The 288,358-nt window shown below is 44.3% G+C and overlaps 5 protein-coding genes across 9 annotated transcripts; 3 read left to right on the plus strand and 2 right to left on the minus strand.

The window, feature by feature from the left end:
• Positions 1 to 12,079: 12,079 nt before the first annotated feature.
• MACO1 (macoilin 1) lies at positions 12,080 to 80,714 on the minus strand. The gene is made up of 11 exons (XM_052658652.1): positions 80,622 to 80,714; positions 66,059 to 66,200; positions 64,361 to 64,487; positions 60,514 to 60,637; positions 58,591 to 58,769; positions 56,888 to 57,389; positions 30,166 to 30,324; positions 28,486 to 28,668; positions 26,204 to 26,324; positions 18,476 to 18,650; positions 12,080 to 13,473 (listed from the first exon to the last, which is right to left on the minus strand). Exons 1-11 carry the CDS (start codon positions 80,699 to 80,701, stop codon positions 13,271 to 13,273), a joined length of 1,995 nt encoding a protein of 664 aa, XP_052514612.1. The 5' UTR covers positions 80,702 to 80,714; the 3' UTR covers positions 12,080 to 13,270.
• Positions 80,715 to 90,842: 10,128 nt separating this feature from the next.
• On the plus strand, positions 90,843 to 130,476 carry LOC128043355 (RH-like protein IC). Its single transcript, XM_052635693.1, has 10 exons — positions 90,843 to 90,990; positions 102,124 to 102,310; positions 107,144 to 107,294; positions 110,618 to 110,765; positions 111,705 to 111,871; positions 112,610 to 112,747; positions 115,563 to 115,696; positions 122,022 to 122,101; positions 126,763 to 126,836; positions 130,450 to 130,476. Exons 1-10 carry the CDS (start codon positions 90,843 to 90,845, stop codon positions 130,474 to 130,476), a joined length of 1,254 nt encoding a protein of 417 aa, XP_052491653.1.
• Positions 130,477 to 132,227: 1,751 nt separating this feature from the next.
• TMEM50A (transmembrane protein 50A) lies at positions 132,228 to 147,615 on the minus strand. Its single transcript, XM_052664368.1, has 7 exons — positions 147,480 to 147,615; positions 145,301 to 145,405; positions 143,519 to 143,631; positions 142,355 to 142,422; positions 140,109 to 140,201; positions 137,541 to 137,601; positions 132,228 to 132,740 (listed from the first exon to the last, which is right to left on the minus strand). The coding sequence occupies exons 2-7, from the start codon at positions 145,391 to 145,393 to the stop codon at positions 132,695 to 132,697; spliced, it is 474 nt and encodes a 157-aa protein (XP_052520328.1). The 5' UTR covers positions 145,394 to 145,405; positions 147,480 to 147,615; the 3' UTR covers positions 132,228 to 132,694.
• Positions 147,616 to 167,137: 19,522 nt separating this feature from the next.
• Positions 167,138 to 170,979, plus strand: RSRP1 (arginine and serine rich protein 1). 5 transcript variants are annotated; one of them, XR_008198943.1, is made up of 5 exons: positions 167,138 to 167,274; positions 167,502 to 168,040; positions 168,652 to 168,803; positions 169,199 to 169,273; positions 169,470 to 169,977. XR_008198943.1 is itself a non-coding variant. In XM_052635597.1 (5 exons), exons 2-5 carry the CDS (start codon positions 167,554 to 167,556, stop codon positions 170,720 to 170,722), a joined length of 843 nt encoding a protein of 280 aa, XP_052491557.1. In that variant the 5' UTR covers positions 167,138 to 167,286; positions 167,502 to 167,553; the 3' UTR covers positions 170,723 to 170,979. The 5 variants fall into 5 exon arrangements, 4 of the variants coding, with proteins under 4 accessions (XP_052491557.1, XP_052491556.1, XP_052491558.1 ...); XM_052635597.1 differs by lacking the exons at positions 169,199 to 169,273; positions 169,470 to 169,977 and adding exons at positions 170,017 to 170,100; positions 170,603 to 170,979 and having other exon boundaries at positions 167,138 to 167,286; XM_052635596.1 differs by lacking the exons at positions 169,199 to 169,273; positions 169,470 to 169,977 and adding exons at positions 170,017 to 170,100; positions 170,603 to 170,979.
• Positions 170,980 to 198,982: 28,003 nt separating this feature from the next.
• Positions 198,983 to 204,329, plus strand: SYF2 (SYF2 pre-mRNA splicing factor). Its single transcript, XM_052664027.1, has 7 exons — positions 198,983 to 199,090; positions 199,310 to 199,420; positions 200,814 to 200,939; positions 201,350 to 201,467; positions 201,785 to 201,875; positions 203,148 to 203,246; positions 204,016 to 204,329. Exons 1-7 carry the CDS (start codon positions 199,013 to 199,015, stop codon positions 204,179 to 204,181), a joined length of 789 nt encoding a protein of 262 aa, XP_052519987.1. The 5' UTR covers positions 198,983 to 199,012; the 3' UTR covers positions 204,182 to 204,329.
• Positions 204,330 to 288,358: the final 84,029 nt, after the last annotated feature.

Genomic DNA, 288,358 nt, shown 5'->3' on the forward strand with positions numbered 1-288,358 from the left:
TCTCCGCCACTGGACCACCGAGGAAGTCCCATCTGTTTGCTCCTGGAAGAGATACTGCTGAGTGAAGGGTGACTGGAGGCCCAGGGCGGGCAAGGCACCCGCCGGGAGCCGCAGGCAAGACGATGCTAGAGCTGGGACTGAGCCCAGGGCCTCCGGCTCTGGGCAGGCCCGCTGCGGGACCCGGGTGTCGTTGCCGCTCGGGCCTCTCCTCTGCTCTGCCCAGCCCCTGGCTCACCCTCTCTTGGTGAGGGAGAGCTCCCAGGCTCCCCAGGCCACTGGGGTGTGCCACTGACGCCCCAATCTTTTCTTTTCCACTGAGAGATGATTTGCCCAGAACATGTTGAACACGTTAAAAATTTGGTCACATTGTAACCATTTGGGTTACCATGGTGACCTCATTTTGAATTCACTTCCCAAGGGGGAGTTGGTAATAATTAATACAGCTCTTAACGCTGGCTGCCCGCCCACAGTGAGCATGGGGAGGATCACAGAGTCCCCTGGGACCAACTTCCCCAGGGGAAGCAGGGCTTCCTCCCTCCTCTGAGCAGGGTCCTGGGGTTCCCTGAGGAGGTAGGGGAAGGGAGAGGATGCCTCCACCCTACCCCCACTTTTGCACCCCCAACAGCCATGTTGTTGGGGCTGAACTAGATTGGGGAGCTCCCTTTTACGGATGGGGAATATGAGGTTCAAATGAGTAAGTGACTTATACAGGGCCACACAACAAGATCCAGGCAGCATCACCATTGGGCCAGAAGGCGGGTTTCCTGGGCTTCAGGACAGGGCTTTGGGGATTGCCAATGTTGGGGGAAGTCCAGGTCTGAAACTCTCCCCTTCTTAAGTGCCTGCAAGAGCTAAGGAGGAGGAGGCAGTTGGCTTGTCTGCTGGGAAACTGGAGTAGGCATGGCTCGGGCAAAAAGCTGGAACTTGGGAACATCAACTATAGAAGCTGGGTTTTAGTAAAGGGGTGGGGAGAAGGGGAGCTGGGGGAATGGCTTTGATTATCTCTGGTCATATCCCCAAACTGAGCTTGCTGTCTTGTTCATCTCAAGCAAAACAAAACAAACCCGTGACTTTAGTGTGCTGCCATCAGGCGGCGGTGTGATGGGGCTGTTCCTATCAGACAGGAAACCACTAAAAAAAATTCACTCATTTTTCAAAGCAGACAGAAGTCTAAAGAATTAGATTTATACATTTTTCCACATAATTTTTAAAAACTGAGATAGTGTTTTAGAAGAAAGATGCCTGTGATATAAGTTGGCAAGTCCTTCCCTGACTCTTAATTGTATCTATCTTCCAGCTCTAAACTTTGGGTTCTTCGGTAGTCTGATGCTGGGAAAGATTGAAGGCGGGGGGAGAAGGGGACGACAGAGGTTGAGATGGTTGGATGGCATCACCGACTCAATGGACATGAGTTTGAGTAAATTCTGGGAGTTGGTGATGGACAGGGAGGCCTGGCGTGCTGCAGTCCATGGGGTCGCAAAGAGTCGGACACGACTGAGCAACTGAACTGAGCTGAACTGAACTGGTAGTCTAACTTCATTTTCTGTCTGGTTCATGACTGGAGCCTATCCTAAATGTTTTCAAGCCAACTCAGCATCCTGGAAAGAGCAGGGGATGCGGATTCAGTGCCATCTCTCACCTCAGTTAGTCCAGTTTTGGAGGTAGCTTCTCATTACCCCAGGTCACCCCACATCTGTACAGTAGACTTTCCAAATGCCCTGACATTTCCCCCACTGGGTTTTAACTCTGACTGCCTGCCACACCAGAAGGTTAATTCCTCCAGACACAGACTTTGGCCCATTCGTCTCTGTAACTGCCCCAGATCTTAACAACAATGCCTGGAACATGGATGATGATCAGTAGTTTGTTGAATGAACAGATGAGTTCCCATTTCACAGATGAGAAAACTGAAGATCCTAGAGGGAAATGATAATGCTAATCTTAACAATAACTGACATTTGTAATGTGCCTACTAGCGCTTCCCAGGTGGTGCTAGTGATAAACAATCTGCCTGCCAATAAAGAGATGTAAGAAATGCAGGCTCAATCCCTGGGATGGGAAGATCCCCTGGTAGGAAATGGCAACCTACTCCAGTATTCTTGCCTGGAAAATCCCATGGACAGAGGAGTCTGGTAAGCTACAGTCCACGGGGCCACAAAGAGTCAGACAGGACTGAGCACACCCACATGTGTCTACTGTGTGCCATGTATATTAAATTCATTTAGTTCCCACAATCATTCCAGGAAGCAGATACTCTTATTACACTCATTATACAGATTAGAGAGCGGAGCCTGGAGACCTTTGGGATGGGAGAACAACTGAAGGAGAGATTTTTTAAAAAGTCCAGTTCAGCAGTTCCTTTGGGAAGAGGGAGCTGAGGGCAGGCATCATCCATCCATCCATTCATTTATTCAGGAAAAGTTTATTATTGCCAGTTGCCTGGTATCTAGGGGATCCCTAGGGCATGGTGGGCCCTGTGGTCTGTGGGAGAGTGCTGCCTGGTCTCCCTTTTTCACCCAAATCAGTCTGTGAATGAGGTTTTTCACCCAGCGCCTCATGGACAGCCCACGACAGGCCACCTTGAAGGCCACATTCTCACACTGCCTGGCAGCTTGGGTGGGAGAGGAGGGAAGCCCTCTTGCGGAAGGCAAGTGAGGTCTCCTTGCATCTCATTGGTCCTCATGGGGTTGAGGTTTCATTCCTGAGCCAATCAGAGTGTCTGACTCCACCCCCAAAAGAGAGTGTCATAAATTCCAGCCAAGTCCAAGTTAGGAAGATGAGAGAACTGGATCCGCTAAAGAAAAAAGCAGGGTTGGGGTGGAAAAAGGGGCGGTGCCCTAACGTGGCCACACTTCCTGTTGCCGCCTGAAACTGAGAGGGCACAGACAGACCCGACCGCACCGGAGGAGCTGCTGGCCGCCCCCCCACCCCCCCCCAAATCAAGGAGGCCAGCCTCCTCGCCACCCTTGGTCCGGCTGACTGCGAGCTTGGACAGGGCCTGTCTGCTCACCCACACAGAGCCCTGGGCCTGACCCGGGCAGGGCCCATGAAAGCGCTTGCCCTCTAGACCTTCTTTGACTCTGTGTGATGTCCCGACTGGGCTGAATTCCTGTCTCTCTCTCTCTCTGCAAACCCCAGCCACAAAGCTCCTCCCTCAAAGCCTCACACACTGTTGGTGGAAATGTAAGTTGGTCCAGCCACTATGGAGAACGTCATGGAGGTTCCTCAAAAAACTAAAAATAGAGTTGTCTATGATCCAGCAGTCCCACTCTTGGGCGTATATCCCAAGAACGCTGTCACTTGAAATGATTCACGCACCCCTAGATTCATAGCAGCGCTATTGACAACAGGCAAGGAATGGAAGCCACCTGAATGTCCACGGATAGATGAATGGATAAAGAGGATGCGAGCATACATACAATGGAATACTACTCAGCCATAAAAAGAATGAAATCACGCCATCTGCAGCAACATGGGTGGGCCTGGAGGTTATCACGATAGGAGAAGCAAGGAAGAGAAAGACAAATACCGTATAACGCACACGTGGAATCTAAAATAGGACACAAATGAACTTATCTACAAAACAGAAAAAGGGGCACAGGCATAGAGAGCAGACTTGCAGTTGCCGAGGGGGAGGGGGAGGGGAGGGATGGATCCGGAGTTTGGGATTAGCAGAGGCAATCTTCTTATCCATTATATATAGAACGGATAAACAAGGTCCTCCTGTACAGCACAGGGAACTATGTTCAGTATCCTGTGATAAGCCATCGTGGGGAAAAGAGCCCTCCCTCTAACTGCTAGAGGAATCCCAGGCTGCAGGAGACGTGTGTCTCAGAGAGGCTGGTCTTGGGCAGGCCAAAAAATTCGTTCGGTTTTCAGTAACACTAGAAGGCACTTTTTTTTTTTCCATTTCACCAAGAACTTTATTGAACACCTTATTCATTGACCAGATGAAACTTTTGGACAACCCAATAGACTTGAGGCGGCCAGAGGCTTCATTCCCCGCCCATGTGACTGACTCTCTGAGCCTGAGTTTTCTCACCTCTGAGTACACCAACCAACCCCTTGGGGTTGTTGGAACTCAGGAGGGTAGGTGGCCCCAGGGCCCATAGCAGGGAAGCACTCAGAGAATATTTCTCCTGTTTCCTGGGGCGGGGGTGGAGGGGGGTAAGAGAACGCAGAATATGGATGGCTCACAGTCGGTCCCAGTGCTCATTCTCTCATCCAGCAGACACTTACGGAGCATCTTCTACTACGTGCCAGGCATGCTACTGAGTGCCAGGGATACAGCAGTGAGCCAAACAGACAAAATTCCCTGGCTTCACGGAACCGACATTTTCCATCGGGGAGACAGACAAACCACAAGGTAAAGAAAACCTTTTAAATGTGAAAGATAGTAATTAATACTGAGAAGAAGAAAGCAGAGGCGAGGCATAGAGACTATTTGGTTTTAGTTGGTCAGAACGAATCAGACATTTGAAAAAGAAGGAACAGAACTGTCACAGCCAAGAGAAGCCTAAGAGATACGATGACTAAATGTAATGCAATGTCCTGATGGGTCCTCAAACAGAAAAGGGACGTTAGGTAAAAACTGAGGAAATCTGAATGAAGTGCTGCTAAGTCGCTTCAGTGGTGTCCAACTCTGTGTGACCCCACAGATGGCAGCCCACCAGGCTTCTCCGTCCCTGGGATTCTCCAGGCAAGAACAATCGAGTGGGTTGCCATTTCCTTCTCCAATGCATGAAAGTGAAAAATGAAAGTGAAGTTGCCCAGTCATGTCAGACTCTTAGCGACCCCATGGACTGCAGCCTACCAGGCTCCTTCATCCATGGGATTCTCCAGGCAAGAGTACTGGAGTGGGTTGCCATTGCCTTCTGAATGAAGTGTAGAGTCTAGTAATTAACAGTGTATCAATATTGGTTCATTAATTATAACAAAGGTACCAAGTTAAGGTAAGATGCTAATAATACGGGGAAGTTGGGTGATGAGTACAGGAATTTCTGTACTATCTTATCATTTTTTTCCTAAAATTGATTTACACTTAAAACTGTTCTAAAATAAAATGCTTATCAACAGTAAGGGAGACAGCAAGTGCAAAGGCCCTGAGGCAGGAGCATGCCTGGCAGGATTAGCAATTCCTGGCGATGCTTGATGGAGATTGGGAGGAGAGGCGATCAGAGAGATAGGTAGAAGATGAATTGTGTACAGGCTGGCAGGACGTTATAAGGACTCTTTTCTTTGCTCCAAGGATTATGTAGATTCACTGGCAGTCTGACATCACCTGATTTGTGGTCTAACAGCAGCTCTCTGGTTGCTTTGTTGGAACCAGACCATGTGGGGCAAGGGCTGAAGCAAGAAGGCCAGTGAGGAAGGCCAGTGAGGAGGCTCCTGCAGATGTCCGGGTGACAGAGGATGGTCGGTCAGACCAGAATGGTAGCAGCGGAGGAGGGCAGAACGGGTCAAGTTCTGGAAATATGTTGTATTTCCAGGGGTAGAGCTGACTAGATCTGCGGACGGATGAGACGTGCAGTGTGAGAGAAGGGGAGGATCCAGGGGCCACCCGAGCTGCTGGAAGGATGGAGGAAGACAGGTTTGGGAGGAAATTAGGTACTCAGTTTAAAAAGACTGAGTCAGAGGGCCCATGAGACACCCCAGAGGAGTTGTCAAGTGGCATCTGGAAATACAAGTCTGCAGTTGCAGAGCGAGGACCTAAACTGAAGACTATGAACGTGGGAGTCAGCAGCAAAGAAAGAAAATTGCAAATTCTCAAAGCTGGGGAGGCAAGATCCTCTTGGGGGAGGGAGGGTGAATGCTGAGGTGGGGAGACACACACACACACACACACACGATTTATGAGCACAGCCATTTAAATGAGCTTATGTAAAGCGATTATCCTTCAGTAAAAAAATAAATTAAAAAGAAAAAAAAAGAGCTTAGAGGGACTTCTCTAGTCCAGTGGCTAAGATTCTGTGCTCCTAATGCAGGGGCACAGGTGGACCCCTGGTCAGGGGACTAGATCCCACATGCTGTGACTCAGACCCGACACAGCCAAGTAAATTTTTTAAAAATACTTATAATAATAAATCAAATAAATGAGTTTAGAGGCTTCCATGCTTTAGCTCATATCATCCTGGCAACAAACTCTCCAGTCCACTTCTTATATGTTCCTCCTAAAACAGCCGAGAGGATTAGTGACCTGATGGGTGAGGTGAAGTGCAAATAAGCCCAGTGCCTGGCCGGTGCTGACTCACTGAATTCTCACAGCACCAGTGTGACCTGGGGACCATTTTCATCATCCCCATCTGACAGATGAGGAAAGTGAGGCACAGAGTTTAGGGGACTTGTTGCAAGCTGTGTCTGACAGTGAAAACCATCCTGGGAGGTGGGGGTCCGATTCCTCTCTGCCTTCCCAAGGGGTTCAGTTGATTCCGAGTCAGGCAGACAGACAGGGCCCCCCCCCCCCGACAAAGGCCCGGGGTATCTGCTACAGTTCACGGGGGTCGCAGAGAGACGGAGCGCAGCGTAACTGCTGTACCACCTGCCACGAGCGCCGCCTGGTGGGCGAATTCCTCTGGTTCTCAGGACACTTTTGGCTTCTGGTGCAGCTGCTGGAATGACAACACTCTCAGGACAATGAGCACGTCAAGCTGTCAGTTCCCCCGGGGGCCCAGCTTTATAGATGCCTGGGAAGCTGTGACATGTGCTCTCAAAGCTACTTTTGATGTCTCAGAAAGGCTGCACAGGTGACTTGAAAGGTAGAATTCTCTGGCTTTTCAGCTCCACCGGCCCTGCGGTGGATCAGTTCTCTGAGCAGTTACCTCCTGGACTGATACGATACTGGCGCCGTGCCATGCCGGGCCAAGTCACTTCAGTTGTGTTCAACTCTGTGCGACCCCATGGACTGTAGCCCCCGCCAGGCTCCTGTGTCCATGGGATTCTCCAGGCAAGAATACTGGAGTGGGTTGCCATGCCCTCCTCCAGGGCATCTTCCCGACCCAGGGATTGAACCCAAGTCTTCTTCGTCTCCTGCACTGGCAGGCAGACTCTTTACCACTGAGCCACCTGGGAAGCCCCGGACAGCTGTTTGGCCAGGTAAAAGTCCCTTCGGTCCTGGCCCAACCCCAGACCCACAAATGCCCATGAAACCTGTCTGAGGCCCCAGGCCCCAGCCATTACCCTCTAGTTCTCAGCCCTGGTTGTACATTAGAAACCCCTGTGGAGTTAAAACAAAACAAAGCCCAGGTTCCTCCCAGCCTGGTGAGGTCCGGCTTTTTGGGGGCAGGCCCTGGGGATGAGCATTTTAAAGAGCTCCCCCCGTGGTTCTAACGAGTGAGGGACGGACTCCTGAGGCCTGCTTCCCACCACCCTCACCCTCTGCCGCAAGACTCTGCAGTGCCTGGAGAGGAACGCCAGCCCCCCGGGATGCCAGATCTGTAGATTTTCGAAAAAAACAGACAAAAATCTGGATAGTGTGAAATCTCTCAATTCTCAAATGTTGAGTTGTTGTTTTGGCTTTTAATTCCATTGAAAGTGTGTTTTAAAAAACGTCTTATTATAAAAGTAATATTAGTTTATTGTGGAAAATTGGGAATATATGTAGTGAGATACAAAGAAGGACAGGCCTCCCAGGCAGGACCATGGTAAAGAAACCCCCCTCTGCCAGTGCAGGAGACATGAGATGTGGGCTCGATCCCAGGGTTGGGAAGATTCCCCTGGAGAAGGGAATGGCTACCCACTCCAGTATTCTTGCCTGGGAAATCCCATGGACAGAGGAGCCTGGCAGGCTATGGTCCATGGGTCGCCAAGAGTCGGACAAGACTGAAGCAACTTAACACACACACGTAAAGACGAAAATGAAAGTCACTTCTAATCTTAAGTGCCTCTTAGGTTCTGAATAGGCAGCGATTCAGACCATTCTGAAAGAGTGTGCTGGAGGAGTGGGGGCCCCCAGAAGTCTTCCTACGGAGACGGAGTTCCATGTCTTGAAAGCCTGGCCATGCAACGCCTTAAAAAGCTGGTCCCTCAGGCCATTGATGCTTGTCAGAGACAGACTTGGAGAACCTCTCCTGCTCTTTAGATCAATATTCCTTCTTCTTTATACATAATAACAAAAATTACATTTAGAAAGAAAGAAATCTTTAGGGCCGAACTTCTGCTATCCAGTGGAGCTGGCTCTGGAGGGGAAGCTCTCTCGCTAGGCTCGCATGTGCCCCCTGGTGGCAGCTGGAGGGATGGCGTCACAGGGCTGGGCTCCAGGGCCCGTCCTGGCTGCTCTCCAGTCAGTGGTTCTCAAAGTGGGGTCTTGGGACCCAGAGTCACGTGGTAACCTGTTAGAAACAAAAATTTTCAGGCCCTAAACCTCAGTTCTTCTGCATAGAAACTCTTGAGGGTGGGGCCCAGCAATCTGTGTTTTAACAAGCCATTTAGGCACTTCTGATGAAACTTCCAAGTTTGAGAACTACGGTTCTAGATAAATTCAGGCCTGGTACCAGATACTGTGTCAAAATGACCCAGGCTCTGAGGGCAAAAGGCAATGACCGTGCCGAAGGAGCTGCTGCTTGGTTAACACACCTCCTCAGCCCCATCTCCCTCTCGGCCCTCAGGTGTCTGGAGGCTGCAGAGCTGGGGAACGGGCGGAATGGACCACTGCCCAGAGTAAACCCATCCTGGCTTCTTGGACACAGCTCAAAAGACCACGCCATGTTGTGTGATGCTAAACCTGGGATTCTTAGGACAAAGATAAGAGGTATAAGGGCAGGATGATTCCAGAACTCTCTAGCAAGCCCTTCCTGAGGGCAAGACTAAAACTTCAGCAGAGGAATGAAAAGAAACACTGAGGTAGGAATAAAGCAGAGACGAGGGAAGCCCAAGGAAGGAGGAGACCAAAGAAAGTGCGGTCCCCTTGGGCAGATGGATCCGTCTTTAACCAGGTACCTTCCAGGAAGAAATGCTTCATAATTCGATTACTGTCAAAATGAAAAAGCCCCACACTGACTCAAGATGTAGCTGAACTGGCACCTGGGGAAATTTGATCTGGGTAAAAAACACCTAGGTCCCCAGCAGGTTCCCTGCAACCAGGCTTCCCTGACAGAGAAGTGGCTTTGCAGGGCATCGAGCAGTTAAGGAAATCTTGGCACCTGGAAAATTCAAGGAGTTTGTAGAGAAAATCTGACAAGAAAAACAAGGTTTGCGCAAAAACCAGAGACAGGGAGATGGAAGAAGTCACAGTAAATATGCTACTTCAAATTTCCCCTCTCCTAGAAACAGTTGTACTGTCATTCTAACAGTAAATACTATTACAGAGATGTTCTGATTTAGTTAAGACACCATATTTCAGGTTACATGTCTCATCCAATAGTTAGCTTTATTCATTTAATAAGGATTCATTGAGCACCCGCTACGTGGCACTCATTGTTCTAGGTGCTGGGGTTACAGGGTTAACAGATGAAAATCCCTGCCCTCACAGAGTCTGCATTCTAATGAAGAGCGGGGAAAGGTAATACACGAAATAAGCGAAAGGTGTAACACTCTGGGTTCTTCCTCTCCAGCTTGCCCCTCATCGATTAAGTTCTCATTCTGAATTTTCAGGGATGGACTAGAAAAGTGACAGTGTTGAGGCTTCGGGTTGGGAAAACCGGCTCAGGCAGGGCTTCTTAACAATTCACAAGCAATGGAATCACCTGGAGACGTTCGAGTGCGGGTTTAACTGGAGGCCTGGAGCAGAGCTCCCTCCCAGGTGCTGACGCTGCAAGCCCTGGGTGCAGACCATGTGCTAAGGAGCTCCCTTGGAAGTCAGGCTGTAGGGACAGAGTCCCCAGTGTGCCCAGTCAGCCCAGGATGCCGATTCCCAGCCAGGCTGGCCTCACGGCCACTCCCTGCGGCAGCTCCAGCTCTGGGCCTCGTCGGAGGCCCTGGCTAGTTCACGGAGCTCTCTTCTTCCTGATTCCCAGTGTCTTCTTCTGGGCAGCTGGGCAGTCAGGAACAACGCTGCTGCTGTTTAGTCGACCTTCTTAAAGGTGAAGGAACAGCACCCACCGAGAGGCTGTGCTGGTGGCAAAGCTGAGAGCAGACTGCCCTCCCCACCTGGAGGGCTCTGCCCAGCCCAGAGCAGACGAGGGCTTCAGAGAGGGAGACGCTGCAGTCCTGTGAAGCCAGCTCAGCGCCAACCACCACTGAGTCACAGAAAACCAGGTGTTTATGGGGCTCAAGGGCCTTTAACCTAAACAGGTTTAGCTGCTGCAGGCCACAGTTGCCTAGTTTCCGCCTTCATTGAATTGGCTCTGGGGTGGGTTTCCAGTTTCCTGTTTTGTCTTCCTCTGGGATGATGTGAGTTTCGCAGGAAGCAATCTGAGAGCAGCTGTTAGAAATGTTCAGCATTCCAGGTGGCTGGCCACAGCCTTGTGGAAACAAACATGTGAGCCTGGGCAACTGGGATGGCAGGAGAAAGGACTATCCCCTTCCTTTTAGGCTGGGAGCCATGAGGAACTGTTCATTCTCATTTTGTAGGGGGTCTCAGAAAGATGATCAGAGAGGGAATGGGCACACAACAGCTATTTCCTGATGTCACATTGGGAGACGTCAATAAAGACAGGTTATTCAGCCAATCAAAAGGCATGCAGGCCGCTTTTTCTGTAAATCATCATCCAGAATGGCAAACATTATTTTGTGGCCTGTAACAAATGATACTGTACTAACATGGAACCATTTCATGATGGCCCTAGAATAACAAAGACGACAACTGGAGATATCCTTGGTGGAAAAGAACACGACAGTGAGAGGCTGTGGGCCGACACATTCCTTCAGGGAGGGTGAAGGCAAAAGCCAAGTGGAGGGGTCTCCCCTGGGGAACCTGGCTCGCGGAGTTAAGTGTGGTATGTTTGCAGCAGCCTAAGTGGCCGAGACTCAGGAAGGCTGTCCAGCCATAGGGCCAGGGCCGAGGTGCCAAGAGCAGAATTTTCCAAAACTGGAGCCAAGGTCAATTGCAACAATGGCCAAGAGAGGAAAGGAGCGGCCCAGAGGGGCAGGCAGCTGGCTACTCAGAGGATGAAAACAGGCGAAGCCCCTGGAAACGAGGCAGGACTACAGACATGGTTACCCTGGAGATCAGCTCAGGGCGCGCAGCAGAAAGGAAGCCCGACAGGGTACTGGCCACACAGCGGCCGACAAGACCCTGGAACACGGAAAGGCAACGTGCTCTTAAAAGTTTCTCACCAACTACCTACCTTCCGAGTCCACCCCAACTTGCTTTTTGTACCAGAAAACAAGTCAACTTTGTTTCTAATGCCACAGAGAAAGGAAAAGGCGGGGAGGGAGAAGGAGGGAAGGAAGAGGGAGGGTGAGGGGGTAAGAATGGATGCATCCTAAGACTAGAAGGGAAACCGCCTGAGAGCTGGGGTGGATTCGTCCCATTTCCTGCACCTGAGCCCCGCTACACTTGCCACGGTCAGGGCGCAGAACCGAGGACAGGAGAGTGAAAATCCAAGGCCCATTCAGAACAATCTACCTTGTGTGTCCTCCTGAAAAGTTAAAAAGGCAGAAAACTAGTTTTTATCTGTAAGAAAATGTTTATTCTTTTGAACCCCACAGGAAAAAAAATAAGAATGCAGCCAAGACCAAGTATTTAACCAAAGTAGTGTCCCAAAAGGCAGCAAAATGGGGGAAACCTCAACACAAAGTCAGCAACAATTTTCCATGTTTTCGCACAAAGATGAAAAAAATCCATGACAATTCCAAGTAACACTTTCATGGTGACAATTACACAAGATGATTCAAAAATGCAAAATGGCAGCAACATGCACACCTGGCTAAAGCTAGAAGTTTTTAATCCCAAAATAAGATCTGTGATTAAAAGGATGATTCTTTTTAATACTTCTGTTTTGCTGACTTGCTTGTCCTACTTAACTTGCTTTAAGTGAGACGTACATGCCAATTAACAGGAAATTGTAGAACTATGTCCTTCCAGAATCCACGGCAAGGAAGCCAAGCCAATCTGTTTGGTTTCTGAATTTTCCTAGTTTCCAAATACAGTTTTGCTTTGCCCCTCCCTCTCCCAGACCCTCCCTCCACCCCCACCCTGATTCTTAAAACACTTCCAAAGGTTGCCAGTGCAAACACTTTTCTACCAATGTATAATACACATTTGAAATTGAAATCTTTGTGCAGAATTTTGAGTTTTAAACTCTTTAAAAAAAAAATAAAACCCTCCTTGGCACAAGAGCTGAGGAATTGTCAAGTTTCTTTTAAATCGTCAAACACAAGATGACAAAGACTGGAAAGCACAGTTAAAGGAAATTAAAACAAAAACCAAACCTAGAACTGCAGCTTTTATTAGCCGACATTGCAGTCTCTCGAACACAACCACCACCCAGCTCCCCCTCCCAGGGTGCCTGCCTGGAGACCAGTTCAGAACACTGTGGTGCTTTCTATGAAAGGAAACACAAGGTGTGGCTTGGCGGTAACAAACAGCCCAGCTACCCACCAGTTTCACAGCAGGATCCGTAGTGAGCTTGAGAGAGAGAGAGAAGACAGACGATGGTAAAGGGGGAAATCGTTTAAAATCAAGTTTCCTCTTGAATGTCTTTTCCCAAGGCACTGTGAACAAGACTGCTGCTAGCTAGTTTCCAGGAGCGGACACACCGATGGGAATATACACATTTGAGACACGGACCCTGTGACGGTCTCACAGCTGGTCTCATCACCTGAGTCTCTCCCCTCGGCTGAAACGATACTCCTTGAATTTGTGTGGTCCTTGGAGGGGTCATCAATTTTTGTTTTCTGTAATATCTTCAATGCAGCTATGGGATCAAAACTGTGTTTAGGTTACTGAACCTTTTCACACTAAAAACTAAAATTTTTCATTATCATCCCATGTGAACCCAATGTGCAGGTTTTGCTTGCTAATTTAAGAACAAAACAAAAATCAAAGGGCTGAGAAGCAAAAACTGCTTTTTTTTTCTTTTTCTTCAAGAGGAAACTGTAAGAATACATAAAAGGCAAAATTGGCTACTTGAAATCCAAGAATGGTTTTAATGTATTGGCCGAGAAAAATAAACTGCAAAGTTCTGTGAGGTCTTCTAAAAATTTACAAGAAAAACTGATGGGCAGTTCTAATCAGACTTGGATGTTATCTTTCCCCCCCTTTTTAAAAACGACAACATATACAGTCCCACAAAATACAATATCAACTTTTTTTTTAATCTTGACTGCCAGAGACGCTCCTTTGTGATGCCTTCTGATAACCAAATGGCTGAACAAAACACACTGTTGGCCTTCATTTCTTCAGGGGCTGGTAAACAGAGGCATTGGGGTCGAGTCCAGAGGGGCTAGTCTCCACGAATTTGGAAGAGTAGTGGGGGGAGACAGGGCTCAGGGGGCTGGCGGCAGCGCTGTATGCTATGCTGGGCATGACGGCCATGACTTCAGCTATCTTCTGTTTTAGGTCCTTGATTTCCTGGTCTTTCTGAAGAATTTGTCCTGGAAGATCAAAGACCCACCATTAGTGAGAAGGAAGGGCTCACCCAACACAGTGGCCTTTTGGGCCCATCAATCCCAAGTGGGTTCAACTCCAGCTTTGATGGTTTGCAAGGGGAGACAGTTTTCCTGTAATGGGCCAGTAAATATTTTAAAAACTGTGAGCCACATACTGTTCTTGTATTTTTTTTCAAGACCATAGTAAAATGTAAAAACTATTTGCAGCCCACCAGTGGTACAAGAAAAGCTGGCAGGCCAGACGTGGCCCATGGGCCGTGGTGTGCGAGTAGAAAGTCACTGTGTCTAGGCAGCTGTGATGAAGCACAGAGCTCGGGCACCAGGAGCCACGTGCTGAGCTCGGCAGCAGCAGCGTGGCCTAAGAGGGGGCTGCTCTTGACTTACGGCTCTGCCTCGCGAGCTGAAACACTGCTCTGGGAGGACGGAGCATCTCTGAGTCAGGGTAAGCAAGGCAACCAGCTCCCGCCTGCCACACGGCCGCTTCCCTTCTGTGCTCTGTGTTGTTAACTCCGGAGGTTTCTGTTTCTACTGTATCACAAAGCTGTCCCTGCTCCTTCCATCTAAATCAGACCCTAGCCCCAGCCCCCAACTCCTCGATTCTCAACACACCATAACTTCCCTTTCTGTCACCTTCTTCCTTGTAATAATGCTAATAATCACTATAGCTAACACATATGTGCCAGACACTGTTCTAAGTGCTTGCACAGACAAATTCATTTACTTATCAAAACAACCCTCTAAGGTGGGAATTATCATCATCATCCATTTTATAGATGAGGAAACTGGAGCACGGAGAGGTGGAGTGACAGATGTGGGATTGAACACGACGCAGTCTGGCTCCAGAGTCTGCATTCTGTCTCCTATGAGTGTTGAAATGGGCGATGGCTAGTGCCCCATCAGAGAAGGCAATGGCACCCCACTCCAGTACTCATGCCTGGAAAATCCCACGGACGGAGGAGCCTGGTGGGCTGCAGTCCATGGGGTCACTAAGAGTCGGACACGACTAAGTGCCTTCACTTTCACTTTTCACTTTCATGCACTGGAGAAGGAAATGGCAACCCACTCCAGTGTTCTTGCCTGGAGAATCCCAGGGACGGGGGAGCCTGGTGGGCTGCCGTCTATGGGGTCGCACAGAGTCGGACACGACTGAAGCGACTTAGCAGCAGCAGCAGTAGTGCCCCATATCTCTCCCCTGGCCCACGAGCTCTGTGAGGGCCAAGACTATTCCCCCTTTTTCGTCTTTGCCAAAACCTTAGTGCCTGGCTCAGTGCAGAGCTGAGACCCTGCAAGGTATACATCCTACCAAAGTCATTCAGTTATCAATGGCTGAGCAGGATTTAAACCCAGGACCAACCACTTGGTTCCAAAGCCCACACAATCTCCATCATGCTTTTGGTCCACTAGGGGAAGAACACTTAGGAGGAGCCCTTTGGAAATTTAAATGCTGAAAAAAGTAAGAGGCTGCATTTGAGTTGCACTCATTTTGAGTCCTACAGAAGATGGTAATGTATTCGAAATGTAAGAGAGTGTGGTGGCAGATTTTAAAAAATGATACAGTAGAGATGAAAGCCATTTTGGAACCAGGATGAATCAAATGATAGAGAAAGCAGGAGAAAGGCAACCAGGGGTTTGATTTAAATTACAAAGTTGGGTTCCTATTAGAATATTCCAAGCATGACAGAAGAGAGTAGTAGTGGGGAAGGCAGAGGCAAAGAGCCGCAGACAGGAACTGCTCCCTCCGGCTTCCTTCACGTCCCCTCAGCTTCAAGTGAGCATCAAATACCCTCCTTCTCTTTGAACAAAGAAAACCTCAGATGAATAAAATACCTAATGGCATCTGATATATGAGCCACTGAATCTTCTTTTCCATGCAGATTTAAGCTTGTTTTCTTTAATCAGTAACGTACAAACATTCCCAGAGCTTTGGCAAAGACAGCTCTCTGCTTCTCTGTGGCTTTACAGGAATTTCCGGGCCAACAAGGAAGTATAATCCGTGTTGAGAAGCCAAGCTCCCCTTGGCTACTCTGAGACCAGGTGCTGCTTCCCTCCAGGAGGTAACCTCTTTCGAGTCTGTAAATCCAAGCAAACGGGAGGAGGCAGAGAGAGGGTGGCCACTTCTCAGGGAGCTGAGCCAGGCAGGCAGAAAAATACAGTGTGTGCTCAGAAGTCTGGCTCTAAAGCAGGATTCCCAGGAAGCTTCTTTTCAAATGTCTTTCCTTGAATCCGCAGATTCGTAAGTCTGATTCTCAACCCTATTCTCTTCCTGCTCTGTCGCTGCCATCCCAAGCCTCTCCTATGGCTTCACTGACCCCGCCACCCCAAGGGGCCCCAAATTCCCACTGACTGATGAAGACCTTCAGCTCAGTGTCTGGGAGGCAACTTCAGATCAAAGCATCCCAAAGCAAATTCACTTCTTCTTCTCATTCCTTAAATCTGTTCCGCTCTTCTTCCAAAGTTTTAGCAGCCCTGTTGGAACATGTCACCCTCTTCCCTCCTGAAAATCCAGGAGTTACATCCTCTAGTATTGTTTCATTCACGGTCCCCCTAATCCACTCTCTTCTTCCACATCCCTCAGCTAGAGGTCACTGGACTGCTCCCTTGGACGTTCTCAGCACTTTCTTTCCTTCACTTACACTGTTCCCTCAGATAACAACGGTCTTCCCTGCCATTCTCTTCTTTCAGAATTCACCCTTTAAGGTCATGTACCTACTGCTATATTCAAAATGGATAACCAACAAGGAGGCCCTATTGTATAGCACGTGGAGCTCTACTCAATTTTATGTGTCAGCCTGGATGGGAGGAGGGTTTGGGGGAGAATGGATGTATGTATATGTATGGCTGAGTCCCTTCACTGTTCACCTGAAACTTCCACAACATTCAGTTCAGTTCAGTTGCTCAGTTGTGTCCGACTCTCTGCGACCCCATGAACCTCAGCATGCCAGGCCTCCCTGTCCATTGCCAACTCCTGGAGTCCACCCAAACCCATGTCCATTGTGTCGATGAAGCTATCCAACCATCTCATCCTCTGTTGTCCCCTTCTCCTCCTGCCCCCAATCTTTCCCAGCATCAGGGTCTCTTCAAATGCGTCAGGTCTTCGCATCAGGTGGCCAAAGTATTGGAGTTTCAGCTTTAGCATCAGTCCCTCCAATGAACACCTAGGGCTGATCTCCTTTAGGATGGACTGGTTGGATCTCCTTGCAGTCCAAGGGACTCTCAAGAGTCTTCTCCAACATCACAGTTCAAAAGCATCAATTCTTCGGTGGTCAGCTTTCTTTATAGTCCAACTCTCACATCCATACATGACTACTGGTATTAATTTGCTATATCCCAATACAAGACAAAAAATTTGAAGTATGAAAAAAAAAAAGAATTCACCCTTCAAAGTCCATTCAACGGCTCCTCCTTTAGGAAGTTGCCTTGACCCCTCCTCTGGCCTTTCAAGCCGCCTGCCTCTACCGTGTGGTGGCAGGCCTTATGTGTGGCTTTCCCTGGTATGGTACTTCTCATAGCATCCACGCTATCCTTGCCCTAGTACTAAGACATTATCTGCCTTCTTCATGTGCATTTCCTCATGAAACTAAGTGAAATCTTCCAGAAACAACATGGAAAATGAAAGTACAACATACTGAATGTAGAAACACACTTGAAATACACCTCCCTGGGACACTCAGTTTTAACACTTTATTGACTGGAGACAGTAACACCACAGGCATTAGTTCCTGCAAAAATCCCCTGGTCAATAATGTGTCAAGAGTGTAAAGAGGTCCCTAAGACCAAAAAGTCTGAGTGCCACTACCTGAGTGGAACCTCAACTAGAGTATGTCTTGTTTATCTTGTCTCCTTTTCACCTTCTAGTAAAATGGTTCACGTAGAGCAAGTGTGAATGATCTGCAAGTACCTGTTGAGATATTCTTTTCCTTCTACTAAGTCAACTGCTTGAAAAAATTTTTCTTCAGTCATCTATTTGTGGCTTATCAACTTCTGGAACAAAATCTAAATTTCTTTTCATTAGGTCATGTCAGGTCTCTATTCCGAAGCCTTCCAAAGCTTCCCATGGCATTTGGAATAAAGTCCTTTCCATAGGCGGCAACGCTTGGCAGAATGTGGCTCCTGCTACTTTTGATCCTAAAAACTCTCCCCGCCACTCAGGCTGCAGCCCCACTGGCCATGACGCAAGTTCCCTGCAGACACTTACCTGCTCCCTCTCTCTCCTCCCAGTCTCTGCTCACACGCTACCTACTCAAAGGCTCTTCCACGTCCCCCATGTCAAACCGGCAGCGCCCCCTCCGCCCCAGCACAGGCTCCCTTGCCACTGCTTTCTTTCCTTCACTGCACCCCTCCATGTTATACGTCTGCCCGTTACCATCGGTCCCCTCGGGGATGCTCACAGTGTTTGGTACACAGCGAGTTTCAGTGACATCTGCTGAGGAACAGCCTGCCCCCAGACCCTCCTCCTTCCACGCCCTTATCTGCAACCTTTGCTCCGGTCAAACAGAGCCAGCAGCGCCTCACTCAAGCGGCTTCTTCCCTTTAGACGGCTCTCTTCCCTTTCCACTCACTACACCGTTTCTTCACTGGGCTAACCCCTTCTCATCACTCAAGACCCAGGGGAGACAATCAGCTCCCCTGAGAAATGGCCCTCTCTAACTCTCTAGACCGGCTGAGTATCTGCCGATGTTCCCAGAGAGCCCATGCGTCCTGTTCCATTGGCACCTTCTGGTGACTCTGCAGTTCTCTACATACTTCTACAACACTCTGAGCTCCTTGAGCACAGAAACTCATACTTTTCCCTGTGTGCCCTGCTGGACATGTTCTCATCTCAAAATACGTTTGCAAAATGAACTAATGTGATGCTTCCCAGATGCTCATGATGGGCACTTATCAAACCACTGGAACTGCAAGCGCAAATGCCCTTGGTTAGAGCTCTAAGGAAGCTCTGCTCTGTGTGTCCCCAGGCCTCCCTGACCTGGGCCTGCTGCTCGCCTACCTTGGGCAATCTCGAGCTGTCGCTTTGCGTCCCCCAGTGCGGAAAACAGGTCCAGCTTGATTCTTGTCTCTGCACTCAGGCTGTTCTCCAGGTGCTGTGTTTTATCTTGCATGGCCGAGAGGGCTGACATTAACACCTCAGTATCCTTCTCATTTTCCTTATACTTCCGAAGCTCCTATCAATATCATCAAAGCAGCAATGTTACAAGACAGTTTTGGCATCAATGTCTACAAATTAGCCTGAAATCACAAATAAAATCCCACCACTACTGACCTGGCCCCTAGAACACAACATGCTCCTTCATAGGTTTAGACCTTACCCCTTAGAGGGAGTGCAAAATGTATTTATACAGTGATGTGCACATATAGAAACAGTGACTGTGTTGGGGTATTTCGAGGTAACAGTGGACTCTGTCTCCACATAAAACACTTTCTTAAAATCCTAACTCAGAACCACAAAGACCCTGCTGCCAGTTGCAAATGGTGCTATAATGCTCTAGTTAAATTAGCCAAAACTATACTCTCAACTTAAAACTAAAAACTGTAAAAACCTTAAATTATTTTGATTGGGTATATTCCAAAATAAACCCACTTAAAACATCAGATGAACACACCCACAAACATATACACTGATATTTTAATATTTTCATTTTAAGAGAAACTGAAACTTATTATAGTGAATTAAAAAATACTTAACAGTTCAAAGAAGAAAATAAAAGTCACCCAAAATCCCAATGCTGCAAAAAATTTGACATATCTTCTTCTAGTCTTTTTTAAGCCTCTGTATCTTTTAGCATAATTGAAATCACACTAAATGTACAATTTTATAAAAACATATGATCTACAGTTCTTTAAAAATACAATTTTTATTGACTAGATAATATTCCTAAATGTATCGGTTCAGTTCAGCCACTCAGTCGTGTCTGACTCTTTGCAACCCTGTGGACTGCAGCACACCAGGCCTCCCTGTCCATCACCAACTCCCGGAGCTTGCTCAAACTCATGTCCATTGAGTCAGTGATACCATCCAACCATCTCGTCTCTGTCATTCCCTTCTCCTGCCTTCAATGTTTCCTAGCATCATGGTCTTTTCCAGTGAGTTAGTTCTTCGTATCAGGTGGCCAAAGTATTGGAGCTTCAGCTTCAGCATCAGTCCTTCCAATGAATATTCAGGACTGATTCCCTTTAGGATGGATTGGTTGGATCTCCTTGCAGTTCAAGGGACTCTCAAGAGCCTTCTCCAACACCACAGTTCAAAAGCATCAATTCTTTGGCTCTCAGCTTTCTTTATGGTCCAACTCTCACATCCACACATGATTACTGGAAAAACCATAGCTCTGACTAGACGGACCTTTGTTGGCAAAGTAATGTCTCTGCTTCTTAATATGCTATCTAGGTTGGTCATAGCTTTTCTTCCAAGGAGCAAGGATCTTTTAATTTCACGGCTGTAGCCACCACCTGCAGTGATTTTGGAGCCCAAGAAAATAAAGTCTGTCACGGTTTCCATTGTTTTCCCATCTATTTGCCATGAACTGTTGGGACCAGATGCCATGATCTTCGTTTTTCGAATGTTGAGTTTTAAGGCAGCTTTTTCATTCTCCTCTTTCAAGCAAAAGGCTCTTCAGTTCCTCTATGCTTTCTGCCATAAGGGTTGTGTCATCTGCATATCAGAGGTTATTGATATTTCTCCCAGCAATCTTGATTCCAGCTTATGCTTTACCCAGCCCGGCATTTTGCAAAATGTGACAATATAGAGCCCGGACGTACTCCTTTCCCAATTTGGAACCAGTCCGTTGTTCAATGTCTGCTTCTAACTGCTGCTTCTTGACCTGCATACAGATTTCTCAGGAGACAGGTAAGGTGATTTGGTATTCCCATCTCTTTAAGAATTTCCCACAGTTTGCTGTGATCCACAAACAACTGAGACTTGCCTGGGGGTGTCCAGGAGTCTCTGGCAGAGGTGGGGGTCGACAGTGGCCTGCTGCAGGGTCGGGGCACTGAATACAACAGTGCCTGCACAAGTCCTTTCGAAGGAAGCCGCCATTACCCCTACCATAGTTTGGCCTCAGGCCAAACAACAGGGAGGGAACACAGACCCTTCCATCAACAGAAAAACTGGATTAAAGATTTACTGAGAATGGTAACAGGCAAATTTGGCCTTGGAATGCGGAATGAAGCAGGGCAAAGGCTAATAGAGTTTTGCCAAGAAAATGCACTGGTCATAGCAAACACCCTCCTCCAACAACACAAGAGAAGAGTCTACACATGGACATCACCAGATGGTCAACACTGAAATCAGATTGATTATATTCTATGCAGCCAAAGATGGAGAAGCTCTATACAGTCAACAAAAACAAGACCAGGAGGTGACTGTGGCTCAGATCATGAACTCCTTATTGCCAAATTCAGACTTAAATTGAAGAAAGTAGGGAAAACCGCTAGATCATTCAGGTATGACCTAAATCAAATCCCTTATGATTATACAGTGGAAGTGAGAAATAGATTTAAGGGCCTAGATCTGATAGAGTGCCTGATGAACTATGGAATGAGGTTCGTGACACTGTACAGGAGACAGGGATCAAGACCATCCCCATGGAAAATAAATGCAAAAAAGCAAAATGGCTGTCTGGGGAGGCCTTACAAATAGCTGTGAAAAGAAGAGAGGTGAAAAGCAAAAGAGAAAAGGAAAGATACAAGCATCTGAATGCAGAGTTCCAAAGAATAGCAAGGAGAGATAAGAAAGCCTTCCTCAGCGATCAATGCAAAGAAATAGAGGAAAACAACAGAATGAGAAAGACTAGAGATCTCTTCAAGAAAATTAGAGATACCAAGGGAACATTTCATGCAAAGATGTGCTCGATAAAGGACAGAAATGGTATGGACCTAACAGAAGCAGAAGATATTAAGAAGAGGTGGCAAGAATATACGGAAGAAGTGTACAAAAAAGATCTTCACGACCAAGATAATCATGATGATGTGATCACTAATCTAGAGCCAGACATCTTGGAAAGTGAAGTCAGGTGGGCCTTGGAAAGCATCACTACGAACAAAGCTAGTGGAGGTGATGGAATTCCAGTTGAGCTGTTTCAAATCCTGAAAGATGGTGCTGTGAAAGTGCTGCACTCAATATGCCAGCAAATTTGGAAAACTCAGCAGTGGCCACAGGACTGGAAAAGGTCCGTTTTCATTCCAATCCCAAAGAAAGGCAATGCCAAAGAATGTTCAAACTACCGCACAACTGCACTCATCTCACATGCTAGTAAAGTAATGCTCAAAATTCTCCAAGCCAGGCTTCAGCAATACGTGAACCGTGAAATGCCTGATGTTCAAGCTGGTTTCAGAAAAGGCAGAGGAACCAGAGATCAAATTGCCAACATCCGCTGGATCATGGAAAAAGCAAGAGAGTTCCAGAAAAACATCTATTTCTGCTTTCTTGACTATGCCAAAGCCTTTGACTGTGTGGATCACAATAAACTGTGGAAAATTCTGAAAGAGATGGGAATACCAGACCACCCGACCTGCCTCTTGAGTAATCTGTATGCAGGTCAGGAAGCAACGGTTAGAACTCGACATGGAACAACAGACTGGTTCCAAATAGGAAAAGGAGTGCATCAAGGCTGCATATTGTCACCCTGCTTATTTAACTTATATGCAGAGTACATCATGAGAAACGCTGGACTGGAAGAAACACAAGCTGGAATCAAGATTGCCGGGAGAAATATCAATAACCTCAGATATGCAGATGACACCACCCTTATGGCAGAAAGTGAAGAGGAGCTAAAAAGCCTCTTGATAAAAGTGAAAGAGGAGAGCAAAAAAGTTGGCTTAAAGCTCAACATTCAGAAAACGAAGATCATGGCATCCGGTCCCATCACTCCCATGGGAAATAGATGGGAAAACAGTGGAAACAGTGTCAGACTTTAGTTTTTTGGGCTCCAAAATCACTGCAGATGGTGACTGCAGCCATGAAATTAAAAGACGCTTACTCCTTGGAAGAAAAGTTATGACCAACCTAGATAGCATATTCAAAAGCAGAGACATTACTTTGCCGACTTGGGTCCGTCTAGTCAAGGCTATGGTTTTTCCTGTGGTCATGTATGGATGTGAGAGTTGGACTGTGAAGAAGGCTGAGCGCTGAAGAATTGATGCTTTTGAACTGTGGTGTTGGAGAAGACTCTTGAGAGTCCCTTGGACTGCAAGGAGATCCAACCAGTCCATCCTGAAGGAGATCAACTCTGGGATGTCTTTGGAAGGAATGATGCTAAAGCTGAAACTCCAGTACTTTGGCCACCTCATGCAAAGAGTTGACTCAATGGAAAAGACTCTGATGCTGGGAGGGATTGGGGGCAGGAGGAGAAGGGGACGACCGAGGATGAGATGGCTGGATGGCATCACGGACTCGATGGACATGAGTCTGAGTGAACTCTGGGAGATGGTGGTGAACAGGGAGGCCTGGCGTGCTGTGAATCATGGGGTCGCAAAGAGTCGGACACGACTGAGCAACTGAACTGAACGGAGCATGGTCCCACCCTTCAGAACAAGACCCAGCTTCGCCACCCCCTCCCCCCTCCGCCCCACCCCAACCAGTCAGTCTCTCCCATCAGGAAGCTTCCATAAGCTTCTTATCCTTATCCATCAAAGGGCAGACAGAATGGAAACTACAATCACAGAAAACTAACCAAACTGACCACATGGACCAGAGCCTTGTCTAACTCAATGAAACTATGAGCCATGTCATGTAGGGCCACTCAAGATGAACGGGTCATGGTGGAGTTCTGACCAAACGTGGTCCACTGGAGAAGGGGATGGCAAACCACTTCAATATTCTTGCCTTGAGAACCCCATGAACAGTATGAGAAGGCAAAAAGATACGACACTGAAAGATGAACTCCCCAGGTGCCCAATATGCTACTGGAGAAGAGCAGAGAAATAATTCCAGAAAGAATGAAGAGACAGAGCCAAAGCAAAAACAATGTCCAGTTGTGGATGTGACTGGTGATATAAAGTCAGATGCTGTAAAGAACAATATTGCATGGGAACCTGGAATGTTAGGTCTATGAATCAAGGTAAGTTGGAAGTAGTGAAAGAGGAGGCAAGAATGAACATTGACATTTTTAGGAATCAGTGAACTACAATGGACAGGAATGGGTGAATTTAATTCAGATGACCATTATATCTACTACTGTGGGCAAGAACTCTTTAGAAGAAATGGAGGAGCCCTCATAGTCAACAAAAGAGTCTGAAATGCAGTATTTAGGTACAGTCTCAAAAATGACAAAATGATCTCTGTTCATTTCCAAGGCAAACCATTCAATATCACAGTAATCCAAGTCTATGCCCCAACCACTAATGCTGAAGAAGCTGAAGTTGAATGGTTCTATGAAGACCTAAAAGACCTTCTAGAACTAACACCAAAAAATGATGTCCTTTTCATCACAGGCGACTGGAATGCAAAAGTAGGAAGTCGCGAAATACCTGGAGTAACAGGGAAGTTTGGCCTTGGAGTACAAAATGAAGCAGGGCAAAGACTAACAGAGTTTTTCCAAGAGAATGCACTGGTCATAGCAAACATCCTCTTTCAACAACACAAGAGACGACTCTGCACATGGACATCACCAGATGGCCAAAACCCAAATCACACTGATTATATTCTTTGCAGGCAAAGATGGAGATGCTCTATACAGTCAGCAGAAACAAGACCAGGAGCTGACTGTGGCTCAGATCATGAACTCCTTATTGCAAAATTCAGACTGAACGATTATACAGTGGAAGTGACAAATAGATTCAAGGTATTACATTTGATAGACGGAATGCCTTAAGAATTATGGATGGAGCTTCGTGACATTGTATAGGAGGCAGTGATCAAGACCATCCCCAAGAAAAAGAAATGCAAAAAGGCCAAATGGTTGTCTGAGGAGGCCTTACAAATGGCTGAGAAACGAAGCAAAGCAAAAGGCAAAGGAGAAAAGGAAAGGTATACCCATCTGAATGCAGAGTTTCAAAGAACAGCAAGGAGAGATAAGAAAGACTTCCTCAGTGACCAATGCAAAGAAATAGAGGAAAACAATAGAATGGGAAAGACTAGAGATCTCTTCAAGAAAATTAGAGACAACAAGGGAACATTTCATGCAAAGATGGGAACAATAAAGGACAGAAACGGTATGGACCTAAATGTATATGTACCATAATTTATTAAATCTCCACTATTACGATTATTTTCAATTTTTTTTGCATTTATTAATATATACCACTGTGATGTACATCTTTGTGTATGAATCATCGGTGAGATTTAAAAATATTTACCTTAGGCTGGAATCTGAAGAAAATATTTTTAGAAAATACGTGGTCTTTCCAGAACATTATCCTTCCACCAGCCTATTTCATTGCACCCTTACCCAGGCTGTTATCACTGTTTAAAAATTGTTTGCTAATTTCACAGACTATAAATGATACCCAATTTTAATCTGTCTTTGGTGATAGATAAGGACATATTCTTACATTGTTATCAGTCATTTGTATTTTTTCCGTGAATTATTTATTCATATCCTTTGCCTATCTTCTGTATATTTGAGCTTTTCTTAGCAATATTTATGAGCTATTTACATATTGAGAATATTAATCCCTTATTTATAACATTTGCTGCAATATCTGTATCTGCCCCAGGTGATTTAAAAAATTTTTTTTCCCACTTTGTGATTTATTTATTTACTTATTTTTAACAATTTTTTTTACTATTCATTTATTTGGCTGTGCTGGGTCTTCACTGCTGTGCATGGGCTTCTGTTATTGCAGTGTCTTCTCTTATCTTGGAGTTCAGGCTCTAGGGCATATGGAATCAGTAGCTGTGGTGCAAGGGATTAGTTGTCCCAAGACATGTGGGGTCTTCCCGGACCAGGGATCGAACCTGTGTTCCCTGCATTGGCAGGCAGATTCTTAACCTCTGGACCACCAGGGAAGTCCCCACTTTGTGATTTAAAGCAAAACGCATTTCTTTGCCTGTGGAATTTTGACTTTCTTTGGCATTTCTTTTTCTGTGCTATCAGGTGAGTGTCTAATTTTCTTCTTTCCCATTGTCTAGTTCTTCCACAGCCCTCACTGATTCACCCTCGCTGTTTCATCCATTTCTGCACACTTTAGGCTTTGTCTCTGCGTCATCTATTCTATCTGCCACTGATTTTTTATGAGTCCCCTATAACTCAAATTACTGTAACTTTACAACTTAAGACATTAGTTTTAAATGTCCCTTTAAAGACCAACATCAAATACTTTGTCAAGGTATACACAATCCCCAAACTGGCACTGTCCAAAGAACCGGCAGTTTTCCTCCACTCCATGCCTCGACTGGCCATCTGTGAGGCTCAGAGCCATCCAGAATGGTCAATTCCCTGGCAACTGATACAGAGTTAGGGCTAAGAAGAGGTGTATCCGTTCCATAGCACACTAATTTGGCCTGTAACCTGAAAAAGTGAAATGAATCTCTGGTAAACCAAATTCTGGTATAAAACATGTCAGGGATCAATATTTCTGGCTTGTCCTAGAATCCAGTTAAATTAAATATAGCTTGAATGAGCTGGACAAGATGAGAGCTTCTTCTGGTCATGTGGAGATTTTCAAATGCGATGGGGTTTGGCTTGTATTAGCAGGGACCATCTCCTCATGGCAGCACAGAGCACAAATCTAACACAGAAGAGGAATTCAAGTGCAATGAAGTTGGCTGTTCCTCCCTTACCTGAACTTTCAGCTCTAATTCTCTGATCTGGTCTTCTTTAACCTTCATGTCCATTGTGAGCTTCTTGCCCTCTGCTTCTAATTCTCTGATCCGATTTCGTAAGGTTTCGGTGCATTCTCCCCTTTTAAAAAAGAAGAGAAAGGAAAAAGAATTCAAACAAGTATAGGTTTAATCATACTTCAAGACCGATATTTTTCTTGTACTCACAGAATCAGATTTCAGCTTTTGGCTCAGTCTGCTCATTCTCTCTATACTTTTATAAATTCAAAAATGACCTAAAATGATTACTAACTGGGAGTCTTAGATGAGCCAGATGCTAAGCTAGTACTTTTACCCATACTGCCTTCTTCTCCATTTTCCAGAGAAGAAAACTGAAGCTATTTAGATATAATACTGAAAAAGTGAACATAGTCCCAAGGTTGCCAACTTGTTGGCCACAGAACGGGGTGAGAGCTGAGGTTTCTCCACTTTGCCAATCCACCAAGCTTCCCATCAGGCAACATGACCTGGAAAAACGCACACAAGCTGAGCAAGACAGAACCAGATGTCTTCTGTCTCCAGCAGAGGGCAGTGAGCTAGAAACATTTTCACTTTTGAGGAGCTATATACACTGCAAACATCACCTTTCTTTAGGCATGATATTTTGACAAGCCTGAAGTAAATAGAAAGAGAAGGAAGCAGCATTAGAGTTGCTTCTCAGGGCTACAATAAGAAAAAACTTAAAAAGATGATGATAATAGCAAGTTCAAAGCTGATGAACCGTTTAGGCCTGGTGGAGTAGGTATCCTTTCCCCACAAAGTAGGTATCCTTTGCCCACAAAAAGGAAGGTCCAGAGAGACTCTTTAAGGTTTGAGATTTATTTAAGAATAAAAACAGCCTCTACATGAATGAGGGCCTTCCCTACTGGCTCAACTGGTAAAGAATCCGCCTGCAATGTGGGAGACCTGGGTTTGATCCCTGGGTTGGGAAGATCCCCTGGAGAAGGGCAAGGCTACCCATTCCAGTATTCTGGCCTGGAGAATTCCATGGACTGTATAGTCCATGGGGTTGCAAAGAGTCAGACACAACTGAGCTACTTTCACTTTACTACATGAATGATGGCAAACAAGAACCATCCAAGGGTAACAGGGCAAAGGCAATAAGCTTAACTGAAAGCAGAAGAGATTAAGGACGGAGACTGAAACCAACATACTGATTCTCAGGCGTAAGAGACACTAAAGGATTTTTTTAAAAAACAGTAACTGTTAGATGAATTAAGGAGAGCACAAGCCACACCAGACAACTGTTCAGGAAAATCTCCTGCAATGCAAGTGCTTCAGGAATGCTTACAAATCTTTAAATGATGGACAAACAAAACTCGTCACATTCTAGGCAAGTTAGTAACGGGTCTTATGAATTTGTAAAGATGCTGATGGGCCAAGTCAGCTCAGCCAGCTGCAGTCCAGAGGCTGCCAGGGTAAGGCAGGATCACACAGGAGAAAGACTTCTCCATCCCACTGATACTTCCTAAAAGATGAAATTATGGTTTACCAAGTATTCTACAAATGCCAGAACTGAAAAGAAGGCTATTAACGTGCCAAATACGAAAGAGCAAAAAGTAGAACTATATCACATAGACACAAATTTGGGGATAGAAATTTAAATGAAATAAATAATAATTTACCCTTATGCTGCATCTGTAAACCCATAACTGACCCTCACTATGCAGAAGAACTTCACCAGTCGAAAAAATGAAGAAAAAGTGAAAAAGTGAAGTAGAAGCTAAAGAGAGACAGAGAGGGAGAAAAAGAGGCTCTTAACTCTTTCCCTATCTTTTTTAAGGTCATTTGACAGTTTGCTGATGTCCAACAAAGACATGAACAGTCAGGACACAGTGCCTGGGGAAATGAGATTTTATCTTTCTTGCATTTTAAGATAAAAACTCCAGAAACACACAATTTAGTAATGACAGTTCTGCAGGGAACAAAAGTCCAGACAGGCTCTCTCAAAGTATGCAGTAACTATTAGTCTTACAGAAAGTGACTGGAACCCCTTTTTGAGCAGCATTTTGCCTTCCAGGTGTGGAGGGAACAGAAATTCCCTCATCCTGCTTTATAGAGGAGGTCACGAGGGAAGAAGCGGTCATGAGCGCCTGAGCTTGCATAGACGGAGTTGAAACCAGTTAACATAACAGTACTTAACAGCAATCCATCCGTGCATGACTGTGTATTTCCAGACCTGCCCAAGGCATCAAATTCCCATTCTCAGTCCAAGGAAAGCCCGACAGGCGGCATGGACCTACCTCGATGCAGCAGCAAATGCGACAGCCCGGGCAGCAGTAGCTTCTTCTAACTTCTTCCTTTTTTTCTCCTCCATTAACTGCTTTTCTACAAAACTTCGGGCTTCCTGCTCAGCTTTTAGCTTTTTCTCCAACTGGCTGATATTCTGCTTATCTTTCTGCTTCATTTGCACAGCATTATGTAATCTATATGGAAATGATTGTCATACAGTTTTACAATTAGAAGTGTTCACCATAAACCCTGGAAAGACATGGCTTCTCTTTATCATTTTAAGGCCAAACAGGAGATTTGAATAGCAGATCACAGATGTCAACTCCCAGAGGGCCCAGGGAAAATACACTGTCATTATTTAACAATTCCTAAAAACAAATAAACAAGCTACTTTACAAAATACAGAATTGGACCTAGCCTCTGCTTTACTGGGCTTTTCTGGTGGCTCAGACGGTAAAGAATTCACCTGCAATGCAGGAGACCTAGGTTGGGAAGATACCCTGGAGGAGGGAACGGGTACCCACTTCAGTTTTCTGGCCTGGAGAATTCCATGGATATAGTCCATGGAGTCACAAGAGATGGACATGACTGAGCGACTTTCACTTCACTTCTGCAAGTGATCTACAGAAGGCAATCTAAAAAACAGGATAAAACAAGTTTCTAAGAGAGGAGAAGATAACTGGAGAGCTAATTCTACTGCCTCGTAGAACTTCAGTCTGAGATCAAGGAAGAGCAGAAGGAACCGGCCCCACTGGAAAGGAGGGGAAGGGTGGGAGGGGCAGGTCTTTCTTTGCGTGAATACAATATGCCACAGCCCACTGCAGCCTTTCCTTCCCAGCTGGGAGGTGTGTTCTCCCAGTATCCCAAAATAGAACTTGTAGTTAGAATCACAGGATGCTTAATTTCAGAGAGAAATTTCAGCCACATTCTCTGCCTTGCTACTCCTCCTCCTAGCTTTCTATATTAATATAGTGAGTTTTTCTCACTATATCAACAATGTTAGAGCCATCACACACATACATGGGTCAGAAACAATGGAAAGGCTATTTGTCCATAATGCTCTAGCTTTTGAGTTACATTCCCTGAAAACGAGGAAGGAGTCCTCTTTCAAGGGAAAGCCCAGACAGCTTAGCACCTACAGTAGCAATCACTACCCCAGACACCCAATGCTTAGAGATTTAAAAAAAAAAAAAAAGATAGACGCACAGTGAGTCAAGAAGTAATTCCAGAATGAATTAATGGAAAGCATAAAAGAAAAGCAGGATTTTGGTCTGCCTCTTCAAATAAAATCAAAGTTCAATGCCACTTTTAGTTCCAGAAATCAAAGTACAGAGTCTAATCCTCTGGAAACTTTCACTCAAAGGAGTAAGAGCTTGAAATTGCGACAGAAATACTTCTGGTCAATTTTACTCAAATTGTCACAAAAGCTCAATGACTATTTTAAACTAAGAGCAGAAGTTATTAGATGAGAGAAGACAAATAGTATTATTAAACTGTTTTGTTAACATTAAATGTTTTTATAGATTTTGTAACACATTGAATATCTCATGCTCAATACTTTTAACATTTTATTTTTAAAAACCCCTCTGCTAGATTCTTTTGTCATCATGAACCTTGTACTCCAATCCCCGAAAACAAAAGCGATACGAGGCTGCTTGGCTCTCTGCCGAAGGCCCACAAGGTGCACGTACTTGTTCTGCAGCAGCTCATTCTCCTGCCGGAGCTGGCCCATTTCTGAGCGGATCCCTCGCTCGGTGCTTGAGAGAGAGCTGATCTGACTGCGGAGCTCCTGTTCCACTTGCCTGCTGGCCTGCAGGTCGGCCTTTAACTTTTTAATGTCTTGTTCCAGCCTAGGAGAAGGAAAAGAGCAGCATCTTCGTCACTGAGGGGGCACCCCTGGGGCTCTGCGGGAGACCCTGGCTGAAGTCCTTGAGGGCTGGCTGGATGGTGGAGCATCCCGCCACCACTGCAACTCCCATCCGCAATCAGCCTTTGAATGCTTCTGCCTGGGTCCCCATGCCTTCCCACCAGAGGGTAACTTTTGCTTCTCCTCAAACATTTGTGAACTCCGACAGGTGAAGATGGTGACTTGTATCTGAGCTGCTAACAAAGGAAGAGGGGAAAGCAGAGGGAGGGTGGCTGAAGGGGAAGGTCCCCTCCCCACTGGTGAACTCCGCATGCTCCTCAGACAGGAGATATGCTCACAGCAACCAGCTCAGGACCCACCTGCTTTGAGACATCCTGACAGGTCAGAATCTACTCTCTGAGATTCCCTCCCACCCTGGGCCAAGAAGACAAGTGTCTGAGACAAGCCCCTGAAACTGCTATCATCCTTGCTAAATGACACTCACACTTGTGGGGACTGTGACAGAAGAGCTCATTAGACTCAACAACAATGAAAAGAGGAACAAATTACATGAGCTATGAATCATAAGAAAACTCCATCTGTGAAATGAAGCTTATCTCTTCAATTCTTCACTCCTGTTTCATCTATTTTCTTTAAAACAGTCATAGTTTCATTTTAAGCGACATGCACTGCGGAACTATTATGTGCACATGCAGGGCTGAAAGGGTCAACAAGAAGTATGATGTCAGGCCCCTTTCTTCAGGAGAGGACTTTCTGACTTCACTAGAGGCCAATAACCAGACATCTGAAATGATTAAACCATAACACAGGGAGGCCACAGTTAAGACGCATGCTAAAAGGAATGACTAGTATCTCATGAGAACTTATGTGTCAGACGCTGTCCTGTAGATTTTAATGGCACAGATTCATTTAACCTGTCCAACTATGAGGTAAGCTGAATAACCTTGGCAATTATTAGTCCATTTTTAAAGATGAAGAAACCTGGATTCAGAAAAGTCTTCAGCCTAAGGGCACACAGGCAACCTAGCTCCACAGTCCATTCTCTTCTCCCGCTGGCCAAACTGTGGCTCTATCAGCCATAGCACGGTGTGGGGAGTACCACATGAGTTCCGAGCAGAGAAGATGGGAAGTGAGCTGGGCCTCGAAGGTTGGGCAGGATTTGGAGAAGCAGAAGGGGAGGACGAGGCATTCTAAATAAGGGGAAACATGCTCAAAAGCACCACTAGCCGCAGATATCTGGGGCCAGAGCAATCAGTCTGGCCTCTGAGGAAGGGATCTACTCTGGGAATAGAGGGAGAAAGGATAGAAGGGGTTTGGAGATTGGACTGTGGAGACGGGCACTGAAGGTCAGGCCAAGGATGACTGCCAGGGGAGACTCAGAAGACACCTGTTCCTACAAACTTACAGGTAGGCAGATGTCAGTTTACTCTGACAAAACTCCTGTGCATTTCGCTGATCCAACATAGCAAAAGAACCAAGATTTTTGGAGGGTAATGGTGATTGCTCCTTAGAAATTGCCAGCTGTGGAGCTCCACAGCCTAGGGCCTTACAGATGTTTCATGAAACATTAAATCCCCAGGGCCCATCAATCACTGTGATCAACACTTACTAAATACATGTATCTGTTGCCGGGTATTCTTTACAAAACCAAAAGGGCAGCTTTATTTACTTGTCTCCCTTCAGCCACCTGAAGCCAAACCTCAAAATCAAAAAGTCATGCAACATCTATTGTTATCTCCAGGCACAGGAGCCGGGAGAGCACAAAATAGAGAGCTTGTGTTCCAGAGGCACTGCCGGGTCTCCTGACACAGCTCGGTCCCCAGGGAAGGGTCATGAATGGACATCACGCCACACTTTCCCTATTGCCAGGGTTATTCCAGTTGAATGTACTCCCGAAACGGCTCTAAACAATCACCAACTGGCATTTATACCATCCCCACACCATCCCTCGTTCACCCAAAATAACCCAAGGGATATTTTCCAAAATAGGTCAATGCCATCAGGTTACCCCCACTAAGAAGTCTGGGTGAAAAACGTGTTAGGTAATTTATCTTTTTGAGAAGTCAGTTTCACTGCCTGAGGAGTACATTGCTTTAAGAAGAGACTAGGGACTTAGCATGGTTTAGAAATGGGATAGAGGATCAGGATTCTAGACTCAGCTATGGTGCCAACTCTGGGACCCTGAGCAAGACATGTCACCTTTCAGGACTCAGTTTCTCCATTTGAGGCAAAATGATCTCTAAAGTTCCTCTCAACTTGGTCTAGGATTTCTAGGCCTGACATACTTAGCACTGGCTGCTGATCTGCTCCTTCTGATTAGCAACCTAAGCTGCATCATATGTAGGGCCCAGGAATCAAGTTCCACACAACCTGTTACTGGGGCAAAGCATGTGCCACAGTTGGGAACGAGAGAAAGATTAAATACACAAACGCTGTGTGTGTGTGTGCATGCGCTCTCAGTTCTGTCTTACTCTTCGCGACCCCACAGACTGTAGACCACCAGGCTCATCTATTCATGGAGTTTTCCAGACAAGAACACTGGAGTGGGTTGCCATTTCCTCCTGCACAGGATCTTCCCGACCCAGGGATCAAACCCATGTCTCTTGTGTCTCCTGCACTGGCAGGAATATTCCTTGCCACTGCGCCACCTGGGAAGCCCCTAACGTAAACGTCAGATGTCGATAATTTTGAAGTTATTACCTTTTTGCAGTTTTTATCTACAAAAACCAAACTTTCCCACCATGAACTAAGAATAACAATATTTTTAATGAAACTTTCAGAGTTCCTTGAAAAATGTAAAAAAAACAAGGGAGGTAGTGAAGTTATGAAAGCAAAACAAGCAGAAATATCAAGAGTGTAACTTCTGGAGATCACAGAATGCTAAACAATATCTTCTGCGTGGAGAGCTATGAAAATTTTGTCAAAGACATATAGCAGTACAACACAAGAGATAAAGTGATATGGTTACAAGGGTATGTTTACTTTGTGAAAAGTCATAAGCTGTACAATTAAGATTTGTGCATTTTTCTGGATGTGTTATACTTCAATAAAAGACTTATTTTCAAAAATTAAATAACTTAAGTTCACAAGGTATAGAATTAAAATGCTTCAGGATTTTCATAACTGCTGACATTAGTTCTGTAAAACTATGAATGACTGTTTTCCAAATCTGTTATTTAACACCAGCATCCCCCAGTTTAAGAAACACTGGTCTACAGGAAACTATAACAACATGTAAGATAACTTAATGTGCTAAATGGTAAATTCTCAGTAATTTTTTAAATTTATGAGGGGAAATTTTTCATTGTCTCTCTGCAGAAAGCATTAATTTAATGTTGAATATTCACTATATTCATTATATTTTAAATCTTTACTGAGGTAGGTGGTAAAATGATTTATAATCCCTTACTGGATTTACGTTTTTATTGGAAAAGTGATACCCAGTCAAAATAAAAAACTGCATACAACAGAAAAGAATAAAAATGTAAATAACTCATAATTCTTTCATCCAGACAGAACCACTATTTGCATCTGGTTTACTTCATTTTTGTTTGTCTCTCTTTTCTTTCTCTTTCTTAACACACATAGATATTAATATTGCTGAGAGTACCACATGTATAGTTTATTTATCTTAAGCACCTTTCTACACTACTAGAAACTTTTCACAAACAACTGCTGCAGAATATTACATTGCACAGATGTACTGTACAATCCTACTTTAAAAATAGCCCTCAATCCCTGCATAGACTCAATAAAAAACGTAAACATGAGTTTTTAAAGAATTATGTGCATTAGTAAATTGAACTGAATTGAGCCAGTCAAATGCCAGGGGCATTTATTAGAAAGATAACTACCTGTTGTAATGGTATATTTAACCCTTTTGTGTTGAAGATCAGTACTTACTAGGTAAAATGCAGATATATAATTTACTGGTGAGAAGCACCAAGAAGTACTAATTAAATGGTGTTAAGAGGTTAATGCAAAAATCTTCGAATGTATTCATGGGACTGTATTAAAATGTCAATAGCTGCAACCTAAATTTGAAGTGGTCAAGAAGAAAATGAGACAGAAGTTAATAGTTTATAAACCTTAAAACTAATTTCAGTAAATAGGAGTCAAAAGAAAGGAGGATGCATGCTCTGCAGCCGCTGAGCCACAACTGTGGAGGCCCACACTCTAGAGCCTGAGCTCAGCAGAAGCAGCCTCCCCCCACCACCACCGTGAGGGCGCCCAACGAGAGAGCACCCCCCACTTGCCACAGCTAGAGAAAGCCCGCGCGCAGCAGTGAAGACCCAACGCAGCCACAGATAGAGAAATGTTTAAAAAAAAAAACGAGGAAAAAACACTCATCTCCAAGCTTAAACCCATTTATCAGAGCTAATTCCTATTCTCCTCCCTACACAGCACAAGATTAAGGGATAAAAGAGAACTTTCCTCCAGCAGAGCTACAAACTGATCCAAAAGAGAGAAATAAAGGATCACACAGATCTTAACCACACTTTGGAAAGGCTTAGGCAGCGTATAAATGCACTCCCTCCTTGCCCAACTCCTGTGGCACTAGTCACCCTTACAAAGGCTGTCCAAGAGTGCCGCCACTTGGGATAGAGACAGGGTAGATGGCAAAGCTGGAGTCTATGTGCTCAATAAATACACCCACTTGTGCCCCGTCGGACAAGCCAGGGGTCTAACCAACTCAAAACATTACTTATTAGGTCCAGGCACCTTCCGAGCCAGTTTATTCATAAATTTAAACTCAACTTCTAAACCTGTGAAGCTACCTCTGAACTTCAGCACACCACCTAACTCACAGCCCTTGACTTAAGGGCAAAACTGACACTCCAAACCTCAACTCTAGCTCCTCTTCTCCCTTAGCCCACTCAACTGAGGTAAATTATAATGTAAATGGTTAACAATTATGTAATTTTAAGGGGAGATTTTACAGTTTAATAAGGGGTAATTTCCTAGCCTACCAAAAAGTATGAAGCTCAAACCTCAGTCTTTCAAGGCAAGCTAGGTAGAAAAAATATCTGTGAGTATCTTGAAGCACGCTTGCTGGTAAAAGTACAGTATTCAGGTGTCAGCTTTCAGATGAAAGAAGTATTGTTTTTAAGTATATGAAAAGGTAGGGAGATATCTGACTTCCCTGGTGGCTCAGATGGTAAAGCGTCTGCCTACAACGTGGGAGACCTGGGTTCAACCCCTGGGTCAGGAAGATCTCCTGGAGAAGGCAATGGCCTTTTTCCAGTACTCTTGACTGGAAAATCCCATGGACGGGGGAGCCTGGTAGGCTGCAGTCCATGGGGTCATGGAGAGTCGGACACGACTGAGATATTTATGTCTAAATGTTTGTAGTCCTCATCTTTTGTGAATCACTTGAATTACAGCCACGGTACTGACTTCACTTAAAGTATAAAAGTCTCCAATGTGTACAGCCAGTACCTTCACATTTTAATAAAGCCTGAGGTGTTATGAGGCCTGATTGAGAATACACAAGAACTTTAACACTCTGGGGCAGTAAATTTCTCCAGGAAGTGTGCCTATGTACTAACTCACTTCACTTGTGTCCAACTCTTCGCAACCCTGTAAACTGTAGCCCACCAGGCTCCTTTGTCCATGGGATTCTCCAGGCAAGAATACTGGAGTGGGTTGTCATGCCCTCCTCTAGGGGATCTTCCTGACTCAGGGATCGAACCTGAGTCTCATGTCTCCTGCATTAGCAGGCAGGTTCTTTACTACTAGCACCACCTGGGAAGCAAGTCCTGCACAAAAGAGGGAGACCTTTTATTAGCCAGGACTTCACCTGGGGAGGACTAGGTTCCCCACATACTCTGAGTCACACTCCACATCCATTCCAGAAAACAACCTAAGTGTACATGTATGCCAGAACGAGGCATGGCCCCATGAGGCCATCAGGAAGACAAGGAGCCTTGGCTCTGATGGTTATCTCTGAATTCTAAGAAGCCTGACAGAGATGCTGTAGGCCCTGCAAGAAAACACAGAATTTACAATGCTGCTCATTCTGTAAGAAAAGGGGCTTCAAAGCTCATCTCCAAATTATGCAGCCAAGTGACAGAAAGAAGAGTTTTTCACACACACCCATCATACCAGCCAAAACGATTCACTCATTTCCAGACATCTCTTGTCTTTAATTATACCATTCCTCCTGGAGGAAAGGCCTCTAATTTTCAAACCTCACTCATTCAAGGCCCAGTTAAAAAATAAAAACAAAAATGGCAATAGAAACATATACATCAACAATTACTTTAAATGTAAATGGATTAAATGCTCCAACCAGAAGACACAGACTGGCTGAATGGATTAAAAAACAAGGACCATATATATGCTGTCTACAAGAAACCCACTGCAGACCTCAAGACACATACAGACTGAAAGTGAGACGATGGAAAAATATATTCCATGCAAATGGGAAGCAAAAGAAAGCTGGAGCAACAATCCTCATATCAGACAAAACAGACCTTAAAATAAAGAATACTACAAGAGACAAGGAAGGACACTACATGATGATCAAGGGATCAATCCAAGAGGAAGACATAACAATTGTAAATATCTATGCACCCAACACGGGAACACCTCAATACATAAGACAAGCACTAACAGACATAGAAGGAGAAATTGACAGTAACACAGTAAGAGTAGGAGGTTTTAACATCCCACTCACACCAATGGACAGATCATCAAAATAGAAAATTAATAAGGAAACACAAGTCTTCAGTGATACATTAGATGAGATGGATCTCATTGGTATCTTCAGGACATTCCATCCAATGCAGAGGAATACACCTTCTTCTCAAGTGCTTATTCTCTAGTATAGACCACATCTTGGGTCACAAATCAAATCTCACTGAGTATAAGAAAACCAAAATTGTATCAAGCGTCTTCTCCACACACAACGCTATGAGATTAGATATCAATTACAGGAAAAAAACTGTAAGAAACACAAACACATGGAGATTAAACAACACATTTCTATACATGTAACAGGTTACTTACTACGCAAGTAAGTAATAACCAGTAATATTTATTATTAACATTAATAACTGTTGATATTTACACTACTGGTTATATTATTAACAATATATAAATATTAATTAATATGACTAATTATAATAGTAACAACATCAATATTATAATTGATTGGTATAATTAATATTACTACCAGTAATAACTAGTAGTAAATAACTAACTAAAGGTTACTGAAAAACATCAAAAGGGAAATCAAGAAATTTCTAGAAACAAATGACAATGAAAACATGACAACTCAAAACCTATGGGATGCACCAAAAGCAGTCCTAAGAAAGAAGTTTATAGCAATACAATCCTACCTTAAGAAACAAGAAAAATATCAAATGGACAACCTAACTTTACACCTAAAACAACTGGAAAAAGAAGAACAAAAACCCCCCAAAATTAGCAGAAGAAAAGAATCATAAAGTTCTGAGCAGAAATAAATGAAAAAAACAACAGTAAAGATTAATGAAACTAAAAGCTGGTTTTTTGAGGATAAACAAAATCAACAAACCTTTAGCCAGACTCATCAAGAAAAGAAGAGAGAAGAATCAAATCAACAAAATGAGAAATGAAAAAGGTGAGATAACAATAGACAGTGCAGAAACACAAAGGATTATAACAGACTATTATTAACAAATACACAGCAAAAAAACAGGGAACCTGGAAGAAATGGACATATTGTTAGAAAAATTCAATCTTCCATGACTGAACCAGGAAGAAATAGAAATTATGAACAACCCAATTACAAGCACTGAAATTGAAGCTGTGATCAAAAATTTCCCAAAAAACAAAAGCCCAGGACCAGACGGCTTCACAGGAGAATTCTATCAAACATTTAGAGAAGAGCTAATGCCTAGCCTTCTAAAACTCTTTCAGACCAATATTACTGATGAACATAGATGCAAAAATCCTCAAAAAAATTTTAGCAAACAGAATTCGTCAACACATCAAAAAGCTCATACACCACGATCAAGTTGGGTTTATTCCAGGGATGCAAGGATTCTTCAATACATGCAAATCAATCAATGTGATACACCATATTAACAAACTGAAAAATAAAAACCATATGATAATCTCAATAGATGAAGAAAAAGTCTGTGACAAAATTCAGCACCCAGTTATGATTAAAACTCTTCAAAACATGGGCACAGAAGGAACCTACCTCAACATAGTAAAGGCCGTATATGATAAGCCTACAGCAAACATTATTCTCAATGGCTAAAAACTGAAAGCATTCCCCCTAAGGTCAGGAACAAGACAAGGGTGTCCACTTTCACCACTATTATTCAACACAGTTCTGGAAGTCCTAGCTACAGCAATCAGAGAACAAAAAGAAATAAAAGGAATCCAGATTGGAAGAGAAGAAGTAAAGCTCTCATTGTTTGCAGATGACACGATACTGTAAATATAAAACCTTAAAGACAGTATCAGAAAATTACTAGAGCTAAGCAGTGAATTTAGCGAAGCTGCATGATACAAAATCAATAAACAGAAATCATTTGCATTTCTATATACTAACAATAAAAAATCAGAAAGAGAAATTAAGGAATCAATCCCATTCACCACTGCAACAAAAAGAATTAAATATCTAGGAATAAACTTACCCAAAGAGACAAATGACACCACCCTTATGGCAGAAAGTGAAGAACTAAACAACCTCTTGATGAAAGTGAATGGTGCTGCTATTGCTAAGTCGTTTCAGTCGTGGCTGACTCTGTGCGACCCCACAGACAGCAACCCACCAGGCTCCCCCGTCCCTGGGATTCTCCAGGCAAGAACACTGGAGTGGGCTGCCATTTCCTTCTCCAATGCATGAAAGTGAAAAGGGAAAGTGAAATCGCTCAGCTGTGTCTGACTCTTAGTGACCCCATGGACTGCAGCCTACCAGGCTCCTTCATCCATGGGATTCTCCAGGCAAGTGTACTGGAGTGGGGTGCCATTGCCTTCTCCAAGAAAGTGAATGAGGAGAGTGAAAAAGTTGGCTTAAAGCTCAGCATTCAGAAAACTAAGATCATGGCATCCAGTCCCATCACTTCATGGCAAATAGATGGGGAAACAGTGTAAACAGTGTCAGACTTTATTTTTGGGGGCTCCAAAAATCACTGCAGATGGTGACTGCAGCCATGAAATTAAAAGATGCTTACTCCTTGGAAGGAAAGTTACGACCAACCTAGACAGCATATTAAAAAGTAGAGACATTACTATGTCAACAAAGGTCCGTCTAGTCAAGGCTATGGTTTATCCAGTAGTCATGTATGGATGTGAGAGTTGGACTATAAAGAAAGCTGAGCACCAAAGAATAGATGTTTTTGAACTGTGGTGTTGGAGAAGACTCTTGAGAGTCCCTTGGACTGCAAGGAGATCCAAGTCCATCCTAAAGGAGATCAGTCCTGAGTGTTCATTGGAAGGACTGATGTTGAAGCTGAAACTCCAATACTTTGGCCACCTGATGTGAAGAGCTGACTCATTTGAAAAGACCCTGATGCTGGGAAAGATTGAAGGCGGGAAGAGAAGGGGACAGCAGAGGATGAGGTGGTTGGATGGTATCACCAACTTAACGCACATGAGTTTGGGTAAACTCCAGGAGTTGGTGATGGACAGGGAGGCCTGGAGTGCTGCGGTCCATGGGGTTGCAAAGAGTCAGACATGACTGAGAAACTGAACTGAACTGAACTGAAGGAGACAAAAGAACTGTACACAGAAAATTATAAGACACTAATGAAAGAAATCAAAGATGACATAAACAGATGGAGAGAGATTCCATGTTCCTGAGTAGGAAGAATCAATATTGTGAAAATACAAAATGCAATCTATAGCTTCAATGTGATCCGTAGAAATTACCAATGGCATTTTTCACAGAACTAGAACAAAAAATTTCACAGTTCATATGGAAACACAAAAGACCCCAAATAGCCAAAGCAGTCTTGAGAAAGTATGGAGCTGGAGGAATCAACCTTCCTGACTTCAGCTTACACTACAAAGCTACAGTCATCAAGACAGTATGCTACTTGCATGAAACAGAAACACAGATCAATGAACAAGATAGAAAGTCCAGAAATAAACCCATGAGCCTATAGGTACCTTATTTTTGACAAAGGAGGCAAGAATATACAATGGGTCAAAGACAGCCTCTTCAATAAATGGTGCTGGGAAAACTGGATAGCTAAATGTAAAAGAATGAAATTAGAACACTTCCTAACACCATACACAAAGATAAACTAAAAATGGATTAAGGACCTAAATATAAGACCATAAACTATAAAACCCTTAGCAGAAAACAGGCGGAACACTCGATGACATAAATCAAAACAAGATCCTCTATGACCCACCTCCAGGACTAATGGAAATAAAAACAAAAGCAAGGTGAAAAGACAGCCCTCAGAATGGGAGAAAATAATAGCAAATAAAACAACCGACAAAGGATTAATTTTCAAAATACACAAGCAGTTCATACAACTGAATACCAGAAAAACAAACACCCCAATCAAAAAGTGGGAAAAAGACCTAAACAGACATTTCTCCAAAGAAGACCTACAGACGGCTAACAAACACATGAAAAGATGCTCAATGTTACTCATTATTAGAGAAATGCAAATCAAAACTACAATGATATATCACCTCATGCTGGTCAGAATGGCCATCATCAAAAAGTCTACAAACAATAAATGCTGGAGAAGGGTATGGAGAAAAGGGAATGCTTTTGCACTGTTTGTGGGAATGTAAATTGATACAGCCACTATGGAATACAGTATGGAGATTCCTTAAAAAACCAGGAATAAAACCACCATATGACCCAACAATCCTACTCCTAGGCATATACCCTGAGGAAACCAAAATTGAAAGAAACACATGTATTCCATTGTTCATTGCAGCACTACTTACAATAGCTAGAATGTGGAAGCAACTTAGATGTCCATCGACAGATCAACGGATAAAGAAGTTGTGGTACATATACACAATGGAATATTACTCAGCCATAAAAAGGAACACATTTGAGTCAGTTGTAATGAGGTGGATGAACCTAGAACCTCTTATACAGAGTGAAGTGAGTCAAAAAGAGAAAGATAAATATCATATTCTAACACATATACACGGAAGCTAGAATGGTTCTGAAGAATTTATTTACAGGGCAGCAATGGAGAAACAGAGAATAGACTTATGGACCTGGGGAGAGGGGAAGTGAGGGTGAGATGTATGGAAAGAGTAACATGGAAATTTACATTACCATATGTAAAATAGACAGCCAACAGGAACTCACTGTATGGCTCAGGAAACTCAAACAGGGGCTCTCTGTCAACCTACAGGGGTGGGATGGGGAGAGAGACGGGGGAGGTTCAAAAGGGAGGGGATATATGTATACCTATGGCTGACTCATGTTGAGGTTTGACAGAAAACAGAATTCTGAAAAGCAGTTATCCTTCAATAAAAAATTAAATAAATTTTTAAAAATTAAAAAAAAAAACCCCACAAAACTCTCCAGGATGAGGTGCTGACTTCTAAGGGCCCAATGTTCTCTATCCTTCTGAAGTCTGAAAACCCTTACTGGTGCTGTTTCTCACTTGGCACTAAACCACTGCCCTGTGCTCTGTTTAAACTTGTTTTGGTTTTAATCTTTTCCTGTGCATGTTATCTTATTTCTAAAAAGCGTTTAAGTTCTCTGAAGCCAGGGACTGGCAGCACTCTACAATTAGAAGCTGGAAGTGTATTCTCAAGTTTCTTTCAGTCTTTCCAAGACCACGCCTCTAACCCTCACTCTGTGTGCGTCTCCCCAGTGCTTAGAGCAGAACAGGGTCAGTGTGGTGATACACGAGGCTCTGGAAGCAACCTATCTGGAGCAGGCTGCCAGATGTGTAGTTTAAACAGTGGCCGATGGAGACAGGGGTAAAGGGGCATTTGCTTGTGGGGAAGGCAGGTGCACACGAAAGGAACGAGTGAAGAGCAGCTGCTCCGTCTCGGGAAGGATCTAATTCCATCAGGAGACCCCCAGCGTGCATTAACCGTACAAGACAAGACTTGTTCAGGGGCCACACAGCTGTCTCTGCAGGAAACTAAGCTCATAAGTCAAAGCTCTGTCCCCAGAAGAAATACTGTGTGCCCTCTCCACCATCTCCTTCCTTTCCCCCCTTTCCAGGTCATTCACCCTGACAGGACAGGCCGCACGGGTCATTCACATAAAGACACGAATGTCTCTCAACTTAAATGAGGCCTACACTGAGCAAGTGAAGCTGTTCCAGTATACGCAGTTAACCACAACTTTGGAAATAAGGAAATGAGGCTGCCTCAGGTTTCACTGTGATTACTACAATTGCTTACCAGGCACAAGTATCAAAAATAAGTAACAGCCTGATGACCTGACTGCTAGGTGAAACCGTATTATAGAGTACCTTAGGTCTGCTCCCTAAGCTGTCCTCTTCATTAAAGAACAAAAACAGACAAGAAAGGAAATCTAGAGGATTTCACTGGCCACTCAGGGAAATGGGAAAGTGAATTCTTGAAGCCCCTCCAGCATAAAGCTAGGGGTGCCATGAACTAGCAGCTTTAATAAGGTCCTGAAAGGATGTGGTCAGATGTGACAATTTGTATCAAAAGTCTTCAAAATGTTTGTATCTGCTGATACAGCATCCCATTCCCAAACTGGAGATACACACACAGATTTGTGTAAGAGTGTGTTTGTTGCAATAGTATTTATATTAAGAAAAAATCAGTATTCAACAGAAAATTGACTAAATAAATTGGCTAAATATTCAACAGAAAATTGACTAAATAAATTGGACATTCATGTGTCTGACTGACACACAACAGGAAGAATAGCCAATGACATGGGAGAATACTCATGACAGAATCAGTGGGAAAACGTAATTATAAAACAGTATACATAGTATATGAGCTCCGTTTTGTGGAAAGAATAAGTATGTATGCAAAAGAAAAAGTCTGAGAGGACGTATACGTAAGATAGTGGTCATCTCTACTGTCAAAGTTGGAAGTAATCAACACTTGTAACTTATTTTTAATATTTTAATTATTATTTTCTGATTGAGAGAAAAGTTTTGGGTTTTTTTTAAAAAGAGGAGGCTGTTTATTTGCTCTGCACGGTTTTTCAACATTCACTGTTACTCTCAGATTTGCCCACATCACAGGCCAGTTTCAGAATAATCTGAAAGCCTTAGGGAAAACCCAACTGTTTTACTTCTTAAACTTTTTAGGTCATTCCAAAAAAGGGGAACTTGACTTTCTGAAGTAGAAAACGCCTCAGTTCCTAAATCTACATCAGCTATTACTTCCCATCCATCAGTCCCTATCAAAGCAACAGTTTGTCTAAGTCCAGATTCAAATCTAGCTGGTCTGTGAAATCTGTGAATAACCAGTCTCATGTCCCCTGTTTTGGTGTCTGCTCCAAGAATATGGCAGAAAAACACCCTGATGTGGAAGAAGTCACCATCCTTAGGCATAGGAGGCCTCTATACTGTAACATTTGAGGAACACCTCTGATAGCTTAGTTGGTAAAGAATCCTCCTGCAATGCAGGAGACCCCGGTTCGATTCCTGGGTCAGGAAGATCCCCTGGGGAAGGGACAGGCTACCCATTCCAGTATTCTGGCCTAGAAAATTCCATGGACTCCATGGGGTCGCAAAGAGTCAGACATGACTGAGCGACTTGCACAGAGACTCAAACTACCCTTTTAATCACAAGACTGCTCCCTTTCCTGCTAAGCGGCCTGAAAGCCCCCTGGTCAGGTGTCGAGGACTGCAACGCAACAGGGAGCAGTTATTGGACTCGGGAGGGGTGCTGTCGACAGGTGTGTGTTTTCCAGGAGCACAAGGAACTCAAGGATAGGAGAAGGTAAAAAACCCATTAATACATGGCAGTTAGCTCGTGGGACTGCCAGACAGCCCCTAATTCAAAGTCCTTTCTACAGAAGTCCAGTCTTGATTGATGTGATCAGTGGGGGATGGAACAAAATACAAGAATCACAGGAAGGGTCAGGTGCACAGGTTATAAACCAGTGAACCAATCTGGCCCATAAACATGTTTTGTTTGACCTTCTACATGAAGTAAAAAAAATATTTAACTGACATTTCACATAAAGATATCTACTTTTGGCATCTCTTCTAAATATCAGAATATTTAGCAACATTGGGCCTACAATCCCCCAGAGCAACAACTGGCTGCCCTGTCTGGAAGGGCATGTGCTTTCAAACTCCTGGGTGCCAGATACAGTACTGATTATGAATGATTCCAACCCTGGCCCCCAGCTCATGCCTATGCCCTGCCTCGTTCCTAAATGTGTCTCAGTCTGCTCTACCCTCTCTAGAGTCAGGGGAGAGGAAGGACAAGGGCCTTCTCAGTTCGCTGCACTATCTGCTTCAACACTCTACCAAGAAAGGAGAAAGGCACCTGAGAGCAAGGAGCTGTCATTCTTCTCACAAAAAAGAAACTAAGACTTGTTTTAATTCTGAGAGTCCCAGCTGGCTAGCAAAAAGGTTTCAGAGATCCCCGAGAGATTTGCACAGACTGAAGTATACGCACACTGGCTGTCAAAGTATTCAAATAGCTAGTTTCTAAATGAGAGCGTGAGTAACATATAAAGACCACAGTTCCTTTCCGTTGGAGTTCCTCGCCTTCAGGGAATCCACCCCTAATCCTTAGCTGGTAATCTCAATTCATTATGTGCCAATGGGGCATACTGACTCAGAATTTAACACAAAATTTTATAGCAGTTCCTTCTGAATTCTAGGGAGCAAACTTTCTAATTGTCTAATCAGAAATTCCTATTGTTGGAATAAAATCTCACTACTCAACATAAAAGTGTTTCTAATGTGGACTCACCCCATCAAATAATTTATGTGTTATTTCATAATTTTATCTATGCAACACAGATAATTATTTCCTTTGATCACCTGGATATGGAGACACTAAGTAAACCACTGGCTTAAATTCATTAATGCCTAGCTTCTGAAGTGCTGAGTGGTTTTCAAGCTGTAAAATAGGCCTGCTTAAGTTTAAAATTATCGTGCTTCTATGACTACATTTATATCCCAGAATATTATAGCTTTAAATCACTGCAATGATTTAAACAAATTCAAACTATATTATGAACTAACATAATAAACAAAGCTAACCAAGTAAAACCTACAGGTGCCTTAAATACTATGAGCAAGGCAGAAAATGAAAACAATCACGTCTCACAACACGTTGGCTCAGAAACAATGCTAGACTAATATAAATCAGAAATGTGTTTCCACAGAGACACTTAACTTACTAAATATTAATAGAAATACACTCTACTACTTATTTTTTCCACTTAATCATTTCCAAATAAAATTTAGTAATAGCTCTCTTCAAGAAAATTAGAGATACCAAGGGAACATTTCATGCAAAGATGGGCTTGATAAAGGACAGAAATGCTATGGACCTAACAGAAGCAGAAGATATTAAGAAGAGGTGCCAAGAATACACAGAAGAACAGTACAAAAAAGATCTTCACGACCAAGATAATCATGATGGTGTGATCACTCACCTAGAGCCAGACATCCTGGAATGTGAAGTCAAGTGGGCCTTAGAAAGCATCACTACGATCAAAGCTAGTGGAGGTGATGGAATTCCAGTTGAGCTATTTCAAATCCTGAAAGATGATGCTGTGAAAGTGCTGCACTCAATATGACAGCAAATTTGGAAAACTCAGCAGTGGCCACAGGACTGGAAAAGGTCAGTTTTCATTCCAATCCCAAAGAAAGGCAACGCCAAAGAATGCTCAAACTACTGCACAATTGCACTCATCTCACACGCGTGTAAAGTAATGCTCACAATTCTCCAAGCCAGGCTTTAGCAATATGTGAACTGTGAACTTCCAGATGTTCAATCTGGTTTTAGAAAAGGCAGAGGAACCAGAGATCAAACTGCTAACATCCGCTGGATCATGGAAAAAGCAAGAGAGTTCCAGAAAAACATCTATTTCTGCTTTCTTGACTATGCCAAAGCCTTTGACTGTGTGGATCACAATAAACTGTGGAAAATTCTGAAAGAGATGGGAATACCAGACCACCTAACCTGCCTCTTGAGTAATCTGTATGCAGGTCAGGAAGCAACAGTTAGAACTGGACATGGAACAATAGACTGGTTCCAAATAGGAAAAGGAGTACATCAAGGCTGTATATTGTCCCCGTTTATTTAACTTACATGCAGAGTACATCGTGAGAAACGCTGGGCTGGAAGAAACACAAGCTGGAATCAAGATTGCTGGGAGAAATATCAATAACCTCAGATATGCAGATGACACCACCCTTATGGCAGAAAGTGAAGAGGAACTAAAAAAGCCTCTTGATGAAAGTGAAAGAGGAGAGTGAAAAGGTTGGCTTAAAGCTCAACATTCAGAAAATGAAGATCATGGCATCTGCCCATCACTTCATGGCAAATAGATGGGGAAACAGTGGAAACAGCGGCAGACTTTATTTTGGGGGGCTCCAAAATCACTGCAGATGGTGATTGCAGCCATGAAATTAAAAGACGCATACTCCTTGGAAGGAAAGTTATGACCAACCTAGATAGCATATTCAAAAGCAGAGACATTACTTTGCCAACAAAGATCTGTCTAGTCAAGGCTATGGTTTTCCCAGTAGTCATGTATGGATGTGAGAGTTGGACTGTGAAGAAAGCTGAGTGCTGAAGAATTGATGCTTTTGAACTGTGGTGTTGGAGAAGACTCTTCAGAGGACCCTGGACTGCAAGGAGGTCCAAACCAGTCCATCCTAAAGGAGATCAGCCCTGGGTGTTCTTTGGAAGGAATGATGCTAAAGCTGAAACTCCAATACTTTGGCTACCTCATGCTAAGAGTTGACTCATTGGAAGAGACTTTGATGCTGGGAGGGATTGGGGGCAGGAGGAGAAGGGGACGACAGCGGATGAGATGGCTGGATGCCATCACCGACTCGATGGACATGAGTTTGGGTGGACTCCGGGAGTTGGTGATGGACAGGGAGGCCTGCTGTGCTGCAGTTCATGGGGTCACAAAGAGTCGGACACGACTGAGCGACAGAATTGAACTGAACTAAAGTAATAGCTACATACAAGATATTTAATCTAATCTAACTAGAACCTCTAAGTGTCTAGTTAAAATCTTTCTGAAATGTCACGTATTTTACTAATTTTACCTCTAGGCTGGAAATGATACTGTTACGAATAAATGACCAGATGCACCTGTAGAAATGGAAAGCCCTACTTTGGCAGCCATCACTCATGGGGACAGTGTCAGGCACGCCACTGGGCAGCACAGGCTGTCAGCACAGGCAACAGGCAGCACACGGACGGAGAGTAGCGAGGGTAAAGGCCAAAGCCCCAGTCACTGTCTCCCAAGATCAGATCTTCTTTCACAAACTATTCCTGACACAGGGCAAAATATATTCAAATGAAATGTATTCAGAAGAAAACAAGCCAATGTACCACTTTCTCTCTGGCACCTGAGACGATATACAGGGCAGTCAACACATTTTCTAACCAAGGGGATTTCCTTGGAGGGAAGGTTCTGGAACAGAAATGTGGGATCTGAGTTCTCTCTCTCTAGCTACCACAAAGACAAAGAGAACGGCTAGGACTAAGCGGGAAGAGAGAAGGCAAGAGCCAGCAGTAAAGTGGAATAAGACAAGGCAAACAGCCTTTCTCTACGTTCTTGGCTGACATGTGGTTTGTGCCTAGATTCCCTGGCCCTGCAGCATAATCAACCCACTGCCAGAAAAAATGGCTTTTTGACAACTGTCCCTTGGGAGTTTTCTTCCCTTGCCCATGTAACTTCCAGAAATTCCTGAATCTCTTGCACAGCAAGGAAGGGGGCTTAAGAGTGGAAACTCTTTTTATTTTTTAGAAATAAAGTCAGTAACAACTTACTCAAGAACAACAAACAGCTTGACACTAGACAGCAGGTCTCTGGCTTGGTCTAACGTAACACTGAGGTATCCCACCTTCAGAGCCTTTGAGTTACACGGCACTGGCACTGCACTGCAGTCACTGAGGCCCGCGTTTCTTCTCTTGGCTGCCTACCTATTATTTTTCCTGGACAAAGGGTAACATTTGTTCAGCAAGTATTTACTGAGCATCTACCGTGTGCCAATCACCATATATCATGGCAAAGGAAAAAAGGGGAAGACAAGAGCAAAGGTGGTCCCTGGCCTCACTGAGCTTCAGTTCAGTTCAGTCGCTCAGTCGTGTCCGACTCTTTGCAACTCCATGAAGCGCAGCACGCCACGCCTCCCTGTCCATCAGCAACTCCCGGAGTTTACCCAAATTCATGTCCGTTGAGTCAGTGATGCCATCCAACCATCCATCTCATCCTCTGTCGTCCCCTTCTCCTCCAGCCCTCAATCTTTCCCAGCATCAGGGTCTTTTCAAATGAGTCAACTCTTCGCATCAGGTGGCCAAAGTATTGGAGTCTCAGCTTCAACATCAGTCCTTCCAATGAACACCCAGGACTGATCTCCTTTAGGATGGACTGGTTGGATCTCCTTACAGTCCAAGGGACACTCAAGAGTCTTCTCGAACATCACAGTTCAAAAGTATCAATTCCTCAGCTCTCAGCTTGCTTTATAGTCCAACTCTCACATCCACGCATGACTACTGGAAAAACCACAACCTTGACTAGATGGACCTTTGTTGGCAAAGTAATGTCTCTGCTTTTTAATATGCTCTCTAGGTTGGTCCTAACTTTCCTTCCGAGGAGTAAGCGTCTTTTAATCTCATTGAGCTTACATTCTATTATGTGCATAATAGGCCTGTGTAAAAATTCAAGGTATGTAGAAACAGACAATGCAGAAAGTAAACATCTACTATACTCAACTATAATTGACCATTTGGTATAAACTATTTCAAATAATCTTCTGCGTATGTAAAGAACAATACTTACCCATATTTTGTAATGGGGTCATACTATCTGATCAGTTTTTCTACTTCCTCCCCTTTAACAATCCATCTTGAGGTCTTTCCATTACATTCTTTTTAAGATACGTTTCCACCTTTCAGGGCTTCCCTTGTAGCTCAGCTGGTAAAGAATCTGCCTGCAATGCAGGAGACCTGGTTCGATCTCTGGGTTGGGAAGATCCCCTCGAGAAGGGAAAGGCTACCCACTCCGGTATTCTGGCCTGATGAATTCCAAGGACTGTATAGTCCATGGGGTCACAAAAAGTCGGAAACGACTGAGCGACTTTCACTTTTCCACCTTTCAAGAGAATCCTTTGTAACATTCCCCACTTTAACTATTGTGATCCCCCATGTAGGACTCTTTAGGGACTTGAGAGAAGGCTGGAAAAGTCCACATAAGGCCGCCTTCCCCCGGGTACTTACCCCAGTGAATGCACAAAGGCTCTACCTCTGGAACTGACTGCACTGTCTTGTTTTCTCCCCAGAGTTGGGTCTCAGCTTTGGATTCTATCCTTGCTTTGTGCCTACAATCTCTAAGATGACAAAACAGAGGCTTCTTGGACTCTCTCTTTATTATGCTTTTTCTTCACAGCTATTCACACCAAAATCATACTGAATCCACTGATAATTAAAAATCAGTATCTAAAAATATGGCCCTTTCCTTTCAGTGGATATCTAACTTTAAATTGTCTGTAGATGTCCTGAAATGGGGCTTCCCAGGTGGCCTGGGGGTAAAGAACCGCCTGTCAATGCAGGAGACTCAGGAGATATGGATTCCATCCAGGGTCAGAAGATCCCCCGGAGAAGGAAATGGCAACCTGCTCCAGTATTCTTGCTTGGCGGGCTGCATTCCATGGACTTGAAAAGTTGGACACAACTGAGTGCGTGCGCACATCTTAAAATGTGGGGAAATGAAAAATTGGAAGTAGTGTAAATTGTCTGTTGTTTGTCCCCAAACAGCAAGACCACACTAAGGAGTCTTCTATAAGGCAGAGGTTACACAACAATTTAAACCACTGGTATCTGGAGACAAGATTAAGTTCAGACTGAGAACTGCTTAGTCAAACCACCGGGGCCATCTGTGCCACCAGCCGAGTCCCATCAAGGAAGAAAGTTGGCTGCTCTTAGCTTTTGCTATCTTTGTCCCTCATAAGAAAAACATAAAATCACAAAACATAAACATAAGATTTATAATGGCTAGAAAGTGGAATGAAGGCCAGTGACATTCTGCTCGCCCACCAGCTTAAATTAGAAAGAGATGAGTCACCAATACTCATATCACAGCCTACTAAAACACAATACTAATCAATATAGTCACTGATGGACCAGGACATTATAAAGCCTATTTATCAACTATGTTATCATCAATCTATATGCTCCCAAAATATTTCCCTAAGACCCAGAAGTGGTAATATAAGTTAGTTCCTGGTATGAATGTACATTAAACACTCCTCTGTGTAAGTGAATGGGTTAGAATTTCTTAGAGAGCTCCTCTACCCCTTCAAACCCCTACCCTCCCCACCCCCGCCACCCCACCGCCACACCTTTGCTGAGGCAGGGCTACCAAACTTGCTTAGTGATTACTGGAAAAGTCCTAATAAACGTTCTCTACCTTTCCCCCAAGGCTCTTAAGTCTCCAACTGTGCGGAACTGTATGAACAAACTAAGTTATAACATTTTGGTATGCCTGAAATAGCCAAATGAATTTAGAGAAGGCAAAAAAGAGAGTGACTATTCAATAAATTACAGCATTCCCCAGATTTCCATTTTCCCCTGAAGAAAAGCTACCCCCACTTCTGCCCTCAGAACCTACCATGATGGCCATGCCCATGCCTCAGACTTCTCAAGCAGTCACGGTGGCCTTTCCCCAGGGTTGAGGTTTACATCCCCTATCTTAAGTTCCCCAATTCGAGGCTCTCGGGTCTGCTCTGTCAACGTAGGCCTAGCCCAGGTTTATTCCTAAAGAGCAAATTCCCTGCTAGGGGGCTCCAGGGTGTCTGAACTAGACTAACTCCCACGGAGTCCTAATGAGGGCTGCATTCTTAGAGATCCTATAAATTTTCAGGGGTACCAGCGGATGGCCACCATCTGTTCAGAAATAAATATACCCCTGTGTCTTTGGCAAGAGCATGAATTTTTAAAATTCTTAAAACAGCATCTCTCTGGAAAAAAGGAAAATTAAACAAATTCTAAAATTCTAAGCATTTCTTCTATACATTTTAGCCAAAAGAGCACAAAATTTAGCTCTGGTGCCAACCCTTGTGCCAACTTTAGATGTATATATATTTGAAACAAACAAAAACACAAGAATTTGTAAAAAAATTTAAAAACCAGAACAATAAAGCAGGTTGATGTAACTTTTTTTTAAGCAGCACATTACTAACAGCAAAGGCAGAAGTCATGAAACTTTGGTTCTGGTCCTTGTAACTGTCCCTCCAGCTGGTTACTGCTAAGTCACTTCAGTCATGTCCGACTCCGTGCAACCCCATAGATGGCAGCCCACCTGGCTCCTCTGTCCCTGGGATTCTCCAGGCAAGAACACTGGAGTGGGCTGCCATGTCCTTCTCCAATGCATGAAAGTGACAAGTGAAAGTGAAGTCGCTCAATCGTGTCCTACTCTTAGCGACCCCATGGACTGCAGCCTTCCAGGCTCCTCCATCCATGGGATTTTCCAGGCAAGAGTACTAGAGTGGGGTGCCACTGCCTTCTCCAAGCTGGTTACTAGGACTAGTCATTTAATTTTCCAAGACTTGTTTACTTCACTGATGAAACGACAGGGCTGGGGAGGCTAGTATAAATATCTCTGCAACATTCTAAATTCTACTCAGTTTCATTAAATGCATCCCTTCTAGGCCAAGTGTGGATACTTTTCCTTTGTGACTCTTCACACCAAACATTATTCAACTATGTTAAAGAGTTGATATCTTACTAAGAGTAAGTATGAGAAACAAGAAAGATTAATCTTGTCTTGAACACGAAAACAAAGAAAGAGAAAGGGGGATGGAAATAAAACAAAGAGACTTCTACTTCAACATTTCTACAGAATATGGATCACTTTACATTTTGGACCCAGTTTTAAATCCTCTCCCTTAACCAGGAAACTGAAACAAGTAACAAATCCCAAACAAGAAACCCCACAGTCTTGGGCTGTGTTTGAGAGGAAGCATTGTGCCAAGTACAAACAAAAGTGCTGGCTCTTCTGTTTGCAGGCCCTGAAACTACAGGAAAGCAGCTCAGGTGTTACACCCAGACCTACTAGACCTCAGATCACGGAATGATCACACAGACTGCCACGGAATATGCCACATCAAGTGAAAACCAGGGTTAGGCTAGGTTGGGAAAATGATTTCAATATAATTTAGGTGAAAAATCAGGACTAAAAAAACTACACAAACGCTATGGCCACATCTATATAAATTCAGCTGATGAAAATACAACAAATATTTAAGTGATTTGTGTCATATATTTCCTTTTTTCCACCTAAATTTTCTGTAATTTTCTGCACGCTTAAAATATTTAAAAACTGACCACTGGAGGAAAAAATTGAGCAAACCTCAGTCTAATTTACATGATTCCTTTTTAATCTGCCAGCACGCAGTTAAAATAACTGATCTTTCTCATTGCTTTTTTGTTTATATATAGAATTTTTTCCATGTCAAAATTAAAAATATTTTTGGCTACCAACATTATAAGCCTGTTTCTAAATAACTTGGGTAAAGAATTCAGAAATCAAGCTGGCAGAAATTGGGTCATTTTGTAAGATACTTATTTCTCAAATCAAAACATGCTTTAGCAAGTTCCCAAACTTTTCCTGGAAAGTGGCCTACAAGCAATGCTTACTGCCAAGTTCCTCACCTTCCCCAACCTGAGCAATCTACCAGCATGCTTTTTAGTTGCTGGCTAGGAAGATCTTTGGCTTTGTAGGCAAGAGAGTTTCTGTCACAACTACTCAACTCTGCCACCATAAACCAGCCACAGACACTACACAAATGGATGAGTGTGGCTACGTTTCAATAAAACTTACTTTACAAAAACAGGCAGTGGGCCAGCTTTGGCCTGTGTGCAGTCATTTGTCAGTCTGTGGTATACAGCACACTAGAGAACATCCTTGGAGTTTGGAGAGACAATGAAAAGACCCGAAGGACTGCTTGCTCCTTCACAGGGAATGACCATCAGATCTTACTTTGACAGCCATACCAATCTTTAAGACTGCTCTTTCAAAGTGGTATATTAATGAATTCCCCCTGCAAAGACAATGAATTGGTTCCTCAAATATAGCAGTTTTCAACCATGATATTGAGACACACACAGCTATGTGGAATGTGTTGCATTTACTAATACAACAACACTGGTTTTCAAGTGATTTTTTAAAAATTTACAAAAGGGACAATCAGTCTTATCCATCTTATCCCTCTAGCCAGCCTGGACCTGTACACAGCCCTGGATGTACCTGGAAGAGTGAAGAACTCATGTACAAACTGTTGAAGAGACTTCAAGCCCAGCCTTTTCCATCTGAAGATAACAAATCCACTCTCTGGCTAACAGCTCAAACATGTCAGGTTTAGATCTGTTAAGAGTCTTAATATTCATCAAAACATATATGAAGTCAAGCAAGATATATTTTCCTTTCATAAACTTTCACTGTTATCACAGAAAAACTTGAAAATGCATGAAAGATGAAATAAAAACTAAAAGACCCAATACTATCAAGGAGAAACTACTATTATCGTTTTGGCTCCTTTCTCGTCAAACCCTTTCTCTGTGTGTATCAGAAAAACAATGCTTTCAGTAAGATTCCTCTCTACTTTCTTCATGAAGTATTATAAGCACTATCCTGTATTTCTGTCTCAAAATATGATTTTTAACATCTGTATTAAAAATCCATCAAATAGATGGACTATAAGTATTTAAGTTTCTCACCTATTGTTGGATATTTACATCATCTATTTGTTATAATATTAAATGAAAAGTTGAAAATAATCCCATGGAAGCTTATGAAACTATTTAATATTTTATATTTATGTATTTGACAGCAGGTATACTTGGAGGAATTGGGGGCAGGAGGAGAAGGGGACAACAGAGGATGAGATGGTTGGATGGCATCACGGACTCGATGGACATGAGTTTGAGTGAACTCCGGGAGTTGGTGATGGACAGGGAGGCCTGGTGTGCTGTGATTCATGGGGTCGCAGAGTCGGACACAACTCAGCGACTGAACTGAACTGATTCCCTAAAACAGAGTAATACTCTGGAGCCCTTCAGATCAAGGCACATCAGAATACACATCAGTGACCACAGGAAGAGGTATATACCCCAGGAGCGGCTCAGGAGCACTGGACCCACGACTAGAAAGCGAGCCATCTGAGTTCTTGAAATTCTTTGTTAAAGGCAGATGAGGTAGTAGAGATAACCAACATGACAAGTGGGGCCCAAGTGAGATGGTATCACAGAACTGAGCCTTGATTGCTCTCTGTAACATCCAACAGAGGATAATTGTTTTGACTTGACTGCTATTATTAAAATTGTGCAGGAGAGAGGTGTTAAAAAGCTGGTGGCAGATGTTTCATTTATAGCATATAGTAAATTTGTGAGATATTCACTTTGACATAGAAGGTCAACTAATTGGTCTTTTTCCCCTGAGCAAATGAAAGACAGCTATCTGCTGAGTATTTTCTCCGCAGGGCACGATGGGGCAGAATGTCAAAAAAAAACACATGTGAATGTCAGCCTGGTAACAGCAGCAGCATGGTATGTTTCCAATAGTGGCCAAGGGTTATGAAACCTCTAGAGCCTTAAGAAGTAGAATCCACCTGTATTTCCCTTTATCTAGCTGCCAATCAGAAAACTAAAACAAATTATTAATCTAATTCATATAATTTACAATACTAGAAACTTTCCCTCATAAATGATCTGCTCTGAAACAAGCCAAACAGGAACATGAGATAACTTAGAGGAGAGAGGGAGTCACAGCAGCCCTCTTGAGCTATGTACTTTTTGAAAGGTCCATGAAATAATGCCATTTAGAATAATATGGATGGATATAGAGATTATTACACTAAGTGAAGTTAGAGAAAGACAAATACCTTATGATTTCATTTATATGTGGAATCTAAAATATGGCAAAATGAATTTATTTGCAAAACAGAAAAAGACACATAGACACAGAAAACAAACTTACAGTAATCAAAGAGGAAAGGGGGTACGGGGATAAATTAGGAGCTTGGGACTGGCAGACACCAACTACTACACATAAAATAGATAAACAACAAAGTTTTACTGTATAGCACAGAGGACTATATTCAATATCCTATAATAAACCATAATGGAAAAGAATATGAAAAAAAATGTAGAGATATATGTATAACTAAATCACTTAGCTGTATACCAGAACCTACCACAATACTGTAAATCAATTACACTCCAATTTTAAAAAATACTAAAGAGAGGAAAAAAAATATAAAAGCTCCACTTCAGATCTCGGTTTCCAAATTGAAAGATATGAAGTACAAGACTCTTGAGAGTCCCTTGGACTGCAAGGGGATCAAACCAGTCAATACTAAAGAAATCAGTCCTGAATATTCATTGGAAGGACTGAGGCTGAAGCTTCAATACTCTGGCCACCTGATGCAAAGAACTGACTCCTTAGAAAAGACCCTGATGCTGGGAAAGATTGAGGGCAGGAGGAGAAGGAGATGACAGAGGGTGAGGTGGTTGGATGGCATCACCAACTCGATGGACATGAGTTTGAACAAGCTCCAGGAGTTGGCGATGGACAGGGAAGCCTGGCTTGTTGCAGTCCATGGGGTCGCAAAGAGTCGGACACAACTAAGCAACTGAACTGACTGATGAAGTAAAAGGAATGTATGTGTATTTTATAAAATATATAAAACACAGCAAAATTAAGTCTGAGCCAATCAAGGTAATACAACAATGTTCATCTTTAACTTAAACACGGGAAAAGGAACATTTCTAATTAAAATCTGTATCTAACACTGAACAGTTGACCCTTGAACAATATGCAGATTAAGCCCAGTATAATTTATAGTTGGCCCTCCATATCCATGGCTCCTCCACATCCACAAACTCAGCCAACTAGGGGCTATGTAGTACTGCCGTATTTACTATTGAAAAACACGGGTAAGTGTTCCCACGCAGTTCAAACCCGTGTTATTCAAGGATTAACTGCATTTACCTATGGAATTTTTAGAAAGAAGATTATTTTTTGTACCTGTCTGACAAAGATTTACATGAACAGGCCACAAACTCTTCTTTTCGTGTCTATGCCACACGATCTTTGGATATGCAAATTGAAAAAAAGACTAAAGATACGCCTCTCAAAACCACAAGAAAAATCAAGTCGTGTGTAAATTTGTCAAATGTGGGAAGTAACCACTATCACCTCACACTGAGCACACTGGGAAGAGCTTTAGTCAATGCTTCCGGATGGTGCGGGCGACCAACAGACCCGTGGGAAAGAAGCACTGTGTCCAGCACCACAGAGTTAACTGTCACAGAATCTGATCACAAACAACCCCTGCAGCCTACTCAGAAATACGCTTCTCAAGACCCAAGCCAAGCTCATGGGAAGTGTTAAGGACACAGCACACACTTACCTTACCAGTGCGTCCGGTTTGCTTAGCTGGTTATTAGGAATACAGTTTTCCATTAAGTCCTTGTGTGCACTTGGGCTCTTGCTAGTGCATTTCTGCTTCTTCTCGTTTTTACTAGATGAGGAAGGGATGCTCCCATTTGTGGCGCTGTGACTTCGAGGTGAGGAGTTCACAACGCCACTGGCATTTTTGTAGTTTTTTGAGGAAGCAGTGCAGGAGTCCTCTTTCAAGAGATTTTCTGTACTTCCCACAAGATCATTGTTTAATCTTTTACTATTGATATGGTTTTCCATATACTCAATTTCTTGTATTTTAGAGTCTACAGGTTGTAGAATATTGTTGTTATTTATTCCAAGGTTGTGTTTTTTGGCATCTTTGTCTTTTTCTTTCCCTTTTTCTCGGTATTCTATCTCTGGCAAAGTTGTAGAGAGTTTTTTGTTGGCTGGGATACCTCCGTTGTGGTGTATGAGGATTGAGGAATCCATATCAGGTAATCCTTTGGCTGCTACAATACCAAAAACAAACCAACAAGCAAAAAAAAACCCACACTGGACTATTTAGTTGTAAAAAACAAAATGGACTGATTCAACAAACAGTGTCATCTACACTTAGAAGCGTATTACATTAAGCTGCCAACTCAATCAGAAGCAAGAACCACACCTCATTATGCTAACTTCAAGAAGCAAAGCTAAATAAATTTGAGAAGCTGCACATTTAGAATATCACCATCATTTTGAAACACCACGTCATTAAAGTTCTGACCTTGAAAAGAATATGAGGATTTTACAATTAAGTCATACCTCATTTATCAGTCAAATCAAACTTGTCTATCACTGGGGTGACAGGACATAGGCAGATCATAATCTTAAAGGCCACATTTACGAAGATGCTTGGATTAAACAAATTTAGTAACTTTACTGAAAAGATAGATTAAATGAAACAAACAGGTGTGATGTTAGCATACAGGGCACCTATCCTTTGTCTTGCCTCTATTGTTAAAGTAATAAGAAGTCTGTTATCATTTACTAGGCCGCTTTACAATGAATTTTCTGTATAGGTCTACATATTCAAACTCGACAAAGTGTACTTGAAGAGATAATTTTGCACCACACCAGAGAACAAGATTTTGTCATGTATCAACTAAAAACAAAAACCAAAGAAAACTAGTATTGCTGTCTGTTCACTCATTGAATTGGTTACATATTCATGAAAGAGGCTGTATTAGAAAAGGTCATTCTAAGATCCATGTTGCATTATACAAATCATTTAAAATAAGACCTAGCCATGTTTACTCTATTCAGAAGAATTCTGATTTGTAAAACAATTGTGTTTACATCTCTATCTGGCTTACACTTGGCTTGCTACAATTGCAAATGCACATAGTTGCATATACTATTGTCACTGAGAATAAATATTTTAAAACCTTCATAACAAAATATTAAAATAGAAAATAAACTGTAAAAGGAAATGAAATAAGTTTTAAAAATAAATATATTTAAAAGCACATGGTCTTAAGACACTAGGCAGAAAACATCATACATATTCTGTATTTCATGACCAAGTAAAGCAACAGTCCTAAAGAGGAACACCAGAAAACACAAAAAGCCATGGTAATTTCCCAAAGCCCTAGCAACTTTTCTGAAAAAATACTACTGACAAACTAATAACTAACCTATTGAGCCAACAGCTTTAGAGTAAAGACCTACCTTCCTCGGCCTCTTTTTCTTGCTTCTGTAGCATCTGTTGCTCTGGAGGGAGGGCTTGTTGAAGAAGCTGCATGTAAAATTCGTTCTCTTTTTGCACTTCTTTTTGCTTCCTCAACCGCATTTTGTAGCTTACATAACTTTTGAAGCCAAAGCCCAAAGTCACCACTGGGTATCCAATACTAGAAAGAAGACAATTCTGCTAGTAAATGTAAGTTAAGAAAACAAGCAACACATGCATCAGGCGCAGGAGGACCCTATGACCGACTCGTCATTACAGATGATGGCAACAGCTGAGCATCCAGTAAACACAACTCAGTATGTCTGTTGCGGAAATCAGGCAGCTAGCATGCAGAACAGACCCCCGTGGAACAGCAGGACCGGTGGACCATAAGAAGCTGCCCACTAGGCCCTGGCAATCTGCAAATACACTCAAGAGGTTACCACAGAGATTGCTGGATACAGTGGGTAAAGTCTTTGATTAACATGGAACCTGCCTCATGCATAGTGAAGACTTAGGGATCTGTATGTTTTTAAGAACTAAAAAGGTATAGAGATTTTATGAGTGATCATAAGTAAACATTGCAAACATTAAAATCAAACACATCATTTGGTTTTCAATACTAGAAGGCAGGGTCAAATTCAGGTGACTCATCTTCTTGCTGCCTGAGAAATGCCTGTCACCAGCTATTCCTGGAAAATTAGTTCATAAACACTCTATCAAACATAAATTAAGAATCATTTAACCAAGTATCTGATATTATCAGAGCAAACGTTTGGTTTGCACCAACAAATTAAACCAGCTGTACTTACAACTCTAATCCCTGGGACAAAAAGTTGAAATATTTTCATTCAAGCCATCAGTCTAATATTGTTTCAAAGCCTCTGAAAACACTGTCAAAACTTTTCTCAAGCTTCATTAATGCTGTTATTTAGTTGCTAAGTCATGTCCGACTCTTTTGAGACCCCACAAACTATATAGCCTGCCAGGCTCCTCTGTCCATGGGTTTTCCAAGCAAGAATACTGGAGTGGGTTGCCATTTTCTTCTCCAGAGGATCTTCCTAACCCAGAGATCGAACCTGCATCTCCTGCGTCTCCTGCATTGCAAGAGGATTCTTCACAGCCACCAGAGAAGTCTCATTAACACTAAAACTTATAATTTATCAATTATAATTAATCTAAATGTGATCACACCACAAATTTATAGTGTCAAGTTTATTGACCAAGTCTATTTAATTCACTTGTTTGTGAAAATTTTAAACATATTGGTAACTATTTTTTGGTTGTTGATTCCTATTTGTTTTGGTTTCTGCCATAAATATTAGCAAAAATTGGTGTATTTAAAAGAAACATACATTAAGTGGTGATTTCTACAATAGGTATAAACAAAAATCAAGCTTATTTTAAAAGATGTTTCATGGTTTAAGGTTAAAAATAATAGTCCTTAAAAATTATTAATAATATTATCTTGCTTTTGTAAACATGCAAAGGAAATTTTAAAATCATTTAATCTCCATGAAATAGTCATATATTTCATCAAGGCTTTTTGGAATCATTATCTGATTACAATAAAAACAGATAACAAGTATCAGACACCTATGTACATGGACCTAATTAAACACTTTACATACATCACCTCATTTCATCTTTCCCATGACACCCCATGAGACAGCTTCCCAATATAAACGTAAGAGAACTAAGGCTTAGAGAGAGTGACATGTCCAAAGCACAAAGCTGTTAGGGGGCACAGCTGGGATTCAAACACTCATCTCCCTGACTAGAGGGCTCATGTTCTTTACCACACCATGTTATGCTGTCTTCTGAATTCATATAACATCTCTAAGAAAAAATTTACAATTAAATTTACCATTCTACATTGAAAACACTTAACTGGATTACAGATTAAGAATATACATAATACTCACCAGTGAGCAGCAAATGGGCGACAAAGGTCTACATGAAAATTTTTGAGATCTTTAAATCTAATTGCTGCTTCAATATAAACAAAGAGTATCCAGAGGGATACTGTGGGCAAACACACTCCCCTTTCTGTGGGAAAGCAGCAGAGAGACAAGCATCAATGACACACTAACTAATATAACAGATGGGTTGTTTGGGAGACTGGTTCAACTACAGTAACTTTCATTTAAGATTTTGAACTAATTAAAAAGCAATTTGATCCAAGTTGAAAGCTTTCATATGACAAAACATGCTATGGAATCACAGACAAAAATAAAAACTAGTATTCTGGCAGAAAATATTTACAACATATGTAAAACAAAGAAATCATAGCCCTAGCATACAAAGACCTCCTACAAATCAATAAAAAAGGCAACTGAAGAAAAAAATTTGGAAGTTATAACAGAAAAAATAGTGTGTGTGTGTGCGCGCGCGCTCAGTGACTCAGTTATAGACAGTTAAAAAACATGTGAAAAGATGTCAACTTCTCTACTGATTAGGGAGATAAAAATTTTTAAATGAGACTTAATTATTTTAACCTATCGGATAAAGCCAAAATTTTAAAGATGGGTAATAGTACAGGGAAGATGTGTGAATGGCTTCCCTCTCATTCTTAGCAAGAATATAAATTGGGGTAACTTTCTTATAAGGCAATTTGGCAGTATAATGAAAAATACTTATACCTTTGACCCAGAAATTCCAATTCCAGGAATGTACCCTATAGACATATAAAAGAGCCCTGGGATCAATGTATAAGAATGTTCAATGTATTATTTGCAATAGCAAAAACTAGAATTTAGAATTAACTTAAGTGCCTATCAATAGGAACTGCTGAATTATAATAAATCTATATAATGAAATATGATGCAACTTTTCAAAAGGATGAAGATCTGTATTATCATAGAATGATATGTAAAAAAAAAACAATTTTTGAAGAATGAATTACAGCACTAAGAAATGTTTCTGACATTCAAGTACTATTCAAAAAAGTTTTTTTTCTTAACTACAAGCTCATATTCCTTTTGTAATTAAAAGCAATTTTCAACAGAGGAAAAATCAATTTGCAATAGGATAAACAAGACTCAAATAATCAGATAATTTTCACTGGGTTTTAGAATCAAAATCTGTAGGCTAGGTCCATCCATGTCAGGACACGACTAATAATGGGATATTTTATGAAGATGGAACACAAAGATATGAGACCTATAACTCTGGAAAGATCCCCTTTGAGAGTGTATAAAGCAAGCCAGTTACAGAAGAGAAAAATGAAGGGAAAACTCAGTGACCTGAAGAACTAGATGGCTTTTTTCTAAGACTCTTTGGAATGGATGAAACAAAAGAAAAATTACAGAAAAATTAGTCCCAAAGATTAGTCCCACTTAGTCCAACTTCCTCATTTTATGGAAGAGTAAAGTGAGGCCCAGAGTTTATAGAAACTGTGTCCAAATTCACAGAAACAATACTGAATCTGCTTCTAAGGAGAATTCAAGTCCCCACAGACCTAGTCCATAAGATAAGAAGACAGGCAAAGTCCTGTGAAGAGAGCTAGTGGTTTCAACCATTCTTATAGATTTAATAAACCCAAAGAGGGTATTTTTGCAAGGTAGGAAAACAAAAGTCAATCCTTAGGATTATCCATTTTCAAATTCATTTTAAAATACATTTTCAAAAACTTACATTCTGTAAATATCTAATTTCTACATTAATTTCTAAAGTTAGCATAAACAAAATAAGCATATTACAGGAAAAACAGAAAAATTTGGACAAATTACTCATATTTCTACATCTAAATAAATAAAACCACACTGAAAATATTTTTGAACTAGTTTAATAGTTATGTTGTACATACAGTTTTATATCCTGTTTTCTCCCTCTTAACAACAAGGAAAAAATTAGTGACATAATATTTTCATGCTCTGTGGCAATATATATAGTTTCATCAACCATTCCTAACATTCTTTTTTAAAATGTTAAATTTTAACAACGAAAGAGAAATTAATCCCAATGTATAAAAACTGCACTCATATTTACCGGGCCTAATAAGAACACAGGGTTTGTTCTGTTTGCTCGCTAACCACTCCAAATTAAAACGCACTTCATAACTTAGGTATTCCAACATGCAGTTCTGAGCCTAGAGCTAAAGAGAGACCAATATCATTTATTATATTAGCTTCATTGCTGCCTTGTGGGTCACCCACTGAATTCCAATAAGTTCTAATAATAGCTACATGAGTAGCTTTTTCTCAACTAATAAGACACTACTAGAGCAACTTAGAAAATCATTATAGTTCATCAGAGTCACAGATTATTTGAGCTGGAAGGTTCCCTTAATTATTATCTAGATCACTCCACCCTCATATGACAGAAAAGAAGCTGAGACCTAGAGAGAATAAGTGTAAATGGCAACTCACTCAAAACTGAGGCCCAGGACAACAAAATACAAGTAAAACTTGGTATATAGAAAAATCACTTTAACTAGAGGAAAGCAGACTAAGGAAGAAGCACGCTAGCTTATAAATTCAGTCAGATATGAGAGAGTGCTAAAGATGGAGAAAACCATGCTCACAGCAGATACTTTAAAAATACAGCTGAGTCGTGCCTCCTAACATGGGACAACATCATCCTTCTAGCATTTAGAGAAGAGGATGAATGCTGCTCCAGACAGCTTTTATTAGTTGGTGCTCTTTCAGTGGTCAAAATGCTACAGGTTACAGCTGGGCCTAGGAATCAAGTTTCATGCCGCTTTTGCAGACAAGTGCGACACCCCACATGTCTGTGAGCCAGTCCTCACATCCCCATGTGTCCTATGCACAGGCTTCGTAGTGGACTGGAGTTATTAAAACAGCTTATCTCATCTTAGTCTGTAATAGCATAAGAATAGCTCTAAGAAGGGAGGTGACTATGTAGTTCCACTCAAGCCAGAACACACCTGAAATGTACACTGTGGTTTAGAGAGCCACTAAGAATTAGGGAGACCAAAATGGTGAAAGTGCTTAAAATAACATACAAGGAAAAGCTGATGAGATCAGAGATGCTTTGTCTACAGAAAAGAACATGAGAGGATATGACAGTGTGTTTTAGTCTAAAGAAATGTTAACATGGATGGAACAGTACACCTATTCAGTGTGGCTCTAACACAGGGGTCCAATGTTTGGATTAGAGGGATGGTCTGTAAGCCTGCTGAAACTGAAAAAATATATATTCTCTATATTCCCATATATTTTTCTGGAGAAAGCACTTTATCAACTCAAAGTGATCAGTGCACCCCAAGACAGTCAAGATATCCTGGGTCAAAAGAGTAAGAAGGAAAATTCTGGCTCAGTACGAGAAAGAATTTTCTATTCCAACTGCCCCAAAACAACACTAGTAAGTTCCTTGTCACTGTAGATTTTCAATCAGAGATTAAAACACCATGTGCCAGCAATGCTGTGGGAATTCTTATACTAAGTAAGGGTTCAACTAAATGACTTCTGACATTCCTTTCAATGCTGAAGCTGCAGGAACATTTTTCTTATTTGGCACATGGCTGTCTTCAAGTCTACCTAAATAATAATTGCTTCAATTTTTAAAAAAATATGGATACTTCATAATGAGTTGGTAACTGAAATGCCTACAATCAAAATATCAAATCATAAAGGCTTAAACTTTTAATAAAAAAGAAATACACTTTAAAGGTATACTATAATCTATTATGAAAAGGGATCTTTAAAATGTTCACATTAAACTCAATTCTAAATAATTTATTCAAGGAAATCACAGTTTAGAAGTTTGAATCTAAGATTTCAATCCATCTAAGAAACCATTAAGACTTACCTGTGTGCCATACGTATTGAACCCACACATATGTACTAGCAGCAAAAAAAAGCCATTGAATGGGTATAAATAGCAGACATATTATATTTGACGTGAATGCTACACAAACAAAAAATACTGAGAAGGCCTAAAGGGAAAGAAAAAACAAAAAGCACATATTAGAACTTGTTCATTTCAAGCAGAGATTATTAAAAGCACGTTGAACAAAATCTCTGAAGCTGCTATGCAATAACTATAGAGCAAGTTACAATAGGAAATTTTAAATATTTAAAATCACCCATATAAAAAGATGTGGTTAATTCAGCATTGAAGAGTAATCCTATTTATGGCCTCAAATCATGAAGAATTGGACCAGAATAAATTGAGGTTGATTCACAGTGAATTTATTTGGACTCCACCGGTGGGTTACCCAAAAGAAATAGAATTTAACACAGAAAATTCTCCTCTCTCATCACAAAACATTACTAAATAGCCTCATTCTTAAAGGATAGGCTGTTGGAGCACAGATGAGACACAACTATGGTTAAGAATGGCACAGATGTCCAACAATGCAGCTTCCTCTGGACACATCATTATCTACTGCTAACAGGACACGAGCCCGAAACCATCTTTTCAAGGCATGGATTTGCTCTGACCAGAGTATCAGGCCTGGGTAGAAGAGTTCCAGGTTTAAGATGTGACTGTGGAACACAACAGAACTACAGGTCAATCAAGAGAGCAAGTCCAGGCCTGTGCCCTTGCTCTAATCCAGCAGTTCTCAAAACACGGTCTGGGGATCTCTGGGGATTTCTGAGATCCTTTCAGAAGTCTTCCAAGTAAAATAATTTCATAATAATACTAAGGCATTATCTCTTTCACACTCATTTACTCAGGAGTACGGTGGTGTCTTCTAGAATACATGACATTGATATTCACTGATTAAAATCATTGATTACATGATATTGGTAATAACTGAGTTTAGAAATAGATATGAAAATCAGCTGTCTTCTATTAAGCCAAACATTAGAGAGGTTTTCAAAAATGTAGTCAATCTTTTAATTTCTTTTTTGTTTTAGAAAATACAGCTAGGTTTTCATTTTAAAATTTAATGTGTATTAACATGTAATGGGTTTATTATAGTTATTGTAAGTGATTTAAGTATTAAATTTTCATTTTAAATTTTATTTTAAATAAAAATTTAAATTTTTATTTAAATTAAATAAGCATCAAAATTTTTCCTAGACTTAATTTCTAATATAGTAAATATGGATAAATGTAACCCACACAAATAAAAGCCTTCTGGAGTCCTCCATAGCTGTTAAGAGTGTAAAGTGTCTTGAGCACAAAAAGTTTGAGAACCACTGTTCTAACTCTAACCCACTCCCTAAGCCAGAGGCTTCAGAGGTACTTCAGAAGAGGGCTGGGTAGGTAATTACTGCTTCCCCTGCTACTCTGCCTCTCCCTCCTGAAAGCCTCCCTCCCTCCCCTTCTTTTCACTGGAATGGGCAAGGAGGAGGGAGTGTAATGATCTGATCAGCGGATTTAGACAAAGTGGCCTGAAAGGGCAGTTTCAGCCCACAGACCCTATTAGCTCAATACAGTCACCTAAGTATTGCTAATAAAATCTACTTTGAACAGTTACACTAGCAGTTATTCAAGACTTTCTTAGAAGGGTAATTAAATCCTTTATACTTAAAAAACATGTATTAATAAACATACCAGTCCCTGGTATCTGAAGGAATCATAGACGCTTCTGATGAAAAGCCAAAATGGCCATAGGTACTCAAATCTGAATTCCAGGACAAAATCTGCCAGGAGGACAAGAGCCCACACCACCAGGAACTTCAGGTATAAGAATGTACTGCAAAACATAAAAATAAAGAATTCAAGGTCATTGGTGAAGAACTAGAAAATGAAAATGCACTACTTTATTTAAAAGAGAAAAAATATCTTCCTATACTATGAAAACAATGCAGATAAAAGACAAAAAGAGATGCTGCCCTGGCCCATGTAAATTTTAAAAGCTCTCGTGTTCATTCTGAGACCCACAACTATCAAAATAAGATGATGACCCAAAATGCTTAATTCCATTTAAGATGGAAAAAGCTCATTTAAATTTCACCACTATTTTAAAATGTGCTAAGTGTCTGACTTCAAAATACTGCAAGACTCTCAAAATTACAGCTTTCAAGCTGTTCGTCATTAGAAGAAATGTCATGGTTGAGCAGCTTCAAATTTGCTGTTTCCCCACCCCTCTACATCTGTTTGAAGTCTTTGAAATTCTTGATGCGCATCCCTACATGCTTGAAGAATTTTGTATTTGTCCCCCTCTTTCTCCTCTTGCCTCTCTCTATAGTATTCATCTGCATTAACCAAACAAAAACCAAATAACTTCCCCAAATAGACAGACAATAACTTAGGGAGCAGATGCCAATCACTTCTAAAGGCTATGAGGGTATCAAAATGCACATTAAAGGAAAAACCATGAAGGACCCCAGCGCTGCCCTCGGTGAGATACTGATGTGTCCTCCCACCTCCCTTTGGACTTTTGTGAAGTAGGAACACACTCTGATAAGCCAGTCAGAACACCTATCTAACCACTGTAGAATCTCAAAGCAAAGTAAGGGCTTGGATTAAAAAAAACAAAAACACTTTTCATACAATCTAAAATCCCATTCTTTGAATTCATTAGTTGTATTAAAGATAATGAAGCTTTCAAACTATGCCTATTAATAAGTCTCTAAGGTCTTTAAGGTCTTTAGTCTGGTCAGTTCTAGAGCAGGTTAAATATAGGTATTTAAAAAAAAAGATTTTCCACGATATTCAGGTCGGAAATGCCTAAATTCGCTTTGACTTGGGTTATAGCTTTGCAGGGTGTTCTGCAACAGAAACATTCCAATACTGCTGTGATTAAATCAGCTGTTTGAATATACACCACGAAATAATTTTAAAATATATTAAAATAAGTTACATAAAGACTTATACTCTTGGGGGTAAAATAAATAAAGCAGGATCCAGCATAGAGGATTCTTTCGATGCCCTATAAAGCCACACAGGTAAAGAATGTCAGAAACAGACACAAATGACCCTTAATGTTATATAGTGGGGTTCCCTGGTGGCTAGACAGTAAAGAGTCTGCCTGCAATCTGGGAGATGTGGGTTTGATTCCCAGGTTATAGTATCATGGGGATACATAATTTGCAACTAGAGTCAATTTCTAATACTGATTCTTGGTAGAACTTCTTTAGGCATGACAGTAAGTTCTGATGAAGAGGTTTGCTGTAGAATCAAGGAACCCAAGGCAAACTAGAACACAGGTTTGAATCTTAAGTCTGACTTTTACTTTCATTTCACTGGAGTCACATTAGCCAGATGAGAACAGAGCTCTCATTCTCATTCATTAAACCCACTGCTGATCCAGTGAAGAGCAAGGCATAGCTTGTTAGAAGGAATAACTGAGTCATGCAGGCATTCAGGAGCACAGATGTAGTCTGAAACTAGATTTCCAAGTTTGGCTTTAAAACTAAGTGGCTTTTTCCTTGTAGCTGAATAAGACATGGCGGGCACTTCCTTAGGCTAGTTGTCGCTACTCCCCAGGTGGAGAAGGTAAGAGTTCTACCAACTACTCTCTGCCCCAAATGCTCCCAAGCATGGCAGGAGCCTAGTCTAGCTGGCAACATTCCATTTCACTGTTTAGACAGCTTTATGGAGAAGTAAATGGCTACCACTCCAGTATTCTTGCCTGGAAAATTCCATGGACAGAAGAACCTGGCAGACCATATAGTCCACAGGGTTACAAAGAGTCAGACATGACTTAGCAACTAAACAACAACAAATCTTAAGAATGGCAACCAACTTTTTAATAACTCAATCATTTAAAGCTATAAGGCATTATGAAAATGATTATCTTTGTTACAGTGACTACTCATTTTCAATCTGTAACTCAAAGGGGTTCCTTTTGATCTATTTCATTTCTTTTCAAACAACTGCTTTCGTAACTCTGATGTTCCCTGACAGATCTTATGGAGCCTCATTTAGAAGTATACATATTGAAGGAAACTTGATCCTTCACAAACATGTGCTATACCGTCAGCTTTCCTCAGGCTCCCCCTTCTAGGTGGGCCTACCTCTAAAATCAAGAGGCAATCTTAACAGTTGATTTTACTCTAGGAGTAGTTTCAAACTTTATAGATTCACTTCAATCTAATAGAGTTTTAGAATGTTTAAGACAGTTGCCTGATTCAGTATTCACTGAGCCTTCTATATCAGTAAATTATGCCTATTAACCTTCTATAGGTACAGGCACAAAAGTTAAAAGAAATTTAAAACGACTGCTCATCAGTGTAGAAAATCTGACTAATTCCTGTCTTTCCATATTTTGAACATCATAAGATCTTGACAAATCCAAAGAAATGACCTTCTAGGGGGGAGAAAATTTTAGAGTTTTAAACCATTATTATAACATTCCAAAATATTTCTATTAAATCATGAAAAAATATGCTATACTTAATCATATTTTTTCATGATTTAATAGTTCATAATATGACTTATGGCTAACTTGTTGTTACTTTAATTCTCCAATCCAAACAAATTTACTAATTACTGTAAACTATCTTGAACAAAAATGTAAAGCATAATTGCAACAAAAAGATATCTTCCATAATAATATCCTGAAATAAGGGCAGACCAATAATATCTTTTGATAGTCTGATAACTTCTACTCTAGGTGCCAGTGAAATACAGAAGAAATATCAAATATTAGGTTTACTGTTGGTGACCTTTTCACAGTGGATATTAACCATAAGATTAATTTTTCTCCCCATTCTATTCCTACCCTTGCCACTTACAACCATTTTTAAAAATTGAATCTATTTAGAAATACGTCCATCTACGGATTAATCACCTATGATTAATGAGAGGTAATAATGGACATTCTTTTTTTTTTCCCAACTAAAAGTGCACTTTCTCTCTAGAATCTCTTGCAGCTTGTCACTTAGATCATTTTCTGGAGTCACACAATTAATTACCATAGGGTGGCCATAAATCCTCAGTACCTGACCTTTTCCCTAGGCAGACTAATGGCCATTTAGTTCACTTGGTCCTCACCACAGAAATGAGTCTGTGAAATATTTCTCTGGCTGTGTTAAAAGTGAAAAGTGAAGTGAAAGTTACTCAGTCATGTCCAACTCTTTGTGACCCTATGGACTGTGGCCCACCAGGCTCTTCTGTTCATGGAATTCTCTAGGCCAGAATACAGGGGTGGGTAGCCATTCCCTTCCCCAGTAGATCTTCCCAATCCAGGGATCAAACCCAGGTCTCCTGCATTGCAGGCGGAGTCTTTACCATCTGAGCCCCCAGGGAAGCCCCTCTGGTCGTGCTAGTCATCATCTACCGCAATGCCAAGCTTTCCTGTCCTCTCTGTAATGGCAACTGTGAATCCCTCTTGCCTTTCACTATGCAGCATGATCGGAGAAGGCGACGGCACCCCACTCCAGTACTCCCGCCTGGAAAACCCCATGGATGGAGGTGCCTGGTAGGCTGCAGTCCATGGGGTCGCACAGAGTCGGACACGACGGAAGCGCCTTAGCAGCAGCAGCAGCAGCATGCAGCATGAGACTTCCTGAACCAAATGGCTTTGTCTTCTACTGTTATCAAATACTTCTTCCTATTGGACATTATCTCTAGAATATTCGCCCAGCCTCTTGTTCAGCTGGTATCCTGCTAAAAGTCTTATTATATGTAATTGTAGTCTTGCTACTCAAAGTGTGGTCCATGGACCAGCAGCATCAGCATCAAGTATGAGCTTTTCAGAAAAGCAGTACTTCTGGGCCCACCCCTTATTCAGTCTAAGCTTATGTTTTAACCAGATGCCTAGACTCTTTAAACTCTAGTGTGCATACATTAAAGTTTGAGAAGAATACTATTTTCTGTATAAATGTCTCATAGCCAAAGAACTTCCACTGAATTCCACAATGTCTCAGAAAGAAGACAACAATCTACTCAGATGATCAGTACTTATCTCCAAACTGTTAGCTGTCCATCCCTCAACAAGGAACATGCAAACTGTTCAGGGTCAATTTTTCTACATTTCTTTCTCAGTCACAGATAAGATCCTTAAAAAAAATAAAACTTAAACTAAATGAAACACTTCCACTACTACTCATCCTTCAGCATGCAGCATGAACATTTGTTCAAAAAAGGCCTCCTTGACCCAACAGTAAGACTGGTACCCCATTATATGCTCAGAGTGTCCTGTACCATAAGAATCATACTATAGTTAAATAACATTTTGTATGACCCTTTAAATGCAAAGTCCATGAGAACAATGGAGGCCCATTTTGTTCCCTGCTTTATTCTCAATGCCCAGCACAGAACCTTGCACACCAGAGAAACTTAACAAATATTTGTTGAATGAATGACCTGCCATGCATAAGAGTGTTTAGGGCCAACAGTAGGGCTTTTATCAAAGCACACACTTACAATAAAGCAAGAGTGAGAGATGATGCACAGATGACCAGGAAGGGGGTCTGAACAAAGCAACAACAGTGCAGATGACAAATAAAGTCTCTTCCTGAAGGATTACCACGCACCTGCTCTGAAGCTGTTCTCACCAGTTTCTCCGCAAGGAAAAGAGGCATCTTATCAGCTTTGCTCTGGATGCCAGATCATCACTCCTCCATTTAGCCTACCTGACACTGGCTCTGACTACTATGAGGGCCCTCAAAGTTATCTTCTGTTAAGCCTAATATTAAATAAATCTGTAAAAATGTAAAAGCATACCACTCTTCTCATGGATTTATTATTGCTATTTTTATATGAACTAGTATTTCAAAATCCTTGTCTTAATTTCTAATCCAGCAAAAATTTTAGATATAACCAATATAAACAAAAGCTCTTTGGACTCTCAATCACTTTTAAGAGTGTAAAGAAGTCCTGAGAGAAAATACTTGAGGAATGGTGGTCTACAGAAAGTCGTGCATGAACCTCAAGACTAGAATCACTGCTAGGTTCTGCAACCAATCCTTGTATTAAGTCCAGAGAAGGAGAGCAGCCTGAGAAGACCTAAGCTGTTCTGTACTTTTCTTTTCTATTCTGGGCCTCCTGCAAGCTGCAACGAAAACCATGCTGAAGTCACACACACACACACACACACACACACACACACACACACACACACACACACAGGAATGACAAATCTTAACAGGATGAAATACATCCAATTTAAAAAGAAAAAACTCTAGAATGTAAATCACTGAAAAAAGCTTTCAAGAATTGTTTGTATAGCATTTTCCTAAAGTACTTTATGACTCAAGATATCAAAGAGAGGTTTGCTGTAGTTCAGTCAGTAAGTTGTGTCCGACTCCTTGCCACCCCCTGGTAACACACCAAGCTCCACCATACTCCACTCTCTCTCAGAGTTTGTTCAAAATCATGTCCATTGAGTTGGCGATGCTATCCAACTATCTCATCCTCTGCCATTCCCTTCTTTAATGACAGGTACTCTAACCTAATGCAACTGGAAAGTTTGAAGTTTTAGAATTTCTGCTTCAGAAACACTTTCAATAGTGTGGACGGTAGGGGTTTGGGATGAAAATGGGTGAAGACATTCGGAGAAAGAAGACAAGCCAGGGGCCCTAAAACCTGTGCTAACACTGTATAAACATTAGAGGTTTATTTCATAAGTGAATCAAGTATTATGCTTCATATCTTCAACAGTAAAGATCATCTACCTAATCACACTTCACATTTACATTGCCCTTGTGCTCAGTTGAAAAAGAATCTGCCTGCACTGCAGGAGACCCTGGTTTCATTCCTGGGTCAGAAAGATTCGCTGGAGAAGGGAAAGGCTACCCACTCCAGTATTCTTGGGCTTCTCTGGTGGCTCAGCTGGTAAAAAATCCGCCTGCAGTGCGGGAGACCTGGGTTTGATCCCTGGGTTGGGAAGATCCCCTGGAGAAGGGAAACGCTACCCACTCCAGTATTCTGGCCTGGAGAATTCTATGGACTGTATAGTCCATGAGGTCGCAGAGTCGGACGCGACTGAGCAACTTTCACTTTCACTGTGTAACTGTTCCAAAAGCTTTCATATTAAAATTATCTCATTTTTATCCCTACAACTATCACATAAGCAGGGCTGTTATTGCCATTCAATAGAAAAGAAACCTTAGGAACACAGAACAGGCTGCAGGGCACTGTTGAAAGAGCACAGGAATGGAAGCAAGGAGACCAGAGGAAACAGAGTGGATTCTCCATGCATTGTTGTGTTGCTACTCAAAGACAGATAAATTTCTATGTATAAAAAAATACATAGAAATTTTCCTGTGGAGGAAAACCAAGAAACTTGTATATGAGACAGAACTCTATTTCTATTAAGAAATACTTGTTTATCTATATGGATCGAAGAAGAAACCATACTTATAAATTATATCACAGTGCTCATTCCAGAACAGGAGAACTAAGGTTTTTTACATTAGACTTACACATTGTCATACTGCTTTAGTTTCTCTAACAAGCATGTGTTACTTAACTGTTCATTTTGAAAGTTTTAGATTTACAGAAAAGTTGCCTAAATACTACAAAGAATTCCCTTACATCTTTCCACTCAGATTTCACAAATGATAAAACATTTTATCAAGTTTCTGTCATCACTCTCTCCCTATATATGTGTACATTTTCCCCTGAACCATCTGAAATAATTTGTAGACATAATGTCCCCTTACTCATTTTTTTAAAAACAAGAATATTTTTGTATAAGTCACAGCACAATTATCAAAATCAGGAAATCAACACTGATTTAGTACTATTACCTGACCTATAGACATTATTCTAATTTCAGTAATTATCTCACTAATGTCCTTTATAGCAATAGACAGACCCATTGATCAAGTCCAGGATCCAGGTCAGGATTCAGTCCAGGGTCACATTTTGCATTGTTGTCACACCCATACTGGATTATTTAATAGAAAGAGATTTTCATTTTGAGAAGGAAAACAGATTAATGTCCTTGCACAGGACACTCCTGGTAGCTGCTGCTCCACCTGAAACATGACGATAATGACACTTGTTCCGCATGTAGCAGCGTTTGAGAGGACCAAACTCTGCTGTAAGTTACTGCATGCAAACACCATCCAGAAAGGGAGAAGGAGCACAGCAAGCGAGAGAGGACAGACTTCAGGGTTAGACAGACAGAGGCCTCTATCAGGTGGTGAAACCTCCTACAATCTCAGTTTTCTCATCTGTGAAACTAGCATCTTTCCTGGAACTAAATAACAGAATGAAAATAAAATTATAGTAACAACAGTATAAAAGAAATCAACTTTTCAGGCAACCATGCCTGTGTCAGACACTATGTTAAGTATTTCACATGACTTAGGTCAATTATCCTTATAACAATCCTAAAGATAATATTTACTATCCTCATTTTACAGATGAGAAAACTGAGGGTTAAAGCAGGCAAATGACTTGTTCAAAATCACATAACTAGTGTCAGGGACATTACCTGAACCCAAGTTTGTATGATGTTAAAGCCCATATGCGTAACTATCACACTCGACTTCCCCATCTTGTTACAGGCATAATAAATATTATTGCCCTTCTTTATATCCCTTTGTGTGTATATATTCAAGTTACATAATTCTTTAATTTTCCAGGAGAGCCAAGCTTTAAAAAAATAAGCAAAAACACTTTACAAAATAAACCCTCAGTACCTTAATTCATAAACTATGAATCAATAAACTTAATTTGTAAACACTATGAAGCTTTAAAAGCAGAAAAAGATGCTAAAGTCAAATGCTCTTTACAGAAATAGCCATGGCACAAAAGATGGGACAATTCAAGACTGCTCTCCAATAATAGTCATACTCACAGAATGGTCACTGTAATAGAGAAAGTCGTAGTTTAAAAATAAAAAGACGACTCATTTTTTTAAAAAGCCAGAAACACAATGAACCATGAGGTATAGTTTGTCAAGCCTAGAAAAAGACAAGAAAATAAAACTTATTACATCTGTGAAAGAAGACTCCAACCTTAGTACTTCTATCATCTGAGACAGGGGTTTCTGTTTGACAAAGAATACGGTCCCCATTCTCTCCAGAGCTCAAGTGACTTCACTACAAGATAGGCAGAGCACTGACTTTTTTAGTACAGAGCAGCTTATTTGGGTTTTAGAAGTGTTCTGAAGATGAGCAAAGTAATAATATAATTTTAAACAACAGTGTGATTACTTTTAGCCAACTCCCCTGCTCTGGGTAGGAAGCAGATCCCCAACAGCCTTAATGAATCAGTGATTCCTATGGATACACCTAAAGTGGACTGGGCGCACCATTTCAAGCCACTAAATGCAAAACCTCCAAAACAGAAATGGCAACAGAGGAGATGGGTGAGGGATAAACGACTTCTGATGTTATAACCCTTTGAGTCAATGTCAGCACATGGCTCTTAAGGGTAGCAGAGGTAAAAATACAAGGGAAGGCAAGCCAGTGCTATGAAGGGGCTTCAAAGTCTGGGCATGACAGGCACCTTAAGAAGGCTGATGAGCTGAGGCCAGTTTGATGTCAGTTAAACTAAATGTCAAAGTAAAGACAGAAAGCCTCAAAGAATATACTCTAATAGTTGATTACATTTTTAAAAAAAGTTTCCATTACCAGAATGCATTGCCTGAAGGTGAGAGACCTTGAGGAAATAGTTACTCCTCAGGTATTTTAAGAAATCCATGATGGGGAAAAAAAGGGCAGCAAAGGGTATGTGTTTCTCCTGTCGGTACGTACCATTCTACTTATGCAGCTTGTTGAGAAGAAATTTATTTTTCTTCTGGACCTATTTCTTGAAAATGATCCAAGTAAAATAATTACACCCAAATCTGGGAAGCCTAGAGAATAAAGTAATAGCTATATTTGAAGGGCACACTAAATGTCATTAAGAAAAGTAACCCATATTATAGTATTTCACTTTGAGGTTTCAACTAAGTTTATAAAATTTCTATCTGATCCTCCAGACTCCACAAGATGTATGTTCTACCTTGTTATAGCCCCATAAGTATATCATCTGGATGGTAGCCTAGAAAATGACAGAACAAAACACACATATAGCCACATAAAACCACAAAGGGTTAGTATCTAGGAAACCTGGGAGAAATGGCCAAAGAAAAAGACTCTGGAAATAAAAGTGTTTACAGAACATGGATTGGGTCCACAGTATATAGGTATGTAACAAGAAAGTGAAAATAATAAGCTATTAAGATTACTATTAAAATCAATCTCCAAATCTAGTGAGGTTCAAGAAAAGCCACGAGGAACCAACATGAAGAAAAAGTAAAGTATCATTAATAAAACAGGATGCTTTTAAGCAAATAATCTGAAATACTGAAATAGATCATGTTCACTCCCTTCCCCACCTCAACTGATAGCAGCAACTTAAAGTAATTTTCAAAACATCTAATGAAACTAAACTGTCAAGAACACTCAGACAAGAAGAATCATAAATGAAAGCTGGAGGAAAGTACTTTATTTTTTTTAAGGTAGTACACTACTAGCAAAAATAAAGTACAGAATTCCAGTGTGGAAGATTTGTTTAAATGTATTCCACAGAAACTAAAAATGTAAGAGTTAAGCTAAACACCTCTCTAGAAAGGTTAGTGAAAACACTTCAGTTTCTAAATTTTCCATTGTATTTACCCCTTTCCCCAATATCCCTCTAAAACAATACTGCATTTATCACTTTTCTGTCAAGTCCAGCACCACTGAAGATAAGGTCTACGAGATGATCAAAATGCTTTTAGACTGTGAGGTTGCAACACTGGTATCTGGGGTTTCAGTTGCAGAACACATGTACAATTAAGGCAGCCAAGGGTCAGGCCCGCCTCGAGTGGCTTTAATAAGCATGGCCCAAAGAAGTCTAAAACCAGGCTTAGGAAAAGATAGTAGGAAAAGCAGTGAGTGAAATCTCTGGAGATGAGATTATTCAGACAAGGGTCTGAAAAAGGAAATTAGGAAGCTGAGAAGTATATAAACTTTGACCATTTACAGAAAGTCAAAGGCCAGAAAATTCTCCTCTGAAATAAAGATGGGAAAAGTTATGGTACATACCAGGGAAGTCCCCAGTCCTAAAATGTAAAAGTCAGGTACAGTATTACGCTGCTTAACCTGCAGGCAACATATTACAAGCAGAACTCAGCACACCACGACAGGAAGTATCCATAAATCCACAAGTGAAGGGGTGCTTCCTTCAACTACCAGTTTCAGATATAAAATAACTTCCAGAAACTTAAAACACACGCATGCCTTACTTAAAATTCTTATTATACGTACTTGGGTAAGCAACGATATTAACTGCAGAGACTTTAAACATAAATGTTTCTGCCTCCATCTCCTACTCACCAAAGCTTGTCTTCTCATCTTCCTATTACAAAGTCAATAATTCTCAGAGTGGGTGGGGAACCCGGCAAGATGAAAGATGTGGAACCACACAGAATTCCCTTAAGGCTTTTAAAAACTCCAACCCCATCTCACCTGAACAGCCACTGCGTGGAGCAGTTAGATATTACTTTGGGGAGTGTCTGGTGCGTGTGTGAAGGCAGACACAGGGAGCGTCACTGCCCCCAAAAGCCAAGGGCTTCTGAAATGTTACAGTTAAGTAGACTTACTCATTTTACTTTCTCTTATTAAAAACTTTTTTCATAATTTCCAAAGTACTTTCACATCAATTTAAGTTGAATATATATATTTCCTCACTTAGTGGTGACTGCCTACTTCACCATAAAGTAGCACAGGGCAAAGTAAGTCTGTTAATGCATCAGGTAAACCAGCAAGTGAAAATTTAATTCAACTAAAATATTTTTACTTGGACAGAACTTAAAGTTCTCTGGAACCTCAAAATCACTACGCAGATTTAAGAGGGAATTATTATGATCTCCTAGACTGTAAACTCCTTGAAGACAAGGAATCATATCTTATCCTGTATCCTCCGTAATTACCTAAACAATGCAGGTTCTTAAATGAGTAGAATAGATTGGCTTATATGCATCTATTTACTAATTCACTTGTTCAACATTAAGCACTGAATTCCTATTCTGTGTCAGGTTCTGTGTGGGCTCAGATTTTTTCAAAATGACATTGAAGTTTTAGCCCATAATAATGTAAAAGAAAATGATCACCATTCCTATTTCCTTTCTCTTATTTCTGATTATTAACTTGACTGGAATAACATATTTCTAATACATTTCAGTTTTCAAATGATGGCTATATACATAAATGCAGGTAACATTAACATAATGTTAAAAATTCATTTTCCATCTACCTTGCCCCTGAAACAGAATTCTACCACAGCCATACTGATAATAATGATATCATTGGACAATCACGTCCGTCACAGTTGCTGGATTGCAGCCCACGATTAAAAGCATCTCAGCAACAGGGATTTTTTTTTTTTTTTTTCCTCAGCAAGACCAAGCAGCAACTGATCCCTTGTTTTGACTACTCAACTTTTGTTGATAGTTGTAACAAATTTTATGGTCTTTCCTGACTCCTTTAAAAAATAAACCAAATATGGTAAACTGTGATAACAACAACATGCTAAATAATTTTGTATTAAGATGCTAGAATTTGTACAAAATTTCACAAACTGGAGATTATCTCCTTTTAGTCCTCAAAACTCACTTGACAGGTGAAAGAACTAGGGCTCAAAGCTGTGGCTGCCTTGTCTGTCCCACACGGCGGAGCTGGGACACTTGAGTCTGAACCTAGGTCTCCTGACACTCTCAGTCCAGTGCTCTCTTCGCCACAGCTCCCTCCTTGTTAGCCCAAGCTCAGAGCTGTGCAGACTGAGAACACACAAATACTAAGTCCATGAAAGGTTATGCTGTGAAACAGCAGACAGTGGTTATCAGAACTGTCAACAGAGCCTCAGGAAAAAACAAAGCTCTCTATTTAATGAGACCAAATTGGCCAGACGTTGAGAAACAAAATGGGCAATAGATGGTGTTACAAACAATTTAGTGTAGACTTAAATGTGATGATGAACAGAAATTTGATACTCACAAATCCTCAAACACCACAATTCAGAACTAGCTCACTCATTCTGTCTGCTTCAGAAATAACTGGAAATTTTCTAAATCTCTTTTTGAAAACAAAACTGCAAAAAACCTTAACACTATGATCTTGTTCTTCAGATCATAATATTCCATAATATAACAATATTCCATAATATAATAATATAAACTAAGAAATATAAATAATATAAACTAAGAAACAGATGAGTAAATTGAACCGCTCACTTGATATATGGTGCTCCAAGAGAAAAGACAGAAATATATGTAGGTCTTTTATTAACATTTAACTTAAAGAGTTATCAAAGAGAAGCTTAAACAGATTTGAGAGCTGAAATACTATTGGTTTCACAATCTTACAGATGAAACTGAATAGCTGTATAGAGTATTTACTATTAACCTTTAGGGTTAGAAAATTCGAATTTCAGAAGTTCATTAGTAAAATAATGGAACTTCATTAAACAATAAATTCGTCTCTTCACACTGATGCACACTAAGTGGCAACTATGGGGCACGTACTAAACTGCGCGTGTGTGTTCAAATGCAAGAGAAGCTGAAATACAACAGAAAACATGGAAAGTATGGGATTCTCAATCTTCTGACTATAAACAGGTACATCATCATACGTTACAGTAAATAGCGGCCATTCAAATAGCACCATTGTCCTTGGTTTACCAACTCTGTTTAATATGCTTTCTCTATTGTGTCCCCATTAATATTAAATTGTTCAAATCATTTTCAATAGGCAGGGGGAAAACCCTTCCCTTATTCAAAAATTATAGTGTGTGTAACTTGAAGAGAACTTTCCCCCATCCATTAAATTTGTAGGAAAAACGTTTTCTGCTTTTACAGCTTTTGCTTAATTGGTCAGGTTTGATTGATTCAGCATGGATTTTTGGCCTGCTTGACTTACTGCTATACTCTTACTAGCTAGAATAGGGCCTGGTACATAGCGCAGGTATTTGTTGAATGAATGAACTCTTCCTATGATCTGTGGCTCCTTACATAAGAATATATCCGAGACCTTCTTACTTTAACTGACTTCTTAACTGCTTTTAAGCTTGAAATAAAGAAAACACCCAATGTTTACATCAGTCAGCTGCTTGTGAATTCTAAATGTGTCAACAGTAGCATAAGCAAGGTGTCCAGTTATGCTCAGGCAACTTGGGTGTCATCAGTTACCTCACATATTTCTCAAAGTTCCACAGCTAAAAAAGCTAAATTGTAAAACACCACCAGGACTCAGTTAAGCTTATATGCACATCCTGAGAACTCTCCTTTGTAAACTAACCACTTCTCCTCTAAAATCATTTCTTTATCAAGGCAAGTACCATTTAGAATTAACACAGTGAGAACCAGAAAATAACAGTTGAACACAAACGCTGCTGAGGGAAGCTGGGATGGTCACTTAGTTGCCCGGTGAACCTGTTGTCCTATCCCTCGGTATTGAATTCAATTTCTATTTAAAGGGACACGGCTTTGCTTTGGGGAGGATTAAAAACAAAACAAACAAACAAACAAAAAACCACGTGAGTTTGGAGAAAAAATCCCTTTTAACGGGTTCGAAGAAAACTATCTGCTTAGAATTGTCAAAATAATGCGGCTGAGAAAAGGGTCATCTCGCCTGAGTCTGGAGCGGGGCCACAACGCATGATTTGCGGGGTGGGTATGAGCTTCAGCCGTCGGTGTCAAGTTTGAGATCCCGTAAGAGAAGTAAAAGGCGACAGGGGCAACGTGACCACCTGCCCGGTCAACCGAGGGACCGCGGGGGGGCCCCTGTCTGCTCCCAACTTTGTCAGCCTTCCCCGTCACCGGGGCATATGGTCCACGCGCCTCGCAGCCCGGGCCGGCGACTCCCGGGCCAGAGGGGACTGAGGGGCGGGGGGACAGAGGCGGCCCGTGGGCCCCGGGAGCGGCCCCGAGGGCCCGGCGGGCACGGGCGGGGAAGGGGTCGCCGCCCCTCCCCCCGGCGGGGCCCGGACGCTCCCAACGGCGGCGCGGCGGCTCCCTCAGCCCGCGCCCGCCGCGCCCTCGAAGCCGGGCCGGCGGCCCTCGCCACGCCCCGCGCTCCCCGGGGCGGACCCCCGGGGCCCTCTCCCTCCTGGGCAGCGCTCCTCCGAGGAGCCCCCGGCGCGGGCGTGCGGCCTAGTCGGGGTTACATAACGGGGCCCGGCCCCTCCGGAGCCGGCCGGGGGGCCCGCGGGGCCCGCGCCGGCGGAGGCGGGGGGCTCCGCCACTCACCTGCCGTAGATGCCCTCGGTGATCCGGTTCCGCTTTAGGGGGCGGCGGAGCTTACTGCAGTCGGCGTTCCGCCGCTTCATCCTCCCGCTGGGGGGCCGGGTGCCCGCGCCGCCGCCGCCGCCGCCGTCTCTCACCTCAGCCGCCGCCGCCGCCGCCGCCGCCGCCGGCCCGCCCCGCGTCGGGCCTGGACTCTACCCCTGGGGCCGGTCACACAGACATGGAGCCAGCACCCGGGGGGGGAGGGGGTGGGACGGGGAGGAGGGAGGGGGGCGCTCAGAGCTTCCTCCGCCTTCGGAAACAAAGAAATGACAATTCCGGGGCCCGCCCGCCCCAGCACCAGCCAGCCGCCTGCCCCGCCTCCACCGCTCCGACGGACGGCCTCTCGGACCAATCGCAGGCGCCGCTACGCTGCTGCCGGCCAATCCCGGGGCCCGCTGAGGCAAAACGGACTCTAGAACCTACCTCTTTGAAGGACAGAAGAGTGCACCAATCGTGAAGGTGTCTGGGCCTGCGTCCGAGCCTATCAGAAACGATTTAAATAGAGGCTTATAAATAGGCCCTATAAATATAACATCCTATATTCTGCCTTGTAACGAAGGTGCATTTCTTTATTGTTGGGTTGCATTTCACTGTATGAGAATTCACATTAGCGCATGCAGTGCTTTTTTTCATTGTTAAGCTATCCCTAGCGCCCTATGAAATCGCGAGGCCTGGGTTTGCGGCATGTGCGTTTCTGCGCTGAACTGAAACTCCAGTCCGCCGCATCCTTATGTAAGGGGCTGGCCGCATCCTTCTCGTCCGGGAGAAGCCGGGGGCCCTTCCTGAGGATCCTGGAGTGCTCGGCCAAGCCGGCCGCGTCTGCGAGCGACGGGGATACGAATGACAAAGCAAACCGCACACACACACACACACACACACACACACACAGACACACACAGGCACACGCACACGCACACACCCTGCCAGCTTCCCGCGACGTGGTGGTGACAGCGCGGCGGCCAATCGGAGGAGCGCGGGGCGGGGCCCCCGTGATCCCGCCTCCTGGAGGCGCGTCATAGGGGGTGGGGCCGTGGTGCGCGCGCCGTCGCGCGAGGTTGCTGAAGTGGGTGTGTGTGGGGCGGTGCGGCCCGGGCTCCACGTCCGCAGGGCTCACTTGGGCTACGGCGGCGGAGGCGGTAGTTTCTTTGGTCACCGTGCGTGCTGGACCTGGCGAGCGTCGACGTCGGAAGAGTCTGTGCCCCCGGGCAGGGTTCTGGTGCCGCGGGGAAGCCGGGTCATGCGACCCTTCTCACCTAACATTCCTAGAGCGCCCAATTCTGTGCGAAGCACCGCGCTGGGTGCTCTGCATCTGTTTGTTCTTTTGCTCCTCATTGCTCCCCTGCAGCCTAGGTATGGCAAAATAGTTTGGAAAGACAAAGTTGTTTGGTTTTTTTTTTTTTTAAGAGAAAAGAAAAGAATAGATGTCAAAAAGCGGAATGCATGTCAGTAAAGAAAAACTGGGGAAACGTAGAGAAGTTGCTGAGGGCCAGGGGTGGGAAAGTCACCCATGGATCTCATCACCTTAACAGAACTACTGTTAGCATTCTGTATTTTTCCCTTTCTTTCCAGTTTCCTCCCCTTGGATGATATATTACTACTATTACTGTTGTTTTTACTATTATTAAGACTTTCAGTTTTGTAGTTCTGTTCTTTGACATAAGCATTTTTACATGTTATAATGAATTCATCCTTCCTAAATATTTCTGATGGTTGCAAAATCTTCTATCACGTGACTATACCAACTTAACCATTCACCAGCCGACGGACGGTTAGATGGTCTTACAACACATCTAAAAAACTTACAGGAAACCAGATGCCATCTTGTTTTGTCCTGGGATGCATGGACATATCCCAGCCCTGTGATCATTCCCTTAAATAAAAACCCACCCCAAGAAGGAACTTGTAATTTATCTGAAATGCATCATCCTCAACTGCTGCTGCTACTTTATACTGTCACAAATCTTCACGAAGATTACCCAGTGCCTGGAAGAGAAGACCCATTCTGTTTATTATGGCATCCAAAGCTGGTCACAAGGGGGACCCACCCCTCTTCCAGGCCTCCCCAGGCCAGCAAGCCTTAATCTATTCACTGTCCTCAAATCCACTAAGACAACTATGTCTTCCCTCTTACGTGCCTTTGCTTCTATAGAGAACATCTCCACCAGTACTGTTCCTAATTTGTGGTTTCTTGGATGAGGCTTGTCTATTCACCTGGATGAAAAGCTTCTTGGGGACTGGATTCATACCCTGTAGAGATGCATTTAGAAAAATTGCAAGAGTATCTGCTTTTTCAGATCAGGATTGAAATTCCAGCTTGGCCACTTACTAGTTTTGGCAAGTTACTGAATGTCTCAGAGCCTCTGTTTTCACTCAGGTTTGTTTGAAGCCTGTTAGCAGATGATGAACTCTCAGGGCCAGACATGCAGTAGGTTACTGCAAGTCATTTCTGTTAACAGTATATCTGTTTTTCATCCTTCACCTCTACTCCAGTCTGTTGATAAAGTGTCACTGGGCAGCCAAGGATAACAAACTCTGTGAGCTCAAAGTTTCACCAAGGCTACCTATCATTGTGAAAGCATCTGAACCTAATGCTTTGCTTGAAGCAATAGAAAAAGACTTCTGTTGCCAAGTTGCCAAGGTTGGTTGCCAAGGCAGGTTGATTCATGGAAAAGGATACAGGTTGGTTCATGGAGAAGGATACCTAAATCAATATTACTGGAGGCTTGAAGGTATAGGTACATGGTGAGATCATGGCTTCAGACTCCATGGGGTCTGCCAACTGGAATAGCCCTCTTCTCCATGACTGCAAGTTTCCAGATTACCTGGGCCAGCAACTAAGACAGTCAACTCTGCAAGGTTAGAGGCCATATCTTTGGTCTTTCCTACTCCCCATTAGGTCCCTGTTGTCTAGGACAGTGCCAAGGCACACTGTGGAATGGATGGGTCAGTAGTCCAAAAAAAGATGAGAGAGGCACTGGGGTCACTTACCAGCTTTCTGAAGCTCTCTGGCTAGCCTCCCATCAACCAGGTTCCTGACAAGGGCATTCCATGCTGTGGAGAAGTACAGAGTGGCTGAGAGTTATTGTTAGTTGTTGGGCTTCATAGCAGCAGAGGAAGGGCAGAGAGAATCCCAGGGTGATGACCCAAGAAGAAGCAATCTGGAGGTCTGGGTTCCAGTCCCACTTGAGATATCAACTTGCTGGTGTCCTGAGTTGAGTGACCTGTCCACTCTGTGCCAAGATTACCTCCTAGAATCACTTCAAGCCCTATGTTTAGAAGCAGAACATATTAGCTCCATTTTGCGGATGAGAAAACTGAAGCTCAGAGAAAACAAGGTCATGCAATTGCTATGGTAAAGGAATTTGGCTTGAGTCACAAGCTAAGCTGTATGGAGCCTTGATGCTCTAGGCAACTCCTCTGGTGCCTGTAAATAACTCTTGACGTTAAAGGTGGTTGATCTAATGATCGGCTGGAGTGGAATGATGGGAAAGGCCTTCTTGTCAAGAGTCCAAGGGCATACCACTGTAAGTCTTCCCTTCTCCATTCCCTTCCTCTCACTCCTCCTGCCCCAGCTGGACTCTGTATTTTCCTGGCCCACCTTACTCCAAACCCCTTTGGCTTTGCCTAAGTTCCAGCCTTTCAAACTGAAAAGACCTTTTAGGATCTTCAGCACACAAAACTGGCCTGAGATGAGGCAGGCCTCCTGCCTAATACAGAGCTCCCCAGCTCCCCACACTTCCTCCACCAATCAGGAAGCAGGGGAGATCAGCAGTGGCCATTTAACAGATGAGTAAGACAGGAAAGAGAAATCATTTGCTCTCATTCCAAACACCAAGTGCCAGACAGGAATTCAGGGCTATTCCTCCTTTTCTCTTGGGACTTCCAGATGGCCAAGGGGTTGGAATTGGCGCATAAGTTTCAACTGAGCTCAGAATACCCTAGAGGAGATCATCACATGCTGTTTCACATCCAAGGAAATTGCATGCCCACCTTTTCAGCAGCTTTTATCCCCTCAAGCCTACCAGGCAAGGCTGGCCCACCTGCCTTGAGCTTTGTTCCTGTCTCATGGGAGTCACAGGAAAATCCAGACTTGGGATGGCCACCTCTTATACATGTGTCTGCATCCCCCAGAGAACCCTATTAATGAAGTATATTTATAGTAGTGTTTAGAACAGAAACAGTTTTATAAATAACCCAGATATCCCACAGAGGGGCCTGGTCAAACAAATGATCACATAGCCTTACCATGGAAGTCAGTGTGCCCCGGAGAATGATGACATGCAACACTTATTTTGTGTGGATACTCCTCTAAGTATCCTATGCGTTTTGATCTAACCCTCACAGCAACCCTATAAGGAAGAGATTACTGTGCATGCCTGCTAAGGCACTTCAGTCATGTCTGACTCTCTGCGACGCTATGCACTGTAGCCTGCCAGGCTCCTCATTCCATGGGATTTTCCAAGCAAGAATACTGGAGTGGGTTGCCATGCCTGCCTTCAGGGGATCTTCTCAGCCCGGGAACTGAACCCATGTCTCCTGCATTGGCAGGCGAGTTGTTTACCACTAGCACCACCTGGGGAGCCCAAGAGATTACTAGTGGTGCCATATTACAGATGAGAAAACTGTGGCACAGAGAAGCTAAGTCATTTGCCTAAGGTCACACAGTAAGTGATAGAGCAGGATTCAAATCCAGGTAGTCTAATGTCTGAGCCTGGACCTTTATCTGCCATAATAGTGTTGTAGAAAGATTTTTCCTGGTTTGGAAACTACTTGTGATATACTGTTCATGAAAAAAAGCAAGTTACTAAACACGCGCTGTATAATCTCATTTTTTGTAGGGGAAAAAACAAGGCATAAATTCATATGAATAGAAAAAAATCTGAAAGATTATGTACAAAAAGAGTAGAGCTGGTTTGGAGAGATGATGAAATCATGGGTGCTCTGTGTAAGTTTTACACACCTCTGCATTTTTGAGGTTTTCTAAGGTAAACATGTCAAGCTTATGCAATAATAATGATTTCTAACATTTATGGTAAGTTCTCTACATATGTGACACTTTATGTTTACTACCTCATTTAATCTTTACAACCAGCCTATGAGATGGATACTGATTTTCTCCACTTTAGAGATAAGGAAACAGACTCAGAGATATTGACCATCTTACCCAAGGTCATGCAGCTAATAATTTGCAGAGCTAGGATTTGAACCCAGGTCGTCTGACTCCAACGCTCATGTTTGTTAAATAGATAAATAATTGACTTAGCCACACTCTGACTAAGCATGCCCAGGTCAGAATCACACCTTTGGTGTGGACAGGATTCCAGAGAGAAGATGAGGGGCACCTACTTACCTCCTTGGTCCCTGCCCGTGACTGAGGTTTCCAATATTTAACTCAGATGCGGAGGACATGGTAAATGTTCTCATAGAGTTTCTACAGAAAATGGACGATCACACGTGGGAGCTACAGTTCAGCTCAGCCGCTCAGTCGTGTCCAACTCTTTGCGACCCCATGAACTGCAGCACACCAGGCCTCCCTGTCCATCACTAGCTCCCAGAGCCTACTCAAACTCATGTCCATTGAGTCAGTGATGCCATCCAACCATCTCATCCTCTGTCATCCCCTTCTCCTCCTGCCATCAATCTTTCCCAGCATCAGGGTCTTTTCTGATGAGTCAGCTCTTCGCATCAGGTGGCCAAAGTATTGGAGTTTCAGCTTTAGCATCAGTCCGTCCAATGAACACCCAGGACTGATCTCCTTTAGGATGGACTGGTTGGATCTCCTTGCCGTCCAAGGGACTCTCAAGAGTCTTCTCCAACACCACAGTTCAAAAATATCATTTCTTCAGTGTTCAGCTTTCTTTATAATCCAACTCTCACATTCATACAAGACTCCTGGAAATACCATAGCTTTGACTAGATGGACCTTTGTTAGCAAAGTAATGTCTCTGCTTTTTAATATGCGAGGTTGGTCATAGTTTTTCTTCCAAGGACCAAGCGTAGTCTCTCTGATTTGATTCATCATACCCATAGGAAGTCTGGTCACTCAGACCAGGAGGCCACAGTCATGGCACCACTTGCCCATCTTCATTTCCAAAACACAGGTTGCCAAGCATGCTTATGTAGTCTCACATTTATAATAACTCTGTGAGGAAAGCAAAGCAGCTCATCTTATTTGACTCATAAGGAAATTGAGACTGCAAGTGGTTTAGTTAATGGAAGACAGAATTGCAAAGCAGTTAAGAGCACAAGCCGTGGCATTGGATGGATGTGGGTTGGATTCCGACTCTGCTGTTTACTAGCTATGTGACTTTGGGTGCTTGCATCACTTCTCTGAGCAGCAGTTTTCTCATCTGTCAAATGGGAGTGGTGATGCCTGTACTCACAGGTTTGAGGGGAAAAGTAAATGAAATAATGTCTGTAAAGTGCTGGGTCCAGTGCTTGGCATTCCAGAATCGGCAGCTGTTATTCAGTCGACAGGTATTTCTTGAGCACCTGCTGTGGACTAAGCACCAGGTGCTGAGGATACAACAGTCAAAAGTCCCTGGGCTCGTGTCGTTTGGGTCTGAGTCGATGAGGGCAGGAGCATGTAGATGCCTGGGGGGACAGAAGGTACACACAGAACATTTTCCCCCAACATTTTGGTATGAAAAATTTCAAACATAAACCTAAAAAGTTGAAAGAAAGGTACAGTGAAAAGCCGTTCACCTCCCACCTAGAGTTGACAATTAACATTTGATTTATGACATTTCTGCTCTAGATCCTATATGCTTTCCCAGGGACCCTGCCTTGAAGATTTGAAGTCAGACTATCTGGAACTGTCATCAGAAAACAGGGGTCTTTTGCAACAGTCTGAGAGGTAGAGAGAAAACTCCCCTTTTGACCAATCTTCTGGGAGAGGCCACCTGTGGGGTCAGCTCCCTTTTATTAAAGAAAGCCTTTCTGTTCATTCAGGAGCTTGGCCCTGTTGTCAAGTGGTCTGTCCCTCACTGGGCAGGATCAGGACACGCACGGCTTTAGGATGCCCCTGTGGGAACCAGCTGCCGTCATCACTGAGTTTGCCAGCATGTAAACACAACCGTCAGGGGCTCCAAGCCCAGGGGCTGGCAGCGACTGGAAATCTCTAGTGCTCATCTGCCTGACATTTGGTGCCCCTGGGTAGGTAGGTACAGCAGCCTGGTTCACAAACTGCTGGTACAGGACCCAGGCCAACAAGGGTCACATTCACTTGTCCCCCTCATAGGGGAATGTCCTGTTAAGGAAACTTCCATGACCAAAGACACGGAAGCAACCTAAATGTCCATCCCCAGAGGAATGGATAAAGAAGATATGGTACATATACACAGTGGAATATTACTCAGCCATTAAAAATGAAATGATGACATTTGCAACATGGATGGGCCTAGAGATTGTCATCCTGAGTGAAGTAAGTCAGACAAAGAAGGAGAAATATCGCATGACATCCCTTATATGTGGAATCTAGAAAGAAATTATACAAATGGACTTACAAAGCAGAAAGAGGCTCACAGACTTAGAAACAATCTTATGGTTGCTAGGGTAAGGGAGGAGGATCAGGGAGAGGGATAGTTAGGGGGTCTGGGATGGACATGTACACCCTGCTATATTTAAAATATAGATGAGCGACAAGGCCCTACTGTGTAGCACATGGAACTCTGCCCAATGTTATGTGGCAGCCCAGATAGGGGGGACATTTTGGGGAGAATGGATACATGTATATATATGGCTGAGTTCCTTGCTGTTCACCTGAAACTACCACAACCTCATTAATCAGCTATACCCCAAAACAAAATTTAAAATTAAAAAAAAAAAAAAAGAAGTACTGATGGCCAGAAAAAGGCCAGAAATCAAAACCGAGGCTGACCATGAGGGCTGAGCTCTAGAAACCGGTACTTACTGCCATATTTACTGGTGAGGTAGCAGAAGCCTTGGAATCCTTTCTTGCTAGCCTTTCAGAAGTAGAAGACGACTTAGGAGTTATCTGGGCTAAAGTTAGGTAGTTAAACACCCAGGTGCCCAAGATAGACTGCCCAAGCTGAAATCCCAGCTCTAGTACTTACTAACCCCATAACCTTGGGCAAGTCACCTGATATTGCTGTGCCTCAGCTTGTTGCAGAAAGGCTGACAGTCCCATCTCACAGGCTCATTAACTGAGTTCATACATGTAAAGTGTCTAGAACGGTGCCTAGTGTACTAAAGTACTTAGTAAATTTTAGCTCCCCAAGATACCTAATCCAAAAGTAACCAGAAGTGGTTTGTAGCCAATTTTTTTTTCCCAATGCATGTGTTAACATACAGTGTTATTATTATTTCACCAAAGTGGGGAACATGCACACTGTTCTGTAACTTCCTTCACCAAATAATATATCCCATGTGCCGTTTTTGATAAACTTTAAAAGCATTTTCTTCTGGATTTTTCTGCATGTTCAGAATGATTATATTGGTGGCAGATTATGTGTCCTATAGTTTACTTAACCAGTCCCCTACGATTGTACGTTTAGGTTATTCTCAATTTTTTCTTTTTTGTAAATAAAGCTGCGCTGAGCCAGAAATGACTAATGTCAATGACTGTATGACCTCGGGTGTGACCTTCTGGGTTTAGTTTCATCTAAAAACAAAAAAGACAAGATTCTACCAGGTGATTAACATCTCCCATAATCCACATCTGAATCATTCACAAGACATCTCTGACAACTAACCATCAGCTTCTGCTTGCATTCCCCTAGTGACAGGTTGCTCACTACCCCATGAATGGTCAATAAAATATCCACTCATGTTGGGCTGCAGTCTGCCTCCCTGCTACTCCTGCTGCTGCTGCTAAGTTGCTTCAGTCGTGTCCGATTCTGTGCGACCCCATAGATGGCAGCCCACCAGGCTCCGCCGTCCCTGGGATTCTCCAGGCAAGAACGCTGGAGTGGGTTGCCATTTCCTTCTCCAATGCATGAAAGTGAAAAGTGAAAGTGAAGTCACTCAGTTGTGTCCGACTCTTAGCGACCCCATGGACTGCAGCCTACCAGGCTCCTCCGTCCATGGGATTTTCCAGGCAAGAGTGCTGGAGCGGGGTGCCACTGCCTTCTGCACCCTGCTACTCCTAGCCAGGTTTTAGTCTCTGGGCCCTCATAAATTCAGTCTACACACAGTGGCCAGTGACTGGGGCCAGTGTAGAAGGTAAAAAATGTTGATTCCTCCTTCTCTCCCTTTCTCTATATCTCAGGTCTTCTACTGAGCAAATGGATGTGGCCATAGGAACAGTTAGCTGCAGGGGCAGAACTAGATCCCAGGAACCTTGAATCCTATCCTTCCAGGGGACAGTCCTCCATTGTGGGGTGGGGGTACTGAGGCTGGTGACCACCGTCAAATGCGCCGCAGTGCTCATGCCCTAGGCAAGTCCTGGGCTGCTCTGGGAGCAGGTGACCAGAGTTGGGGCCAACTTCAGCCTCGGGCTAGAGCGGGCATTCCTAGAGCTGGGTCACCTCCTCCTTTCATCTGTCACACCTGCCCTTGAAAGATTGAGAAACAGGTCAGATTCTGTATTTAAATACAGATTCAGATAAAACTAATTTCAACGGTGTGGCTCTGAGGAGTTAGTTCTCTGTGGGTCCTAGGTCCTCCCCAGGACTTAATATTGTTCTTTGCTTTCATCCATTCATTCATTCGCTTTATCATTTTTAAGAGCCCACTTGGTGCCCTCTCTGACCTGTGGTAAGGTTTGAAAGAGAAATTTTGCCAATCCAAAGCTCCATCTAAGCATCCGTTTCCCCATTTGTGATATAAGGGTGTTGATCTAGTCTCTGCCTTTCTTGCAAGATGCGGTAAAGGTAAGTGAAAAAAGGGGTGAAGGAGGATTCTTGTGTTTGAGGGTCAAGTGAATGAATGCCCTCTTTTCAGCTGGACACAGTGCCTGCCCTGTGGTAGGAATGTAGCAGCTACTTGTTGAATCAATAAATGATTGAATGAATCAATTACTGTTGGAATAAATGCATTTTCCTCCTCCCTGTCACTGTTCCTCTGCTCCCGTGTTAACTCCACAGATAGATCTGCAGGACCAGCCTTGCAGCCTGAGATAAGCCCTTCCCCGGGTGTCTCCCCCGTCCCTCCCCTTAGTGGGTGTGGGGCCAAGGGTAATGCCCGGTGCTGGTGGAAACGCCGCACAGAGACGGACACAGGATGGGCTCTAAGTACCAAGAGTCTGTGCGGGTCTGGCTGCCCCTGTGGGCCTTAATGCTGGAGGTGATTTTCATTGTCATCTTCTTCTTTTTCACCTCCTATTCAGCTTCTGTAAGTGAACAGAAGAAGCTCTTGAGGAACTACCGAGGTGAGTGTCCAGAGGGGAGGTGGTCACAGAGGCAAACAGCAGGTGCAGGGAAGAGGAGGTCCTCCAGGGGCATAGGGCCTCCTTTCCACAAAGTCTCCGAGGAAAGGGGTTCCCTCATCCTCTTCGATCTGTTGCACAAAGACGCAGCCAAACATGCCGTCTCTTCTTTAGGACCAGTGTGGCCATCACCTCTTCCATGAAGCCTTCCTTGATTTGTCAGGGCAGACAGAGGGGCCTCATTTTCTCTGTTCCTAGACTTCCCTTTGCCAAAGGGTCTTTGCAGTTCTCTGCCTCCACTGCCCCCTTTTCTCTTTCCTTAACAGCAAGGAATTTCACGGTGTTGTTGGGTTTGAGGGATTTTGTTTCCCTTTTTTTTTTTTTTTGGTCTCTTTTTCTCGTTTCTGTACCACTTTCCTTTTGGAAGCTTCCTTCTTACTTAGGGGCTGGGAAGTCTGCTTTCTGCCTGCAAATCCTGAGGCATAAGCTCTGGCTGAAGGGAATGTAGGATGGTTGTTATTTTATATATATGCAGCTAAAAATACTCATAGACTGTGATGAGAATGACTCTCAACAAGATAGACATCCACAGTGATGTGGCTTCTGCTTTTTTAAAAAACTTGAGAGGAGTTTTCAAGTACCTCAAAGGGTCAAGATGTTGTTTATGATAATGGACGGACCTCCTTGAGTGAGGTCCCTGAGACCAAGCAGAAGCATGAGCCTGGCTGAGTGTTTGCTTGTTTCTACGTGATGTTAGCTAGTAGACTAGAAGCGAAGGGAAGGCACCCCTGGGCCCTCAGCTGTAGAAAGAAGGACCAGGCGATGACTTGGGGGAGGGAAGTCCCTCCACTGCTTCATGAGCTAGCCCAGAGAGGGTGCTCAGTGCTGAACGAGCAAGGCCTGGGCACAATTTTCACTCATTTCAACTTACTGTAATTCTTTTCATTTGGGTACAATGTAATTCAGTCCATTCATTCATTCATTTCCTCAATCTATTACAGACCATGTGGGATCCAGACACGTGCTAATCAGAGCTGATATTTATTGATTACTTATCAGGCACTCCAGTATTCTTGCCTGGACAATCCCATGGACAGAGGAACCTGGTGGGTTACAATCCATGGGGTCGCAAAGAGTCAGGCAGGACTGAGCGACTAAGCATGCATGCACACACCAGACACTATTTTAAATGCTTTACACTGAATCCTCACTGTCATCCTATGAGATAGGTACCATTTTTAAAAAATAATAATTTTATTTCTTTACTTTTGGCTGTGCTGGGTCTTTGCCGCTGCGAAGACTTTTCTCAAAGTGCGGCAAGTGGGGGCTACTCTCTAGTTTCGGTGCTTGGGTTTCTCACTGCAGTGGCTTCTCTGGTGGAGCGCGGGCTCCAGGGTGCTCTGGCTTCAGCAGTTGCGGTTCCCAGGCTGTAGAGCACAGGCTCGGTAGTTGTGGCGCAGGGGTTCCAAGGCATGTGGGATCTTCTCAGATCAGGAATCGAACCATGTCTCCTGCATTGGCAGGCAGATTCTTTAGAGACAGGTACTATTATGGTCTCCACTTTTCTTAGGAGGAAACTAGGCACTTGGACATGGAGCGATTTGCCCAAGACTGTTCAGCTAGCAGTAGCAGAGCAGTTTGAAATTTTGCTGTTGTTGTTTAGTTGCTAAGTCATGTCTCACTTTTTTGCAACCCCTTGGACTTTAGCCTGCCAGGCTCCTCTGTCCATGAGATTTCCCAGGCAAGAATGCTGACTAGGTTGCCATTTCCTTCTCCAAGATATCTTCCAGACCCAGGGATCGAACTTGAATCTCCTGCATTGGCAAGCAGATTCTTTACCACTGAGCCATCAGGGAAGTCCTTGGTTTAAAGTTAAGTAGCCTTATATTTCGGAGAAGACAAAGGCACCCCACTCCAGTACTCTTGCCTGGAGAATCCCATGGACAGAGGAGCCTGGTAGGCTGGAGTCCATGGGGTCGCAAAGAGTCGGACACGACTGAGCAACTTCACTTTCATTTTTCACTTTCATGCATTGGAGAAGGAAATGGCAACCCACTCCAATGTTCTCACCTGGAGAATCCCAGGGACGGCAGAGCAGTCTATGGGGTCGCACAGAGTTGACACGACTGAAGAGACTTAGCAGCAGTAGCAGCAGTAGCCTTATATTTGGGCTTCTCTGGTGCTCAGACGGGAAAGAATCTGACTACAGGGTGGGAGACCTGGGTTCGATCCCTGGGTTGGGAAGATCCCCTGGAAGAGGGCATGGCAACCCACCCCAGTATTCTTGCCTGGAGAATTCCCATGGACAGAGGAGCCTGGCGGGCTTACAGTCGATGGGGTCGCAGAGTCAGCCATGACTGAGCAACTAAGCACAGCACAGCACAGCCTTATATTTAAAATAGAAAACCAACAAAGACCTACACAGGGAATTCTGCTCAGTTTTCTACAGTAACCTAAATGGGAAAAGAGTTTTAAAAGGAATGGACCCACGTATATGTATAATTGAATTGCTTTGCTGTACATCTGAAACGAACACAACATTGTTAATCAACTATGCTCCAGTATAGAATAAAAATTAAAAAATAAAATAGATTAAGTAAAACTAAATGAAGGGGAAAAAAATCAACTTAAGCAGCCTAGTTTGAATTTCCTCGCACTTAACCATGATGCTTCACAGCCCCATTTTACAGTGAGGTTGAATTTCTTGTCATATAATCAGTAGGCATAGGAGCCAATATCTCAACTTTGTAGTTTGGATCCAGTTTTCTTTACCCCTAGGCTGTGCTGCTAACATAGACATAAGTGTCCTCAGATGCTCACGCTCTATGGCAGCACAGAGGAGGGCCCACAACCCAGGCAGGAAGATGGGGATGTCAGGAAAGGCCTCTGGAGGGAAGTGACTGCCCAGCCGGACCTCAGAGGCTCAGGTAGAGTAGCCATTTGAAAAGGGAGGGTCTCGAGCACAGCAGGAACCATTGTGTTCATCAGACTGGACCAGGCTGGGGTTTAACCGTACACTGTGCTGTCCAAGCACAAGGAGGGAAGCAGTGGATGGACCCATTCCCTTGAGTAAGCAGGCTGCCCTTCATTCTCTTGCTCTATTAGGAAGCAGCAGTGTGGTCAGTTTGGGTTTGGTTATGGAGAAAGCCGTTCCAGGGCTGGCATGGGGGTGGGGAAGGGGCCTGACTTGAGACAGAAGCCAGTGTGGAGTCTGTAGTGTTGTGTGGACTGGGGGGCTTCACATTTTTCAAGCATGCCCCGTATTTCTATGTCCTACCTAAATCCTGCTGCAGTGATACATTTTGCACATTATCATAGGTGTACGTAAATTAGAAAGTTGGAAAGAAATCAAAAGGAAATAGAAAATATTTTCAAATGACTGATGGTGATGGTGTCAGTCACTCCAGGCAAGGTCCATTGCTACCGTGAATGATAGTGGATGGCAATTCAATCCTCAGGGTCTTCTAGATATTTTCAAATTATCTTGCTTGACTTCTTGTCAGATGTGATTAGATGGGGTTTTTTCTTTAACTCTGAATGTGACTGACGGAGAGCGTGCCCAAGAAGTATCCTTCTCCCCTTTGTTTCCGCGCTTGCCTGACATTATATTCTTTTGCCTTCAATCTGTGGTTTTTGGCAGTTGTCTGAGCTGTTAGTCCATTTTGTGAAGGTTAGTTGAGTTAAAACTAGGTAGCAATCTGTCAATCTGCTTAATCTAATCCAGTCCACGTAAACTAAAACAAGGCATTTAAACCAGCCGATTCTAAAAAAACGACAATTTTGAGACAACCTGGAAATCTGAATAAAACGTGAGTGTTAGGTAACACACAGGCATTATTGTGAGTTTTGTTAGGTGTGATAATAGCATAGTGGGTGGTTTTAAACCTATTTAGAAGTAGGTTTACCAATTTAACATATAGTGAGCCCTATTTGTTAGAGGAGCATACTGGACTAGAACAATGTCTGGGATCTGTTTCATGCCCAAAAGAAGAAGAAAAAGGAGAAAGAGGTAGGGAAGGAGGAGGGGGAAGGCGGAGGGGGGAGGGGGAAGGAGATGGAGAAGGAGAAAGAGAAGGAGGGGAAGAAAAAAAGAAAGGCTATGGAAGGAAACAGGTGGAGAAGGATAATAAAAACGAGATTGAATGGGATTAACGTAAACACAACTACGTATAAGACAGATAATCCACAAGACCTACCGGTTTAGCACAGGGAACTCTACGCAGTAGTCTGTGTTAACCTCTATGGGGAAAGAATCTGAAAAAAGAATGGATATGCGTATATGTGCAACTGAATCACTTTGCTGCACACCTGAAACTAACAACAAAAGGAGAAAGAAAGAAAACAAGGGGAGAAGGATAATTAAAAACAGGATTGACCCCGTGTGACAGTCATCAAAGCTGGGACTGGGGACACGATGTGCACCACGCTACTCACTCTGTTTCTGTGTATGCTTGAAGTTTTCCATCATAAAGCTGTCAATTAAGCAAAACAAAACCCTGTCATTAGTTGCAACAAGATGAATCTGGAGAAATACATGTCACCCCCTATTCAGGGGCCTAATATTCCCTCAGGACACCTTCCAAAGCTAGGGGACTGAGCTGATATCCTAAGCAAGTCAGAGGAGGCTCCTGGATTCATCCGAACATTAAATGCTTGCAGAGTTGCAAAACTGACCAAGTGCCTTGAGGGGGAGAAGAGCCTAGATCCGTGGTCCTCAGATGTGGTCCCCAGACCAGCCACCTCAGCATCCCCTAAGAAATACCTGGGCCCCCATCCATACCTACTGATCCAAAACTCAAGGGCGGGGCCCAGCAATCTGTGTTTTGCCAAGCCCTAAGTGACTCAAATACGCAGGAGTTTGAGGACTGCTGGAGCTAGACTGATTCACATCTCTGCTTCACTTCCTCTTCTTAGCTGTGAGACCTTGGGCAAATCACTCAATCTCTCTCTCTGCCTCTGGCACATGACGATAGTACTTACTAAGTTGTTGAAACGCTTGAAAGAATGAACACCTACGAAAACTGATACAGAGTATTAGCTTTGAACTTCCCTTGCAGCCCAGTGGTTAAGCCTCCGTGTTTCCAATGCAGGGGGCTTGGGTTGCATACCTGGTCAGGAAACTAAGATCCCATGTGCCACAATAAAGCATTGCCAAAAAAAAAAAAAAAAGTATTAGCTTTTTCTTATGAATAAACTTTAATTTCTTAAATGTTTTAGAAAAAATGAGTAGAAATAGCAGTGCTAATATCTCTTCTTCTGGCAGCCCCTACGGATTGTCTGGAGAATCTTCTGAGGGGTGTGAACCCTACTCTGGTGACCACTGGCCTGGTTGACCGGTGATGAGGTCAAATGGGCAGGGGTGGTAAAGGAGAAGCAAAGAGTCAGATTCAAGAGTTATTTAGGAGATGAAATTGGCTGTTCTTGGAGAAAACAAGAGAGGAGTCAAGGATGGCTTCAGATGTGTGATTGGCAGATGGAGGTGCCCATTTCTGAGATGAGAGGCACAAGTGGAAGGGCAGATTGTGGGATAAATGAACAATGATATGTTCATTCTGGGCTTGGGATTGAGGTGCCAGTGAGATGCCAGGGGAAAGCAATTGTATCCGTTATCTATTGCTACGTAACAAACCACCCCCAACCTTAGTGGCTCAAAATAGCAGTCATCTAATTTGCTCCGGATCATGATTCTGTGGTGCAGCAATTTCAGCTGTACTGTGGTCACGCAGTTCTGTCAATTTCACCTAGGGTCACTATGCATCTCCGGGGCTTCCCTGGTAGCTCAGCCAGTGAAAGACTCCACCTTCAATGCGGGAGACTGGTGTTCGATCCCTGGGTTGGGAAGACCCCCTAGAGAAGGGAATGGCAACCCACTCCAGTATTCTTGCCTGGAGAATTCCACGGACAGAGGAGCCTGGCAGGCCCATGGGGTCACATAGAATAAGACACGACTGAGCAACTAAGCATCCATGCACATACCATACATCTCCAGCCTGGAGCTTTGACTAGGGCTGAACAGTCTCTGATAGCCTCATTCGAACGTTTGTCAGTTGATGCCGGCTGGACGCTTAGCGCATGTGATTCCAGCAACCTAGCTCAGATTTTCAAATGGCAGCAGAGGAATTACAGCAGTAAGAGGGGGCAAGCCCCAATGCACAGGTGCTTTTCAACCCTCTGCTTGTATTGTGTTTGGTGATGCCCCATTAGCCAAAGCCAATCACAAAGCTTAGCTCAGGTGGGAGGGGTCTATCCTGGAAGGATGATTCATTGGGGCCCATTACTATGACCATTTGTCACGCAGAGCCTGCTTGAACGCTGACACACTGCGGGACTATCCTGGGCCCTGCACTGTGGCTACCACCCAATTACCCTCATACTCTTTAGAAGCAGGAAGGAGAGCTATTAAAAGACAAGAAGGGCTTTGCTAATGATGTATACTGACGTCATTGGCACTCATTGTACACTGTACATGCTTCAGTCGTGTCTGATTCTTTGCAACCCCATGAACAGTAGCCTGCCAAGCTCTTCTGTCCACGGGATTTTTCAGGCCAGGTTACTGGAATGGGTTGCCATTTCCTCCTCCAGGGGATCTTCCTGGCCCAGGGATGGAACCAGCATCTCTTGTGTCTCCTGAATTGGCAGGCAGATTCTTTGCCACTGTGCCACTTGGGAAGCCCACATCTTAGCCTTCACAGCCCTGTTGATTGGGAAACCTCTTTTCCTTTTCCCATACTGCTGTAGGGGTAAGGGTGGGGTGGGAGATTGTCGGGGGGAGGTGGGGAAGGCAGCATGAGGCTCCACAGATGGTTCCAGACCAGGGCTGCAGAGGTACCATGCGAAGTCAGTGGTGGGGAGCAGAGTGTGGAGGTCCAGCCCAGGGTCCGAGGGACAGAAGCTGGGCCTGGCTTCGGAGCTGATGAAGTGTCTGCAGGTCAGAGGGAGGTGGAAGTGTGTGTGGGGAACGGTGGAGATTCCCAGGGGCAGCCAGGCTGAAGGAGTGGGAACAGTCTTGTCCAAAGGCACAGCTAACAAGGGGCAGGCCTGAGATAATTTATAGTCCCTAACATTTACCATGCACCAGTGCTAGGCTAAGCGATTCACAGGAGCCAAGGAACTCACTCCTAACAGCAAACCTCTGAGCAGGTGCCATTATTTCAGACCACTTTACAGACTAGGAAGCAGGTACGCGGAGGTTGAACCAGGCTCTGAACTCTGACAGCCAGACTCAGAGGCCCACACTCAAATTTGACACTAAGGAGAGTGAAGGATGGAGGGGGAGGCAGGATGGTATAGCGATTAAACCCAGAGCCAGGATTCAGGTCTGCCACTACCATTTGCTAGCTGTGTGGCCTGAGCTAATTTCAGCAGCTCTCTGTGCCTCCCTTTCCCCAGCTGTAAATGGGGATAATCAAAGGTACCTCCTGCATGGGCTTGTCGTTGTCTAAGGCTGGCAGGCACTTGGAAGAGTGTCTAGTTTGTGGAGGGCACCGTATATGTGCCCACTGTTACAATGATGTTGATTATTGCCCTACAGGACTCCCAGGTTAGGCTGGCTCCAAGTTGAGGGACTTGCATAAACTTCTCCAGAAGGCCCACCTTAGATTATGTGTAAAACTCTTCTCTGAGGCCCAGGTATGGGGCCCCTGGAGCAATCCTCTCCTTATCAGCCCTGGACACCTTAGGTCCATTATCTTATCAGACCAGCAGCTAATGCAGGGCACAGCACATGCTCTGAGAGGTGGATGCTGATACCAGTGGGGATGATGCCCTGAGCTGGGACCCAGTGTTGAAGTTGGGATCCAGTTGTGAGACATGGGAGGAGTGGGGCTGGACCAGAGCCCTGAGAGGCTGGGAGAGGAAGTGGGAGGATACAGAGGGTGAGAGTAGAGGGACCCTGACCTCAAACGTGATTTACTGACCAGGTTGGGGTGAATGAGCTTTGTCAACAGCTCCAAGAAACTGCCACCCTAACTTTATCTCCCTGGCTGGAGCACAAGCCCAAGCCCACCGGCCCCCCCAGGGATAGTGTGGGGTCGTAGGAGGAGGGTTCTGAGCTCTGTACCTGCAGCAGGCATGGCAATTGTGCCTAATAAAGCCCCCAGCCAAGAGCCTCTGACTTTTTATCTTCAGAGCCCCATGGACTGTAGCCCACCAGGCTCCTCCATCCATGGGATTTTCCAGGCAAGAGTACTGGAGAGGGGAGCCATTTCCTTCTCCAGGGGATCTTCCCAACCCAGGGATCGAACCTAGGTCTCCTGCATTGCACACAGGCACTTTACCATCTGAACCACCAGGGAAACCCTCTTCAGAACCCCACCTCTGACCTAATCCTGGTTCCCTGCCCTTCCCACACGCTGCCCCCTCCTCTGAATACACCAGAGTGGTGAGGTCCTGAGAGAGTATGAAGGCCAAATCCCATGAGCTATAGATAGGGAAACTGAGGCTCCAAGAAGGCAAGGGACTTGCCTTAGGTCCCTTAGTGAGGTGTGGGCAAACAAGACCAAGAGATAGCCGAGCACTGAGGGGAGGGCACTGCCCCAGGAGTCCAGAGCTTGGTTCTGCCGCAGACATGCTGTGTGCTCTTGAGGAAGTCACAGGCTGTCTCTGGATCCCTTCTGTAGAATGAGAGGAAAATGGAAGGACTCCCCTACTCACGGAATCTTCACTAAGTCTGGACCCTTTACATATAGCATTGCTGCAAAATGAAGGAACGTTTTTTTTTGTTTTTTTTTAACAGCAGTTTTTAAGGGAAGATTGAATTTGCATATCTAGAAACAGGGCACTCAAAGCTGGTACACTGGGACACCCCAGAAGGATGGGACGGGATGGGGAGGGAGGTGGGAGGGGGTTCAGGATGGGGGACACATGTACACCCATGGCTGATTCATGTCAAGGTATGGCAAAAACCACCACAGTATTGTAAAGTAATTAGCCTCCAATTAAAATAAATTAATTAATTTTTAAAAAAGAATTTGCACATCTAAAGTGGCGTATGATATCTCCAATTGGCCATAGGCCTCACCACTCCCCAATACACGCTATGATTTTCATTAGGTAGTTTCTGCTCAGCTCCTGGAGGAAATCGAGCAGTCCCAAGAGAAGCCCCTATAAAAAATGTACCCATTTCACCGCCATTCCTAAGGGGAGACAAGCGGGAGACGGAAACGTTGCCTCCCCTCCCCCTTCCTCATGTCAGAGAAGAAGGTGCAAGAAGTTGAATCCTCTTGATGGTCCACTTCTCGCCCACTCCACAAGTCCCCAGATCCCATGGAGATGCCTGGGTCCCCTGTAATCTGGTTGACCTGGGATATTCACCCAAGTCCTGTGTGCAAGACCCTAGCTACCTGTGTTTTTCAATGAAAGTAAATTTCAATGTAAGTTGAAGAGGATTTGGAAAGCTCTGGAAAGAAGAATTTCCTTGTTGCTATCAGACCCAAGGCTGGAGACCAGGTGACTTCTTACCCCTGGGAAAGTGATGATGGTGCTGGTGGTGAATAGCCACTATTTACTGCGCTTTCTCTATGTGCCAGGGACAGTGCCAAGCTCTTGAACAAAACATTACTTCCTTTGGATTTCCCAGTACCCTCTGAGAGGGGATAATTGCTCTTATTTAGCTGATAAGGGGAGTAAGCAACCCAAAGTCCATGCAGCTAAGAAGCTGAAACATACAAATTGCCATTCTTATATGTCAAATGGTCAGATATTGGCAATTTAACATGATTTAACCTAATAGAGAATGATAGAGTTGAGGTCAGACAAAATTGTCTGACCTCAAAGCACAGGCTTTTTTTCTTTAAGAAAAAATTACCTACTCTCTTCATAACAGTTGTAGAAAATTTTAACACTAAAATTTTTTTTAAAAATAGAGCTCTCCTAAACCCAGAGATAATCTCCTTGGGGGCAGGGAGCTGGGGGCGGAATTCCTTTAAGACTTCACTCCAGCCATTTGCACACGTGTGAACCTAGTTGGTGTTTGTTGATAAAACGGTCTTTACTATTCTGGAGCAATTACATGTATTATACCATTTGATTCCGGCAACCTGATGAGGGAGATACAATTATTTTTCCCACTTAATAGAAGAGAATATCAAGAGGGCAGAGAGTGTGGTAACTCAAGGCACAGGCTCTAGAGCAGACCCTCTAGGCTGAAATCCCAGCCCTATTGGCTGAAGCAAATGATAACTCCTCTATGCCTCAGTTTTCTCATCTGCAAAATAGTGATAATAACAGCCCCCACGGTGAAGGACGCTTGTGAGAACTAAACGAGATAGTTTACATGAAGTGGTTTAAACTGCGTTGGCATTTGGCAAACATTTAATAAGTGTAGGCGGTTATTAAAGCTCAGAGACGTTAAATAGCTAGATTAAACCACACAGCTGGACAGTGCCAGAGCCCTGATAGAACCCTAAGCTTATCTAGTTCCAGAGCCCAAACCGTTACCCATTTTGCAAAGTTGGAGCCGATTCAAAGCATCCGCCCTTTCCTCTTCCCGGTCCCCTCCGGAACATCAGCTGAGTCCCTCTCACTCATCTGCCGTGGCAGCCACCTCACAAAGTCTGAGGCTGGGGAAAGGGAGGGTCACCCAGGTGGCCCTGGTGCTTTCCGATGGCCCCAGGTCCCCCTCAGCAGGAGCCAAAGGAGAGAGCTGTTTTCTGCAGAGATAATTTGGTTCTCGCTTGTGAACCTCTAGACCTGCTACTGCCCCTTCTTTTCTGAATGACCTGAGCTAAGTCACCAAATTATGTGGCCTTATTTTCGCTTACGCATGATCAGGAGGTTAAACCTGAATCTCAGAAAGCAAGACGTCAGTACCTTTACAGAATGTCAGCTATGTGCCAAGGATGGGTCCTGACTCCCTACGCGTGTTCATATTATTGTGTTTAATAATAACAGTAATTGCTACCTTTGTTGAACACTCACTGTGGGCCAGGCTCTGTGTTAGCTCAGTCATTCCTTCCCTCAACCCTGTATGTATTATCCCCATTATTCAGATAAGAAAACTGAGGCTTAAAGAGGGGAAGTAACTTGACCAAGCTCTCTTCAATGATCCGTAATGCCCCTTCCAGCTGCCGTTCCATAAAACTCTAACACAACCCTCCACCTTGTCTGCTTCTCTTCCTCCTTCTTTCCCCTGAGCAGACTTCCAGGATGTGTTCATCATGGCAACCCTTGGCTTCGGCTTCCTCAATACTTCTTTGCGGAGACATTGCTGGAGCAGCATAGCCTTCAATCTCTTTCTGCTGGCCCTTGGGGTGCAGCTGGCAGTCCTGCTGGATGGCCTCCTGATGGAACTCTCCCTTAGGAAGATGGTCATCGATATGCCCAGGTAACTAGATGGCTGCTGGATCACTTCTGGGTTTTTGGGGGGTCTGGGGTCCAAGAGAGCAGATTCTAGAAGTGCTGGGATGTCTCTTTCTAGCGCCAACACGATGCAATATTCAGGACTTTAACTAACAAGTTATACATTGTCTAAAATTCATGTTTAACTGGCATCCTCTGTTTAATATGACAACCCTCCTCTGTGGCATCACAAGAGACCCAGATCTACAGCCCTCCTTGTGTCCTTTCTTTTTTTTATTGATTTTGAAAACTTTTACAGTGAATTTTAGTTCAAAGAAAAAAATAATAGAGATTAGACAAAAAGAAAGAAATCTCACACTCAGAAAGGTAGTCTCTTGAAAAGAAGGAAGTACCTTCAGTCTTCAAATGCTGGTAGACAAGAAATAGCCATGCCTTTCGTTTCTTTAAATTAACTTTGATCTATTTAGATGTCTTTAGAAGAACTAGCAAAATTAACCCGTGTTGCTAGATGTCAGAATAATGGTTACCTGAGGTGTTTATTTGGTGAAGGCAACGGCATCCCACTCCAGTACTCTTGCCTGGAGAATCCCATGGGTGGAAGAGCCTGGTGGGCTGCAGTCCATGGGGTCGCTAAGAGTCAGACACGACTGAGCAACGTCACTTTGACTTTTCACTTTCATGCATTGGAGAAGGAAATGGCAACCCACTCCAGCGTTCTTGCCTGGAGAATCCCAGGGATGTGGGAGCCTGGTGGACTGCTGTCTATGGGGTCACACAGAGTCAGACACGACTGAAGCGACTTAGCAGCAGCAAAGGTGTTTATTGATTAGGAAAAGGCTCTAAAGAAGCTTATGGGATGCAGTGAACGTCCTCTTGGGCTTCCCTGGCGGCTCAGTGTTAAAGAATCCGCCTGCCAGTGCAGGAGAGGCAGTTTCAATCCCTGGGTCAGAAAGATCCCCTGGAGAAGGAAATGACAACCCACTCCAGTATTCGTGCCTGGAAAATCCCATGGACAGAGGAGCCTGACTGGCTATAGTCTATGGGGTCACAGAGGAGTCAGACACGATTTAGCGACTAAATAACAAAAACATTCTCTATGTATTCTGGGTGGTGGTTACACAAGAGTATATATGTGCATACACACGGTGCTACAGGCTCAGTTGTGACTCTGTGACCCCACAGACTATAGCCAGCCAGGCTCCTCTGTCCATGGGGTTTTCCAGGCACGAACACTGGAGCGGTTTGCCATTTCCTCCTCCAGGGGATCTTCCCTGACCCAGGAACTGAACCCACATCTTGTGTGTCTCCTGCATTGGCAGGTGGATTCTTTACTACTGAGCCACCTGGAAAGCCCATATGTGCACATATATACATCCATTAAGTTGTACATATCTGCAGAAATAAGTCATTCACAGTCAATAGGAGGAACAAGGTAAAAAAAAATATGTTTTTAATTGTTTTTTGGTTTTATCCAGTTCTGAAACTTTTTCTTGCCCATATGATGGTAAATCCTATCTTAAGTATCTGAGGACCCCCCCATCACCTTTCAAGGCCATTCTACCCTCCACTGGGATACCCTGTTAAAACTCTGGGCACTCCTGTTAAACGCCTCTCTACAAGCCAGGCTCTGTGCTGGGCACTCCACAAACATTATTCGTTTAACTCTCTCATGGAGGGGTCTGACGTGGTGTACCGTCAAGGAACGAGAGGCTCAGAGCTCACAAGACACTTGCCTAGGGTCACACAGCTAAGCGGTAGAAGTGGCTTCAGTTTTCATTCTGTAGCCTTTCCCACACACTGCGCAGTGGTCACGATAAGAAACAGTCTAGCCAGCTCCCCACTGGCCCTGAAAATAACTCGCCACCTTTTTTCTTTTTTTAATTCGGGCTTCTTTACTAAAAAAAAAAAAAGAAAAAATTTTCCCCCCATTTTTTGGCCATGATGTGAAGCCTGCAGGATCCTAGTTCCTCAGCCAAGGATGGAGCCCTCACTGCCTTCATTGGAAGTGTGGAGTCTTAACCCCTGGACTGCCAGGGAAGTCCCCTCCGCATTTTTTCTTTTAAACCATTTTAGAGCTGATCCCCAGGGGGATTCTATAACCCCACCCCCCACCCCCACCCCAGTAAGCACCTGGGAAGTGACAAAGGGCATTCTGGGGGAACCCTGACAGGGTGGTCCTGGTCTGGGGATTCTGCAGCCGTGGCTTAAGTCACACAAGCCTTTGGCCTCCTGCACCTGAGTCTCCAGGCATCTCCAGGATTCCCCCTTCTTCTGACATCCTGCCTGCAGGAATCTGTTTGCTGTTGATTCAATCTGGAAAGACAAGAAGAGGCCGTTTATCGCCTGAGTGAACGCCCTTGCCCCACCCTGACCGCTTGGGTCCTCCTGGCAGTGACCCTCAACAGGACCGGCTGCACAATGTTGAACAATGGGCTCCTTTCTGACCTTTCCTGCTCTGACTGAGGTGGTGGGCGGTGCCCAGGCCTGCCTCCCAGCCGGGCCCTCTCCCTCTCCCTGTCCTGAGGCCTCACCCACCGGTGTAGACTGACTTGGCTCTAAATCGGTTCTGCCTTGAGTCATCAATGACCAGTCCCTTCAGGGCAGGGGCCTGTCTTATTCAGTCTTCTCCTCCTTTGTTTTCCTCACATAGTAAGGACTTCGTAATTGGTTATTGGAACAAAGATGAAAATAAAAAAGAACCCTAAAATATGCGATATTTTTAATGCTGTACATTGAGGGCCTATCATAGCAATAACTACCCCCAACTGTGTCTGACTCACTTTGCCCTCCCAACAGCTCCAAAGGCCTTGCCTCTATGTTTACAGATGAGGAAATGGAAACATAGTGTGGTTAAGGCATTTGCCCAGGGCCACACAGCCAGGAAGTGGCTGAGTCAGGATTCCAGCCTTGGCAGCCTGGAAAGAGATTGTCCTAAGCACTGCACTTCACTGTCTCAACACCGCCCCCATCCCTGGGGTCTGAAATCTTGCCACTGGCACAGAATCTCTTGAATTAGCCCTTTGCCAATGAAATGAGCAAGCTCTGGGAGTTGGTGATGGACAGGGAAGCCTGGCGTGCTGTAGTCCCTGGGGTTGCAAAGAGTTGGACACGATCGAGTGACTGAACTGAACTGAATGAAATGAGTGTTCACCCCAAAGATAACACGGTCAGCCACAGTGAAACACTGAGTGACCCATTATTTCCAATAATTCCTGGTCCCTCTGAGACTTTTTCCCCATACCCTTTGCCCTCCTCTGGCTTTGCCTTTCTTCCAAAATCTTTGAGCCTTCAGCAGGACACTACTTTGGCAGCAAACAGTGGGAAGGCTGTGTCCAAACTTTAGAGCCCAGGCCAGCTGGGTGGGCTTGAACCTTGTGTTTGTCATTAACTAGCTGTGTGGTCATTACCAAAAAAGTCACCTCATCTAGTCTCAATGTCCTGACCTGCAAAACAGATGTACTGGATGGTACCTAGCACCATCGCTTTGCAGAGGATTACCTGGAGGATTTAAATTTAAGTGAGATGATGTACTTGCAAGACTATTACCCATAATGCTCAGCAGATGATGATGGTGATGATGGCAGCAGTGGTGATAGCATCATCATCAACTCTTAGGCGGAAAGGTGGTCTCAGCAAGGTGCCCAGAGGAGGGTAGGATGGCTTAACCACCATGGATTGTCCAGTTTGGTACCACCTCCCCCAGGAAGCCCTCCCTGATGAGTCCAGTTCCCAGTGCTCTCTTTCTCCAATGAACCCCTCTTGCCTTGTGGTATCACATGCCATGACTCTTTGCAACCCCATGGACTGTAGCCTGCCAAGCTCCTCTGTCCATGGGATTCTCCAGGCAAGAATACTGGAGTGGGTTGCCATGCCCTTCTCCTAGGGATCTTCTCAACCCAGATATCGAACCTGAGAGCCTCCTGCAGCTCCTGCATTGCAGGCACACTCTTTACCCACTGAGCCACTTGGGAAGCTGTGTGATATCACAGATCGTCTTAACTGACAGGGTCGTGACATCTGCTTTGTCTCCACAGGCCAGTCGTAAGTGCCTTGAAAACAGAAGCTGTTTTCTCTTTCCAAATCCCCACACTAACCTTGCTAACTTGTCAAGGGAAGGAAAGAGTCAGTAATAGCACTGAGTTAGTTCTTTGTGCCAGTCCTGGTGTGCTCCACACACGGGCATGACCATTCCTTCTAATCCCTCACCCCGCTTTCATGAGATAAGTACTACCATCATTCTTATTTTACAGATGAAGAAACAGGCTCAGTGAGATTAAATAGCTACTCAAGTGGAAAAGCTGGAACTGGAAGCCAGACTTGTCCTTCTTCTAAACCGTCTTTTTTCCACTACAAGGAGAGGGAGAGATGAGGATTCAGTTCAGTTCAGTTCAGTCGCTCAGTCGTGTCCAACTCTCTCGGCCCCATGGACGCAGCACAGCCAAGCTTCCCTGTCCAAAGCGGTGCCTGCATCACGGGAGGGATGGCAGGTGAAGAGCGCCCTCTGTTGAGCATCTGTGTGTGATGACGGCAGAAGAGAAGCCCAGAGCAGAATCCTAGCAGTCAGATGTTCCTATGAGAACCTCAGCGCATCCTTAGCTTGGAAGAGTGTGTCCAGATCAATCTCTCAGCGTGTGGCTGCCACCCTGATGGGAGAAGAGAATGAAAGAGACCCCAGACTGGGCAGCATCCATCCCCATGAAAGTAGAAATGTTGTGTGTTTGCTCTCCTGTTCTGTCTCCAGTTTCTTAAAGTGTCAGGCAGAGAGTAGGTCCTCAACAAGTGTTTGCTGAATAAATGAATGAATGAATGAGAGGCATTGTTCCTTCTCTGTCATCCCTGTCTTGCCCACTCTCCCCAGGATTCAGAGAGCCACCATGAGCGCTACATCTGTGCTGATCTCCGCAGGTGTCGTCCTGGGGAAGGTCAACCTGCTGCAGCTGGTGATCATGACGCTGATAGAGGTGACAGCCTTTAGTGCCACGAGGCTGGTCGGCATGAAATACCTCAACGTGAGTCCTGGTGATGTGAGGCGGGGTCTCTGGGATAAGAGATGAGGAGTTGGAGGGGGAGGGCTCCATCTCCATTTGATAAAGCTTCTGTGACGAAAAAAAAAAATAGAGACAGGCCAAATGGGGTTGCAAAAGTGTGGTGTCTGCTCAACATTTAAACACACTGAGCAAATGCTGTGGAAGGGGGTTCCCACAATAAAAACTTGGCTGTCAAGGAAAGAGGTCAGTTCCTCACCACAGGCAGCGCATTATAAGCCTTCTCCTGCTTTGTTATGGTTCTCATAGTGCTTTTAGAAAGTTGCATTAAGCAAAAGCCATCTCCTCTCTCCTCTGCAATGTGTCAGTTTAGCTGGTCCAGGGAAGGGTTTAGCATTGATTTTGAGAGTTCACGTCTTCTTAAAAACTTCATTTCAGCCTGGGCTTCTTTTGTGGAAGGACTCGGGGGAAACCAGAACCAGAAACCAGAGCTGTTTCAGCTCTGACACAACTCAAGAAATGAGGATACCAATTTGACAATTGCCAAATGTGGTTTTTAGATTCCTGGGAGACCTCAAAGAGATTTAAAATGCAAGATCTCTTCCATTCTTACAAGAGAATTCCACAGACTTACATTTTTATATGTGACTAAGTGTTCCTTACATTTTCATTCATTCATTTCACAAATATTTGTTCTGAGCCTGTTCTGTACCAAGCACTCTTCTAGGCAGAGGGAAAATGTAACTGTCATGGAACTTCCTTGTTTATTGGCAGAGGGAAAGACTGCCATTAATCAATAAAATAGGCAAAAGAGATAGCATGTTGAAAGTGAAAGCATTAGTCGCTGTCATGTCCAATTCTTTTGACCCCATGGACTATAGCCTGCCAGGCTCCTCTGTCCATGGAATTCTCCAGGCAAGAATAATGGAGTGGGTTACAAGTTTCCTGGGTCAGGGGAACTCCCCAACCCAAGGATTGAACCCACATCTCTTACGTCTCCTGTATTGCATGCAGGCAGATTCTTTGCCGACTGCTCTACAGCAGGGCTCTATAGCATGATAGCTAGTGATAAGTACAGTGGAGGAAAAAATACAATGAAGGAAGAAATTATGAATAGTTGGGAGAGGGGATAAGGTGTTAGAGAGAGTGGCCAGGGAAGGCTTCATCGGGCAAATAATTTTTGAGTAAAGAGCAGATGGCAGCAGGTGTGCAAGTCACGTTGGTATCTGAGGACTGGGGCAGATCAAGGGCAGAGCTGCGGGAGTGGTCTGCATCTTTCAAGAGGAGGATCTTATCACTGACACTATTCCTTTTATTTTTTTATTTTATTGCTATTCTTTTTTGGCTGCATCATGCCATGTGGAACTTTCCTGTGTTCTACCCTGTGTTCCCTACAGTGAAAGCATGGAGTCTTAACCACTGAACCTCCAGAGAAATCCACTGATACATTGTTTAGAATTGTTGGTATATAATGATAATAAGCCTGCAGTGCAGGAGACCCATGTTCCATCCCTGGGTCAGGAAGTTCCCCTGGAGAAGCGAATGGCAACCCACTTCAGTATTCTTGCCTGGAGAATTCCACGGACAGAGGAGCCTGGTGGGCTACTGTCCATGGTGTCACAAAGAGCCGGACTCGACTCAGCGACTAACACTTTCACTTTCAGCTGTAATAAAAAGGAGATGGACTTTTAGTTGCTTTTATTATTGTTTTAAATTCTCAACAGACAACGCATCCCCTTATTGCCTGTACCCAGAGTAGAGCACTCCCTCTACTCTGCACTCCAGGCCGTAGAATAGGTGGTCCAAAGTGGTACTGACGTGACAGCATGGCTGTGGCTTTGAGGAAGAGCAAGGGAATGAGCAGGAGGGGAAGTCAGAGGGGTTGTGGGAGAGCGGGTCACACAGAATCCTGTTGGTCATAGTAAGAACGCCGACTTTGACACTGAGGGAGACGGGTATCATTGGGGGATTCAGAGCAGAAATGTGCCATGAGCTGGCTTAGATTTTAACAGGATCGCTCTGGCTGCTACATCAGAAGAGTCAGTTGGGGGACAAGGGTGGAAATAGGGAGACCAGTTAGAAGGTTATCACAATAATTTGGGCAAGTATTGAAGTCAGTTTAAACCAAGGTGGGGGTCACTGGGGCACGGCGGTAAAAATTCTGCCACATCTGGGTATTTTTTTTGAAGGCACAGTGGACAGGACTTAACAGTAGCCCACTGAGTTATGAAGGATTACTAAATTTGATGTTTGTGTCAGGGGAGTGTGTAATTTCCTTGGTTCAGTCTTGCCACAGCAAAAATTTGAAGTGACGGACGGACCAGTGTTACAGCTCCATGTTACAGTGTAGTTTTATTTAGAAAGCAAAGGAAAATACATCCTTGAGGGCAGGTCGATCCAAAAGGCAGGAGAAGAAGAGAAACCCTTTCCCTCCTCCTTTTGTATGTTTTTTTTCTCCTCCCTCTGAGCCTGCCCTATGTAAACTGGGCTAGCCAGGAGGGCTGTTTGTTTACCCTGAGGTCCTCACTCCTTTGTTCTATTTTCACCGGCTTTTTCCCTTCTTTGTCTTTTAGCCACCACTGGTAAAGCATCTGCCTCAATGCAGGAGACCCGGGTTCAAGCCCTGGGTTGGGAAGATCCCCTGGAGAAGGAAATGGCAATCCACTCCAGTACTATTGCCTGGAAAAATCCCATGGACAGAGGAGCCTGGTAGGCTACAGTCTATGGGGTCGCAAAGAGTCAGACACGACTGAGCGACTTCACTTTATTCTGGACTCCTTTTTCCTATTCTATCTACCTAATATTTGTAAAGCAAAATTAGCACATAGCTTGAATTTTCTGAAGAGTTTAGCTTGGTATTATAAAATCTCTGGCAGCTTCATGTTGCAAAGTTTATGTTACTCATACTCCATGCAAAGAGTTGAAATTCTGCCAAAATGCAAGAAGCAGTGGGGTACGTGTCCATGTGGCTTTTCCCCCAGGTAAGTGGACTTTGGCCCAAAGCAATCAAAGCCAACCAGAGGGGAGTTCCCTGGTGGTCCAGTGGTTATGACTCAGCGCTTTCACTACTGTAGCCTGGGTTCAGTCCCTGGTCAGGGAACTAAGATCCCACAAGCTGAAAGGTACAGCCAATTAAATAAATAAAGCCAACCAGAAAACTACCAGAAATAAATAAATACACAGCAACTCATGGGGCTCCTCTGAAAGGGGGACTGCTGGGTGGAGTCAGTCTCCTGACTTCAAGTCATGCCTCTTGCATGAAGGCAGAACTTCCTAAATGGAACACAGGGATTTCCCGGGGAGCAGAGGCTGCTGACGCTCACTGCTTCCACTGGGTTTTGTTGCAGATGGACAACCATGTAAGCATGATGTATATCCCCGTGTTTGCGGCCTATTTTGGGCTGACTGTAGTCTGCTGCCTCCAGAAGCCTCTGCCCAACGCATCGGAGGACAAAGATCAGACAGCAACGAGCCCCAGTTTGTTCACCATGCTGGGTAAGGACAAGATGATGTGGGTGGGCTCAGATCTGGGGTGAGCAGGAGGATCCAAAACAGCTCTGCAGAAAAATCTCTCTGCTTTTCCAACTTTCCCCAGGGTGTCTGAAGCCCCTTTGTAATAACCCATTTCCTCAAGCAGTATTTGATGAATTCACATCTTTGAAGGAAGCATTCCCCTCTAGGGAAACTCTCTTCACTGATACCCAGAGGAGAGGAGAGACTTGTTACATCTCAGTTTAAATGAGGTTATCTGGGAACTGCCTTGGTGATCCAGTGGTTAAGAATCCGCCTTACAAAGCAAGGGGGTGAGGGTTCAATTGCTGGTTGGGGAACCAAGATCCCACATGCCCCAACTAAGACCTGATGCAGCCAAATTTAAATTTAAAAATAAATAAATAAGATTAGATTATCCAATCCTTTTGTCCTTAACTTAAAGAAAGGAATTGGATGGATGAAAAAAGGCAGACTTGGGAGTGGAGGAAAGAATGGGAGCTGGAAGAGAGAAGTAATAATGTCTAATTTGAAGGGTTTCAGTAAAAGTGATGAACTTAAAGGCTAGGAGAGGCTTAGAGGAAGGAAATCAGGCAGTGAGACTGCCAGCAGGCAGCTGAATACCAGGACATGGGGCCAAGTGGAAGAGTTCCATTAATTTTTTAAAAAATAAGCATGTGGCCATCATAGGCTAGAGTCAGGAGGCTTGGGTTTTGGTGATTTCAACTCTCTGGGCCTTACTTTTCCTTGCCCATAAAGTATGTTAGCTGGGCCCTGCCGACTTAAGAATTCAGAGAGGAGACCAGATTTGTCCAAAGTTGATGAGCAAGAAAGTAGCAGAGATGAGACTGGCCAGGTCTGGGAGCCTCCTGTCTGAAGTCCCCTGAGGCTGAGGCTTTGGAGCAGGAATGCTGGTTCTGGCCACTGACCATTTCTGGTCCGCAGGCACCCTCTTCTTGTGGATGTTCTGGCCGAGTTTCAACTCTGCTCTGCTGGACATTGCAGAGGAAAGAAAGATGGCCGTGTTCAACACCTACTACGCCCTGGCGGTTAGCACAGTGACCGCCATCTTAATGTCAGCCTTGGTTCATCCTAAAGGGAAGATCAATATGGTGAGGAGAGGGGCTGGCCCTTGGGCAACACTTGGGTCTTCTAGGCCATAGTCATTCATTAGCTTCTATTTTGGGGGGCATTTACTCATGTTCTTTTTCAGCATTGGGCTCAGAGTTTTACATAATTCTTAATTCACTTAATTCTTACAATAGCCATAGCAGTAGGTACAATCAAAGGGCTTCCCTGGTGTCTCAGTGGTGAAGAATCTGTCTGCCAATTCCAGAGATGTGGGTTCAGTCCCTGAGTCGGGAAGATCCCTTGGAGAAGGAAATGGCAACCCACTCCAGTATTTCTTGCCTGGAAAATCACATGGACAGAGGAGCCCGGGCTCCTCTGTAGTCGATGGGGTTGCAAAATAGTCAGACGTGACTCAGCAACTAAGCAACAACAGTCACAATCAAAGCTCCCTTTTTCTGGTGACAAAGTTAAAGCCCTGAATGGCTAAGCACCCAAGGATACATCGCAACTAAGTGTGAGAGCATGGCTAGGCTATTGAGTAACCGTGCTTTCAATCTAAATGACTCCCGATCAGGGAGGACTCAGGACTGCTCCCTGAGCCCGAGACATGGGGTGAGATAAGACCACTGATGGAGTCTCAGCAGAGGGGAGGGGCTGGTTTCAGGACTGGAGATGCAGGGAGGATCTTATAGTGTTGTCTTGCTATCAGCTTACCGAGTAACTTAGGGAGATGCTGCCCTCTAGCTTACTCCATTCACCCACAAGCTATTCCTTTGCAGACTCACATCCACAATGCAGTGCTGGCAGGAGGTGTGGTTGTGGGCGCCCCTTCTAACCTGATCCATTATCCTTGGCTTGCCATGGTGCTGGGATTTCTGGCTGGGATGATCTCCATCGGGGGAGTCAAATACCTGCAGGTAAGGAGCTGGGCAACTAATACCTGCTGCTTTGGCCTTACGCCAAGGTCCAGGCCCCTAGACCATGGTGGGCCATCACGTATTGCCATGGGCTGCATTAGGCACTGGCGGGCAGCTCCTCAATTTAGCTTCAGAGCTTGGGTGAGGGACCCGTCCAAGTTGGATGGTGCTTTTGCTAAGATCTGGGGAGCAAGTAACAGAACCTATTCAAGCTTGCTCAGGAATAAGGGGGATTTGTTATAAGGCTACTGGGACACCGCTGAACCCAAGGATAGGAATGCTGTTGGGAGCCCAGGCATGACTGGCACCAGCGGTGGGAGTGTTGTGGGGAGCCCACAACACTTTTTGCTTTTCCTGAACATCTGTTTTCTTTTCACTCTTCCTTCCTCTTCTCCTCCACATGGTGGAATGTCATCTTTCTCTTCAAGAAGGCAGCCAGGTGAAATTTCTTCGTACTAATTGCAAGTTCTTTGGAGAAGGGATTCATTGGTCTAACTTGGATAATGTGTCCATCTTTGGCAGGGGTGGGAGATAGGGCACGTGATACATATACAGCTTTTGTCCATGAACCATGTGAAGGGGGGTGGGAAAGGCAGCACCCAAAAGAGGGATGCTGGGTTGATTATCCAGGTCATCTTCACTTCTGATTGTTTAGTTCTTCTTCTGAGCGGATGGATTTATCCTCCTTCAATATTCGACAGATAAGATCACACTGCTCCATCATAGCCCATTTGTTACAACACACTTCCAAGAGAAATATTTAAGAGCAACAAATCTTCGTAGGTTTGAAGACTTGATGGAGGAAGAGGGAATAGATTCTTGGTTGACACAAGAAGCTGAATTTGAATGAACCGTGAATATTGAGGGAGGCAGTTTCAATCCCAAATAGGGAAGAATTTACCAACAGCTCAATCTGACCACAGATGGAGCAGTCTGCTTTTCATCTTTGAAGTGGAAACACACATCTTTTATCTCCTGTGACTTTGAGGCCCTCTGATAAAAGTAAGATGTGCACAGCCAAACATGTATCACAGGAATTTCCTAGAAATCCAGTGGTTCAAACTCCAAACTTTGACTGCCAAGGGCCTGGTTCAATCCCTGGTTGGGGAACTAAGATCCCACAAGCTATAAGGTGTGGCCAAAACTCATGTATCATGAGTTATCATCAGGCTCAGTGTCCATCATTTTCTCTGTGCCTCAGGTTGCTTGATTCTATCACCAGGGGAAGGATTCAAAGATGATTCACTGATTTTTTTTCATTCATTTGCTCAACACATTTAACAGTTATCCTGTGTCCCAAGCTATAATGTAGTGAAGAAAATGGACAAATAAACACAGCACAGTTTAAGAACTGCTACTAGAGCACATCTAAGCTGGCCTGAGATGGGTCAGGAAATGCTTCCCAGGGTAGAGGACATCTCAGCTAAGCATTGACAGGAAACTAATATTCACCAGGGAAAGAAGTGGGAAATGTCCAAAGGCTCAGTGGTGAGAAGAGAATGTGACCCAATCAAGAAACAGAAAGATGTTAAGCATCAAGTTCATCAGGGAGTGTGTCTCTCACCGGAGCTTTGAGAGACGGCTGGTGCTCAGGAACACCTCCTGGGGGAGCTGAAGAGTCTGAATTGTTAATCTGAACACAATGAAGATTCTGAGGAGGGAACTAGCCTGATAAAATTTGCATTGGAGGCCTTTCCTGGTGATCCAGTGGTTAAGATTCCACCTTCCAATGCACAGGTCATGGGTTCAATCTGAGGTCTGGGAACTAAGACCCCATGTGCTGCAGGGCAGCTAAGCCTGTGTGTGTCACACTACTGAGCCTGCACACCACTAGTGTCCGTGTGCCACAGTGGAAGATCCTGTGTGCTGGAACCAAGACCCAGTGCAGCCAAATAAACAGATTCATTTTAAAATTTGCATTGGCATCCACATCTGTTGGCTCACGGCCAGCTGGGAGGTCAAATGATGAAGTGGAAGGAGTGCTGACTGGGACTCGAGTGGTCAGCTTCTTACCTTTCAATCAGCCATGTAGTCTCTTGAATGGAGTTAAGTTTGGGCTGGACAAGTGGGTTTCAGTCAACCAATGGGGACATGGATAATGTCTGGAGACAGTTTTGGTGGATATACTTGGGAAAGGACTGCTTCTGGCATCTAGAAGGTATAGGCCAAGGATGCTGCTGAACCTCCTGTAATGCACAGGAGGGCCCCTCAGTGAAAGAAAGTGAAAGTGAAAGTCGCTCAGTCATGTCCAACTCTTTGCGACCCCATGGACTGTATAGTCCATGGAATTCTCCAGGCCAGAACACTGGAGTGGGTAGCCATTCCCTTCTCCAGGGGATCTTTCCAACCCAGGGATCGAACCTAGCTCTCCGGCATTGCAGGCAATTCTTTACCAGCTGAGCCACAAGGGAAGCCCAAGAATACTGGAGTGGGTAGCCTATGCCTTCTCCAGGGGATCTTCCTGACCTAGGAATCGAGCCGGGGTCTCCTGCATTGCAGGCGGATTCTTTACCAGCTGAGTTCCCCCAACACAGCCCCAAATGGGAGCAGTGTGGACCATGGCCGGCAGCACTGGCATTACCCAGGACTTTGTTAGAAGTGTAGAATCACAGGCCCCAGACCTACTAAATCCAACTCTGCATTTGGATGAGCTGCCCAGATGCTGTGAGTACACATGCAAATTGTGACGTACTTATTTAGTTGAGCCCTAATGCCCACGCCCCCTGGATGCCCTGGATGCCGAGGGTCTGGGAAAGGGTGGGGACGGTGTGGCAGTCCCACATGTCGCTCTGCTGATGATGGTGTTTGTCCCCAGGCGTGTCTTCAGCAAACGCTGGAACTCCACGACACCTACGGCGTGCACTACACCTTCGGCTTGCCGGGTCTGCTTGGAGGGATCGTCAACATCGTGCTGATGGCGCTTCAGGCCCAGGGAATCGATAAGTCCACGTGGGTCACTTGGCTCAGCCCCCTATCACCCCATCCATCTCAGGAAGGAGCATGTCCAGAGTCCTTGGCTGGGAGTGAGGGGCATACACTCAGGGCCAGGCAGTCAGAAAGCCTCAGTGAATATCTGTTGGCCAATTTATTCCAAAATTCCAGATAAGTCCCCACTTTGTATGGACTTATCACCTGTCCAGGTCACTTCTTTCTAAAGCAGTTAGCTTAAGTGAGAGGAAAAGCTGATAGTCCTGAGGCCTCCCCAAATGAAGACAGAGGAGGCAGTCAGGCCCAAACCAACTGAGTCCATTTTTCGGCCCCTGGTGATTTAGGTGGTGGTGAAATAACCATGAGGTCTTGACCTGGGCCATGCTACCTAACCTCTCTGAGCCTCTGTCTCCCCATGGCAAATGAAGATAATGATAGTACTTCCCCGCATAGGGGTATTGGAAGCTAGGCACTGTGTGGTTAAAAGGATATGATATGTAATATGTTCATGTAGGAAAATGCTGAATACTGCTCATCCCTGAGACCCAGAGAGGGAAAGGGTGTGGTTAATGTCTCAATCGTAAGGTAGGAATGTAAGTCCCTGGGACCAGAATCAGGTCCTATGCCCCCCAGGCAATAGACAGCAATGATCAGAACTCTGACCATAGTTTTCTGAAAGTTGTTATCATCTTGTTCTCGCTTTCTGGGTTTTTCTTTTGAGCTTGTTTATCTTCTGAATGTGGCTCACACATAATGAAAGAGTGACTTGGGCATGATACAGGAATAGATTTTTCCAGATGAACCCATATAGTGATAACAACAATAAAATTACTGATGACAATCAGTACTATTTATTGACTGCTTTCTAAGTGCTAGGCATTAAGCTAAAATCATTAAGTGCATCATCTTATTTAATCCTCACAACTACCTGGTGAGGTGTTATTAGTTTTCCCTAAGAATTGATACCTTGGGGGAGTTAGCTGTCTGAAGTCACGTGGCTGGAAGCTGGCTGTCGAGGTGGTGATCACCAGTGGAGGGTGATGAGAAATTGTGTTTGGAAGCATCTCAGAGAAATCATGGAGAGCTAGGTTCCTTATAATTCCAACAACAGAGATAGCCATAGCCCCAGATTATAGGAATCATCTATGAGCAAATGAGACATACATCCTTGAGCTGCTTAGGGATGAGGAGTATCCCATTTGGGGATGAGAAGAGGATGGTATATGTGAAGCAAGGCATCTCAGTGACGGACTCCAAAGGTGTTCCTGCCGCTGTTTTAATAACTGTGTGACTGTCGGCAATCTCTTTCCTCTCTCCGGGGCCCTGAGTCCCCCTCTGTAAAACAACAGGTTAATCTAGCAGGGTCCTACACTCAGATGCCTGTAGGGGCCAGACAGGTAAGGTTAAAAATGAGACCAGCAGGGGGAGGAAACCATGGGCATTTGTTCCCAGTGCCCAGCAGCTTAAACCATCCAGAGACTTGGGATCAGGATTGCCAGATCTAATGACTTTTTAAGAGAAGGCAGAAATCCAGAGTTATGCACATACTCCCCCAAGTACTGGCAAAAGATTCAAAATCATTAGAAACACGTGCGTGCTAAGTCGCCTCAGTCATGTCCAACTCTTTGCAACCCCATGGACTGTAGCCTGCCAGGCTCCTCTGTCCATGAAATTCTCCAGGCAAGGATACTGGAGTGGGTTGCCATTTCCTTCTCCAGGGGATCTTCCCGACCCAGGGATCCTACCTGGGTCTCCTGCATTGCAGGCAGATTCCTTACCATCTTGGCTACAGGGAAATTCCCCATTAGAAACAACGTGTGGACCAAATTCTGTTCGTGGGCTGCTGACCTGGAACTTCTGGATCACTTGCTGTCCCCTCCCCTCCCCCGAATTCTGTGATTCTCTGGCTCTCCCAGAACAGTGGTTCTCAACAGCAACAGTATCTCCTGGGACTTGTTAAAAATGCAAATCCCCCCCTACCCCAGACCCACACAATTAGAAACCTGGCGGCGGGACCCAGCAGTCTGTTTTCTCAAGTCCTATATGTGCTTCTCCTGCAAGTTCAGGTTCAGGAACTATTGGCCTACAGCAAAAAACAGAAACAAAGCAAAACAAACTGCCAATCCGCTGCTAAAGGATTAACGGCTGGCCTTCTGGTGAAACTAAGCCCTGACTTAGAGCATTTACTGACTTCCCTGGTGCCAATACTCTCTCCATGGCTGATTTCAAGCCATCAAAGTGATACTCCCAAACATGGAGTTGAGAGGAGATGAGAGCTGTCGTCCTGTGAGTCTGCGTGAGCCTGACTCCAGCACCATCTCCAAGTCAAGTCTCGTCAGGATGAGATAGCTGAGGACCAAGTATTAGTTTTCTCTCCTCTGCAGGAACTTGGCAAAGGGGAGGGCACAGTGACAGCAATGACCTCTCTCGGGGTGGCCTCTGGTCTGCTGGAAGTAAAGGGCACAGGCCTCGGGGACAAATAGAGCAATGTCACACTTAACAGTTGTGTGACTTTGGGCAAGGTATTCAAACTCTCTCTAAAGTCTCAGTTTTCTAACTGTAAAATAGGATGATAAGATGCATGTCCCAGGGCTGCTGTGAAGATTCAGCAACATAAAAGAAAGGGTTCAAAGGCTTCCCTAGTGGCTCAGACAGTAAAAAATCTGCCTACAATGTAGAAGACTTGCATTCAATTCCAGGAGGAAATGGCAGCTCACTCCAGGATTCTTGCCTGGAGAGTCCCGTGGACAGAGGAGCCTGGTGGGCTACAGTCCATGGGGTCACAAAGAGTCAGACACCACTGGGCAACTGACACTTTCACTTTCTTACAAGAAAGGGCTCAGGACAGTGCTTGGCACGTAGTAAACGCTCAACACACGGCCCCTTTCTTTACGATAGTTACTGACACTGCTGCCTCTGTAAGAGGAGCATCTGGACTTAACGGAAAGATGGCAAGAGGACTGAGCTGGTCGTCAGAGCACTTCCCAGGGAGTGTGGGTCGGCTGCTTTAGTAGCTCTGTGTCATTGGACACGTCATTCCAAAGAATGACTCTTCATTCATTCCACGAACAGTATTTGCCCATTTCCCTATTCGGGTGAGTGAGTGTAAATGAGTCAGATGCTGTGCTTAGAGCCTGGATGGAGCGTTTTTCACAAATTGTGGGATTTTAAGTGGTGTGAAGACACACTGGAAGAGCACCGGATCAGAGTGAAGGCGCCCTTTTGCAGTTCTCATGCAATTTGTTGATTAATCAGGGGAAAAGGCTCCCCTTAGGGCTGAGTGTCTCCACGCTCTTCCTACCCTCACTGACCTCCAACTTCAACAGCAGCAGAGGAAACCTCAGTCTGAGATTTGCCCCAGCTGCTGCATCTAAAGGAGATTAAAGCAATATTTTTTTTTTCATTGTATCTTGGTTACCTCCTATTTCTCTTCTTTTAAGCTAGTGACACAAAGTTCCTTTTAAATAGGTTTATTTAAAAAAATTTTTTTAAGTTTACTTAAAGAAAAATATATGGGCTTCCCTGGTGGCTCAGATGGTAAAGCGTCTGCCTGCAACATGGAAGACCTAGGTTCGATCCCTGGGTCGGGAAGATCCCCTGGAGAAGGAAATGCCAACCCACTCCAGTACTCTTGCCTGGAAAATCTTATGGACGGAAGAGCCTGGTAGGCTATAGTCCGTGGGATTGCAAAGAGTCAGACACGACTGAGCAACTTTACTTTAAAGAAAAATATTAAAAACAAAATAGTATCCCTGGGACTTCCCTGGTGGTCCAGGAGTAAAGAATCCGCCTGCCAAGGCAGGAGATAAAATCCCCATGCTAGGTGGTCACTAAGCCCGAGCGCCACAACTACTGAGCCTGTGCTCTAGAGCCCAGGAGCTGCAGCTGCTGAGGCCTTGCACTCTAGAGCCCGTGCTCCGCCACAAGAGAAGCCACTGCGACGAGAGGCTTGAACACCACAGCTAGAGAGCAGCCCCCGCTTGCCACAGCTAGATGAAGCCCACACTCAGCAATGAAGACCCAGCGTGGCCATAATCAAATGAATAAATAATAGCAGCCCTGGAATGCAGATCTGGCCAAATCTGAGAAGGGAGCCCACCGATGCTGACATTTGGCCACTTTTGTGGGTAGACTGAACTGCCTGGTTTGAATCCCTAGAAACACCCATTCCAAGCCACATGGCAATGGGACCCTTGGTTCACTTTCCTAACCTGCACCTCCCATTTGTGAAAGAGAGACTTTCAGGCGGTAAACCGTAGAGGCTGAAGCCCTGGCACAAGGAGCCCACCCTGCGTGGGGAATGTTAACACAGCCATTTCTGCCTCATCCATTTCTACTCTCAGATGGCAGCAGGGTAGAGCGAATTTGGGTTGTAAGTAGCAGATTTGGGCTTAGCCTTTATCCTACGTGCAATGCAGGAGACCCTGGTTCGATTCCTGGGTCAGGAAGATCACCCGGAGAAGGGAATGTCTACTCACTCCAGTATTCTGGCCTGAAGAATTCCACGGACTATTCCATGGGGTCGCAAAGAGTCATCACGACTGAGTGACTGGCTTCTTGCTTTTATTCTACCACTTACTGCTTTTTTAAGAAACTTTTTGCTTGTAATACAGTCTACTTCCAGAATAGTCAAGTATCATAAGGGTTGGCTTCCCTGATGGTCCAGTGGTAAAGAATCCAGCTGCCAATGCAGGAGGCACAGGCTCCATCCCTGGTCCAGGAAGATCCCACACGGCACAGAACAGCTAAGCCTGTGCTCCGCAGCTATTAAGCCAGCACGCTAGAGCCCATGCTCCGCAAAAGAGAAGCCACTGCTATGGAAGCCCGCATACTGCAACCAGAGAGCAGCCTCCACTCGCCGCAGCTAGGGAAAAGCCCCCGTAGCACCAAAGCCCCAGCACAGCCGAAATAGAGAAACAAACATTTTAAAAAATGTATCATAAGAATACCACTTAATGACTTCTGACACGGCCGATAACCAGCACACAGAAATCTGTGTCCTGTCCCAGGGCAACCACTAACCTGACTTCTAAGAGCAGCAGTCTCGCCTGGTTTTGTCCTTTAAATGCATAAAATCATACAGGAGGTCTGGTCTTGTGTTCTTCTTGGCTTCTTTTACTCACCTTTGAAGTTGTGAGATCCATCCATGTCATTGAGTATCTCTGTAGATTGTTCATTCTCATTGCAGTATAGCATTGATTTGTGCTTGGGCTTAACTGATAAAGGCAGCTGAATGACAACATGGAGAGGCCAACGTCATTGAACGGAAACTTCAGTGTTCCAATTGCCATGGAAATGAGAGGCATGGCATACCATGCAGGGACACGTGAAAGCTTACCACACGCAGGGACGAGGCACTAGAGAGAGACGGGAGCAGAGACTATGTCTTTAGGACTAGAGTGGCAGGGGAGGGACACAGGGATGTCCCCTCTAGGCCGAAAGTGAAAACACAAATGTTAGAGCTTGCAGTTGGGGGCTTGTAATGAAAGTTGACTTATGAGAGATCAAGGTAAACAATGTTGACACTTAGTTTGGCCCTGCAATAAATGAGTGGTAAATACAAAATTTAAGAAAACATAGAACAGAGTTCCATTATATGAACACAGCACGATTTACCCATTGTCGATGAGCATTTGGGTAGTTTCTAGTATGGAGCTAGTATTGTTGTTATGAATGTTCCAGCACTTTTTTTTTGAACCTACAAATGCATTTCTGTTGAGTATATGCCTAGAAGTTGAGCTGTTGGATCATACAGTTTTCATGCAATCTGCTTCAGTGGATACTTTCAGTTTTCTATTGTGGTTTATACAGTAGAAACTGAGAGCTTCCTTTACCTAATATATAATTTAGACATCAGACTTACTGTTTTAATTTTCATTTCCTTGATGACTACTTAAGCATTTGAATACCTCCTCTTTGGAAATGTCTGTTCAGTTTCTTTTGCCTACTTAGACATAAAACCTTTCTTTTTCTTGCCCTGAGAGACATAAAACCTTTATCTTTAATTGCCTAATGAGGAAACTCAGGACTCCAAGGTTAAGTGCCTAGGGTCACACAGCTAGTGACAGAACTGGGACTTGACCTTGGGTTTTCTGACTTCTGGTCTAGTTCATTATCCATGAACTAAAGTAAGCCAAAGAGGATCTTGAAATCCCTTCTTCCCCTTCTGCGTGTCTGAGCAGCTTTGCAGGAGAGTGATGGGAAGGTACTGCCTGGGGAGGCGACATTCGTTCTCCTGGCGGCCCTTGCTGACAGCGTCACTACTGATGCACATAATCCTTTTGGTCCCCAGTGACCTTTGCAGCCTGATGCTCAAATGTGACCACATCTGCTTTGTCATTTCTAGGCGTGGCTACCAGGTACTCATCAACGTCGGGACATTGGGCTTCACCATCATCATGGGTGTGATCTCTGGTCTCTTGACAGGTCAGTGTGAGACCACCCTTCTTCCACCATTGTTCAGGGTGCAGAGTCTGGGCCGAGATTGCAGCTGCCCCATGGTTGTACATGTATGTGTCCATCTCCTTCCCCATGAACCCACCTCCTTCAGCTCCAGCCAACTGAGGTGAAGGTCTCATATCTTGATTTAAAAAAACAAATGAACACAGAATCACAACATTTCAGAATCGGGAAGGCCCTCAGAGGTCACCTGAACACTGTAGCCTCTTGAGCCCAGGACTGGTGATTTCACTGAATTTTGTACAGAAGACTAAGGAAACCCTGAGGCTTACACAGCTTACCTTTTATTCCCTGATAACACCTAAACTGCTATTTTGTTCAGCAAATAGACCAGGTACACGGACACAGCAGTGAACAAACCAAATTCCCTGGTCACACTGAGTTGATATTCTAGGTGGAGAGGGAGTTTTCACCATAAACAGGAAAAAATATGATACATCAGATGGTGATAAGCACTACGAAGAGAAATAAATCAGGGTAGGGAAATGCAGAGTCATGGCGAGAGTGGGGTGCTCTTTAGGAAGGGTAGTAAGGAAGTCCTATCTAAGAAGTTGACCTTTAAGCAAGGACTTGACTGCAAAGAAGGAGGGAGACATACTGCTTATTTATTTGGGAGAAGAACTTTCCATGAAAAGGGACAGCAAGGCCAGAGGCACTGAGGCAGGAGCATCCTTTGCCTGTTCGGGGAATAGCAAGGATGTCAGCGTAGCTGATGTAGCTGGAGAGGTGGGGAGAGGGGAGGGGCTGGAGGCAGAGCAGCAGCAAGGCGCCAGATCATTCTGAAGATGGGAGGCCATTAGAGATCTGTAGGCAGAGGACTGAAGTACGTTTTTACTTCTGCAATGTGACAGAAGAGCAAAGAATCTTGTGAATGTGACTGTGAGGGTCGCTCAGTCATGCCCAAATCTTTGCAACCCTGTGGACTGTAGCCCACCAGGCTCCTCTGTCCATGGGATTCTCCAGGCAAGAATACTGTGGGTTGCCATTCCCTTCACCAGGAGTTCTTCCTGACCCAGGGATCAAACCCGGGTCTCCCACATTGCAGACAGATTCTTTATCATCTGAGCCACCAGGGAAGCCCCCAAAACACATATGGCATGTGGGATCTAGTTCCCTGACCAGGGATCAAACTGGAAGTGCAGAGTCCTAACCACTGGCCCACCAGGGAAGTCCCAGAAGAATCTTCAGGAGACATCAATCTGCCTGTCTTACTTGCACGCAAGATGAAAACATGCATTCTGTCCAGAATTGCTCACTGTTATTCTACAGGTAAATTTCTTTTCTTGGTTAGACTCTCACATATTGTGTCTCTAAGCAGGGAGTGAATGCCAAATAAGAGACAAAATAGCCAAAGCAGACACTAAAGAATGGTGTGACCTTGGGTGAATGGTGTGCACTGGGCATTGGCTGGCTTTCTGTAAAGTGGATGGATTATAGTAACTAATCATTTGGCATCCTTTCAGCTCTAAAACATGTATGATAGTACTTTTTTTGGGCCACACGGCATGGTTGGATGGCATCAGTGACTCAATGGACATGAGTTTGGGCAAACTTTGGGAAATAGTGAAGGACAGGAAAGCCTGGCATACTGCAGTCCATGGGGTGACAAAGAGTCAGACATGACTTAGTGACTGAACAGCAATGGCATGTGGAGTCTCAGTTCCCTGACCAGGGATGGAAGCCACATTCCCTGCATTGGAAGCACAGAGTCTTAACCACTGGACTACCAGGAAAGTCCCGAAAGTACTTTCTGGAATTTTCAAGAATGAGATTGGCTAGAATTGCTTTAATGTACCAATTGGCCTCAGCTTTCAACAGAGTCTGAGATGACTGATTAAACACAGATGAGAACAAGGCCTCCTGCCCTAAGTTTACATTCTATTGGTGGTGGCAGTCCAACCCTGAAGAGAGTTGCCAGATTTAACAAGTGAAAACACAAGGCACCCAACTCAGAATTCAGAATGAACTGAGCATCCTGCATTTTGTTTGGCAGTCCCACACCTGGGCCCTCATGCCATTCGCCACTGTCAGCAGCGTAGACAAACGACACTGAGTGGTCCTGCCTTGTAAAGCAACTCAGAGGGCTTCCCATGCTTCACTGAGATCAAGAAAGAGAATACACTCCTATTATTCCTTTGAGAGTTAAGAACAATGAGCTTTCATCTTTACATGTTGCTTTCTGCTTGAGGAAACTGGTGATTAAAAAGTGCTTGGACGGGATTTCCCTGGTGGCCCAGTGGTTAGGACTCTGCACTTCCACTTCAGCATCTCAGGTTCAATCCCTGGTCGGGGAACTAAGATCCTGCAAGCCACTTGGCCAAAAAAAGAAAAAGACAGCCTTCCCATGTGTTGTGCACCACAAAGACATTCCCTAATATTTCCCCAAATTTAAAAAAAAATTTACTTGGACAATGTAAGGGGAAAGAGGCCTCCAAAAAGCCAGGATGGCACCAAATTGACCCCCTAAAATCAAGCATTTTACCCATGAAGAGACTCCTTTCTGTGAAGCCCTCCTATAGGCACTTAGGTAAGAAACAATCTTGGCGACTTCCCTGGTGGTCCAATGGATAAGACTCTGTGTCTCCACTCCAGGGGCACAGGTTCCATCCCTGGTCAGGGAAGTAGGATCTCACATGCTTTGTGGTACAGCCAAAAGACAGAGAGAGAGAGAATAAAAAGAAACCATCTTATCAAGCATGGTTAAGGGTTTTCCCAGTTCAGGCAGATTAAAAATAGCAGATTAGAGTTAGGTTTCCAGAGGTAAGACACACTGGTAGAAGTGAGCAGTGAGAGCAAAGAGCCTAGAAGGAGAAAGTAAATTCTTAAAACCAGACACAAGAACATGAGAAGCTTGGGCTGCCAGAGAACAGGCCGGTAACTTTCAGCAGCTGTGGCCCTTCTCCACATTATATAGTGCCTTTGATAAATGGATATTCCTGTCAACAACTCTAATTTTTTAAAAAAGTCTAATTGTGTCCAGTGTTGTCTCACAAGACAAGAAAATATATTTTAGATGGATTTTCATCAGTGATGAGTAAGCCTCAACTACCTGAAAAATATATGTAGGCAACAGAGGTTCATTTATGAGTAATTCTAGCTAAATGAGGTGTGTCGGTTACACTCTCCATGCCAATATCAGTTAAAGGCACACACTGTAATAGGCAAGTGTGAATGAGCACATGCCTACTCTTGTTAATCTTACTATTTAATACATTGGGATGGATTATCATTAAAAATACACAGATAAGTCTATCAATGGCATTTCCCTGCTTCACATGAAAGGTAAGCACGACTTTATGTGCTGGAAATGCCACTCTGAGCAGCTGGGGGAATGCATAGGGCCCTAGCTCTCTGGGCAGAGGTGGGATGGCTGACCAGAACAAGCACAGGAGCACATGTTATTACCTGCTCTCCTAACCAGTGGAATCTGGAGCTGAGGTCGCTGTGACTTTCTTGGAACCAGGGAGGATGAACCTGCAAGGGTGGCTGTTTGAGTCGCTCTCCATGGTAGCTCTTGTGTTTAAATGAATCAGCTTTCAAGTGGGGCTTTGTCCAACAGGGTCCTTCTTCTCTGTCTCGGGAAGCGTGTTAGATCCATGACTATCATACACCTCTCAGTGTATCTAAATCCTTTGGATGTAATTGTTCTTAAAGTGAAGTGAAGTCGCTCAGTCGTGTCCAGCTCTTTGCGACCCCGTGGACACCAGGCTCCTCCGTCCATGGGATTTTCTAGTGGGTTGCCATTTCCTTCTCCAGGGAACTTCCCAACCCAGGGATAGAACCCAAGTCTCCTGCATTGTAGACAGATGCTTTACCATCTGAGCCACCAGGGAAATCACGAGGGCAGTCTAATTACTCTAAGACATGTCTATATTAGATAGATCAACAAACAAACATTAATATCAGGTATTTAATACTAAATATTTCCCAGTTCACATGAACCTGGAATTTATTGTTTAATTTAGAATTATTTGATTTGTAAGCGCTTACCTTTTTTTAAGCCAAATAAATAGAGCTTATTTACAAATTAACATCAAAAATACTACCCAGAGACAAAGATATACCAAGACATATTTAGACAGACACAGTGCAAGATCTAGCTTCATTTTCTAAGTTTAGTCATGAATTAGATATTACAAGGAGAAGGCAATGGCACCCCACTCCAGTACTCTTGCCTGGAGAATCCCATGGACGGAGTAGCCTGGAAGGCTGCAGTCCACGGGGTCGCTGAGGGTCGGACACGACTGAGCGACCTCACTTTCACTTTTCACTTTCCTGCATTGGAGAAGGAAACGGCAACCCACTCCAGTGTTCTTGCCTGGAGAATCCCAGGGACAGGGGAGCCTGGTGGGCTGCCGTCTCTGGGGTCACACAGAGTCGGACACGACTGAAGTGACTTAGCAGCAGCAGCAGACATTACAATTGTTCTTACCAGTTCCTTTTAAAAGATCTCTATAGAATTAATTAAACTGGTCCAGAAAGGACAGTGCTTCAGTGTGTCTATCTCCTGGTTGTGGAAGATAAAAGGATTTTTGTTGAGTTATCATAGGTGAGATAAGATAGTCTGATTAACTTTGAGATAAATGCAATCCTCTAAATGTGTAACATTTATTTATGAACTTAAACAGGTTTGCTCTTAAACCTCAACATATGGAAATCAACTCACAAGGTTCACTACTTTGATGACCAATCTTTCTGGAAGGTAAGATTTTTAACCTATTAATGTCATAAGTTTGGAGTGAATGGACTTAAAAAGATACCTGGGGTATGTATGTTAACTTGGTGTTTATGGAGAGTAAAGTAAAAAACAAATGAAAATGAAGTAAGGAGCACTGGAGAAGAAGCAAATCCATGATACGTGTGCGCGTGCGCGTGTGTGTGTGTGTTGGTGGGGGGTGGAGAGGTAGTAGATGTTCCCATTTCCCTGATGCCTCAAAGTCACTGAGGGTCAGGGATGTGGGAACTGACACTGGCCACGTCTCCTCCCCATCTGGAGTCACCAAAGTGCGCTAATAGTTCGACATGAAGGTGATAGAATCCTGCATTGCAAACGCCAGAAGGCCCGCAGGGGCCAGCAAGTCCAGTCCCCTCATTTGCTAGACTTCCGAGCGGAGTCATGACTGTCTAAGTTCTGAGAGGAAGAGCGGGGTAAATTACAGCCGGTGGACACGAGAAAACTTGTAGTATAGGGATCTGGGGTCAGTGAGTCAAGAGACATACAGCTCAAATAATTCAGCGACCACTGACAGTCTAGGTGACATTGTAGGGCTAGGAAGAAGGTCAGGCTCATTCCCTGAGACCCCACTGCCTTCCTCCCTTTGACCTGCACTCGCAGTTCACCAAGTACTTTGATATGTGTGTTGCCTTAGGTAATCTTCCAGCTGATGCTGAGGTTGGCTTTCTCACCCAGCAGGCCAAGATACTGACCACTAGGGGGACACAGAACCAGCCTTACTATGGACCTTGGTATTCAGGTCTGTAGGGGCCAAACTGAGAGAACCTACAGAGAAAACCCACCTCTTCTCCTTTTCCTTTATCTCTGTGCTCCTCTTCCTCTTGAAACAGCTTTCTGGAGGCATTCTTGACAACAAACTGCACATATTAAGTATATAATTTGATATCTTTAAACATATTTATACACCCCTGAAACCATGACCAAATCGAGTAAGAACATATGTGTCGGGACTTGCCTAGCGATCCAGTGGTTAAGAATCTACCTAACCAATGCAGCGGGTACTGGTTCAACTGTTGGTCAGGGAACTAAGATCCCACATGTCCCGGGGCAGCTAAGCCCATGTGCTGCGACTACTGAGCCCTCCTGCCACAACTAGAGAGGCAGCGTGCCACAATTAAGAGCTGCGTTCCACAGTTAAGAGCTGTGCGCCACAATTAAGAGCTGTGCGCCACAGTGAAAGATCTCGCATATACAACGAAGATCTTGCATGCCACAATGAAGACTTGATGCAGCCAAATAAATAAATAATACGTTTTGAGGGAAAAGAACATATTCACCACCAAAGATTTCATCCTGCCTCTTAGAAACTGCTCCCTCCCAACTCCATCGTTTCATCCCCAGGCAACTACTGAACTGCTTTCTGTCCCATGGATTAGCTTCAGTTCAGTTCAGTTCCATTCAGTCACTCAGTCGTATCTGACTCTTGGCAACCCCATGAACCACAGGATGCCAGGCCTCCCTGTCCATCACCAACTCCCAGAGTCCACCCAAACCCATGTCCATTGAGTCAGTGATGCCATCCAACCATCTCATCCTCTGTCGTCCCCTTCACCTCCTGCCCTCAATCTTTCCCAGCATCAGGGTCTTTTCAAATGAGTCAGCTCTTCGCATCAGGTGGCCAAAGAATTGGAGTTTCAGCTTCAACATCAGTCCTTCCAATGAATACGCAGGACTGGTCTCCTTTAGGATGGACTGGTTGGATCTCCTTGCAGTCCAAGGGACTCTCAAGTCTTCAACACCAAAGTTCAAAAGCATCAATTCTTCAGCGCTCAGCTTTCTTTATAGTCCAACTCTCACATCCATACATGACCACTGGAAAAACCATAGCCTTGACTAGATGGACCTTTGTTGGCAAAGTAATGTCTCTGCTTTTTAATATGCTGTCTAGGTTGGTCATAACTTTCCTTCCAAGGAGTAAGCGTCTTTTAATTTCATGGCTGCAGCCACTGTTTCCCCATCTATTTGCCATGAAATGGATTAGCTTACCTTTTCTCTAACTTTATGTAAATGGAACCACATGGCATGTACTCGTCTGGCTTCTTTTACCAAGTGTAATTATCCTGGGATCACCCACGTGGCCGTGTATAATCTGCCTCATCTTGAACCAGCTTCTCTCTATAGCCACTGGCTTCTCCCAACAGCCAGTCTCTCCCAGGCCCCTCCAAGTGCTCTTGTCCCTTTAGCAGAAGCAGAGTAATCCAGTGAAAGGACTCAGGAAACTGGTTTAATCTATCCATTCATTCCATAAGTATTTATTGAGCAACTATTATATATGAAGCACTCTGCTCATGAAGATACCACAAATAGGACAAATATCCACCTCAATTATTTGAGCTGCAGTAAATCCTTGCTGAACAAATGAAGGGAAACTGGGGGGCCCCATCTAACACTAGCCCCTGTGGGAGCAGGTGAAACAGAGTGCGTCCCTGGTACAGTAAGACCTGGATTCTAGTCACCTCTCTGCAAGGTCTGATGTAGGCAAGACCTTGACTTCTCTCACTGGTTAAAAGAAGAGTAACCTTTGTTCTACCTCAGGGGGTTGTTCTGAAACTCAAATAAGGTCATGATATCTGTGACTACATTCTGTCTAATGCAAGCCACCACCTGATCATGAACGTTTACGACTCGGGGTTTAGACAACCACAATGGAATGTGTTCAGTCTCACAGCTATCGCTTACTGCAAGCCTACCGTTTCCGAGTCTGTGCTGGATGCTTCTCAACATTATCTGATCTTCTCCTCACAAAAACCCTGTGTAAGAATAAGTCTCCCCATCTAAAGATGAGTCACTTCTCCAAAATGACAGAGCTAGTAAATGGTGCAGGAGGAAGCTGAATCGGTGTCTGTCTGGCTCCAGAGACACGTGTGTGTGTGTGTCTTATGTATTATGGTCAGCTACTAGAGAACGGCTATTTCCCCCCTCATCTTCTGATTTTTTTTTTAACAGCTGAGTAGAACCATTTATTCAGCAGGATAATACTTACAGCTTGCATTTGAAATACAAGAATATGAACTTCCCAAGCTGATAAATCCAGGAATGATTTTTTTGTAAACTATCCAAAAAAGACATCTTAAACATCATAAAATGCCCTTATTATATGTCATAGAAGCAGACTACTAGAGGTTACAAAGGACATTCCTTCACTGATTGCCCAGACCATGCTCGGTGCTGCGTAGGGTGGGACACTCACCAACCCCAAGGATACCCATCTCATCCTTGGATGACAGAGGACACTATTGGGTTGGCCAATTAAGTTCATTCAGGTTTTTCCATAAGATGTTATGGAAAGAACTACTTTACATGGTGACGAGTCTCCTTCACTGGAGGTGTTCAAACAAAAGCCAGGTGACCATGAATGATCCATGTAAAGAGCTGAATGAAATGAGATTGACCCAAGAGGTCTTCCAACTCAGATTTTTTGAAAGAACTTTGTGGTAAAGGTTATTTGTGATAAGACCTTTGTGATAAAGTAACATTTTGGGCAACATAAGTTTCAAAAGGTCAAATCAGAATCAATATGTGTGCAATATTGAGTGTGTAAGGGTTTATCTGTAATAAAAAGTTCGCTTTCCTTTTACAGTTTCCACGTTTGGCTGTTGGATATTAAGGGAAAGCATCCAAGAGAAACACGGCCTGTTTGAAAACAAGACTTTTCACCATTGCCCATTTGTGTGTGTGTGTGTGTGTATGTGTGTACAACCACTTATTATAGTAAAGTCTCCTTATGTACAATGAGACAGGTCAGAGATAGATTTGATACTAAAAACACTAAAAACTTAATAATCTTATAATGATCTTGAATAATTATGTTTAGTTTCATGAAAGATGATGCTCTCAATACCATCTTGGGTACAGACACATGGTGGTGGTGGGTTAGTTGCTAAATCGTGTCTGACTCTCGCGATCTCATGGACTGTAGCCTGCCAGGCTCGTCTATCCATGGTTTTCTCCAGGCGACAGTACTGGAGTAAGTTGCCATTTCTTTCTCCAAAGGATCTTCCTGACCCAGGAATCGAACCCAGTTCTCCTGCATTGCAGGCAGTTTCTTTACTGATTGAACTATGAGGGAAGACATTAAGGTTTTGGTTCAATTTTATTGACAATTCCTAGATTCTTTCTTGTGCTTAATAAAGTATTAAGCTAACTCACCTGTATCAGCAGAGCAGCTGATATAAAACAGGGAAAAACTGAAGACTCAGATTTAATCCTTGCTGACATTATGCTTTTACTCCAGTGGTTTTACAAGGAGCTCTTATTCCTTGAGCACATCCTCAATTTAACCGTAGGGAAGACATCTGTGATCCAATGTGGAGACAGACTGCCTCAAGATTTAAAAACTAGTCCTATGACCCTGAAGATATCATTTAAATCACCATGGTCTGGGTTCCCTTATCTGTAAAAAGAGAAGGTAAACTTCAATCCCTAAGATCTCCTCCAATTCACACCCGTGGATCTAAAAAGCAGTGATTTGATGGTGAGATGACAGTGATACAGTCATTTCCTTGAGTAGAGGATGACCAGGCAACATTCAAAACATACACAGTAGGGACTTCCCTGGCGGTCCAGTGGTTAAGACTCAGTGCTTCCAATGTAGGGGGGTGCAGGTTCGATCCCTGTTCAGGGAACTAAGATCCCACATGCCACACAGTGTAACCAAAAACTAAAAAACAGACAAAATAAAACATACACACTGGGAGAAAACTGTGGCTGACATAGAAAGGGTACCACAATCCAAACCATCTGAGAGGTATTTGGTGGTTAATGAACAGCTGCTGATCGTTGCAAGCTTTATTAATATGACAGAACATTTCAAGCTTTAGTTCCGAAGAACATGTACCCACATAGTTAGCTAGCTCATTAAAGAAAAAAATTCCCATTTTGTCAAAGTGGGGAGCCTGGGGGATACAAGAATTCCAAAGAGGAACAGACTAAGAGTTCCCACTAGCTGAACACTTGTCATTATAATTGACCTCAACCTCACTTGGTCTATTTTGAGCTTAGTGGTTCAGCAGAGATACAACGAAATGGAATTCAATTTATTATCAAACCAACAACAAGAGAGTCAGTCACCGGAGTAAAGAGCGAGTCCCTATCCACTTCCTCTTTCCTTCCATGGTGGCTGTGGAGTGATTGTCAGCGTCCCACCAGGCCCAGGGTCACGGCTGAGTCATTACCGCTGCCCTTCCCCGCAATCAGTGGCACTGAAGGGACACGTCTGAGGAAACTGGTGGCTAGACTATGGGACTTCTCTCTTTCAACAGGGAGACCCTCAATAACTATTTACACTGAAATATTTACAGAATTTTGGCCAAAACCATACATTAATAAACCAAACACAAAGGATAGTGAGAAAGAATTCTGACCACTGAATAGTTTTTAAAAACAAGAACATGTTTATATTTCATCTAATATTTGACACAGAACAGGCCACATTTAAATAAACACATTAAATCTTCAGAACATTTTAACAGAAGTTTTGGACCTTGGATATGACAAATACTCATATAAGATGCTTCCATGATTTCTTTTGTGATTTATTTTTATAAACATGATAAAATGTAATAAAAATTTCTCACGTGAAATACTTTTCTGCAACATTTTACAAGTTAATCAAATGTAATCAAATGTATATCACAATAGATTTTGCTGTGGTTGTTTAAAGAGAGAGTTCTCATGATTTTAGTATTATACAAATTTAAGTTGAGACTATACTCATAAAGAAGTTTAGAAAATGGCATTACAAAAGACTGGGAGTGAGTAGTAAAAAAAAAACAACAACAACAAAACCCATGCAGGGCTGCTGGGCAGTGACGAATCAGAAGCTTTCACTGCCATAAGTCTTCAGTGCGGCCAAACTTAAAAACAAGTCCTCTGTGAAAAGAACAAGGAATATCACATGACTGGCTGAGTTTGGGAAAAAAAAGACGACGAGAGATTTAGAATTGTGGGGAACTAGCGACAAAGAATAACTGATGAGCTGTATGGAAAAAACCCACGGGATGTATCAGAACAGAATCTGATCGTTCTATGGTAGTAAGCTCTGCCAAGCTGTTTACCACAAGCTATCCTGCAACCTGAACTTCTGTTGTCCCTCTTAAGAAGTTAAGTGTTTAGTGTTTAATCATTGTTTAAACAGTGTTTAGTGTGTAACCATTATATGTCTGATATTACCTAATTCCTTTAACAAGCCTTTTCTGAGTCAAGACGGCAGTGTGAGAAGCTAGGGTTATAAAGGTAAAGATGCAGTTCTGGCCTTCAGGTTGCTTATGCTCTTGATGACACAACGTGGTAAGTAAAGGGAGTCGGGGTGGGGAGAGGCATATATAGCACATGTTAAGGGAGCAGAGAATGTATGTTTTTTTTTTTTTTTTTTTTTTTTTTAATATTTATTTCTTTGGCTGTGCCAGGTCTTAGTTGTGATATGGGATCTGGGATCTGGTTCTCAGACCAGGGACTGAACCCAGCTCGAACTCTGCATTGCAAGTGCAGTCTTAGCCACTGGACCACCAGGAAGTCCTGTATGGGGATTTATTTTGCCTGAATGTGTCAGGAAAGGACTTACAGAGGTGGTGATATTAGAAGAACATGGAAGGATAGCAGGAGTTTGAATGGCAGGGTGGGAGAAGCAGGAGCTGGTGGGATGGTGAAGATGTTTTAGGGGAGGAAATGGCAGATCAAAAGGCAAAGAGGGGAAAAATAAAAAAGGCAAAGGGGAATAAAAGACCACGGGTCCTCAGGCAAAGCCCCAGAGGTGGACATGTCAGGAAATGCCCTCACAGAGCCTACACTCTGGGTTTTATTTTGGGAATAATAGCTATAGCTATAGCTATAATGTCTATAGCTATTTTTTACGGCTTCAATTTAAGAGGGCAGATACGTAAGAACACACACACACACACACACACGTTCGTTTGGGTTTTCCTGTATGATCTTCTGGAAAAACCTGAACAAAGTTTTTGGCTAATTCATATATACCTCGATATAAATACCTCTGGGGTAGTACAGCAGGGGAGTTCAATATGGACAGAGTACAGTTCAAGAGACAGGAGAAGAAGAAATGGCAGCGGCCAGGGTTTAGCAAGCCAATTGACCAGAGTGGCAGATTGCCCACAAGGGCCTTCAGGAGCCTCAGATGAGTCAAGCGGGCGGGCACCACTCTGTGATCTACTAAAGGCAGCTCAGGCCCAGGCAACACAGGAGCCGGGACTACGCAGAGACGCATCTCCGGGTAAAAGAAACAACTTGGGCTCCAGACGATTGTTGCTGAACCAGGGCCCAGGATCGGCAGATCCTCTAGTTTTTCAAGAATTCAGATTTTTAGGTAAAATACCTGCATTTTTAAATGTCAGCTCGATAAAACAAAACAATACTGTTTTGAATTTTGCTGGATGGCCCCTAGTGGCAATCTCTTCTATCAAAGTGTTAGTCACTCAGTGGTGTCAGGCTTGTTTGTGACACCATGGACTGCAGCCCATCAGGCTCCTTTGACCATGGAATTTCCCAGGCAAGAATACTGGAGTGGGCTGCCATTTCCTAGTGTTTTAGAAGGAACACTGATAGAGGAAAACTGGACCCGAGAGAGGTATCAGTCAAGAGTGTGAAGTGCTCACGAAAGGATGAGAATGACTGAACCTAACGAAGGAAATGGACACAAAGAGAAGAGGGTTAAGACAATCCAGAAGGAAATTCATCAGGGCTTGGATGCTGGGGGGCTAAGGCAAGGGAGAAATGAAAAGCAGACACTACAATGGCTTCTGCTGGTTCTCATCTGTTTTCCAATTTCCAGTGTATACTCAAAGATATACACTCAATCAAAATGGTCAATTTTAAAACGTTTCATAGGAAATTCCCTAGCGGTCCAGTGGTTAGGACTCTGCACCTCCAGTGCAGGGGGCCTGGGTTTGCTCCCTGGTTGGGGAACTAATATCCTATGAGCCACTCAGCACAGCCAAAACAAAATAGGTTTCACAGGCCTTTATAAAGGTAAGCACTTGAGTGTTTTTTGATGAAAAAAAAAAAAAAAAAAGCAACCAGGAAGTCGCCTATACCCTCTCATGGAATTCTCCTTTATAAAGGATTTCATAAACCTCCCAAAAGTGATTGATCTGCGTTCTTCCAGGTAATTTCAAAACTACTGCTACAAAAAAAGAAAAACCAGAGTTGGGTATGAGGGGCCCCTACTCCACAGAGAACTTTAAAGAGGCATGGCTTAACTTTAAACCCTAGCCATCAGATGCAATCTGCAACCTTAAGAGTTTCTTAGGCAAGAGTCAGTCCCTTTTTCGTTGTCAGATGGTTACCTTTGGTACTGATTTCTGTTTCTGATTTCTGAAACAACAGTTTCTAAGTTTGTTGCTAAGAACTGTTCTGTTATAATTCAAAAATGGTAGGCAACCTGCTACAACTATTCTGACAATGGTGTCTATTAGTTGGATTTAACTTCTATTTGCTTACAGTATTTTCACAAAACCGAATTAGTTTTAAAGAGTACAATAGCAATACATGAGAAATTAACCAAACTTGTTGCATAGAAAAATAACATTTTATAACTAACGAGACAAGCCAGCAATTGGTTTTTAAGGTTTTGTGAAATGTGATAACTATTGTATGAACTTATGTGTTTCTTCCCTCATTGGAAAAGAGAAAAATTTCCCACAAATCTCTCAATCCTCTGGCTCCTCCTCCCTGCTCTGACAGAGGAACTTCTCTGCCGGAAATAGCATCTCAAGGTGGAACTTACTTTATCCTCCACCTCTGCTAGAGTAAATAATGATTATAACACAGAAGGCCGCTGTTTGCCCTTCCCTGGCTGGCTCTTGGTAAGTCCCCTCCCCACCACTTCCATCCTGAAGCTTTTCTGACCCCTGCCTTTGACCCTGTTATGCTACTTTCCATTGGCTGAAGTTGTGGGACACTGAATTCCCATGAGCACCTCTAACCCTGTGGAGATTCTGGAGTACTGAGCTCAGATGCCTGGTCCTTCTTTAAAGATGCTCAAGCCTCAGTGTTATAGCTTGAAAGGAAAAGAAATTCTAAACATCAAAACTGTCCCTCTAATAAACACATGCTATATAATACATCACCCTACAAAGTAACAAATCTACCCATATTTACCAAATTTACATAACTTGGGGAGTGAGGTTGGTTCACTTCCTATTTTTCAAGTAGAGTGTTACATTCGTTAAAAAAAAAGAGACGGGAGGGCAGGAAGGAAACAGAACTAATATTAAGCAACTGGTTGAGAACAAAGGAGAAAATGTTAATTAAACTCATTCGAAATTCCATCCCCCTGGAGCCTGAACTTCAGAGTCAGATAGGCTGAATTTTAGCCACACGGTCTGAACATGATCTCTGTGCCTATTTCTCACATATAAAATGATGGTAACAATGGAGCCACCTTCAGAGTTTTGGGAATCAACTGGGAGCATACATGTAACACACTAAGAATGGTGCCTTGCACATAAAAATTGCTCAAGAAACTTTGGGCATTATTATTTTCTGCACAAAAATCAATGGCTTAACATTAGAATTAAAACAAAAACAAAAACTCTTCAGTTTTCTCCACTAGTTTCAAGATGCAAGGTGTGACCCAAAGAGGCTGTATATCTTGCCACATGTAAATTCACATATTTCTTATTTCTAAACTGATTTTATAACTGATTGCAAAAATGCATTGTGGTGGAATGGAAAAAGTGTGAATACCAACTGCTGGCTATCGTTAAAGGGTAACTATTAGCATTCCATGAGTGGTTCAAGCAGACAGGGGTTATCTATCTCCTTTCAGGAGGTGGGTGGGAAGGGACAAGGAAGGGAAGGGACAGTCCTAGAACAGACTGTCCTAGAATATACAGCAGTTTTCTTTTTTTAAAAAAACCTTTTCTGGATTAAGGACATTTTTGAAAATTTGATGAAAGCCATAGGCTCTCTTCCCAGAAATAAACAGAAAAACCAATGTCTTGCATGCAGACATGTCTGGTGGTTCCCAATCTTTAGAAGCCTACCCATGGAATGGGAATTAAGGACTCCCGATACATAGGATAAAGAGAAGTTTCTGTTGTTTTTTGGGGAGGTGGGATGAAGAGGGAGGCTAGGGAAAGGAGAAAGGGCATGCCCTATACGTCCAGAAAAGAATGAACATCAGAAAAGATTAGTGATGGAAAGTATTAAGGTTTTTAGGGTCTAAGTAATCTTTTAATTTGTCACTACATCAGTAGGATAAAAAAAGGTCAAGGCTTTACACCTCAAATGTCACATACAAATTCAAGTGACACCAAGGGCAGAAAGAACCATAAAATGCATCCAGAAACAAAACTTTAAGGAGAAATGGTTTTAAGCAGGCTTTCATTAAAAGAACTGTTAGAGATATAAATTTTAAATGAACAGTGTCAGTGCTAGGTAACTAAATCTATATGAATCACAATTCTTCACTAAAGGGGAGGTGGTGGCATTAAAAAAAAAATCAATGTATGTTTCCGAGGTTGGCAATAAACCAACCCACATATTAAAAATATCTGTCTCAGTCTCATTCTTCATATTTTATGACAATAACATGGGGGAGAGGCATTAGACAGGGGGAAATTAAGCAACTAAATACGGTAAATGACATAAAATTAAGTATTATTTAAAAAAAAAAAAAAAAAAGATAGGATGAAGAATGCAAAACAAACTTACCCAAAAAAGATGAAGGCATTTTGGAAAAATACAGCAATCCCAGGGTATACTATCGCTTTTTCTATAAAAGTAATTGTAACAGTTAGAGGTGCATGATCTCAAAACATTCAGTTTCTGCTAAACTAGTGAATATCAGTTTTCCTGCCTAACATAAACGATTTTTCTGGCAACTATGATTGGTGTGGTTATTAAATGACACATTACATACGAGTGTAGTTCTGGTTTAATAAACGGTAGCTTCCTTCATTTATTTAATAAATACCGAGCGCATATTGTGTACTAGTGCTGCTGAATGTGCTGAGGATAGTGCAGTAAATAAAACAGGCAAAATGTTTGCTTTTGTGGCGCTAAACACTGTTGAGAATAAAGAAAAAGAAAAAGTCAAGCAGGAAAGGTATTGGAAGTGTACTGAATGATAATATACAGGTGGCCAGAAAGGCCTCATGGGAAGGTGACGCATGGAAAGGTATAAGGACGTGAAGAAAGTGAGGGCAGGAGCCGTGCAGAAACAGCAGAACAGCAAGCGCAAAAGCCCTGGGGTGGGAGTGCGCCTAGTGCATTAGAGGAGCAGCCGCGTGGGTCAAAGAGAGGGAAGCAGGAGACGGGTCAAGAAGGACGCGGCGCAGGGTGGGGGCGCGGTGCAGATCCTGCCCAGCTTCACAGTCGTGCTGAGGACTCTGAGTTTCAATCTGGGTGAGAGAACAGTCACTGAAAGGTTCTGAGCAGCAAAGTGACTTGAGCTGACACCCTTCAGCAGATCTTCTGGCTGCAGTGCGGACAGTAGACTGGGGCGGGGGGCTGAGGGGGGCGAGGGAGGGTAGGGGACGCAAACAAGCTATTTTAGGAAAGCAGGCCGCAGACTATCATGGATGGAACCAGGGCGGGAGCAACACAAGAGATAGAAAGTGGTCATATTCAGGATGTACTTGAATAGCAGAATCAACAGAATTTGTGGATGGATTAGGCTGTGGGATGTAAGACAAAGAGATGTCATCTTTGACACGCCTTAACCACCTGTGTTTTGGGCCTAAACACCTGGATGAAGAAAGTAGCCACTAAGATAGGAAAGGCAGCCAAAGGACCATTTTGTCCCGATTTTATCCTGGACTGAAGTTGAAATTCTCCTAAGTTTTTACTATTGGAGCTGTCAGTGATCACTCACTGACAAAGCGAGGAGGGATAAATAGCAACTTTTCCTCCTAAGAGTTTTAAATTACTGTGACTACCATAATAGCTGGTTTGGATAGGCCCTCCGTACTACAAAGCCACTTAAATAACCATTACCACTAGAATGACTCATAAGGATTCTATATAAAGGCACTTCATAAAATTACAGATTTGCTGCTAATAATTCTCAAAGCATAACTTGACTTCAGAAGCCTTTAGGAAAATAACTTCAAAGTCTATGAGATGAACACATTTCTACAAAAAGGGGCTCTGTATTAATAGTTGTTATCTAGGAAAGAAGAACTATCAGTAATTTTACTTTCCTCTTTGAGCTCTTTTATATTCTCAGTTTTCTACAATGAATAACAATTATGCAATTCACATGATAAAAAAGCAACATTTTTCTTTTTAAAATATGATGATGATAAATTTTGTAGCAGCAAGGGAATTTCGTATGATAGGCATAAGGCTAGGTTCAAAACTATATTTATACTATGATATTACAACTATTTGAGAAACAAAAGAAACCAAAGAAAATATACCAAAATATTTAAGAGCAGTAAGATTATTAGCTTTTCTTTTCTTTCTTTTCTATGTTTTTAGCAACATGGTTTTATAGTAAATTACATAAATAAAAAAACTATAAATATTTAAAACTGCCTATCATTCCTACCTGCAAGATTTAAACAATTTGAATAAAAAAAAAATCAGGAAACCAATCATTTTAATCCAAGAAATTACATTTTATCCAACAAAGTGAAGTGTTAAAATATGAGCTAGATTAGATTTCTGCTGGTCGGGTTTGGCAAATCATTAATATTTTATTTTTTACTATGATAAGCATAGTCGATTTTACCTAGAACACTGAATGAATTTCATATTTTTCTGGGGTCCCTCAAGGCAAAAATTCAATCAGGGACCTAAGAGTAGGTCTCCTCTTAGCTTGTCTCAAACTGGTGTTATATAGCAGATATGCATTAAGTGTTAATTCGCTTTTCTATCTAAAAGAAGATGATGACATATTATCAAGGAGGCTGAGCTCAATAAATTTCAATTCTAGGATGTTAAAGCTTTGCCTGCATATTATTCAGCAAGTCAAGACTTGCCAAATAGCTGGACAAGATATGTGTTTCTGGAAGCCAAACAGAAACAAGGTATGGAGCTCTGCCCCATTCCTTCCAGGCTCTAGGTGAGAAGAAAAAATACAGGAGAAAGGAACACTAAAAACACAGCAAACAAACAAATACAAATATAGATTAGGGAGGGGGGTTCCTGGGCACAAATCCATTGCTAGTAGTTGGCTGAACTATACAAAGAAAACTTTATTCTAAGAAAAAAACAACTTTAATGCAAAATTTCAAAATTCCATTGAAGTAAAAGGTAAACCGCGTTTTCTCTTACCTTTAGCAACATACCCTCCAAAAAGAATCCACATCGATGCAATCAGAGAGCCAAAGGCCAACATGAAACCAATGAACAGCCAAATGCGAGCCCCTACAGAGAAATAATATTTTACCAGAATTGTTTCTTATATGGCAGCACTCAGTTCAATTAGTTTTTCAAAAGAAGTCAAAAACCCAGAGAGAAAAACATGTGCAGCTGCCATCAGAGTCTAAAGCAAAGAACAGTGGAAACTGCGCTAAGGGCAGTCAGTGTGGACGCTGGCCGTTTCCCTGTCGACTTTTGTCTTTACATTTTAAGTGCCTAGACTGCATTAAAATTACGTTAACAGGGAAAGACAATCAACTTACAAATCACATTTATATAATATTTATGAAGACTTACTATAAAATAAACAGAGTAATAGCATCCGGTCCCATCACTTCATGGCAAATAGATGAGGAAACAATGGAAACAGTGACAGACCTTATATCCTGGGCTCCAAAATCACTGCAGATGGTGACTGCAGCCCATGAAATTAAAAGACACTTGCTCCTTGGAAGAAAAGCTATGACCAACCTAGACAGTATATTAAAAAGCAGAGACATTGCTTTACCCACAAAGGTCCGTCTAGTCAAAGCTATGGTTTTTCCAGTAGTCATGCATGGATGTGAGAGTTGGACTATAAAGAAAGCTGAGCACCAAAGAACTGATGCTTTTGAACTGTGGTGTTATAGAAGACTTATGAGAGTTCCTTGGACTGCAAGGAGCTCAAACCAGTTAATCGTAAAGGAAATCAGTCCTAAATATTCACTGGAAGGACTGATACTGAAGCTGAATCTCTAATACTTTGGCCATCTGATGCGAAGAACTGAGTCACTGGAAAAGACCCTGATTCTGGGAAAGATTAAAGGCGGGAGAAGGGGATGACAGAGGATGAGATGGTTGGATGGCATAACCAACTTAATGGACATGAGTTTGAGTAAGCTCTGGGAGTTGGCGATGGACAGGGAAGCCTGGCGTGCTGCAGTCCATGCGGTCGCAAAGAGTCGGACACAACTGAGCAACTGAACTGATTGAAACACAGTCATTAGTTCGCCTAAAGTGAATTCTGAGATGAGTTTATTTAATTAGAACAAATGCATTTTAATAAAAACCCTGCCTTGTTCAATAAAGCACAGCAAATAATGTTATATGTAAATTTCTCATTTCATACCCAAGATATAAAATAACAGTTCTGAAATAATAAGCTCTTATTTATAGATGTGATATGATACACAAATACAACCAGCTCTGGAACCCCAGAGCTGTTCTAACATTTATCTCTTCATTTAGATTTTACAAGGTCACAGTGTATCAGTATATCTGTATTGCTTCTACTTAAGTTCATCTATTGGTAACAGAGAGAGAACCAGAGAGAGTCTGAAAACACAGACCAGAATTGACCACTGCAGTTCTTTTTATTTCATTAGGGCGGGGGGAAAAAAAGTCACCTGAAACTTGCCTATTTTCAGGTTTATTTTTGTATGGATATAAGTTTACCATTTAAAATGCTCAATAAGTATCTGTCTCCTCAAACTTTTGACTAAATTGGACCCTACAGGAAGCTGTGCTACAAACATCCTGTACTCTGCCTACCTTGGGCACATGGCCATGGGGTCCAGGGGACATGAATTCCTTAGGGGAGAAAGGCAGGCCTAGGTAAACCTAAGCACTACAACTCTATTATCCTATTCAGTTTTGCAAGATTAAAAGAGTTCTGGAGACTGGCTGCACAATAAACATGAATGTACCTACTACTGAACTGTACACTTAAAAATAGTTATGATAGTAAATTTTATGTTGTGTATTGTGAAACATGCCAAAAACTATGAATCTAAGCTGTATCAAAATGCTAATTCAATCAAGTAAGGTTGGCAAAAAAGGGAAGAAAATAATTTATATAGTAAAGCTTCAAGTACTTAGAAAGTCTGTTTTGCACTTGGCATAATGCATTCTTCATTATATACTGTTTTTTACTATACACTGTATACATTTATATCTATACAGTACTATTATTGCACAGGGTTATATATTCAAAACTCTGTATTCTGAACTATTTGGCAACCATTGACCAAATGCGACTTTTACCTTAGGCCTTGGAACCTACAACCTCTCCTTAGACACATCTCCATCCTATCCCTGATCTGAAGAAGTCAGACAAGTGGCCCTTACATGTATTTCTTATTTTAAGAGTGTACAATAAGATGTTGTTTGCATCTATTTACCTGTTTGACCCAGGCAACCTTCACTGTAACTGTCACCTCGGACTTGTCCATTTGATACTGCATTAATCCTGTGTGAACAAAATAAAACCAAGAAATCAGGGTCTCTGACTCTAAGAGGAAATTATCCATAACATCAAACTGCCAGGTACAATAAGCTGTTGTTGTTGCTGAGTCGCTAAGTCAGGTCTAATTCTTTGCCACTCCAATGGACTGCAGCGTGCCAAGCTTCCCTGTCCTTCACTATCTCCTGAAGTTTGCTCAAATTCATGTCCATTGAGTTGGTGATGCTATCTAACCATAGAGTTCTGCAAATTTAAGTCTTCAGGAGTCTTGATACAACAATAGGCAAGGCCCCTCAATCAGTATCCTGTAATGTACTGGATATAGTCCCCAGACCAGCAGAATCAGCATCACCTGGACATGCTTTAAAATGAGAATTCCCTGGTTCTACCCCAAGTTTATTGAAGCAGAAATTCTGGGTGTAGGGCCCAGCAATCTGAGTTTGAACAAATCCTTTAGATGATTCTGATTCTTGTCAAAACTTGAGAATGAAATTCTTTGAATTATATCTTGCTAAGACTGGAATGATCTTTAGCTTGGTTCTATCTAGTTTTCTGTTTGTACACATCAGACATACTCAGCACGAAGAGATGCAAGCAGTAAAATCTTGCTCTGTCAATCCCTGACACATGTTCCAAACATAAAAAGTCTTTCACGGAGCTTTACAGAATACCACTCTAAATTGAGACAGCCTTGCTTTCTCTAGAAGTCTGCTCTGGGGACTTCCCTGCCATTTCAGTGGCTAAGCCCCTATACTCCCAATGTGTCTGGGGGCTGGTGGGGGCAGGGGGGGGTGGCAGGTTGGGGGTGGGGCCTGGGTTCAATCCCTGGTCAGGGAACTAGATCCCACATGCTGCAACTAGAGTTCCCATGCTGCAACTAAAGAGCCAGCTCAGCCAAATAAACAAATATTAAAACAAGAAGAACAGAAGAAAGAGGACCGCTGTTTTTCTTCCTGAGTCCTTTTCGGTGATCTGACATTTCAACCGCAACCCATATGTTAATTTGGTAATATTTAAAAATCTTAACTCTACTCAACTATATGTAAAACATATTTCTCTTGTGACAATCTGTGCAAGTCGCGTCACTAGCGATGACACTTACATTAAGAAGGCTACGGTTGCTATAACACCACACGCGTGGTACGAATGGTTGAATTCGTCCATGTGGGGATAAATGACAGCTGCATCTATGATAATCCACCAGCCTGTAAAAAACTAAGAGAAACCACAGGAGCAGAAATGACAGTCATTTCATCTCTTACTGGCTAAAAAGCAAAGAATCTAAGTGAAGAGATCCCTTCTAATAAAGTCCAAAATTTTCTTAAATGTTCCAGCAGTTTCTTGCATATAATTAGCACTTGGCTTAGTATCTGATGAAAGACTAGATACCCTAAAGTCCCACAGCTATTATTTATTAACACAAACTTCTTTTCTAAGATGATTACAATCATTCTTTTATATTGTCATTTAAAAAGTCTGTGATCTAATTTTTGTGAACTAGAAGTAAATTATATTTCATGGCAGGAGAAAGGAAAAGAGTCATTTAGACTTGAACTGACAAGAGGAGTGGCCTGTTGCTGATGATAAAAGCCTCCAGAAAGATATTATTGAAAATGAAAAAACAGTACTCAAAATAATATGGGAATAATTATTATTGATAGAATTCTAGTTAGTTTCTTACTGCTGTGAAATAAACAATGTGCTGTGCCGCACTGCTTCCTCTTTTGATGAACTATAGTGCAGTCTACAGATGCTTTCAGGGGTGATGCTAAATTCAATTAAAACACAAAATTATATTTATCTCAATTGAATTTGGCCCCGGAAATTATCAAGGGCAAACATAAAATGAAAAAAGACATTAAAACTGCATAAATATTTTTTATCACTTGAACAGACACTTACAATAAGATATTACCCAAATTCTGACATGTAGTTTAGCAGATTTGGAAAGTAAATCCCCTTCTCTATCCCCACTTCCAACCTTGACCTAGTTAGCTCTGGGAACTGCCATCTTTAGGCAATTATTTATAAATAACTATTTTAGGTTAACCAAATTATTTTTCCAGGTTACAGACAGATCTATACTCTAGTAATGACATTTTTACTGGGTAGCACAAGTATTCTTTTGCCTTTTTTTTTTTAACCCTTTGAGCCCAACATACTCAAGATATTTTCCTCAGAGACTAAAATTCAAAGCTTTTTTTAAAATATAAGAGCAGAATTTCTATAGTAGTTTTATATTTTGACATTACTCTGGAAAAATTTAGGACAATTATTTTTCATAGATTATAACTTTCAAGAGGCTAGGCAAAGAGACGTATTTAAACTTAGATTTTTGTTTGTTTACTTAAAATTCACTCTTTAGAGCATATGTCAACATTAGAGCACAAAAAAATATCACATGCCTTGAAGGATTTGTATTATAAATAAGAATTTTACTCTATAAATTACTTCTAAACAATATATTTTAATGAGCTCTTTATTCATCTAATGAGACTGAAAAGTTAAGTTATGGAGAAATGCAGTCATATCTTTTGAATGGTTTTGACCTGATTGTTTCTTGAACACTTTTTGGTAACTTCATGTATTCATTAAGAGGAGGCATAATCCATAATCCACGTTGTGAATAAATACATAAAATATACTCTCTCACTATACTACGCTTTATGCAGTAAAAGAAAAGTAATATCAAATTTCAAGCCACAATGTCAACTCTTTAAATGGAATACCTAAATCCTCTCATGAATAAAAGTATCAACATTTATTTTTAAAAATTCAGTGGTCAAAGATAAAATAAAATACTTAAAGAAATCACACAGAATTCAAAATACATAAAAACAAACACATCAAATTAAGGAAGGCCCCAACGATCAAGGACACTTACTAGAACACCAGCAGCAATGGAAGCAATAGTATTGCGCTTTTCCCCCCAATCAATGCACTCTGAGCACCTCAAGCCTTCCAGAAATCCAGACATTTTTTCAGGTCACTTAAACAAACAAACAAACAAAACTTAATATAGTACTAGTGAATTGCTTCAAATCTGACTTATGTTTCTAGAAAATAACAGTTTAGGAATAATTTAATAAAAATGAAGTTACAAATACTTTATTTGCTATATATACTTCAGAATATTTGGGATTCAGCTTTTGATGAATTTCCCCAAAACTTTGGAAAACAAAGTGTGGACTCATTTAGTTGTGTTTTTTTTTTTTTTTTTAATTTAAAAAGATGATTTTAAGCAAAAGTGGGTATCCAAATATTGAAAAAAAATTTTAATGATTATTAACTTTAATTCCAAACTAAGTTATTATGTGCTTTAGATATTTAGAGTCCAGGAGCACTAGCACAGTGAAGAGACAAATGATAAAATTTTGGTTCTGAGTTAAAGTATGGACTCAGATGAAAAATATTTCTCTCAGCAATTTACACATTTTATCTATAACATGTTTCTTCACGTCAAGTCCTTTCACTTCATTATTTTTTTCCAAGCCTGTCTTTTGGCTTCATTTCTATGTAAAAGTGAAAGTGAAAGTCGCTCAGTCGTGTCCGACTCTTCGAAACCCCATGGACTGTATCATGGAATTCTCCAGGCCAGAATCCTGGAGTAGGTAGTCTTTTCCTTCCCGAGGGGATCTTCCCAACCCAGGGATCAAACCCAAGTCTCCCGCATTGCAGGCAGAATCCTTACCAGCTGAATCATAAGGGAAGCCCTCTATGTAAAGAACAGCCATTTCATTTTAATAATCTCTACCTCTGATTCTAACGTTTTCCAGCCAAAAGAAAGCACAAAATTGAAGTCAGTATTAATTCAGACCATTAAAAAAGGAAAAAGGGAATAACGAAAGGACAGGAAAAGGAGGAGGGGCTTCCACTATGGATCAGAGGGTAAAGAATCCGCCTGCAATGCGGGAGACCACAGGAGACAAGGGTTGGAGCCCTGGGTCGGGAAGATCCCCTGGGTCGGGAAGATCCCCTGGAGGAGGAGGGCATGGCACCCCACTCCAGTATTCTTGCCTGGAGAATCCCATGGACAGAGGAGCCTGGTGGGCTACAGTCCAAAAGGTCGCAGAGTCAGACACGACTGAGCGACTAAGCACACGCGCGCGCGCGCGCGCACACACACACACACACACACGAAAGGATGAAACCAAAGAAAGAAAAACGAATCCACTGCTAAATTACCACGGATAAATTACCATAGACGATTACACAAAACATTCCTTTGAGCTGGGCTATACAGACCTGGTGTGAGGCACATCCATATTATCTGTCTCAGAATATGAAAAAGCCTGCCTTAAGTGTAAATTGTTAATAAGCAAACATCCAAATTCCTACAGTGAATCTTAATCTCTATGAAGCTACTCTGTAGTTGGCAACCGGGGTTGTTACAAGAGTAACGAACTCAGTTGGAAACTCCCTTTTAAGAATTAAATTAAAAGCTGTGTTAATAGGCCTTGAGGATAAGTCTAATTTTGAAAATTAACTTTAAAAAAAATTCTTCCCTGGGAGGAACAGCGATCCAGTATCTTTTGCTTTCGATCTACCCCGATGACTCCACCCCGAATTCTCCGTTTTTTCTTGGTTTACGACCCGCACACTCAACCCCAAACGCCGCCCCTCCAGATTCCGGGGATGTGAGGTGTAGAGGGTGCCCGCGACTGGGGGAAGACGTGGGAACGAGATCTAGCTCTTCTAGCTCGGCCATGTCCCTCGCCGAGGGGGCCAGCCGGCTTAAACTCCCTCCCGAGCGCCAGCTTCCCCAGATCGAAAGTAGCGGGGGCGGCGGCGAGGAGCATGGGGATTTTCGATTTTCAGGGATCCCGCGACGTCCAGGGGAGGGCACTGTCCGGAGCGCGGAGGTGGTCGCCCTCTCCCGCCCCCGGCCGAGCACAGGTCAACAGTAAGTGGGCAGGAAAGAAGGGTCCAGCAAGGCGCTGACTTGAGCCTGCAGCTTCCCCAAGAGGATGGACGCAACGACCCAGGCAGTATCAGCCGGGCAGACGGTTCCGGCCTCAATCTGCCGGCCCCTCCCCTTCCCCCGACTCCGGCCTCGTACTTACAGTTTTAAGTCCAGCCTGGCCGGTGCAGTAAATCCGGAGCCCGGTGTCGCGCCGGGGCCGGGCCTGCTACTACCTAGCCCTCCAAGTTCCAGCCAAGAAAACACAACACCCACCGGCCGCCGGATACCCGGATGGAGCAGCCCCACCCCCAGGGCTCGGTCGCGCATGCGGAGACGGGGCAGAGCAAGCGGGGCGTGGGTAAAGGGGACCGGCTGGAGGAGGGCCGGAGAGAGCCACGCCCACCGCGCGGAGTCTCTGCTCACGCCCCCACGGGCTGTCAGTTCAGTCGCTCGGTCGCGTCCAACTCTTTGCGACCCCACGGAGCGCAGCACGCCAGGCTTCCCTGTCCATCACACACTCCCCGAGCTTACTGAAACTCATGTCCATTGAGTTGGCGATGCCATCCAACCATCTCATCCTCTGTCGTCCCCTTCTCCTCCCGCCTTCAATCTTTCCCAACATCAGGGTCTTTTCAAATGAATCAGTTCTTCACATCAGGTGGCCAAAGGATTGGAGCTTCAGCATCAGTCCTTCCAATGAATATTCAGGACTGATTTCCTTTAGGATTGACTGGTTTGATCCCCTTGCAGTCCAAGGGACTCTCAAGAGTCTTCTCCAATACCACAGTTGGAAAGCATCAATTCTTGGAAAGTCAGCTTTCTTTATAGTCCAACTCTCACATCCATACATGATTACTGGAAAAACCATAGCTTTGACTATACAGACATTTGCCAGCAAAGTAATGTCTCTGCTTTTTAACATGCTGTCTAGTTTTGTTTTCCAAGGAGCAAGCATTTTTTAATTTCATGGCTGTGGTCACCTTCTGCAGTGATTTTAGAGCCCAAGGAAATAAAGTCTTTCACTGTTTCCATTGTTTCCACATCTATTTGTCATGAAGTGATGGGACTGGATCCCATGATCCTTGTTTTTGGTAGCCGTTCCCTTCTCCAGGAGATCTCCCCAACCCAGGGATTGAACCCTGGTCTCCCACATTGCAAGTGGATTCTTTACCGGCTGATCCACCAAGGAAGTCCAAGAATACTGAAGTGGGTAGCCTATCCCTTCTCCAGTGGATCTTCCCGACCAAGGAATCAAACCAGGGTCTCCTGCATTGCAGGTGGATTCTTTACCTGCTGAGCTAGTTTGTTAACATGATACGAAGTCCAGGAAATGCTCAAAATTGGCTTTAAGAAATATATTGAAGAGACCCTGCTTTGCAGAAAGTTTTCACTTTCATTTCAAGTTCAAAGGATTCGTTAACAAAATAAGCCCCTCTTTCTATACAAATAGATAATATTAATACTTATTAGAGAATTATCTAGCCTACTTTCGATATACTAACATTAAAAGAAAAGAGAACTAATAAAGGATACATCACTAAATAGGATTTTGACCAACTTACAGACTTAAACAGTGCTGGGAAGTCCCGTAACAGCACATCTGGAATTCCAACTGGGAAAAGGTACTAGGAAGCACTCCTTGGGGTGAGAGATGAAAAACTGCAGTTTGGAGTTCTCACTTATAATCCCAGGGCATAAACTGATATCATCATCAATTTGTAAGTAAATTGCAGCTCTGGTTTCTTGTTAATGCTGTTTGTTTTGTCATGTGAAACTTGGAATGTTGTTAAGCCTGGGGCTTGGTTTACCAGACCCTCTCTAGGGGCTCAACAATCTCAAGATTCATCCCCTGTATTATCTGTGGTGCTACGAGGCTTGCACCCACCTCAGGCAGTCCAGGAAGGTTAACAAACAAGATCAGAGGCCTGCTTTGCTTTGTCTCTGAAGTCTAAACAAGATTATCTATTTCAGTTCAATCCCTGGGTTGGGAAGATCCCCTGGAGGAGGGTATGGCAACCTACTCTAGTATTCTTGCCTGGAGAATCCCTTGGACAGAGGAGCCTGGAGGGCTACAGTCCATAGGGTTACAAAGAGTCAGACAGGACTGAAGTGACGCAGCACGCACAGTCTCAAAGATCTGAGGACTAGTTTTGACTTGTGTGTCCATTTTGTTAATAGGCTTCATCCAGAGCGCCATGGTTTGTTACGGGAACATAAATTAGAATCAGAAGTCACTTCCCTCCCAGAGCTTCAACATTTTGTTGAACATTTTGAAAGAACAGTAGAACAGAAAAAGGCTATCAGGCAAATAAATTCGAGGTAACAATCCTGACCCAACTTCAAGTAGTACATTCCTACTCCATGTTTTGACCCTATTGGTAGAGATACTTGTAATCATAAGGGACATTGGTAGATTGGCCCACTTTTAACAATCCAGTTGCCCTATAAGAGAGCCCACAACTCCCAGATTCTTGTGATGACTGTCAACAATGATAAGGCTCCAAGAAGTTGCCCAGTAAGATACTTTCAATAATTCGTTTAACTTAAGAATGAAAATTAAAGTAAACTTAAATAGAGAATTTCTACCATATTGATAGATACCAGAGCAGCTCTATTCACTTATTTCTTTTCTTTCTTTTTTTTTTTGGCTGTTCCACATGACTGGCGGGATCTCAGTTCCCCATGAGGGACTGAACCCAGGCCATGGCAGTGAAAGCCTCGATTTCTAACCACTAGGCCCCCAGGGAGCCCCTTCCCACCCCCCACCCCCCAACCCTATTTACTTTAAAACTGTCATGGCGGCTTCCCTGGTGGCTCAGCAGTAAAGAATCTACCTGCCTATGCAGAAGACATGGGTTAGATCTCTGGTCCGGGAGGAAGATCCCACATGCCACAGCGCAGCTAAGCCCATGTGCCACAGCTGTTAAGCCTATGCTCTGGAGCCCGGGAACCATAACTACTGAAGCCTGCACCGCAGTGAGAAGCCCACAGACTGCAACTACAGAGTAGCCCCCACTTGCCACAGCTAGAGATACGCCCGTGCAGCAGTGAAGACCCAGCGCAGCTGATACATAAATAAAAATTTAAAAATATTAAAAAGAAATAAAGCCACATGATACATGAAGAACTGCCTCGAAGTAATGTCAAGTTCAAACAATTCCTTTATTGAAACCCATAACTGTTGGCTCTTTCTCTGAAAGTGATGTTTTACTATTATATGATACTACCCCTGTGAATTTCCTAGATACAGCTATTTACGATTTACAATAGTCAAGATGTGGGAGCAACCTAAATGTCCATCAGCAGCTGAATGGATAAGAAGTTCAGTATGTGTACACACAGCACATAAACGCACTCACCCCCATGGAATATTGAAGTGAAGTGAGGTGAAGTCACTAAGTCCTGTCCGACTCTTTGCGATCCTATGGCGCCTACCAGGCTCCTCCCTCCATGGGATTCTCCAGGCAAGAGTACTGGAGTGGGTTGCCATTTCCTTCTCCAGGGGATCTTCCTGACCCAGGGATCGAACCCAGGTCTCCCGCATTCCAAGCAGACGCTTTAACCTCTAAGCCACCAGGGAAGCCCCCAATGGAATATTACTCATCTGTAAAAAAGAATGAAGTCATGCCATTTGCAGCAACATGGATGGACCTAGAGAGTGTCATACGGAGTGAAATAAGTCAAAGAAAGACAAATATCATATGATACTGCTTATATATGGAACCTTAAAAAATGATACAAATGATCTTATTTGCAAAACAGAAATGGGCTTCCCTGATAGCTCAGTTGAAGAATCCACCTGCAATGCAGGAGATCCCAGTTCAGGCCACCCACTCCAGAATTCTGGCCTGGAGAATTCCATGGACAGTCCTTGGGGTTGCAAAGAATCGGACACCACTGAGTGACTTTTTCTTTCATTTTCGCTTTCACAAAACAGAAATAGGCTCACAGAAAACAAATTTACAGTTAGCAAAAGGGAAAGGAAGAGAGAAGGAATAATTTAGGAGTTTGGGATTAAGAGATACAAACTACTATATACAAATAGATAAACAATAAGACCTACTATGACACAGGGAACTACATTCAATATGTTGTAATAACCTATAAGGGAAAAGACTCTGAAAAAGTATCTATCTATAAGTGCATCACTTTGCTGTATACCTGAAACTAACACAATGTTGTAAATGAACTATACTTCAACAAAAAGTTGTTTGTTTTGGGTAGAGGGAAGACTGGCTTTCTGCATTATAAAGCCAAGTAAAATTTTCATCAGGAGAAATAACCTTAGAATTTCCAGACTGATCAGACACTGAGGCATTATGTATTCTCCAAGCCCAAACTGATTGTCCTAAGGAGACTACTAAATTCCATAAAGTAAGGATGCTATTTGGCCACCTGATGAGAAGAACTGACTCATTGGAAAAAACCCTGATGCTGGGAAAGATTGAAGGCAGGAGGAGAAGGGGATGACAGAGGATGAGATGGTTGGATGGCATCACCGACTCAATGGACATGGGTTTGGGTGGACTCTGGGAGTTGGTGATGGACAGGGAAGCCTGGTGTGCTGGAGTCCATGGGGTTGCAAAGAGTTGGACATGACTTACTGGCTGAACTGAACTGAGCTGATAGATCTCTCTGAAATCCCTGATACTCTATGGGCCTCTTTCACGGATCTGGAAATAATAAAAAGTCCCAAACTCATTAAAGTTCAGAATGATCCTTCTAAACCACTTCCTAATTCACCTCAGTACTCCTTGAAGCCTGAAGCCATGCACAGGCTCACCCCTATAACAGAAGATGCAGTAAGTTTGAGGCTTATTATCCCCTGTATCAGTTCTTGCTGTGTTCCTATCTTGCCTTTAAAGAAACCCTGTAGACTGGGATGGAGATTTGTTTTTTTGTTTTGTTTTGTTTTGGATGGAGATTTGTATAAGACCTTAGAGCTGTAAGCAAAAGCCATTGTGATACTGAAGTTTCTAGGGGTACCAAATCTAATTACTTTGTTGGCAAATATACTAGCCAAGTCCAAATGCTTTAGTAGTTGTAGACTTATGCTCTGCTTTCTTCAGCATCCTTGTGGACAAAGTAAGGCAGTGTTTGCTTTTACTTGGAGAAACCAAGAGTCTTACTGGACAGCAGTGCATCAGGGGTTTACTGAGGCTCCCTCATACTTTTCACAAATTTAACATCGGGATTTAAATACTCTTCCAGAAGTTCTCAGAGACTCTGCCTTGACTTAATATGTAAATGATGTGCTTCTTTGTTCCTCATCCCTGGAGAACTCAGGAATCAATTCAACATATCTGTTACAATGACTGGCTTATAAAAGCTGTAGTGAAGTCGCTCAGTCGTGTCTCACTCTTTGTGACCCCATGGACTGTAGCCTACCAGGCTCCTCCGTCTATGGAATTTTCCAGGCAAGACTACTGGAGTGGGTTGCCATTTCCTACTCCAGGGGATCTTCCCGACACAGGGATGGAACCCAGGTCTCCCACACTGCAGGTAGACTATTTACTATCTGAGCCACCAGGGGCTCCTATAAAAAGCTGTAAGACCTCAAGACAAACCTCAGTTCTCAAAAGAGGTAGTTCATTATCTAGGTCATGAATTCTCTGCAAAAGGAATCTTTCTGTCTTTAGAAAGTATAAATACCATTCAAAATTATCCTAGACCTTAAGGATTCCTTTGTCTTGTGGGATATTGTAGGTCCTGAGTCTCATATGTCTTGATTGGCTTCCCCACTCTGTGAACTAAAAATAGCACTCGGAAGTCTCTTCCTTGGGGAATGAAACATGAGGAAACCTGTCCTGAATTCGAATGGGCTTTGTAAAATCCTCCCACATTATTGCTCCCTGTATATTCTAGACCTTTTGTATTGTTCATCAATGAATGGAACGATTGGGGTTTAGGAGTCCTCAAGAATGTGAAGGAATATAATAGACTTATAGCCTATTATAGGAGCTTCCCTAGTGGCTCAGAGGGTAAAGCGTCTGCCTTCAATGCAGGTAGACCTGGGTTCGATCCCTGGGTCAGGAAGATCCTCTGGAGAAGGAAATGGCAACCCACTCCAGTACCTTTGCCTGGAAAATCCCATCGACGGAGGAGCCCAGTAGGCTACAGTCCATGGGGTCGCAAAGAGTCGGACACGACTGAGCGATGTTACTTCACTTCATAGCCTATTATAGCCTGCTGTTGGACCCATTAACCAGGCCAGACCCAAACTGTTTGAAAGCAGTAGCCACAGGGGACTTTCCTGGAGGTTCAGTGACTGCGACTTCACCTTCTAATACAGAGGGTGTGGGTTTAATCCCTAGTCCAGGAGCTGGGATCCCACGTGCCTGGTGGCCAAAAAACCAAAATATAAAACACAAGCAATATTGTAACAAATTCAATATACGCTTTCAAAAATGGTCCACATCAAGAAAAAAAGTCTTAAAATTTTTTTTTCAGCTGCAATCACTAAAACTGTAGAGTCCTCAGAACTTTTTCAGGGAAATGACTCATATCTACAGGTTCCTCATGCTGTGGAAAGCTTACTACATACTAAGCATTCACTGAATTTCTCAATCAGGAGACTAACATTTTATGAGATTCTGTTCCTTCTTGTCTCTTTCAAGCCTGTGCATTCTTTGCTGTAACTCTTTAAACCCTACTACTCTCCTGCATTTACCCAACAAAAGAGAGATGTATAGCTGTGTCTAATTGGTTCCTCAAAATTTGACTCTTAGATTAGATTTACAGGAAACCCATCAGCCAATCCAGAATTAATATTCTATGTTGATGGTTCCTATGCCAAAAATTCTGCAAGAAAATATCAGACTCTTATGCTTTTAATACCTGAAATAAATTATAATACCCAAAATTAAAAAGGAAAGTTCTTCCCCAACTTAATTCAGCACAAGGTTCAGAATTGGTTACCCTGACTCAAGCCTATGAGTTAGCCAAACATAAACTGTAAATAAGTATACCAATCAGGTATGATTTTGGAGTAATCCATGATTTTGGTATACTATAGAAACAGGAGAAATTCCTAACATCAAATGGCATGCCTATAAAAAATGGACCACAGGTTGCTGAGCACCTGTCTGTATTATTACTGCCTTTGTAAGTTGCTATGATAAAAGTTGAAGCTCATACAAATCAGACTGTGAATATCAAGGAAATCTTATAGATGATGTTGATGCTAAGGCTGTGACTCATGAGATTCCTAATATTCCAAAACTCTGTAACGAATGAACTCCATAAAGGTGATCGAAACCAAATCAGTTATGATAACTTATTTAACAGACAAGCAAATGTATCTGTATTAGGAAACAAGAATGGCACTAAGAACAGATGCAAATTTAATATAAAAAGATGACTTGGGAAGGCCCTGGATGGTCATCTGGTGCTTCCTGAATCCCTCAGATTACTATTATTATAAGCACTCCAACTGTTCACTGTGGGATTGACCAAATGATTCAAATTAGGGAAAAATACTGCTGGGATAACTGTTCTAAGATGGTGTGAAACATAATGTTTAACCAGCCAATCCCAGGACCTGGGTGAGTTCAGGAAAGGGGCTCCAGAACTTCTGCCTCACCATCTGGACCATCTGAACATTTGCATTTAGATTTCATTCCTTTGCCTCCTTCTGTGGACCATCGATATGTACTTAATAATAGTATGTCTTGGAGAAGGCAATGGCACCCTACTCCAGTACTCTTGCCTGGAAAATCCCATGGACAGAGGAATTTTCTAGATGAGTAGAAGCTTTTCCATGTTGGAAAGCTGATGCTACCACTGTAGTAAAGAAATTACTAGAAAATGTTTTTCCCCTTTAAGGAATCCAACAGGACTGGAAAAGATCAGTTCATTCCAATCCCAAAGAAAGGCAATGCCAAAGAATGCTCAATGTACCGCACAATTACGCTCATCTCACACGCTAGTAAAGAAATGCTTAAAATTCTTCAAGCCAGGCTTCAGCAATACGTGAACCTTGAACTTCCAGATGTTCAAGCTGGTTCTAGAAAAGGAAGAGGAACCAGATTTCAAAATGCCAACATCCGCTGGATCATGGAAAAAGCAAGAGAGTTCCAGAAAAACATCTATTTCTGCTTTCTTGACTATGCCAAAGCTTTTGACTGTGTGGATCACAATAAACTGTGGAAAATTCTGAAAGAGATGGGAATATCAGACCACTTGATCTGCCTCTTGAGAAACCTATATGCAGGTCAGGAAGCAACAGTTAGAACTGGACATGGAACAACAGACTGGTTCCAAATCGGGAAAGGAATATGTCAATGCTGTATATTGTCACCCTGCTTATTTAACTTATATGCAGAGTACATCATGAGAAATGCTGGACTGGATGAAGCTCAAGCTGGAATCAAGATTGCTGGGAGAAATATCAACAAGCTCAGATATGCAGATGACACCACCCTTATGGCAGAAAGGGAAGAACTAAAGAGCCTCTTGATGAAAGTGAAAGAGGAGAGTGAAAAAGTTGGCTTAAAGTTCAACATTCAGAAAACGAAGATCATGGCATCCGGTCCCATCACTTCATGGCAAATAGATGGGAAAACAGTGAAAACAGTGGCAGACTTTATTTTGGGGGGCTCCAAAATCACTGCAGATGGTGATTGCAGCCATGAAATTAAAGGACACTTATTCCTTGGAAGGGAAGTTATGACCAACCTAGACAGCGTATTAAAAAGCAGAGACATTACTTTGCTGACTAAGGTCCGTCTAGTCAAGGCTATGGTTTTTCCAGTGGTCATGCATGGGTGTGAGAGTTGGACTATAGAGAAAGCTGAGTGCCGAAGAATTTATGCTTTTGAACTGTGGTATTGGAGAAGACTCTTGAGAGTCCCTTAGACTGCAAGGAGATCCAACCAGTCCATCTTAAAGGAGATCAGTCCTGGGTGTTCATTGGAAGGACTGATGTTGAAGCTGAAACTCCAATACTTTGGCCATCTGATGTGAAGAGCTGACTCATTTGAAAAGACCCTGATGCTGGGAAAGATTGAGGGCAGGAGGAGAAGGGGACGACAGAGGATGAGATGGTTGGATGGCATTACCGACTCAATGGACACGGGTTTGGGTGGACTCTGGAAGTTGGTGATGGACAGGGAGGCCTGGCGTTCTGCAGTTCATGGGGTCGCAAAGAGTCGGACACGACTGAGTGACTGAACTGAACTGAACTGAACTGAACTGAAACTTAATTTCAGGTGATAGAGGGATTCACTTTACTGGACAAATTATGAAACAACTAGATGGAGAGTAATGGCACTACTCTTGGCCCCGTCATCTGCCGGGGTCCTGCCCAGGTGGATCCAGGGAATTCGAAGCGGGGATGGAGTCGGAGCCTGGAAAAGGACTATTTAATTAGGAATATAAAGAGAGATTAGGAAAGAATAGTGTAGTAGGAAAATTTAGTGGAGAAAAGAGGCTGAATAACTTGGTTTACGTGGAAAGCCAATAACGTTCCAGACAAGAAATTTGCACCGTCTATGTTGGGCCACCGGTGCCCACTTGAATATCGAAGGGTGCTCCGCCTTAGGCTCCCTTTCGCGTGGATCTTAAAAGCCAGGGCAAGTAAGTAGACTCCACGAGCCTCCGTGTTCCAGATGGGAATTCAGCCAGAAAAGGAGAGGGAGGGAGAGGGAGAAAGAGAGAGAGAGACACGGGGAAACCAGATTTCCAAGAAACTAGTTCGAGAGACTAGTCCAAGAAACTGGTCCATGTTTTACTGTTCAGAAGGCCTTTTATACTTTTGATTGTACATAGAGATCAATGGATAATACAAAATTATGCAGTGTCAACAGCCCTGACTCTTATCAAGACCAGGCTTTCTCTCTGCATACCTGTCTCAGGTAATTTACATCATCTTCCGGCCATAAGGCCAATTAACATTTTACAGCCCTTTTCTGATAAGGGTTATAGTGTTGTTCTTCCCAAAGTCTGGTGCCACTCTCAGAAAGCACTAAATAAAGTTACATTCTTACATAGCAAGGATACAACAATTTATAACAATGAAAAAGGAGTACAGTGATTTATAACAAAGAGAAAAGTAATTAACTCAAAAGTCTAGTGTTGCTAACATCAAAACTACTATATTCCTATTTTTGCATCCCGTTTACATTGATTAATATCCTCCCAGGTGCCTAAAAGATAAGGGATATGGAGGCCTGGCAGCAAATATTAACTCAACAAACTCTTCACCAAACTAATTCTTAACTCTAAAAGGCTCTATATCTTTAAGATGTTTAAGCTTTGTGCCTCTCGTGGTTGAGGGGCTGTAAGCAATTCACAAATTGTAAAGCAAACCAGTCAGATAGGTTAGAAAGCCATCAAAGGGGTTAAGTCGAGACATTCCTTTCATATGCAGGAGACTGAAGCCCTGAGTTGACTTTTTTCCAGAGAATTTTAGAGGAGTGGAAAGCACAGTAATAAAGCAGGCAGACTCTGTTTTTTGGGGGTAGATGTTCAGGAAAACTCAGGGGGAGCCCCTGAAGCCTGACTCGTCTTGCCCATCAGGCCTCTCCGCATGACCTTGTCATGGGTGGGAACACCTGTGCTGGCTCCCAGCAGTCATCCTCAGTCTTCAAGAATGGTTGATGGTAGTGATGGCATTCTAAAATGAAAATTGGCAAAATTAACTGAAACCACAGTATTACCTTGGCTTGAAGTGTTACCTTTAACTCTTAGGACAATAAGATCAGCACCTTTTGGGAAATAGAAGTTGATGTCCGATGAAATCATTACAGGCAACCCATGCCCTTAATGATAGAACCACACATGCTCAACCAGCTCTTGTGAACTCTGATATGACCCAGTACTGTAAGACTAGTGCAGTATTAGAAGCTTATTTCCAGCAGGTCAAAGAGGCCTGCAGAGACTCTCCACCTGATGAGGGTCTACCTCACATATTGGAACCCAGTGACAGTTTTCAAGAAAAGACAGCAACCACAAACTGTACTTGAACCTTGATGGGAAGAGCCCCATCAGGTTCTTTTAGCCTATCAGATGGTAGTCAAATTACAGAGTGTTGAACCCTGGGTTCACATCTTTCAACTAAAAACAGCTCCCTCTTGGGACTTGGTGGTCCAGTGGCTAAGCCTCTGCACTCCCAATGCAGAGTTAGATCCCAGGTTTGATCCCTGGTTGGGGAACTAGATGCCACATGTCATGCCAAAACTAAGAGTTTGTATGCTGCATAGCCTCCCTCCACTGCCCCCACAAAAAAAGAGCAAATGGTTCTATTAAAAGATTAATGAAAGACATTTAAAGGTGTCTTATGGACCTTTTCCACTGTATAATCATAAGGGATTTGATTTAGGTCATGCCTGAATGGTCTAGTGGTTTTCCCTACTTTCTTCCATTTAAGTCTGAATTTGGCAATAAGGAGTTCATGATCTGAGCTGCAGTCAGCTCCTGGTCTTGTTTTTGCTGACTGTATAGAGCTTCTCCATCTTTGGCTATAAAGAATATAATCAATCTGATTTTGGTGTTGACCATCTGGTGATGTCCATGAGTCTTCTCTTGTGTTGTTGGAAGAGGGTGTTTGCTATGACCAGTGCGTTCTCTTGGCAAAACTCTATTAGCCTTTGCCCTGCTTCATCCCATATTCCAAGGCCAAATTTGCCTGTTACCCCAGGTGTTTCTTGACTTCCTACTTTTGCATTCCAGTCCCCTATAATGAAAAGGACATCTTTTTTGGGTGTTAGTTCTAAAAGGTCTTGTAGGTCTTCATAGAATTGTTCAACTTCAGCTTCTTCAGCATTACTGGTTGGGGCATAGACTTGGATAACTGTGATATTGAATGGTTTGCCTTGGAAATGAACAGAGATCATTCTATCGTTTTTGAGATTGCATCCAAGTACTGCATTTCGGACTCTTGTTGACCGTGATGGCTACTCCATTTCTTCTAAGGAATTCCTGCCCACAGTAGTAGATATAATGGTCATCTGAGTTAAATTCACCCATTCCAGTTCATTTTAGTTCACTGATTCCTAGAATGTCGTCGTTCACTCTTGCCATCTCCTGTTTGACCACTTCCAATTTGCCTCGATTCATGGACCTAACATTCCAGGTTCCTATGCAATATTGCTCTTTACAGCATCAGACTTTGCTTCTATCACCAGTCACATCCACAACTGGGTATTGTTTTTGTTTTGGCTCTATCCCTTCATTCTTTCTGGAGTTATTTCTCCACTGATCTCCAGTAGCATATTGGGCACCTACCACCCTTATGGCAGAAAGTGAAGAGGAACTAAAAAACCTCTTGATGAAAGTGAAAGAGGAGAGTGAAAAAGTTAGCTTAAAGCTCAACATTCAGGAAACGAAAATCATGGCATCCGGTCCCATCACTTCATGGGAAATAGATGGGGAAAAAGTGGAAACAGTGTCAGACTTTATTTTTTTGGGCTCCAAAATCACTGCAGATGGTGATTGCAGCCATGAAATTAAAAGATGCTTACTCCTTGGAAGGAAAGTTATGACCAACCTGGATAGCATATTGAAAAGCAGAAACATTACTTTGCCAACAAAGTTCTGTCTAGTCAAGGCTATGGTTTTTCCCTTGGTCATGTATGGATGTTAGAGTTGGTTTGTGAAGAAAGCTGAGAGCTGAATAATTGATGCTTTTGAACTGTGGTGTTGGAGAAGACTCTTGAAAGTCCCTTGGACTGCAAGGAGATCCAACCAGTCCTTTCCAAAGGAGATCTGTCCTGAGTGTTCATTGGAAGGACTGATGTTGAAGCTGAAACTCCAAAACTTTGTCCACCTCATGCGAAGAGTTAACTCATTGGAAAGACTCTGATGCTGGGAGGGATTGGGGGCAGGAAGAGAAGGGGCTGACAGAGGATGAGATGGCTGGATGGCATCACCAACTTGATGGACGTAAGTTTGAGTAAACTCCGGGAGTTGGTGATGGGCAGGGAGGCCTGGAGTGCTGTGATTCATGGGGTCGCAAGGAGTTGGACACGACTGAGCAACTGAACTGAACTGATACTTATAGCAAATTGCCGGGAGCCAGCACGGGAGATCCCACTCATGACAAGGTCATGCGGAGGAGACTGGACAAGCAAGGTGGATCAGTACTCGAGGGACTCCCTGGACCTGCTCTATCATCTACCCCAAACCAAAATCTGTCTGTCTACTGTTTACTATATTATGCCTTTCACCAACTCTTCTGACATTAACAGGGACCTATCCCCAACCACCTTTCTCTGGAGAAAATCAGCTTAGGGCTCTAGTTGATAAGTCTCCTGAGCATGAAAGGAGCATTTCAATTCAAACCCTCCTGTTAGCATTCTAGCTTGCTTGGCAGGTTTATCCAGACTCTTCCAACTATGCATATGATTGTTCACAAACCATGACACTGGGAAGCCTACCATTCTAAAAATATAGAACCCTTCGAGGGGTGAAAAAGTTTTATTAAAATAATAGTGGTGAAGGGTTTCATTGTTAAGCCAATGCTTGCTGCCAAGTTCCCATATCCCTTATCCATTGTGTGCCTGGGAGTGCATTAGTTAATATAGTTGGAATGTAAGAAAAACAAGTAGTAGCCTTGGTATTAACCACATCAGACCTTTGAGCTAGTAAGTTCTTTTTTTGTTGTAACCCACTGCACCTTTGCTCCATGAGAATGTAATTCTGTTTAGTACTTTCTGAGGCTGACACAGATTAGAGGTATAAAGAAAAAACACTTTAAGGGAAAACAAGTTTTCTGGTTGATCAACCTTTATTAAAAAAGGGTCATAAAATGTCAACAGGCCTCCAAGGCCAGAAGATAATGTACACAACATAGGACCCTTGTTTATGGGAAAGGTATGCAGAAAAAATCCTGGTTTCGATAAGGGCAAAACTGCTGGAATGTTTGAGCTGACTCTGCATGACCTTGCATCTTTCATTTTCCTGTATGTACAAGTCAGGGTATAAAAGCTCTTTTTGAAAATAAAGTTACGGGCCTCGCTCACTGAAGCTTGGTCTCCCCGTGTCATTCATTTGTTCGCCAACGCCGTTCATCCTGAGGGTATTCCTGGACTCTGCTGAGGCTGGACCCCAGCAGGAAATGTATTATTAGCTTTTACATTATAGATCTTTGGATTTCCTTGCTTGTTACAAAATTAGCTGTATTAAAATTGATGAAAAAATTTAATTTCAGTACTAAATTTTTCTTAACATATCCAATAGCATCTAATATAATAAACATTCTATAAATATTTGTGGAAGGAGAGATGGGGTTTAAATATCTTTCATAGGGAGAAAAAGATAACTATTAAATCATTAATGGTATGGTGAAACATTGCAGAACCTCTGCATGATCAGTTTGAGGAAGAGAGACTTGATCAGGTTGGCAAAATAAAATAGGAAAAAGTGAAAAAGGCAAAGTAAAATAAACAATAGGCTCCAATGGAAGAGATAAGGTCAATAATGCAGTTTCTCTGATAAATGTAAATATGTTGAATTTACCTATTAAATGAAAAAAGTCTTTAATGTTGGGTGTAAAAACTGACCTAGGTGTTATTCACCTAACTCAGCTAGATGTTGTGTAGCTTTCAAACACATAAAACAAACTGAACACTTAACAAATATCATCAAAATATCTTAGAATACACTTAGCAAGGTAAGTGAAAGATGTGTATGGATAAAAGCTATAAAACTTTAGTGAGTGTATTAGTTTTCTACTGCTTCAGTAACAAATAGCCAGAAACTTAGTGTCTTCTTCTTGTTGTTGTTCAGTCACTCAGTCATGCCCTACTCTTTGTGACCCCATGGACTGCAGCATGCCAGGCTTCTCTGTCCTTCACCATCTCCTGGCGCTTGCTCAAACTCATTCCATTGAGTCAGCAATGCCATCCAACCATCTCAGCCTCTGTTGTCCTCTTTCCCTCCTCCTTTCATTCTTTCCCAGCAACAAGGTCTTGTCTAATGAGTTGGCTCTTTGCATCAGGTGGCCAAAGGATTGGAGCTTCAGCATCAGTCCTTCCAATGAATATTCAGGAATGATTTCCTTAAGGATGGACTGGTTGGATCTCCTTGCAGTCCAAGGACTCTTGTCAAGAGTCTTCTCCAATACCACAGTTCAAAGCATCAGTTCTTCAGTGCTCAGACTTCATTATGGTCCAATTCTCACATCCATACATGTCTACTGGAAAAACCATAGCTTTGACTAGATGGACTTTTGTTGGCAAAGTAATGTCTGCCTTTTAATATGCTATTTAGGCAATCACAGTTTTTCTTCCAAGGAGCAAGCGTCTTTTAATTTCATGGCTGCAGTCACCATTTGCAGTGATTTTTGGAGCCCAAGAAAATAAAGATTTAATAGTGTCTTAACCAACCCTAATTTATTAACAGTTCTGTGAGATTGGTCGCTGGTCTAAAGTCACGGTGTCAGCAGGGCTGCCAGTGCATTCTTTCAGGAGACCTAGGGGCAAATCCCCAACATTTTGCTCAGTCAGATATTGGAGGAATTCGGTTCTGAGATTGTAGGACAAAGAGCTCTATTTCCTTGGTGCTGCCAGCAGGGAGCCATCCTTAGTTCCCACAGACCTCTCTGAGTCCTTGAAGATATTCCATAATATTTCAGAAGCAGCAATGAATGGTGGAGTTTTTATCTTGCTTTGAATCTCTCCTCTGATTAGATTGGGCTACCCTATATAATCCAAGATGTGATTTTGTTTCTTCCCTCCAAAAAGAGTGGCCTTTGTAAAAATCTCACCCTTGACTTGCAAAGCAGCTAATTAATACTTCTCCTTACACAAGTGGTAAATTCGTTGGATGAAAACTTATTTTAAGGCAACTGTCATGTTTATTAACAATGTGTGTGTGTGTGTGTGTATGTGTGTGTGTGACAGTCACTCAGTCGTGTCTGACTCTGTGACCCCATTAACTGTAGACCACCAGGCTTCCCTGTCCATGGAATTCTCCAGGCAATACTGGAATGGACTGCCATTCCCTTCGGCAGAGGATCTTCCTGACCCAGGGATTGAACCCTGGTCTCCTGCATCTCAGGCAGCTTCTTTACCACTTGAGCTACAGGGAAATCCTTATTATTAACAATTAATATGTTTAAAATTGTCATCTGAGTTAAATTCACCCATTCCAGTTCAATTTAGTTCGCTGATTCCTAAAATGTTGATGTTCACTCTTGCCACCTCCTGTTTGACCACTTCCAATTTGCCTTGATTCATGGACCTAACATTCCAGGTTCCTTTGCAGTATTACTCTTTACAGCATCAGACCTTGCTTCCATCTCCAGTCACATCCACAACTGGGTGTTGTTTTTGCTTTGGCTCCGTCTCTTCATTCTTTCTGGAGTTAGTTCTCCACTGATCTTGAGTAGCATATTGGGCACCTACTGACCTGGGGGGTGACCTTTCAGTGTTCTATCTTTTTTTCCTTTTCATCAGGTTTTCAAGGCAAGAATACTGAAGTGGTTTGCCATTCCCTTCTCCAGTGGACCACATTCTGTCAGACCTCTCCACCATGACCCGCCCGTCTTGGGTGGCCCTACACGGCATGGCTCATAGTTTCATTGAGTTAGACAAGGCTGTGGTCCATGTGGTTAGACTGGTTAGCTTTCTGTGATTGTGGTTTTCAGTCTGTCTGCCCTCTGATGGGGAGAAGGCAATGGCAACCCACTCCAGTACTCTTGCCTCGAAAATCCCATGGATGGAGGAGCCTGGTAGGCTGCAGTCCATGGGGTCGCTAAGAGTAGGGCACAACTGAGAGATTTCACTTTCACTTTTCACTTTCATGCATTGGAGAAGGAAATGGCAACTCACTCCAGTATTCTTGCCTGGAGAATCCCAGGGACGGAGGAGCCTAGTGGGCTGCCGTCTATGGGGTTGCAAAGTCTGACACGATGACTGAAGCGACTTAGCAGCAGCAGCAGCAGCAGCCCTCTGATGGAGAAAGATAAGAGGCTTATGGAAGTTTCCTGATGGGAGAGACTGACTGAGGGGGAAACTAGGTCTTGTTCTGATGGGCGGGGCCATGCTTAGTAAATCTTTAATCCAATTTTCCACTGATGAGTAGAGCTGTGTTCCCTCCCTGCTATTTACCTGGGGCCAAACTATGGTGGGGGCTTCCCTGGTGACGTCCTCTGCAGACGCAGAGGTTAAAGCGTCTGCCTGCAATGTGGGAGACCTGGGTTTGATCCCTGGGTCGGGAAGATCCCCTGGAGAAGGAAATGGCAACCCACTCCAGTATTCTTGCCTGGAGAATCCCATGGACGGAGGAGCCTGGTGGGCTACAGTCCATGGGTCGCAAAGAGTCAGACAGGACTGAGAGACTTCACTTTCACTTTCACTTTCAAACTATGGTGGAGGTAATGAAGATAATGGTGACCTCCTTCAAAACATCGCATGCATGTACTGCTACACTCAGTGCCCCCAACCCTGCAGGAGGCCACCACCGACCCACGCCTCCACTGGAGACTCCTGGACACTCACAGGCAAGTCTGGGTCAGTCTGTTGCACTCAATATGCCAACAAATCTGGAAAACTCAGCAGTGGCCACAGGACTGGAAAAGGTCAGTTTTCATTCCATCCCAAAGAAATCCAATGCCAATGAATGCTCAAACTTCCGCACAATTGCACTCATCTCAATCAGTCAGTCAGTCAGTCAGTTCAGTTGCTCAGTCATGTCCAACTCTTTGCAAACCCATGAATTGCAGCACGCCAGGCCTCCCTGTCCATCACCAACTCCCAGAGTTCACTCAAACTCATGTCCCTCGAGTTGGTGATGCCATCCAGCCATCTCATCCTCTGTCGTACCCTTTTCCTCCTGCCCCCAGTCCCTCCCAGCATCAGAGTCTTTTCCAATGAGTAAACTCTTCGCATGAGGTGGCCAAAGTACTGGAGTTTCAGCTTTAGCATTATTCCTTCCAAAGAACACCCAGGACTGATCTCCTTTAGAATGGACTGGTTGGATCTCCTTGCACTCATCTCACATGCTAGTAAAGTAATGCTCAAAATTCTCCAAGCTAGGCTTCAACAAAACGTGAACCAAGAACTTCCAGATGTTCAAGCTGGTTTTAGAAAAGGCAGAAGAACCAGAAATCAAATTGCCAACATCTGCTGGATCATCAAAAAAGCAAGAGAGTTCCAGAAAAACATCTATTTCTGCTTTATTGACTATGCCAAAGCCTTTGACTGTATGGATCACAATCAACTGTGGAAAATTCTGAAAGAGATGGGAATACCAAACCACCTGACCTGCCTCATGAGATATCTGTATGCAGGTCAGGAAGCAACAGTTAGAACTAGACATGGAACAACAGACTGGTTCCAAATCAGGAAAGGAGTACATCAAGGCTGTATACTGCCATCCTGCTTATTTAACTTATATGCAGAGTACATTATGAGAAATGCTGGACTGGATGAAGCTCAAGCTGGAATCAAGATTGCTGGGAGAAATATCAATAAGCTCAGATATGCAAATAACATCACCCTTATGGCAGAAAGTGAAGAACTAAAGTGCCTCCTGATGAAAACGAAAGAGGAGAGTGAAAAAGTTGGCTTAAAGTTCAACATTCAGAAAACGAAGATCATGGCATCTGGTCCCATCACTTCATGGGAAATAGATGGGAAAACAGTGGAAACAGTGGCTGACTTTATTTTTCTGGGCTCCAAAATCACTGCAGATGCTGATTGCAGCCATGAAATTAAAAGATGCTTACTCCTTGGAAGGACAGCTATGACCAACCTAGACAGCATGTTAAAAAGCAGAGACGTTCCTTTGCCAACAAAGGTCTAGTCAAAGCTATGGTTTTCCCAGTAGTCATGTATGGATGTAAGAGTTGGACTGTAAGGAAAGCAGAGAGCCAAAGAATTGATGCTTTTGAACTGTGGTGTTGGGGAAGACTCTTGAGTCCCTTAGACTGCAAGGAGATCCAACCAGTGCATCCTAAAGGAGATCAGTCCTGAATATTCATCGGAAGGACTAATGCTGAAGCTGAAGCTCCAATACTCTGGCCACCTGATGTGAAGAACTGACTCATTGGGAAAAACCTGATGTTGGGAAAGATTGAAGGTGAGAGGAGACGACAGAAAATGAGATGGCTGGATGGCATCACCGACTCAATGAACATGAGTTTGAGTGGACTTCAGGAGTTGGTGATGGACAGAGAGACCTGGCGTGCTGCAGTCCATGGGGTCGCAGAGTCAGACACGACTGAGAGACTGAACTGATGTCTAAAATGTATCCTACTTATACATTCTTGGAAATAAAAGTCATCAGTGTTTAATCCCTAGCACCAAAGTAATAACTGGAATAATCTCAGAAGTCATTCTGAACATTCAGTAAATTAAACGTCAGCTATGGGTATCTCTGCAGTCTGTCTTTACCTTTCTTACTTTTTCTAGCCAAGACACATTTTCTAAGATATTGCATGCAATGACACGCTTTCCGTGACGTCTCAAGAGGGCGGCCCACCTTCCGGACACGGGTTAGGAGGAAGTGGCCAATAAGGGTTCCGGGAGGCACAGCCCGAGCCTGCAGCTTTCCAGAAGAGGAGACCACGCTCCAGTCAACACTTGCCGGGCATAAAGCCCCAGCGACTAGTGTAACCCGCGCGATGCTGCCTCATTTCCGCCCACTTACAGCCAAAAACCCAAACAGCCAGCGGCGCATACCCGGAGGGCGCGAAGGCGTGCCCGCGCATGCGCATCGCAGAGACCAATGGGCGAGGCGGAGGGTGGGGCTGGGCGGGCAGAGAGGAGAGCGTCAGTTGGACGAGAAGAGCCACGCCCACCACGCAACGTCTATGCGCACGCGCAGAGCGCCAGCTCCTGGTATTTTAGACGAGTCTGCTGTCGCCCTGTTCAAATCGTGTCAGGACGTTGAACGTGGAGGATTGGAGTGTTCGTTTGGGGAAGAACAGTGAACCTATCTTCGTCCTTAGCTTCTACAGGAAGGCGTGCGTTGGGCCTTTCTCTCATTGAGTGAGGCGTCGACGGCCTGTGGTGGGTCTTCAGGTGACAGGGTGCTCCCGCCAGTACCTCAGGACGTGTGTGTCCCCGGGCCTGCGTGAGCTCCGCGGGTGGGGGATGGAAGGTGGCCTGGCGGGAAGGCCGGCCGCAGGCGGCGCCACTGCCTGGAGGCCAGGAGGTTGATTTTCTCCTCGACCCGGGGCCGCCCTCGCGACTCATTCCGGAACTTAACTTTTTTTTCTTTTTGCGTTTGTTTTTAGGAACTGAGTTTCTGGCAAGGGATACTCGTAGAAGAGTTAGCTGCCGGCCGAGATGTCCAGCTACGTGAACGACCTGTGGCCGGGTTCGCCGCCCAAGGCCTCGCCCTCGTCCTCGCGGTCGGGCCCGTGCAGCCGGCCGTCGTCGGCCTCCGGGAGCCGCTCTTCGTCCCGTTCCAGCGTCTCGAGCCGGTCTTGGTCCCGGAGCCGCAGCCCGCCCGGGCGGAGGAGCCGCTCCCGGTCTCGCTCCCGAAGGCGCCACCAGAGGAGGTACCGGCGCTACTCGCGCTCTTACTCGCGGAGCCACTCGCGTTCCCGCAGCCGCCGGTACAGGGAGAGGCACTCCGGCTCCACCCGGACGACCTACCGGTCCCGCAGCCGCTCCCGCGGCCGCTTGTATTACCGTAGGGCCTACGCCATCGCGCGAGGCCGCCGCTACTACGGCTTCGGCCGCACCGTCTACCCCGAGGAGCGCAGAAGCTGGAGGGGGCGATCCCGGAGCAGGTCGCGAAGCCCAACCCCCTTTCGCTTGAGCGAGAAAGGTGAGTCGTTGGAGAGGCCTTCGGGGAAAGAGGAAGGCCCCCAGCGGGTTAATAGTTAAGACTCCAGTACGGTTGGCATCCAGTTTTAAAATGGACCATTTTCTTTCCCCCTAGGGCTTAGCACCGTGCGTGTTAAATGGCTCTGTGGAGGGCAGTTGTGGGTGGACCAGCTCTCAAAATGCTGCTGATTTATTGACCGAGCTTTTGATTATTGGTGGCTCAGGCGGTAAAGCGTCTGTCTCCAATACGGGAGACCTGGATTCGATCCCTGGGTCTGGAAGATCCCCTGAGGAAGGAAATGGCAATCCACTCCAGTACTATTGCCTGGAAAATCCCATGGACAGAGGAGCCTGATAGGCTACAGTCCATGGGGTCGCAAAGAGTCGGACACGACTGAGCGACCTCACTTTTCCTTTCCTTTGATTATTGAGGGAAGCTTACTTTTCTGAACAAAAGAGGTAGAATTCTCTTTACCTAAATAGAAATATATTTTATACGTGGAGATACTGTTTAAATATCTTTATATTACTAGTGTAAGAACACTTTGTGATTTTGAGTTTTTTTGGAGAAATGATACCAGATAAATGAACATTTTGTGCTTCTTTTCGTAGATCGAATGGAGCTGTTAGAAATAGCCAAAGCCAATGCAGCAAAAGCCTTAGGAACAGCCAACTTTGACTTGCCAGCTAGTCTCAGAAGTGTTTCTGTATCTAAAGAAAGAAACCAGGAAACAGGTGTACTGAATAATGGTGCAAAGTCTGAGGTAAGTATTTTGTTTATTTTAAAAATAAACAATCTTCAAACTTCATCTCTAAACTTAATATTAAAATAAATAAGGTCTTCAGAAGACTACTACCAGAAAGAGCTGATTATCCATTTTGATTCCATTTACCCTAGACTGTTTCTTGGAATGGCTAGCTAATATAAATAACAGACCTGACAATATTAGATAGTGTCTTTCCCATGAAAGTGGGAGACTAATGACCTTTATTTTCAATTGCCATAATCCTGATTACTTCCATAATTGTAGCTGGTACTTTAAGTTTCTCTAGCTAGTTTTTTATAGAGTATCTGTAATTTTCATTTGCAGGGTTATGTTCCCACAGCTTCTGTACTCAACATACAGTATAGTTTATCTGCTTTATTTCTGTCTTATAGAAATCATGAATGTGGTCTCCAGACATTGATGAAGAAAGTCTGTTGGTAATTGATACATGCGCAAAAGCATCAGAGGTTAAACTAATTTGAAGTCTATGTTGACACACTGAAAGCTTAGTGTTTTGTTGGTAGATTCCGATGCATGCTAGAATTTGGGACAAGCACCATTTGGATAAGATAACTAAAGACAATTTTTAAATGAAAGTGTACTTTGTAATGGCGGGGCATCTGATACAGATGTCCCTTTGATAATATATGCAATATATTCCAGATGTTTTGAGAGATTACAGAAGAAGAGGCCTGCTTCATTTGCAGATAAGTTTATTATAATTCTCCAGAAATGTGCAGCATAAAATGCATAGCTTTAAAGGTTTACAATAATTAGGAATTGATACATTCAGTTAACATGAGAACGATGGGTTATCTATCATGCAGACCCAGATGTGGGTTTGCCTAAGCATTGGTGGTGGACAAATAAGAGTTGAGTTGATTTTTCAGGTGATTAGGTACCCAACTGGATGGGCAAATGCCTTAGTTCTTTTGAAACTAGGTATTTTTTGGTATAATTTTATTTTCACAGTTACTTGAATTTAGATCAGAGGGATACATACAATACTGCTTTATGGAGAAAGGTATCTTAAATCATTGAATCAATTTTATGGGAAAAACTTAACAAAAGTACTATGTTATTTTAGGATGTTGACTGGTTAGATCAAACTCGATTTATGTCTCTGCAAGTAAATTTATAATACAATTGGACTACTTTTTATACCTACAAGGGTATGACTTCTAAAATTTACTTTCTTTTACCTGTCTAGCTATCGGACAAGTTAACAGAAGATGGAACAAAAAATGCCAATGAAAAGTCTTATCAGCAAAAAAGCATCACTTTTAGCTCTAACGTAAGTATATCTAAGCATTGATCACTCAAAAACTAGACTTGGAATGTATTTCTGTTGGGGGCTTTTATTTTTGTTGGCTTACTTGTGATATGAGGCCTACTAAGCCACTAAATAGAATTCTTAATACTTTTTTTGTGTGGTCCTCATAAGTGACCAATAGGTTCTTACTCTAATATGCACATTCTCAGTTTTAGCGTTTTCCCCTTTTAACTGTTCCCTTTGTCCTTTTTGATTGTTGAAATATTTTAAAATCTAAGAATATCCTGTGATTAGAATAATCAGCTAAAGGCTTAATAAAACTATCTTAATATCTCCCTATTGCAGTATGTCTTGCATGTATCTGATTTTCCCCACTAGTGTCTTGGCTTAACAGTTTGATGGAATTAAGTTGCAAGTGAGGTCCATGGCTTTGCATTTGGTTGGTGTCTTTTATTTAATGTGATAGTTTAAATATATAATGTATGTGTTTGGGAAGCTAACTTAATAATTTGTTCTCTTTCAGAATTCTGTAGCAAAGCCTATGCTTCAGAAATCAGCTAAAGCTATTGCTGAAGAGAATTCTTCAGGATCCCCAAAAATAGATAAGAAGAAAAGTCCATATGGACTGTGGATACCTGTCTAAAAAAAGCCAGCTGCTAAGGTTGCCTGAAATGCACTTTTTTTTGCAAGTTTGTGTTTCTAGCATTATTCCATTCTTGTGAACCATTTAGTGGTGGTGTTGCAATTACAAATGACAACACAAAAATATGTAAATACCTAATTTAAATAATGATTTAGATTTCTCTTGCAGATGGGAGATAGCACAAATGGACCACAGGTTACACACAGGTGGGATTCTTGTATATTTACACTTGTAAATATTTTATATAATACGGATCTGTTATGTAGAAGTGAAATTTTTAAAAGCAAACAGTAATTGAACTGTTTGTGTTGTAAACATTTTGTTAATAAATTTTTAAAAATTATTTTAGTCTCTCTTGATTTTGTATATTTTACATAATGGGTTTTTATTTAATGAAGAAGAATGAGGTAGTATCTCCTTTAAAACCTTCCTGCTCCCAGATCCAAATCCATGGATTGATACCATAGGGCTCAGTGACCTTACCTGGGAGTTCGTGAGAAATGTTGAACCTCAAGTCTCTACCCCAGATCTGAATTAGAAATTGAATCACAACCGTGTTCCCCGTTGATGTAGATACTCATTAAAATCTGAAAAGTTTGGCCTTAAAGACTTAATATTAGCATAGTGTTGTCCTGAACTGAGCACCAGGGCAGGAAACTCACAGAGGTTGAAGTGGAATTGCTCAATGAGCTAGAAAATCAGAGGCTTTAGTTGCATTTATTTTTTTCCATCATGTTTTAATATTCATTGATTTGAAATTCTTGAATGCTTCTTACTATAGCTGAGAAGGAACTTAACTAAGCATGTAAAAAATTTAAAATGAGTGTTACACTCAAGATCTGGACAGTTGGTTTAAACATTAGCTACAGACTTTGTAATTTTGCCTGTTAATGTAGTGGATACCAGAACTTAGAAAGATTTTAAGCCATTTTTAAATGGTCTCTCCAAGCATTTGACTAATTGCATAAATGTTTGAATTTAAATGTAAGATGTGAGCTTAAAAAGATAGTGAAGATCCTCAAGTGGGATGTAATACTGTATTAACTAAAGCTGTGCTATCCAGTATTTACATACACCTCCCATTAAGACAGCCACTAGGCCCATGTGTGCTTTTGACTATGTTGGAAGTTGGCTAGAATCACTGAGGAACTGAATTTTTTTGTTGATACAATATATTAGGGAGTAATAGTTACATTACATAATCTCAGTAATAACAGGTGTTTATCAGTTTCACAATCAATAGCCAGACAAAAAGTAAAAGATCATTACAATTGTAAGCCATAATGGGAAGATGATTAACAATATAAAATAATTACATACAGTTTGAGGGAGTCAAAGTGAAAGTGCATACATGTGTTTTCATTCAGCCTGGTTGGTTGATGTGTTTAATCCATTTACATTTAAGGTAATTATCGATATGTATGATCCAATTACCAATTCCTTAATTGTTTTGGGTTTATTTTCTGTAAGTCTTTTTTTGTTTGTTTCCTGCTTAGAGAAGTTCCTTTAGCATTTGCTATAAAGCTGGTTTAGTGGTTCTGAATTCTCTTTTGCTTGTCTGGAAAGCTGCTCCATCAAATCTGAATGAGAGTCTTGCCAGGTGGAAGTATTCTTGGTTATAGGTTCTACCCTTTCATCACTTGATAAATATATCTTGCCATTCCTTTTTGGCTTGTTGAGTGTCTGTTGAGAAATCAGCTGATAAGCTGATGGGAGTTCTCTTGTATGTTATCTGTTGTTTTTCCCTTGTTTTTAATACTTCATTTCTGTCATTAAGTTTTGTCCATTTGATTACTATGTCTTGGTGTTGGTGTGCTCCGCCTCGGGTTTCTCCTGCCTGGGACTCTTCTGCTTCCTGGACTTGGTTGACTATTCCCTTTCCCTTGTTTGGGAAGTTTTCAGTTACTATATTTTTTCAGGTACTTTCTCTCCTGGGACCCCTGTAATGCAAATGTTGGTGCATTTAATGTCCCAGAGGTCTCTTAGGCGGTCTTCATTCTTTTTCATTCTTTTTTTCTATATTCTGTTCTGTGGCAGTGATTTCCACCATTCTGTCCTCCAGGTCATTTATCCGTTCTCCTGCCTCAGTTATTCTTCTATTGATTCCTTCTAGCACATTATTCATCTGTTTGTTCTTTGATTCTTTTTGGTCCTTGGTACATGTTTTTTTGCATCTTCATTGTTTTCTCGAGATCCTGGGTCATTTTCAGTATCATTATTCTTAATTTTTTTTTTTTTTTTGGAAGGTTGCCTATCCACTTTATTTAGTGGTTTCTCTGGGGTTTTATCTTGTCCCTTCCTTTGGGATATAACTTTGTGTTTTTTTATGCTGATGAACTTTCAATAATGTGGTTTTTGTTCTAGCTCTTGTGAAACTGTGGTTCTTCATGCTTCTGTCTGCCTGCTGGAGGAGGCTAAGAGGCTTGAGTAAGCTTCCTGATGAGAGGGACTGGCGTGGGAAAAAATGGTCTTATTGTGGTGGGCAGGGCCTTCTTGCACAGTAAAGCTTTAATACAGTTATTGGCTGATGGGTAGGGTTGGACTTCCTGTTAGGGCTCTTTGGATTAATGGCGACCTCCAAGAGGGCTTATGCCAAGGGGTAACTTCCTGGACTGCTGCTGCCAGTGGCCCTGTTCCTGTGGTGAGCCCCTGCTGACTCACATCTCTGCAGGACACCCTCCCAACACTCGAAAGGTAGTTTTGGTTCAGCTCTCCTTTTGGGTCACTGCTCCTTTTCTCTGGGTCTTGGTGCATATGCAACATTTTGTTTGTGTCCTCCAAGATTGCAGTCTGTTTCCCCAGTCCTGTGGAAATCCTATGATCAAATCCCCTTCAAGGCCAGATTTCCTGGGGATCCCCAGGCTGGAAAGTCTGAGGTGTGGTCCAGAACCTTCACAACAGTGGGAGAACTAATTCAGTATTACTGTTCTCCAGTTTGTGGGTCACCCACCTGGCGGGTATGGAATTTATTGTGATTGCGCCCCTCCTACCGTCTCCCTGTGGCTTCTTTGTCTTTGATGTGGGGTATCTTTTCGGTGGGTTCCAGCATCTTCCTGTCAGTGGTTGGTCAACAGCTAGTTGTGATTTTGATGCTCTTGGAGGAAGAGATGAGCATACATCCTAGTCTGCCATCTTGAACCGGAAGCCTAGAACTGAATTTTAAGTAACCATTTACTGGAAAGTGGAGATAATAAATATTTCTGTGTAGAATATTGTATTGGATAACAGCTGCTCTTAAATTTGACCCTATTAAAAATGTAAATGTGCAAAGACTTGGGTATATATGTCCTGGACATCAAATTTGTTACTATCTTTTAGGTAGTCTTGGTCACATTCTCATCCTTTAAGCCAGCAGCACTTGATGTGAACAAGGAATTTCCTGGGAGAAAGAGTTTTTCTGGGTAAAATGTTTCTTTTCCACTTAGTTTCTAACAGTGGTTATTGGGAGGGTAATTTGCTTCTAATTCATGAGAGTTTAAATAGTAGGTTTATTTTTTTTTTTTATTCTAAGGAGACCTGAGAATATCGATACACTGGCCTATATCAAAGTACAAGAAAACAGGATTGGTTTTAGGGTTTGTAATTTTTTGAAAATGTGGATAACATGAACACCCAGTTAGTATAATTTGTTGGTATATCCTTAGCAAGGTTGCAGAACTCTCCAAGGTATTCTTTGTAAGGGAGACTTTTGCAATGAACTGATGACAAAATGCTAAGATAATTTTCACCTTCACTTAGCTGGTGACAGAAAAGCACCTGCTTTGATTGTGATTTGTGTTCAAATACAGCCTTTAATAGCTAAGTATACAAATCATGTAACCTCTTTAACCAGTCCTCCTATATAACAGATTAGGCAAATCTGTTACCTTTCAGCCTTGTTCAGTCGCTTAGTCTTGTCAGACTTTTTGCGACCCCGTGGGCTGCAGCATGCCAGGCTTCCCTGTCCTTCAGCATCTCCCAGAACTTGCTCAAACTCATGTTCATTGAGTTGGTGATGTATCCAACCATCTTGTCCTCTGTTGTCCCCTTCTACTTTCAATCTTTGCCAGCATCAGGGTCTTTTCCAGTGAGTCAGTTCTTCACATCAGGTGGCCAGTATTGGAGCTTTAGCTTCAGCCTCAGTGCTTCCAATGAATATTCAGAGTTGATTTCCTTTAGGATTGACTGGTTTGATCTTGCAGTCCAAGAGACTCTCAAGCATCCTGTCCAACACCACAGTTCAAAAACATCAATTCTTCAGTGCTGAGCCTTTATGGTCCAACTCTCACATCCATACATGACTACTGGAAAAACCATAGCTCTGACTAGATGGACCTTTTTTGGCAAAGTAATGTCTCTGCTTTTTAGTATGCTGTCTAGGTTGGTCACAACTTTTCAAGGAGCAAGTGTCTTAATTTCATGGCTGCAGTCACCATCTGCAGTGATTTTGGAGCCCAAGAAAATAAAAGTCTGTCACTGTTTCCATAGTTTCCCCACCTGTTTGCCATGAAGTGATGGGACTGGATGCCATGATCATCTTGTGCTGTGCTTAGTTGCTTCATTCATGTCTTACTGTTCGTGACCTATGGACTGTAGCCCACCAGGCCCCTCTGTCCATGGGATTATTCAGGCAAGAATACTGGAGTGGGTTGCCATGCCCTTCTCCAGGGGATTTTCCCAACCCATGATCTTAAGTTTTTGAATGCTGAGTTTTAAGCCAGCTTTTTCACTCTTTCACCTTTATCAAGAGGCTCTTTAGTTCCTCTTTGCTGCCTTAAGGATGGTGTCATTTGGGTATCTGAGGTTACTGATATTTTTCCTGGCAATCTTGATTCCAACTTGTGCTTCATCCACCCTGGCATTTCACAGGATGTACTATGCATATAAGTTAAACAGGGCAACAATATACAGCCTTGATGTAGTACTTTGCCAATTTTCAATCAGTCCATTGTTCCATGTTTGATTCTAACTTTTGATTCTTGACCTGCATACAGATTTCTCAGCAGGCAGGTAAGGTGGGAATACCAGGGAATGGTATTGCCATCTCTTTAAGAATTTTCCAGTTTCCTGTGATCCACACAGTCAAAGTCTTTGGCATAGCCAATGAAACAGAAATAGATCTTTGTCTGGAATTCTTTTGCTGCTTCTATGATCCACTGGATGTTGGCCATTTGATCTCTGGTTCCTCTGCCTTTTCTAAATCCAGCTTGAACATCTCCAAGTTCACATTCACGTACTGATGAAACCTAGCATGGAGAATTCTAAGTGTTACTTTGCTAGCGTGTGAAATGAGTGCAATTGTGTGGTAGTTTGAACAATCTTTGGCATTGCCTTTCTTTGGGTTTGGAATGAAAACTGACCTTTTCCAGTCCTGTGGCCACTGTTGAGTTTTCCAAATTTGCTGGCATATTGAGTACAGCACTTTTAATAGCATCCTCTTTTACGACCTGAAATAGCTGGAATTCCATCAGCTCCACTAGCTTTGTTCGTAGTGATGCTTCTTAAGGCCCACTTGACTTCACATTCCAGAATGTCTGGGTCTAGGTGAATGATCACACCATTGTGGTTATCTGGGTCATGAAGATCTTTTTAATATAGTTCTGTGTATTCTGTGTATTGTTCACTTAGGAAGGCTTTCTTATCTCCTTGCTATTCTTGGGAACTCTGCGTTCAGATGGGTATATCTTTCCTTTTCTCCTTTGCCTTTAGCTTCTCTCTTTTCTCCGCTATTGTTAAGGCCTCTTCAGACAACCATTTTGCCTTTTTTCGTTTCTTGGTGATGGTTTTGATCACCACCACCTGTACAGTGTTATGAACCTCTGTCCATAGTTCTTCAGGCACTCTATCAGATCTAATTTGTTAAATCTATTTGTCACTTCCACTATATAATCTAAGATTTGATCTAGGTCATACCTGAATGGTCTAGTGGTTTTTCTACTTTCTTCAATTTAAGTCTGAATTTTGAAATAAAGAGTTCATGATCTGAGCTAAAGTCAGCTTTTGCAATAAAGAATTCATGATCTGAGCTAAAGTCAGCTCCTGGTCTTGTTTTTGCTGATTGTACAGAGACTCTCCATGTTCGACTGCAAAGAATATAATCAATCTGATTTCAGTATTGACCATCTGGCGATGTACATGTGTAGAGTAGTCTCTTGTGTTGTTGGAAGAGTGTGTTTGCTATGACCAGTGTGTTCTCTTGGCAAAACTCTGTTAGCCTTTGCCCTGCTTCATTTTGATCTCCAAGGCCAAACTTGCCTGTTACTCCAGGTATCTCTTGACTTCCTACTTTTGCCTTCTAGTTCCCTATAATGAAAAGGACATCTTTTTTTGGTGTTAGTTCTAGAAGGTCTTGTAGAAGTTCTACTTCTTGTAGAAGGTTTTATAGAAGTTCTAGAAGATCTTACAAGACCTTCATAGAAGGTCTGCATAGAACTGTTCAGCTTGTTTGGCAGTAGTGGTTGGGCCATAGACTTGGGTTACTGTCATATTGAATGGTTTGCTTTGGAAATGAACAGAGATCATTCTGTCCTTTCTGAGGTTGTACCCAAGTACTGCATTTTGGACTCTTGTTGGCTTTGAGGGCTATTCCATTTCTTTTAAGGGATTCTTGCCCACAGTAGTAGATACAATGATCATCTGAATTAAATTTGCCCACTCCAGTCCATTTTAGTTCACTGATTGCTAAAATGTCAATGTTCATTCTTGCCATTTCCTGTTTGACCGCTTCCAATTTACCTTGATTCATGGACCTAACATTCCAGGTTCCTATGCAATATTGTTCTTTACAGCATCGGACTTGACTTCCACCACCAGACCCATCCACAGCTGGGTATTGTTTCTGCTTTGGCTCAGCCTCTTCATTCCTCCTGGAGCTATTTCTCTGCTCTTTCAGTTCAGTTCAGTTCAGTTCAGTCGGTCAGTTGTGTCCGACTCTTTGCGGCCCCATGAATCGTAGCATGCCAGGCCTCCCTGTCCATCACCATCTCCCGGAGTTCACTCAGACTCACATCCATCGAGTCAGTGATGCCATCCAGCCATCTCATCCTCTGTCGTCCCCTTCTCCTCCTGGCCCCAATCCCTCCCAGCATCAGAGTCTTTTCCAATGAGTCAACTCTTCACATGAGGTGGCCAAAGTACTGGAGCTTTGGCTTTAGCATCATTCCTTCCAAAGAAATCCCAGGGTTGATCTTCAGAATGGACTGGTTGGATCTGCTTGCAGTCCAAGGGACTCTCAAGAGTCTTCTCCAACACCACAGTTCAAAAGCATCAATTCTTCAGCGCTCAGCCTTCTTCACAGTCCAACTCTCACATCCATACATGATCACAGGAAAAACCATAGCCTTGACTAGACGGACCTTTGTTGGCAAAGTAATGTCTCTGCTTTTGAATATACTATCTAGATTGGTCATAACTTTTCTTCCAAGGAGTAAGCATCTTTTAATTTCATGGCTGCAGTCACCATCTGCAGTGATTTTGGAGCCCAAAAAAATAAAATCTGACACTGTTTCTACTGTTTCCCCATCTATTTCCCATGAAGTGATGGGACCAGATGCCATGATCTTCGTTTTCTGAATGTTGAGCTTTAAGCCAACTTTTCCACTCCTCTTTCACTTTCATCAAGAGGCTTTTTAGTTCCTCTTCACTTTCTGCCATAAGGGTGGTGTCATCTGCATATCTGAGGTTATTGATATTTCTCCCGGCAATCTTGATTCCAGCTTGTGCTTCTTCCAGCCCAGCGTTTCTCATGCTGTACTCTGCATAGAAGTTAAATAAGCAGGGTGACAATATACAGCCTTGATGTACTCCTTTTCCTATTTGGAACCAGTCTGTTGTTCCATGTCCAGTTCTAACTGTTGCTTCCTGACCTGCATACAGATTTCTCAACAAATGCTCTTTTCCAGTAGCATATTGGGCACTTACGGACCTGGGGAGTTCATCTTTCAGTGTGATATCTTTTTTGCCTTTTCATACTGCTCATGGGGTTCTCAAAGCAAGAATACTAAAGTGGTTTGCCATTCCCTTCTCCAGTGGACCACATTTTGTCAGAACTCTCCACCATGACCCAAATATCTTGGCTTATTTTCTTTTTACTACCAAGTATGCTGAAAAGAGGGCTTTCCTGGTGGCTCAGATGATAGAATCTGCCTGTAAAATTCAGGAGACCTGGGTTGGATCCCTGGGTAGGGAAGATGCCCTGAAGAAGGATTTGGCTAGCCACTCCAGTATTTTTGCCTGGAGAATTCTGTGGACAGAAAAGCCTGGCAGGCTACAGTCCGTGGGGTCACAAAGAGTTAGACACTACTGACCGACTAATACTCCTAACTCCTAATGCTGAAAAGAACATACTTTCTCCATTTTTTCATAATCATCCTATGAAGTCCTGTCAGTCTTTAACTTGACCTTGTTTGGGTGTGGCCATGACTACTATGTTCAGTCTCTTCTAAGCTTTATAACATAAGATAACTGCATATTCCCAGACTGTCATTATGTAAGTGGGATGTAGTTGCCTAGGTGTGATAAACCATGTCATCACAAACTGTGAACAAATAGCAAGCAGCTGCTGACAGTGAGAAATTGTACCAAGAGACTAGATTCAGTGCTGTCCAATATAAAGGAGAGCCTCAATGAAAAAGATTAAAGAGGTCAATTCATTTTTTATCCCAGTATACTTAAAAATATTTCAACATTTAATGTAAAAAGAGGTGATACCCTGCCTTTTTTTGGTAAGGTGGTGTGATTCAGTGTGTATTTTACACTTAAAGCATACCTCAGCTTGCCCTAGCCACATTTCAGCTGGTAGCTAGTCACATATGGTAGATGGCTACTGTGCTTATTGAAAGCACAGCCCTAGATGTTAGGTTCAGGTCTATAATACTGTTGTTTAGTCACTAAGTCATGTCTAACCCTTTTATGACCCCACGGACTATAGCCCACCAGGCTCTGTTGTCCATGGGATTTCCCAGGCAAGCATACTGGAGTAGGTTGCCATTTCCTTCTCCAGGGGATCTTCCCAACCCAGAGATGGAACCCACGTCTCCTGCATTGGCAGGTGGGTTCTTGACCTCTGAGCCACCAGGAAAGCCCTCAGGTCTGTAATACTTCGCTTTTTTTTTTTTTTTTCCTAGAGAAGTCATGCTTACTGAACTAACTATAGCATGTTGTCCTTTGGTTTTCTTTGCTGAAACATCGTTTACCTCGTAAAATAAAACTTGTTCTTATGAGGGCTCACTTTTCACTATTTCCTTATGGAGTTCTTTCTCAAATTTGTCTATCATTCAGGCAGATTGCTATACATTTGTCTTTGACTTCTTCGATTGTCTACAGTGGCTCTTTGTCCTTTGCTCACTGTTGGATTCTGTCCTTGGCCTCCTCCTTTAACCTCTGTTGCCAGTTTCCTCCATTCTGCCTTTAACTATCATCTACTAACTGAGGATTAGCAATTTTCTGAACTCCAGTTTGCAGTGCTTGCCTCAGTGCTTCAGAATGAAGCTTTCCTATACTGAGCTTATTACAGTATTGCCTGTTTGAATTAGTGGCTTTCATCATGCACCCAGTCACCTTCAAAGATCATATGGACATCTGATTTTTGGTTGGCTCTTGGAAGTGCTTTTCTCCTCTGTAGAAATCCTATTTGTCTTTTAAACCCAGGTCAGTATCATGTCTATGAAACCTATTAATTTTTTCCTCACCTCCTTTTCCCTTAGTTGAAATGTATTAAATGTTTCTTTGAAAATACTGGGGAACAAAAAACTATCATTTCATTACTCTTGATAAGATTGGGCTACATGGGTGTGCATTTGTCAAATTAAGTTAAAAAATTAGTCTAAGTAAAATTACCACTTCTGTTCCCATTCTCCAGAGACAATCACTGTAAATAGTATGATATACATCCTGGATTTTTTTTTTTATCCTGGACAAACCCCTCTTTATATAGATAAGAGCATCTCTTCAGTGTAGATCTATCTCATTCTTTAATTGAATGTACTATAGTGTTACAATTTCCCTATTCACCGTACATTGAATATACCTTTATTAATAGCACTTATATAGCCATCTATATAAGTCCATCATTAGCTAAATCATATTTTCCTACTCGTTTATCCATAAGCATTGCCCAATTTACTGATCTCAGTCCTAGTTAATGTTTTTATTCACATGACATGGAATAAATAATCTTCACTTTCATGGGATACTCCTGACTTCAGTCTTCTGTCCTCTGTTTCCCATGTGTGTGTATGTATAATTAATCAAATATCCTAAAACCAACTGAAATAAGGTTAGAATTCCAATTAGCCTTAAAAAAATGGATTGTATTATATATATTTTAATAATTCTTTGACCAAGTATTTTAACTTACATTCTTCCAAGGAATATTTGCTTTTTGAAGGATGGCATATTTACAAAATGCCATTGTAGAATCAGTCTCCTACCCTCTATGCTTGCCCCATACATGCACCTGGGCCATGGAGTAGAATATGAGAAAGGCAAGAACTTGTTAACTGACTGCTCTGGGCGGATGAGGGGATGGGGCAAGTTAAGGTCAATTTCCAGTAGGAATTTCCATTGCCTTTCTTTCACTACCTACCATAGCTTACAAGAAGAATTAGTGCCAGTTTAGCATCTGAAGCTCCCAAGTTGAACTCTAGGTCAAGTCAAACATGACAAATTTCATCATGATGATGACTTGGGTTTATGTCTAAGAATTTTAAACCTAGCAGAGTACACACATTAAGTACACACCTAAAACACAGAAATGCAAGACAAGATTTTTCTGAAACAAGTGAATAAATATGTAAGTATGAAAATACAGTCATTTGTAGAACACATCTTTACAAGTTATAAAAGGGAAGTGTCCTAATTTACTGGTACAATTTTGCAGTCAAAACAGTTCCTGAAGGAGATTAGACAAGCTGTTCCCTCTTTCTAAGTTAATTTCAGCTGTATATTTCTCATAGAATCTTTCTGACTTCTTGTTGAATTTAGCATTCCTTTCATTAGTGTATAATGATGTCTCCAGCTATATTTGTTTCATTTTTTTAATTCTGTAGAAACATATGCAGAATCCAAAGCTGCTTGCTTTTTTGTTCTAAGACTGAAGCAATATATTTAGAAAAGTACCCTGCAAGGATATATGTCCAATGAGCATTGTTCTTGCAGTTTTCTTTTTAAAGTTAACAGTACCATCAAATGTGAAAGAGGACAGTGAAAAAATTGGCTTAAAGCTCAGCATTCAGAAAACAAAGATCATGGCATCTGGTCCCATCACTTCATGGCAAAGAGATGGAGAAACAGTGGAAACAGTGGCAGACTTTATTTTTTGGGGCTCCCAAATCACTGCAAACGGTGATTGCAGCCATGAAATTAAAAGACGCTTACTTCTTGGGAGAAAAGTTATGACCAACCTAGACAGCATATTAAAAAGCAGAGACATTACTTTATCAACAAAGGCCTGACTAGTCAAGGCTATGGTTTTTCTAGTAGTGATATATGAATGTGAGAGATGGACTATAAAGAAAGCTGAGCCCTGAAGAACTGATGCTTTTGAACTGCAGTGTTGGAGAAGACTCTTGAGAGTCCCTTGGATTGCAAGGAGATCCAACCAGTCCATCCTAAAGGAGATCAGTCCTGAGTTCACTGGAAGGACTGATGTTGAAGCTGAAACTCCAATACTTTGGCCAGCTGATGCGAAGAGCTGATTCATTTGAAAAGATCCTGATGCTGGGAAAGATTGAAGGCAGGAGAAGGGGATGACAGAGGATGAGATGGTTGGATGGCATCACCAGTTCAATGGACATGAGTTTGAGTAAACTCCGGGACTTGGTGATGGACAGGGAGGCCTGGCGTGTTGCAGTCCATGGGGTTGCAAAGAGTCAGACACGACTGAGTGACTGAACTGAACTGAACTGAAACATCAAATGACCTGATCTGAAGTTTGAGAACCTGGGTTCAGGTTGAAATATGAGAGCAGTGATACATTATGTTAGAATTTTTATGCATACTCTATAGATTCTGCCTAATAATTATACAATTCAAAACATATAAAAGTGGTAGAGGATGGGACCATTCTTCAAACTAATAATTCAAATGTTCTTTAATTTCTTAATTCAAGTGTTCTTTGATTTCTACCCAGTTAATTTTGTTATTAGGCATGAAATCAGTACTAAAACTTCAAGCTACATTTGTAGTACTTGCTGCTTTTCCAAGTCGCTGACCATCCTGCCAGTTTCTTCTGTGGAAGGCACATATGTTCTACGAAGAGGCCTACTAGAAGTTGGGTGGAATGCCTTTCCACTGAAAAAGTGAATTTGTGAGTAACAGGAAAAAAGATTCCATACCATAGCACATGAACACTGCTCAGTGTTAATGGCAGCCTGGATGGGAGGGGAGTTTAGGGGAGAATGGATACATGTATTATTTATGGTTCAATCCTTTTGCAGTTCACTTGAACCTATCACAACATATTTGTTAATTGTATATATTCAAATACAAAATAAAGTTAAAAAAAGATCCTACTATACCTTTAGGACTGGACAGTGTTCAGCAGTCAAAAGTGGAAAACTTAGGGATTATATTTGATTTCAAAGAAATTAGCTGAGGACCACGGGTTAATGGACTTAACCAAGTTCATCTGGAGAGAGATCTTGAGTAACATGCTATGCTTAGCACAATTTACAGCCCTCTCCACTCTACTGCACTGTCGCTATTAAAACAGTTTTGATCTTTAGCACGTGCATGTGCGCTAAGTTGCTTCAGTCACGTCCAGCTTTGCAACCCTATGGGCTGTAGCCCACCAGAATCCTCTGTCTGTGGGATTCTCCAGGCAAGAATACTATAGTGGGTTGCCATGCCTTCCTCCAGGGGATCTTCCGACCCCGGGACTGAACCCACATCTCTTACGTCTCCTGCACTGGCAGGAAGGTTCTTTATCACTAGAGCCACCTCGAAAGTACCTGTCTTACTTAAGTAAGGAGTGCAGTTTAGCATTGCTTACTGCACATAATAGAAAGTATAACTGTGTCCTTTGCCTTTGGAAAGTGTAATAGCAACAATAATAATCATGATAATAAATAATAGCCAGTACATATACAGTGCCTTCTGTATGCCAAGCACTGATCTAATGCATTGTATGAATTTATTTGTTATGATTTATGTAATCATTCTTTGCTCAGCCTATGAAGTGAGAGAGCACTGTTGTAATTCCCTGTATACAGGTGAAGAAACAGAAAAATCTTGTGACGCAGCTAGTAAGTGGTGGAGCCAGGACTCAAGGCCAGGAAGCAAAGCTCCAGGATCAGCACTCTTAAATTCAAGGCCTTCCAGTAACACACAAAACATATGCCTTTAAAACACTTTGACTTACTGCTTTTCTCTCAAGTCTCTTGTATATTTCTATGTCAGGTCTGATCTGTTTGGTCAACCTATGATACTGGTGTAACTGGGCAGCAGCATAATCTGAAGAAAATGGGATGCAGACTATTTTAGATGTTGGATATTATTAGACTTGTAAAATGGGCCATTAATATGCCCAGTCAGTAAAGTTAAAGCTGTTTTTATCTGAAAATCCAAGATCAGGATTTTTCCTCTTTTTCCTCTTCCATCTGTCTACATCTTTTACACTGATCTCTAGTAACTTTACTTCTTCATAGTCTTTCCCTCTTGCTGCACATTTCTAAAGTGAAAGTCGCTCAGTCGTGTCCAACTCTTTGCAACCGCGTGGACTGTAGAGTCCCTGGAATTCTCCAGGCCAGAATACTGGAGTGGGTAGCCTTTCCCTTCTCCAGGGGATCTTCCCAACCCAGGGATCAAACCCAGGTCTCCCGCATTGCAGGCAGATTCTTTACCAGGTGAGCCTCAAGGGAAGCCCGAGAATACTGGAGTGGGTAGCCTATCCCTTCTCCAGTGGCTCTTCCCAACCCAGGAATCAAACTGGGGTCTCCTGCATTGCAGGCGGGTTCTTTACCAACTGAGCTATGAGAGAAGCCCACACATCCCTAAAATGAGGGGAAAATCATTAACTTTGTTGCCTTTTATAATTCCTTGATTCATATAAAAAACCTGAAGACTGCCATCAAGACAGTAAAATGGCCAATTTACAAAAATTGTGGAATTTGCTGTGCTGTGATCTGAAAGAAGTAATATGTCTATAACACCGACACCAAAAATAACTGTGGGGAAACACCGTGTCCATCAAAATCCTTCCCTCCTTTCTGTCCTCATGGCGGCCCAGTTCTCAATGTCCCTTGCAGCTGGATCCGGCCAGTGACTTAGGCTGCTCAACTGGGAACTGATACTTGAAAGCCTCACGGGCTGTCTTTTTGTTTAATTGTTAAGTCATGTCCAACTTCTTTGTCACCCTGTGGACTGTGGCCTGCCAGTCTCCTCTGTCCATGGGATTGCCAGGCAAGAATACTGGAGTGGGTTGTCATTTCCTTCTTGAGGGAATCTGCCCAACCCAGGGGTTGAACCCGAGTTTCCTGCAATGGTAGGCAGATTCTTTACTGCTGAGCCACCAGGGAAGTCTGAGCTTTATCTTTTCTTAGTTGGAGCTTAACCTTTTACCCTAATATCCATTATGTGGCTCTAACTATGTGCCAGCAGTGTTGTAAGTGTTTTACATATTTTATTCTAACAACTCTTAAGATAGAGGTGAGGAAACCAGAGCTGGAAAGCTTAATGCTTAACTATGATACCATATGCTGTATACTGCTTCAACATAGTAATATTTGAATCCACAGCTAATGTGGATGGCAGAAATGTACTTATTTTTTCCTTTTCTTCTCCCTGCAATTGCCATTCCAAATGAACTTTTTTATCTTCCCAGTTTGCAGGTAATTTAAGTCTTTTATGTCCTCCACAACTTCCTGGTGATTTAATATTCAAACTTCATTCTACTACAAGGACACAAAGTTTTCAGCAGAGGTATGGAAACAAATCCAAATAGATGTTACCTCTCTTCTTGTATGGTAGGCCATCTAAAATGGACTTATGGATTTTATCCTGAAAGGAAGGGAGCCCCAGGAGAATTGTGTGTGTGTGCCCCAGGAGAATTCTGTGTGTGTGTGTGTGTGTGTGTGTGTGTGTATGTGTAATGGGGAGACTTCATGTAAGGAGAAGAGATCAGTTAAACACCCGTACCTATACTGTGAAGTATTATTTTACTGCCTTCAAGGAACCACGTGGTAAAGAAGGAAAGAACGATAATTTGGGAATAAGAAACCCTGAGAAATATACTGATTTGACTACTTCCTTTCATGCTGTTCATGGGGTTCTCAAGGCAAGAATACTGAAGCGGTTTGCCACTCCCTTCCCCAGTGGACCACATCTTGTCAAAACTCTCCACCATGACCCGTCCATCTTGGGTGGCGGTACATGGCATGGCTCACAGTTTCACTGAATTAGACAAGGCTGTAGCACATGTGATTAGACTGGTTAGTTCTGTGGTCAAGGTTTTCATTCTGTCTGCCCTCTGATGGAGAAGGATAAGAGGCTTATGGAAGCTCCCTGATGGGAGAGACTGACTGAGGGGGGAACTGGGTCTTGTTATGATGGGTGGGGCCACGCTCAGTAAATCTTTAATCCAATTTTCTGTTGATGGGCAGAGCTGTGTTCCCTCCCTATTGTTTGACCTGAGGCCAAACCATGGTGGAGGTAATGAAGATAATGGCGACCTCCTTCAAAAGGTCCTGTGCAGGCACTGCCCCACTCAGTGACCCCAGCCCTGCAGCAGGCCATCGCTGACCCACGCCTCTGGGAGAAACTCCTGGACACTCAAGGGCAAGTCTGGGTCAGTGTCTTGTAGAGTCACTGCTCCTTTCTCCTGGGTCCTGGTACACCCAAGGTTTTGTTTGTGCCCTCCAAGAGTCTGTTTCCCAGTCCTGTGTAAGTTCTGGTGGCTCTATGGTGGGGTTAATGGCAACTTCCTCCAAGAGGAAGAACCACAGATCAAATTGCCAACATCTGTTGGGTCATCAAAAAAGCAAGAGAGTTCCAGCAAAACACCTACTTCTGCTTTATTGGCTATGCCAAAGCCTTTGACTGTGTGGACCACAACAAACTATGGAAATTCTTAAAGAGATGGGAATACCAGACCACCTGACCTGCCTCCTGAGAAATCTGTATGCAGGTCAAGAAGCAACAGTTAGAACTGGACATGGAACAACAGACTGGTTCCAAATAGGAAAAGGAGTATGTCAAGGCTGTATATTGTCATCTTGCGTATTTAACTTATATGCAGAGTACATCGTGAGAAGTACTGGGCTGGGTGAAGGACAAGCTGGAATCCAGATTGCTGGGAGAAATATCAATAACCTCAGACATGCAGATGACACCACCCTTAGGGCAGAAAGCAAGGAACTAAAGAGCCTCCTGACAAAAGTGAAAGAGGAGAGTGAAAAAGTTGGCTTAAAAGTCAACATCCAGAAAACTAAGATGATGGCATTTGGTCCCATCACTTCATGGCAAATAGGTGGGAAACAGTGGAAACAGTGTCAGACTTTATTTTTTGGGGCTCCAAAATCACTGCAGATGGTGACTACAGCCATGAAATTTAAAGGCGCTTGCTCCTTGGAAGAAAAGTTATGACCAATTTAGACAGCATATTAAAAAGCAGAGACATTGCTTTGCTGATAAAAGTCTGTCTAGCCAAAGCTATGGTTTTTCCAGTAGTCATGTATGAATGTGAGAGTTGGACTATAAGGAAAGCTGAGCACCGAAGAATTGATGCTTTTGAACCGTGGTGTTGGAGAAGACTCCTGAAGGCTGCTTGGACTGCAAAGAGATCCAACCAGTCCATCCTAGAGGAAATCAGTCCTGAATATTCATTGGAAGAACTGATGTTGAAGCTGAAACTCCAGTACTTTGGCCACCTGATTCAAAGAACTGACTCATTTGAAAAGACCCTGATGTTTGGAAAGATTGAAGGCAGGAGAAGAAGGGGATGACAGAGGATGAGGTGGTTGGATGGCATCACCAGTTCAATGGACACGAGTTAGAGTAAACTCTGGGACTTGGTGATGGACAGGGAGGCCCAGCATGCTGCAGTCCACGGGGTCACAAAGAGTCGGACACGACTGAGGGACTGAACTGAACTGAATGGGTTTAACATCTCAAAAACACATATGTTAAAAACTCCTTTAGACTCCCTTCAAAAACAAACAGGATAGGAGATACTACCAGAATGAATCAGCATGCAAATATAAACCAGGAAGCAACAGAAAAAAAAAATCTGTTCTTTTTCCAGCCTAAAAAAGCACCCCACAGCCTACCCTTAGTTCAGTTCAGTTCAGTTCAGTTCAGTCACTCAGTCGTGTCTGACTCTTTGTGACCCCATGAATCACAGCATGCCAGGCCTCCCTGTCCATCACCAACTCCCGGAGTTCACTCAGACTCAAGTCCATCGAGTCAGTGATGCCATACAGCCATCTCATCCTCTGTCGTCCCCTTCTCCTCCTGGCCCCAATCCCTCCCAGCATCAGAGTCTTTCCCAATGAGTCAACTCTTCGCATGAGGTGGCCAAAGTACTGGAGTTTCAGCTTTAGCATCATTCCTTCCAAAGAAATCCCAGGGCTGATCTCCTTCAGAATTGTCTGGTTGGATCTCCTTGCAGTCCAAGGGACTCTCAAGAGTCTTCTCCAACACCACAGTTCAAAAGCATCAATTCTTCGGCGCTCAGCCTTCTTCACAGTCCAACTCTCACATCCATACATGACTACTGGAAAAACCAGTAGTCACTTTCATCAAGAGGCTTTTTAGCTCCTCTTCACTTTCTGCCATAAGGGTGGTGTCATCTGCATATCTGAGGTTACTGATATTTCTCCTGGCAATCTTGATTCCAAATAAAAGGCCATCAAATTAAAAACAGCAATAAGAAAGAAAATATGAAAAGAGAACGTATAGATTAAAAAGATTAAAATTCCCATTTGTATAGTAATATTTAATAAATATTAACAGTATTAAATAGTAATATTAACTAAAATAGAAACCTAAAAACACTGAACATTTGGACAGGTGGTCATATTTACGGTATGAACCATGAAGGTGGTATGAGGACTCCAACTAATTCCCTTATTGTCTGTGAAGTTCAGAAAGCTTTAGGTTACAGAGTTGGGGGCAGAGTTAGGTCAAGAGCCCAGATTTCCTGCTTTCTAGCTGTTTTTTAATTTTCTACCTATAAAAGTTTTAATATCTCTTTAACCACAATCCCATCAGCACTATCCCCAAACAATTATTGTCAAGTATCTTGACAGTGTTCACATTTTCCTGATGGTCTTGTAAGTGTTCCTTATTATATTTACAATTTGTTTGAATTGGAATTCAGACAAGCCCCATATGTTGCAATTAATCAGTATGCATGCACATCTCTTAAGGTTTATTTAATCTGTAGTTTCTTTCTCCATCGTTTTTATCTATTGCTTTTTTGAGGAGTGTGAAAACAACTGTGTTGGCTGTCCTATTGTTTCCCAAAGTGGCTTTTGCTAGTTGCCTCCCTACAAGGTCCTATAACATAGTCCATGACCCCTGTATTGGTCAGTAGATCTCGTGGTTTCATCCAAGTCAGGTTAAAATCATTTTCAGCAAATATATGACGTTGGTGCTACATATTAATAATTCTGGGGCTTCCCTGATAGTTCAGTTGGTAAAGAATCTACCTGCAATGCAGGAGACCCTGGTTCAATTCCTGTGTTGGGAAGATCCACTGGAGAAGGGATAGGCTACCCACTCCAGTATTCTTGGGCTTCCCTTGTGGCTCAGCCGGTAGAGTCCGCCTGCAATGAAGGAGACCTGGGTTCGATGCCTGGGTTGGGAAGATTCCCTTGAGAAGGGAAGGACTACCCATTCCAGTATTCTGGCCTGGGGAATTCCATGGACTGTATAGTCCATGGGGTCGCAAAGAGTTAGACATGACTGAACGACCTTCACTTTCATTAGTACTTCTATCAGGAGACACATAATCTCTGACTCTATCTTTTTTTGTGACCTTCATCGCCATTGACTGATCCACTGATTCATTAAATATTGCAAAAGGGGGATGTTTGAATTATATCATTGCTTCTTCACGTATCCAACCTCCTATTTTTTTTTTTTTTTCAATACTGCAAGTGCATTAAGTATGCATGTTCCATTAGTTTCTAGATTGTAGTTTCGGGGGCAAATAGACATAACTACTGTCCTCACACATACCTTTGTCTCCAGCTGCACCCAGCTGCCTGCTGACCTCATTTGACAGAGCAGTCTTACAAGCATTGCTATTCTTTAGGAATTCAGAAATGTCAGTTATTTTCATTAATATAACTTACCAGAATTGCACGGTTTATAAGAATGTCTTATCCATCAGAGTACTACATACTCAGTTCATTTCAATTCAGTTGCTCAGTCGTGTCTGACTCTTTGTGACCTCATGGATTGCAGCATGCCAGGCTTTCCTGTCCATCGCCAACTCCTGAAGCTTGCTCACATTCATGTCTATCAAGTCAGTGATGCCATCCAACCATCTCATCCTCTGTCGTTCCCTTCTCCTCCTGCCTTCAATCTTTCCCAGCAACAGGGTCTTTCAAATGAGTCAGTTCTTCACATCAGGTGGCCAAAGTATTGGAGTTTCAGCTTCAGCACCAGTCCTTCCAATGGATGTTCAGGACTGATTTTCTTAGGATAGACTGGTTTGATCTCCTTGCTGTCCAAGGGACTCTCAAGAGTCTTCTCCAACATCACAGTTGTTGACTAGATGGACCTTTTGTCGGTAAAGTAATGTCTCTGTTTTTTAATAAGCTGTCTATGTTGGTCATAGCTTTTCTTCCAAGGAGCAAGCATCTTTTAATTTTATGGCTACAGTCACCACCAGCAGTGGTTTTGGAGCCCAAGAAAATAAAGTCTGTCATTGTTTCCCCATCTAAAAGCCATTAAGTGCCAGGACTGGATGCCATGATCTTAGTTTTTTGAATGTTGAGTTTTAAGCCAACTTTTTCACTCTCCTCTTTCACTTTCATCAAGAGGCTCTTTAGTTCCTCTTTGCTTTCTGCCATAAAGATGGTGTCATCTGCATATCTGAGGTTATTGATATTTCTCCCAGCAGACTTGATTCCAGCTTGTGCTTCATCCAACCTGGCATTTCACATGATGTACTCTGCATATACGTTAATAGCAGGGTTGGCATACTCCTTTCCCAATTTGGAACCAGTCCATTGTTTCATGTCTGGTTTTAACTGTACCTTCTTGACCTGCATACAGATTCCTCAAGAGGCAGGTCAGGTGGTCTGGTATTCCCATCTCTTTCAGAATTTTCCAGAGTTTGTTGTGTCCACACAAAGGCTTTGGGATAGTCAATGAAGCAGAAGGAGATGTTTTGCTGGAATTCTACAGCTTTTTCAATGATCCAATGGATGTTGGCCACTTGATCTCCAGTTCCTCTGTCTTTTCTAAATCCAGCTTGGACATCTGGAAGTTCTTATTCATGTATGGTTGAAGTCTGGCTTGGAGAATTTTGAGTATTTGCTAGTGTGTGAGATGAGTGCAATTGTGTGGTAGTTTGAACTACCATATATATATATATTTGGCATTGCCTTTCTTAAGGATTGGAATGAAAACTGACCTTTTCCAGTCCTGTGGCCACTGCTGGCTGAGTTTCCCAAATTTGCTGGCATATTGAGTTCAGCACTTTAACAGCATCATCTTTAAAGATTTGAAATAGCTCAGCTGGAATTCTGTCACCTTCACTAGCTTCCCATTAGGAAGCTTCCACAAGCCTCTTATCCTTATCCATCAGAGAGCAGACAGAATGGAAACTACAATTACAGAAAACTAGAGAGTCCAGGAGTCTCCAGTGGAGGCGTGGGTCGGTGGTGGCCTGCTGCAAGGTTGAGGACACTGAGTATAGCAGTACATGCATGGGATGTTTTGAAAGAGGTCACCATTATCTTATCCTTCTTATCCTTCTCCATCAGAGGGCAGACAGACTGAAAACCACAATCACAGAAAACTAACCAGTCTAATCACATGGACCACAACCTTGTCTAACTCAATGAAACTATGAACCATGCCGTGTAGGGCCACCGAAGATGGACGGGTCATGGTGGAGAGTTCTGACAAAATGTGGTCCACTGGAGAAGGGGATGGCAAACCACTTCAGTATTCTTGCCTTGAGAACCCCATGAACAGTATGAAAAGGCATAAAAGATAGGACACTGAAAGATGTACCCCCCAGGTCGGTAGGTGCCCAATATGCTACTGGAAATCAGTGGAAAACTAACTCCAGAAGGAATGAAGAGACGGAGCCAAAGCAAAAACCACACCCAGTTGTAGATGTGACTGGAGATAGAAGCAAGGTCTGATGCTGTAAAGAGCAATACTGCATAGGAACCTGGAATGTTAGGTCCATGAATCAAGGCAAATTAGAATTGGTGAAACAGGAGATTGCAAGAGTGAACGTCAACATTCTAGGAATCAGTGAACTAAAATGGACTGGAATGGGTGAATTTAACTCAGATGACCATTATATCTACTACTGTGGGCAAGAGTCCTTTAAAAGAAACGGAGTAGCCATCATAGTAAACAGAAGAGTCTGAAATTCAGTACTTGGATGCAATCTCAAAAAGGACAGAATGATCTCTGTTCATTTCCAAGCCAAACCTTCAATATCACAGTAATTCACGTCTATACCCTGACCTGTAATGCTGAAGAAGCTGAAGTTGAACGGTTCTATGAAGACCTACAAGACCTTTTAGAACTAGTACCTCAAAAAGATATCCTTTTCATTATAGGGAACTAGAATGCAAAAGTAGGGAGTCAAGAAACACCTGGAGCAACAGGCAAATTTGGTCTTGTAGTACAGAATGAAGCAGGGCAAAGGCTAATAGAGTTTTGCCAAAAGAACGCACTGGTCATAGCAAACACCTGCTTCCAGCAACACAAGAGAAGACTCTACACATGGACATCACCAGATGGTCAATAGTGAAATCAGAATCATTATATTCTTTGCAGGCAAAGATGGAGAAGCTCTATACAGTCAGCGAAAACAAAACCGGGAGCTGACCTTGGTTCAGATTATGAACTCCTCATTGCCAAATTCAGACTTAAATTGAAGAATGTAGAGAAAACCACTAGACCATTCATGTATGACCTAAATCAAATCCCTTAGATTATATAGTGGAAATGGTAAATAGATTTAAGGGGCTAGATCTGATAGAATGCCTGATGAACTATGGATGGAGGTTCGGGACATTGTATAGGAGACAGGATCAAGACCATCTCCAAGAAAAAGAAATGTGAAAAAGCAAAATGGCTATGTGAGGAGGCCTTACAAATAGCTGTGAAAAGTAGAGAAGTGAAAAGCAAAGGAGAAAAGAAAAGATATACCCATCTGAATGCAGAGTTTCAAGGAATAGCAAGGAGAGATAAGGCCTTCCTCAGTGATCAGTGCAAAGAAATAGAGGAAAACAATAGAATGGGAAAGACTAGAGATCTCTTCAAGAAAATTAGAGATAACAAGGGAACATTTCATGCAAAGATGGGCTCAGTAAAGGACAGAAATGGTATGGACCTAACAGAAGCAGATGATATTAAGAGGTGGCAAGAATACACAGAAGAACTGTACAAAAAAGATCTTCATGACCCAGATAATCACGATGGTGTGATCACACACCTAGAGCCAGACATCCTGGAATGTGCAGTCAAGTGGGCCTTCGGAAGCATCAGTACCAACGAAGCTAATGGAGGTGATGGAATTCCAGTTGAGATATTTCAGGTCCTAAAAGATGATGCTGCGAAAGTGCTGCACTCAATATGCCAGCAAGTTTGGAAAACTCAGCAGTGGCTACAGGACTGGAAAAGGTCAGTTTTCATTCCAATTGCTAAGAAAGGCAATGCCAAAGAATGCTCAAACTACCGCACAATTGCACTCATCTCACATGCTGCTGCTGCTAAGTCGCTTAGGTCATGTCTGACTCTGTGCGACCCCACAGATGGCAGCCCACCAGGCTCCCCTGTCCCTGGGATTCTCCAGGCAAGAACACTGGAGTGGGTTGCCATTTCCTTCTCCAGTGCATGAAAGCAAAAAGTGAAAGTGAAGTCGCTCAGTCGTGTTCAACTCTTCACGACCCCATGGACTGCAGCCCATCAGGCTCCTCCGCCCGTGGGATTTTCTAGGCAAGAGTACTGGAGTGGGGTGCCGTTGCCTTCTCCAACCTCACATGCTAGTAATGCTCAAAATTCTCCAAGCCAGGCTTCAACAGTACATGAACTGTGAACTTCCAGATGTTCAAGCTGGTTTTAGAAAAGGCAGAGGAACCAGAGATAAAATGGCCAACATCCACTGAATCATCGAAAAAGCAACAGAGTTTCAGGAAAACATCTATTTTTGCTTTATTGGCTATTCCAAAGCCTTTGACTGTGTGGATTACAATAAACTGGAAAATTCTTCAAGAGATGGGAATACCAGACCACCTGACCTGTCTCTTGAGAAATCTGTATGCAGGTAAGGAAGCAACAGTTAGAACTGGACAGGGAACAACAGACTGGTTCCAAATAGGAAAAAGAGTACATCTAGGCTGTATATTGTCACCCTGCTTATTTAATTTATATGCAGAGTACATCATGAGAAACGCTGGGCTGGAAGAAGCACAAGCTGGAATCAAGATTGCTGGGAGGAATATCAATAACCTCAGATATGCAGATGACACCACCCTTATGGCAGAAAGTGAGGAAGAACTAAAGAGCCTCTTGATAAAAGTGAAAGAGGAGAGTGAAAAAGTTGGCTAAAAACTCAACATTCAGAAAACGAAGATCATGGCATCTGGTCCCATCACTTCATGGCAAATAGATGGGGAAACAGTGGAAAACACTGGCAGACTTTATTTTCGGGGGCTCCAAAATCACTGCAGATGGTGATTGCAGCCATGAAATTAAAAGATGCTTACTCCTTGGAAGGAAAGTTATGACCAACCTAGACATCATATTAAAAAGCAGAGACATTACTTTGTCAGCAAAGATCCGTTAGTCAAGGCTATGGTTTTTCCAGTAGTCATGTATGGATGTGAAAGTTGGACTATAAGGAAAGCCGAATGCCGAATAATTGATGCTTTTGAACTGTGGATTGGAGAAGACTCTAGAGAGTCCCTTGGACTGCAAGGAGATCCAACCAGTCCATTCTAAAGGAGATCAGTCCTGGGTGTTTATTGGAAGGGCTGATGCTAAAGCTGAAACTCCAATACTTTGGCCACTTGATGTGAAGAGCTGACTCATCTGAAAAGACCCTGATGCTGGGAAAGATTGAAGGCAGGAGGAGAGAGGGGCGACAGAGTATGAGATGGTTGGATGGCATCATCAAGTCAATGGACATGAGTTTGGGTAAACTTCAGGTGTTGGTGATGGACAGGGAGGCCTGGTGTGCACGGGGTCACAAAGAGTCAGACATGATTGAGCAACTGAACTGAACTGAAGGTGTAAAGAACAACATTGCATAGGAACCTGTAATTTTAGGTCCATGAATCATGGTAAATTGAAAGTGGTCAAACAGGAGATGGCAAGAGTGAACATCGACATTTTAGGAATCAGTGAACTAAAATGCACTGGAATGGCGAATTTAATTCAGATGACTATTGTATCTACTATTGTGGGCAAGAATCCCTTAGAAGAAATGGAGTAGACCTCATAGTCAACAAGTGTCCGAAATGCAGTACTTGAGTGCAATCTCAAAAATGACAGAATGATTTCTGTTTTGTTTCTTAAACTAACCATTCAGTATCACAGTAATCCAAGTCTATGCCCTAATCAGTAATGCCAAAGAAGCTGAAGTTGAACGATTCTATGAGGACCAAAAGACCTTCTAGAAGTTAATACCAAGGAAAGATGTCCTTTTCATCATCAGGGCTTCCCTGACAGTTCAGTTGGTAAAGAAGTCTCCTGCAAAGCAGGAGACTTGGGTTTAATTCCTGGGTCGTGAAGATCCACTGGAGAAGGGATAGGCTACCCACTCCAGTATTCTTGGGCTTCCCTGTGGCTCAGCTGGTAAAGAATCTGCCTGTGAAGAGGGAGACCTGGGTTCGATCCCTGGGTTGGGAATCCCTTGGAGAAATGAAAGGCTACCCACCCCAGTATTCTGGCCTAGAGAATTCCATGGCCTCCATAGTCCATTGGGTTGCACAGAGTTGGTCACGAATGAGGGACTTTCAACTTCACTTCACTTCAGCCCTCCCCACCTCAGGGAGCCAGGAAGTGTACCTGTTACTTGTCTTCACTTCCCCCTTATGCAGCAAGATTTCCAATAATGCTTTGGTTGAATTCATTTGGCCTCTTACCAATTCCTATTGATTAAAAGAGTCCCAGAACCCTGCCTGGTCCGTAATGCTACCAGCCATATAGTAACTCCTGTTTCTTCACAGGCTCACCAATAGTCATATTTCCATCTCTAAAATAAAAACAATCCACTGAGGTTCTGATTAAATAACATTTTATACTTTATGGAGATACTCCTTTGTGATAATACATTTTTCTTTTGTCTTCCAACCAGACAATCCTTAATCACTTATTGAAATTTAAGTTTTTTAACTTAGAACTATTTTGTAGTTTTCCTTATGTTACCATTTAAATCTTATACAGTATCTCTTTTTAAGGGGACTACTTTTTCATTTCCACATCCAATCAATGGTTGAAGAAAAAAAAATTATTTTCATGCATTTCTCTTGTATCCAGCACCTTTGTTGTTGTTGTGGCCAAGTCGTGTCCCCCTCTTTGCGAATCCATGGACTGCTGCACGCTAGGCTTCCCTGACCTCTTGTATCCAGCACCTTACTGAATTATATGAACTTTTTGGCACTATTATTAATTCTGGCGCAGTTTCCCGGTAGAGCACGTTAGAACGAACAGGATGGGTGCGCCCTGCTCTCTGGCATCCCATCGATTTAAAACATCGTTGGGGGGAAAAGAAAAATTAAACAGACTTGAAAAATCTCTTACATACATTGAAGAGAATGAAAATGGTGCCATACGACAGTACTAAGGGTCTACACGAGACAAGTGGTCAGAGGAAGACCTGCCTTGGAGGAGGTGACACAGTCTAAGCGCTGAAGGGGAAACACTATCCGCTTAGTGCAAAGAAATCGAGGAAAACAACAGAATGGGAAAGACTAGAGATCTCGTCAAGAAAATTAGAGATACCAAGGGAACATTTCATGCAAAGATGGGCTCGATAAAAGACAGAAAAGGTCTGGACCTAACAGAAGCAGAATATATTAAGAAGAGGTGGCAAGAATACACGGAAGAACTGTACAAAAAAGAACTTCAAGACCCAGATAATCATGATGGTGTGATCACTCATCTAGAGCCAGACATGCTGGAATGTGAAGTCAAGTGGGCCTTAGAAAGCATCACTACGAACAAAGCTAGTGGAGGTGATGGAATTCCAGTTGAGCTGTTTCAAATCCTGAAAGATGATGCTGTGAAAGTGCTGCACTCAATATGCCAGCAAATTTGGAAAACTCAGCAGTGGCCACAGGACTGGAAAAGGTCAGTTTTCATTCCAATCCCAAAGAAAGGCAACACCAAAGAATGCTCAAACTACAGCACAGTTGCACTCATCTCACATGCTAGTAAAGTAATGCTCAAAATTCTCCAAGCCAGGCTTCAGCAATACGTGAACCATGAACTCCCTGATGTTCAAGCTGGCTTTTGAAAAGGCAGAGGAACCAGAGATCAAATTGCCAACATCCACTGGATCATGGAAAAAGCAAGAGAGTTCCAGAAAAACATCTATTTCTGCTTTCTTGACTATGCCAAAGCCTTTGACTGTGTGGATCACAATAAACTGTGGAAAATTCTGAAAGAGATGGGAATACCAGACCACCTGACCTGCCTCTTGAGAAATCTGTATGCAGGTCAGGAAGCAACAGTTAGAACTGGACATGGAACAACAGACTGGTTCCAAATAGGAAAAGGTGTACATCAAGGCTGTATATTGTCACCCTGCTTATTTAACTTCTATGCAGAGTACATCATGAGAAACGCTGGACTGGAAGAAACACAAGCTGGAATCCAGATTGCTGGGAGAAATATCAATAACCTCAGCTATGCAGATGACACCACCGTTATGGCAGAAAGTGAAGAGGAGCTAAAAAGCCTCTTGATGAAAGTGAAAGAGGAGAGCAAAAAAGTTGGCTTAAAGCTCAACATTCAGAAAACGAAGATCATGGCATCCGGTCCCATCACTTCACGGCAAATAGATGGGGAAACAGTGGAAACAGTATCAGACTTTATTTTTGGGGGGCTCCAAAATCACCGCAGATGGTGACTGCAGCCATGAAATTAAAAGACGCTTACTCCTTGGAAGAAAAGTTATGACCAACCTAGACAGCATATTCAAAAGCAGAGACTTACTTTGCTGACTATGGTCCGTCTAGTCAAGGCTATGGTTTTTTCTGTGGTCATGTATGGATGTGAGAGTTGGACTGTGAAGAAGGCTGAGCGCTGAAGAATTGATGCTTTTGAACTGTGGTGTTGGAGAAGACTCTTGAGAGTCCCTTGGACTGCAAGCAGATCCAACCAGTCCATTCTGAAGGAGATCAACCCTGGGATTTCTTTGGAAGGAATGATGCTAAAGCTAAAACTCCAGTACTTTGGCCACCTCATGGGAAGAGTTGATTCATTGGAAAAGACTCATGCTGGGAAGGATTGGGGGCAGTAGGAGAAAGGGACGACCGAGGATGAGATGGCTGGATGGCATCACGGACTCGATGGAAAGGAGTCTGAGTGAACTCCGGGAGATGGTGATGGACAGGGAGGCCTGGCGTGCTGCGATTCATGGGGTCGCAAAGAGTCGGACACGACTGGGCGACTGAACTGAACTGAACTGACCCAATTGTAACTTTTCACAAAGCTCCCCTAGCTTGGCTATGCTCCCCCACCCGCCGGCTACGGAAACCCTCCAGGCCCGCCCCTCCCCGCCCCGCCTCGCCCCTCCCCGCCCCGCCTCGCCCCTCCCCGCCCCGCCTCGCCCCTCCCCGCCCCGCCTCGCCCCTCCCCGCCCCGCCTCGCCCCTCCCCGCCCCGCCTCGCCCCTCCCCGCCCCGCCCCGCCCCGCCCCGCCCCGCCTCGCCCCTCCCCGCCCCGCCTCGCCCCTCCCCGCCCCGCCTCGCCCCTCCCCGGCCCCCCTCGCCCCTCCCCGGCCCCCCTCTCCCCTCCCCGCCTCCGCCTCTACGGCCTTTTGCAGCTGCGCAATACTCTGCCCAATTGAAAATGTCTCACTGCCAAAAGGGCCTAAATGCCTGAGGCTGCCGGAAGAGGCGGGGTTTATGGTCGTCTGTTATTATGTATTGACGCGGCAGGCCAAATGTCGGCGGAAGTGCTTGTTGTTTCCGGAAGTGGGCAAGGAAAGCTTGAGATGGCGGCTGCGACTCTTACCGAGAAGGTACGTGCCGGTGGTTCTACCCAGGGTTCTTAGTTGGGGAGGGTTCTGAGGGCAGCGGGGGCGAGAAGTGGAGGAAGTGCTTGTGTGCCGGGTCAGGAAGGCGCAGAGAATGTGGGGCCAGGATCGGCGATGAGCGCCTGGCCCGGCCCGCGGGGACTCACCTGGGCTGACCGGGAGAAGCCTAACCGGCCCTTACTCAGCCTCTCCTCCGCCATATAGGTGCCGGTGGGTGGAGCAGAGGAGCAGCAGCCTCCCGCAGGAGCGGAGGAGCTGGCCGCCCAGAAGCGCGAACAGAGACTGCGCAAATTCCGGGAGCTGCACCTGAAGCGGGTGAGTTGTCCCGGAGGCCACCTGACACTTGTCACCTGGCCAGGCCCGTGCACATTTGTGGAGGGAAGAGGAAGGCGCACCTGTGCGTGTGACAGGTCGGCAGAGCTGGATGAAAGTTCTGTCCCGGTGGTTCTCAACCTGGCAGCGCATTGGAGTCACTTTTGGAAACGGACATACTTTTTCCAAACCTTTTTTCGAGTTTGGGGGGGTGGGGGTCTCTTACTAACAGCCCCTCTGCAGTATGACCCCAGTAAGCTCTTCCAAACAGAGGGAACACATGCAAAGGAAAGGAATTCATATCAGGGATAAGAGTCCAGCAAACAGCTGGCTGCAGTTGGAGCCAAGAAACAAAAAAGCAGCTCGACTGCTTCAACTCAAAGGGTCCTGACTGATAGCTTGGCCATGGGTTCACAAAATCTTCACCCACACTCAGACTACCACAGTGACAAGAGCACAGGGATATAAACCACAGAAATGACCACACAGCACCGTCTTCTGCTAAGACCAGTGGTAAATACAGCGCTAGCCTCACTCCCTTACTCCTGCCTCCTGTATAAAAACTTACCTGTTCATGAAAACAATCAGAGTATGCCCTGACTTTCTGACCCTGCCTAAGCCAGAGCTTCCTGCAGTCTCCTGATACAGACTCAAATGCTATAGGTAGCTCATCCTAACACCTTTTCACTGAAATGTCTCCAGTTCCCCGTAGTTTGCTGTTTCCTTCAGTATAGCACATTCAGCTTTGACCACACGTGTGTTCTTGGTGTCTGGATGGCAGGAATGACAGGTTGAGAGAAGTCCGTTTCTTTACCCAGAAGAATTTGATCTAGAATCAAACACACTTACATATTTACTTGGTGTAAAGAACATGGGGTTGGATACTAAGAGACACATCCTCCTGGACTAACTGCCTCCAGCCTGTGACCCAACAAACATCTAACTTAAGTTGTGCCTGAGATAGTCTACTTGTTTTGGTTTATGCAGTTAAATTTAATTTAAAACAGACTCTTCATACAGTAATTTAAATGGAGAGTGCCTTTCATTTGCCATAATGTAAACTGCTAAAATACCTAAAGAGCAGGAGTACTTGGGAAAGGTTAGAGATACTATGATAGGTATTAAAGCACAAGCCTCAAATTGATGCTTCTTCCTTGAATTAGTCAGGATTAAAAGGGAATTGAAAGTAGAATATTTTTTTCATAATGTGAGACATTAACCCCCAGACATCTGGAATAGCACACCAGTACAGCTCAACACATTTCTTGACTATATACAAATGTAAGACCTTGCTTAAAATCCTTTGATGGTTCTCGGCCTTCCTTAAAGTGGGAAAAATTTGTTTGGATTTATTTTTGTGTTTCAGCCAGCAACCTTTTTGTGTTTATGGTTTTAGAATGAAGCTCGTAAATTAAATCACCAGGAAGTTGTTGAAGAAGATAAAAGACTTAAGTTACCTGCGAATTGGGAAGCCAAAAAAGCTCGTTTGGAATGGGAACTACAGGAAGAAGAAAAGAAAAAGGTTAGGAACTGCTCTGCTATCTTCATAAGTGGTCTGTTCTATTGTATTGAGATAGTAAAAAAAAAAAAGCTCTTTATCAGCTTCAACACTTTGGGCAAGTAATTTAATCTCCCTGTGATTGTGTTTTCTCATCTGTAAAATGGGATCTGTAATAATTACTTGAGTTAATTATGAATTAAATGAGTCAAGGCATTTGGAACATTTAAGAGAGGGTCTGACACTGGATAAATGTTGAGTATTATTTTTTAGATTGATGTACTCACTTCTTATTATACAACAGCAGATAACCAAATTTCTCCTTCACATCGTAATGGTTATTTTAAATGTATTGCTTTATATTCACTTAAAATAGTTCAAATGATTGCTTGTATCATAAGGGCAAGCATTAGCTTTTTTCTGCTTCATTTTAGGAATGTGCAGCGAGAGGGGAAGACTATGAGAAAGTGAAGTTGCTAGAAATCAGTGCAGAAGATGCAGAAAGATGGGAGAGAAAAAAGAGGAGGAAAAACCCCGACCTGGGATTTTCAGGTAAGACTGAACTTTATTGAATAGGCCTCTGAGCTAAGCATGCCTTCAGTGTTCCTGGTTTTAAGAAAGGATATGCCCCTTCGTGGAATATTCTGTAATAGACTTATACTCCTAAGAAAAATACAAATATATCATATATGGCAGAAGTGAAAAAGGCTCTACTTGAATCAGCTGGGTTCCTTTATTCAGTGCTAAAATTAAAGCTTGTTTGGTCCGGATCTTCAGGATACAGGCTATGCTGATAATTTTGATTCTTCTCTGAATAGTAATGATCAAATAAGGTAATATATCATTTCCAATTTTCATTTTATTTTTAGATTATGCTGCTGCCCAGCTTCGCCAGTATCATCGGCTGACCAAACAGATCAGACCAGACATGGAAACATATGAGAGACTGAGAGAAAAGCAGTAAGTTGACAGGATTAATGCAAGTCCTGTTTTCATCCTGAAGTGATACTGATGTATTAAAACTCGTGTGTACACATAAACATATATACATAAACACACGCTGTAGTGCTTAGCTATGGATTATCAGGAGCTGGGGGTTTTTTGGTGTTGCTGTTTTTTGGCTGTGCGGGGTCTTTGTTGCATGTGGGCTTTCTCTGGTTACAGCAAGTGGGAGCTCCTCTCCACTGAAGCTCCTCTGCATTGCGGTGCGTGGGCTTCTCACTGTGGTGGCTTCCCTTGTGGATCACAGGCTCTAGGTGCACAGGCTTCATTAGCTGCAACACTCAGGCTTAGTAGTGGCAGCACATGGGCCCTAGAGCATCTGGGCTTGAGTAGTTACGGGGCACGGGGTTAGCTGCACCGTGGCATGTGGACTCTCCCTGGACCAGGGATCACACCTGTGTCCCCTGCGTTGGCAGGTAGATTTTTAACCGCTGGAACACCAGAGAAATGCTCAACAACTGTACAAGGATAGTTTCAGGTCTTGGTGATGCTGTTTACTTACTGCTCGTCCACAGCAGTTACGCTGACCACATGATTATCTTTCTAGCTGGGCATTCTGCAGCTGGGTGTTGAGAGATCATCGTCGTTACTCATATTTTGGGACATAGAATGCTTTAGTGCCAGGATAGGTGAACTGCTGTAAAGGACCAGAGAGTGAATATTTTAGGCTTATAGGCTACCTGGGCTCTGTCACAGCTACTCCACTCTGCCCTTGTGATGTTAAAGCACCCATAGAGTAGTCATTGGAGAAGGAAATGGCAGCCCACTCCAGTGTTCTTGCTGGAGAATCCCAGGGACGGCGGAGCCTGGTGGCTGCCGTCTGTGGGGTCGCACAGAGTCGGACACGACTGAAGTGACTTAGCAGCAGCGGCAGAGTAGTCATAGATAGATGGGTGGGCTGTGTCCCAGTAAAACTGTTTCTGTAAACAAGAGGCTGTAATTTGCTGGCCTGCTATAGTGGAAAGAGAACCTGAGGCTGGAAGCAAGTCCTTTAACCTCTGACCCTTGGCTCTTTCATCTGTAGAATGAAGGTGTTGAACTAGGTGATTTCTTAACTTTCATCCTTTACAATTCTGTATTCTCTTTTCTCTTGTTTTTTTAAAAAAAGATGAGCTAGGATCCCACAGTGAAGACACTTATGTCTGTTATCTCTTTTCATGAATGGTAGTTTCGTTTGAAAATACGGAGCACTTGCAGTGTTACTCCAAGTCCATGTTGCTGTCTTTTCAGTGGAGAAGAGTTTTTCCCCACGTCCAACAGTCTTCTTCATGGGACACATGTGCCTTCCACAGAGGAAATCGACAGGATGGTCCTAGACCTCGAGAAACAGTGAGTACACCATACAGCAGCCATTTCATTAAATGTTTTGTGACAAAATGGACATAACGTGCTTAGAATGAATTAAGATAGATGTTCTACTCGCTCATTTCTGACCTTGCATCTCTAGTGGTTTTGGGGACAGAGAGCAAGTGTGAATTGAATCCATTTGATTTGGAATGAAGATGTAAAATATTGATGGAATTGAGTTATTATAATTGAAAATTATAAATAAAATTATTCTCTTTAAAGAACTTATTCTTACTTCTACTTTAACAGCCATGGCACTCTTTGATTTAAAGAAGTATAAGTGTTCTAGTAAACTTACCTAAGTATATTTGTGCTTCTTAATACTGATAGGGTCGTTTTTCCTGATATTGATCAGGCAGAGCAAAATGAATTTAATTTATAGGAGCTCATACACTTCAGTATTAAGATTAGTGTCTAGTATATACTGTATACTCTTCATATTAGCTGTGGTTATTAATATGATAATTATATTTATTATAATTAATAATATAATTAGTTATAGTCATTTCCTTTACTTCATGTATCCGGTTCCTGGCAGTGTATCATTGTTCTTATAGAAGCATTCTGAAGATTTGTTTGTATTTACTGAATTTCATGGTTCATACCCAGGGATATGCTATTAATTGGCAGTTTCAACTTCATCTTGATGAAAACTGGGCGCTAGTTTTTAAGTGTACTGATTTTTTTTTTTTGCCATGTTTTATTAATACTAAAAAGGAAAGCAGTTTTGAAATTTTTCTTCTTCTCCCAGAATTGAGAAACGAGACAAATACAGCCGGAGACGCCCTTATAATGATGATGCAGATATTGACTACATTAATGAAAGGAATGCTAAATTCAACAAGAAGGCAGAAAGATTCTACGGGAAATACACAGCTGAAATTAAGCAGAATTTGGAGAGAGGAACAGCCGTCTAATCCCATCAGGAACTGTTTGGAAGCTTGAGAATAGAGTGAAAATTTCTGCTAGCAAATTGAAGTTCTCTTCAGAGTTATACTGTAAACTAGAACTCTGTTTGTGCCCTCCCACCCAGCATTTAAAAATAAATGTTTTTTCTTAAATGTATACTTCATATATATTTCCACATTTTTTGTGCTTGGATATAAGATATATTTCTTGTAATGTACTTGTTTTGTAAAAATTGACTTTGTATAAATTCTGTTATTTTTCTATGTATCTTAAATGTGTATGACTTGAATCTTTGAAGCATTTTGGGTTTAAGGAATGCTGGTAGCGTATGTAAATGCAGTCCTTGTTACTTTGAGTATTTCAATGAATTTGATAAAATCTAGAACTGGACTCGGGAACCATGTGGGGTTGTGGACTCCATAGCTAAGGATGGTGATGAGGAGACAACAGTGGCTGCTGGAGGGCAGGAGCAGGCTGTCTCCATAGAGGGCTGCTTAGGACCAAGTTCAGGAAGTAGAATTGTCCTCCCGTAAACAGTGAGCAGGTGTAGTTCCCTTTTGAAAAGGAGCTATCCTGTGGAAGAGAATCCCTACCAAGCATTGTATCATTTAAAACAGGTATATGGGGACTTCCCTGGTGGTCCAGTGGTTGAGAGGCCGCCTTCCTGGGTTTAATCCCTTCTTGGGGAACTAAGATCCCACATTCTCAATTGCTTTGGTCATGTCCAACTCAGACCCTATGGACTAGCCTGTGAGTCTCCTATGTCCATGGGATTTTCCAGGTGAAAACACTGGAGTGGGTTGCCATTTCCTTTTCCAAGATCCCACATGCCATGGGGCAACTAAGCCCATGCCCTGCAGCTGGAGAGACCCACACGCCTCAGCAAAGACTCAGCACAGCCGATAAATAAAATGAATATTTGTATTTATACATTTATATTTACGCAAATATACATACACGTGCTTCCATTGCAAACATGGTCAAAATAATCCAATGAGTCCTATAATCAGTGCCTGTCTTTAATAATTACCAACTTACGCCAATATTTGTTTCATCTTCATTTCTATCCACTTTCTATAACTCATGTTATTTTGAAGCAAATACTAAATGTATAATTTTATCTATAAATATTTCACTATGTATCTGAAAGATAAGACTACAATGCTATTATCACAATAATAGTCCTATTTTAATAAAACTAAAGAGTGAAAGATTGGTATAATTTTTTCAATGTGTTGATAATGCTAAGTATCTAATTAGGACATTCCAAATTAAAAACCTGAAACTCAAGAAAATTTCACAAAAACTTCAGCTTTAGTATTTATAATTAATAACCACTGATGATTATTCCCTTTTAAAATTTATGTAGTACTTTCTGTGTCTGCTCTTATTTTATCTTCTAGCATTTAATCTGTGCAGTTAGGTCTGACCACAGCCTTGATGCTACCTCTGAAAATATATCTTTTTCTTAATAAGTATATTTTTTATTGAAGTATAGTTGACATAATGTTTCAGATGCACAGCAAGATGATTGAGTTATACACATTTTTTTGAAATTATTTTCCAGTATAGGTATTCAAATCAGTTGCTCAGTTGTGTCTGACTTTGCAACCCCATGAATTGCAGCATGCCAGGCCTCCCTGTCTATCACCAACTCCCGGAATTCACTCAGACTCATGTCCATCGAGTCCGTGATGCCATCCAGCCATCTCATCCTCTTTTGCCCGCTTCTCCTCCCGCCAATCCCTCTCAGCATCAGAGTCTTTTCCAATGAGTCAACTCTTCACATGAGGTGGCCAAAGGACTGGAGTTTCAGCTCCAGCATCAGTCCTTCCAAAGAACACCCAGGACTGATCTCCTTTAGAATGGACTGGTTGGATCTCCTTGCAGTCCAAGGGACTCTCAAGTCTTCTCCAACACCACAGTTCAAAAGCATCAATTCTTCGGCGCACAACTTTCTTCACAGTCCAACTTTCACATCCGTGCATGACCACTGGAAAAATTTTGGATTTTTGAGCCCCCCAAAATAAGTCTGACACTGTTTCCCCATCTATTTCCCATGAAGTGATGGGACAAGATGCCATGATCTTAGCTTTCAGAATGTTGAGTTTTAAGCCAGCTTTTTCACTCTTCTCTTTCACTTTCATCAAGAGGCTTTTTAGTTCCTCTTCACTTTCTGCCATAAGGGTGGTGGCATCTGCATATCTGAGGTTATTGATATTTCTCCCGGCAATCTTGATTTCAGCTTGTGCTTCTTCCAGCCCAGTGTTTCTCATGATGTACTCTGCATATAAGTTAAATAAGCAGGGTGACAATATACAGCCTTGACATACTCCTTTTCCTATTTGGAATCAGTCTGTTGTTCCCTGTCCAGTTCTAATTGTTGCTTCCTGACCTGCATATAGGTTTCTCAAGAGGCAGGTCAGGTGGTCTGGTATTCCCATCTCTTTCAGAATTTTCCACAGTGTATTGTGATCCATACAGTCAAAGGCTTTGGCATAGTCAATAAAGCAGAAATAGATGTTTTTCTGGAACTCTCTTGCTTTTTCCATGATCCAGCAGATGTTGGCAATTTGATCTCTGGTTCCCCTGCCTTTTCGAAAACCAGCTTGAACATCTGGAAGTTCACGGTTCACATATTGTTGAAGCCTGGCTTGGAGAATTTTGAGCATTTCTAGCGTGTGAGATGATAGGTTATTACAAGATACTATAATTCTTGTGCTAGACAATAAACCTTTGTTGTGTGTTGCCTATCTATTTTTCAAAATTACAAATCTAGTGTTCTATCCATACAAAGTCAAGTGGAATCAAAATGTCATAAATTTTTTAGGCAAAAATTGATAAATTTTCTAAAATACATATATTATTGATATGTATACAAAAGCTTTTCTACTGTGCTTGAGAAAAAAACATCAAAAAAAAAAAGATGGAGAAATTGGAAAACTAAATGAAATGGTAGCACTGAATATGAAATAGAAGAAACAAACTAAGGTAAAAGATCATCATATAGTCCAGTTGTTTTTAAACATGACTACTCATTAGAACCATCTGGAGCTCTGGAGGAAAAAAAAGCGATACCTGGGTATTTGTATTTTTCAAAAACAAATTTCAAGATAATTCTGATATGCGTCTGGATTTTTTAAAGTGATTACAGGTTTTCCTATTAAATCATAGTTTTGATGATACGGAGTTCTATTTTTCTGTTGACCAATCATGATAACAATGGTGTTAAACAGTTAATAGCTATATAATCACAATAGTGAAGAATTCCAGAAAAACATTTACCTCCGTTTCATCAACTACGCTAAAGCCTTTGACTGTGTGGATCATGAAAAACTGTGGAAAGCTCTTGAAGAGATGGGAATTCCAGACCATCTTACCTGTCTCCTGAGAAACCTGTATGTGGGTCAAGAAGCAACATTTAGAACTCTGTATGGAACAACTGATTGGCTCAAGATAGAGAAAGGAGTAGGACAGGGCTGTCTGCTGTCACCCTGTTTGTTTAATCTGTACGCTGAGCACATCATGAGAAATGCCGGGCTGGATGAGTTACAAGCTGGAATCAAGATGGGGGAGAAACCAACAATCTCAAAATATGTGGATGATACCTTTCTAATGGCAGAAAGTGAAGAGGAAGTAAAGAGCCTCTTGATGAGGGTGAAGAAGGAGAGTGAAAAAGCAGGCTTAAAATTCAACATTAAAAAACTAAGATCATGGCATCTGGCCCCATTACTTCATGGCAAATAGAAGGGGAAAAGTTCAGAGTAGTGACAGATTTCCTCTTCTTGGGCTCTAAAATCACTGTGGATGGTGACTGCAGCCATGAAATCGGAAGACGATTGCTTCTTGGCAGGAAAGTGATGACAAACCTAGACAGTGTGTTGAAAAGCTCAGACATTACTCTGCCGACAAAGCTCTGTATAGTCAAGGCTGTGGTCTTCCCAGCGGTCACTTAAGGTTGTGAGAGCTGGACTGTAAAGAAGGCAGAGCGCCAAAGAACTGATGCCTTTGAGCTGTGGTGCTGGAGAAGACTCCTGAGAGTCCCTTGGACAGCAAGGAGATCAAACCAGTCAATTGCAAGGGAAATCAACCCTGAATATTCACTGGAAGGACTGATGATGAAACTCCAATATCTTGTTCATTTGATGTGAACAGCCAACCCATTGGAAAAGTCCCTAATGCTGGGAAAGACAGGGCAGAAGGAGAAGAGGGCATCAGAGGATGAGATGGCTGGATGGCATCACTGATGCGACGAACACGAACATGGGCACACTTCGGGAGATGGTGAGGGATAGGGAGGCCTGGCATGCTGCAGTCCACGGGGTCGCAAAGTGTCTGACACGACTGGGTGACTGAGCAGCAGCAACATGTGCCTTCACCTGGGACTCTGGGCCCTAGCTCTGCTTCTTCATCATCATGTAATGTGGTTTTGCTTTAGCCGCTGTGGGACGGTGGTTCTTGCCCTATCTGCCCTCTGATGGAGGAGGCTAAGAGGCTAGAGTAAGCTTCCTGATGGGAGGCGCTGGTGATGGGGAAAAACGGGGTCTTGCTGTGGTGGGCAGGGCCTTGCTCAGTAACACTTTAATCCAATTATCTGCTGATGGGTGGGTTGCACTTCCTGGTGGCTTTTTGTCCTGAGGTGACACAGCCCTGGGCACTACACGCTCTATGGTCGGGCTAATGGCGACCTCCAAGAGGGGTTTACACCAAGGCGGACCTTCCCAGCCTGATGCTGCCAGTGCCCCCGTCCCTGTGGGGAGCCCCTGCCCACCCAGGCCTCCACAGGAGACCCTCCAACACCAGCAGGCAGTTTTGGTTCAGGCTTCTGTTGGGTCGCTGCTCCTTTCCTCTGGGTCTTAGTGCGTGCAAGGCTTTGCTCGTGCCTTCCAAGTCTGGAGTCTCTGTTTCCCTGTGGAGTCCTGTGGAAGTCCTGTAATCAAATCCCGCTGACCTTCAAGGCCGGATTCCCTGGGGATTCCCAGTCCCTTTGTCAGATCCCCAGGCTGGGAAGCCTGAGGTGTGGTTCAGAACCTTCACAACAGTGGACAACTTCTTGGGTATTATTGTTCTCCAGTTTGTGGGTCGCCTAACTGGCGGGTATGGGATTTGATTTTATGGTGATTGTGCCCCTCCTACTGTATCGCTTCTTCTTTGTCTTTGGATGTGGGGTATCTTTTTTCGGTGGGTTCCAGCATCCTCCTGTCGATGGTTGTTCAACAGTTAGCTAGTTGTGATTTTGGTGCTCTGGCAGGAGATGAGTGCACATCCTTTTACTCCACTATCTTGAACAGGAAGCTCCCCAAAATAAATATATTTCATTTCCCGTTTCCACTACCTTAGTTCAGGTCTTTAATCCTGAGTATTGCAATAGCCTTAAACAAAAAACACATCAAAACACATTGTCAGATAGAATCTGGCAAGGTATTTACAAGAATATATGGGCCAGCAAGATTTATTCTAAGAATGCAAGAGTAGCTTGAAGGCCTGTTAACTGCCTGTCCAATATCAATTCTCTTCATAACCAACCAAACCCTGATTTTTTGGGTGAATTTGTGGTAAAATTTCCAGCTAAACATTTGTTTCCCCAGATTGTCCTGCTGTTCCAGGTTGTCAAATATTATAGTTCTGGCTAAAATGACACAATCTAATCTGAGAAACCTTTTGCTTTTCTCGTAAGGGAGCCACTCCCTGCTTCCCTCTTTCTTCTTCCTGCTTGGATCATACATGAGAGGGCTGGAGTTGAAACAGCAGCCTTTTTGTGCCATGAAGTAGCAAGCATGAGGACAAACTTAATGTGCTGAGGAGAGTGGAGCTTGCATTCCTATTGGCAACACTGAGCAGCTGCACCAGCCCTAGACGCCTGCCTCTCATCTTCCTGTTACCTGCTGCTGAAGAAATGTATGAACAATGCATGGTTCGATCTCAGGACAAATGTGAAATATACAAAAATCAGTAATTTTTCCCCACTCTAGAAATAAATACCTAGAAATGGAGTTGGGAGGAAATAGGTTACAATAGCAATAAAAATTAGTATCTGTATATACATATACATATATATTTATATATATTGGCCAAGCCTGTGGCATGTGGGATATTAGTTCCCCGACCAGGAGTGAATCCATGCCCCCTGAATTGGGAACAAAGAGTCTTAACCATCGGACTACCAGGGAAGTCTCTAGAATATATTTGTTGTGGGGTCTGCTCCTGGGGGTGGGGTTGGACCAGCGGCTTGAGAGGGTTTCCTGGTTGGAGGAACTTGTGTCTGTGTTCCGGTGGATGGGGCTGGATCCTCTCTGGAGGGCAGTGCAGTGTCCAGAGGTGAGTTTTGGGTGTCCATGGGCTTTCCAGGTGACACTAGAGGTAAGGAGCCCCCCCTGCCAATGCAGGAGACATAAGAGGTGCAGGTGCAGTCCCTGGGTTGAGAGGATCCCCTGGAGAAGGGACTGGAAACTCACTCCAGTACTCTTGCTTGGAGAATCCCATGGGCAGAGGAGCCTGGTGGGCTATGGTCCATAGGACTGCACAGAGTTGGACATGACTGAAGTGACTTAGCACACACGCACACGGAGAAAAGCACACACGTGCTTTTCTACAAACGAACCAAAAAAGCCTATGTGAAACTTATGGCTTCGGGCAGCCTGTCTTTTAATGTTCAGGGTTGTGTTCCTGTTTTGCTGGAGGATTAGCATGGAGTGTCTTGCACTGGAGCTTGTTGGCTCTTGGGTGGAGTTTGGTCTCAGTGTAGGTATAGATGTCCATCAGCAGATGAATGGATAAGGAAGTGTGGTACATGTACACAATGGAATATTACTCATATATAAAAAGGAACGTATCTGAGTCAGTTCTAATGAGGTAGATGAACCTGAAGCCTATTACACAGAGTGAAGTAAGTCGGAAAGACACAAATACTGTTTATTAATGCATATATATATATGTGTGTGTGTGTGGAATTTAGAAAGATGATACCAATGATCCTACATACAGGGCAGCAAAGGAAACACAGATGTTAAGAGCAGACTTTTGGACTCAGTGGGAGAAGGCAAGGGTGGGAGGATTTGAGAGAATAGCACTGAAACATGTATGAAGTGAAGTGAAGTCGTTCAGTCGTGTCCGACTCTTTGCGACCCCACGGACTATAGCTTACAACGCTCCTCTGTCCACAGAGTTTTCCAGGCGAGAGTACTGGAGTGGGTCGCCATTTCCTTCTCCAGGGGAACTTCCCGACCCAGGGATCAAACCCAGGTCTCCCGAATTGCAGGCAGACACTTTACTGTCTGTGCCACCAGGGAAGCTTTGAAACATGTATGCTGCTGCTACTGCTGCTAAGTCGCTTCAGTCATGTCCGACTCTGTGCGACCCCTTAGACGGCAGCCCACCAGGCTCCCCCATCCCTGGGATTCTCCAGGCAAGAACACTGGAGTGGGTTGCCATTTCCTTTTCCAATGTCGGAAAGTAAAAATTGAAAGTGAAATTGCTCAGTCATGTCCGACTCTTAGCGACCCCATGGACTGCAGCCTACCAGGCTCCTCTGCCCATGGGATTTTCCAGGCAAGAGTACTGGAGTGGAGTGCCATATTACTGTATAAAAAATAGATGACCAGTGCAAGTTCGATGCATGAAGCAGGGCACCCAAAGCTGGTGCTCTGGGACAACCCCGAGGGATGGAGTGGGGAGGGAGGTTCAGAATGGGGGGCGATGCATGCATACCTGTGGCTGGTTCATGTTGATATATGGCAAAAGCCATCACAATATTGTAAAGTAATTATGCTCCAATCAAAATAAAATTAATTAAAAAAAAGAATGTATTTGTTGTTTAGTTGCTAAGTTGTGTCTGACTCCGGCAACCCCATGGACTGTAGCCCACCAGGCTCTTCTGTCCATGGGATTTCCCAGGCAAGAATATTGGAGTGGGCTGCCATTTCCTTCTCCAGAGGATCTTCCCGACCCAGGAATCAAACCCGTGTCTCATGCACTGGCAGGTGGATTCTTAAGACACTGAGCCACTTAACACTGAGCCTGGGTTAAATGAGAAGGCACAGGACATATGTGAAGAAAATTGTAAAATCTAATTGAAAGAGTTAACATGAGACTTCAACTTTCAGTCCAGATGGAGGGATGGGAGATGGATTTATCTTGCTGCTTGGAACAAAAACAAAAGGAGCTTATGTGAAACAGCAGTTTTCTCCCTTTCTTTCACTATGTTGGGTCTCAGTCGCAGCACGTGGAATCTTCACTCTGTCACGTGGCATGTCTCAGAGCGGGGGCTCTCTTTCTGTGGCACCCTGGCTCAGTAGTTGTGGGCTTAGTTTCCCTGGAGCACGTGGGATCTTAGTTCCTAGACTAGGGATCAAACACACATCCCCTGCATTACAAGGCGGATTCTTAACCATCAGTCCACCAGGGAAGTCCCAGCAGTTTTCAAGATACTGGAAATAAAACAAGGAGGCCCAGTGGTTCCAAAGAGAGGAAACAAGGGTAGCCCTATGATCAACTCAGCTCATTGGGTTTAAAGAATGTCCAAGCTATGGTGCATGGTGGGAGAAGCCAGGCAGAGTGCGGAGGTGCCAGAGTGCTGGAGAGAAGGGAGCTGCACGCAGAACTGGGAAAGTCCACAGAGGTCTCAGCAAGCATAAGGCAGAATATGTGTTTGAGGATATGACTGGAAGCTGAGCGGAGGATTGAAAAAGCAAGAGAGTTCCAGAAAAACAGCTATTTCAGCTTTATTGACTATTCCAAAGCCTTTGACTGTGTGGATCACAAGAAACTGTGGAAAATTCTGAAAGAGATGGGAATACCAGACCACCTGACCTGCCTCTTGAGAAACCTATATGCAGGTCAGGAAGCAACAGTTAGAACTGGACATGGAACAACAGACTGATTCCAAATAGGGAAGGGAGTACATCAAGGCTGTATATTGTCACCCTGCTTATTTAATTTATATGCAGAGTACATCATGAGAAACGCTGGGCTGGAAGAAGCACAAGCTGGAATCAAGATTGCTGGGAGAAATATCAATAACCTCAGATATGCAGATGACACCACCCTCATGGCAGAAAGTGAAGAAGAACTAAAAAGCCTCTTGATGAAAGTGAAAGAGGAGAGTGAAAAAGTTGGCTTAAAGCTCAACATTCAGAAAACGAAGATCATGGCATCCGGTCCCATCACTTCATGGGAAATAGATGGGGAAACAGTGGAAACAGTGGCTGACTTTATTTTTCTGGGCTCCAAAATCACTGCAGATGATAACTGCAGCCATGAAATTAAAAGACGCTTACTCCTTGGAAGGAAAGTTATGACCAATCTAGACAGCATTTTAAAAAGCAGAGACATTACTTTGTCAACAAAGGTCCATCTAGTCAAGGCTATGATTTTTCCAGTGGTCATGTATGGATGTGATAGTTGGACTATAAAGAAAGCTGAGCGCCGAAGAATTGATGCTTTTGAACTGTGGTGTTGGAAAAGACTCATGAGAGTCCCTTGAACTGCAAGGAGATCCAAAGAGTCCATCCTAAAGGAGATCAGTCCTCGGTGTCCATTGGAAGGACTGATGCTGAAGCTGAAACTCACTTTGGCCACCTGATGTGAAGAGCTGACTCATTTGAAAAGACCCTGATTCTGAGAAAGATAGAGGCTGGGAAGAGAAGGGGCTGACAGAGGATGAGATGGCTGGATGGCATCACTGACTCAATGGACATGGGTTTGGGTGGACTCCAGGAGTTGGTGATGGACAGGGAGGCCTGGCGTGCTGCGGTTCATGGGGTCGGACACGACTTAGCGGCTGAACTGCACTGAGGGGAGAGTAGCGCCTGGCACTCGTGCATGGCCAGGAAGAGTGTTTCCCACCAGCTGAGCTGGAAAACTTCATAATTCATGGCTGCGGTTTTGCCTCAGTAGTGGAGATTAATTAGCCCTAGACTAAACACTGCTTGGGTCTTGCCTAAAAATCTTAAGAGTTCAGACCTAAAAGAATTGAATGGTTTCCCTCAGACACACAGAGCACACTTGTGGACACAGTGGGGGAAAGGGAGGGTGGCATGGATTGAGAGAATAGTGTGGAAACATGATGAGAATGTCCTGTGTGGCTCAGGAAGCCAAACTGGTGCTCTGTGACAGCACAGAGCAGTGGGATAGGGTGGGGGGTGGGAGGGAGGTTCACGGGGGAGGGGACATATGTATACCTATGGCTGCTTCATGTTAACATGTGGCAGGAACCAACAATTACCCCCCAATTAAAAATAAATTAATTTTAAAAAACTAAAAAAAGAATCACACTGTTTCCAAATAATTTAACTATATCCTAGAACAAAGATTAAGAATCATTATCATAAACACAGAAATATCCAGTACCTAAAAAATCAAGTTCACAGTGTCCAGCATCTTCAGAGAAACAGGAAAATTGGACTCATAATGAAAAATAAAGGAAATCAACCTACACTTACCAAGAAGTGACACAGACATTTGAAGCAAGAGACAAGTCAGTTACTATAACTGTACTTCACATGTTCAAAAAGTTAAGAAGAGACATGAAAAGGCCTACATTGAACTTCTTGACATGAAAATTACATGTCTAAGATGAAAAATATACTGAATGGGCTTAACTGTAGATTAGACATCACAGAATAAAGTAGTGGACTCGAAGACCTAGCAACAGAAACCCCAAAGGCATGATAGAAAGTAAAAGAATTAAATAATAAGCAGGGTATCAGTGAATTAGGGGGCCCTGTATGTGTACTTTGGAATTTCTGGGAGGTAGGAGGGAAGACACTGCTGCCCATAAAAGGTGCTGAATCTGAAGTCTAGTCTTTCTTTGTCGAAGGATGAGAAAATATGAGAAATGTCATGAAAGACATATTAGCACCAAGCTGAGGTCTTTTCCTTGACTTTAGCTGCAAAGTTCAAAAGGGACCGCCTGTCTCAGGAGTGCTTGCCTTCGAGACACATCTTGTCCTTTGGAAAATGCTGTGCAGGGAGAATGGAGATGATCTACGTCAGTCTCTCCGAACCCATCCACGGGTCTGATGAAGCTGAGTGCCTAGAAGAGGAAGCGAGGTCTGTTTGGGCGGATCTGGAAGATGTGGCTGGAAACAGAGGCAATGTTAGTGAGCCCCCTTTGACACCAGCCTGACTGCTGCTGAGGCCCCATTGGTGGTGGTTTACTCACTAGGTCGTGTCTGACTCTCTGCAACCCTGTTGCAAAGACTGTAGCCCACCAGGCTGCTCTGTCTGTGGGACTTCCCAGGCAAGAATACTGGAGTGGGTTGCCATTTCCTTCTCCAAGGGATCTTCCGGACCCAGGGATCAAACCTGGGTCTCCTGCATTGCAGGCAGATTCTTTATGACTTAGCCACCAGGGAAGCCCATTAGCCACGACTTATTCTAAGAGGGAGGTGGCAGAGGTCCTGTTTAATCCCCCCTCCCCCCGCTGCCACAGCAGTCTTGTCTGAGTAATCCCCTCTAACAGCAATCCTTCCTACCTACCCTGCCCACAAGGGCAGGGCTGCTCCCCACTGACCCTTTTCTTCAACACTGTGACATCTCAGTGGGGACACTTTCCTCACTGGCTCATTGATTTCAGAGGCCTTCCCAGAGAAATGGAGGCTTAATTCTCACATGACCCAAGTGTTCTCCCATTTGGGAGGCCTGGTTGAACACGTGGTGTAGCTGCCCATAACAAAATGATCTCTAATAGTTACAACTAGTTGTATTTAGCACATTGTTCCCAGCTGGTCTGGGGTGACTTTGCCCTGTTGGCTTTTTTTTAAGGCCTTAGTGAAATGGGGCTGGGGGGGTGGGGTGGTGGCCACTAGCAATAACCTCACAGGACGGTTGCTGGTATTACAAGGATAATCCATGCAAAGCTCTTAGTGCCATGGGCTTTGTTGATGTTGTTGTTGTTCAGTTGCTAAGTCATGTCTGACTCTTTGCAACCCCATGGACTATAGCACTCCAGGCTCCCCTGTCTAACACTGTGTCCTGGAGTTGGCTCAGATTCATGTCCATTGAATTGGTAATGCTATCTCATCCTCTGCCTCCCCCTTTCTCTGTTTGCCTTCAGTCTTCCCCAGCATCAGGGTCTTTTCCAAGGAGTCAGATTTTTGCATCCGGTGGCCCAAGGATTGGAGCTTCAGCTTCAGCATCGGTCCTTCCAATGAATAGTCACAGTTGATTTCCTTTAGGATTGACTGGTTTGATCTCCTTACAGTCTAAGGGACTCTCAAGAGTCCTCTCCAACACCACAATTTGAAAGCATCAATTCTTTGGTGCTCAACCTTCTTTATGGTCCAGCTCTCACATCTGTACATGACTACTGGAAAAACCATAGCTTTGACTAGATGGACATTTGTTGGCAAAATGATATTTCTGCTTTTTAATATGCTGTCTAGATTTGTCATAGCTTTTCTTCCAAGGAGCAAGCATCTTTTAATTTCACGGTGGCAGTCACTGTCCACATAGATTTTGGAGCCCAAGAAAACAAAATCTGTTACTGCTTCCACTTTTCCCCTGCTACTTGCCATAAAGTGTGCAGAGCAAATGCTTCTGCATCTTGGCAGTTCCTGTTGTTACCCTCATGTTCCCGAACAGGACTCTTCTCTCTCCTTTCTCATGGCAAGAGATCCTGCACATTAGCCATTAAAAGCGTGGATTCAGGGGAGTTTCTTGGTGGTCTAGTGTGGATTTGGTGCTTCACTGCTCTGGTCTGGGTTCAATCCCTGGTTAGGGAACTGAGATCCTGCAAGCCACATGGTGTGGCCAGGAAAAAAAGAAAGCACAGTCTCAGGTGTCAAACAATTTAGATTCAAATCTCAGCTCTTCCATTTATCAGGCAAAAATTCTTAGGCAAGTCACCTGCACTGTTCACTCAGTTCAGTTCAGTTCAGTCACTCAGTCATGTCCTGCTCTTTGCGACCCCATGGACTGCAGCACGCCAGGCTTCCCTGTCCATCACCAACTCCCAGAGTTTACTCAAACTCATGCCCATTGAGTTGGTGATGCCATCCAACCATCTCATCCTCTGTCGTCCCCTTCTCCTCCTGCCTTCAATCTTTCCCAGCATCAGGGTCTTTTCAAATGAGTCAGCAGGTGGCCGAAGTATTGGAGTTTCAGCTTCAACATCAGTCCTTCCAATGAATATTCAGGACTGGGCTTCCCTAACAGAGTGCTATAGACTAGGTGGCTTAAACTGTAAAAATTTCCTTGTTCACAGTTCTGGAGGCTGGAAGTCCATGCTCAAGGTGCCAGCAAGGGTTGGTTTCTGACAAGGGTCCACTCCTTGGCTTACAGATGGCTAACTTCTTGCTGTGGTAACATGGCCTTTTCTCTGTGCATGTGTATTCCTGGTATCTCTTCCTCTTCTTATAGGGACACTGATTCTATTGGATTAGGACCCCACCCTTATGACCTCATTTAACCTTAATGACCACTTTAAAGGCCCCATCTCCAAATCTAGTCATATGGGGGGTTAGGGTTTCAGCATATGAATTTGGGGTGACATGATTCAGTCCATAATATGTCAGCTACTTTGTGCTTCAGTTTCTCCAGCTCTAAAATGTGTTAATAATGCCTAGCTCTGAGGACTGTTGGGAGGATTTAATAACAGTATGAAAAGGCAAAATGATGGGATACTGAAAGAGAAACTCCCCAGGTCGGTAGGTGCCCAATATGCTACTGGAGATCAGTGGAGAAATAACTCCAGAAAGAATGAAGGGATGGAGCCAAAGCAAAAACAATACCCAGCTGTGCATGTAACTGGTGATAGAAGCAAGGTCCGATGCTGTAAAGAGCAATATTGCATAGGAACCTGGAATGTCAGGTCCATGAATCAAGGCAAATTGAAAGTGGTCAAACAGGAGATGGCAAGAATGAACATCGACATTCTAGGAATCAGTGAACTAAAATGGACTGGAATGGGTGAATTTAACTTGGATGACCATTATATCTACTACTGTGCACAGGAATCCCTTAGAAGAAATGGAGTAGCCATCATGGTCAACAAGAGTCCGAAATGCAGTACTTGGATGCAATCTCAAAAACAATAGAATGATCTCTGTTCGTTTCCAAGGCAAACCATTCAATATCACAGTTATCCAAGTCTATGTCTCAATCAGTAACGCTGAAGAAGCTGAAGTTGAACGGTTCTATGAATACCTACAAGACCTTTTAGAACTAACACCCAAAAAAGATGTCCTTTTCATTATAGGGGACTGGAATGCAAAAGTAGGAAGTCAAGAAACACCTGGGGTAACAGGCAAATTTGGCCTTGGAATACAGAATGAAGCAGGGCAAAGGCTAATAGAGTTTTGCCAAGAGAACGCACTGGTCATAGCAAACACCCTCTTCCAACAACACAAGAGAAGACTCTACACATGGACATCACCAGATGGTCAACACCGAAATCAGATTGATTATATTCTTTGCAGCCAAAGATGGAGAAGCTCTATACAGTCAACAAAAACAAGACCAGGCGCTGACTGTGGCTCAGATCAGGAACTCCTTATTGGCAAATTCAGACTGAAATTGAAAAAAATAGGGAAAACACTAGACCATTCAGGTATGACCAAAATCAAATCCCTTATGATTATACAGTGGAAGTGAGAAATAGATTTAAGGGACTAGATCTGATAGATAGAGTGCCTGATGAACTATGGAATGAGGTTCATGACATTGTACAGGAGACAGGGATCAAGACCATCTCCATGGAAAAGAAATGCAAAAAAGCAAAATGGCTGTCTGGGAAGGCCTTACGAATAGCTGTGAAAAGAAGAGAAGTGAAAAGCAAAGAAAAAAAGGAAAGATATAAGCATCTGAATGCAGAGTTCCAAAGAATAGCAAGGAGCAATAAGAAAGCCTTCCTCAGTGATCAATGCAAAGAAATAGAGGAAAACAATAGAATGGGAAAGACTAGAGATCTCTTCAAGAAATTTAGAGATACCAAGGAACATTTCATGCAAAGATGGGCTCAATAAAGGACAGAAATGATCTGGACTAACAGAAGCAGAAGATATTAAGAAGAGGTGGCAAGAATACACAGAAGAACTGTACAAAAAAGAGCTTCATGACCCAGATGATCACGATGGTGTGATCACTCATCTAGAGCCAGACATCCTGGAATGTGAAGTCAAGTGGGCCTTAGGAAGCATCACTATGAACAAAGCTAGTGGAGGTGATGGAATTCCAGTTGAGCTGTTTCAAATCCTGAAAGATGATGCTGTGAAAGTGCTGCACTCAATATGCCAGCAAACTTGGAAAACTCAGCAGTGGGCACAGGACTGGAAAAGGTCAGTTTTCATTCTAATCCCAAAGAAAGGCAATACCAAAGAATGCTCAAACTACCGCACAATTGCACTCATCATCTCACACGCTAGTAAAGTAATGCTCAAAATTCTCCAAGCCAGGCTTTAGCAATATGTGAACTGTGAACTTCCAGATGTTCAAGCTGGTTTTAGAAAAGGCAGAGGAACCAGAGATCAAATTGCCAACATCCACTGGATCGTCAAAAAAGCAAGAGAGTTCCAGAAAAAACATCTATTTCTGCTTTATTGACTATGTCAAAGTCTTTGACTGTGTAGATCACAATAAACTGAAAATTCTGAAAGAGATGGGAATACCAGACCACCTGACCTGTCTCTTGAGAAACCTATATGCAGGTCAGGAAGCAACAGTTAGAACTGGACATGGAACAATAGACTGGTTCCAAATAGGAAAAGGAGTATGTCAAGGCTGTATATTGTCACCCTGCTTATTTAACTTAAATGCAGAGTACATCATGAGAAACGCTGGGCTGGAAGAAGCACAAGCTGGAATCAAGATTGCTGGGAGAAATACCAATAAACTCAGATATGCAGATGACACCACCCTCATGGCAGAAAGTGAAGAGGAACTAAAAAGCCTCTTGATGAAAGTGAAAGAGGAGAGTGAAAAAGTTGGCTTAAAGCTCAACATTCAGAAAACGAAGATCATGGCATCCGGTCCCATCACTTCATGGCAGATAGATGGGGAAACAGTGGAAACAGTGTCAGACTTTATTTTTTGGGCTCCAAAATCACTGCAGATGGTGATTGCAGCCATGAAATTAAAAGACGCTTACTTCTTGGAAGGAAAGTTATGACCAACCTAGACAGCATATTCAAAAGCAGAGACATTACTTCGCCAACAAAGTCTGTCTAGTCAAGGCTATGGTTTTTCCAGTGGTCATGTATGGATGTGAGAGTTGGACTGTGAAGAAAGCTGAGCACCGAAGAATTGATGCTTTTGAACTGTGGTGCTGGAAAGGACTCTTGAGAGTCCCTTGGACTTCAAGGAGATCCAACCAGTCCATTCTAAAGGAGATCAGTCTTGGGTGTTAATTGGAAGGACTGATGGTGAGGCTGAAACTCCAATACTTTGGCCACCTCATGAGAAGAGCTGACTCATTGGAAAAGATTCTGATGCTGGGAGGGATTGGGGGCAGGCAGAGAAGGGGACAACAGAGGATGACATGGATGGATGGCATCACCGACTCAATGCATATGAGTTTGGGTGAACTCTGGGAGTTGGTGATGGACAGGTAGGCCTGGCATGCTGCAATTCATGGGGTCGCAAAGAGCAGGACACGACTGAGTGACTAAACTGAACTGAACTGAGATGTTTTTTCTGGAACTCTCTTGGTTTTTCGATGATCCACAAGATGTTGGCAATTTGACCTCTGATTCCTCTGCCTTTTCTAAAACCAGCTTGAACATCTGGAAGTTCTTTGTTCACATATTGTTGAAGCCTGGCTTGGAGGATTTTAAACATTACTTTACTAGCGTGTAAGATGAGTGCAATTGTGTGGTAGTCTGAGCACTTTTTGGCATTGCCTTTCTTAGCGATTGGAATGAAAACCGACTTTTCCAGTCCTGTGGCCACTGCTGAGTTTTCCAAATTTGCTGGCATATTGAGCACAGCACTTTCACAACATCATCTTTTAGGATTTGAAATAGTTTACTGGAACTCCACTAGCTTTGTTTGTAGAATGAACTTATTAGTAGATTATTGAAAAGTGGGCCAAGTTATAATTTTAAAGTACTCAGGAAACTAGTTTCTGTTACTACATGTAATTAGAAGAAAAGTGAATTTTAAAAGCCATTTTGAATTTAAACATTTCACTAATTCTGATTGTAATTTTGCTCTACTAGACTCATTCTCTCTCTCTCTCTCTCTTTTTTTGCCAGACATACTAAGAGATGGGACTTTGGTGGCTGAGAAAACAATGATCTTTTCCTTTGTTGTAGATACAGGTATTCTAAATCAATGGCATGTGAGTTGATCAGTTTTTCGTAATACTTTGTTTATTATTAGGGAAAAAAGAATTTTGGCTCCATAATCCAAGCTTACAAAAATTTTCAGCAAAATTTTTACCCATTGAGCCACAAGGGAAGCCCAAGAATACTGGAGTCAGTAGCCTATCCTTTCTCCAGTGGATCTTCCAGACCCAGGCGTCGAACCGGGGTCTCTAGCCTTGCAGGTGGATTCTTTACCAACTGAGCTATCAGGGAAGACCCCGAGCAAAATTAGCCTGTATACATAAGATCAAATTTATGTCTGTACATTTTTCTAAAGGGGCTGTACAAACGGCCAATAAACACACAGAAAAGATGCTCAACATCAGTAGCCCTCAGAGAAATGCAAAGTAAACTACAATGAAATGTACTTCACATTCACTAGCTATAATCAGAAAGACGGATAATAACAAGTGCTGGTAAGGACATGGAGAAATTGGAACTCTCCATACGTTACATACTGGCAGGAATATAAAATGGGGCAGCTGCTTTGGGAAACAGTCTGGAAGTTCCTCAAAAGGTTAAACAGAGAGCTACCACATGACCCAACAAGTCTTACCCCTGAGTATGTACCCAAAAGAAATGAAGATATCTTGCCACACAAAAACTTGTAAGCAAATGTTTGTAGCAGCATTCTTTATAATAGCCTCCAAGTGGAAGCAATCAAATGATGGATGCATAAAGTAAATGTGGCATGTCCACACAATGGAGTATTATTCAGCAATAAAAAGCCATGAAGAGCCTCCCTGGTGGCTCAGTGGTAGAGAATTCACCTGTCAGTGCAGGAGACACAGGTTTGATCCCCGATCTGGGAAGATCCCACTTGCCACGGAGCAGCTAAGCCCACGTGCCAGAACTACTGAAGCCCGAGCACCCTGGAACCCATGCTCTACAACAAGAGACGCCACCGCAATGAGAAGCCCTAGTGCCGCAGCTAAAGAGCAGCCTGTGCAGCCAGGCCCAGCACAGTCAAAAACAATAAATATTAATAAATAAAAAATCTTAAAAAGGAATGAATGACTGATACCAGCGGCAACATGGTTGAATCTTGAAAACAATTGCCAGCTGACACAAGTCAGACACAAAAGACCAGACACGTTATGTGACTCCGTTTATATGACATGTCCAGAACAGGCAAATCCATAAAGCCAGAAAGTGGGTTAGTGGTTTTGCCAGCGGCTGGGTGGATGGGAGAGGGAGCGATGGGGGATGACTGCTGATGGTTATGAGTCTCCTTTTGGGATGATGAAAATGTTCTAAAATTGTATTATGGTTGATGGTTGCACAATCCTGTGAGTAAGCCAAAACCCACTAAACTGTGCCCTTTAAAAAGTGAATTTTATGGTATGAGAATTATATCTCAATTAAGCTAGTATCATTTCTGATTGTAATCATATCATGACAAGACCTCCATTGAACTTGGAAGGTCTGTATAATGTGCAGGCTTCACAAAATTCACTTTGGTGTGATTTCCAGGAGGCCTCTTGAGAAAACAAAGCAGTCAAATCAGGCTCTTGGATTCCCAAGAGACACATGTGACGGCCCATCCAGAGAAATATCAACAACTCAGTTAGAAATTTCTTTTAAAAAGCTATATTGAGCACCTATTACATGTTAGGGAGTTCTAGAAACTTGACTATGTCAACAAATAAAATTTAAGGACTGATTTTAGTTACGCTGCTTCTCGCAAGCGTTTGTGTGTGCTAAGTCACTTCAGTCCTGTCTGACTCCGTGCGCTCCTGCGGACTGTAGCCCTCCAGTTTCCTCTGTCCATGACATTGTCAAGGCAAGAACACTGGGGTGGGTTGCCATTTCCTTCTCCAGGGGATCTTTCTGGCCCAGGGATTGAACCTGTGTCTCTTATGTCTCCTGCGTTGGTAGGCAGATTCTTTACCATTAGCTCCACCTGGGAAGCACAAGGTGCTTCTAAACTAATCACTCCAGGAAAAGTAGCTTCAGGTTTTGATTGATATCAGCAAGGATTTGTGACTTCCCTCCAGAGATTTGACCCACTTCAAGAAAAAAGGAGACCTGAAACAGCTTTTTTTTTTTTTAAACTCCATGCTTAAGAGAGTCAATAGCAGTTAAGAATGGCTTTGGCAGTAAATAATAGAAATCCCAACAGTGCTGGCTTGAATAAAGAGGATATTGTTTTTCTAAAAAAATGGAGAGGTGGGGAGTTGTTCAGTGACTTGAAAGATCACCGAGAACCTAGGTCAGTTCCTATGTCCTACTTCGGCTTCTCAGTGTATGGGCCTTTTGTCTTTGTCTTTGTTACCTGTGGTCACCAGATGGTGCCCAGCACTCAGTACCATGTCCTGTTACCAGTGTCCAGTGAGGAAGAGAGGGGTAAAGTCCCCAAATTTTTCTCCTCTGGAGGTTCAGTGTATCCTGGAAACCTTTCGCAGTGTCATCGACTGGAACGTGATCGTGAGCTGTATCAGTGCGTGATGTACATAGCCAGTGGGGTGGCCACAGTTTGCTGGTTAAGGCTGGGTGCAGCTGGGACTGGCTCTGGGTTTTAGTCCAAACTGGGTTGGCACCATGAATATCCTTCTGGGACCCATGAGGACAAGGGTGTACACCAATGGCACAAGCCCATTTCAAGCCCCAGCCTGAACCACGTGGCAAAACATCACCTTGGCTGAAGCAAGTCACAGGGTTAAGCCCAAAGTCAGGGGACAGGGAGAGCCATTCAGTCCACTATGAGGTCGTGGCAGGGGGTGAGGTGTAATCCTGCTTCGGGGAGGGCAGGCCACACCTGCCTTTCCCTAGGCCAGTCAGCGGGGCTTGGATTGCCAGGATGGCTTAGACCAAACCCGACTCATAAAGTCTTAGATGTAGTGGTGAAGAGCATGGTCTATCCTTTGTCCGTGGAATTCTCCAGGCAGGAATACTGGACTGGGTAGCCATTCCCTCCTCCAGGGAATCTTCCTGACCCAGGGGTTCAACCTAGGTCTCCTGCATTGCAGGCAGATTCTTTACTGTCTGAGCCATCAGGGAAGCATGGAGAAGGACATAGGGGGTCAAATTCCAGCTTCTCTACCTACCAGCTGTCTGACCCGAGGCGATCAGTGTCATGACTCAGAGACCTCATCTGAGGGCGAAATGAGGGTAATAACAGCACCCGTTGTGAACACCACACGCGCTTCCAAACACGCTTAGCACACAGTGTTGCTGCCTGGTCTCTAAGTCATGTCTGCCTCTTTTGTGGCTCCTGTAGCCCGCCAGGCCGCTCTGTCCAGGGAATTTTCCTGGGGACAATACTGGAGAGGGTTGCCGTTTCCTCCTGCAGAGGATCTTACCGACCCAGAGATCGAACCTGCATCTCCTGCGCTGGCAGGCAGATTCTCTACCGCTGAGCCACGGGGGAAGCCCCTATTGGCACACAGTAGGGCTGTGTGAATGTAGCTCTGATCTTGGGGCCAGGGGAAGGGAAGATCTTGCTGCTCCAGCTGTCCCCGAAACTGTAACTCTGCACGTCTTTCTCATTCTTTCCAAACAGCTCACCAGCTAACGCTCTGCAGTTGCTTTTTCATTAGCTGCCACAGAATTCCCATCCAGTAGCTCTCGACCACTGAGGTTTGCAGTTAATGGTGGCCTCGTACTCGGAAACACGAAACTGAAGGATCTACTCCAGCTTTGTTAGGCTGGAATTGGCCACTTGAATAAAAAGACAGCCGCTGCATGACCTGCTCTCAGGCCAAGCTGGAGACAGAAAGACTGTCTTCACCAGATGGTCCACGTGCTGGGGCTCCAGACTTCTCAGGGATTCCAAGTGTGTTCATTCCAGAGAATTCTCAATCAAAGAGCAACCCCAGGCAGACACATTTTCACACTAACATGTGTGGGGGAAAAAAAAGCGAAGATCTGTGTAGATCTAAGTCAAACTAATTAGCTGTCAGCTGTATTGCATCTGGAGATCAAATATAAACTGTTGGCATCAAAAACTGTTCCGGTCCCTGTCATTTCCGTTCTCCTGGTACCACGCCATCTTTTGCAGCACGGGCTCAATGTGTTTCTCCACTCTGACAGCGATCCAGCAGCCCGCCAAGCGTGGAATCCCAAGTCATCTGCTCTCGGCAACTGTCGTGTCCCTTCATTTCATGCCAGCTGGAGTTAGATAGAGCTAACTGGGATGAGTAGGAGGGAGTGGGTAATTGCATTGTCAGTATGTCAGTTACCTATTTACAGGGTCCTTTACCACTGCTACGAAGGTCTGTGTGTGCAAAGGTCACAAAGCCCAGGGTCTGAAACAGGCTCATTTTGCCCAGTGTCCTGCTGAATTTTGTCAATTACACCAGGTTGAGGTGGTTTATCAATAGTGGGTTGAAGAGCTGGGGTGTGTGGATTTTTCCTCAAGGAGAGATATGTGCATTTGGTGATGGGACAGTGGCCAGAGAATAGAGCCAGCAGTGGTTTTCATTCTATTTAGGTATTTAAAGTGTTTTTCCCCTGGTGGAAAATAATGTTTTTGGTTTAAGTTGATTTAAAATTGCAGCCATGTTATCATAAATAATGTGACACCTCATCTCTTTAAAGAAGCTTTGAATATGGTTGTGGATTCCCAAGTATACAAATGACAAATTTGCTTTGTGAATTTGATTCTTTTCCATGGCAATAGATGTGTAATTTTCAGTACATTTTAAAAATCAAATAGTTGGCATAGGGTACCACTAAGAACTGTCCACTAGGTGGCAGTATACCGTTAGGTTTTTAACGTGTATAACTGGTTCTCAAACCATGGTCCCTGAACAGCAGCATCTGCGTTGGCTGGGAATTTGTTAGAAATGTGAATCCCCTGGCTCCACCTCAGACCTACTGAATCATACTGTCTTGGAGTGGGGCCCAGTAATCTGTGCTTTAACAGGCCCTCTGGGTGATTTTGTCTTACTCACAAACCCAAGAGCCACTGATCTAATTCAGCTTAGGTCTTTCTGTGATCTGAAAATGCCAACAATTACAGGCGACGAAGTCTGGTGGGCTTTAGCCACAGGTGCTGTGATTCAGAGAAGCCACACGTGTCTTTTATCCTGAACTTTTCCCAGTGTCTAAAATGTCCCCCATTGATCATGATTTCGGATTAACGCATAGAAAGTTCCAGAAGGAAGTGAGCCTCTAGATACAATGTATTAACCATTATAATCCCCTAATACCAAAGAACTACTGAGGTTCTTGGGCCAAAGAATTGTTCTGGGGCCCAGCAATTGTTTTTGCAAATTAAGTTTTCTTGGAACAGAGCCATACTCATTGGCATCTTGTCTATAACTGCTTTTAAGGTGCAGAGGCAAGAGTTGAGGAATTGTGACAGAGACTGTGTAGCCTTCAAAGCCTGAAATAGTTACTATCTGGTCCTTTACAGAAAAAGGTTTAGGTTTAGATAAAGAGTTATCTAGAGCTTCCCTGGCGGTCCAGCGGTTAAGAGTCTGTGTTGCAATGTAGGGTACACGGGTTTGATCTGTGGTCTGGGAAGATCCCACCCACCATGGGGCAACTCAGCCTGTGTGCCACAACTACTGAGCCTGCGTGCCCTGGAGCCCATGCTTGGCAACAAGACGAGCCTCACAGGGAGAGACCCGTGCCCTGCCACTAGAGAAAGCCCCAGGGCAGCGACAAAGACCAGCACAGCCAAATAAACAAACAAAAACATTGTCTGAAAAAGAGTCACCTTAGCAAACTCTTGAGGGATTGGATCACCAGACACAGGGCAGCTGAGGGACCCAAGGTGGTTTGGGCATGAGTGTGGGGGTGAGGAGAGGCCGTATGGGGGAGATGAGAGGCCTGGGTGAAGGCTGACAGGACGCTGACATGCTACTGTGAAGTGAAAGTCGCTCAGTCATGTCCGACTCTTTGCGACCCCATGGACTACATATAGTCCATGGAATTCTCCAGGCCAGAATACTGGAGTGGGTAGCTGTTTCCTTCTCCAGCGGATCTTCCCAACCCAGGGATCGAACCCAGGTCTCCAGCATTGCAGGCGGATTCTTTACCAGCTGAGCCTCAAGGGAAGCCCGGCACGCTGCTAGTGCTCCAAATCTACATACCAACCAGCAAGTCTACTAACTAGACTTGACTCATCCGCAAATAAAAACTATTTACTCATCTATAATCAACTAAGATGTTTCTTACGGGGACTTTTCACCCACTTACTTTCAAAGGACTTGGAGTGGGCACGCAGGCTCACAGTACAGAGAAAAATAAGATGTTTGTCGATAAAACACAATGGACCACGTTCGTCAGGCTTCTTTCCATTTACATCCATTCCTAGAATCAGCTATTAAGCTGGAAATTCTTGAGCATTTTTCCATGCGTTTTAAGCCTGTTACCTGAGCAGTTTTCAGACATAGCGTCTATTGGATTTCTACAACAGCACTGAAAAATACACCTCTATTCTTCCACTTATCAAGCGAAGAAACCACTCAGAGAAGGCAGGTAACTCTTAGATGGAATAGGCAGACCCTGGACTTGAAACCCCTGGAACTAAGCGTGCTCTTAATCAGAACTGGGTGCACTGTTCCTCATTCCCTCCATCTGGAAGGTATTTCTAATTGTGCTATTCTTGGTGTTCTTTTTATAAACTGGCAGCTAGGCCTTGCAGTCTTATTTAAGTTATTATATTATTACCCTTCCTAGGAAGACTCTAATTAATTAATCATATAGAAATCATTCTCTGTTTCGTCCATTAAGTTAAACTGAGGTCTTTAGAGAGAGGGGTTAGAAGCCTTGTGTGAAGGGGGGCAGTCTCAGGGATGGCTTTGATTAAACATTTCAGAGTCTCAGGCCAGAGGCATCAAGGCAAGAGGCTGATATTCAGAACAGAGGCACCAGCCACTGGCCACCGTTGGGCATGGAAAGGGGATCATTCGTTAGACCCAGTTCTAGGTATTGGCCCGTGGAAGAACAAATCGCCTGAGCCTGGCAAGGGCCCCTGATCGCCATCCTCAGACTGACATGGGTAGCTGGTAGAGGCCCTGTTAGTGAGCAGAAAATCCTATAAGGGCATCTGGAAATATTAAGAGACGTGCCAGGGTGCACCTTGCTCTTTTATTCCTTGGTGTTTTATTTGTTGTCTGGGGAAGTATTGACAAGTGTACAAATCAGAAATAAGTGTGGGTCCCTTGGAGAAATGCTTGCTCTGAAGGTCCTGGTCTCCTCCACCCTCACTTTAAAAAATTAATTATTTTAACTTATTATTTTAAATTTTTATTTATCTTTGGCTGCATCAGGCCTCATTGTGGCATGTGGCTCCTCTAGTTGCATGTGTGGGCTTCGTTGCCCCTTGGCAAATGGGATTTTAGTTCCTTGACCAGGGATCGAACCTGAGTCTCCTGCAGTGGAAGGCAGGGTTTTAACCACTGGAACCCCCAAGGAAGTTCCCCTTCACCCTTACTTTTTGCAGGAGGTGCTGAAGGTGGAGTAAGGTCTTGGCTTATGTGGCATAAGGTATTGGTAGCTGGATGCTTTCACAGCCTAAACCCTCCCCCTTCCTTCCCAGTCTGGCCACATGTGGGAGGACACGGGTGGTGACGCGGGCTTTACAGTCACTTCCCCTGGAGGGAGGCAGCCTTGAGGACACGCTCCCCGGAGATTTATTTACCTGTGAAACTGACCTCTTGGAAGACTCCAGAGAACTTATCCTCAACAGGTGACCTCCAACCCGCAGGGGTGAGAGGTGAACACGGAAGCGGATGACCTTGAGGGACTGAGGGGTTGCAGAGGTTGTCTGCTCGCTGGGCAGGTCCAGGGGAATGGAGTGAGTTGCAAGAGAGCAGCAAACAGGGATACAGCTGTAACAGAGGATGGACTGACGAGGGTAGGAAGGTCATGACATTTTCAAAACATGGAGAGGGACTTCCCTGGTGGTCCAGTGGCTCAGACTCTGCATTCCCAATGCAGGGGGCCTGGGTTCAATCCCTGGTTGGGGAACTAGATCCTGTATGTTGCAATCGAGAGTTTGTGCGCTGCAATTAAAAGAACCTGCATGCACAACGAAGATCAAGGACCCTGTGTGCAGCTAAGACCCAGTGCAGCCATGAAGATAAATAAAATAAATCGATATTAAAAAAAGATGGAGGGTATCAGAAGGGCCTAAAGATCCATTCCACATCAAGGAAATGTCCCACACAGTAGCTCCCTTAGCACGTGTGAAGTCCCCCAAAGTGGGTGGTGTGCTTAAGGGCTCAACCGCCAGCCACACATCTTGACAGTTTGACTTGTGTGCTGAGGCTCCCTGCAGAGGCCCAGGCTCCATCTTCCTCCTTGGGTTCCTGCCATCTGTCCTGAGATCCTGCCCATCATGGTGCCACATGGTACTGACCTGATGGGCATGACTTCGCCTGGATGAGCCCCACCTGGGGAGGAGGGGAACTCTGACTTGCTGCGTCCCACGTGCCTGCCGCCCCCTTGGCACTGCCCTGGATGCCTCTGGAGCGTGCGGAGAGCCAGCCAGGGTCTTCTGGGGGCCGGGACTGGAACGGGGGCCTTCACATTCCTGCTGCTTTCCAGGGCCGTCTCCAAATGCCTGTCAGCTGGTGAAGGCGGGAGTTGTGTGTGCCAGCTGCAGCAATCAGGCTGAGTCAGAAGACCTAAGCTCGCAGATAGGAGAAAATCGCTTTGGAAAGAAACAGGCTGCAAATAACCTACAATGACCAGAGCCAGGCCCTGGTCCCTTTGCTCTGGCTTTAGTGAAATGTCCCAAGATATTTTTGCAAAGCCCTGAATCTGGCCAGACCTGAAATGTTCTATGCCAAATGCTTTCTTCGCCTTAATTTTGAAAGTTGGGAGTCTTTTGAAGGCCATCTCTTCTGCAGTTTCAGGTTCACTTACTCTTGACACATCACGAGGCTGTCTGGTGAGCGAGAGCTGTTTCTAGGAGCAGATTTTAGGGATCAGCGGCCAAAGCAGGAAAGATTTGGTCCACCATAATCATGCATGTTCCTCCAGCAATCCATATATATTCTTCCACATGGAAAGAAAATGTTGAAAACAAGTGACAGGTTTGGAATCCCTGATGGAGATGGGAGAGGGAGTGCCTCTTCAGACACCCTTGGGGCACCATAGTGACCTGAAGGACAATTTCTGCTGCCCTAAATCCTCCTTACTTTACTCTTCTCTTGGATTCTAGGAATGCTCCAGTACCCAAACCACAGACTCCCAGAAGCCTGCCACACAGTGAGCAGCTGGGCCTTCGTTTCACGTAGATCAGCCTCTTCCCACCTCCATCCCTCCTTCCCCAGTTCTTCCCAGCATCCTGGCCCCCCGCCTTTGGTGGGGGTGGGGTAAGGGTCCTGTGATTGGCTTCAGTGGAACTGACCCCGGAGGCTGAGCTCTGGAATCAGGCCCAGAGCTCCAGGCCCCGCAAGGACACAGAAAGAGAATCCCAGAGCCTTTGGTCCTCTGTGTCCAGCTGTCCCCCGGGGTCCAGCCTCGCTTTCTTCCCGGCTCTGAATCCTCGGTGAGAAGAGCAAACCAGGTGTCATCTGGCCACTCTGCTCAGGGCAATCTCTTGGAGTTGAACTTGGGATCAAAACTCTGGGTTTGCTCCTCTGCAGCAGTGTGGGGCTGGAGATGACAGGGAGCAGTATTTCACACACACACACACACACACACACACACACACACACACAGCCTCTTTATTTTGGCTTCGTGTTGGAAAAGTCTTCAACAATGCCTTCTGAGTCAATTCCACTGGGGCTCTGGTGACAAACCACTCTGAATGTGTCTGGTGGCTTGCAGTGTCACCAGAGCCCCGTGATGGGATTAGAGCTGATGCAATGTGCTGCCGGTGGCTCCCCGTCTCTCTCTCTCCCGGCCTCTGGGCCTCTGTGTCTCTTGCCCTCTCAACACGGCACCAGCTGGAACCAAATCTGAATGTGGGCTTGGGCAGCCTCTGTCCTGAGTGCCCATGTGCTGGCGTGTCTTGGCAGAAGTGCCCTGGCAGAGCCAAGCAGATGAATGGGTAATTAAATAGAGTGTGTCTTTACTGGGGCTCATTTCCCTGTTTCCAAATTTATTACTTAATTAAAGAGCATTCACAGCCAGCCAGAGATGCTGTGTCTTTCTTTCCTTCTGCCAAAGGATAAGTTCATAGAACACCCTCTTTTGCCTTTAATGTTTTCCCCTTCTTTCTCTCTCTCTCTCACATATACACACGCACACACACACACACACACACACACACACACACACACACACACACAGAGTCTTTAGATCAAATAAACGCACTGGCTTTCGGTAATTTGAGGTCACTCACTGGACAGGACCTGGATACTTTCTGCCCCAGCACAAGGCAGGAGAACAAGCACCAGCTTCTCCTTCCAGTGGCCACTTAATGGGCTCGCGGCTGAGTCCAGGGAGAGAAGAGGCTTCCAGGGGAGGGGGCTCAGACCAGGCTGGGGCTGGCAGGGCCGAGGGGGGCCTCCAGATCCTCGTTGTCCCATGGCCTGCTCTCTGCCGCTGCTGCCTTGGACGCCCTGTCCCCCCATCGGCCCCCACAGCACCCCCCCGCCGCCATTCCTCCTGCTGCCCCATGCAAGATGAGCCTGTGTGCTCTGGAACACAGCAGACTATTGTTCCAGAGACAATAAAAAAAGATTGGGAAATGCAGTGGCTGCCTCTCTCCAGTGCTCCCAAGTCAGAATTCGACGTGTGTGTTCGAAATGTTGGGGCCATCTCGTGGGGGCAAGGTAGGACAGACGAAGAGAAACAGGAGGGAAAAAAGCCAAAGGGCTGTGATCAGGCCCCCCCAAGAAGACGATGAAAAGGGACAGCCCCTCCCTCAACCCCCTGTGACAGATTTAAAGCTTCAGTAGTGGCCCTCCAGGAGTTCCCAAACAGCGCCTGCCTCATCATCGTGGCCATTAAGCTGAGCGCAAATGACCCGGGAGGGCCCTCAACCCGCCAGGCCCGCTGTCACCAGCGTGGTTTATGGCTTCTGAGCACCAGGTCCCTCGTGGGCAACACGATCCCTTTTTCCCTCGCCAGTGAATCTGCACTTGCGAGCTCGTAAATCCAGCAGGGTTTCCCAGGGGCCGGTTGACATCTAAGCGGTGTAGGGGTGAGGATTTACGGCTGAGTTACCGGGAGCCACAGGTGACCGATGGAGATGTCGGAGGATGCTGACTCACCCACACAAGGCAGCAGAAAAAGGTGCCCAACGCTGGTGGCTCCAATAGAGAGACGCTTTGTTGGCGTGATGCATTAATGGCCCTGGTGGCCGCTGATGGTTGTGGAGGCACTCTTGTTTTCCTGCCCTCGGCACTTCCAGGCAGGAGGCCGAGCCGGGATTCCACCTCAGCCTGACCCCAGGCCTGCTTCTCCCCAGCAAGGTGGGCGGATCCTCACCACTCACAGGGGTCCTGTCCCACTTCACCTTCTGGACTGCCTTCGCTCCGCCTTGGGCTGGCTTTGTCCATTTGGAACCACCGGGGCTGGTTGTATCAACACAGATATGGATGCTTGGGGTTGCTCACAGGCAGGTCACGGGCAAGGGCAGGGCTTTGGCTCCTCTCCACCCACCCAGAGCCCTCCTGCTCTGTACAAACATCCCCGGTGCCCCCTGACTGGTCCCCATCTCCAGTCCTCTGAATTCACAGAGCTTTCAATGTAGGGTTGTTGGGAGGATAACAAATAATCTCAGGACTTCTCTGGTGACCCAGCGGTTATGACTTTGCCTTCCAATGCAGGGAGTGTGGGTTCGATCCCTGTTTGGGAAGCTAAGATTCCATGCCTCCGCCACGTCAAAAAACCCCTCCAAAAACCATAAAACAAAAGCATTGTTGTAACAAATTCAATAAAGACTTTAAAAATAGTCCACATCAGACAATCTTAGAAAAAGAAAAGCTAATCCCTGCTTAGGCTTGACCCGCAGTTGATGGCTGATGCACGCATGCCTGCTAAGTTGCTTCAGTAGTATATGACTGTGCGACCCCATGACTGTAGCCCACCAGGCTTCTTTGTCCATGTGATTCTCCAGGCACGAATACTGGAGTGGGTTGCCATTTCCTTCTCCATGATGGTGGATAAATGTTAGTTTTTATAGATATTCTCATCCCAAACTCATCCAACACATACCTGCCAGGTCCAGTGGTGAGATGGAGAGACTATCTGCCTCGTGGCACTTTAAGTGTGTGTGTCTCATTCCTGAAAGCCCCTCTCAGACTGGATCGCATCTCTGTAGCCCTAGGCAGGTGCCCCCACCCCTGGGTATTGGAGGAACCACAGACAACCCTCTACCGCAGACTGACCCGGGCGGGGCTGGGTCCCCGAGTCTTGTATTTGGGAAGTGTGTTGATACCAGCTTCTCGGGGGACTTGAGGCCACCTAGGAAACCTCTGTCCTGATAGTGTTTCCAGGGCCATTTATAGAGGGAGGGCACGGTGACCTGAAAGGCTTCTCTCCAGACTGTCCTGGGTGCTCTGGGGCCCCTGGAGCTGACCTCCTGGGTTTTCATGCTGCCTGCTCCCCACCACCGTGACTGCACCATCCAGACCCCGTGTACAACCTGCCCCTCCCGCGTCCTCCTCCTCCCAGGCAGGGCTTGCTTGCATGGCCCGGAGCTGTGCCAAGATCCCCCAGAGGGATGGGAGGGCCGCCTGGGCTTCCGGCTGCGTCTCAACATACATTGTTGGTGCAGACAAAGGGAACGAATTTTTGGTCCAAGGTGTGATCCAGCCCGGCATCCATCAGGCCCCGTTGTCGCCCTGTTTCTTTCTTTCCCTTTCTCATTTCTGCCTTGGGCTTGGAGGGGAAACAGCAATTGTGAAAGGACCACTTGTCAAGATAAAAATCGCAGCTCTTGACAATGCCACCACTCCAGCCCCTCTGGCAGCCCAGCCCTGTGCCAGGGGCAGTGCTTGGGGTCGCCGCCCAGGGCGGAGGCGGAGCTGCCCTGCCTGGCTCTAAATCTTTGCCTCCTGATGGCTTCGTGCCTGTTTCCTCCTCTGTCTAATGGGGAAAACAATTCCGACATCACAGGACTGGAAGGGAGCATTCATTCAACGATTAGGTTCCTGTCAAGTCCCTGGAACTGTAACTGGAGGAGAGCAAGCTCTCCGTCTGTGTGTGTGTGTGTGTGTGTGCGCGCGCGCGTGCTCAGTTTTGTCTGACTCTTCGCAGCTCCATGGACTGTAACCAGCCAGGCTCATCTGTCCTGGAATTTCCCAGGCAAGAATACTGGAGCGGGTTACCATTTCCCACTCCAGGATATCTTCCTGACCCAGGGATCGAACCCGCATCTCCTGGCAGGCGGATTCTTTACCACTAGAGCCACCTGGGAAGCCTGAGCTCTCCATGCATAATGCTATTTTATCAGGAAGCATGAAAGGGACACAATCTGTGGAAAAGTCCCCAATCCCCTAGGAGTTTGGGTGGGAGCATTTGTATCTGAGATGGATGCTTCCAAACCCAGTTGTTCATCAGGCTCTCCCAGGGAACTTCAAAAAATTTATCACACCAGGGGTGTCTACTGTTTCATTCATGGCATGGTGTTTAGAAGCTCAGGCTTGGAGGCAGCTGGCTTGGGTTCCACTTTGGATTTCTGCCACTCACAGGCTGATCACTGGACAAGTAATCTGATGGCACAGAGACTCAGTTTGCTCATCTGCAAAATGGGCATCCTTGGGGCTGCAGCCAGGATCCAGCAGGGTGAGGTAGCTAATTCTGTGGTGACTTAGTTTTTCACTCGGTTCCTGAGTGAGATGCTGGGCTGCAGCCAGGAAGGAATGAGCCCCCGGCCCCCCAGGAGAGCAGACAGAATGAAGGCCAGGATGGCGGTGTTTCTTGAGAGCCCTAGCCACATGTTTAAATTCTCCCACAGAGGCCGGCATTTGTTTTGAGATGCTATGGCCTGGAGACCCCAAAGAAACAGAGGCCTTGACGCTTCCCCCGGCGGCCCTTCATCTGTCACCCATGGGAGGAGCCACCTTGACCCGTGGTGGTCACGAGCCCTGAAGCCCTCCCACCCGCCTTGCCCCACTCCTCGAGACCAGACGCTGGGAATGATTACATAGACAAATCCTCCTAGCAGGGTCTGCACCTGAGAACTGAAGGCCGGTTCCCCAATCCAGATTAGATCGGGGCTGGGTGCAGGCCCTGTGCCTGGGGATGCTCAAAGACAGACCCCGGGACTACCCTCAGGTGTGGGGCCGTGTGAGAGGGTGCGTGTGTGAGGGTGTATGTATGAGTGTGTGAGAGGGTGTGAGTGTGTGAGAAGGTGTGACTATGCCTTAGGGAACATGTGAGTGTCCTTTAGTGAGTGCATTGGTGTAAAGTGTATAAAAGTATGGCTCTGTGCTTGTGTGTTGGTCAAGAATCCACCTGCAATGCAGGAGACCCCAGTTCAATTCCTGGGTCGGGAAGATCCCCTGGAGAAAGGATAGGCTACCCACTCCAGATTTCTTGGGTTTGCCTTGTGGCTCACCTGGTAAAGAATCTGCCTGCAATGCAGGAGACCTGGGTTTGATCCCTGGGTTGGGAAGATCCCCTGGAGAAGGGAAAGGCTACCCACTCCAGTGTTCTGGCCTGGAGAATTCCACGGACTGTATGGTTCTTGGAGTCGCAAAGAGTCGGACACGACTCAGTGACTTTCACTCACTCACTCACTAGGTTTGTGCACATGAGGTGTGTGAAAAAATATGTGAGTGTGTATGAGCGTGCATGTGTGAGGGTATGAGAGGGAGGAGGGCTTTGATCAGAGCCCTCAGCTGGGAGCTGGGGCCAGAGAGGCCCTCTCCTGGGTTTCATCCATGGTTTCCTGCAGGTCCCCAGAGTCGCCTCCTCTCCAGGCGTGGTGCTCCCTTCGTTGGCGCCTCCCAACCCAGGTTTTCGCGCCAGCTCTCTGCCCCCTCTAGGGATGCAGGGTTGTGTCTGCTCCTCCCCCTGCCCCCACGGGGGGCTCCTTACAGCCAGCTGTCACCCCTGCTCTCAAAGCCTGCTAGCGAGTGCGTGAGGCCATCAGATTGTCTGGCAAGTGGGTCAGGCTGGGGCGGGCGGCTGTCTCTGGAACGCGTCGGGGGCTGCCTGCAAGCAGCCACGGGAGAGACAGGCATCTTCTGTGAGGCCGTCCCACCAGGCTGGGCTGGTGGAGCCTCACGGCAGGAAGACGTAGGGGTCTTGCAGGGCCATCTGGCTGAAAGGGGGCAGCCGAGCGCCCCAGTCTTTGGGTCCTGAGAACTAGTAAAGTCCACCTCTCTCGGCCTTGCGACCACTAGGGGTGACAAACTTCTTTTTTTTTGCCAGTTGAAGGTGTTAAAACTGTGGCCAAAAGTAGACCACTGCTATTGCACCACAAAAGGAAGGACATTTGAAAAAAGGGAAGTGACATGTCTCAGGTTAAAGAACAGTATTTTCCAAGAAAGGACAGTTAGTGACTTTCCTAGAACATGGTTAGCCTTGGACCAGTAAGAGGGCAGGAGAGCAGAGAGTGGGCGGAGGCAACGCTCTGGGGCCCAGGGGTTGAAACCACGGATGGGGTGAGCACAGCAGCGTGGAGAGGCCACCAGCCCTGCCCCTTCCACTGTGGCTGCCGGGACCCGTGTGTAGCAGGGAGTCCAGGCCTGCGGCTGTGGGAAGTAGGAGCTGGGGGAACCTACTGGTAGTATCTGAAACCACCTCCGGGGGCAGGGGTGTCCAGCTTGTGCATGTGATGAGCCACCCGCATTCAAGTGCTGGTGCCAGGGCTTACTGTGTGACTTTGAGAAGTAACTCAGTCTCTCTGGGCCTCCATTTTTTTTTTCATGTGCTTAACAAAAGTGCCCATCTCCCATGGTTGTTGAAAGGATTCAATGAATTAATACACAGAGAGCCTCAGAATAGTCCCTGAGGCTCAGAATTCAGTTGGCTTTATTTATTTATTTATTTATTATTTTTTAAAAGTATTCATTGATTGTATTTTTGACAGCGCCGGGTCTTCAGCGCTGCCTGTGGGCTTTCTCTAGTCGCGGCCAGCGGGGGCTGCGCTCTAGCTGCGGTGCTTGGGCTTCCCATTGCAGTGGCTTCTCTTGGTGCAGAGCACGGGTTCCAGGGCTCCAGGGCTCAGTAGTTGTGGCACACGGGTGGAATCTTCCCGGACCAGGGATTGAACCAGTGTCCCCGGCATTGGCAGGCAGATTCTTAACCACTGAGCCACCAGGGAAGTCCTAGTTATTATTATTCTTCTTTTGGGGGCTCCTTCCACTTTTTCAGAGCCATCCCATGAACAGAAGGATCCAGACATTCCCTGTGTGGCTCTGGGGGACAAAGCCCACATGCATACATGCTGTGAGCCAGGTTCTTTATCAGACAATTCTGTACCTAATCTTGCAGGGGGCTCTCAGTCCCATTTTACTGGGTGAGGAATCCGAGTCTCAGAGGGCGAACCATTTCCCAAGGTCACAAAGCTAGGATGATGCAGAGCTGGGGGAGGCCCAGGTTAGCCTGACTCCAAAGCCTCCCATGTCATTTTGTAATGAGTCGGTAGAGCAGACTTCAAGTGTCACCTTATCAGGGATCGTGGCTGTCCTGTTCAGCGCTGTGTGCTCAGCACCTTCCACAGGGCCCAGCACAGAGCCATGCTTGGTCAGTCTTTGATGAATGAGTGATGGGAAGTATTGAGTTCCCTGATGGCGAAAGTCTTCAAGGAAAGAGCTATCAAAGACGCCATACACACACCAGGGACTCACTGGGCTTCCAGCCCTGGATTCTATGGGTCTGTGGTCAGACTCTCAGGGCATGAGGGCATTTTTGAAGTGTGTGCACAGCTGGAAGCCCCTTTTACTTAATATTCAGCGATGCTGATCGGTCCCTCCAAAGCCTCCAGGGAGTAGCAGACAAGTTCCTTGTTGGGGATCCCCGCCTGAGCACCCCCTGCCTTGCCACCTGCATCAGTGACTGATAGCCGGCTCCATTCATCCTCTGGCGGGGGCCTCTGGTCCCACATCCAACCACAGGGCCTTGGGTCACGTGGGGACTTTGTCTTCAGGGGCTCCACTTCTGCCCAATGGTGCGCCCAGTGGATACTAGATCACGATCCATGCCTTAAACCATCAGGAATTTTTATGAGCCAGTCGTCATTATAAATTACATTATATAAGCTTACAATTAAATTATATTAAAAACAAGGACAAGAAGTATTCAAAACCCACCACTTCCTAATTATTCCCGTACATTTCTCTATTATCTACTGTCTTGGGGTTATTTACAGCCATTGCATCTGTCGTGGAAGCAATATATAATGCTACGAAGACTTCACAATAGTAGCTTGACGTTGACTGTGGTGAGAATACTTACGTACCAGAAGCTGGGGAATGCCGCAGTCAGGAAGACCCCACCCCAGGAGCCGGTTGTTAATTACTCGGCAGCACACCGCTGCTTCTGCCGGTGGTTGTTGTTGTTCAGTAGCTAAGTCGTGTCCGACTGTTTGCGACCCCATGGACTGTAGCCCAACAGGCTCCTCTGTCCATGGGATTTCCCGGGCAAGAATACTGGAGTGGGTTGCCATTTTCTTCTTCAGGGGATCTTCCTGACCCAGGGATGAAGCCCACGTCTCCTGCATCGGCAAGTGGATTCTTTACCCCGGAGTCATAAGGGAAGCCAGCTTCTGCCTGTACAAACAGAAATTTAGGCTTTCGGAATCTCATTGATAGTGGGGGTGGATGACTAGGGTCTAGAGAAGGGCTCAGTATTCAGAACCTGTTGGGTTTTACCCAGACATTTTCATTTCTAGCTTCCTGGATGCTATTTTACTATAGTAAAATCATTTTCCCCTCTTTTCTTTCATTATTGGGAAACTTAGAAATAAATTTGAATTGGTCCTGTAGCAGGCAGCATGCCTTATATTCCGCACACTGATTTCATTTCTAGCATTTTGTGTTTTCCTACCTGTATTTCACTTTTTTTTGTCTCCCCTTCTCCTGTTTTACATGTAAATTAGAGAAATATGTATGTATATATCTGTCTGTCTGGCTGCACTGGGTGTTAGTTTTGGCACACGGTCTTTCATTGTGGCATGTAAACTCTTAGTTGTGGCATCTGGGATCTAGTTCCCTGACCAGGATCACACCTGGGCCCTCTGCACTGAGAGAACTGAGTTTTAGCCTCTGGACCATCAGGGAAGTCCCATATATGTAAAAATGTTTTCTACAGTTTTGTTGCAGTATAACTGACATAGAGTAAGCCAACACATATTTAAAGTGTGCAATTTGAGTTTTAATATATGAATGCATCTGTTAAAGTGTCACTACCATCAAGATACTGATCATATTCACCTCTGAAATTTCCCTCAGGCTCTTGGGAATCCATCTCTCCCATTCTCAAGATTACTCCTGACTTGCTTTCTGTTACTGCTGGTTGTTTCAGAATTTTGAAAAAATGGAATGTATAACACGTGCCTTTCTTCCCTCTGAGTCTGGCTTCTTCCACTTAGAATAATGTGTTTTGAGGTTTATCTACATTGCTCATGCACCAGTAGTCTGTTGCTCTTTATTGCTGAGTGATATTCCATTGTAGGGATATACCCCTCTTGGTTTATCCATTTACCTGTTGATGGACATTTGAGTTGTTTCCACTTTGGCACCATTATGAATGAAGTTACTGTAAATATTGGGTTAAAAATCTTTACGTGTCCGTATGCTTTCATTGTTCTTGGGTAAATATCTAGAACGGTAGGGTTATATGTTAAATCTCTGATGAACTTTAAAAAATATATATTTTACCAACTTTCTTTTTTTAATCATTTATTTTCATTTTATTTGTTTATTTGTTTTTGGCTGCACTGGGTTTTCATCGCTGCATGTGGGCTTTCTCTAGCTGCGGTGAGCGAGGGCTACTCCCTAGTGCCGGCGCTCGGGCTTCTCATTGCAGTGGCTTCTCTTGCTGCAGGGCGTAGCTCCTAGGTGTGTGGGCTCAGTAGCTGTGGGCCTTAGCTGCCCAGTGGCATGTGGGATCTTCCTGAACCAGGGGTCGAACCCATGTCCCCTGCATTGGCAGGCAGATTCTTAACCACTGGATCACCAGGGAAGTCCTGCTTAGCTTTTAAGAAACTGTCAGTTTCAGTCTGTTTATCGTGCTCTGTGACCTTGGGCAGGTGACTTAACCTCTCTAGGCTGCGACTTTGTCATGGAACTCGGTGATGTAGTTCCTGTTCATTTCTACCTTCACACAACTCTTTAGGATACACAAAACTGACTTGGTGAAAATGCTTAGGGCTCTCAGGAAGAAAAGTGAGCCTGAGAGAGCCAGAGTCTTATTATTTCCACCATCATCACACTCTCAGAGCTCTTTAATTAGATTGCTCATCTCTCCTGTGGACCTGAAGGGGATGCTGGGTTTGGGATGGGGGACACTTCAGGTTCCTACCAAATTCGACACTGCCCAACATTTTCCCTAGCCTCTGGGCAGTGCTGATGCTGTCACAGATGACAGGCCTGGGAGCTGCCCACTGAGAAGGCCTTGGTCAAGGTGCTGGGATCCTCTTGTGACGTGTGAAGTGCCCTAATCAGTTCTATAGCCCACAAGCCAGCTGGGGAACCTTGTCCTTTGATCAAAGGCAACATTAAATGATGAAGCATACCCACATCCAGACTAACAAACTCTTAATAACCAGACGACTTGGTTAGCAGGGACACTTGCAGAGGGCTTGAAAGAATGCTGCAGGTTTGTGGCTTTGATCTGGGGCCTTGTAGGGCCAACACTTGCGTGCTGTGTGTGATGGTGAGATTGTGTGTGTGTGTGCGTGTTGCAGGAGTGGGACTGTCAAGGGGACTTTCTTATTTGGTGTGACCAAATGGGCTTCCCAGGTGGTACTAGTGGTAAAGAACCCACCTGCCAATGCAGGAGACTTAAGAGACATGGGTTTGATCCCTGGGTTGGGAAGATCCCCTGGAGAGGGAAATGGCAACCCAGTATTCTTGCCTGGAGAATGCTATGGGCAGAGAAGCCTGGTGGGCTATTGTCCACAGGGTTATAAAAAGTCAGACACGACTGAAGCGACAGCATGCACAAATACATCTGATTGGTGAGGTTTCAGGAGAACGGGTCTGGAGTGGGTGGGGAGATGGGGAGGATTCCGTGGGCAGGCTGGCTGAAGGAACTCCCCCACACAGTTCCAGACCCCCAGGGCCAGTGTAGGGGTTACAGATTCTCCAGCTTGGCTGAACCTCTGCTATGCGTGGCCTCTCTGGGCACCTATGGGTGCCTAGCAAACAAACCAGGGTCCGTGAATGCCCCCTCCTCCCTTTGACATGCAATAACAGATGCATCTTCTCGAGGACTTGCAGATTCAGAAGGAAGCTGATGTTCAAGACGCATTAGTTTGTCCAATCTCCCTGCCTCTGCAACTGCAGCGTCTCATTTACGTGCTGGAGACTGTGGCAGAGGTGGGAGGTGAGGGAGAGTGCTGGGGAGGAAGGAATAATGGGGGGAAAAAAGATTTGTGTCAGCAAATGAAAGAGCCAAATTTCTCATGTGTTTCTGGGGAAATAGAACTTTGCAGGGCTTATGCTTGACAGTAAATCAAGGTGGCTGCTTTGGGCAGCTGTTGGCTCTGTGTTTGCTCCGGGGGCTGGGACATACGTGGGATACAGGGCCAGGCAGAGCACTTCCTGGCTGTAGACGTGAAAATGGTCCCAGGAATGGGATCTAAGAGAGAACAGAAGCTGGCTAATGAAGGTCAGGTGGGGGACAGTGGGGGCTAGGGGCAAGGACATCTGCTAACCCAAGGTTGTTCCCTGCTTGTTACCTCTCACACCACGTCCAAACCCAAGTTCAAGTTCTTTGCTGTGGGCAGCAAATGTTTTAGACTTCCTGTTGCCAAGTGACGTGGGAAAAGGTTGGAGAGATCCTAGGGGATGGAATGAAAAGGGGAGCAGTTATTGAGAGTGTGAATGGGGCCAGGGGAAAGTTTGAAAGCAAAGCTGGACTTCCGCAGGGCTAATAAGTTTGGAAAATGTGTTCACAGAGCTGTTTCAGCTCAGAAGGCTCTCCGGGGACTAGGTGGCCTTGTGCTTAGCTCTGCAATTTGAGGAAATATTTTGTAGCGTAGATGGGTGGAGCACTCAGCTCCCTCCTGCCTGGAGAACCTCCTCTAGCTTGATCCAAACCCTGACTGGTCTATCCCTCAGAGGGCGCCCCCGACACCCCATCTCCAGGATGTTTGGTGTCTACGTCAGAGCCTGTTTATTGGTGTTTCAGTTCGGCTTTCTTAACCGAGTTGGAAATGCTCTGTGAGGAGCCTGCCTCCCTAACCTGTTGGGCAGACTCAACAGAACTCATTGATTACATATGTGCCTGTGTCCACAAGTGGAGGTGCACCTTCTGTGCGTGTATGTGTGGGGGAAGGGGTTACCTGTCTACCACCTGGGGAGCTTGGGACACCTTGGCTGTTCATAGGGTGTCTCTTGGGACCCCTGAGACCTCTGGCAGAATTGGTGAAGGGATTGACTTTGGAAGTGCAAGCACGTCAGGCCCCGAGAATGATGGAAATGAGATTTTCAAAGAAGGAAGTTGGTTGGTGGGAGTATGCATTGGTACCAGATTTCTGGAGGGTCATTGGCAAGATGCCTTAGAAGCCTTCGTTTTGTCTGGCCTTCAGCCCAGCCTTTCCACGTCTTCCAAGACTGTGTCTTAGGAGGCAATCATAGATACATGTAAAAGTTTAGTTACTCAATGTCTTGGGGCCTCAGTTCCTTGATCTGTACAGAGGGGATGCTCAGTTCTCAGCCTCCCTCTGCAGAGGGCTGCCAGAAGGATAACGTGCATGGTGCCCAGGCAGCTGTTGGTTGTCACTACGACTGAGGACAGCGAGGCTGAGTGCCTTGCTCCAGGGCATGGAGCAAGGCAGCCACCGGGCTGGGACAGGCAGTCAGTCCACAGCACCCAGGAAGTGGAGGATGGGGGCAAGGGGCATCGAGAGTGCTGGGTGTGGGAGAGAGGCCAGGATGTCTGTCTACACCCCTTGCCCCACTTTCTCCGATTGCTCAGTGAAGACAGAGGTCCACCCCCCTCCTCTGTCTGCTCAGGTGGGAAGGCAGAGGGTTTCAGCTTTGGGGTCTCTCAGGTGACCCTGGACCCTTCCAGAAGCAGTAAGTCACGGCAGGAACCCCTGCCCATCCCCACAGTATCCCTCAGCTCAGTTCATCTGGGCACACGCAGCACCGGGAGGCCAGTATCCCTCAGCTCAGTTCATCTGGGCACACGCAGCACCGGGAGGCCTTGGAAAACACATGCACACACACTCCCACACACTCCCATGTATTCACACACACTCACATACTTACGCTCACATACTCACACCTACACACACACACTCCCATGTACTCATACACACTCACATACATACACGCTCATTTCATTTCTTCCCGGTCACCATGAAACACAATTCTAACAGCACCATCAGCTGAGGTGAGTGGTTCCATCCTGGGGTCCGCTTCCGTAAATGAACCTGACAGGTGAGGGAACGTGGCTGAGAAACCCTCAGAGACTGATCAAGAGTGAAAAGCTTTTCATTTGCTGGTTGGTTCTGAAATGCTGGCAGCAGGTTGGCAGGGGCGGTAATCAGTAACTGGGTTACGGGAGAGAAGAGGTTCAGCAGAGCCTCCATCCGCGGGCAGAGATGCAGAGCCCAGCCTGGGCTAGAGCAGGAGGCCCTGGGGACCAAGCAGTGGCTCTGGCTGGGGGAGCCCTGCTCACACGAAGACAGATCCCTCGTGGTGGTGGTGGGGAGACCCTGGCCTGGAAGTTGCCACCAATCGAGCTGCTTTTGTGACCCGGAGGGGCCCACCAGGCTTTGAGGCTCTGTGACTGTGGCCAAAGCCATCTCGCCTGACTGGGCCTCAGTTTCCTCTTCTGTCAAATGGGAAAATAAAGTCCCTACTTCATTTGGTGTCATGATGGTTTAATGAAAGAGTGCAGGCCAAGGCTTCTGCAGTACCTTGGAATGGGTGAGCCCACTGCAAATAAGTCCTGTGTGTGGACCCTATGCCATGAGCCAAGAACCCCCACCCAGAACCACGAACCTGGGTAATCACTTTGAGTTCTCACAGCAGCCCAGGACGACGAATATGATCATCATCATCTGCGTTTTGCGCACGAGGAAACGGAGGCGCAGGAAGCTGGCCCAGGGAGCCTGCGCTCGTGAGCACTGCTTAGTCACTGTGCCTCTGTCTCCCCGGTAAGCGGAGAGGATGCAAAAGACGTTTTTTTTTTGGAGTGGGGAAGGCAGGAGATGGAGAATCAGCTGGAATTGGCTTTTTGGCTTCTGTCACGGTTTACCTATCTTTCTCATATCCCATTTTCATGAGATGGAACAGTCTACCATGCTTTGGAAACTCAGTGGGGGCCTGAGTCCTGCCTCCTCTGCCAGTGAGCTTGGCTTGCAGAAGGAAGGGTGGGCAGCCAGCCATATGTTACACCATGAGACGGTGGGTTGATCTCAGCCGTGTTTAAAACTTTATACTGTTCCCACCCAGACCTTTCCATGCATGCATGGCACATCCTTCAGTAGACACTCCACTGTGGTTCATAAAAGCGACTCATCCTTATATCCCGCTCTCATGCTGCAGACTTGGAAAAACAAATCGGTTCTAGAACTTCCCGAGACCAGGAAGGAGGCTTTCTCAGCGGAACGCTGCGGTGGGTCCAGATGCAAGCAATAGAGCATTCGAGTCCCTGCAGATGACCCAGTCACCAGAAACGAAGCTCCTGCCTGGCACCAACTGTGTATCTGATTTGCAGAGCTCCTGGCCCCATCATCCGTCTTTTTCCTGCACAATTAGCAAAGAACAGGAGTGACGTTATGACGCCTTTCTTGGCTCAAATGACTTTTGTGGCCAAGTGGGGACCCCAAATGATTAGGTATTAGATTGTAAATACAATTTAGAAACCTATAGTTTCTAAATATTTCTAAATTTTATTTCTAATGTTTCTAAATATTCCAGGCTCAGAAAGACTACCCTAGGATGAACAGGACTGACTCTCTTCTTGATGTTGGAGCGTTCAGTTGAATCCTGACTTGAAAGGAGAGGACCAGGTACACTGGGCTAGATCTTATATTACACCAGTGATTTACCCTAGTAGTTGCTTTTATATAGCAAGTGACAAGGAACATTGCTGCTTTTTGGTCAGTTGCATCCCTGAACCAAAGGAAAACCTGCTTTTCTTGGGTGTTTGATCACCTTCATGAGAATCTTTTGTTTTTTTCCTCTTGGAAACTTCTGATTTTCCTGACTTTCAGAAAGTCACTATTCTCTGGACATCTCCAGCCCCACGAACCCTTTCATCTTCCCTGTACCCCACAAGCCATCTGTCCATCTTGCCTTCTTTATACTCTTTGAAGGGTGGGTTCCAGATGGAGAAAGTGGTTCATCGTGCTCCTGGTTCTTAGCTGCAAGGCTCACTGGACAACCTCTGAGCAGATGCAAAGCCAGGCCACAGTTTCCCCACATTCTGGACAATTTTCAACTCTCAGTCGAATTTAGAGATGAAAAATAGTATCTTGCAGTTCTCTTGTAAAGACTGGAGATAATGCCCACTTGGCATCTAATAATGGTACTATCGATATTATTTTTTTTCCCCAGGCAAACCAGAAGCTCATAGCAGCATTTTTTCCCCCTTTTCAGCTTGATTGAGGTGTAATTAGCATATGCCCCTGTACACATTTAAAGTGTACAGCATAATAGCTTGAATGACTTGACTTACATATAATGTGAAATAATGACCATGATAAATTTAGTTAACACATATCATCTTATATAAACACTCATAATAGCATGTATATGTATATATTAATGGACTTGAAAGTCCTATACAGGATTGCATGACAGATCAATTTCTCTTGAAAGAGCAAAAGGCTTTGTAAGAAAGGTTTCTATTATGAGATAATTATAGATTCACATGAAGTCATAGGAAATAATACAGAAAGATCCCATATACTCCTCATCCAATTTCCTCCAAGTGTCAGTGAAAGTCAAAATCACTCAGTCGTGTCTGAGTCTGACTCCATGGACTACACAGTCCATGGAATTCTCCAGCCCAGAATACTGGAGTGGGTAGCCTTTCCTTTCTCCAGGGCATCTTACTAACCCAGGGACCAAACCTAGGTCTCCCACATTGCAAGCGGATTTTTTACCAGCTGAGTCACCAGGGAAGCCTGGGTAACTGTAGTACAATATCACAACTAGGAAATTAAAACTGATACAGTCCATTGAAAATTAATACAAATGCAATTCGTCGACCTCATTCAGATGTCACTAGTATTACACACACTCATTTGTGTTGTTTGTATTTAATTTGATTAGCATTTTATATTATAAACAATGTCAAGATCTTATTGGTCAAGGAGGTGCTCTTCCATTTTCTAAAAAATGACTGGGTTGTGACGGTTTATTGGTGTGTTTCTCTGAATAGCCAACAGATTCTTTTGGGGAAAGCCTGTGTCCTCTGCATCTTTATGTTCCATAGCTCAGCAAGGGCCTGCCTCAAATAGATAACAATATAACAAACACTTACTGAGCAACTATCACTTTGCAGACAAAGGTCCATTTGGTCAAAGCTGTGGTTTTTCCAGTAGTCATGTATGGATATGAAAGTTGGACCATAGAGAAGGCTGAGTGCCAAAGAACTGATGCTTTTGAACTATGGTGCTGGAGAAGACTCTTGCAAGTCCCTTGGACACCAAGAAGATCAAACCAGTCAATCCTAAAGGAAATCAACCCTGAATATTCACTGGAAGGACTGATGCTGAAGCTGAGACTCTTAATACCTTGGCCACCAGATGTGAAGAGCCAACTCATTGGAAAGACCCTCATAATGGGAAAGATGAGGGCAGGAGGAGAAGGGGGTGATAGAGGATGAGATGGTTGGCTGGGATCACTGACTCAATGGGCATCAGTTTGAGCAAATTCCAGGAGATAGTGAAGGACAGAGAAGCCTGGTGTGCTGCAGTCCATGGGGTCGCAAAGAGTCAGGCACTACTGAGCAAGAGAACTGAACTGAACTGATGTATGAAGCTGTGTTCCGAGTGCCTGTCCCACAAGACACGTGCTATTACTATTATTTCCACTTTACAGGTGAGGAAACAGAGCCCGAAGATGCTCAGTAAACACTTACTGAGCGAGTGAGAGTCTGTGAGGGATCTGGCAGCGTTATTCATTGAGGATGCCCCTTTTTCTTATGGTGAGTCCCATGCTCCATAGTGTCAGAAAAGAAATGCTACTCATTAATTCCTTAAATACCTCTCTCTCTTCTGGAAGCATCATGTAGGAGTTAAGGGCAGTTTCCTGAGTCAAGTTTTATGAGTCCAAAACTAGCTCTGCCGCTTAGCTGTGTGGCTTTAGGCTAGTTACTAAAACTCTTTGGACCTCAGTCTTCTCATATGTTAAATGGGATAGTAGTAGTAACTGCTGCAGAGGGTTGTTGAGACGATTAAATAATAAGCATCAAGTGCTTAGAGTAAGACCTGGCAGTTTTCAGAGTAATGCATATCAGGGACAATATTTTCTGTGTTTTTAACACCACATTGCTACTGGACTCCAGAAAGCCAGCACACAGAGCAATATGGCACCCATTTGTGGATCATTCCCCCATTATAATTAAAGTTCCTAACTTCCTATGCCTGAAGACACTGGACTGGAAGACTCTGGGCTAGGACTGAAGGTTGGTGATAATAACATTTATCTTGGGAGGACTGTTCTGGAAAAAGCTAGTGGCTTTTTCCTCCTTCCCCTCTTCATCCTCCTTTTTCATTCCTTCCATAAATAATAGTTATGAGGTTGTTCGCTCCTATATCAAGCAGATGGGGACATAACAATAAGCAGAAACTGGATTGATCCCTGCCCAGATGAAGCTTACATTCCAGCGAGGGGGGGAGCCATTGCCTAGATAATGACACAGAGGCAGTGACATCTCAGATACAGCAAGCGCTGTGGCAAAGGACAGGTGTGGGGACAGGTGGGAGATGCCCCACCTTATTCTCTGCTCACCAGAGGGGCGAGGCGCACAGTGTGGCAGCCAGAAGCAGCAGCCAGTGATTAGCCAGGCTGATCCTGAAGCTAAGCTGGGGAGAAGGTCCTGGTTTACAAAGTAACCATCATAGCTGACACTTGCTATGTGCCCAAGTGCTTTCCATGTAGTAACTCAAGCCAACCTTACATCAAAGCTATCGTCCCATTTTACAGATGAAAAAACCGAGGCTTAGATTCAGTAACTTGCGCACGTGGAAGATGCTCAGTAAGCAATGTACGCATGGCTGAATTTCTTTTATTTATTTTTGCCTGCCCTGGGTCTTTGCTGCTGCACACAGGTTTTCTCTAGCTGCAGGGAGCAGGGGCTACTCTTTAGTTGTGGTGCGTGGGCTTGTCATTGTGGTGGCTTCTCTTGTCACAGAGCACAGGCTTTCGGCGTCTGCGCTTCAGTAGTTGTGACACACAGGTTTAGTTGCCCTGAGGCATGTGTGATCTTCCTGGGCCAGAGATTGAACCAGTGTCCCCTGCATTGCAAGGCAGGCTCTTAACCACTGGACCACCAGGGAAAGCCCAAGGCATGGCTGAATTTTAACTGGTTCCCACGAACGATGGACTTTTGTAGGCATCTCATGTACTGAACATCCAGAGGGCAGGTAGTGACTATTAAAGGTCAATCATATCCCTCTTAAATCTTTCCTCTTCCAGGAGACCTAACCAACTAAAGAGAACTAACAGATTATAAATGAAGCCTGCTTTCATTTCCAACAGTATGCTGGGCCTTGCACTAGGAAATGTATACCATTATCTCCTATAACGTCATATACATGAGCTTTTCCAATTCCAACAGAAGCGTGGTAACTTCCTTCAGCAAAACAAAAAGAACAAACCAACCCAAATTCAACCAAGATAGCAGCCTTCGTTACAAGTGGCAGATTCCAACCTCCCTCATCCTCTTTTTAAATGACTTTGTGTGGCATAATTTACATTCCATAAAATCTACCCATTTTAAGTGTAGCGTTCAATGCTTTCTAGTAAAGTTATCGACTCAGGCATCCACCACCACAGTCAAGCTTTGGACATTCTTGCCACCTCAGTAAGATCCCTAGCGCCCACTTATAGTTAATCCTTGCTTTATCTCTGAGCTCCAGGCAACCGCTAACCTAATTTCTGTCTCTACAGATTTGCCTTTCTGGGACATTTCGTTAAGTGTGGAATCATACATTCTGTGGTGTCTTATATCTACTTTCTTTCACTTGGTATAATGATTTTGTGGATGATCCGTGCCGCAGCAGCTATCCGTTCTTCATTCCTTTTTATGGCTGAATAAGGCTCCACTGCCTGGACAGACCGCACTCTGTCTATCCATTCCTCTGCTGGTGGGCATCCGGGTCATTCCCAGTTTTGCGGTATTAGGAATGATGCTGTGTGGTCCTTTGTCCACAAATCTTGGTGTGGACACCTGTACATTTCTCTCGAGTCAATACCTAGGCATGAACTTGGTGGGGTCGTATGGTAAGAGCACATTGAAGTTTTGAAGAGACTGCCAAACTGCTCCCACAGGGGCTGGGCCGCTTCACATTCCCATCAACAGGGAGGAGGGCTCCGATTTCCCCCCATCCTCACCAGCGCTGGTTCTCGTCCATCCTCTTTCCACCTTCTCTTCTTAAAGGAAATGACTGCGCTTGAGCTTGATGGGAGGCTCCCCGTGCACCAGGCACGGGGCAGGCTGCAGCTCCCCAGGCTTTGTCCCCACGACCCTATAAGCAGGTGTCCCCTTCACAGCCCAGACTGAGGGGCCTGGGTGCTTCGACATGTGAGGTGAGCTGCTCAGGCCACGGCTGAAGTGATCTCCTAGCAGGACAGTGGACGTGGGAGTCGGGCCCAGAGACAGCACAGCGAGAACTGCTGGAGTGGCCGCTGGGGTCCGAGGTGGGAGCACCGGGCCTGTCTCGCTGAGGCCTGCGGCCCAGAAGAGACTGGAAGGTGAGGCTGGGAATTTCCACTGTATCACATGCCCCCGGGAATGGCCAGTTCCGGGGGCCCAGCCCCTCCCCAATTCCTGTTCCCCTGGAACAAAGAGGCCCTCAAGTCCTCCCGCCCTAACCCTGTGCACCTTCCCCCCTTCCCCTGCCCCCGCCCCAGGCTTAGAGAGAAGCTCAGTGTCCAAAATAAGGAACATCTTGTTTTCCGCAGGGATAGCCTCGCATGTGATGCCCCACCGCGGGGCCTTCGGCTGTTAATTATGACAAGATTTCAAGGAAGAAAGTTTCCACCCAGCAGCCAGCAGGTAGGAGGCCAGCCCGGGCTCCACGGCCCTCAGTAAATGACCTCGTTGAGGCGGCGTCTCCCTGGATTGCAATTACAATCCTTCAGGCCCGACACAAAATCATTGGGCTGGTAAGAGGAGAGTACCTGGGTAATGTGTTTAACGAAAACTAACCTGGTTAAGCCCCGACTCTATTGAAAATGAGAAAGTGCGGATGGGCCTGATCGATGCGTCCGCAGCCCAATTTACTCCAGAGCTGGCTTTGGATTTCAGTTAAGTGGGCCGGCCCGAAAACAGGGGTGCTCGTTTTATTAAATTACCTCTTTGTCGTGGAATTCAGATGATGGTGGTGTTTGTTATGTCAGCCGCAAGGGCTGGTGGACGGAAGGGCCTTTGGTACCGCGTGTGGACCTGTCAGCCTGCGTGCAGAGCCCCCTGCCCACATGAGTGTGCACACAACCCTCTCCGGAGTAAGAAGGATTAGTAAATATTTATCCCCATTCCTCGGGGAGTTGAAAGTACAGATGTGATCAAATACTCATTTACTCCCCACCCACCATCCCTGCCCATCCTCCTTGGCCTTTGGCAGATAAATGATGTTATTTGAAGGTATTCTTGAAATTTCTGATGGAGACTGTTTCTTAAGTGCTTTTAGAGCAGGCCTATACTTTGTAATACTTGTCATATTCTGGCTAGTAAACTCCTGGCCTTTAAAAGCCGGAACCTTGCTCTGTTTCCTGAATCCGAGGGAATAGGTCATTAACTGTGAATTTCAAATGAAGCAGATTTACAGTATATATCACAGAAATAAGTTTATGAGAGACAGTGAATACCCAGGAATCCATGGAGCAGAAACAAACCGCAAACCTGGTTTTTCTTTTCTTTTTCAGGTTTTTGTGGCTGATTTGGCCAAGTCCAGGTCTCTTGTTCCAAGTTCCTAATAGAAATATCTTTCTGGTTCTGTTCGGCTCGCATCCCCATTCAGAACCTCACTGGGTGAGGTTCCTGGAGATCTTGACTGTGGAAATGCCCCTGTCTGGAGGTTAATTCTTTGAGATAAGGGTGGGCAGTGGGTTTGGCTGGGTTGGGGAAATGGGAGAGAAGTTAAGGGAAGCACAAGTGAGGCTGGATCAGCCAGGTTGGGGCCAGTTCTGTGTGTCTATGCTTGGCCAGGCTGTAATACCCAGTTATTTAATCACACACGGATCTAGGTGTTGCTGGCGAATCCCTACAGAAGGGATTCTGCAGATATAGAATGGGCTGCCTTTCAAGTGAAGCATGTTACCCTTGATAGTGTAATGTCATCCAATCAACTGAAGATCTTTGGAGCAAAACCAGAGATGATTTCCCAGAGAAGAAATTCTGCTGCAAGATGGTTGTATCAACTCATGCCTGACTATTCAGTCACTGGAAGATTCCAACCTGCTGCCTTATAAGATTTTGGACATGCTGGTCTTCACAATTGTGTGAGCCAATACCTTAAGATAAATCCATCCATCCATCCATTCACTCACCCATCCACTCATCCGTCAACCTACCTATCCATCCATCCATCCATCCATTCACTCACCCATCCACTCACCCGTCAACCTACCGATCCATCCATCCATCCATTCACTCACCCATCCACTCATCCGTCAACCTACCGATCCATCCATCCATCCATCCATTCACTCACCATCCACTCATCCGTCAACCTACCGATCCATCCATCCATCCATCCATTCACTCACCCATCCACTCATCCGTCAACCTACCGATCCATCCATCCATCCATTCACTCACCCATCCACTCATCCGTCAACCTACTGATCCATCCATCCATCCATCCATTCACTCACCCATCCACTCATCCGTCAACCTACCGATCCATCCATCCATCCATTCACTCACCCATCCACTCATCCGTCAACCTACCGATCCATCCATCCATCCATCCATTCACTCACCCATCCACTCATCCGTCAACCTACCGATCCATCCATCTATCCATTCACTCACCCATCCACTCATCCGTCAACCTACCGATCCATCCATCCATCCATCCATTCACTCACCCATCCACTCATCCGTCAACCTACCGATCCATCCATCCATCCATTCACTCACCCATCCACTCATCCGTCAACCTACCGATCCATCCATCCATCCATCCTGCTGGTTCTGTTTCTCTGGAGAACTTCAACTGATACAGCTGGTTTCTGGCAGCAATTTTTGGGCCTTCTCTCTTCATCATTTCTGAAAATTTTTCTTTTTGCTGCCATCTTAGAGGGGCAGGAGAGACCTATGCAAGTGCTTTGAGCGAGTCATGGCATGTGGGAGTGCGCGGCGGCAGCAGCTGGTTTCCGTCCCCACTTTCTCTTTTTCCCCTCTCCTTTGAGTCACCCTTAAAATAAGACAATAACCAATACAACAAGCTAGTGAATATGACAAAAAGGAAGTAGACTCTTAGGTACAGAGAACAAACTAGTGGTTACCAGGAGGTGAGGGGTGGGGAGTAAGAGGTGCAAACTGTTAGGTACAAAGTGAGCTACAAGGATACACTGTGCAATGCTGGGCACATAGCAAATATTTTATAATGATATAGATTTTTTATAACTATAAACTATAAATTAAAAAATGGCAAATCACTATATTATATACCTGTCACTTGTATGATATTGTGTATCAACTTTACTTAAATTTTCTAAAAAAGATAACCAACCAGTTTTTATCTATCATTCTTCAATCCCCCCATCCACCCACCCATCCTTCTATCTCTCTCTCTCTACCTATCTATTCAACTTAGAAAAAAATTGGGAATAATATACATTCATAGGAACTTTTAGCTTTGAAGGGCATTTTGTAATGTCCAGATTCTTCATTTTACTGATGAAAAAGCCAGGGAGCTCAGGAAGGAAGTGACTCACCAAGAGTAGCACAGCACATTAGGGTCAGCGTGGGGATGGCACCCCCAGGTGTCCCGGCTCCCACTGCCTCTTCTGTGGCCCTGGTTACATGTAATCAGGGCAGAGCTGGTGAACCTGGGGGCGGGGTGGGGGAGTCTATCTGGTGTGTGCTCTGCCCCCTTTCTGCCCTCTTCCCTCCTCCTATTTCAGCCCGTGGGATGCCCTCTGGAGTAGGTGAGTTGGCTGTTAGTGACAGCTCTCTAGTGGGTTGTTTCTAGGGCGTCATGGTTAGAAGAGCCACCTGCTGTTGAATATTTACCATGAGCCAGGCTCTGCACTTGGCACCCTAGGAAGGTCATGAGCAGGAGGTCAGCCCAAGACCTGAGCTGCTAAGTGGCGCCTTTGGGAGGCCTCGCCCTGGGTCTTCTCCCGGAGTGGAAACCGCCTGTGCTCCTGGGAGTCAGAGGGCCTGCACCCTCTGGCCAGCTGTGGCTTGGGCGCTCTCAGATCCCTTTTCCTTACCTGTCATGAGCAGCACCCACTCTGCCTCCTTGGAGCTCTGAGCACGGTAAAGTGCCATGTGCGTGGAAGATGCTGCCACCCCATGACTTGACTCTTCTCCCAGGCACAGCAGTGCCAACCAGCTACTGTCCTGCTTCCACCTCTCTTTGTCTCCACAGGGTGAAATGTGCCCCGAGAGAGCCACCCCGGGACCAAGGCTGGGCCGAGGACTGTGGGTGCCTGGTGGGGGTTTTGATGTGTGGTCTTTGATGTGGAGGCTGGAGGATCAGGCGAGGATCCTGCTCTGCGGGGCCAGGATGGTGCCTGAGACAGTCTCATCTTTGTGAACCCTGCCTGGGGGGCATCCGCCCACAGAAACCTGTTGACTCAGAGCCGCCTCTTGTGGGGAGAAGCAGCCTTGAGGGGAAGGGGAACAATGAGCTTGTCTTGTTAAGAGCAGAGTCAGGTGGAGGACAGCGCTCTGTGATTTGGGAAGTAAACTCAGGAGGCCTGTCAGTGCTTGGGAACGGAACTGGCTTCAACACTGGCAGGGATGCAAGGCTCTGGAATGTGCAGGAAGGGCGTTGTCTCCGCGGCTATGTGATCGAGTTCCCACCTACTTCTTTTATCCTGTGCCACCTTGTTCTTTGGCCCCTGCTCTCTGGCCCACAATGGCTATGCTTCATCTGGCCTCAGGGCCTTTGCACACGCAGATCTCTGCCCTGAGATTTGAAATGTTCAAATATGCAGAAAATTACAGAACACGATTAAGCAGATAAACTGTATAACCGTTTCTGAATTGATGTTACTATTTTGACACTTTTGCTTCAGAACTCTCTTTTTTTAATTGTAATAAAACCACATATCATTACTTTTGTCTTAACCATTTTGAACTGTACAGTTCAGTAGTATATTTACATTACTGAACAATCGATCAATTGCTAGAACTTTTTCATCTTATAAAATTGAAACACTGTAGCCACTAAACACTAAAGAAGGATTTACCTGGCAGTCCAGGGGTTAAGACTCTGTGCTCCCAAGGCAGGGGGCACAGGTTCAGTCCCTGGTCAGGGAAGATCCTGCATGCCGCATGGTGTACCCAAAAAGAAAACACCGGTGAAGAATACTGGACAGCTCACCAGCTTGTGTATCATCCTTGCATGGGGGGCCAAGTCCATCTTCTCTATACCATTCTAATTTTAGTCTGTGCTATAGCCAGCACAAAGCACTTGCTTTGTTTTCTTTTTTGTTTTTACACTTTTGTGTGTGTGTGTGTGTGTGTGTGTGTGTGCGTGTGGGTGTGTGTGGGGTGGCCCTGCTGCATGACTTTTGGGATCTTAGTTCTCTGACCAAGGATTGAGCCTGGGCTCACGGCAGTGAAAGCACTGCGTCCTAACCGCTGGACTGCCAAGCCGTTCCCAGAACACTCGTTTTGTTTTCATTTATGCGTTCATTTGCAGTTGCCCTGAGTCTCTGCTGCTGCGCACAGGGTTTCTCTCGTTGCGGTGAGGGGGCTACTCTCTAGCTATGGTGTGCGGGCTTCCCGCTGCAGGCGCTTCTCTGGTGGTGGTGTACAGGCACCGGGCATGCAGGCTCCAGTGACTGCAGCTTGAGGGCCTAGCTGCTCCGCAGCATGTGAGCAGCTAGTCGGTGACAGTTTCTCAGACTCCTCGTTTCTGATGACCTTGACAGTCTTGAGGAGTATTCATTGGTTAGGCGTTTTGTAGAATGTCCCTCATTTAGGGATTCTCTGATTTTTTCCCCCATGCCTACACTGGGGTTATGGAGGAAGACCACAGAGATGAAGTTACTTTCTTGTCACTTCACTTGGGGGGGTGGCGAGTCACAGGTTATCAACATGACTTCTCACCATAACATTCCCTTGACCCTTAGGTTAAGGCCGTGTTTCCAAATTTCTCCACTGTAAAGCTGCTCCCTCTGACCCCTTTCAATATTCTGTTCTTTGGAAGGAAGTTGTGATGTGTAGCTCACACTTAAGGACAGGGGAGTTGAGCTCCACCTCTTTGGGGTGAGTGAGCATCTACATAAATTCTTTGGCATTTTTGTTCGTGGGAGATGCATCTCTTCTCCCCGTTTATTAATTTTCAATCCAATCACTTATTGGTATCAGTATGGACACATGGATATTAATTTTATACTATGAGTTATAACCAAACATTTATAGGGACTTTTATTCTTATAGGATCAGAAGAAGATGAGGTTCAGGGAAGGAAGCTAGTAGTTTTTTAATTTTTTTCTTTTAAATGAAGGCGAAATTCACGTAATATAAAACTAACCATTGAAGAGTGAACCATTTGGTGGCATTTAGTTCATTTGCAATGTTATGCAAGCATCACTTCTGCCTAGTTCCACAGCATTTTCACCGTCCCCGCGAGGAAATCTCATGCCTATTAAGCAGGCACTCTTCAGTCCCCTTCCTTCTATGCCCTGGCAACCACCAGTCTGTTTTCTGTCTCTATGGGTTTGCCTACGCTGGACTTCTCACATAAATGGAAGCATATAAATTGTGGCCTTTAGTGTCTTTTCACTTAGTATAATGTGTTTGTAGTTCCCAATGCTACAACGTGCTTCATTGCCTTTTACAACGGGACAATATGCCTTTGTTTGTATGTACCACAATTTGCTTACCCAGTCATCCTTTGCTGGACTTCAGGTTGTTTTCCATATGTCCTTTGGCTCTTGTGAATAACACTGCTATAAACATGCATATACGTGTATTTGCTTGCAGTTCTTTTGGATGGAATAGATGGATCCTTTTGAGGAACTGCCAAACTGTTTTCCAAAATGGCTGTGCCATTTTATGGATACATTCCCACCAGCGTTGCAGAGCCTGGTGGGCTGCCGTCTATGGGTTTGCACAGAGTCAGACACAACTGAAGTGACTTAACAGCAGCAGTGGGTGTGAAGTGGTATCTCAGTGTGGTTTTGGGTTGCACTTCCCTAATGATTTGTGGCATCCCACTCCAGTACTCTTGCCTGGAAAGTCTCATGGATGGAGGAGCTTGGTATGGTAGGCTGCAGTCCATGGGGTCTCTAGGAGTTGGACACGACTGAGCGACTTCATTTTCACTTTTCACTTTCATGCATTGGGGAAGGAAATGGCAACCCACTCCAGTATTCTTGCCTGGAGAATCCCAGGGATGGGGGAGCCTGGTGGGCTGCCGTCTATGGGGTCACACAGAGTCGAACACGACTGAAGCGACTTAGCAGCAGCAGCAGCAATGATTTGTGATGTTGAGCATCTTGTTGTGTGCTTATTGGCCATTTGTATATCTTCTTCATCTTTTTTTCCTCCAGGGAAGTGTGAGAAGTTTAAAATAGACCTTTATTTATTCACTTATTTCAGCTTCGTTGAGGTATAACTGACATATATGATTGTGAGGTATTAGAAGTGTACATCATAGTGATTTGATACACATATAAATTGTGAAGGAATTTCTTCCCATCTAGGTAATTAATCCACCCATCACCTTATTTCTTTATTTTTGGTGGAAACAGTTAATATCTACTCTCTGCGCAAATTTCAATTTATACAGCACAGTGTTATAAACTGGAGTTACAATGTTTACATCAGATCTTCAAAACTTGTTCATTCATTGAAAGTGAAAGTGAAAGTGAAGACACTCAGTCGTGTCCGACTCTTTGCGACCCCATGGACTGTAGCCTATCAGGCTCCTCTGTCCATGGGATTTTCCAGGCAAGAGTGCTGGAGTGGATTGCCATTTCCTTCTCCAGGGGAACTTCCCGACCCAGGAATCGAACCCTGGTCTCCCATATTGCAGGCAGATGCTTTACCGTCTGAGCCACCAGGGAAGCACTTGTTCATTCATTAGTACGGTCTAATTTTCAGACTCCTCTCAAGTTTGCCCAGTTGTCCCAACAATATCTTTTATAGTAAAGGGTGCAACTCAGAATCATTTAGTTATCCTGATATTTTTTTTCCCCTCAGTCTAGAACAATTTCTCAGGCTTTCCCTAATTTTCAGGGATCTTGACACTTTTGAAGATTGCAGATCAGTTACATTGCAGGCCACATCTAAGGCTGACTTTGTCTGGTGTTTCTTCAAGATTAGACGCAGGCTTTGCATCTTCAACAGGAGTCTCACAGCAGTGCCGCTGGGGCTGCTCGCCACGCGTCCTCTCAGGTGGTGTGATCTCCTTTCTTCCCCATCACCACTGAAGTTCTCTTTGAGACCTTGATTCAGGCGGTGTCTGCCACTTCCGCACTGTCGAGTTATTCTTTTTCTCCTTGTAGTTAATATGAATTTTAGGAGGGAGGAAACTTTAAATATCTTGATTATTCTTATCAAACTCAATTTATTCACTTATTAATGTATATTACTGTTTCCTATTTTATTTGCTGGGTCATAATCTGTTTTTACTTTTTAATAGACTTTAATAGCCAGTGCAGGAGATATAGGAGATGAGGGTTTGATTCTTGGGTTGGGAAGATCCCCTGGAGAAGGGAATGGCAACCCACTCCAGTATTCTTGCCTGGGAAATCCCATAGACAGAGGAGCCTGGCGGGCTACAGTCCATGGGGTTGCAAAAAGTCAGACACGACTGAGTGACTGAGCAGGCACGCATTTTTAGAGCACTTTTAAGTTCACGGCAAAACTGAGTGGCAAGTAGAGATTTCCTATACGCCTCCTGTTCCCACATACAGCCTTTCCGACTATTAACACCTTGCACCACAGTGGTGCATTTGTTACAGCTGATGAATCTATACCAACATTATTATTACTCAAAGTCCATAGTTTACATTGAGATTCATTATTGGTGTTGTGCAGTCTACAGTTTCAACAAAGGTAGAATAACATATACCCACTACTGTAGTCTCATACAGACAGAATATCACTATCCTAAATATTCTCTGTGTCACGCCTATGTATCCCTCTCTCGCTAAGCCTTGGAAACCACTGATCCTTTTACTCTCTATAAAGTTTTGCCTTTTCCATAATATCATATATTTGGTATCACACAGGATGAAGCCTTCTCAGATTGGCTTCTTTCAGTTAGTAATATTAACGTAAGTTTTCTCCACGTCTTTTCAGGGGTTGATCATTTTCGTTAGTGCTGAGTGATAGTCCATTGTCTGGCTGTCCCACAGTTTATTGAACCTTTCTCTTACCAAAGAACATCTTGGCTGCTTCCAAGTGTGCACAATTGTGCGTAAAGGTGCTATAAACTTCTCTGTTCAGGTTTTTCGTGAATATAAGTTTTCAGTTCATTTGAGTAAGTACAAAGGAGTGTGATTACTGAATTGTATGGTAAGAGTCTGTTTAGTTTTGTAAGAAATTGCCAAACTGTCTTCCTAAGTGGCTGCACCATTTTGTATTCCTACCAGCAATGAATGGGGGTTCCTATAGCGCCACGTTCTTGCCAGTATTTGGTGGTGTTAGTATTTCAGGTTTTGGCCATTTGAATAGGTGTGTAGTGGTACCTTGTTGTTTTAATTTGCATTTCTCTGTTGGCATGTGATGTTGAGCAGTTTTTCATGTGCTTATTTGCCATAGATAAATCTTCTTTGGTAAGGTAATTTCTTTAGGTCTTTTGTCCATTTTTAAATTGTTTTTTAAAATTGTTTTCTTATTTGTGGGTTTCAGGAATTCTTTGTATATTTTGAGTAACAGTCCTTTATCAGATGTGTCTTTTGCAAATACCTTCTCCCAATATGTGGCTAGTCTTACTCTTTTGATAGTCTTTTCCACAGCAGAAGTTTTTAATTTTAATGAGTTTCAGTTTGTCAATTATTTCTTTCATGGAACGTGCCATGACAAGGTCAATATTTTCTTCTATGTTATCTTCTAGGAATTTTACAGTTTTGAATTTTACATCTAAGTCTATGACGCATTTTGAGTTAATTTTTTTATAAAGAGCGTAACGTTTAGGTCTAGATTAATTTTTTTGCAGGTGGATGATCAGTTGTTCCACCACTGTTTGTTGAAAAGACTTTGCTCCATCAAACTGTCTCTGTTCCTCTGTCAACTTGACTATGTTTGCATGCTGCTAAGTCACTTTAGTCATGTCTGACTCTTTGTAGTCCTATGGACTATCGCCCACCAGGCTCCTATATCCACGTAATTTTCCAGGCAAGAGTACTGGAGTGGGTTGCCATCACTTTCTGCAGAGGATCTTCCTGACCCAGGGATCGAACCCGGGTCTTCTGTATTGGCAGGTGGCTTCTTTGCCACTAGCGCCACCGGGGACGCCCCCATGACTATGCTTTAGTTTTAGTTTAGCTTAGTTGCTCAGTCGTGTCCGACTCTTTGCGACCCCACAGACTGTAGGCTACCAGGCTTCTCCATCCTTGGGATTTTCCAGGCAAGCGTACTGGGGTGGGTTGCCATTTCCTTCTCCAGAGGATCTTCCCGACCCAGGGATCAAACCCGGGTTTCCCTTATTGTAGGCAGACGCTGTACTGTCTGAGCCACCAGGGAAGTCTTATGTGGGGATATCTCCGGGCTCTGTATTCTGTTCCATGGACCTATTTGTCTATTCTTTTGCCAGGATCACTTTGTGTCTTGACTAATGTAGTTTTCTAGAAAGTCTTGAGGTCTGGGGGCGTCAGTCCTCCAGCTTTGTTCTTCAATATTATGTTGGCTATTTTGAGTCTTTCACATTTTCACATAAACTTTGGGATCACTTTGTCAATATCTTCAAAATAACTTGCTAGGATTTGGGGATTACATTGACTCTGTAGATCAAGTTGGGAAAAATTGGTATCTTGACAATATTGAGTCTTACTACCCATGAGCAAATAATATCTATTTAGTTCTTTGATGCCTTTCATCAGAGCTTTGTAGTTTTCTTTGCATAGATACTGTTTATATTTTGGTATATTTGACCTATTTCATTTTGGGGAATGGTGCTAATGTCAATGGTATATTGCTTTTATTCATTTATTTTTCTCTATTCTTGGCCGTGCTGTGCAGCACGTGAATCCTAGTTCCTCAGCCAGAGATCGAATCTGTGAAACCTATAGTGAAAGTTTGGAGTCTTAACCACTGGAACGCGAGGTATATTGCTTTTCATTTCAAATTTCACTTATTCATTGCTGGTATATGAGAAAGTGAGTTTAGTATATTAACCTTATGTCCTACATTTTTTATAATTGCTTATTAGTTCCAAGAGTTTTTTGTTTAAGACACATTTTTAGGGCATTTTCACATTTACAATAAAATTAAAAGGAAGGTACAGAGATCTCCTATATACACCCTGCCCCAACACATGGCTTCTCCCAATATCAACATCACTCACTGTAATGGCCCATTTGTTTTAGCCTAAGATAAACCTAATTGACATAATAATTACCCATGATTCAAAGTTTGCTTTAGGATTCACTCTTGGTGTTGTTTATTCTGTGGATTAGGACAAAGGTATAATATTTCTGCTTTACTGACTATGCCAAAGCCTTTGACTGTGTGGATCACAATAAACTGTGGAAAATTCTTCAAGAGATGGGAATACCAGACCACCTGACCTGCCTCTTGAGAAACCTGTATGCAGGTCAGGAAGCAACAGTTAGAACTGGACATGGAACAACAGACTGGTTCCAAATAGGAAGAGGAGTATGTCAAGGCTGTATATTGTCACCCTGCTTATTTAACTTATATGCAGAGTACATCATGAGAAATGCTGGGCTGGAAGAAGCACAAGCTGGAATCAAGATTGCCGGGAGAAATATCAATAACCTCAGATATGCAGATGACACCACCCTCATGGCAGAAAGTGAAGAGGAACTAAAAAGCCTCTTGATGAAAGTGAAAGAGGAGAGTGAAAAAGTTGGCTTAAAGCTCAACGTTCAGAAAGTGAAGATCATGGCATCTGTTCCCATGACTTCATGGGAAATAGACGGGGAAACAGTGGAAACAGTGTCAGACTTTATTTTTTTGGGCTCCAAAATCACTGCAGATGGTGATTGCAGCCATGAAATTAAAAGACACTTACTCCTTGGAAGGAAAGTTATGACCAACCTAGATAGCATATTGAAAAACAGAGACATTACTTTGCCAGCAAAGGTCCGTCTAGGCAAGGCTATGGTTTTTCCAGTGGTCATGTATGGATGTGAGAGTTGGACTGTGAAGAAAGCTGAGTGCCGAAAAATTGATGCTTTTGAACTGTGGTGTTGGAGAAGACTCTTGAGAGTCCCTTGGCCTGCAAGGAGATCCAACCAGTCCATTCTAAAGGAGATCAGTCCTAGGTGTTCTTTGGAAGGAATGATGCTAAAGCTGAAACTCCGATACTTTGGCCACCTCATGAGAAGAGCTGACTCATTGGAAAAGACTCTGATGCTGGGAGGGATTGGGGGCAAGAGGAGAAGGGGATGACAGACGATGAGATGGCTGGATGGCATCACGGACTCGATGGACGTGAGTTTGAGTGAACTCTGGGAGTTGGTGATGGACAGGGAGGCCTGGCATGCTACCATTCATGGGGTTGCAAAGAATCGGACACAACTAAGTGACTGAACTGAACTGAACTGAACTGATAATGGTATATATCCATTACTATAGTAGCATATAAAATATTTTCACTGCCTTGAAACCCTCATGCTCTGCCTATTCATTTGCTTCCCATTACCTCCTAAAAAAAAAAAAAACGTTGATTTTTAAAAAAAAATTTTCTCCCTTCTTTTGCCTTTTCCATGATGTCCTGTAATTGGAGTTGCACAGTATGTAGCTTCTCATATTGACTTCTTTCACTTCATGATATGCATTTAAGGTGCCTCCATGTCTTTTCATGACTTGATGGTTCCCTTCTTTTCAGTGCCAAATAATATTCCATTGTCTGGATGTACCACAGTCTATTTATCCTACTGAAGGACATCTTCTTAGCTTCCAGGTTTTGGCAATTATAAATAGAGCTGCATTTCCAGGCATAGGTATAGAAGAGATCTAAGAGAGGAGCCTTGGGGGCACTTAAGAGTTGGGGTAGGAGTCAGCAAAGTAGCCTGAGTACATCAGTTGCCTCATCTGTAAAATGGGTATAATACTTCTCTTGTGGTATCATTAAGAACTGAGTTGATGCTTGTTAATGACTCTAATGGGTAAGTTAACATCGGCCTTTCCATTCCCCCTGTCTGCAACATGACCTCCATACTTTTTGTTGCTCCCAGACTCTCCTATCTCTCTTACTTCCTTTTAGTATCTTTCCCACTTTTCCTCATCTCTGCCTCCAAACACACTTAAGGAAGGGACCATGTGATCCCTCTCCCCTCCTTTCAGTGGGGACCACCCCACTCAATGAACTCCTCCCTGTCACCTACCACCCAGTTTAAGAAAAATAACTTTACCATTATTTTTAAAGTCCATTGTATGCCACACTCTCAATCTTACCTCCTCACCTCATTCCTCAGAAGTATTTTTAACAAAATGAATTTGTTCTGAAGAATGAATATTGTCTACTTTTCACATTTTTAAGCCTTATAAAAATGGAACCTTGTATTCTTCTGCAACTTGCTTTCAGTATTCTAGAAATGTTAACATACCATTTACATAATCAAATACTAAAATTAATTACCATTATTTTTTCACCCAAATGCAAGCTAGAACTCCATTACCATGCTTCAATTCTATTGTTATCACAATATCTTAATTTTACTTTGGTTTTTAAATCTCGCATGGTATTAACAGTTTGGTCAATCTATATTGCTTAGAAATACTCACATATTCACCATCTTCCTTGCTTTCCATTCCCTCTTGCTTTTCTAAGCTTCCATCTAGTATTAATTTCCCCCTGACTGAAGAAATCCTGTTTCATTTAAAAAAGTAAGGATCTGTTTATGGCAAACCTGTTTGGTTTTCATTTGTTTAAAAATGTCTTTATTTTGGTCTCATTTTTGAAGGTACTTTCTCTAGATATAAAATTCTAGTTACCTTTTTTTCAATACATTGAAGACATTCAATACATTGAAGAAAGTGAAAGTTGCTCGGTCGTGTCTGACTCTTTGTGACCCCATGGACTATACAGTCCCTGGAATTCTCCAGGTCAGAATACTGGAGTGGGTAGCATTCCCTTCTCCAGGAGATCTTCCCACCCCAGGGATTGAATTCAGGTCTCCTGCATTGCAGGCAGATTCTTTACCAGCTGAGTCATCAGGAAAGCCCAGGAATACTGGAGTTGGTAGCATTCCCTTCTCCAGCAGATCTTCCCCACCCAGGAATTGAACCAGGGTGTCCTGCATTGCAGGTAGATTCTTTACCAGATCAGCTACCAGAGAATTGAAGACATTACTCCACTGAGTACTGGCATCTCTTGTTGCTGTTGAGAAGTCAGCTGTCAGTCTAATTGTCATTGACTTGGAGGCCGTCTGTCTTATCTCTCTGGCTGCTTTTTGGAACTTCTCTTTGGTGTTTTGCAGTTTCATTATAATGTGTTCAGGTGTTAGAGTTTCCAAATAATAATAATGATACAGGATGCCCAGTTAAATTAAAATTTTAAATAAACAATTATATTTTTAGTATAATATGTTTCAAATATTGCATGGGACATGCTTTTACTAGAAAAAATTCATTATCTGAAATTCATACTTAACTAGGAAACTTGTAGTTTTATTTGCTCAACCTGGTAACATTATTGGGCGTTCATTTCTTTATTTACCTTGCTTTGTCCTTTTTAGATTCTTAAATCTATGCCTATTTACCTTCATTGTTTACAGATATTTCTCAGAGATGCTAGTTGACTCAACAGTCATTATCTCTTCAAATATTGTCACTGCCATATTCTTTCTCCTCCCTCCTGTAACCATGATTAGATATATATTACAACTTTTCATACTATGCTCCATGTATCTTAATCTCTCTTTGATATTTTCTACTTCTATGCTTTCTGTTTTATTCTTCTTCAGTTGGTGCTAATTCACCGTTACAGTCATTTACTGAGTTATAAATTTCAGTCTTCATGTTTTTCATTTTTAAAAGTTCCTTTTTGAAGTCCATGAAGTCATTTTTATAGACACTCACTTGTTACTTATATTTTCAAATGCCCTTTTAAAATATCATTAAATATGTTAAAACTATTTTAAATGGCATGTCTGATAATCCTAGCGTTTGAAGTCTTTGTGGGTCTGAGTCTACTACCTGTTGTTTCTGCTGACTCTTGTTCTGGATGCCTGGTTTCCTTGTGTGTTTTGTGATTGTGGCCATGAGCTTATATATCAGAATTTTACCTTTGGGTAATTTTTGAGACTGTGTTGGAGGTCGATTTCTACAAGGGATGTGCATTAACTTCTGCCAGGAGCCTGTGGTTATTACCGGCTTGAGACCACTTTAAACTAAACTCTTGGCTTGGTATTTTTGGACCACCCAAGTAGAGTGAATTTAGGCTGCAAAGCCTCTTATTAGGCTTGGCTTGTAGTTACAAATTCTGAGACAGACTTTTCCCCCTGCTTCCACTCATTGCCAGAGTTCAGTATAAGCAATTTGCCTGTAGTCCTCAGAGAGCAGAGGGCAGGGTGGTTTTGGACTAGTCCACCTTGACACCAGTGTATAATTCTTTGGGCTTTATGCTGAGGGTTTTTTTCCTTTGAGTTCTCACTTTGGGTGGGCTCTGAGTTTTGTCTCCCATCTGTACCCCATGTAGCTTTGGAGTAACATTAACCTCTCTGAGTTCCACTGTTCACTTGATTTTTGGTTCTGATAGGCATCAACTTCTGGAGACTTAGTTGATGCAGTTATTTTTTTTTCCTAGCTGGCAAGTTTGGTTAGTTTTGGTTGGAGAGTCTAAAGAGTGTTTTAGTGCAGCATCCTGCTGGAAACACAAGACCCTCATTTCTCCTGTTGGCAATTTTTTAGTAAAAACCTGTGAAATTAGCTTCTGGGTGGTTTTCTCTTCTAATATGATATTGCTTTTGGACACACAAGCAGAAGACACGGTCAGATCTGGTAATCACTTTATTGAACCTTTAATGTGGGGTAGCATGTTTATTCATTCATTCACTCATCATTTTTAAAAGCCTCTATTAAAGGAGAGGCTTTTTGTTAGGTCCTGGGCATTCAGGTGGAGAGGGCAGACTCCACCCCTGCCTACTCTCGTGAGGCTCACAGTTCAGTAACCTGAACTTACAGTACTGTGCTAAGCACTTTGTTGTTTAAATGATTTATTTATTTATGTGACTGTACATGGTCTTAGCTGTGGCATGCGAACTCTTCGGTACAGCATTCAAGGTCTTAGTCGAGGCTTCCACGATCTAGTTCTCTGACCGTGGAGAGAACTCGGGTGCCCTATATTGGGAGTGTGGAGTCCTAGCCACTGGACCACTGGGGAAGTCCTTATATACATTATTTAATTTAATCCTCATCACAACCCTGTGGGTTATAAACAATTATTTTATAGATTAGGAAAAGAAGGCACAGAAAAATTACATAAATTTGCAATATGTAACTACAAAATTACACAGTCACATAAGTTGCAAAGTCAGACAGCTAGTAAGAAGGGGATCAGGTCGATCTGGCTACAAAGACTTTGTCTTTAACATTATGCTCTTTGTTATGCCAAGAGAGGGCACTGCTGGGTATGCCAGGAAGAGAAGGCACTTTCTTTGGCACATGTGTGGAGGGATATGTGAGTAGAAGCCCTTGTTAGTTTTCTTAGGAAGAATATGTGTGATAGTTTAGGTTAACTCATGATCAGAGCTTAGATTTCTGGGATACAGGACTGAGCAGTTGAAGCCTCTTTCTCGGGACCTCCGCAGTCATTTGTATCACTTGTATCATCTGTTGTTGGATGTGGAAAGCAACCAGGAAGAAGGAATTAGTAGCATCCAGAGAGGGATCTGGAGGTTGTGATGCTGCTGTTGTCACTTACTTCTGGAACATGCACCCTGCATAGCAATAGTGTTGGAAGCCACGTCTGTCCTTGATGTGAGGCTAGCTGGTTCCCTGGATGTGAACACCTGCGTTTCCTTGCTTGTTAGACTGTCAGACTTCCTGAGGGTCAAGCCTGGGTAACTCGCACCCCTGTACCTCCTGCAGCATCCAGAGTAATAGTAGCTGAATGCACAAATAAAAGGAAATAAACTCCTCTGCCCTTAGTAATTCTGTTGAAAAGTTTTTAAAAGTAAGTAAAAAGCAAGGGAGAGAGGGAAAGCTACATCCAATTAAATGCAGAGTTCCAAAGAATAGCTAGAGGAGACAAGAAGGCCTTCTTCAATGAACAGAGCTGAGTAACAGAAGAAAACAACCAAAGGGAAATACTAGAGACCTCTTCAGGAAAATTGGAAACATCAAGGGAACATTTCACCCAAAGACGGGCACAATAAAGGATAAAAATGGTAGAGACCTAGTAGAGGCTGCAGAGATCAAGATGAGATGGAAAGAATACATGGAAGAGCTGTATAAAAAAGATCTTAATGAACAGGATTACTACGATGCAGTGGTTAGTCATCCAGAGCCAGACATTCCGGAGTGCGAAGTCAAGTGGGCCTTAAGAAGCGCTGCTGTTAATAAAGCTAGTGGATGCGATGAAATTCTAGCAGGACTATTCAAATATGGATGATGCCACCAAGGTGTTGCATTCATTATGTCAGCAAATTTGGAAGACCCAGCAGTGACCACAGGGCTAGAAAAGGTCAATCCTTATCCCAATTCCAAAGAAGGGTAGTACCAAGAAATGTGCTAACCATCGGACAGTTGCACTCATCTCCCACGCTAGTAAGGTCATGCTTAAAATCTTGCTTGCTAGGCTTCAGCATTATGCAAACCAAGAACTTCCAGATGTCTAAGCTGGGTTTAGAAACAGAAGAGGAACTAGAGATCAAATTGGCAACATTCATTGGATTATAAAGAAAACAAGGGAGTTTCAGAAAAATATCTATCTCTGTTTCATCAGCTATGCTAAAGTCTTTGACTGTGTGGATCATGACAAACTGTGGAAAACTCTTAGAGAAACAGGAATACCAGACCATCTTACCTGTCTCCTGAGAAACCTGTATGTGGGTCAAAAAGCAACAGTTAGAACTCTGTATGGAACAACTGATTGGCTCAAAATCAAGAAAGGAGTACGACAGGGCTGTCTGCTGTCACACTGCTTGTTTAACCTTTACGCTGAGCACATCATGAGAAATGCCGGGCTGGATGAATTACAAGCTGGAATCAAGATTGGCAGGAGATATATCAACAACCTCAGATATGTGATTGATACTACTTTAATGGTAGAAAGTGAAGAGAAACTAAAGAGCCTCTTGATGAGGGTGAAAGAGGAAAGTGAAAGAGTCGCTTAAGACTAAATATGAAAAAAACTAAGATCATGGCGTCCGGCCATTTGCCATTACTACATGGCAAATAGATGGGGAATATGTGGAAGTAGTGACAGATTTCCTCTTCTTAGGCTCCAAAATCACTGCAGATGGTGACTGCAGCCACGAAATCAGAAGACAATTGCTTCTTAGCAAGAAAGTGATGACAAACCTAGACAGTGTGTTGAAAAGCAGAGACATTACTCTGCTGACAAGGGTCTGTATAGTCAAGGCTATGGTCTTCCCAGTGGTCACATGCGGTTATATAAGATGGACGGTAAAGAAGGCAGAGCGCCAAAGAACTGATGCCTTTGAACTGCGGTGCTGGAGAAGACACCTGAAAGTCCCTTGGACAGCAAAGAGATCAAACCAGTCAATCTTAAGGGAGATCAAACCTGAATATTCACTAGAGGGACTGATGCTGAGGCTGAAGCTCCTGTATTTTGGTCATCTGATGTGAACAGATGAGTCACTGGACAAGTCCTTGATGCTGGGAAAGATTGAGGGCAGAAGGAGAAGAGGGCATCAGAGATGGCTGGATGGCATCACTGATGCAATGGACATGAACTTGGGCAAACTCCAGGAGATGGTGAGGGACAGGGAGGCCTGGCATGCTGAAGTCATTGGGTCACAAAGAATCAGACATGACTGGGAGTCTGAACAACAACTTTCCTATGTTGTATATAATGTGAAAATAGTTAAAATAGCATATAAATAGTATTTCTATGGGTTTTGAATGTTCATGGTAGAAATTTCATGAATATTAGAAATATAATGATGAGAAGACCTTCTTCTGCAGTTCCCCCAACCTCTCCCCACCCCCATCATCCCATACTCCAGGAAAGCTGGTGCTAATGTTTTGGTTGAATTACAGTCTTTTTGAGGCAGGCCTAGGACCTGGGACCCTTTAGAGCAAAGCTTACACCTGGACATACCTTTCCTGGAGCTACAAAATACAAAGAAACAATATGGAACTAAAAATAGCGGCATGCATGCCCAGTTAGGGAAAATTCTGGACCAAAAGATACAAAGACAAAAAAACACCCAACTACCATTTCTGAAGAGCAAAGAAACTGGGTATTGGGAGCAAAGCAGGCTACTGCGCGTGTCCCCACTGCAAAGGAGCGGGCAAACCGCCGAAGCCACTCCTGTAGTCCCACCGCTGGACAATACCCCTGTCCTGAGCCCATACGAGGAGCGAGCAAATCCGGCTCCCACCCCCACTGCCCTGGGAGCCAGCAAAGGAACAGGTTACTTGTTTTCACTCCTTCCTGCAGCTGGAGAAGGTGATGGCACCCCACTCCAGTACTCTTGCCTGGAGAATCCCATGGACAGAGGAGCCTGGTAGGCTGCAGTCCATGGGGTCGCAAAGAGTCGGACACGACTGAGTGACTTCACTTTCACTTTCCCCTTTCATGTATTGGAGAAGGAAATGGCAACCCACTCCAGTGTTCTTGCCTGGAGAATCCCAGGGACGGGGGAGCCTGGTGGGCTGCCATCTCTGGGGTCGCACAGAGTCGGATACAACTGAAGCGACTTAGCAGCAGCAGCAGCAGCAGCAGCTGGCCCAGAAGCCCCCATAAAGTCTTGCCTGAATTTCTTGTCTGGTTTCTAGTCAATCTCTATTGATTGGAGAAGGTCAAGAACTGTGGTTGGTATCATTTTCTCTACCTATGACAATACTGGCATGCTGCCGCCTATGTAATTTGCTACTCTGAGCTATTCACTCAGGGGTCTTTGGAAGCCTTTCCCAAATCCTTAAATATTCTTCAAGAACACAATGTTGAATGGCTGTTGGATGTTTCAGACCTTGTGAGGTCTGAGCTGGTAAGAGCTGGACTGCACAGAGAACCTACCATAGGGCCCGTGGGATCTGGGAGGTTGGAAGCAGTCCGTCTCCATCTCTGCTGTGGCTGTTGCAGTTCATGGAACATCCACTCTGTGCCTGGGCTCTGGGTGGCAGGCAACCCACCCCCCACCCTCCATAACTCTCTGAAGAAAGTTCCTTGGAGACAGAAGCTCTGCAAGGTGCAGAGAAGTAAAGTGACTTGCTGAGGGGCAGACAGCTAGGAAATGGTGAGCGATGATGTCTATTTCCAAGCCTCCTGCACTGATTGGCAACACCATTTCTGGCAGTTGAAGGGGCTGCCGGACACGCCAGGAAGAAGGAAATAGTAACATCTGAAGCAGTACTCTGTGGTTTGCTGCTGCTGGGGCCACCCTGAGAGGGGAGAATTGGAAGCTTGCTCAGTGTGTCACAGCCCCAGCTTCCCATCTGAGGACTCACGGCCCGCCCCGTCTCCCTGCTCCACACACATTACCTGTGAGGTTAACAGGCTCAGATCACAAGCTCAGGGCTGGCTTTCTCCTCAGGGTGGCAGAGGAGGCCCTGGTGGGAGACAGGGAGAAAGGGGATGAGAAGCTGGGGGGACACAAGCAGTGAAACATTTCTGCCTATGCTTCTCCCTTAAAGAGCCTTTGGTGGTTCATTAGCATGGAGTAGAGGATAATTAGCTGACTAATTATGAAGGGGGAAGTTCCCACCCCGCCCCCCACAAGCTATCCAGTTACATCCAGGCACACAGAGTGTTGTCCTCTCCAAGACCTTTCCCGCTATTGTTCTTCTCCAGAGACTAGGGGTTTCTCGCCTGTGTGATAAAGGCTCCTGTCTGTGCCAATGGTGACTCCATTTGTCACCCTCAAAAACTGCGCCAAGATTGCTGGGTGTGTGTGTGGGGGGGCTAGTTATTGTGCGCAGTAATGGCTATTACATGAATCGGCATTCCTTTGCAGCCACAGGCTTAAAAACTTCCTGGTTATAACTAGAACCATTTCTAAGTGTTCTGACACATTCAGGGGGGCTGCCCAGAGCTCGCTGAGCTGTGGGGAGCAGAGCCGGAAAGTTGGGTTCTAATCCCGCCTTCGGCCACTGTGGTTGTTGGCTCTGCTTCATTGGGAACCTCGGGGTTGGGAGTCCTTGGGCCATGAAAGAGAGAGCTGCTTCCTCGAAGGTCGCCACCCCCCTACCCCCATCACATCCTGATTTTCTTTCAGGGCTTCTCTCCCTTTCTGCTGGGGAGTCAGGGGTGGGAAGGTTGGAGGGTGTAACACCAGCCTGACTCCATGAAAGGTTTGGATTATGCCTTGGTGTGCTGTGCTGTGCTTAGCCGCTCAGTCGTGTCCGACTCTTTGTGACCCCATGGACTAGCCCGCCAGGCTCCTCTGTCCATGGAGATTCTCCAGGCAAGAATACTGGAGTGGGTTGCCATGCCTTCCTTCAGGGGAGCTTCCCCACCCAGGGACTGAACCCAGGTCTGCTGCATTGCAGGTGGATTCTTTACCGTCTGAGCCACCAGGGAAATCCAAGAATGCTGGAGTGGGTAGCCTATCCCTTTTCCTGGGGAACTTCCTGAGCCACAAATCAAACCAGGGTCTCCTTCATTGCAGGTGGATTCTTTTACCAGCTGAGCTACCAGGGAAGCCAGTTTGGATTATATATCCACCTAAAAATGGTACATTTTAAAATTTTTATGTTTTTATTATTTTAATTGTTTCCTATATTTCTTTATTTTGGGAAAAATAGCTTTTGAGGTATAATTGACATACAATAAATGGTATATAAAGGAAAAATGTTAATGTTTTTAGATGAAAGGATTTAAGTAATCATTTAACTGTGTGGTTTTCAATCTGGGGAGAGGTTTTCAAAAAACACATGTGAACCAGTCTCCCAGCTCAGGTAGGGCCTCTGAAAAGGGCTCTCTCTTTTTTGTTTTCTGAGCTGTGGATTCACAAGCATCTGTAAAAAATAAGACAGGGAAAGCTGCTGTACTCTTCGCCCACTTTCCTCCAATGGTAATGTCTTGTAAAACTGTACAGGTAGACCTTTTTTTATTGCTCTTCACTACTTTGCCGATACTTCAGTTTTTATAAATTGAAGGTTTGTGGCAACCCTGCATTGTCAGATAATGGGTAGCACTTATTTTAGCAATAGTATTTTTAAATTAAGGTTCGTACTTTGTTGTTTTAGACACGGTGTTATTGTACACTTAATAGACTATAGAAGCATATAAACATCACTTTTATATGCACTGGATGGGAGACCAGAACATTCGTGGGACTCACCTTCATGTGATATTTGCTTTTGAAAGTAAAAGAGGAGAGTGAAAAAGTTGGCTTAAAGCTCAACATTCAGAAAACGAAGATCATGGCATCCGGTCCCATCACTTCATGGCAAATAGATGGGGAAACAGTGGAAACAGTGTCAGACTTTATTTGGGGGGGGCTCCAAAATCACTGCAGATGGTGATTGCAGCCATGAAATTAAAAGACACTTACTCCTTGGAAGAAAAGTTATGACCAACCTAGATAGTATATTCAAAAGCAGAGACATTACTTTGCCGACTAAGGTCCGTCTAGTCAAGGCTATGGTTTTTCCTGTGGTCATGTATGGACGTGAGAGTTGGACTGTGAAGAAGGCTGAGCGCCGAAGAATTGATGCTTTTGAACTGTGGTGTTGGAGAAGACTCTTGAGAGTCCCTTGGACTTCAAGGAGATCCAACCAGTCCATTCTGAAGGAGATCAACCCTGGGATTTCTTTGGAAGGGATGATGCTGAAGCTGAAACTCCGATACTTTGGCCACCTCATGAGAAGAGTTGACTCATTGGAAAAGACTCTGATGCTGGGAGGGATTGGGGGCAGGAGGAGAAGGGGACGACTGAGGATGAGATGGCTGGATGGCATCACGGACTTGATGGACGTGAGTCTGAGTGAACTCCGGGAGTTGGTGATGGACAGGGAGGCCTGGCATGCTGCGATTCATGGGGTCGCAAAGAGTCAGACACGACTGAGTGACTGAACTGAACGGAACAGAACCCAACCTGCAACCTCTCTCAGGCGTGCCTGTAGTCACAACCCAGATATTGACATCAACACAGTCAAGATTCAGAACATTTCTGTTCCCATAAGGATATGGCATGCTATTTTTAAAGAGCATTCGTATTTATTTATGGCTGCGCTGGGTCTTCACTGCTGCGTGTGGGCTCTCTTTGGTTGTGGCTAAGGGAGCTGGGGCTACTCTTTGTTGCCGTGTGTGGGTTTCTCATCACGACGGCTTCTTCTGTCGCAAGGCACAGCATTTAGAGTGTGCAGCAGCTGTGGCTCACAGGCTCTGGAGCGCAGGCTCAGCGTCATGGTGCTCGGGTTAGTTGCTCCTTGGCAGGTGGAATCTTCCTCGATAAGGGATTGAACCTGTGGCCCCCGACAGGCAGATTCTGCGCCAGTGGACCACCAGGCAAGTCCCACGCTGCTCTTTTCTGCCTCATTCGCTTCCCTCCTAACCCCACCCCTTCCTTTGTCGTCGTTGTTGTTTAGTCTCCAAGTCGTGTCTGACTCTTTGCGACCCCATGGTCTGTAACCCACCAGGCTCCTCCGTCCGTGGGATTTCCCAGGCAAGAACACTAGAGTGGGTTGCCATTTCCTTCTCTGCCCCTTCCTTAACCCTTCTCAACCTTAATCTGTTCTCCTTGTCTATCGGTTTGTGGTTTCAAGAATATTACATACATGGAATTACGCAGTATTCAGTCCTTTGGGATTGACTTGTTTCATGCATCATAGCTCTCTGGAGATTGATCCAGATTGTCCTGTGTATCAGCAACAGTTCTTCTCTATCATTTGCTGGGCATACTACTGCGTATCAATAAGTCCTTTTTACTGGTGTGTAGTGTTCCAAGGGGGTACAGTGGTAAAGAATCCACCCGCCAACGCAGGAGATGCAGGAGGAACTAGGTTTGATCCCTGAGTGGGTAAGATCCTCTAGAGGAGGAAATGGCAGCCCACTCCAGTGTTCTTGCCTGGAAAAATCCATGGACAGAGACGTCGTCCATGGGGTTACAAAGAGCTGAACATGACTGAGCACACACACATTTTCAGTAGTTCTTTCTGTCGATGTGCGGTACTCCCTGGTATGAATATACTGCAGCTTGTGGAACTGTTTACCCGTTAAAGGACATCTAGATCATTTCCAGTTTTTGGCTGTTACCAGTAAAAATGCTATAATCGTTCAGGTACAGCTCTTTTGTGTGTGAGTTTTCATTTCTCTAGGATAAATGCCCGGAAGTGCAATTGCTGGGTCGTATGAAAACTGCATGTTCAGTTCTTAAAGAAACCACCAAACTGTTTTCCACAATGGGTGCACCATTTTACATGCTTATCAGCAGTGTACGAGGGATCCAGTTCTGCATCTTCATCAGCATCTGATGTCACTATTTTTTATTTTAACTATTCTGGGAAGTGTGCTGTAGTATCTCGTTGTGGTTTGTAAGTTGCCTTTCCCTCATGGTTAATGATGTTGGAGATCTTTTCATGTGCTGATTGGCCATCTGTAGATCCTCTTTGGTGAAATCTCAAGCAGTTTTGATGGGCAGCGCTGGTCGCTTACCAAGCCTCGTCCACCCCTCTGCCCAAGAAAGTAGGCTCTCTCTCTCTCGACAGTTCTGCTTGTTGCTGAACGGTTCCTGCTTAGGTCAAACTAATGCCTTGGGAATAAGCCCTGTGGCCATTTGTAGACCTTTTGTTATTTGTAGCCTCTACAGTAACTTAAACTAGGCGGTGTGATACGATGGCTGTATCTATCAGGAGCACTCTTGCTGGTGCTGGTATCTCTGGGACCCTGACCTCTGGGAGTGGGGGGCAGTGGCTGGCTAGTTTTAGAATCTAGGGGTGAGGCGGGGACAATGAAGTGTTTATGCAATTGCTGGGAAAACTGCAGAGTGGATTCAGTTTCTGCTACAAGAAGAAATTGCTGCTGCTGGGGTGAAGGGGTGTCATTAGGATGACCTCACAGGAGCAAAACCAATCTCCATGTTCCATCTTTGGGAATCTGTTTCCTGGGATCCCTCCTGGATCAGTCAAGTCTGGTCAGTTCAGTTCAGTTGCTCAGTCGTGTCCGTCTCTTTGCGACCCCATGAATCGCAGTGCACCAGGCCTCCCTGTCCATCACCAACTCCCGGAGTTCACCCAGACTCACGTCCATCGAGTCAGTGATGCCATCCAGCCATCTCATCCTCGGTCGTCCCCTTCTCCTCCCACCCCCAATCCCTCCCAGCATCAGAGTTTTTCCTAATGAGTCAACTCTTTGCATGAAGTGGCCAAAGTACTGGAGTTTCAGCTTTAGCATCATCCCTTCCGAAGAAATCCCAGGGTTGATCTCCTTCAGAATGGACTGGTTGGATCTCCTTGCAGTCCAAGGGACTCTCAAGAGTCTTCTCCAGCACCACAGTTCAAAAGCATCAATTCTTCGGTGCTCAGCTTTCTTCACAGTCCAACTCTCACATCCATACATGACCACTGGAAAAACCATAGCCTTGACTAGATGGACCTTAGTCGGCAAAGTAATGTCTCTGCTTTTGAATATACTATCTAGGTTGGTCATAACTTTTCTTCCAAGGAGTAAGTGTCTTTTAATTTAATGGCTGCAATCACCATCTGCAGTGATTTTGGAGCCCCCCAAAATAAAGTCTGACACTGTTTCCACTGTTTCTCCATCTATTTGCCATGAAGTGATGGGACCGGATGCCATGATCTTCGTTTTCTGAATGTTGAGTTTTAGGCCAACTTTTTCACTCTCCTCTTTCACTTTCATCAAGAGGCTTTTAGAGAGAAATCACGTCACTTATTTAAATAGAGAGAATTTTACATAAAGAATTGTTAACGAGGTATAAGGTTATTAACTAAGTCACTGGAAAGGTCAAGATAGAATATCGAGGACTTGCAGAAGGGATGGAAGAACAAAAGAAAAAAGTTGGAAGACTTAGGCTTCCCTGGTGGCTCACACATTAAGAATCTGCCTGCAATGAGGAATACCCGGGTTTGATCCCTGGGTCCAGAAGACCCCCTGGAGAAGGGAATGACAACTCGCTCTAGTATTCTTGCCTGGAGAATCCCACGGACAGAGGACTGGTGACCTACAGTCCTCATAGGGTCACAAAGAGTCAGACATGCCTGAGTGATTAACACACAGACACACACACAGGAATTTAGAGGAGCAGCTCCATGGAGAGGAAACGCAGACCTCTGAGGGTGAGGCTTAGCTGGGGCTGGTGTTTCTGAGACCAGATGAGAAGCCCTGTGGGCCTGGGACCCAGCTCTTTTTGGAGAGGTGGCAGGCTGTGCTGGGTCTTCATTGCAGCACATGTGGGATCTTAGTTCCCTGACCAGGGATCGAACCTTCATCCCCTGCATTGGAAGGCAGATCCACCTGGAACCTAACTGTTAAGGAAGAGATGCAGTCGGGCTGGTTCTGGTGTCTCTGAGTGGGGCTGTGAAGGAGCAGAAGCGAGCAAGCCTCCTTGCTCCCCCAGCCTTGCAGACTCTCTTTACCCACGTCATGGCAGAGTCTGCTGGCAGAACCGACGCAGGCTGCTGAGTCCCCACTCGTATCACAGAACTGATAGAGAAGTGCAGGGTTTGAGTGAGAGACATTAAGTCCGTGACTGGCCTCACGGTCAAGAATCCTGGCTCTGGAATCAGACATGCCTGGATTGCAGTCCTGGCTCTTTCCAGCTTTATAGCTTGGAGCGGCCACTTTACCTCACTGAGGCTCAGTTGTCCTAGAGGTGAAATGAGGATAGAATGCCCGCAGTGAAGACCCGTTCACAGGGCTCACATGAGAGAACGTGTGTGAAGCAGTTAACACTGTGCCTGGCACAATGTTGTTTAGTCCCTAAGTCATGTCCGACTCTTTTACGACCCCAGGGACTGTAGTCTGCCAGGTTCCTTGTCCATGGGATTTCCCAGGCTAGAATACTGGAGAGGGTTACCATTTCCTCTTCCAGGGGATCTTCCTGATCCAGGGATCGAACCCCCATCTTCTGCACTGCAGGCAGGTTCTTTACCACTGAGCCACCTGGGAAGCCCCACCTGGTACCCAGAGTATCCAGTAGATAAAACTTTGTAACTCATACTGTCCTAATTGGCATACATGTGAGTGGTCCTTGGGATTGGAACAGGAGCCTATTGGCGTGGATACAGTGGGGCTGAGACCAGAGACTTGGCTATAGTTTCCACTCTGGTTGCTTGCCATGTGACCTTGGACATATCACATATCTTCTATGGGTCTCAGCTTCTTAGCTGTGAAGTGAGAGGTTAAATGCTCCAAGGCACTTTTCTGGTCGATCAGACATGGCCCCCTCTATCCAGTGTACACAAGTCGTAATTGTAGCAAGCCTTTATTTGCACTGGGGATGGAAAACAAACTCAAGGACATTTAGTGGGTGAGAAACAAGACTCAGTGTACTCAGGGTTCACGTGGTCAGAAGGTCTGCTGGGAGTTCTTCTGGAGAACAGCTCAAGATACCGATGAAGAAAAGGTGGGTGGGAAGGGAGAGACCCCTTCCCACTTGGAATTTCACCAGAGCCCACTCCTCCACTTGCTCAAAGAGACGGCTGGTCTGGCCCAGTGGGTCCCTAACCTGGCTGAACATTGTCATCATCCGGACAGGCTGTAAAAACATACATTCCTGGGTTCCTCCTTCGAGACTCAGTTAACAGGTCCAGGAGCAGGACCTTGGACTGTCTCTAACAAATACTCCAGGGAGGTCCGCTGGAGGCCGTTTCACAGATCAGTGTTTGGGAACCTCAGCCTGACTCCTAAAAGGCATTATCCCCGGTCACTGCAAGTGATGTCTCTCCCTGGCATGTTTCCACAATCATATGAACATTAATAAGAACGGGTGATGTTTATTAAACACTTATTATGTGCCAGGAGTTGTTCCAAGCATTTACACAATCACACACCTACTCAATCATCTGTGTAATTGCATTGTAGTCATCTTTATGAGTATACACACATACCTTCTAACAGCCCCAGCGATGGGTAGGTGATATTAACAGCCCCATTTTACAGATGAAGTAAAGCAGAGCTGCTGCAGCTGGGTCACAAGGTACCCATAAGTTCAGGGCAGGGCCACGGCGCAGGTCCTGGCAGAGTGATCTGGGGGCTCAAGCAACATTTGTTCATCAATGTGGAGTCAGGAAAGGCTGTGTGGAGGGGGCAGCCTTGACTAGTTCCTGTGGTCCTCAGACAGGAGAATGCCTAACCTGTGATGACAGTCTGCTCGCCACTGGCTTCCTTCCCTGTCTCTGAGACTTCTGCTTTACTGTCATGACGTGTGTGCAGCCGGGGCCAGATGCCACCAGCAGACCCAGGGGACCAAGTGCCCTTCGGGCCAGCGGCCACTTCCTCCTGCTCTCTGTCCATAGGGAGCCCATGTTCCCAGGGCTCTGCTGGGCTCCAGTTCTGAGACCACGGATGAGCTAAATGTCACTCAGACCCCATCTGGGCTTGAGATGGGAGAAGAGGAAATGGGCTGACTTAGCTGCAGGCATGGTTTAGAGTTACACACAAGGGGCTTTCTGAGACGGGTTTTTGGGGGAGAGGCTGGTGCCGTAGCAACTGTCTGGGCTCTGGGATTGGCCAGACCCACAGTCAGGCCAAGGATCTGTGATCTCAGGCAAGTTATTCAACCCCTCTGTTCCCTTCTTCATCCTGGAGATAGAGATAATGACAGCGGCCCTTGGCTGCCTGGGTTGTGTGCCGTGGGCTGCGTCAGGGAGTGTTAAGCACCTGGCATGAGGCACAGCACATTAGAAGCACTTAATAAATGTCTGTTTCATTATTATTTACAGGCCAGTTAGGGTACATTCGATACTCATTTCTCATTATTTTCAGCCTCAAAAGTGGAAGCGGTGGGCCATGGTAGGGGAAATTAGCATTCATGTCTTTTTTTAATCCACCAAATATTTATGAAATGTCTACTACTCAGGGCTCCCTGTGGGGGTACAGCTGCGACAAGGTGACCACAGTCCTTGCTGATTGGGAGCCCCCAGCCTAGAGGGTGGGATGCCACAGTGACATGCCCTGGGACGGGGTGGGTAGGCACAGGGAGTGCCCCAGGCACTTGGAGTCTTTTAGGGTGGGGATGGTCAATAGCTTCCCAGGACCTCCAGGAAGAATGGGAGCTGGGGAGCCAGGACCCTGGGTGGGAAGTGGGGTGAGGGAATGGTGTTCCATGCAAACGGAATAGCTGTTGCAAAGGCTGAGAAGGGAAAGTGCCAGGCATTCCAAGAACTGAAAGCGAGGAGGGAGATGCGGCTGGAGGCGCCTCTGCAGGAGGACTGGAGGGAGAGACCAGCAAGCTGGCTGAGAAGCGGAGGGTCCCAGGCCAAAGCTCTCCATGCCTTGTGAGGCTCCCAGGCCGTATCTTCACCCTCAGCTGCCTGTGGGGCAAACAAGCCCTTATCTGTATCCCGGCTTCCTTTGGGTATGCTTAAGTGATTCTTGGTCGTCACCACTCTCTTCTCTGGACTGTGTTCCTGTTCAAATTATCCTTGGCACCCTTCTCCTTGCCCCTCCCTATTATTTAATTGAGAACCATTCATCCAATTAGCAACTGTCTGGATGGTTTTGGTGTGGTTTTGCCTGGAAGGACTGGGTTACGTTGGGCGACATCTTGGATTTTTTTTCCCAGCTCCAAGAGTCTATCATTGGGTTCCCACATTTGTCTTGGCCCAAGAATGTTCCAAGGCAGAGATCAGAGACCAGCAGTTTGGGAGCCTCTTGTTGTCCCTGGGGCCAACCATTTCCTGCAGCACGGCTGAATCCTGGATGTCTGTTGCTGCCATTTCTCCATCCAGAAAGGAGCCAGACCTGGATGCCCATCTGACCTTTAAGGAAGGGGCAGTGAATACGTGATGTGTATGGTGTTTACTGTTCTAGCTCCCTTCCTCAGACACTGAGGCTCCACTCTTTCTTCCCCTCTGCATAGCCCTGCAGTCTTTTCTCCCCTAATATTCTTCTGCATTTTTTGGATGCAGATGTGGCAGGAATCACTGGGGATCTCCATTTTCCCCTGGGTCCTGTGTGCTGTCCTCTTTTTGAGACTATCCTATTTGATCTGTTCTGAGTCTACATTAGGTGCTTTGGGTCTCAGAGTCAATATAAAGGCTGAACTCTGCACAGCTGTTGAATAAAACGGACCTGGCATGTAGAATCAGGAGATGTGTTTGTGTCCCGGATCCCTTACGTATCTGTGTCTCTTGAGAAACCATTTTCCCTCTCTTGAACTTCAGTTTCCTCACATGCACTAACACAATGGAAAACAAGAAGAATGATAATACAGAACATTCATCGCACTCACTTTCTTCCAGGCCCTGTGATAAACCTTTTGATCTCAATAAATCCTTACAGTAAACCTGTTGGCATTATCATTCCATTTTACAGACAAAGAAAATGAGGCTTGGAGAGTACCTGACTTGCTCGAGGTCACAGATTGGTAGAAACAGGACTTCAACCCAAGTCTATGGAGTGCCAAGACCCATATGATATTCTGCCCGGCGGTTATTTCAAGGATGAAGGGGTCACAAGTGACTGAACTCACTTCGGCAAGTGTGTAATGAGATGTCAGCTGAAAGGATTTGGCAGACTAGGAAAAGCAGTTCTCGGCCGTGAGCCTCTGGCGCTGCAGTCCTCATGTCCTAGAGTAGAGTGCAGTGTGGACAGATGGTAATGACCGCATGAATGAGAGACCAGACGAAGGAAGCAGGGAGGTCTGCAAGGTGGTACCCTGTGGTTGTTTCACTGCAAGCTGTTGGGTTTGCCAGCCTTTGACATCATCTGTAATGTTGAAGCGGGGGTATTCCTGACAAGCTAATGCAACGGTTGGATTTATTCCATTTCAGGGTTAGACTAATGGCAATCGGTGAAAACGTTTTCTGGAAATCAGATATTTGGATTGGTTCTGCTCTGCAGGGTCTCGGGAAGTGGGGGCGGGAGGTGTAAAGGGTAAGCAGTCACTGGAAAAGCACTGCAGCTGGTAGACCATTTTGTCCTGCGCTGTGGGGACCCTGCCCGCGGGTCAGGAAGGCAAGCGGATGTGACTAGGAGACGCCAGAGAGAAGCTCTATTGAGTAAGTAAGACCGTTGAGACCGAGTCATTTTCCTGACCACAATTCTCTTCCAAAATACTATGGCTCTTTCTTAAACTGACAGATGCGTGGAGCCTCGTCCAGGCCACACTCTCTGGGGCCACCACAGGGCTATTGGAGCTGTCTCCGGCTCTGTGGGAGGAGAGGAGCCATGTGGAACCTTCTTGAATGTGTCTTTGGGGCAGGAAATAGCTGCTCAGGAGGGGAGGACACCCAGCGTTAACTTGCTTGATCAGAGGACATAGCAAGCCGCTTTCTGGGCGGAGGAAGGCTGGGGCAAGAGTGGGGACACTTCGCTGTGCCCTCTTGCTTGGGGCTCAGGCTCCTCATCACTGGAGAGGGAAGGCTGGGCCCTAGTCCCCAAGCTTCCTTTCCCCCAGGGGATTCCCCAGGGGATGACCGGTCAGATATTTGAGAATCTGGCCTGGGCTCGCTCTAGAGAAGATCAATTTTGGGGTTCCATTCATTGTATCCAGTGAACTCAATAAACCGATGGCTGGCTCCGATCCCCAGAGCACCAGTAATGTGTAAAGATCAGGGAGGGCAGGAAGTGGTAAGGAGCCCAGAGTCTGACCTCAAGGTGACCTGGGGGCCAGTCCAGAGCCCAAGGGCTTTGGAGACTAAGTAAGGGCTGGGGTACTTGGAGGATTTGAGAGAAGGCTTTTTTAGAGGAGGGGCTTTTCTGATGACTCAGCAGTGCAGGAGACATAGGAGACCTGGGTTCAATCCCTGGGTCGGGAAGATCCCCTGGAGGAGGAAATGGCAATCCACTCCAGTATTCTTGCCTGGAGAATCCCATGGATAGAGGAGCCTAGCAAGGCACAGTCCATGGGCTCACAACTGAGTATGCACATTTTTTAGAGGAGGCAAGACTTGGACTAGATCAGGAACGATGAGCAGACACCAGAATCCCCCCAAACAGTTTCTTTTAAAAATGTTCAAGCTAACAGAGCTTCTTGTTTTTGTCCTCAGAAAAGGGTCCAAAAACAGTAAAAAAAAAATAAAATAAAACAACCACGGTGAAGCAGAGGTGTCAGCACTTCTCCAAGGATGCCAAGACTGGCAGCCGTGGGTCCTGTTATCCAGACTCCAGGGAAAGAAAGGGAGTGGGCCACTGGTGCTAACCCTTTAAGCATTTTGCCAGCCTGAGGGTGGGGAGCACTGGAATCCCCCTCTGTAGCAGTAATGAGATTCCAGGGTGGTAGATGGACATTGGATCCCGGGTACCGCAGAAGAAACCCCAGTGGTACCAGGTGAGCAGGGACCAAACCTGGCTGCATCTCAGACTCAATCTGGGAGCCTGAATCAGATGAGAGGACCGACTCCTTGGCAGACCTGAGGAATCGGCGTCTCTGGAGGTGGGAGCCTGGAATCTGCGCTAGGTGGATCTCTCTTCTGGGCCATTCACTGCAGGAAGCATTGGCCCAGACCTTCTGAATTTCCCCACCAGCCTTCCTGTCCTGGTGTGACCCTCAGACTGGGGCCTACGGCTGTGATGCTGTCGGAAATCTGGGAGGCCCCCTCTCCCCATGTTTGTGTGAGGCCCCCAACACTCATCTCAGTGGCTCTGGCCCACAGGGCAGCCAGCCCCCTGGATCCTCCCCAAGCTCTTCTCTGAAGCAGAAACCACTTGGCATCTCTAGTGATCCTTTGTCCCAGTGGAGAGAGACCAGAACATGGATAAATGTAATTGTGAAAGCAATTTTTCTCAGACCAGGATCATAGAAGACAATTCCTCAGCATTCAAATATTATAATGAGTCCAAGTTCCACTTCAAAGCAGGCTAATTTAATAATAGGAAGAGCTGGGGCTCCGAGGAATTCTAATTAGATTTCTTTCCACACTGCCCCTTGAGTTTTTTTCTGAAGAGCAGCCAGAGCTGCTTGATTGTGTTATGTTTGGGTCCAGCGTGAAGAAACTTGGAAGCTGAGCCTGGCTGGGGGAAGACCATTCATCTGACTAAAGCCTGACAACTCAGATCCTGCTCCCAGCAGGAGAGGGCTCTGGCTACTGTGAAAGTCAAATAAGATTTGGGGTGGCAGGGGTGGGGCGGGGTGAGGGAGGGGACTTGGGGTAGCAGAGGGCTTCCCGTGCCAGCTTGATGAGATGGGAAGATGGGGCGCGTTAGGAGAATGAGATCTGGAGCGAGACTACTTCTTCCTTTCCCAGCATTGTGACCTAAGTATGTAGTGTGACCTCTCTGCACCTCAGTTTCCTCATCTGTGAAGTGGGTTAATGATGGAGCCTGCCGTATAAAGCAGATGGGAACACTGCAGGTACTAGGACCCCCATAGTGGCTAATATAGTACCTGGCACAGAGTACTATTATCATTACTCTTGAATGTAAGGAAATCAAAAGATGGGAAAGACTTCTCAAGGTCAGGGCTGACTTAACTTTGCATAAATCCACTGGGCTCAGAAGCCAGCTTGGAGGAAATAACCAGGAGAGGGTCTATTTCTGCTATTGTTACAAGATCAAAGCAAACACAGTTCAAGTTTTGCCCCTTATTAGCTGGGTGACCTTGGACAAGTTGCTTTACATCTCTGGGCTTCAGTGTCTTTGGCTATAGAGGAATGATAACAATAATAAACAAAGAGAGGTGTGACACTAGGGGAAGATGTGTGCTAGGAGCACCGACTAGCCCAGGCTCATACCGGGGCCACAACAAACATTATTACCCAAACCATCCATTCTGTAACACAAACCTTTGCACGTGTTTCACCTCTGGATTTGGATGCCTCTTATGATTGATGGTGTCTTACAGTTGCTGTTGTCTGGGCAAACACTGAAAGCTCCAGAGTCAAGACTTGCAGAATGGGAGCAAGAGGTGTGCTAGAAAAATCCAGGGGGATGTTAGGAACACCATGGTTGGGGGAGAGGATTTGGTAAATCCTCCACGTTTGGCAGCATTGCCCACAGGGGTCACAAGTGAGCTAGTGCTGTTGAGGCCTCTGATGGACAACTTGGAGGTTGGGGATCAGCCTTCAAATTTGGGGTTGAGGTGGGGTGGATGGCGGGGATGCCCAGGATCCAAACTCTTAAGGATCCACTTCTGACCCAGGTGGGATGCCAGGCGATGTTTAGTCAGGAAGTGGTTCTACAGGAAGCCCGGGCCTGCGAACTTTTTCGATCAAACAGCACTCAAGCTGTGCCATTTTGCATTTCGCCTGGTGCCAATTCCCTGCAGGATGTGAAGTATATTAGGGCTGAAGGGCCTCTCTGGTTGCTTTGTGGAGGAGGAAAAAGTGCAGTAACTGCTGCACATGGGTTTTTCCTCACTTCACAGGTAGACTGTCGCATCCTGGGGAGAAGGAGGGACCTGATTGCTCACCTTGGAGCCCTTTCAGGAGAGAAGAGGCCCTGGCTGCTGCAGGCAGCCTTGATCTGCCAGAGACAACTGGAACCATTGAACACACGTAGGGGATCTGAGGCTTTCTAGGAATCAGGCTCTGTGCTGACTGCAAATACATTTTCTCTTTCCTTATTGTAGCAACAGCAATAATAGCTGTTGCTGGAGGGCTCACATGAGCCGGGCACAGCGCCAAGCCCTGGGCAGTCCTCATTTCATTTGATGTCGATGTGGCGTCCGTAGCAGATGGGCTAAGATGATGGCTTTTGCCCTCAGAGGACATGAACTCAGATCTTTGCTTCTTTCTTGTAACGATGGGAGTCACTTAACCTATTCAAGCTTCCGAGTTTCCATCTGCCAGGTGGAGGTGATCCTAGTGTCTCGGGCTGTTATAAGGATTAGAAATGCGCGTGCTTGCTCCTCCTCCCTTGCATCTGGCGTATTTAGTGGATGTTCAACCAACTCTAGTAATTGTCTGTGTGCAAAACAAACTTCCTGGCAGTCGGAAAAGTTAGTCATCACTGAAGATGAGGAAACAGAGGCCCAGAGAGTTAAATGACTTGCTTAGGATCCCATGGTGACAGGTGGCTGGGCCAGGATTCAAAGCCAGGACTATCGGACACCTACCCTTTACTCAGGGCTCTGATATTTCCTCAGTGGCCAGAGCTGCTGTCCTCCTCATGTGGCAGGCCCTGGGGAAGGGCCTGCAAGGCAGTGTCCCCAGAGGGCCCAGGCAGAGAGTGGGCAACAGCTTGGCCATGTGGTGAAGGGCGTGGAGTCTGCAGTGTCATCCTGCCAGGCTGACACTCCCTGGCTGTGTGACCTTGGGCCAGTGAGTTAAACTCTCTGGGCCTCTGTTTCCGTATTGGTAAAATGAGGATTAAATGCAATAAGAAATGTAAAGTGCTCAGCCTTGAGCCTCCTTTTGTGTCCAGAGCTCAGAATTGGAGCTTCCCAGATGCCACTTGTTGTTTTTATGGTTGTTATTATTATCACCCTGGGGTGGTCACCCACTTGAATGTGGGTCCTCCACCCTCCTCCTTGAGAGCCTTCAGAGCCAGAGAGTGGCCCAGCAGGACCTCTGGGGCCATGAGGCATAGCTGTTTGAAGTAGTATCCTTTTCAGTCCTGTCCACTTCTCCAGCCAGGGCAGAGGTCCAGTCTGGCTGGTTGGCAGTCCCAGCTGCCCAAGAGCCAGGTTGGCGTTTCATGATAGGGAAGTTGGATCCTGGCACCTGCGTACCTGGCAGGAGGAGGCCAGGCTCCTGATGCCCATCTGGTGACATTGTTTAAAGGACTCCATCTTCAGATGCCTCGGCCATCCCCCAGTGCTGACCACAAACCATGTGATGCTAGGCTGCAGCCTTTGGGCTCTCCATGGACTCTGTTCTCTGGAGGGGGCGTGGGGGTTGGGAAGAGGTGAAGGATTTCCAAGCCGGGATAGAACCCAGAGTGGCTAGAGCAGACTAGTGCCTGTATACTCAGAGCTTGAAGACATCAGGAAGCAAATGAGAGACACTTTGAGGCTCTCTGCCTGATTTCTCCAGAGAAGGCAATTGCACCCCACTCCAGTACACTTGCCTGGAAAATCCCATGGACGGAGGAGCCTGGTAGGCTGCAGTCCATGGGGTCGCTAAAGGTCGGACATGACCAAGAAACTTCACTTTCACTTTTCACTTGTATGCATTGGAGAAGGAAATGGCAACCCACTCCAGTCTTCTTGCCTGGGGAATCCCAGGGATGGTGGAGCCTGGTGGGCTGCCGTCTATGGGGTCACACAGAGTTGGACACGACTGAAGTGACTTAGCAGCAGCAGCAGCAGCCTGATTTCTCTGAGGCTGAGGCTCAAGAATGTATCTTCCCTACTTTAACTCTCCTTTTTTAATTGTTCTAGACATAGAGAAAATTTAGATAATGCAGGTTAGCCCAAAGAAGAAAATGAAAGTTCTCCACAAACTCACAGTTTGAGGATGATGCTTGCTAATGTTTCAGTGCCTATCCTTTCTGTCTTGTTTCTATGGACACAAGTAGACTTTTCAAAATAATCCTGGGAGATTGAATCATTGTCTACGTAAAGTGCTTAGAATGGTACCCAACACATGGTTAGTGTTTGACAAGTATAAACTATTATCACTATTTCCATTTTATAGTCTGATTTTTCTCAAATATAATTTCAGTTCACGAGAATGGCAACCTTGTATGCCTTATTCATTTCGGTGAGCTAGTGTTTAGCACATAGTAGGTGCTCAGTAAACATGTGTTGAATAAATAGATGAATAGATATTTCTTCACCTCATTAGATTTTCATCTGTGGTTAATACATTTTGTTGTTGTCATTTAGTAGCTAAGTCGTGTCGGACTCTTGAGACTCCATGGACTGTAGCCTGTCAGTCTCCTCTGTCCATGGGATTTCCCAGGCATGAATACTGGGGTGGGCTGCCGTTTCCTCCTCAGGGGATCTTCCTGACCCAGGGATCAAACCTTTGTCTTCTGCACTGGCAGGTGAACTCTCTACCACAGAGCTACCAAGGAAACCCACCCTGTAACATTTAATAGCAGCATCATAATGCATTGCTGAATTCGTTTCTAAACTTGTGCTTGGTGCTTATTTTAAAAAGTCACTCCCAACCTACTAACTCTCCACCTCAACGAGTGTCCTCTCCTAGACTTCATTCCCTTCTGCAAGAGATGGGAGATTCTAGGGTCCCTGGAGCCTGGGGACCCAACATCCCCTCAGAGAAGCCAGAAGTCAGCCTGTGGGCTGCCAGCACCCTCTTTGGCTCACAAAACTGCCAGTCATCGGCTTAAACTGTCTAGGTAGCGCGCAGACGAGTAAAACCCCAACTCCTGCATTTTTGATGAAGTTGACATTATACAAATGCTCAGGGCTTACTTGGTCAGACCTGGCAGCGAGGGGCTGAATCAATAATGAAACACTGGGAGGAATAAAACATTAAACAGGGAGTTCTGCAAGGCAAGCAGCTGGGGGGTGGGGTGCATGGTTTCAAGTCAGGTGACCCAACATGGGCAGTGGCCAATGGTCCCTTTTCCCTGGCCACTAGGCAGGGAGATGGCGCAGCACGCAGATTATCCTTGATTCCTACAAGTGTGGTAGGTGGCCATGTGACTTCCTGGGAAGACCTCCAGACCAGAAGTCCAGACACAAGAAGATAGGGTTCATTTTGTGGGCCCAGGCAGATGGTTTTTCCCATCTGCCTCAGTTGGGAGAATAGATTCTTGATGAGGGTACCTGTGTCCAGGTGTGAGAGTCAATGCACTCAGCATGAACTTGGGGATGGGAAGGTCCAGATATGTAGTCTGTTAAGAACCACAAAAGCAGGACTCAGGAAATCCATCACTTGGATCTGTTCTAGCTCATTTTCAAGCTTCTCTGTGTTCCAAGATTCTTGTCCTTGGGGTCACTGAGAAAAGCCTTCCTCTGGCTTCTGCTCCATCCACAGGATATTTGAAGATAATACCTGCAGCGAAGGGGACCCCAAGCCCCAGGTTTCACTTTTCACCCCAGGTCACATCTTTGGCTCTTACCATAGGACCTTGAAATTTGGGACAAAAATCTGCCTGCTCCCCAGAGAGGGGTGGGGCTGGGAAAGGGAGGAGAGAGGAGCCGAATGGGCTAAAGTGAACTGTGGGTGCAGCTGCCAGGTAGGGGGTGTCTCTGCATTTACTCCATCACATCCCCCTTTTGCCTGTTT

This window comes from Budorcas taxicolor, chromosome 2 (assembly GCF_023091745.1).
Source record: "Budorcas taxicolor isolate Tak-1 chromosome 2, Takin1.1, whole genome shotgun sequence".
NCBI classification, from domain to species: Eukaryota; Metazoa; Chordata; class Mammalia; order Artiodactyla; family Bovidae; genus Budorcas; species Budorcas taxicolor.

What these genes read in the sequence shown, in the direction of transcription:
- MACO1 (XM_052658652.1), bottom strand. Translation starts at nt 80,701, where the DNA reads ATGAAGCGGCGGAACGCCGACTGCAGTAAGCTCCGCCGCCCCCTAAAG. An exon ending in TCAATACGTATGGCACACAG is followed by an intron (nt 60,638 to 64,360) that starts GTAAGTCTTAAT and finishes GCTTTCCCACAG; the next exon opens with AAAGGGGAGTGTGTTTGCCC. An exon ending in GCATTTGCTGCTGCATCGAG is followed by an intron (nt 26,325 to 28,485) that starts GTAGGTCCATGC and finishes CTTTTTTAAAAG; the next exon opens with GGGAGAATGCACCGAAACCT.
- LOC128043355 (XM_052635693.1), top strand. Translation starts at nt 90,843, where the DNA reads ATGGGCTCTAAGTACCAAGAGTCTGTGCGGGTCTGGCTGCCCCTGTGG. An exon ending in CAGTTTGTTCACCATGCTGG is followed by an intron (nt 110,766 to 111,704) that starts GTAAGGACAAGA and finishes TCTGGTCCGCAG; the next exon opens with GCACCCTCTTCTTGTGGATG. An exon ending in ATGACCAATCTTTCTGGAAG is followed by an intron (nt 126,837 to 130,449) that starts GTAAGATTTTTA and finishes TTCCTTTTACAG; the next exon opens with TTTCCACGTTTGGCTGTTGG.
- TMEM50A (XM_052664368.1), bottom strand. Translation starts at nt 145,393, where the DNA reads ATGTCTGGATTTCTGGAAGGCTTGAGGTGCTCAGAGTGCATTGATTGG. An exon ending in AGGTTGCCTGGGTCAAACAG is followed by an intron (nt 140,202 to 142,354) that starts GTAAATAGATGC and finishes ATTTCTCTGTAG; the next exon opens with GGGCTCGCATTTGGCTGTTC. An exon ending in TGGAGGGTATGTTGCTAAAG is followed by an intron (nt 137,602 to 140,108) that starts GTAAGAGAAAAC and finishes TTACTTTTATAG; the next exon opens with AAAAAGCGATAGTATACCCT.
- RSRP1 (XM_052635597.1), top strand. Translation starts at nt 167,554, where the DNA reads ATGTCCAGCTACGTGAACGACCTGTGGCCGGGTTCGCCGCCCAAGGCC. An exon ending in ATAATGGTGCAAAGTCTGAG is followed by an intron (nt 168,804 to 170,016) that starts GTAAGTATTTTG and finishes TTACCTGTCTAG; the next exon opens with CTATCGGACAAGTTAACAGA. An exon ending in GCATCACTTTTAGCTCTAAC is followed by an intron (nt 170,101 to 170,602) that starts GTAAGTATATCT and finishes GTTCTCTTTCAG; the next exon opens with AATTCTGTAGCAAAGCCTAT.
- SYF2 (XM_052664027.1), top strand. Translation starts at nt 199,013, where the DNA reads ATGTCGGCGGAAGTGCTTGTTGTTTCCGGAAGTGGGCAAGGAAAGCTT. An exon ending in GGGAGCTGCACCTGAAGCGG is followed by an intron (nt 199,421 to 200,813) that starts GTGAGTTGTCCC and finishes TTATGGTTTTAG; the next exon opens with AATGAAGCTCGTAAATTAAA. An exon ending in GTCCTAGACCTCGAGAAACA is followed by an intron (nt 203,247 to 204,015) that starts GTGAGTACACCA and finishes TTCTTCTCCCAG; the next exon opens with AATTGAGAAACGAGACAAAT.